Here is a 245,680-nt window from a genome sequence, read left to right as displayed (position 1 = left end):
AGAAGTAGGGTAATAGAAACATTACAAAGTTATTTTGGATCCACAAAATTTGGATGCTTCTAAGATATGAATTCAATTTTTAAGAACTTCTTGCACAACTTTTTAGGAGCTGAAAATGAAAACTAAGCCACATATTTTTATACTGAGTTAAATTGAATCACCAGTTTTGTTCCATCTAAAAATGGAGTAATTTTGTAGCTGAACCTTCCTTTATGTACCCAGACTATAAAACCGGGGAAATTCCAAAAGAAATATGTATTTACTGTGCCCAGACTTCCACTTTTATGATTTTATGAAACTATCTTTGCTTCTTTCCTATTTCATTTATTTACTTATTTAGAGGCAAATATTTTCAGTAGAGAGTGGGCACAAAATGAAAGGGCTTTAAACTTAGGTGTAATGGGTTAATGTTTTTAAAGTTTTAGCTTATTCTAGGGTATATCTTAGTGGTTTAATGAAATACTTCCCCTGGAATAGAGGGCAAAAATAAAAAAAATGTCAGAAAGACTTCAATGTCCTTGAAATGATCTTGTACACAAAAGCAACTTACTTTTGTTTAATAAATTTTTCATTTCTATAATTAAAAACATATATTAAAATTTTACTTCTTCCCACTCTGCTTCAACCTTCTCCTCATCAATATCTAAAATCAAGACACAGACAATGTGAAAATTGAACTTAAAACTAATTTTCTTATGGTGACCCAGGACCTAAGACTTTAGAAAACCTGCACTTGGAGTAGTGATAAAGCTAATATTTGGTGGGAAAGAAGTGAGGATGAGCAGAAGAATGATGGAACTGTTGGCTTTTAATGTTTGCATGATGTCATGAAGTCTTACAGAAAGAAACTCTGCTAACTTGATACTTACAGGAAGATAGCACTCAATATTCAGCTCCAGGCTTGAAGTATCCAATTTTCTATAAATTTACTTTAGCATAGCTTTCGTGGTAAGAAGTTAACCAATTATTCAATAGTTGTATCAACCTGTTCTTGACACCATATGCCATTGTTAAGGTGGGATAAAATATCCAGGCACTTACACCTCAAACGTTACACTGTAGAACTGCTTACTTTCACTTAGAAGGAAAAAGTCAACTTTACCCTGAAACATTGGAAATTGCTGGTGTTAACCCTCAGAAATTCCAATTAACACCAAAAGTTCAGAGGTATGACTTTTGATAATACTTGTCTTTTTATGGGACTACCTTTCTTGGCCCAACTTGTTATATGACATGAAATGTAAAGATAGAACACTCTTTAATTTTACCATAAATTTTGTGATTAAGGTGCCATTCTATTGCTATAAATATCTAGTTCTTATTGATTTTACTAAGCTATCTCTTAAAACATTACTTGTGACTATAATACATACTTATTCCTTGATGTGAAGCCCTCTCGTATATTTTCTTTACATTCCTCCATGTGTGTGTTTGTTTACATGTGTGTGTATGAAGAACTAGTAAAAGAACATTCTAAAAGTTGGAAATAGCCCAAGAATGAAACATAAAATGGTTGTTAGTATACAGGACAGCTCATTACAATATATAGGAAATCATTCAGGGAACACAAGGAATAATACAGTTGTAAAAATTTTTACTCTAACTCAAATTCTACATTTCTCTTGTTTTAAAGGTGCTACCTTTATGTCCTGGTTAATATGCCCATTTAAAACTTAACTAAACAATAGTGTGTTTCCAAACAGAAAATATGTGCTGAGATGATGTTATCCCCAAATGGAAATGGCACTGAGATTATCTCTAGAAAATAAACATTGACTGAAAATAAATCCCTAAGATTAATAAGTGAAGTCAACATATTCTTAAGCATATATTATATATATACATAGAGCCTATTTTTAAACTTTTCAAACAAGAATGTTTTCATTACAGTACTTCGGAAATTTCTGGTGACTGGACAATGTAAGATTCTAATGATAAAAGCCATTAGAATAGCCATATGTAGTAAATGATTTGAACCTGCCAGAAGGATTAGTTCAGTTCAGTTGGGTCCCCTGGATAATAACTGACTACAGTGCTAAATGCATAATTAGAGAAATAATGGATTGGATGGATTTTACATTTCTTTTCTGTCATAGTTTGAGACCATTACCTATCATTAGTTCAAAGACAAGGATGGTAGGCTTGCCATCCTTTTGCCATGGAAGCAAAGTTATAAACAATGGAGAATATTAATACTTTTGAAGGTCAACTATCCTTTTAATTACAATCTTGAACACTTGTGTTGAAGGGGATCCTAGTTGTGTCTTTGTATCCACCTTCCAATCATGGAATACATATGTTTCTAGTGTGATTTCAGTGTTCATCTCTATCTATTATGTTGTATGTGCATGTAGATGTTCAGGATGTGAGGGGCACAGCATTAGGTTCCAATGTGGCTGGCACTGCAATCTTCCTTGAACTCCAAGAGTAGGATTTGAGCTTAATTTAATCTATTCTTACTAAGTCAAGTTAATTGTGTAAGCAGTTTCTGAGGAATAAGAATTATCGTACTTCACTCTGCTACTTTCAGGTATAGTAGAATAATACTGACAACTACATACAAGGAATTAACATTTGTCCCAGAAAAATATCCTTCAGGAACTTTTAAACAACTAGATGATTGGTCATTAGCCTGCTGGTTGTTGAAAGAATTTCAAGAGATCTGTGATACATCTGGTGGCCAAAACTTTAAAAATATAAGTATTTCCTTTGTATACGTTATTAGCCATTTTCTCTTTCCCTTGATATGGTGCAAAGGCAATCTTTTGCATGCCCTATATGTAACACATTTTGCCCTAGTGGCAAGGAACGACGTCTTAAGTTTTTTGTTATTGTTATCTTTGAATGTTACAATTTAATATGCTTCTATTCTTTAAGAGAAAAAGGATCTGAAAGCATCTGTGGATTTGATGCTTTGAGTAGCTGCTGCCAGATAAAGTATTCAGAGCACAAACAAGACCGGCTGAATGCCATTTAAAATTCTTTGTGACAGAAATACACACCCTCGCAATCCTTACGTAGTTTATTATTATCTCCTTGTGAGCTGATATAACAGGAACGACTCTCCAGTTGTTCCTTTTTTTTTTTTTTAAACTAAAACTATGTCTTTGTCATTAAAGCAGAATCCTTTATCTCATCAGCATGTGAAATGTACAGTTAGGGCAGTCAGCTGACCCGAGGCAATGGAGTGTAGTAAAGCGCCAGGCCAGTGGTAACCAGCATGTTCCAAACCCGGCCTCGGAGAAAAAGTGAAAATACAGCTCCCTGTCCACTCCTCCAGTGCCTGCCTACTGAGCTGACTTGGTTAATTGGATGCACTAAAAAATAAAAATTTGCCTCTCGGAAGCTCATAAAAGTGTACTAGAAAAAAGTCTCTAATATTGGATCCACACGGACTGCAGCCATTGGCTTTTGGAACAGGTATGAGAACCCTTCACGGAATAGTGGATAAATAGAAAGAAATAGCCACTTCACATATTTCAGTGTCATATTGGAAAATGAAAAAGGCAACCGATTAGGAGTCTTTGTCGCTGTCCACCCCTCCATACATATCTGCCAGCTTTTTGAATCGAGGGCCCCAGTCACTAAGGTAATCATAGTCTTGATCTCCATCCGTGGTCACAGACTCCAGAGAGCTCAGGGAATCGGCCACCGAACCGGTGCCTTCGTAGGCATAGGTGGCCAAGGAGTCATACGGCGGGGCTGTGGGGTCCGTGTCATTTTCCTTTAACCTTTGGTTAATGAAATCTCTTACATCGGTGTTGTCTCGAGCTGTTGAGTCCGACGGGGTAGAAAAAGAGCTTCAGGCACAATGTCCCTTCGTAATTTGTTGTCCTCTATGGCTTCAGGGTTCCTCAGGGTGCCGATATCAAAGGCCTGGGTGTCTTCTTCTCCACCACCTTCATCGTTGTAACTGACAATGTTATCTCTGATGTCCTCTTTGGAAATGATCAAGGGCTCTTTCTTCCGCTGCCGCCTCAGAGCTGCAAATAGCACCACTGTCACTGGAAGCAGACAACAAAACAGAAAGGGAAGGGATAGTTAATTTGCTGCCCAATTAATGCCGGGAAGAACACCATACTCCAATGTGAAGTTTTGAAAGTGCTTGAAGAAATTCAGACTCAACTTTTACTTCTGTAAGGATGCATTTGCCTCCATCCATTTTCAAAGCAGGATCCAAAAAATGGAGTAAATATTTGAAAGAAGGTTATAATTTAAGTAGAGGATAAAACACCATCATATTTTGTCAGTAATTCTTTTTTTTTTTTTTTTTTTTTGCTTTGAAATGGCACACTAGTTTCACGGGAAGAAAAACTAAAACAATAAAAAAGCTCAGCCACAAAGAAAATACTGCAATAAAAGTGCAAAATTATGCCAAACACCTAAAATGCTCTGAAACTGGTTTTCAGGACAAGGCTGGCACCTTGGGGATGTGTTGAAGGGTTTGCATAACTCCACATCTAAAATAACTTTTGCACTATGCATTATTTTTTATTTTACTTGAAAAGGTGTAAAATTAGTTTAAAACCCAAAGTAGAGATGTGAATGTTTGCTTACTTTTTCTCCATACAAAGAAATATCATTACAGATAATACTTGGAGAAGCTGAGATCCAGAAAGGCTTTTTGGGCCTCAAGATCAGCCGATTAAAATGGGGGCACATCGTAGCACACATTCTATATTATTCTGCCTGGACTAAATAAAACAAACACTTCTAAATGAGAATTCTTTATTTTTCAAAGGTTCTTTTTCTCTCATTTGATACCCAGAATGTTTGCTTTTTTCATTTTTTTCCTTCTAACACAAATTAGAGGCAAAGCAAGAATTGTGTTTAAATAGCTCCTGATCTTTTTTCACAGCTGGCTGGGTAGAACAAAGTTGGCTACTTGTAGAGAGACACATCTATCTACAAATGGACCTATGGGTGGGAAATAAACATATAGCAACAGCTTCCAAAGAAAACAGCCATCCAGGGTGGAAAACATATTATTAAGCTAGGTTTGTCTAGAGGTGTTTATTATAGGAAGTACCAGTAACATCTCTGTAATATCTCTCTAATAACACACTCCAGTTCTATAAGTCATGAAAATTGAAATTTTGCAGCAAGATTTACAGAACTATGGCTTTTTAGTGGGTAAGTGCATCTATCTGTATAATAATGGATGCCTAGATACCTACCGATGTGTCTATATATTATAATTCTGACATTAATAGTATTAATAACTGCCTACATATTGAATGCTTTCTCTATACCAATGACTGTTCTAGGCAACTTCCAAGCTGAATCTCAATTAATTATCATAATAACCCCACAAAGAAAGTATCATCATTATAACTCCATTTTACATAAAAGAAAGTTAAGGCATAGAAATGTCACATGTACAAGCCATTCAGATCTAGGTCTGTCAGATTAAGAAGCCCTCTTTTTTTTTTTGACTTTTTTTATTACTTAAATTCTTTTATCGGTACATTTTAGGTATACAACACATTTACATTTCTCATTGGGAACTTGAACCTTTACATGATGCATCTTGGTTCTTATTTTTTCCCCTTTCCTAGCCCTCCCTTCACCCCCTCCACCCTTCCCTATTTACAAAGACTTTATTTCCATTTCTCATCATTTTTCCTTTCCCTTCTTTCCTTTCCCCTGCCCCTCCCACTACCCCTACCCCTTTGGACCTTTTCTTCCTATTTTACATTATCGATTATTCATTCTAATCATTGGTACATTTTAGGTATACAATATAATGACATTTATCATTGGAAATTTGCACCTTTACATAATCTCTCTTGGTTCTTATTTTTTTCACCCTAGAAGCCCCCATTCTTAATTTCCATGCTTGAAACATATTTGGATTACTGTCTATTGCCAAAAGAGATGTAATTTTGCCATTTTCCAGTGTGTGGTTGTGACTGTTCACACTCTCAGGTGCTGCCAGAGAACATCCTGATGACTCATTTGTCACAAAATCCAGGATATTCATCCATCCTTTCAATAAATATTTATGTAGTGCCTACTGTGTGCCTGGTGTGGTTCTAGATCCTATCATTGAGAAAACTGGATAAAGGGCCCTGCTCTCAGAGTTGGCAGGGGTGCAAGGAATGGTGGATGGAGACAGAAAATCAACAATGTGCAAAACCAAGAGAGAAATCATTAAAAAGTGGTCAGTGCAATGTAAACAAGGAAAAGTGAAGTGAGAGGAGGAGGAGGAGTGGCGTCTCTACGTGTTCCAGGGGCTGCTCATGTTTTTTGAAGGGAGGTTGCATCACTTAACAAAGATACGAGGGTTACCCAAGGAGTTATCTAGCAAAGAGGAAAGAGCTACAGGAAAGACCCTCACGGTGGGTATGACTCCCATTGTTGGAGCAGCATCCAGAAGACTTGGGGTCTGGACTAGGAGGAACCAAGGAGAGGACAGGAGTAGAGAAGGGCTGTGCCCCAAGAGGCCATGGAGGCCTCTGTGCCTCTTTCACCTTTGCCTCGGTGGGTGGGAGTGGGGTGGAGGTGGAGACTTGCAGGGTTCTGGGCTGAGGGATGGCTGCAATCTACCTCTTATGATGGTTTCCAGTGCGATCATGACATAGATTTGCAAAACAGGGTTGTAAGTAAGGACAGACTTTGGGATTAGGAAACAAAGCCAAGACAATTGTCCCTCAAGGAATTGCACTCTAATGTGCATGAGTTATTTCAGTCATTTAAGGCAAGACAGCAGTTATTCACCGTTTTTCAATTCTTCAGTTTAAGACACCCAGATGTCTTATTGTTAGTCCTATGGACATATGAAAGCACAACTATCTAGAAGAGAGAAGGCACATTCAAAAATTCAAAGGCATTTACTCCCAGCTTAATTCTCCTTCAGATAAAACTACCTATATCTTTTTTTATTTTTTGTAATCATATCTGAATGGAATTTTTAGTTGTCTAGAAGTGAGGCGTTTCTGAAAGTTAACTTTTATAAATTGATTTCTAATCAAATGCAAAGAATTCTAAAACAGTGACATACCTCGAGGTACCCTTATCAGGAACTGAGCCTCCCTTCTCCCCACCCACCTGGGGCCAGAGGATGGTAATAAAGCTTTTTTAGAAGAGGGGTCATTGGGCAAATTTGTGCTCAAATCTCATCATAAAAGTAGAATATCAGCAGATCTAGGTTAACTTCAATGGTGTGAGCTTTTGGTAATACTGGGGTTGAGCCCAGGGCTTTTCTCACTGAGCTACATCACAAGCTTCCACCTTGGGTTTTTTTTTTTTTTTTTTTTGGTACTGGGGATCAAACTCGGGACCTTGTGCTTTCTAGGCAGGCAGTGGAACCACTGAGCTAAATCCCCAGCCCTGGTGTGACCTAGACTGTTTTTAATCCGAGGAAGAGGAGGAATAATACAGTGCCCAGCGCTATCACCAGGAAGCAGTTAATAAATGTGAAAGTTTTATGAACTCTAAAGTGCCATAGAGATATGAGATGTAGTTGTTATTTGGATGTTTCTATTGTTTTATTTTTATAAAAAACAAGTTCATATGATCCATTTATATATTTAGTTGTGTTTTTGGTGCTGGTGCTGGGGATTGATCTAGGGCCTCATGCATGCTAGGCAAGTGCCCTACTGCTGAGCTACATCTCAGGCTCTTGTCTACTTTCTTAAATCCGGGTTTCTTTATACATGGATGTGGCTTTCCTTCTCTGACAAGCTTTTGGGTTTGCGTTCACTTTCTCCATCTGTCCCAATTAAGTCTGGCCCCTCTCTCACCCTGGAAACTGCTCTGCTGTCAGTAAAGTGACACAAAAAGCAGAGTGCAGCATTGAGGGGTGAAATCCCAGGCTTGGAACTTAGTTCTACCACCTGCTACACATGTGACTTCACATCCAGGGGTCTCAGCCTTCATACTTAAGATACAGATAAATATATGCCAGGTGCTTCTGAGGAGTAAGTGAGATAAACATTCGTAAAGCTCCTTGCACTGCATCTGGCTTATGGTGTGAGCCTCGTTCAGGTTAAATCCCATTTCTCCACATCTGTCAGGGATGGGATTCCCAAGAGATAAACAAGATGTGAGAGGCACTGAGGCCAATTGGGAATAATGAAGAGAGTGAATTTAGTGGAGGAAGGGAATGAAAGCAGAAGAGAGAGCAAGTTAGAAGCAAGAAAATGCAAAAGAGAATGTCAATGATGAGAAAATTAGGAGTCCCTTGTAGGAGGGAGATAGCTTTCTTTCTTAGACCATAAAAAGAGCCCAGCACTAATACTGGGGCACAGCCCTGCCAGCCTAGGACTTCTAAAAATACTCCTTTTTATCAAAAAGAATATTCATGCCCTTCCCTTCCAAACAATATCATAGGCTTACAGCCTTAGGAACACTGATCTGTCTTTTTGCTCACTTGTAGTTTTTATTTATCCTCATCTTAAAATACTTGCCCAAATTTTAGTGGATAAAGAGAATCACAGCTCTAAGTTGAATTTCAAGGCTTCTGTTATAATTAGCAACAGGGATTTGGAATGAGAAGCTCTGGAGCAGGGATTCTTCATCTTTTCTTGGAGACATGCAAGTCTTTTACTTTTCTTGAAGTGACTGTGTCTTTATTTTTTAAGTTTTTTTCCCTGTTGTAATCTAGGTTAACTCTAACTTCTAATTTCTGTTTTTTCATTATATATGCAAACTTTACAAGTCTTGCATTTGCTTTTGGAAGGGCTGCATTAGCTAATATTTGACTTTTTAGTTCATAAATGCTCAAGGGCCCCTTGAGCAATTTGAGCTCAACATTTTGGGTTAATTGGTTGATTAGAGTTAAATATTTCATTTGAATCATTGTTAGACCTCAGTTTTCACTTTTATTGCATTTCTTTTGGATTCCCAGTTTGTTTCTTTAGTCACAGAAGTTATTTATCTTTGAGACTTGGAAAATAATAGACATTAGGCATGTAGTAACCTACGAAGGCAGTCAGTGAAGTGGGTAGATCAAAATGTTTGTTGGGTTAAAGAAAATTTCATGCTTTCATTTTTCATGTATGAGAGAGAAAAAGTCATCACAGTCCTCTTTCCACTTTTCCATTGATCTTAAACTTTACCTTTGTAGAAAGGGCCTTCGTCATACACTCCATGTTGGACAACTTTCACTCTTTAAAATTTAACAGTATTTGCCAACTTAAGTATCAAACAACAAATCATATTTATATTGCCCTCAAATCCCCCTGAGATCCATTTCTGGTCTGATAGACAAGACACTTTTTTGGTGGAACAAAAGCAAAGACACGGGCAAATTTCACATCTGTTCATTCTCTAAAGCCATTTTCAAGCAAAAACGAGTTCATGTTTGAACAACACAGATTCTCAGCATACAACTCTACTCACCTAGATCAGGCTGTATGCCTTAATGGGGGAGGCGGAAAAATCTAGAGTGTCACAGTGACAGTGTGTGCCCCTCACCAAGGGGAGATAGGATGCAGGGAGAAGCAGTTTACCTAGTAGGATCACGATGCACAGGAGGATGGCCACCAGAGCCCCTGTGCTCAGTCCCGTGGGGTGGATGAGGGCCTCCGCATGGCAGGACTGCATGTTCCCGTGGTGGTCACATGCACAGACCCGGACAGTCACTGTCCCAGTGCTGCTTTGAACTGGGTAGTCATTGTCTGAAATGACCACAGGCAGGAGATAGGTGCTCATCTCATGTCTATTGTAGCCATTTTTCCGAGTTAAGATTCCCGCAGTGTTGTCTGGAACCAAAAGCAAAGTGGTGAGTGCATATGGTTATCACCTTATATATTGAACCAATTGTGATGAGAATTGATGGACATAGAGATAGACACAGATACGCGTATAGATCCCAACAGAGACAGAGATAGATTGATAGAGAAGGTAACTAGAGATTGCTTACCTCTGTTGTCATGAATGGTAAAGTTTGAGCTACTGGTTGCTTCAGGGGACAAAGAGAAGGAAAATTGGTGTCCACTGTAAGGGTCGTCCTTGTCAACAGCTCGTAGGGTCTGGATTAACTGAAATGAAAGCCATAACATTTTGATAACTCAAGTGTTTCTTACAGTTTTTCAGTAAAATGTTTGGCTTTATGATTTTTAATTTTAATTAAAAATAATAACCTCTCAAAACCTTACAAATGAATCCACTGTATTCAAAGAACCGATGGGTAGAAAGCCATAGAACAATGGATAATTCTTGACTGTGGGGATCTTTGGGGGATGGAGGTGTTTAGCAGCAGCACCGGTCTCTACCCACTGGCTGCGATTAGTGCCCTCCTGAGTTGTGCTCATTGAAAATGTCTCCAGACAGTGCCGAGTGTACCCAGGGTCCCAAATTGCCCTGGCTGAGAAACTACGCCAGAGTAATACAAAGCTCTAAAAGATCACAATGATTTTTGACAACACTGAAATTTAAGAAAATGGAAACATTCTTTGTCAACCTTTTAGAACTTCACATGTCCATAAGCTACCAATTTGCAGAAAACTAAAATAGAAAATTAACATATAAAACATAGTAACTTCCGCTTCCCACTTTCCCATGTACTTTAATAGTGGACTTCTATTTTGACAAACTGCAACATAATTTTTATATCACTGGTAGCAAAGTCCTATTTCAGGTGGCGACAAATTGGGTAAAACAGTAAAACATTCATGAATTTGTATTACTTGTACAGATGGGCAATGTAAATAAGCAAAACTGTGAAATATAGGCAATTGTAAAATATGTTCTAGTTATTATTTTTGAGTACATATGGTAATTAAACTATCTCTTCATCAATAAAGATTTTTCCAATAATGCTGAGACTAATGTATTTTAATAAAAATGTAAGACTAATTTAGAATCAGGATCAGTCTTGGAGACTCACGAACTTCCAGTTCTTAAAAACTGTTTGTTCTCTTATGCAAGTTAAACATTTGTCGTGGCTCTTATTTATGGTATTAATCTCCTTAGCATTCACTTCATAGATAATTCAAAACTAGCTCTCAGCTTTCTGTATCATCTGAATTATTATAAGATCTAAACTAATCTTTCAATTTGAATGTACTACCTTACAAAACTCACCTGATCTGCCTTTGCTTTTTCACAGACAAAGGTTTCATAGAACTCAGCAAATTCTGGGGCGTTGTCATTGACATCTAGAACTTTAATATATAGAGGTACTCGGCTACTTTGCTTTGGATTATCTGCCACATACCAAAAAGAAAGAAATAGCCATTTACATGTTGATCACCAATCCTGTTTAGACAACACGAACCCTTTCATCCCCATTCATGCACAGATTCTCCAAGGACACTGAATATCAATGTGGGCACCAAAAAGAAGAACTGGGTAATCTGGTATTTCTAGAGTTGGAAATACCTGCTGGAAATGCCTACATGTGTTGATGCAGTACACTTGCATACTAAACACTATGGTAACAACAAATAAAACAAATATGGTGTTTTAGAAGTAGATTTTTCTAGGAGGCCAATGACACAGGCAGATGGGGAAAAATATGGACAAAAGGAAGAAAAAGACAAATGAACGGACTACCAGGAAACCAAAGGATTAGTTTGCGCCTTAATTTTGTAGTTTGAGGTTGACATCATGCTAAGAACTTTGCTATACGAGTTTGTTTAATCTTTAGACTCATCTGTTGTAGATACAGTTGCTGCCCCATTTCATAGATGAGGAAACAGAGGCACAGAGAAACTAAGTAATTTATCTATTTTTACAGAGATACTAAGGAGGTGAGCATAGGTTCGAACTTGGATCTCTTTGACTCCAAAGCCCAGGCTTTTCATCTAGCATAATGAGAAACAATTAAAAATGAAAATGGTTCTTTTCAACAAAAAATCATTTTGTAATTTTAAAGCTTTAAGGGTGCATTGTTATTGGTATACTCACACCAATCCTTGGCATAAATTCTGAAGAGCAAATTCCTATCTAACAAATGTCTACTGAGGTGTCCTTATCCCTATAAAAGAGCAGAGCTTCATTTTGCCTGGATTGGTTATTTCCTATCCCACCCAATATGCTTCAGCTATTTCAAATCTCATGAGTTATGTTGACAAAATATGACTGTAATAAGCCATTTGATATGGACTATTTCACACTAGATATCCAACAGAGATAAAAATGTTTAGATCTTTTAGAATTAAGAACAAAACTTAAAAAGGCTATAATTCAAAGCCTATTTTTAACATTAAAGTATTATTTTAAAGGTAATTTTATGTGCTTCAGCCCATACATTGTGCCTATAATTCACATTAATTTTCATGGAGTATAATCATTTTATTTGAAGTGTTCTTTTGGCACATTTTTTTTTCTTTGCCTTAAATGTCATGAGGAGTACCACAAAATTTATTCAAAACATTTTACTGACTACTTGATGGTTTGTATTCCTCAATTTGAAACACTTTGGAGAACTGATAATTGTGTTTTTCATTCTATAAAGATTTGAAAATAGAAATTCTATAGAAAGCTAGAGAATGAATATCCAAAAGATTTCTAAACAATGCGTACATTTTAAAGATATTTGATTCCTCTTGTCCCCTGCTCCCCTACACAATGTCTAACCGAGGGCCCATTTTTCCCAACTATTCCTGCAATGTTCTAACTTATAAGCATTTTGGAATCAAATCCAATAAGTACAAATTTAGTTTCATTTGAGAGATGCATTCCTTTATTGTTTCCCAACTGCAAAACCTGCAAGATTGCCTGCTCATTTATGAATGAACAAGCACATATTTGGAAGAGACATTACTGTAGATCGTTCAGGACTCTTCCCCTCAATAGGTATTGAGCAGGGTCATCAATACGTGGTGAGGAGTTCCAGTTGTGTCCCCTCAGCCCTTCCCGGGACACACGCTCCATCATTTGGGACAGTAGTAATACTAGATTGGACTTACTAATCTCTGTCGCTATCACTGTAATGTTGTGCCACAGCAGTGTTTCCCGGTCAAGAAGTTTCGATGTAAAAATCGAACCATTTCCAGAATCAATGTTGAATATTCTGTCCATATCTGTGTGTCGGTCTACAGAGTACCTGAAAATGCAGAGCAGAATTTAAATAGGCTTTCCTTGCATTTGGTAGTCTCACATTATAAAATTATTCCCAGAATATGTTATATTCATTTTTCTACTTCTAGTGCATATTTAAATATCTGTACCTTCATATGAAGCAAAATATTCTGGGAAATTAGATTTTTACAATTGAGGCCTTTGCTATAAACTCAATAGACTAGTTGCATGATTTTGTGGATCACCCCTACAGTTTCTTTTTCTTAAATATGAAATTTGCATCAGGTTTATGTAGTAATTACTATATTTTTAACTCAAGAACCTCAAGATTTTAATAAATGTGTGTTTGTGTGAACATATAGGGTATTGATTATTTTTCTACTATCCATTTCATTTTTAAAATAATCTGGTTGGAGAAACAGAAGATGCCTGTATGGCTGAGGTGAGGAGGGAGTTGCGGAGGGAGAGACCCAGAGTCCAGACCACAGAAGGATGAGCTGGCCATAGGAGGAAAGTGGGATTTATTGTGTTTTAGATTTTGATCTGCAAATATTTTATTTATTTATCTTTAACTTTTTCTTAGTACACGTCTGCAGTAAATCCTGATTCATTCAGCAAGGGAAGTTTGCACACGTCCACCACACATCTTAAGTCTTTCCACTTCCTCCCACCTCTACTTCTTGGCTTGTCTCCTTCCTATTTACAAATGACCTATTTTCTTGTTTCATATTGTCTTTTTAAAATTTGGCTTTTAAATTATTTATGCTTTGGGTTTCTCATATAAGTGAAACCATGCAATATTTGAGCTTGTGTGTCTGATTTATTTCGCTTTGCATTATGATCTCAAAGTGCATCCGTTTCCCTAAAAATGACTGAAATGTACCCTTCCTTTTGGCACAGTGGTACTCCATTGTGGATAAAACATCACATTTTCTCTATCTGTTCATCTTGGCTGCTACCAGGATTTAGCTATTATGATTTGTGCCGCTATAAACATCGATATGCATATATCAATATGATATGATGTCTTTAACTCTTTTAGGAAGATACTCAGAAGGGGAATAGTTGGGTCAAATGGAATTTCTATGTTTTAGTTTTTTTGAAGACTCTGCATACTGATTTCCTTAGTGGTTTTACTAGGTTACATTCAAAGTGAGCTTTATTTTAAGCACAGTGCGAATCTGTTTTAAGCACAATGTGAACCTCTTCCCAGCAGGGAAGTGCCAGAATCTAAATCATTTAACAAAGATCAATGGTTAAATTGAGAGAATGGTTGGATGGTGCTGATATAAGTTAATAAACAAGGAGTGAGAAACAGGATTTAAAGATCTTAAGTTCCATTTTTGATATTTTGAGGCTGAAGCACACAGGTAAGTCTAGGAGGAGCTACCTATTCTGACGCTCAAGATAAAGATCTAGACTGACAACCTAGATTTCTTATTTAACTGTTCAGGAAGCAAACACCCAGGGAAGGATGAAAAGTGTTAAGGACAGAGTCACCTACAGGACAAATGAAAGAGCAGGTACCTATGAGGACTAGAACAGTGCCTGGAATAGAGAAAGAGCCGGACAGATATTCAAGGATGAGAGTTTGGAAGCATTAAAGAGACCAAGGGCAGCATTTTAGGAGCCAAAGAAGAAATGAGTCATCAATCCTGATATTTGTTACTTTATTTATAAATGTTACTAGTTTTAATAGTTTAATAAATATACTAGTTTAATAAATGTTTGTTACTAGTTTTAATCAATTAATTATTTTGGTGACTATTTTTTTGAATAGCCATGTAAGGGGGAATTATATATGTATGTTTATAAGAGAAGAGCATTAAAGAGAAAACTTTGAAGAAAGTTGATATGTTAAAGACATTAGAAAAATAACTGCTCATTTCAGCTGGAGTCTGAAAACTTACGATAAGAGGTTTAAAAATGTCAGCTTAGAAGTAATATAAAGTAAATGACCTAACTAGTTAGGCCCATGTGGAACTACTATTATTGCTGTAAGAAAAGTTGTTACTGATTTAGAATAGTATACAATGTCCAAGATTCTATTTCAAGGAATTATTTTTGTTTAAAACATAAGTGGTGAGTTATAAATGATATATTTTGTCTTAATAAAATTTATTTTTGTCATCTAGAAGGTGTCTAAATGAAATAGACATTCAACTATTAGAAGGTATTTAAACTTGATTTTAAAGAAAATTAATGAAGTTCGAAATGGATATCAGGTTAGGTTGGAATTTGTGTTCAAGGTATATAAACTAATTTTTTATTATCAAAAGGCTTAAAACAGGTGAAAAAGCTATTGTTTTTGCCATATCTGTTGTGGGTCACCATTTATTAAAAATTTAGGCAACAGCCTTGAACTAGCTTGATCATCTCTCTTCATTTTTAATTTGAGAATGATAAATATTTATATTTATATAGTTAATTACAAAAAGGAAGCCTCAATATTCATAAGCTTTGTGAGAAGTTTAATAATTTAATCTATGAATATATTTTTTCTCATGAAAAATGTCAAGCTCGAGAAGTGCTGCTTAGTGCCTTAATAAGCTGTTATAATTATATACAGCAGTAATCCTTATCATGCTTTGTCTCCTTGCTTCCTGCTTTTAAGTTACAAGTTTTACAAGTGATCACATTTTTACATCAAGCCTTGAATAAAGGGTAAGTGGTAAGGAAGTTTTAAATTGAAGGCAGCTTTAAGTTTTAAAGAGAGATTAACTATTTAGAAAATGCCAAAATGTACACTATTTTTCCCTATTTGGGAAATTAGAGAATTAATAGAAAATGTAAACTACCTGTATTGTTTAGGAAAGTTGCTTGCATACAAAACCTTATTTGCTTTTTGTTGTTTTACTTCACAGCAGTTTCAATTTCTATTAATGATATTTACTGTCCAATAACATTAATTGTAATCATCACCATTAAAAAATAAGGCAATCAATTCCATCATGGTTATAGCAGATCATTGTTTTGGGGAGCTCTTTATTTTTTAACCCTAGGACGTCATTGTATTCTATGATTAACAAGTTTGTCTTCTACTATATCTTTAAGTCAGGAAGATTTGGGGTTAGAAAAGGAAGTATGTTTGGATGAAAATTTTTCATAGCAGGTATTTATAGTGGCATAAGTTTCTTCCATGAATATCAAAAAGCATTTGTGATAAAGCTTTTAGAAGAAAATTATTTTTGCGATTAAAGAATTAAACATGGCTACAGAATAATAAATGATTTTGGGGGGAGAATTCTCTTATTTATCATCTAACATATTGTCTAGCATCTAGGTGTTCAATATTTACGTCCAGCATAACCCAAAACTATGTATAGATTTACTTTCCAAACATAAGAATGAATTTTATCCTATAAAAGGAATCATTTGAACATGCATTTATATACAATGGATATATGTGTATTTCTGGCCTTAAACCTATATTCATATATCAAATCCATATGTACCAAGAAAAGGCTGGCAGGAAAAAACTGTAAAATTAACTAACAGCTAACCAAATCTGACAAGCTAACTACTTTCTTTTATAAAACATAAAATAATGCAGTGAGTAAAAATGCTATTTGGTATAAAAAGTAACAGAGATATAGAAATAGAGCCTAAATTCCCAAAAGACATTATCTCTTCAAATCCAAAACATGTTGATCTATCAAAGAGATAACTGAAGCTCATATTTATAAACTTCTAGTACTAACACTTATAAATTGGGCTTGACATTGAGTTGCCAAGATTTTTTTCCTTAGGAAGTTAGAACAAACTCCAACGGAGAGAATAGTTGTGAAAGTAATTAAATTATTTGTGCTATTTAAGTGAAGGCCACCCTTCATTTCCCTTATTAATAGTATCAAGTATAGAGAGAGAAATACTTGATCCATGGACCTAACACGTTGCTGCTTTGGCCTGACCATAGTCCAGTTCAAGGTGTCATAGGTATTGCCATAGCATGGTAAGTCAGGAGTCTTATCTGCCCATTGATTTAACAATACTTCCTAAAAGTAAGGTAGGCACTTCTGAGTTTTAGATGTAGTAGTATCATAAGGTTTCATTGGAACAAAGGAGATTCAACAGCTAAAATGTTAGAAAACAGCTGCCCCTCCCCCCAGCATGCACTTGTGGACTCACTGGCAAGAATTCCTGTAACTTTTCAATCTTCCTGCTTTATTTATGGGGAATATTTTGCACAATGGCATTTTGGTTTGGAATTTTCTCATTTCATCAATGAGGCTACTGGCTGAAGCCTGGAGGGTGGTTGACTCCAGTATTTTCATAAAATTCTACAGTACTCAAAGTATCAGTGGTCCCAAAGAGCAATGAGGCTTTCTGACAGCATGATTTACAACTAAAGTGGCAGGAAAGTACAAGGAGAGCAGTGGGTGCCTATAGGACATAAATTTGGATTCTACTTCATTAGCTTCCCCTAGATTTCACAGATATAGCATGAAATACTTCTTATTTTTATTTGTACTACAAGCGGAAAAACTGCACATCCAAATAGAGACTAATTCTGTCTCTATTACATGATAGGTTTTTTCAATACTTAAGAAACAGGCTCTCAAGCCCAGTGTCTGGATTGTTTCTTTGTTCCACTCTCTGATAAATCTTAAAACATAGAAAAAGCTGAAATCTGAAAAAAAAAAAAAACCAAGGCTGTTCAACTGCATCAGCTTTACTACCTCTATGCAAACAGTAAACTCCTTGCAGGTCACCCTATGTTTTGTTTTCTTTAAAACTTTTTATATTGTAGGTTTATGCTGCTGCAAAAATAGTATTTATGCACTGAGCAAGGAGATTTAAAGGTGCTATTTGGGGTAGGTTTTCAGGAACTGTGTTATTGAAAAAAAAGGGATTTCTCTTTTTCTAATGTGCAGGTGGGCATTTGCGTATACGTAACTGAGGCTTAGGAAAGACATGTTGCAGAGGTGTGCTTACTTGATGGGATTCCTGGGGGCATCTGGATCTTGAGCTGTGACCGAGCCTATGGTTGTGTTTATCTGAGCATCTTCTCTTATCTGTAGGATGTAGGCTACTTTGCTGAAGACAGGCGGCTCATCGACATCCTCCACTACGATTCTCACCATGGCTGAATCTTTGAATGGACCCAGGTATTGAAATTGGGCTTCTACGCGGGGATTGGAGGCTTCTACTTTGAGGGTGTATACTTTCTTCTTTTCAAAGTCCAAGAGCTTGGGAAGGAAAGCGACATGCTTAAAGCAGCCAAGATGCAGAAAGCCAATTCATGAACCTTTTTGGTGCATGTGTGCAAATCTCTGATAAAGGAATGCGATTGTTACTTACAGAAATCAATATACATTAATTTGATATTAGGCCCGAGAAAGTAAATATAGGTATAATTAAGTTTTCCCCACAGTTTAGACCATTAGGAGGCAAACTATTACACAATCTATGGAGAGGTTCAGCTGCCACATAATCCTGATAAAGTGTGGACCGAAACCATGCCTGCTGTTCTTTAAGTGGGTGCTGAGATGCTAGCTATCACGCACAGCAGGCATCACAACCCCCCAGAAGCTGGAAGCAGGACTCTGCTACAGCCTAACCCCCTCCTTTAAGGTAATCCTTGTATTTGATCTGAGGCTGTCACCATGGGAATGTTGGTAATATGTAGTAGGCTATTCTGTCAGATTTTCTCACATTGGGCTCTAACTAGACCTACTGTGTTGAAAACTTGCCAGTACCTGGTCTCTACTCTGCTCCATTAAAACTAAAACACTGTACCTGGGTGGGGATGGTAACACCCGCCCCCGCCAAGTGACTAAGGTGCAGCTAGCTCTGCATCACGATTTCTTCTTCCTTATTCCAATAAAATAGGTTAAGATTTATTTTGTGTGAGTTAGTATAATATTCTGAATGGTATCCTGATAAGGGAATTGGAGTTTTTATTTACCAAAGAGAGGAATGAGTATGGTTGTCAAGGGTCTTTAGGAAGAGTCCTTTTGTTTTTGGAGACACAGTGAATCCAAGGGCTTATTACTGACTTTTAGTTTTAGATGATAACAAGGCTCACTAGAAACAAAATTAATCAAGATGATAGTGAATGTGATTTAGTTGGCTAGGCAAACTTTCAGTTCGAATCTAATAAAGCACCAAGAAAATTAAAAAGGTTAATGCACACTAATGGGTTTCCTAATTACATTATGGTAGAAAACATTGGCTCCAGTGTCACTGGAACATGTTTTATTATGTTTCCAGATATTAAGACATTTTCTTAAGAGGAAACATTTTTTTTTGTTATTTACATCCACCTATGCTTATATTTACCAGTAAACATAACAATGTGTTAAAGGAGGGAGAAAATATTGCACTACATAGGATAAAAGGGAAATCATTAAAACATTAACCAGAATTAACATTTTTAGCTGTAAGGTGCCAAATTTATTACTGGTTTTTAACTTTTGTCAGACTGGTATACTGCTCTGTGGTACTAAAAAATTTTGGTGGCAAAATCATGCAGAAGTACATTGGTGAAAAGAAAAGTTCAGCACGTAAGAGATTTATTATCACTGTGTTTCAGAAAGTGGCTAAAAGCCACAGGAAGTTTGTGTTACTTAAATTTATGGTCTTTATATATCTTTTCTTTCGAATTCGGGTCGTCTGGATCACTCCTTACATTATCCTTTTTGCTTTAAAGCGGGTATCACAATATGCAGTTACACATTTGTGCATTTATTTGCTTGCTTCTTTGTTTCCTTCCCTCTCTGGCCTGCAAGTTCTAGGAGAGCAGAGATCTCTGTTTTAAGTGCCATTGCACCTGTAGGACTTGAGGTGATAGGTAGCATTGTCTGTTTATTCACTGTTCAATTCTGTTATTTATTTCATGTGCTTTAATGTGTGTTGTTTACATTATTTACTTCAGTAAAAATATGCTTAAACTATAGAATTCATGAATATGTAATATTATTTTGGAGCCCTAAAGACCAACCCATGAGATATCAGTATAATTAGAATTGGGGTTTTAAAAACAAAAACTTGGTAGACTAAGAATCTAAAGGAAATGTTTATGTGAGATGTGAATTGCCCCAAGAACCTGAAAACGGATCAGAGAACAGTGTGTTTATTCCGATGATATTGAAGAAATAGCATTACCTTTTTGACAGTTATAATCCCTTCCTGGGTTTCCTGGTCAGTGATGACATCAAACATATCCAGCCCCTCACCATCTGTGATACTGTACACAATTTTGGCATTTTCTCCTACATCAGCATCGCTGGCTTTGATCCTGCCAATTGGTGTACCCGGTGGAGAAGATTCAGCAGTTTTAAATTGATATGTACCTATTAATTACCAGATAGATATGAGTCAAACCACAGACCAAGCATACTCTGTCAAAATAAGCTAATCCCCATTTCCCGTGAGGAATATGTTCCAAGCCCCACGTGGGTGCCTCAAACTGGCTAGTACTAAACCCTATACACTGTATACTATGGTGTTCCCTATACCATACATACCTATGGTAAAGTTTAATTTATAAATTAGGCACAGTAAGAAATTAATAATAACTAATAATAAAACCTAGGACAATTATAACAATATCTTACAATCAAAGTTATTTGAAATGTGAAATGTTAATGTCTGAAATATTCTTTTTAATATCTTTGGACTGTGGTTTACAATGGGCAAGTGAGGCTGCGGCAAGTGGCACCACAGCTAATGAGGGACTACTGTAAAATCAGAGCCCATTTTCTAATGGTCCTATAAAACATCACAGTGGATTGAAGCAGATTTGTCTTCTCTTTAAAAGCATATTTAAAAGTTCTTAAAATAATAAATGATGCTCTCTTCCCCTTACGTTGTGGCTACTATGATTTTAAGAATATTTCTCTGTTTTATGACTTATCTCCTTGCAAATATATATATATATTTGGTCCCATAAACGGGCTTCCGAGTTTATGGTGTGACTGAGACTGACTGAAGTGCTTGAGGAGGGAGCAGAAGGTTTTGAAGCCTTCTCTGAATGTAATCTAAGAGAGAGAAGAGAAAACTTAATTGGAACTTAGTCTTGAAGTCAATTACTAGGTATTCTTCAAAAGAGTTCTTTCTGCCATTGCTCAGACTAGTGGAAGGTAGAAGTAAATTATAGTAATTTGGGGACTATATACAAGTAGACATCCATTTACTCATATGGAGAGCTACAGCCAGTTGCAGAGTTAGGGACATCGATAAAAAGACTGTATGATAGAGCTCTTTTATTTTTCCTTTTGGATAACTCCTTCTTTTAAATTTTATTACAATATTTTTCTATGCATAGGTTTCTTTAATTACTAGTTCAAAACCTGTCCAGCATTTCAAAGATAAACACTTTTGTTATGTCCTCATGTTGCAAAATTAAGGCAACGACATGTAAGTTTTAGCTTAAACCTGACAAGGCAGCATGTAATTAGAACTAAATAAAATAAAGTTGTAAAAACAAGTTTTTCTATTTCTACTCATTACATTTGAGTAATTCAACCATTTATTTGAGTAGTTTAGAAAAAAACAGATTGTGACACCACTAAAGTATAGGTCTTCAATAATATCAATTCCCTAAATATTGGCTTTTTCTTTGTATACCCATAAAATAGGTTATATTTCTCCAATGCATTCAAGTCCCATTTTCAGGGCTTCTTGCCTCACTCTATAGTCTCTGTTCCCTTGCTCTAGCACATTGTCTAGCAACAAGTCACAGGCTATGTGAAGAAAGAGTAGAATGAATGACATTACCCTTATTTCCCAGGATCTTTCCATACTGAAAATGAGGTTTTTGGGCAAAATGTTGGTTATCCTGATATTTTCAGGCCTCTTTGGGGGAAATTTTATGTCCCATAAAACTTTTCTTCTACTTATTATATATAAAAATAGTTGATTACCTATTCTGTTTTTGCATTTAGCTAGCTCTGATTAAATCCTTGAAAAACACCAAAGAGGATTAAACTCTTTCCTACTGATTCATGTGAATCTCCATTATAACGAAAGTTCATATTAGCTGACCATCTTTTTAAAATTCCCTGATAAAATAAGTAGGTTTTCTATACACTGATTGAGATAACTTTCTTAGGAGATTCTGGTCAGAATGAGATTTTGTTCCTGCTGATAAACTGCATTAAAACCAGTTCCTATTGGGCAAGAGGAAAGAGTCTTATGTGCTGCTTGATACAAAGTCTATGGTCCCAGGTATGTTTTCTTTCTTTTTATTTAATCATAAAAGTTAATGATTTTAGAGATGATTTCAGTGTCTCAATTAGCCATAATGTAGGAAACTATTTATGATTACAAATGGATTAAGTACATAGTTGCTTCCAGAGTCATATTTTTAGAAATAGGAAAATGATAAATCCTTTCCTTACGAAGCATTGTGAGGATTTAAAGGAGATTACATGCCTGATTAAGTTCACAAAGCATAAAGTCAGGTTTTTCCTAACAAATAGCAGCATGCTGGTATACATATGTTCTGCACAAGCAAATTTATGTCTCTGGTAGTCTTTTTAATAAGGAAAAAGAAAATAATGATGTTGCTTTTCAAAACTACAGCCATATCGGAAATCGCTTAGCTAATTACCAATGGCAGAACATAAATGTTCATACTTCCTGAGCATAAGTGGTGTTGTCAACTCATTTTAATAATTTTAATAAAAGTGCCAGTTCTTACTAAGTCTGTGAATTTTGACAATAATGACAACAGTGGAAAATAAACATTCTTAAGGTTAGAATTTTATGAAATGCCTAGAAGAAAGTCATTCAATCAGATGTTCCTACTCTGAGGGAATCGGGGAGGGTTGTCATTGACGTCGGTCAGCGTGATATTCACTGTGGTGGTCCCCGATAGTCCCCCCATCTGGCCGCCCATGTCCTTGGCTTGAATCACCACTTGGTACTGCTCTCTGTTTTCTCGATCCATGTTGTGCAAAGCTGTCTTGATGATACCTATGGACGTGGAATTTAGGAGTGGAAAGGGAAGCATTAAGAATACTTTACGGAATCATTTATTTATGTAAACAAACAGACTGTCACCCACAATATGCAAAGCACTAGGTAGATGTCACAGTGATATAAAGATGATTATATACAGCCTTTATACTGAAAGATATTACAACCACACAAGGGAGAAAGATACATTTTTAAAAGCCTGTAATACAAGGAGAATAAAAAGTAAGTACAAGTCAAAACTCACAATAGTATAGACTAGAAGTAATATAAATATTAGGTGTTAGATAACAAAGCAATATAATGACATGTGCCGTAAGGGCATATACTACAGTAGCTGCTTGATTAATGACATTATGGTGTATTATGAGCACATTGTTAAGAAAGCTATATCCTTGAACTGACTTCTGTGTTTTAGATTGCTAAAGTGGCTAATTGCTCCTCAAATACACCTACTGTATAGAATGTTCTGAAAATTTTCTAAACCATAAATTTATGGTATTAAAAAAAAGCATAATTTCTCTCACAATTATCATCTTGTATAATATTTGAGAATTTAGATTTTCCTAAAGCTGACGTGAACATTTGTTTAACTGGTCCCCAAAGTAACCAGCATTTTAAAGTTAGGTTAAGTTTATCTTTATTGCTAGGTAGCTCTAAGATAATTAGTTAAAAGAAATTCTAAAAGTTTGCTTAATCGCTATAGAGGGTTTATGCTTAAATTAACTTTCTTTAAATAAAAATCACTGGAGAAGACTTTATAACCTTTTCCGGTCACACATTCCAGTACTTGACAACTAATGAAGCTGAAAATATCTTAAAAAAAATTTTTTTTAAGCAAGAATACCTCAGAAAACAGGTCAATTTTTTTCTGATATTATTGGGTTCTAAGTGCAGCTCCTTTATGTTCTTCAAGTAATAGTGCTTCTTTATTTAAATACAGCAAATCACCTTAGCCATTTGTTTTTTAAGTTGAATAATTCTAATTTCTAATTCTCATTGTTTTTCAACTCAACATTTTCTTTCTCCTTGGGATTCTTTCCGAGTTAACTGAACTTTTTAACACAGAGATTTCCAAGTGGATGTAGTAACCTAGAAAGGTTCTAGTTTCTACTAAAATAATGGATATTTGAAAAACACACAAATGGAACTTGGCTCCTATTATGAGAGCAAGAATATGTGTAGAATTTATTATATTAATGCCACTTACTAAAAAACAAATCATCATCTGATAATGTGCTACTTTGTGGGGAAAATAGAGAATAATGAGATGAGACATTGAAAAAGGGATTTTGTAAAAATTCCATTTTAAGGTTGTAGCAGTTAGGCTGGGCTAGATAATGATGTGACCACAAACAATGTAAAATCTCAGTGGCTTTATACAACTAGTTTAATTGTTGTTCATTGTCTGAACAGACAAGTAGGAAGTTCTGCTCTTGGTAATACTCGGTCATCCAGGCTGAAGAACCCATCTCAGCAGTAGTTTCCATGATGAGTGTATCAGGGAAAAGACTGTGGCCGACTGTACAGCAGCTTCATAAACCCTGATTGCAACATCACCAGCCACATTGTCTTTGCAAAAATCAGTCACATGGATCTGTCCAGTGTCAGAGAAGAATACAGAGATGCAGTCCTATCAAATAACTAGAGAAGGAAGAGTGAGTGTATCTGCAAACACCCCTACGAGGTATCAGAAAGGGTTTATCTTTTAGCTTCACCCCAGACTGGGAGAAAATAAAGGAGTGTGTAGTTTTTCTGAATCCACTTACATAAACATGGTGGATGAAAGATTCATTGTCAGATTTCTTGATTAAAACGATCCTGATGTCATGCTTGCAAATATATCATTAGTGTTTGGCAGAGGAATACAAGAAAATTCAATCACACTGATTGTTTTTATTAAAAAATATGCTAGCTCAGCGGAGCATAGCAATTAAAATTACAGATTGTAAAAAAAGAAAAAGACCAAAAGGAATTCTAACCTGTTTCTGATTCAACTGAAAAATAGGGTTGTCCCTGTAGGATACTATAGACAACTTTAGCACTGTTCCCGTACGTTGGATCATCAGCATCAGTTGCAGTGACTTGGACAACAAATGTGCCTGTAATGACAGAAACATAAACTGAAAACAAATGAGGGGTTCATTATGTTTCTTAATGCATACGCACAAAGAGGAAGCATCAGTTTAATTTTGTACAGAGCTATCATGGGAAGGAAGTGAACTTCAATGGGATGCTTGGCTAAAAAGCTCTGGATTCTTCACTCTGAAGGCATGTGATGAACATTAATAAATACAGTAAGGATTACATTAAAAAGAAGTATGGGGATGGTAATAACTTTGAGTAGAACTGATTCGCAGTCATCTCCAACAACAGGATTTGACTGTATTCTTGTTGTAGTGATTCTTTCAAGCTATTCAGGACTAAGTCTTACATTATTTTGTCCACAAGATTAGTTTAGGAGCTGTCCAACTAGGAGGCCACTTATGATTTTGCTAGAAATTCTGTCATTCATGCTCTTTCTCCTGCACTGACAAGAGGGCACAATGCAGATGCTATTTTATAATTTTAGAAATGGCAGCCTGAGGACAAAGCCTAATATACAGTATGATAAAAAATGTGGTGAACACTTATGTTAAAAATTTATTACAGTAAGAGACACATTGTCATGAATTCCTCTTGCTTCTAACACCCTTATCCCATGGTCCTTCCAATGTTCTAAAGCAGTTCTTTTTTTTTGAGAGAGAGGGTCTAGCTATGTAGCTCAGGCTGGCCTTGAACTCACTATGTAGTTCAAGCTGGCCTCAAGCTCTTAGCAGTCCTCCTGCCTCAGCCGCCTGAGTGCTGGGATTACAGGTGTGCACCACCATGCCTGGCTTCTGAAGCAGTTCTGGAAGTCTTCTTTCACGAGTGCCTTTAGTTGTGCTGCCTTGATGTCCTAAATCCACTGAAAATGTTTATGGAAATTTCTGTTAAGTAAAAACATTACTTGTGTCCTCATCCACTTTATTGAGTGGATCTGGTACCATGTGACTTCTCACTCATCCCTAAAGTCAAAATGACCATGAAAGGTAAACATTTTCAATTGATTCAGGACATTGAGGCAGCCAGGGCAGCACAGCTAAAGCCAGTCAATAAAAGAAGACTTCCGGAACTGCTTCAGAAAGTGGCACGAATAATAGAATAAGTATATTTGAATCAAGAAGGAGTTTTTTGAGAGGGATTATTGGCAATACCTCTTACTGTAGTAAATTTTTAACATTTGAACACACACTGATCAACCCTTGTATGATAGAAAACTAGAAAGAAACAGCTAGAACACATATCAAATTATGTACAGAGCTCTACCATACTTTTTGGCTTATAAATATTAATGAATACTTTTCTTAGGAATAAATACTAATAAATAGTAATATAATAAATACTTGTATTGTTTTTATTTGATTGAGTTTCCTGTTACTTGCCATCCTATATAACAAATTTATTTGATAATTTCAATAAGTGGAAAGATTTTGAACCTAAAAAGAGGTAGTTTTTGATTAGATAAAGAATTAAGCAGAACAGCAGAACAAAAACACTGAAAGCTATAATTTCAAAAAATGATTATGATCAAACATACAAAGAAAGCTATGGCATTTTAATTGGCATTGTTATTTCAGGGACAACAGTCAGCTCATAACCTTTAAAATATCCCTAACTACCCTGAAATTATGCCAGTATTCATGTGTATGCTTTCATGTCCATTTCACTGGAGAGACAGGCCATACATTTTACTTGATTCTCAAAGGGTTCTGTGATGTCCAAAAAGGGTCAGACCCTCTGGTTAAGATCATCTTATGGGTAACTTTTGATATTTTCACCAGATAAATGGTAGCATACTATCTATGAAAAGGGCAAGGATGTTACATCTAGGGAATATTAGAATTTTTAAATTGCTTTCATACTATCTGGCCAATTTCATTTATTGACCAAATAGATTGCACCATGTCAAGGTTGGATGCTCTGGATGGATTGTGCTGATTGATGGGACATAGAACCCACCTTTGTACTTTAAGGGAGGTGGAGAGAATGGGAGAGCCTTGTATGATTTTAGAGAGGGAGCTAATAGGAGTCACAAACACTCAGGTTCTTATTTAATATGAAACTTGATTGCTTTTGGTATATGTGCATGTGTATGTTTTGGGTACTGGCTAGTTATCAGGTATTTTATTAGAGGCTCTGCATCTATTTTCTTGTTTCATTCTCATAATAACCCTTAGGAGTTGCCATTTAGTATTTATTTTCTTACAGGGACAGAATCACAGGATCAAAGAAATCAGGATCAGAGAAATAAAGTAATTTGCCCATGGCTATACTGCTAGTTATTACAGCAGATAGTTTCAAATTTAGGTCTGTTTGATACCAGAGTCCATTTTTTACCTCCCTACTGTTGTCCTACTATCTGTATGTAATTTCTCTAAGATGCCTTTGTGTATCATAATAATGATATATACATCTATAATACTGATGAATATCAACATTCTTGTGCCTGGATCCAAAATTGTTAAAAAGCCTTCCCTTTGTCAAGGTATGTTACTGCCAGCTATCCTCAAATATTTGTAATACATATGTAATCTTGTAGTGGTTTCATAAGTGGATGTCACCCCTTGAGTTGTTCAGTGCATGACCTGCATATCACAGCTGTTCTGCCTGGTCCCAATGACCAGATTGTCCTTCTTCTGTCTTTTATCTTTTAAAGGAAAAATATTATGTTCCCTAAAAAAAACCTTTCTTTTTAAAGAATTCTAATTCATCTTTTTGCTTTGATGATGGTTTGTGATTTTTTCTAACAAAACTGAATGGCTTGTAGTAATGAGATGAACAATTTCTTCATGAGAAAAATGTAGATGTTTTACAATCATTTCTGTAGATTGGATATTTTCCAATTCTTGGATCTGTGAACTGCAGTGTCTCTGACATCCGCAGGACAGAATCATAGAAAAGTTATTATGTAATTTGAGCCCTTTTGAATTTGACATAGTGAAAATAAAAATACCCCTTTACTTAAGTAACTCAAATTTTGTCACTGTTTCCTGTACATAGAATACTTTGATGTTTCTAGGAGTGATGATACTTAAAGCAACCATCTCTATTCTTTAGACTGGCCTGTAAATTCAGACTTTTATTTTCCACTGAGAAATCCTTCCCTGGAGCTGAATTCCGATATGGCTAAGAGAAATGGAGAAGGCTGCTGTCTTTCAGCCCAACAAACCCAGTGGGAGTTCAGGGATAGAGAGAGAAAGTAGATGAGATGGTCTCCCTTTCGACTTCCCACCCTGCTGCTTATCAGGCCAGCATCATTAGAGGAAATGCTGTTTTCTTAAAGACGAGACTAGAGTAATACTAGGCAGCACTTATGTACTTAAAGGGATATGCGAGTTGTTTGAAAATATGCTACTTTTGGGATTCAGCAATTTAAACACTTTCAGCTCAGCAAATTTGGTTCAAAGGATGCATGGAGGAGAATCAGTTCTTGGTGAAAATCATATCTCACTCACCGACATCAGACATTTCAGGAACAGTAGCTGTATAAACCTCCTCAGTGAATATTGGTTCATTGTCGTTGATGTCATGGATCTTGATGACGAATTCAGACTCGGGCTCTATAGGTTTCCCTGTCCTTCTGTTAACAGCTTGAGCTCGAAGGATGTAAACAGGTTTTTTCTCCCTGTCCAACCTCTTAGTGGCTTGTATGTCGCCTGTGTTTTCATTGATAATGAAGAGATCTCCTGCTCCATCTCCTGAAAGGATATATTTAAGTGATCCATCTCCTCTATCCTGGTCTGAATGTAACTAGTGTAGAAAAAAAAATTAAAGAAAGTAAAAGTCAAGCATGTGATCCTGAACTGTTTTTGTGTTTATGATGCATTCTGTGCTTTCATTCAATTCTTACTAATGTATACAGGCTTTTTTCTTTTATTATTTACATAATCCATCAACAACAAACATTTAATTAATAAAGATATTTCCTTATAATCATGGAATTTTCCTGAACTGAAACAAAGTTTGGGAAAAATTTAGGAATCCTTCTTATTTTGGAGAAGGAAAAACTAAAAGCCAGAGCAAGGACATATTGCCTTTGCTGCAATGAAGTTATTTTCACTACAGCTTTCAGGTTCTACTTATACACGGTCTTCCTCACTTGTATGCATGCAAACCTAATAACAAATGATGGTATTGAAAAAGGACTTTGGTTTCTGAGTCAGAGAGAACTGGGTATATCCTGCCTCTTGGTGAATTCAGGGAACTAAGCCATCTCTTTGCATTTTTAGTGATGGAGACTATCATTCCTTTCCTGGGAAGATCTGACGTTTATTTATTTATAAAATTTAACTCAAAGCGTTTGAGAGACATCATAAGTGCTGCCATGAAGAATGCCTTGACAACCACCTTATGAGGTAATTTATGAGGTCAGGTAGAAGAATGGTGTTCAACATTTAGATTTTAGTATGAAATAAAAAGAAGCTTCTGACACAGAGCCAGACTACAGGTGAAATGGTCTGCATTATAAGGTAGTGAGCTCTGGGTTCCTGAAGATAATCAAGCAGATGATTCATGGTCAACAAAGTGGGTCTGGATAAGGGACTGAATTAAAAGAATAGTGGACATCATGGAAATGGGACGTGATAATCTTAACTTGGTAAAGTGGGCTGCATTTTCTCTCCCAAAGATCACTTCCACAGTATGGGGTGTGTTGTTTCCTTAATTCTGTGTTTTGTACCCAGCAAAAGTTTAGGTCTTCAGATAATCTAATTTTATTCATAAATTTTAAGAGTACTGATTTTTCATTGAGGAAGACTGCTTCAAAGCCTGAGGTATAGACAGGCATCAGGGACATCGAGACAAATTAGTTGTAGTAGGAAGGCTGCGAGTCTATCTTGACTCAGAGGAGCTATGTTACCAAATAAAGGCAACAGGTAGATCAACTCTGTCTTCTTGACAGGTACCATACAAGATGCTCAGAGGAGTGTCCACAAACACATCTGAAAAGGGACTCTGAGGGAAAAAAAAGGACTTACAAAATTATCTAACCAGGCTTTTGTTAGACACACTTTTAAGTGTGTTCTGTGGAATATCATTTACATAAAGTGTGGAGAGGAACGGTCCAGTGGTCCAATACATTTGCAACTTCCTCTTTTTTTTTTTTTTTTGAAGAAACTATGTCCAATGGTACTCAGCTACAGCTAGTTAGTTGCAGAGTTTGGGAATGAGAATATTATTCATACAATTAGTAGCTTTGAAAGCAATTTGGCAGGAATAATGGAAGATAAATGCAAATGGGGAGGAAATTGCTTAGAAGTGAGACAAATGCAGTAAGAAATGTAAAACAAGAGCATTCCCTGATTTGTGTTATGTGATATGCTAAGGAACCTTGAAACCATGATGACATTGAAAGAGCCACTGGGGAAAGTTTAACTCTCCATCATCAGATTCTAATGACTGAAGAGCACTTTTAAAAAGCCGTTTCATTAAATCAGGAGTAAAGCAACCAGCCTCACTGCCCTTTGGATCCTTGCTGCAGGCTGGGCAGCTGTGGTCAGCAGCTTGTGCAGTGCTGAGGTGCCATTCGCAAATCCTAAGTCTGGGTCATGCTTGTTCTCTTTGCCTTGCCAAGTGCAAGACTATAGCAGAGCTAATTAACCTCCCTGAGCCAGAACCCTTATCAGTAAAGCGAAGATAATCACTACACAACAAGGCTGTTGTGTAGATCTAATTAGACTCCATATACAAATACCACACTAATTGCCATGTAAACATGCAATAAAAATACAATATATGTTTTATCAATTATAAAATGCCTTCCAACTTAAAGACATTGCTATTATCATTAGTTCTTAGTTCATAATCAGCATGCTTTTGCTCTTATTCTGACTTTGAGAACTTTGTTTTGAAGACTTGAAAAACCTAATTTACAAACATCCCATATCTCTGAAGTAAAATCTGTTATCAAAAGCCAGTATTATTCTACCTGGTGGCAATTGCTATCTTTACATATGATTTATTATATTCTGCATTCCACTAGATTACAGACTCTCTGTGGCTGGTTCTTTCATCATCTTCAATATGTAATTGTTGCACACTTAGTAGGTGAATATCACAGCTGGTCACAAGATTTATTCAGGTAAAAGTAATCAGAAACTTATTTTGAGCTGTCAGGAGAGACCATTTCGATGACTTATAGAACAAACACCCGAGACAATATAGAGGTGCAGAGGAGATGCCAAGAAGGAGTGTGAACTGGGATTGTGCTGCAGATCAAAATTCTGATTTATCCATATTTGAAAACCAGTGGGAAGATGCATCTCTTCACTCAGTCATTGTCTGATAATAAAGGAATTTAACCTTCTCCCCCCACTGAGTGTGATCTGGGTCTGACCCAACGTTCACAGCAAAAACCTCCAAATGCCTTTTTTTCTCTCTCCCCACTCTCCTCTCTGCCGAACCCCCCTGGGGCCAGTTCTTCCCTCTATTCCTGGGAAAAAGAGGAAACAGAAGGCATCGGGTGCCCACAAAAGCCGTGGCAACAACCAGACATTAGGGGTTTATTGAGCAGTTAGATTTTAATTGGATTTTTTCTTTTGTGATGTCATTCATCAAGGCCACTGTAAAAGGCAGAAGTTAAACAACAACAAATAAAAGGTTGTAGGCTGCCCGAGGCATGTTTTTTTACTAATTTCAGTTTAATGTAGCTGTTCCATTAAGTTTAATCATCTGGTTTGCTTTTAATGATTCCCCATCCAGTAAAAATTATCCGCTTCCCTTGGAAAGTCACGTCACACCTGTGGTGGGCAGAGCTTCTTGCTGTTGTTTCTAGAGCATTGAATTCGTGGTTGTCGCACGGCCCGAGGAGGGCCTCACCAGGTGGTGGAGGAATTTTTGCTTGTGGTGCTGTGTATCCTTGGGGATATACCTTCCTTTACCTCCTACACGTGCTAGCTTCCAACCTAATTTTGCATCAAATTCATGGGCACAACATTAATTTTATAGATTTTTAGTGGTCTATGAAGCTAGCTAATGCTGCTCTATTACTGACTTCAGGTGTCCCTGAGTTGCTATCTGAGTTGCTGAACAAACTGAATGTTCTAAGTGTATGTGTTGTGGAGACAGAAAATGGGCTCTGCCAAATCTTACCTAGATAGCACACGTAAGTACCCATGACAGCCGGAGAGGAACTTAGGGAAGGAAATGTGTGATGTTTGATTGAAATGACCTATGCAGTCATGGCCAATATGTTACAGAGTGCGGTGCAAATGTGGTGTGGCCCTGGAAGATAATAATGCCTGCTAACCTGAGATGTCCTAGGATACTCAGAGTATGGCTGTGATGAGAAGATGCTGTCTGACTGGGAAAGGAGTGGAGAAACAGCAGTCAAAGCAAAAGAGAAAAACACCTTTATGCTAAACAGGTTGCATATTATTTTAAATTAGATAATAAATCTACAATCAAGTTATATCAAATGAAAGCTTAAGTAAATTCAATATAGATAGATATTTGTATTTATATATCTTTCTTTAGAATGCATGTATACATAATGCTAATAAATATACTTAATATTTGAAGGCTGAGGAGATCTTACTGGATAGAGTTTCTGTTAAGAATAAATTGAACAGTCCGGGGATTTAGCTCAGTGGCGCCACACCTGCCTCACAAGTGCAAGGTCCTGAGTTTGATCCCTCGTACAGAAAAAGAAAGGATAAATTGAACCATGCTTGAAGAACATGACAGGAGTTAGAAACTGATTTTCTTTTAGGGATTATAGGGTTAGGTAAATAAAAATATCTTTTAATACAAATTCATATTTTATATTTTACTATGCTGTGCTTAAATATTAATGATTTAGCATTAGTTATCTAATTTATATCCAATGATTATTTCACAAATGAAAAAGTTGAGGGGAGCATATTATTGTGACAGTGTGCTAGTTGTTTGCTGAATCCTTCTGTTAATTGTGTTACTGTAATAAAACATCTGAGATAATAAGCTTATAAAGAGGGGAGGTTTATATTGGCTTCTGGTTTCTGAGGTTTGAGTCCATGGTCACTTGGCCCCATTGCTTTGAGCCTGTGATGAGGCAGAACGTTATGGTGGGAGAGTGTGGCAGAGGAAGCTGCTTATCTCATGGCAGCCTGGAAAAAAAGAGGGGAAAGCAGCTGGGGTCCCAATATTCCCTTAAAGGATATGCTCAATAACTCTTCCAACTAAGCCCCAACTCTGAAAGGTTTCACCTCTTAGTAGCCCCACTTGGGGACATAGCTTTAATACTTGGGCCTTTGGGCGACAGTTCAGGTCCAAACTATAGCAGCCCTTCTCTGGTTCTTCCGTAATAGTTAACAGTTCAAGGAGGCTCATGACTCTTCAGCCTTTCCATTCAATTTTCACAATGTAAATATGTGAATGTGAAGAGGGAAACTTAGCAGGGATTGGCTTATTCTCTACTTTTTATTCCCATCGACTGCAGTATAAGTGAGGCAGAGCCTGGCTTCCTCCAGGCTGATGAGGATGATCCTGAGGGGATTGCAGACCACAAAGTAAGAGAAATCTGGGTTCCAGAATAGCCTATCTGACCAGCCTATAATATGAAATAGAAAAGTATCTTATTTTACTCACTATGTTTTTGAGGGTTTTTTGTTTGTTGTTGCAGTAGTTCCGCCTTTACCCTAACTGTCTGCTTCTCCAAATGTGGTTTTTGAGCCAGCAGCATCACCTGAGAGCTAGATAGAAATGCAAATTCTATGCCCTACCTACCTCTAGAATCAGAAACTCAGGGGGTGTTGCCCAGCACTGTGTGTTAAGAAGCCCTCCAGGTAATTCTGCTAAGTGCTCAAGTTTGAGAACTACTGTCTTAGCTAGTAAAATTATAATGGTTAGAAGCAAGGAATTTGGGCCAGCGAAAGAGATAAATGTAAATCCACACTAGTACTAGTGGTGTATCTTTGGGGAACTTTGTGAATGTATCCATGTCTCTGTTTCTTCATCCACATGATGAGAATATTAATGATACCTAGTTTACAAGTAGTTTTCTCTAAAAATTAATAAAATAATATATGGAAAATGCTCAAAAGAGGAACTAGCCCTGAGAAAGCCTTCCATAAATTACTCTTACATTCATGAACATGAAGTCTTCAAAAGGAAGATTTTTGAAAGTGGAAAGATTTGGGTCTGAATTCTGACTTTCCTATACTTCAGAAAATTAATGAAATCAGTTTACATTATATTCTTTATAAGATAGTTTTCATTATAATTAACCTTACCAGCTATTCCTCCTCTACCTCTGTCTCCAATGTTGGTGTACCTTAGGCCTCTGCCTTAGGTCTTTCCTTTCCACATTTTTCATACTCTCCCCAAATTAGATCATCTATTTATTTTCATGGGTTCTACTACTATCTATGGGCAAGCTCGGCCCAAATCTATATATAATCCCAGGACAGACTATTTTCCTGAGATCTGTGGTCACAGATATATTTACCTCCCAGGGGAGTCTGTTAGACCATTTACACTTAGCACATCCCAGTGGGTCTCAACCGGACCTTCTCTCTCTTCTTCTTCCCTCCTCTTATGTGTTCCATCTTTGTAAAGGCCACCAGCAAGTCCTCCTAGACCATCCACTCTGTTACTGTCTCCGCATTCAGTAAGCCCCCAGTTCCTGTCATGTATCTCACATATGTCTTCGCTCACTTAATTTTTTCCATTTTGTTTGCTACCAACCTGATCCAAACCACCACTTTTCCTTGTCCTCTTCCAAACATACAAACAAGTTTCTTCCTATTAAGTTTCCTTCCTGTTATTAGACCTTAGTTTAAATATAATTTAAAGCTTAAATATAACACCAGCTCTGAAGATGCTGTGGTCTTCCAATCAAATTCTTCAGGGTCTCCTCTTTGCTTCTAGGGTAAAGGTCTTTAATATGGGCTCCAAAGACCACTCTGGTCTCTGTTCCTTTAGCTTCAGCAGTCACCATTCTAACTTTAACTCTCAAGTCTTGGAGCCACTCTACTTCTTGCAGTTCCTTGAGAATGCATTAGTCGCTGTGTTATCTAGGTCTTCCACTTGTGTTCCTCTTGGCATAAGGCCCTTTTGGCATCTTTACCTGGTTAATCCAACTCATCTGTCAGGTTTGCTTAATCTTTATCTCCTCAGGGAAGCTTTTCCTAAGCTGCTGGACTAAGTTGGATTCTTGTATGTACTCTTAATTTATTCCCCACTGCGTCATCAGAAGGTTCTATATTTTTCTTTTTTATAACTTGTTTTACAGCTGTTTTTCTAGCTAGATCATAAATTCATAAAGAAAGTCACCAAATCTGTCTACTTCTGCATTTTCAGCACCAAACATACTGGCACATTATTGATCCTCAATAATTAATGATAGCAAAAAATGAATGAATAGATGTAAATATTAATTTGCATAAGATATCAATGACCAATGAAAGTTTTTTGCATATAGCACACAATCAATAAATCTCAGTGTCCTCCATCTCCTTTCTTGCTTGGTTTTAGGATAACTCTGTACAAGAATATACATATATTCCTGAAGCTCCCAGATAATTCAGACATTAGACACATGGTCTACTCTGAACAAGAGAGAGTAATTCAAGCTATTTTCTCAGATTTGAATAATTTTCTTTTATAATCAGTTGAACATCGATACAGTAATAAAACCAACGTGTATTGGACTTGTCAATAAGAATAGATCAGTTATAAGTACAGTAAGTTCATTGATCATTGTAAATACTTTGAGTAATGAGTCAGCAGTCATTTGTTGATGATGAAAATGTGGCCAGATTTTGCTGAATCATATTTTAAGTATCATCCTATTGCAGAAACTAATGGAAAGTGCTCCATTTCATAGAACATTGTATTATTGTGAAATAGCTATCAACTAAGACCATATATATATACACGTACATATACATATACATATATATATATTTAGACAATTGAATCCTATTATTATATGTTGGAATGACAAGACAAGTAAGCTGGAAAACAGCATAGAAGGAACTTCAAAACCAGACAAGATGGAATCAGGGGATGTGTAAGCTCTTTGATGGTTTAGGAAGACTCGTTGGAGAAGTTTAGATTACTGACAGGAGAAAAATGACTTTGGAACTGATGAGCACATGGCATAGTTTCAATTCTCAGTGTGAGAGAAAATCAGAGGAGGCTTTGAGTATGTGCCTAGGGTAATAAAAGCCATAAAGTCAGTAAAAATAAAAACGCTCCTTTCCTTGAATTGCAGGGTCACATATTTTCTCACACTGCACTTAGATGCAGCTTCTTTATTATTTTTTATAGCTTATCCCTCAAGACTTAGACCCATTGAATATTAAGAACTTGATATAAGTTGAATATTGAATCAAAAATTTAATGCAATGCAATGAAGTCTGCCTGATTCAATAATACAGTCTCTTCAGATAACTCTTAGATCAATCTCATTCTTTATGTTTTTTTTCTTCCTGCTTCTGATCTAGTCCAGGATGACACCTGATTTAAAAGAGGAAGATCCACACAGCTTAGGTCAATGGGAAATTTAGGGACTTTCTACCCAAGGGCAGTCCGATGACCTAATCTCTAGCCAATATATCTCATCCATTACTTTCCTCAGTAGCATCTATGGCTTTAACAGGTGGAGTAAGGATTTTGATAAGGTGAGTAGCTTTATCCTGCCTCCTCCGTTGACATCAGGCATTTTCCCAGGTCTGGCTATAACTTCTTTATGCCTGTGGCACATGTGGTCCTCGTGAAAGGATTGCTTTGTCCTTGGTAAGTGCTATCTATGTGATTGATCTACTCCTTTCCCTCGAGAAGCCTGAGAAAGCTACAAGGAATGAAACAGGGATTCTCCTTTATCACTTGATTGTCCCAAAGGGAAATAGGAACAAACCACTCTGCTTCCACCTTTACCTTACAATCTTGCCACTGCTCCCAACTAGGACTTCTGTTATACACCTCTTGGAGTAGTAGGCACGAGACTGCATTGTGTGTTTGGTAGCCAGGAATGTGGAGTCCCTTGGCTTCAGGAATACCCACCATGTGAGTTTTGGTGAAAGGAAAAGCCAGTTCCCAGTATACAACTGGGGTGGAAATATGACCTGTAGCCCAGAGCCTGGTACAGATAATGTCTGGTGACTACATTTACAGACGGCATCAGTGAATTTTCCTCAGGCTCATCTCTTGATATGTTAAAAAAGGCTCTAGAAGAATGTAGAAAAAAACTGTTTTTCTTCTGACAAAACTGGGATAAGGTTGCTTCCACATCCCATGTGCGTTTTCCATTATACCATATTGTTTCTTATAACCTGAAAAATATTTTCTGCCCATATAACTTAATTGATTTTTATAACAGTAGAAATAGTTTATCTCTATTATCTTATATCATTTATCTTTTGATAATTATTCTGGGTGAGATTTGGGAAAATAATAACAGTAGATGTCTTTTAATTCCATATTGTGGACCAAGAAATGTGTTGAACTTGTCACATAGATTATATAATTTGTTCCTTATCATGATCTTGTTCTCATTCCCTTTTAACAGATAAGGAAAGTGAGGGAACATGACAGTTAATTTTGCAGTATTACACAATAGGAACAAGATTTGGGTTCAGGTCATCAAATCTATTAACTACAACACATTTTTTTTCTGCAGATTTTTACATTCAGTTCTATGAACATTCATTAAAGACATGCTATGGCAAACATTGTTTTAAGTGTTGAGTTACAAAGTTCTATCTAATTTGTTGTTTTTCCATCCTGTGCATTATTGGCATTTTGGGCTAGATAACTGTTTTGGGAGCTGTCCCGTGCAATTTAGGATGTTCAATATCATCCCTTGGTCCCTCTCCATGAGATGCCAGTAGCACTTTCTCAAAATATAATAGTCAAAAATATCTCCAGATATTGTTCCCTAGCATCATAAAATTGAGAATGTCTATTTATCTCCTATCGTCTGTCTTTTTCTCCTTCCATCTTTCTTATTATGTACCTTGTAACTTTCAAAGTACACTTGAATAATACCAGAAAAGGTTCTGCATTTGTAGAGCTTCTGCATGACCCCACTCAATTCAATCTTTTATCTTTTGTTAGATTTAATAACCACTGAAACAGACTTTGTGTTATGTGGAGGAGAATTTCTGACAAAGTGCTAAAAGCAAAAGAATTTTAAATCTAAACGTAGAAGAAATTTATTAATTCCCTTGACATTCATCTTTTACACTCAATACTTTGAATTTAATGTCAAAAGTACCAGGCTATTAAATGAGGAAAACTAAAGTGCTATAAAACTTGTAGTAGGCAGAATAATCATTCCCTCAAAGATGCCCAGGCCCTAATTTCTAGAACCTGTGACTATGCTACCTTCTGTGGCCAAAAGACTTTGTACATGTGACGAGATGAGAATTTTGAGATGGATTATCCAGGTGAGTCTAGTGTAATCATAAGGGTCCTTTAAAGGAGAGAGATAGAGGAGAGCTGGAGTCAGAGAAGGACATGTAATAATAAAAGGAGGGAGAGGGAAAAGGAGAAGGGAAGGGGAAAGGGAGAGAGGAGAGAGGAGAGAAGATAGAACTGTTGTTGGTTTAAAGATGGAGGATGAGGCCATAAACCAAGGAATGCAGGTGGGAGCCAGCCATAAAAGGCAAGGACCCAGCTTCTCCCTGGAGTCCCTGTAAGAGCATCTTTCAGACACCTTGATTTTAGCCCAGTGAAACTCATTTCAGACTTTGATCTCTAGAACTGTAAGATAATATTATTTAGAGTCACTAAAATTGTGGTGATTTGTTAGAGCAGCAATAGAAAAGTTCCTCATCACTGGAATTCTTGGTGAATTTAATCTGTATATGATCCTTCAAGAATTCCAGTGGAAGAGGGATTGAAGACTTGCTATGTATCAGGCACGTCAGAATGTGTATGTTACGCCAATTAATTCTCCCAATGACTCTACTTTCTCTCTCTCTCTCTCTCTCTCTCTCTCTCTCTCTCTCGCTCTCTCATTAGGAAACAGAGGGCAGAGAGGTTAATTAATTTACTCAAAGTTAAAGAAAAAGCCAGGAAAGATACTAAAATCCACATAACTCCAAAGTCTATCTATGCATTGATTAGAGGTGCACTAGAGCACATTGCCAAAGCAACACTCTCCACAATGACTATAAACATTTCTGGATTCATTGTATTTATTATATTAGACCCCAGGCTAACTTATTTACAAATTTTATTGGCACAAATGATACAAACTATAATAAATGTTATTATTCATTTGGGATGTATCAATTAAACAAATGCCTTTTGGTTTATTAGCTGCATGATGTTATTTTGCAAAAAGGCATTGTATACTACCTTTTTCTTGGCTTTTGAAGTCCAAGGTCCTTTTTGTCTTGGCAGACTGTGACATTAGTCTCAGCTCCTGCTTAGTGTAACATTTTCATTTTCAAAATGCCAGTGGTAAATCAAGCTGAGAGCCAGATACCCAGTCAAAAATTGATTTAGTATGGCATTGTAACTTACCAGTTATAATCTTACCTTTTTTGCCTTACAGTGTAATCTCTTTAGCCATTGCCAAATCTAAGGAGGAACACGCACGCGCGCGCGCGCGCACACACACACACACATTTCCTGCTGCTTCTTTCTCCATCTTTCTGACACACATGCCATGTTGGAAAATATTAATATATAAATGCAGACATTTGAGACCTGATGATTCAAATGGCAGACATTTAAAAAAATGTATTCCTTAATAGCTAATAGACTTTCCTCAAAATATATTTTTCCTGAAAGGTAAATGTATGTTGCATATGATATTTGTATATGTTGACTCTTACTTAGGATCTAAAAACTCAAAGCTTTCTCTTTATAAAGCAAGTCGTTTGTTTGAAGGAGGACCTATTTCTTATTCAAATTCATAACTCTCAAGCAACCTGAATGTGCACAATAAATGATGATTAAATTGAATTCTGTAACCTGCTCATACAGTCAAGGAAATAATGGTGAGCAATTCCAGGAAAGACGATTATGAGCTCATTTATTAGGTTTTCTTGCTTTGGAAGCAACTCTAAGTTTTTAAACCACTTCAAAAGCTTCTCTCTTTTTTTTTCTTGAAGGGAACTGTGAACTGATCAGTGAAATGTTACTGCCCCATGGGGAGGCTGGGGAAAATGTCTTCACTGTGACATTAGTGCCATGACCGTGGATCTTTTCACCAACGTCCAACTTCTGAGCATGTATTCTGTAGTCTCATTTGCCATCATGTTTAAAACACTCTCTATTACTTTTAAATTTTCTTAATTATGTGGTATAAGGAAAGTATCAGATTTAGTCTGCTGGCAATGATCCCACAGTCCTCAAATCCACCTGTAGTTCCATTTTCTCACTTAGAAAAGGACTGAATCATGCTCCATTGGAAGACTGGCTATGAGGATTGCTTGAGAAACGCTTGTGTATGTGAGAGCCTCTTACAAACTGTAGAATTGATAAAATGGGAGAAAATATTATTCAGGCTGAGGCTGGCCTTGAACTCACTCTGTAGCCCAGGCTGATCTTGAACTTCAATCCTCTTCCCTCTGTCTCTCAAGTGCTGAGACTACAGGCTTGTGCCACCGTGCCCAGCATCATTATTATTTTAAAACTCAAGTGGTGTCTAGACGGATGCTGTATGAAGGACTGCCATTCAAGTTTGCTTGTGTCACTCAATTTTACTAATTTATTTTAAAACTCTTTTGCTTACTTTGATTTTAAAAATGCTTTTTAAAGAGGCAGATGAATAGGCAGTCACAAAGATCTTAGCTTCAATTCAAAGTAAATCTCACTGCTCCACTTTTTTTTAAAAAAAGGTATACATGGTTGGCAGGATAGACAGAACATTTAATACACAAACAGGACAAGACAGTAATGCTTTACATGATTTCTAAAGGGAAATTGGCTTCCTGTGGATATTTACCTTCATTGCTCTCTCCATCCACCAGTGGCCCCAACCCCGCCCAGGTTCCAGATCAAACAAGGAAATGAGACTGATCTTTATGTTTTACAACACATGAAAACAATAAATCAAGCATGCAAAAGTTTTGAATAACTGCATTATAAAGCAAAAATTTATTTGTATGTCCTCTTTCATGTTTTTTTTCTTTTGTTTTCATGTTTCTTTTCTAAACTGCACTCATATAAGTAGTAGAAAGGGTTAAAATGAGATTATTTTCCAGAAATGATTTTTTCCTGTGAGAACTCTAAATAGGTTGATTAGAAGGTATAGTTAAGTAAAGAAGAGAGGAAACTAGTCATTGTAAAGAATTTATGTTCCTGTATTGTCACATTTCTCTCTATAGCTGAATTTTTGTGAAACACTGCAGTCAACATCCTCAGGTCTAAATGATTTCTTTTACTCAGCACTTGAATTGTCTGCACACTGTAGCGTCTTAGAAATTTTAAGAAAAAACAATTTGCTTTCTATTGGTTAACTCTTCTTAGCATTTTTCTCCTTTTCTTAAAAACTTTCTTCTACTAACACCCTAAATATTGCCTGGTTTTCATTTGTTAAAGTCTTAAAGGAAATGACTTTTATGATATATTACTATTTGTTGTATGTTTTCTTTTTATTTTTCTTGTTTGCTTATGTACATATAACTCTTTGTTCTTTCTGGTTTACACTAAGAATGCTGGAGATTTCTCCTATTGTATCATAAAATATTTGTGCCATTTTGATGTGAAATTTCCAGAGGTAGTTTCTGTAGGAGGAATTTCATAATAAATTTGGTTTATGTGTTTACTTTCTAATACATCCCTGAACTTTAAAGAAATCTTGAATTTTACTTATCAACCCAAGGGCACAAAGCACTACCAATGGTGTACATATCAAACCATGCACCAATAAATTGGAAAGATCTAATTAATGTATAGCATAGTTATTATAGTTAATAATAGTTATTTTATACTCACAATTGGCTGAGTGGACCTTAAAAGTTCTCACTATACAAACATATAAAGATAACAATGAAGAGGTGATAGATATATCAATTAGATTGTTTACAGTAATCATTTCACCATGCATGTGTATATCAAAGCATCACATCATACACCTTAAATATATACAATCTCATTTTGTTAATTGTCCTCTAATAAGGTTGGAGAAAAGTTGGGAGACTATTTTTAGATGACAAAGTGGATTTTAGGGGCCCAATATTGCTTAATTTCAGTAATTTTGGGGTATCTGAAGTGTCTGAAATCTAAACATTCCTAGGTATATAAAAATTAGTAAGACATGTAGTCTAGACTTTTGTACAGTATACAGAGATGTAAGTATTCAAAAGTTTAAATACAGTATCTAAAGTAAAACTGAAAGATCAGTCCTAGAACCAAATACAAAACACTACTCAATATGTTTAAGGTCAAAATTCAGTCTTAAAGAATTAATTATTTGGCTCATAAGAAAGTAAAGCATTCAGGGTAATTAAAGAATTAAATCAACAGTAATTTTCCCACAATAAAACTTAGGTTCAATAATAAAGAGATCATGATATTAATTTTAACTTAACTGTCATAACAAATCCAACTGAAAACATTACTTTGCTCAAATCACTTTTTGGATTGTTGGATGCCTTAAATTTTATTTATTGAAAGAAATACGACCTAACCAGACTCTAACATTTTATGGCAACTGAAGTCATCTAGACTCCAAATTGCAGTATAAAGTGATGTTTTCAAATGAAATGATAAAAGTCTTAATGGAGCAGGGCAGTGTCTAGCAAAGTTGCCAGAATCATGAAATATTGTGAAATGAAGCGTGCACTTTCTTTTTGTTTTGGTTGAGGTAACAGCGGTAGTTCACACGCTCAGTATCCCTCGCACTCTGAACTGCTGCTGTGAGTCAGCCTTCGGCTGCCTTAGCTGCTCTGGTACCATCTTCTGGCCTGAGATATTTGATTTCACAAAACAATGCTGGGCCCCACTGGAGTGCTCTTCCGTTCACCTTTGGTATCCCTTTCTCTTGGTTTTCCCCATTCTGTGACGCATACTTCCTAGCAGCAGTGCCTTCCTTCTTGTACTGATCTTGCTTTAGGTTCTTACTTGTAAGTGGGATACAGCAGGCCCTGTTCTAAGCCCTCTTTGTGTATAAAATTATTGAATCCTCACCTCAATAATTTTACTCCTCCACTCATTTAATAGTTGAAGAAATGGGGGCCCAAGAAGAGGTTAAATAATTTGCTCAACATCACACAGGTGCTCAGCAACACAGCTGGGCCTCAAACACAGTCTGACTGTGCTATTAACTTACACTCTCTCATGAATAATTGTTGAATGAATGAAAAGCATTTTCCCTCTGATCTATTAAAAAAATTGCCATAGCCAAGATAACTTCTTCAATTGGCTTCTTAAATCCAATCTCTGTACCCTCTACTCAGCATTAAATCCCACATCCAAAGGGCTATTTCAAGCTTTTTGTTATGCTCTCAATACTGCCTTCAAGTCCTGTGAAACACACCAACTCACTTAAAATATTTATTCATATATCTCACCCATGTATACAGTTTAATCTTTTAAAATGCCTTTCTTCTTGTAATATATATTTTCTGTGAAGGAAAGACTAGGAGAAAATATAAATATGTTCCCTGTGAAAAATTTTGGCATGTGGCTCTTTTTTCTTATTCCAGGTCCATAATTTCAAATTGGATTCTTTACACTGGCTTTTGAGAATACTTGTTACTTTGATTTACTTATAAGTAATAGCAATTTTATTCTCTTATGAGGAATTCTGTATTTTCTTTTCAGCTCTTCTTCAATGCCAGATAGAAAGACACATTTGCAAAGGATACTGCTCCCTTTACCAAGCTCTGAGGGATTACTATTTCATTTTCATCTTGATGAGTGACAACATAAAATCTTACAGAAAGATGGAGTTTGCTACCAACAATCTACTCCTACACAAAAAATTGGTCACTTGAGGTTCTTATGGCACACTGCCATCTAAATACAGTCTATAGATCTTAGGAAGGCTACCAAAGGCTAACCAAAAACCTGTTTGCTTAAGATGAGTGAAGCTTAAGGAAGACATCTTTTAATTTGGCTTGAAAGGGTGGGGGCCTCTCAAAGTTCAGTGTATAATTTTGGTTACAATATATGCAGGGTATCTTTGGCTATTCAAATCAGTGGAAATGAAAAACAAAACAAAATTGTAACAGAGGTTTAAGAATCTACTGACAGTTCGTTACAATATGTTAGGAATTTGTTATTTGGTTTTTGAAGTAAAATTCGGCCAAATTTATAATTAGGAATTTTGATTTGAAAAGACTTATAAGCTAGGACAGTGGGATTCTGCATATTTATGTTCCCCTCTATGTGGAAGACACATAATATGCCAAAAACAAGGAGCTCTGGTGCAAGTCAAGTATTCACATGCTTTAGGAATAACACCAACAAGTTAAGGTAGTCAATAGGAAATGCTCAACAATGTCTACAGAACAGATTCCAGAGGATTTGTTACAATGAGCATGACAGCCTTTATGACCCTCAACAATCTCCAGCTGCATTTAACTCATGGAACATGGAGACAAAATGCTATATCAGAAGCAAAAGTGATCTCAACTCTTAACTCTGTTTTATCCATCCGATCTCTTCATTGTGTTCAGCAAACTAAGCAGGCTACCGCATTCTGCTCACATAATAAAATGGAAGTTGGAGGATTCTAGATTGGGTCTTTATTTGGCTTTCTGTATGCTACTCTGCTTGTTCTGTGGCCTAGGCCATGGAACACTTGCCTTTGGGTTTATGATGAAGGTCAGACATCCTACTCTTCTGCTGCCATGTATAGAAGGAAGTTCAAGAGTCAGAAAATTGCTGCAACACGGGACATTTTCTTAGCATCAGAGAGCAAATTGAAGCTTTCATCATTTAGAATGTGAAATCAGCTTGTCAGTGGAAGCAAAATAAAGATCACTGCCAATATTGGTATTAATTGGAAAGTTACTTCTCGAAATATTCTGAAAAGGTACATTCAATGAGTGTACGCACTCACTCTCTCTTACATACACTAACCAGTTGAGATATAAAAATGTTAAATGGCTGTGCATTAAATTTAAATGATGAAGAAGAAAGATGGGCCTAAGGCACTTGCCCTGACTCAGGGAGAAAATATTATTGCAGGCCATTGAACCAGAACAGGGGAAAGAAAAAGACTTTTAAAAAAATCACAATGACAAAAAAAATCACTAATTGTATATCTAATTTTAAAATACTTTCACATCATAACTATTTTGAATATCAACGATGTGCTATGGAAATTAAAATCATAAAAAGAAAATGAAATGTGCATAATAATAACACAATCATATTTGTATAGCTCTTTAAAAGCAGCCTTAAAAACAATTCTTTTTCTCTCCTTCCTTGAATCTCACACAGTAGATTTGCAATTAGGTATTTGTGCTGTTGGGTGGGATACAATCATTGAATGCCTAAGCACGTACAGGGCTTTGTTTTCTGTCATGTAGTGGACATACAGAAAGGGGAAATAATGGGTTGACTAGGGTGGTCAGATGGTGAAGTCTGACTGCCAGATTCCTGGAGATCTTGGGCTGAAATACTCAACTTCTCTGGGCCTTGGCTTACTCATGTGTAAAACAAGTATATAAATAATATTTATGTATGTGCTTCACTGTAAGGGTCTGTCTCAGTCCATTTTCTGTTGCTAGAACAGAACACCCGAGACTGGCTAATTTATAAAGAAGAGAGATTTATTTGGCTAATGTTTCTGAGGTGGGGAAGCCCAAGAGCATGGGACCAGAGAATTTGCACAGCTTCTGGTGAAGGCCAGGTACTGCTGCAGATTAACGGGAGAAAGCAGGACAAGCAGGTGGGTGCAGAAGAGAGAGGACACACAGGGAGCTGGACACTTCCTTGACCTGCTTTTGCTACCACTAACCCACTCTCATGGGAACCATCTACATGAATCCCTTTGTGAAGGTAGAACCTCCATGACCCAGACACCTGCAGCCTTTCAATGTCATTAAATTGAATTAAATTAAATTTCACAAGTTTTGGTTGGGCACAACCACATGCAAGCCATAGTGAGGTACGATGACACGATACACATGGAAAATTTAGCACAGTGTCTGGGACAAACAGATGCTTAGTAAATACAAAGATGAATATGTTAAAATATATTGACCAGTTATGACATCATTTGAATCTGGAGTGGCTGTCTGAAGTGACAGTGGCTTAGTAATGCTCCATATCATCCATCAAATTAGTGTCAGCAGATTCCTACTCTTCAGCTCGTGCTTTTTTCAGAAAAATGATAATAATACAGGAATAGAAGAATACAATATTTTAACCACAGGATTTTTAAGTGATCTTTCAGAATGGATCAAATATTGCTTCGTGTTTACTAGATTTGGATCATGTAACTATAGGCACAAGTAACTGCTCATTCCTAACTTTAAAGGATATATGGCTGGTCAATTTTATCTTTATGGGCCATTAAAACATTACTATCTAATTAGGATGAGTAGCTTCCTTGAGTTGGGTACACTTTATAAAGACTCAAGAGAAAGGCACGTTATGAAGATCTGTACATTACAGCCTCAAATAGAACCTAAATTTTCATGGTATCAAGAAAGAAAAAAAATACTGCCTTTCAGTTGTTTCGGAAACCTTGTCAAAGAAAATTGTCATTTATTTCCAAAATAGCTGACATCAGAAAATACCTGTAAAACTATACAGTTTATTAAATTGCATAAAAAGAGATCTCCTGATATGCTACTAAAAATAAAACATGTCAAATGGTTCTAATGGAGATTTGTCTTATGTGTACATTGTATAGAAGGAAGGGATAAAAAACATCATGGAAGATAAAGTGGAGAAGACTTTGCCGAGAGCTGTTTAATAGTAATGTGTGAAACTTTTGCCTAAAACTGGGCCTAATTCTGAGATTCTAATATATTCATCTTTGTATTAATGAATGCCCGCATATTCAAAAATCTAATCTGTATCTATGGCTATCTATGTTCTTCTTTTTGTATGAAACATAATCTTAGACTACTCATCATCATCATCATCATCATCATCATCATCATCAAAGAATTTCTATATTATGCAAAGCTGAATCACTTCTCGGCCTTTTGGCTAAGATCAAGTGTATTATGCCAAGCTGGCTGGAGAGGTACTGGAATTTCTGAAAATGTGGTATTACAATACTTCCTTCCAATGCTTCTATTAAGTTTACATAAGCCAGAGATAACCCAAGTGGACTCTACACAAAATCACATTTTCCTTTACCCTGTGACAAGAAAACACATATTTTGTTTTGTGTTTTCTATATCAGTAGTAACAGTTTCACTACTGTGGTTTGTTCAATATCTAAATCTCTAAGTATTTCTCTTCTTTGGCTTCTACAGTCTATCAACTGGGAGGTCCTGGGAGTTCTCCCTCTGGAGTGAGAACTAATACCTGCTCTGCCTTTAAGGTGGGGTTCAAACATCATCACCTCTTCTAAGAAGCTCTGTGGAACCCCAGAGCCCGGTTGCCCGCTCTTCTTCATATTTCCACTATACTTTGTGGCTGCCCATCTTTATCACTAAACCCGCTGCATTTTATTATCGTGATTGGCAATACTATCCTCCTAGGGCTGTGGGTCTTAGATTTTGCAACAGATTAGAATCATCAATACTTAATTAGAAACCAACTAAATCAAGATCTCTGGGGTGGTAAGACCTAAGTAAGTTATTTTTAAAAGCAGCGTTTCTCAAATTTTAATGTGCAAATAGTTCACCTGGGGATCTAGTTAAAATGCAGATTTTGATTCAGTAAGATTTGAGGGGAGGACTGAGGTTCCGCTTCCAGCAAGCTCTCATGGATGCTGCTGATGCCAAAACAACTCAAACTGTCCCCAAATGGTCATACATTTTAGGAAAAAATCACAGCTGTTTCTGTGCCACCTACATTTATATCTTAAGCTCATAAACTTAGCCAACACAGGACTACTTCTTCTAGCTTTTTACTCCTACCTGCCATCACTATTTTCGGTGTAAAATTGTTGAGATTGTCTTATAAATCAGAACCTGGTTAGTCAGTGCTTCTGGCCTTTACCACTTTTAGTATCAAAGAGCACATTCCAACTCTCTGCATTAATCTCACTGGCGGTAGAAAGAATTCAGTGGAAGGTGACAAGGATTAAGACCAGAAGAGGAGGAAGGTCTCACTGCCACTGCTTGTGGTGCAGTTTCAGAGTTCGACCTTGCCTACTCATTTTCTTACTGCTGCAGCCCCAAGACTCCCTCTTTGGGTCTTGTGACCTCCTGTGACCCTCCTTTTCCTTTTCCTTCTACACATGAAAGCCCTTAGCTCCCTACTCTCAATTTTATCCCATTTTCCATCATAGTCTCGGATGTCACTATGATCCCAAAATAATTTGAGAAAATCAACAAATATAAACGTGTATAATGAAAAATATTTTTCTTCAGCTTTAAGCACTATTTGCTCAACAGCATTACTTTTTCTCAGTCAACGCTTCTATCTTTTCACGTGCAGATCAGATCAGTTTTTTCAGTTTTAAGGCTACCATTGTTAGGTTCTGAGTAATTATTTGGTAGGGCTAGTAGCACGATTTAAGATTCTTGTAGCCTTTGTATACCTTTATATAGCAATCTAAATATAGTCTCATGGTTTCCAGAGTGTGCATGGAGGCAGTCCAGGGTACAGCGAGAAATTCACCAGGAAGTACTGTACTCTAAAATTTCGCGGAACCTACAGCAACATGTGACCTTCAGCCCCTATGTGAATTACTAGCTCAAGGGAATTCACAGTTCCTACAGTAGGTGGCGCTGCATTCCTTTTGATGATGTCATAGTTACAACACTTTCCCACGGTGGCGGCGATAAAAAACAACTACAATGCAAAAGTCAGTGTGGAAGACTAAACAAGGGGGCGCGGTATCTGATCTGATTGAGAAGCTGTACAATGTTCAGAAGATATACATATTCCACGCGTAAATAATTGTGGTTATTTAAGAGTGGAATAAATTTTTTTCCCTGTCAACTTTTGTGTATGATTTTTTTCAAATGATTACAGTACTAAGTTGCAAGCTATGAAAAAGAGCTTTGGGAACTGAGAAAGTTTCAGAACCTCCACTTTAGTTTAATCTTTTTTCCCCTCAAGTTGTCTCATCCGGCGCATCTGGCTAATCACACCAGGTGCCCGATGCATTCCAAGTCAGTTAAAGGTAGGTCAACTTAGTGCCACCAATAAGGGACAACCCCTCTCTTTTTTCCCTAAATTTATTTTTCTTTTAAATATTTTTAATTATAGTCAAAATTTGTCTTCAAAGACAGATTTGGGAAAATGCCGTCTGAACAGTTCAAGAACGCCTCTTATACCCATCTCATAGAGCAGTGCTGGCAGCTGTAACTTCAGTTATTGCCCTTGATGTTTTTTCTCCAGCTTTTTCTCTTATGTGTTATAACTTCATGGAGAAGGAAGGGCAACTCGAGAGGGCAGATGATGATGAGGCAGGGAAATTTATCTAGCTGACAATAATTGTCCCAAATCCAATGAGTCTGGGCAAAGCTGTGGCTGTGAAAGGGTTCTGCCGTGATCCTCTACATTTTCTAACCTCTGAGATGTGTTAATGACCCCATTTCACTCCCACAGTGATATAAGACAATATCAAGTCAGTATTCCATTTCCATGCATGGCACATAGATTTAATAGAATGCATACAGTGGGCTTTCACCAATAACAGTGACTTCTTTTTTTTTTTTTTTTTTTTCTGGTACCAGGATTGAACTCAGGACCTTTCTCTTGCGAGGCAGGTAGGCAGCACTGAGCTAAATCCCCGGCCAACAGTGACTTCTTTACGTGCTTACTATGCGTCAACCACCAGTGACTGTCTCATTGAAAATACCCCGCCACTCCAGAGGTAGGCATTGCTGTGTACCTTTTCTAGATGCAGAAACTAAAGGCTAGAAAGGTTAATAACTGTCCAGGGGCATGTACCTGGCAATTGGCAAGGCAGTGATACATCCTTAGATCTGCTCGGGCCCACAGCTTGCAACTCCTCCCCATGGCAATTTTATCTCTCATAATTATAATTGAAAAACTGATTTTTTTGTGCAGTTTTATTTACTGATGCTTCCTGTACTATGAAATTTCCTGGACATTCTCTAAGAATCTGTAGTATTTTAATGTAAAATGGCATCACAATTTGAGAAGAGAAGCAGAAAGGAAAAAAAAAACGGGGGTTGGGGATCAGTCACTTAGAGAAAGCACTTTTTAAAAACTTAAACTTCTATAGCAATAATGCTATTTGGGTTGTAAAAAGTGCTTTAGAGAGTTTAAGATTTTAAAAAGGAATCATCGTCCTATTAACGCAGTGTTATTCAAGTTTCACAAAGGAAATGAAGTACAAGTGAGGGAACTATCTCTCTTCGGTAGTCACACAGTGTGTTTCACAGCAAATACGTGGCTGGATCCTTGGGGGATCTGTGTTGATGTTCACCCCTTCACTGAAGATTTCCTCTCCTACTTTATTCCACATTAATAATTCACTGCCCTGGAACTTTGCCTGGTTACCTCAGCTGAAGCCATGGTTGGCTTTCCTTCATTTATAGGAGTAAATACTTAAAGAGAACATTTGCACGCAGTTATTCAGGGATATTTGATCAAGATTGAAGTGTGAACATGAGCCCCTGGAATCTGCAAAATTCATATTATTTGCGTGAGACCCTAATATAGGTGTTTTAAAAATCGGACCTGTGATGATGAAGGCAGACACTTTATTATCTGTATTTTATGTTCATTCCCTGTTTATGTAAAGGATGTGTGACAGTAATTTTTCTTTACCAGTGCCACCTTATGAAATGCAGAATCTGCTCTGGCTTTTCTTTTACACCTTTGCAGTATGCAGATATTTTGCAACAAGAAGTTTCTGATGATGCAATCTCGGGGGACACTCTTGGTTACAGTTGGACAGGGCTGCCTCTCTGACTCAGCTCCAGAAATCTGTAAGGGCTATAATAAGCCCTTCCTCCTCGCTTTACTTTCTAAAGTCAATAAAATGGTCAGATGCTACTCAGAAATAGCGCCTTTACGTAACCATTTTCTCTTTTTGTCAATCTTGCTGTAATTAAACCATAAGAATTTAAAACACCTGGTTCTTGGCAATTACCAGCGATCAGACTTAACAGCAGCAGCAACCACCAAATCTAACCCACAGAGCTGGGTTTTGCCAACAAAGGGCTTTGGTCAGAGAACGGTGTCGGAGGTAGCAGAGTAAAGAAACAGTTAATCTGAATTTAGCCAAAGAACTCAAGCTCAGAATGTTTGCTTTCAGAATGAGAACAAGCCATCTTCCTTCCTATACAGCATAATCTCTGTATTCCTGCTTTTAATGCACCCTACTTTATAGAAGAGCTGGACCCTGTTTTTCAAGCTAAAGTAAAAATTAAAGGATTTATGATAATCCCATGCAGATGGTTGTGGGTGTTCATTTTCCGAGCATTTTCTCTTTCTTTGTTGTACTGCTAACCTTTCTCAGCTTCTTGCTACAATTTTCTTCCCAAAACTATTCAAGGGGAAAAACAAAGTCGTACAGATAAGCAACAATTTTTACTGTATTGAGGAATAGTTCACATCCTCCCTGTCTACTTATTAGAAGTAACTTCTTCAGGCTTTTAAACCTAGAATGTCCAAGTGCCCAAGGAATCCTACCTTGCCCACATACTGATAATCCGATCCCGTGTATTCCTCCAGGAGAAAGAATTGGTTCCACATCCAACTCCTTTTTGAACGGTTCAGCTCATTTTTGCTGTTTCCTGAGAGCTCCAGGGCCCTTTTCTTTGCCGGGAAACCACTAGTCCTCTTAGATAATGGAGCTGAGAAAGTTGGGTAGGGCTGACCCACCCAAAAGAGCAGCAAGAAATACCGGTAAGTTCTCATGCTGACGGCTCCGGAGTCTCTAGTTCGCAGTTCCCCTCCCCTTCAAGTGGCTCTGCTCACTGCACTGTTTCCAGCTTCATTCCTTCCTCCTTCCTTAATGTTCTCTGCTTGGCTCTCAGAGGATATCTGGAAAGAATAATAACATATCAAGCATTTTTAGAGATGCTTAAAATTCAGTGTTAAAGCAAATAGGCTGGAAAAAAGAGGACAGAAATTTGAATAGCAAAACAACAAAAAGTTGGCTATCAATTTTGAAATGAGGAAAATGTTCTTTTAGATATGCTAAATGGAAGACATGTGCCTAGTAGGAAGACACCGTTTTCCTTTTCTCCTTTTCTATCACTTAAAAAATTCCTATTTTAAGTAATAGCATTGTTATAGGTCAACGTGCCAGAATGGATTATTTCACTACTCTTTTACCTTGAAATATGCGGGCTGAGATCTGGTTAGAAGAAACGAGTTTGTGTTTCTGATTCTATTTGCATACTTATCCTCACGCACAAGTCTAATGCGAAGGATATCTCAGACAATTTAAATTCCATCGAAAGTGGATAATGCTGAAATCTCGCTGGAATATGATGAGCACCGCGGATGTGCCAGGCATGAGGCAGGGCCGAGCTTACTCTGCAGAGCTTGGCTGCAGAGTTGTGCTGGGATGGAGCAGGCTGCTGGGTCATATAAGGCTGGAAAAGACCTTGCACCTTCTCTTTGGAATGCAGATTAGCATATTGGAGTTTCAGGAGTGATAGTTTGGAATGATAGTAATAAACCTTTATTCATTCCAGCATTCTCCAAAGTTGACCAGAAAACTTATCCTCATATGAAATCCCCTCACACTCTAGGGTGGGTCAATGAACACTCACAGAATTTATATTTAAGTCTATAGAATTAAATGAGCAATTCTATTCAAATTTCTTTAGACAATCCTTGGAATTTGATAGTTGAATTTCACTTGCATCATAAACAATCCAGCATCTATGCTAAAACTGTCACACAATCTCTGTGCAGTCTTCACAGATACATGGAACATTATCATCTCAGTATCACGGTGAGGGCCACTGACTGCAGATCTCCAGGAAAGTCAGCTATTATACATGGGGGTAATAATTTTCCATGGCAAATATTAATTTTCAAGAACACAACCTACCATTTAAAATATCCTGGAGCCAGACAGCTTGGCAAAGATGTCCCAACTTGGTTTGCTAGCTTATGCAATTAAAGTCTTATATGCCTACATTTCCACATTTCTTGAAAAAAACAAAACCAAACCTCAACAAATGACTCCTTTATTTTAGTATTTGATGTAGGGAAGTATTTCTTTGAATAAAATCAACAACAACAATTACAAAGAAGTGTTTTAAAATGTAGAACACAACAGTGATTAGTGCATTCACTCTAAGCCACACAGGTGAGCATGTTTTAGGTAATCAGATCAGTAATTTTTTTCTCTATGTCAGGAAATATTGGTTCACTTGATTCCTATTATTCTATTGCATACAGGTATATGTGACCAGGATTTCTGTTTTTTACCCCCAGCAATGAATAATTATAGTCCTCTAACATGTGGCTTAGTGAAAAATTTCTGTTGGAAGATAAGTGAAAGATTTTGCAGTATTCAGCATTTTAAAACCTTTATTCCATTATTATGTATCTTCTTGACAGCAGACTGGGGCGGCTGAAAATTCTACAGGTGAGTAAATTAGTACTGTGACAATTAGTCACACTGGAAAAATGCCAGGCAGCAGTATACTTGTCATCATGCGGCCTCGGTACAGGTGTGGAACGAGTGATGATCAATCAGGTGATGATGATGCCCCTCTCTGCTCATGGATGGCACATAGAGGGGACTGAAAGGGCATATGGGAAAAAGCCCTCAAAAGATATTGATTCAGTTTTAGAAGTAGAGATTACACTGAGGTTGATTCAGTGGAAATTTTTCGTCCTTTCCCATGTTCTCCATTATTTGCAAAGACAAATCCTGCAGTGAAGAATTATATGTCTGCTGCTGCACTCTGCGTGTGTTCCATGGTGCTGGCAAGAAAGAGGGATGCAGAGAATGGAGGTGTCAGCTGCCTAAAAGGCTGACTCCTAAAGGCTGTTTAAAAAAAAATCGATCCCTGTGGGTGTTGTATGCAAACTCTAGAAGCTGTTGCCACTTTGAATATTAAATATTAGTTCTTTTTAATATCACAGATAGCAAAATGTCAAGTATTTCATTTTTTTCTTAGTTGGTAATGAGCTTTTAAAGTGATGCAAATATAAGCAGTGTTTCCAAATATGTTATAACATCTAGTTTTGCTAAAATCCCATTCTTGTATCAGCTTGACGAGGTGAGGCCTTGGTAAAAACTCAGTATGTAAAGCTGAATGACTATGGTCCATTCATATTTGATGTTAGCCTTTTAGATGGATAGATTTCCAGTGCAATTGTACACTTTAAAAACACTGCTAGCTGGGTGCACGTCTGTAATCTCAGCTACTTGAAAGACTGAGGCAGAAGGATTGGAAGTCTGAGGCCTGCCTGGGCAATTTAGTGAGGTCCTGTCTAAAAATAAAAAATACATTAAATAAAAAGGCTGGTTATATATCTCAGTGCTCTGTGGAGTCAATCTCTAGTGCCATAAAACAAACAAAGGCAATTTCTGGAAACTGTTAGACATATATGTAACTTAGCAATTCTCATTAAATGACTCTTAGTAGTCAGTGCTGGAGTCAGATTGCCTGGGTTTAAATCCAGGATCTGCAACTAGGCTTTAGGAACTGGGGAACCACCCCCCAATCTCACTCTACTTCAGTTTCTTTTTTCTGTAAGTTCAGATAATTATAGTACCTACTTCCTTAGGGTGTTGCAAGAATTAAATGAGTTATTACATGCAAAGCATTTAGAATAGTTCCCAGAGTTTAGAAAGGTATTAGTACTAGCAATTATTTTATTACTATTAGTATTACTACTATTTGAATTGAATATATAAAACCCATCTATAACATATTGTAAAAGTCTGAAGAAGATAGCTGAGTTCTTTTATCTAGGCCTAAATACTTTTTTTGTTCTTATTTTTTTCCCCATTCCTAGCCCTCCCTTCACCCCCTCCACCCTTCCCTATTTACAAAGACTTTATTTCCAGTTTTTCCGTTTCTCATCATTTTTCCTTTCCCTTCTTTCCTTTCCCCTTCCCCTCCCACTACCTCTACCACTTTGGACCTTTTCTTCCTATTTTGGATTATTGATTATTCATTCTAATCATTGGTACATTTTAGGTATACAATACAATGACATTCATCATTGGAAATTTTCACCTTTACATAATCTCCCTTGGTTCTTATTTTTCATCATTTCCCAGGCCTCCCTTCAACCCCTCCATTCCTCCCTATTTACAAAGATTTTGTTCCTATTTTTCCATTTTCTCATATTAATCCCACTTCCTTCTATCCTTTCCCCTAGCCCTCCCACTTCCTTCCCCTTTGCCTCTTTTCTTCCTATTTCACATTACCTATTATACATTTAGTCCTTATTTACACTTTCAGTTTCTCACACCAGAGAAACTATTCGGTATTTACACATGTGTGTCCTATTTATTTCACTTAAGAGTATGGCCTCAATGTGCATCCACTTAGCTATAAATGTCTCTAATTTCTCATTTTTTATGGCTGAGTAGTAATCCATTTTATAAAAACAAAACAACACATTTTCTTTATCCAATCTCCAGTTGATGGGCATTTGGGCTGTTTCCAAGTTTTAGCTATCACAAACTGTGCTGCTATGAACATGGGCACACATATATCACTGTGATATGATTCTTTTAATTCTTTGGGGAAGATTCCCCAGCAGTAGAATAGCAGGGTCAAATGGGACTTCCAGTCCTAGTTCTTTGAGGTATCTCCATACTGATTTCCACAGTGCTTGCACCAGTCTACACTCCCACCAGCAGTGGAGCAGTGTTCCTCTTTCCCCACAGCCCCACCAGCATTTGTTATTGGTTGATTTTATGATAGCAGCCATTCTTTCTGGAGTGAGGTGGAATCTCAGCATTGTTTTCATTTGCATCTCTCGAATGACCAGTGATGTTGAACATTTTTTCATGCATTTATTTGCTATTTCTACTTCTTTGTGTGAGAAATGTCTGTTCATTTCAGATGCCCATTTTCAGATTGGGTCTTTAAATTTGGGAGGTCTGATCTTTTTAAGTTCTTTATAGATTTGAGATAGTAGATCTTTGTCTGAGGAAGAGCAGGTGAAGATTTTTTCCCACATTGTGGGTTGTCTCTTCACACTGCTGGTGGTTTCTCTTGTAGTGCAGAAGCCTTTTAATAAGAAGAGATCCCACTTGTGGATTGTTTGTGCTAGTTCATGGGCAACTGAGGTTTTGTTCATAAAATCTTTTCCTACACCGATGTCTTCAAGAATTCTACCTAACCTCTGTTCCAACTGATTCAGAGTTTCTATTTTAATATTTAGATCTTTAATCCATTTTGATTTTAGTTTAGTTCATGGTGAGAGATACAGGTCTAGTTTTAATCTTTGGCAAGTTGAAGCCCAATTTTTCCAGCACCATTTATTAAAGAGGCTATCTTTCCTCCAGTGAGGGTGTTTGGCTCCTTTATCGAAGATGAGATGGCTGAGTGTGTCTGGCATTGTTTCTGCATCTTCTAATCTGTTCCACTGTTCCTCAGGTCTGTTTCTTTGCCAGTACCATGCTGTTTTTATCACAGTAGCTTTGTAGTAGAGTTGCAGGTTGGGGCTTGTGATACCCCCTGCCATGTCTCTGTTACCTAGAATTGCTTTTGATATTCTGGGTCTCTTTTTGTTCCAAATGAATTTTTGGATTGTTTTCTCAAGGTCCATGAAGTATGCTGCTGGGATCTCAAGGCCTAAATACTTTTTTATTTTTCAGAAAGCTTCTCCAAGCTAGTCAAAATTCTTTTAAAATTACAGAATAGAAGCACTTTAAAACTAGAATGAGTTCATTTGCTAATTGTTTTCCTTTGTGTGGTCTTCAGTTCTGTATTTAATAGTAATAGTACAGAAACAGAGCAGCAGAAATGCTCTGTCACCTGCATGAAGGAGATGAACACAGGTAAAAAAGAAAGCTTACTAGAGGACTGGCACGTTCACAGAATCTAGGTAACTTTTTCCTTTCCATTTTATTATGTTGCAATTAAAAATCATCTTTACCCAGGCAAAAAAAAAAAAAAGAACTAGCTTCAAGTTTGTAATTTTGCCTTTGTATAAATGGTACTGGTAATTAACATGCTGATATGATTCTGTTACATGAGAGAATTATTTGATATAATTAAAATGAATGATATATCTATTTTAGATTTTACTTAATCTGAAAACTTGATGTGGAAAAAAATGAACATACACCAGGAATGATCTTTTTTTTTAAGATCACAAACAGAAACTACTAATCCGAATCCAACAAAGAAAACTCCAGAGCAGGCTCTGAAAAATCACCAGGAATGATCTTTAATGCAAAACAGGATTGAAGGTGCTGAATGATCATGATTCAAGTGAAGGGAATTACCTAGTAAAAGCACAACTTTGCTGAGAGCTGTTGACTTTTGAGCAGTTAAAATACAAGAGAAGCACATGGTAAGCAGTAACCAAATGTGGTGGCTGATTTTGTAGATGTCAGGAATTAAGCTGGAAGGACAAAGAAGTGAGAGTATACATAGATACTGAATTTAAAATCTCAGGCCCAGTGACTGAATCAGCAAAGAACAAGAAGATTACATAATGGGGATGGGAACAAAATAAAGTAGATATGGTGCCATTTTGTACCCGAACACCTCCCTTTCATCCCCTCTTGGCATTAAAGAGCAGATCAGTTAGAAACATAAACAACTCCATAAAAATTCAAACGGAATTGCCTAGTTACATTTTAATGATAGTTTAGCAAGATGTGTCTCTATTTTTGATTTTCTTTTTCTTTTTGGGGATCTGAGTTTTTTAAGGAGAATTTTCTGTTTCCTGAAGACAATCATTTGTATGCCCTGAAATTTGAAATACAAAAGTGGTTGATCCAGAAAAACAGTTTGAATTTTTACAAAAGACTCATCTTGGTGATATGTAGAAGGTAATTAAGATGTTTACAGATAGTGGCATAAGGGCCTTATAATATTGATAATTGTATACTTTGAAAATTTATTTACCCCACAAACAATCTGTATATGTATTTTAATCTTCACAAGAGTACTTAGTCAAGTTCCAGTTTTACTCAATGAATGCCATTAACAAGGAGCCTGGGCCTCATTAATACAGGTTTTACCAATTTAGAATGTGTTTTAATTAATGCAGAGGCTGGACTGATGTTTTCCTTTGATTAGCAAAACGTTTTCCCCTAGGTTATTGGAAATGAATTGCATAAAATATTTCACAGGATATATAGAATGAGAAGACAAACTACAATATCTTCAAGTTCTCTAGAGTATTTCAGAATCACCTTTCATTCACAAATAATTACTATGCTAATTAGAAAATTCTTCCATTGATTGAATTGCTTCTCCAGCGACTTATATGGTAACAGCTTGAATGTTTAACTGTATTATCTGGTTTTGAGATACTGATTCCATTGCACTATTTACAGACAAACAGTAAGTAAATATTAGACATATGTGAAAGCAATATAATTACATTAAAGCTTTTGGATTCAGACTTGGCATATCATTGTTCTAGCATTCTTGATTAATTCTAATCAGGACAATATTACTACAATGGTATTTAGACTTACAAAATTAAACTAGGCACATTCATTCTTTAGGGTGCAGAGACTTAACTTTGCCACTGAAAGCACACTAAGCATTCAATAATGTTATTAATATACTTTAACCATAGTATAAGAACGTAAAAGAATGTAACCATAGTTTAAGCATAGTAAAAGAATGCTTTAAAATCTATTATGAAATTCTGTCTTCAACGAATGGCATTGCATATATATATATATATATATATATATATATACACACACACTGAAGCATAATCCTTTGCACGCTACCCCACAGAAAATGTTTCTAAAACTATTTTCTACACTTGAGTCATCCTAACCCACTGAACAACTTACACTGAAGTCATTTTAATTCATAAGCATAAAACTTCTTAGCATATGTAATAGTTTATTTCTAGAAGTCCCTCCAAGGCTTTACAAATGCACCTATAGGTGAGGCTTTTGGAAGGCAATTATCAGTGTCAGGTATCAGTATCAGTTATCAATGTCAGGTATTTTGTCCCAGCACGGACAAAAGTGACTAAGATAGCATATGTATCATAAATCTCTTCTTAACTTTTGGCACATTTTCTCATGTTATTCAATTAATGAAGGAGAAAACAGTTGGTTATTTATTACCACTTCACATATCTCCTGACCTATTGCACTCCAATCCTGAGCCTGAAATTCTCTAGTCCCACTCCTGCTGCATTGAGATGGTATTTACATTAAAACTTAGCAAGTGAAGGAATCAGAATAGTATATCGGTGAATTAAGCCAAGTGAAGCCAAAGGGAAACATGCCTTCCTATAAGTAAAATCTTTAAAAATATGATGTTATTTATTCTGAGAGAGTTTTCCAGCCAATTAGGTTTGCTCAAGATCAATTTTTTGATCATCCAAGAACCTTTGTTTTGAGTAGGTTGCCACCTGCTGTGAATAAAAGTATGTCTATAAGACATGGTGGATCTTCCAAAAGTGTTGACATAAGGATAGAACTAATTTCAAATGTTTGGTAGGGGCTTCACATAAAGTCTTCATTTCTAAACCTCCATTTCATTTTTCTGTAAATGTCAAAGTCACTGTTGAGTAAAATTGGTTCCATTTCGTGTGTGTAATGAACTCCACTGAAATGTGTCAAACAGCTTTGGCACCTCTTACCACATAGCATTTCTCTTGTGCCAATGAATCATTAAATGATGCCTGATTTTTTTTGTAATGTTTATATTTGTGGATAATATGCCAATCTGTTTGCAAACTGATGCATTTCCAGATGAAGCCATTTCAACAGTATTACCCTCATTCTAAAATCATATTCCACACATTAGATTATTGAAAATAAAAATCAAATGTGTTACAACACATAATGGGGTTTTATGTGTAGTTGAGGCTCAAGGAATATTTGGTTAAAATGCTCACAGAGGACAAAACAAACAAATGTCAATCACAGAATAAAGACAAAGTTCTCATTCCTCATAGAGAGAAAAGTCCAATACAGTTTTGATAGGAAGTATCTGAATGTGACGAAGATCAGATCTTGGCATGCATATGTCTGGGCTAGAACCTTAGTCTTGATTAACACTAGGTGGACAAATAGGGGACCTCAATTTTCTTTATCTATTAGTAGTACCTATGTCATAGGAAATAAATGAATTCATGTGAGGTCTTAGCTATTACTTGAAGATGTCTACAACTACTTCAACTGCCAAAGGATCTCTCAGTAGATGATACATACAGGCCATCGTAGGATCGTATTTTACCTTTTGTGCACTTTTTGTTTTGCCTTTTACAATTAAGAAACTTAAACCAGTTGCTAATCTTCAACCACCAGTACATCTCCATTTCTGACTTAACTTGAAACCTCGGAAGTTCTAGTGACACTTCTCTTTTTGGAGCAGGGATCCTGCCTCTTGCAACAGGGCAGAAGCTCTTCTTTATTGTGTCCGACTCTTCCCTATTGTGTCCCTGAACTGGGGCCTTGTGCTCTGCTGCCATTGTCACCTCGCTTTCACTATGGTTTTCTTAGATCCACTTGCATCCTTTCTTTATGCATCTTGCCTGGCTCTTGAAGGTCTCTGATGTCATGAAACTTGTCTTTCCCCAAAAGTTTTACCCATCCAAACAAAGAAGAGAGAGCATTTCATACTTTCAATTATCTATTCATGGTATGAATTCCAAGCATTTCTGAAGCAGACTGTGTGTTTAGGTTACAGAAATGTATGAAAGGCTTGGGTTCACATTACTGTCTGCTTATATGTTAGGATCTCTGTCAGCTACATTAATCTTTTCGGATACATAGAAATTTAAGACAATGACGCTTAAACAAGACTGAGATGTCAAAAGCCACTAACCAATTAGCATGAATGATTTAAAGATTTCAATGAATTTGCTCTTTTTTTTTTGAAGCTTAATGAAAAAAGGCAGGCTGAAAATATTGGCTGGAAGCTGTGGGCCAATAGGAGACAAAGGATCCTAATGGGTATGGAGGGGATCAAAACAGATTTAACCTTATTAAATTGCAAAAGGGATCACATAATTGGGCCTGCCACTAAGTAGTTGCAAACTTGGCACATCATAGATGAGTTTTTAAAACTTTGCAGTTATATAAACTGTTATGGGTGGAGATGTTTAATTTTTGCTGCTATATGACCAAGTCTTTTGTCAATTACTTGTTTTATGAATGCTGTCTAACTCATGCATAATAATGCTGGTTAACGTTTGCTACATTCTGTCCCTGAATTTACTTTGTGTTAGGCACCACGCTAAGCATACCACAAAGGCATTTTCATTTAATTCTCATGACAGTCCTGTGAGGTGGATAATATTCTTTCAATTTCTGCATGAGAAATTGGAGCTTAGAGAGGTTGAATAACTTGTTCAAGGTCATGCAATGAGTATGCAATGATGCCAGACCCTAACTGAAGCATCAGACTAGGGTGTCCTCACTCTGACACCACATGAAGGAGTCTCAGGCCAGGCTGCTGCCCAAAAGACAAGCACTTGAAAGAGGCGAGGACTCAGAATCACCTCTTAATGACTCCCCTCAAACATATTTTCAATACAAGTGTCCAAGAAGTAAAAATAGTTGTCACAAAGCTTGTAAGATATTAAGAACACCAAAATTTTCATTCTGTGCCAGTAATAGAATAAATGCCCTTCAATTGTGTAAGTTGTATAGTAATCCTTTGAGATAGGGACCATCTTCTTATTCTTGTTTCAGAGATGAGAAACACGGGCTTAGAGGGACTGGATTCTTCATTCCAGGGTATACAGCCAGTGAGTGGAAGAAATTGGACAAAACCCCATTAATCTAGAGGCTCCTTCTTAACTATAACATCCATTATCTCATTTGTATTTTGCTCATGGAAACATCATCTAGGTTTTATTTACTCTCATTTCAGATAAAATTTGAACAAATTTATCATTAGGTTTCTAAATCCCCAATAAATTGAAAAGATGAGACAGGGAGTGCTGGAAGCTGGAGTATCCACATAAGTGTGAGGGAGTAACAGGCTGAGAGAGAGCAGCTACAATTTGAGGCAACAGAACTGGAGACACAACAGAGTAAGTCAGGGAGAGTACCAAAGCCCTACCATCCTTTGCCAAGATCAGTGACTGGCATTAAATAATTACACCAGATAAGCATTTGTGAAATAAAGGAAGGTGTGGGTGAAGGCATGCATGCCTCAATGTAAGAATCATTAAGTGAATTAATGATGATATAACTAATGATGGTAAGAATGAACATATGAGTATCCATGGCCCTGGAGGGTATCCCCATCTTGCAAATATAGCACATGGATACACATACTGGTGACCCTGAGTCATTAAGAAAAGGTCTAAGTTCTCTTAAATGTTTGGTTTGAGAGGCATGGATATGCCAAAAAATAATAACAAAAATAAAATAAGGAAAATTAGCACCAGAAGTTGTTAGAGTGGTATTTAGAAGAGCTAGGGATCTCTCTCTCCCTCCCTCCCTCCCTCCTTCCCTCTCTCTCTCTCTCCTCATGTGATTTAGGGAAGCTTGTCAATTTCTCTGAACTTTTGTTGCTCAAGTATGAAATTCATGCTCATGTGCTACCCAGAGATAGAATAGTGGGCAGAAGCAGGGCAGAGCAAGAGATGCAGGCAAGTGTGGCTTGACACAATGTACTTCCATTTCTTTGCCTTTAATCAAGAGCAGTAAAGTTTGATGTCTCAGTGGAACTGCTGAGTGAATAACACTCTTCTTTCTCTTCCAAACTCCAGAGAAATTAAGGAATGAAAAAGTATTAGATGTAGACCAAAAATATCATCTTTATTACTTAACAAAAGCCCCATTGGAAATGTGACTTAGTGTAAAAGCCAAGCCCACTTGCTAAATAAACCCCAGAATTAGGCAGACTCTCCCATGGAGTAGGGGTTACACTTTATTTTGCCCTTAAAAAAAAGCTGAAATGGTTTTTCTCTTTGGATTTCAGGCGCTAATTGTGCAGTTCAGAGCCAGAGGGAATGATTTTCTACTCCCAGCCCTGGTCAGATCAGGTATAGAACAGGAGAAAGGGTTTGGGAAGGATCTATTTTAATCCCTACTAATTAAGAAAGATGATTAGAGACATCAGTGATCCTGAGAGCCAGTAAATAACTTATTTACTAACAATTCTTTCATTCGAAACTTTGCTTCTGGAGTTGTTTACAACATCTGTAAAAGAAAAAAAAATATGAATAATTTAAAGATGGAGAGCTTAATGTTTCCCTAAAAATATCTTTCACTTTAGGTCAATCAATACCTTACAGGCAAAATAAATTCTTTTCTATTTCATCTCACTTTCTCCTATTATATGCACACATATGCGTGCAAAAAGGGATAACAATCTAGGAATTTTCCTGTGTCTCAGACATTTGGCTGTTAGCACTGATAATCTACAATGGCTCTTCTCACCCAAAAGGAGAGCAGTATTTATTGAGGTGTAGGGAAGAAATAATCAAAGCTCCACTTGTTGTTTGGATAGGTTGTTCACTCAGTGTGTTTTATGTAACACTTTATTTGCAGAGGATTCCTAACTTAAATTAGATGCTTCTCAGAGTATCTTGGTGAAATAACTTAGAAGGAATGTAATTTAATAAATAATGCATAGGCTCCCAGCCCAGAGGAGGCTTCTGGGCCAATGGACCACCGCTCCCTGCACAGAGGAGGCTTCTGGGCTGCTGGACCACTGCTCGCAGCCCAGAGGAGGTGAGCTGCACAGGCACCAGCAGCACACCCCACCACCCCCATTGAAATGAGAAGACACATAAACATGTCTTGAAACCAGGCTTCCAGATCACCTACAGCAACCTCAAAGGGAAACGAGATGGAACACTCTGATACTCAACCACCTGGACTCCCTGAACTGGCAACAAAAGAGTATGTGAAAAAAATGAAATCAGAAATAATTTCTCAGATAACAGCAGAGATTGTGCTCATAGTGCAAGACATGATTGATAAATCTAGAGAGGACCTGAGGAACATGATGGAATCCCAACATAGGAAACAAATGGAATCCATAAAACAGATGCAAATAGATTTCCAGGAGATAAAAAACTCCATTGAAAGTCTACACAGCAGAATGAGCCAATGTAAGGATAGAATTTCAGATGTAGAAGATGAGATTGCAATTAGTGACCAGGAAAAGAAAAATTGCCTCAAAATTGTAAGGGACCATGAGAAATCAATCCAGCAGCTGCTAGACAATGCAAAGAAAAATAACATAAGACTGATTGGAGTCAACAAAGAAACAGGACAGAGAGCAGATGACAAAAAAAAAACTGTTCACAGAAGTAATGGCAGAAAACTTCCCAAGGCCGGGGTGGGGGTGGGGGAGAACTTGACATACAGATAAGTGAGGCATATAGGACTCCAAGTAGCCTTAATAAAAAAAAAATCTGCACATAGGCATATAATTGTTAAGATTCCAGAAACACAACAGAAGAACAAAGTTCTACAAGCACTTAGACAAAAGAAACAAATCACATACAAAGGAAAACCCATCAGAATCACTGCAGACTTTGCAACACAAACCCTCAAGGGAAGAACAGCTTGGAGTGATGTATTCCAAGCCCTAAAGGAAAACAGCCTCCAACCCAGACTGATGTACCCTGCAAAACTATCTTTCAAAATTGATGGGGAAATAAGATACTTTCATGACAAAGAGCACCTTAGGAACTTCATGAATACCAAACCAGCATTCCAAAAAATTTTACACAATACCCTAGGAAAAGACAATGAGGATCACAACTCCAGGAACCACAGCAGAATGAATCCATTGGGTGTGATAAGAAATTAAATGTAAAGGAGGAGAATCCAACAAAAAGAAAAAGTCATGACAAGGATAAGTCAATTCATATCAGTTATAACCACGAATGTTAATGGTCTTAGTTCACCAATCAAAAGAAATGGACTGCTGAGTTGCGTGGAAGATGCTGAATCACCCCGCAGCAGACAGGCAGGTCTGCCCATGCCCTACCGAGGTCCCCAGTCAAGCGGAATATGCCAAATCATTCTACTGCACACAGGAAGGTCTGTGCATGCCCTACCGAGGTCCTGAGTCACGCGGAAGACACCAAATCACCCCGCTGCAGACAGGCAGCCACCTGGTTCCACACTAGAAAGACACAGAGGACACCAGACCACCAGACCAAGGTACTGAGTCCTGCTGTTCCTGGCCCAGAGGTAGGGGCTTCTGAGCCATTGTCCCACTGCTCCTGGTCCAGAGGAAGGGGCTTCCCGGTCGCCAGCCCTCCCGCTGCTCCCAGCCCAGAGGAAAGGGCTTTTGGGCCACCTTCTGTCCCGCTGCTCCTGGCCCAGAGGAAGGGGCTTCTGGGCCACCATCCCTCCCACCACTCCTGACCCAGAGGTAGGGGCTTCTGAGCCACCATTCCACTGCTCCTGGTCCAGAGGAAGGGGCTTCCTGGCCACCATCCCTCCCGCTGCTCCCAGCCCACAGGGCTTTTGGATCACCATCCCTACTGCTGCTCCCAGCCCCTGTCCCACCTCACCCAGCTCAGAGGAGGTAATCTGTGAAGCTGCTAACAGCCCCCTGCCCTAGTCGAAATGAGAAAACACGTAAATAAGTCTCAAAACCAGACTTCCAGATCACCTACAGCAACCCCAAAGGGAAATGAGATGGAACACTCTGATACTCAACCACCTGGACCCACTGAACTGGCAACAAAAGGGGATCTGGAAAAAATGAAATCAGAAATAATTTCTCAGATAACAGGAGAAATTGTGCCCCTAGTGCAAGACATGATTAATAAATCTAGAGAGGAGCTCAGGAACATGATGGAATCCCAACATAAGAAACAAATGGAATCCATAAAACAGATGCAAATAGATTTCCAGGACATGAAAAACTCCACTGAAAGTCTACACAGCAGAATGAACCAATGTGAGGACAGAATTTCAGATATAGAAGATAAGATTGCAATTAGTGACCAGGAAAAGAAAAATTGCTTCAAAACTATAAGGGAACATGAGAAATCAATCCAGCAGCTGCTAGATGATGCAAAGAAGAATAACATAAGACTGATTGGGCTCAATGAAGAAACAGGAGAGAGTTCAGATGACATAAAAAATCTCTTCACAGAAATAATGGCAGAAAACTTCCCAAGCAGGGGAAAAGAGCTTGACATACAGATAAGTGAGGCATATAGGACTCCAAATAGCCTTGATCAAAAAAAATCTACACATAGGCATATAACTGTTAAGATTCCAGAAACACAACAGAAGAACAAAGTTCCCCAAGCAGTCAGAGAAAAGAAACAAATCACATACAAAGGAAAGCCCATCAGAATCACAGCAGACTTCTCAACACAAACCCTCAAGGCAAGAAGGGCTTGGAGTGACATATTCCAAGCCCTAAAAGAAAACAGCCTCCAACCCAGATTGATGTACCCTGAAAAACTATCTTTCAAAATGGATGGAGAAATAAAGATACTTTCATGACAAAGAGCACCTTAGGAACTTAGTGAATACCAAACCAGCACTCCAAAGAATTTTACACAATATCCTAGGAACAGTCATTGAGGATCACAACCCCAGGAAGCAAAGCAGAATGAACCCATCTGGCATGACAAGAAATTAAATGTAAAGGGGGAGAACCCAACAAAAAGAAAAAGTCATGGCAATGACAAGTCAATACTTTTCAGTTATAACCATCAACATTAATGGTCTCAATTCACCAATCAAAAGAAATAGACTAGCAGAATAGGGCAAGAAGCAAAATCCAACAATATGCTGCATACAAGAGACACACTTAATTCAAAAGGAAAGTCATAGACTGAAAGTTAAAGGGTGGAAAACAATACTCCATGTGACAGGAACCTGAAAAAAAAGCAGGAGTAGCTATCCTCTTGGCAGATCAAGTAGATTTCAAACCAACACTGATTAAGAGAGACAAAGAAGGATGCTACATCCTTGTAAAGGGAAGAATCCAAGAGGAAGAGATGACAATCATAAATATCTATGCACCAAACACTAGTGCACCCAACTATATAAAACAAATACTAATGGACATGAAAAGTCATATATGCACCAATACAATTGTAGTGGGTGACCTCAACACCCCACTGTCACAAATAGATAGATCAACTAGACAAAAAAATAAATAATGAAATACTAGAACTCAATCAAACTCTTGAACAAATGAACTTAACAGATGTTTACAGAGTCTTCCACCCCACAAAATCAGAATACACATTCTTCTCAGCTGCACATGGGTCATTCTCCAAAATAGACCACATACTCACACATAGAACATGTTTAAGTAAGTGCAAAGGAATTGAAGTTATCCCCTGTATATTATCAGACCATAGTGTGATGAAATTGGAGATCCATAGCAAAAGAAACTCAAAAACTTTCATAAACACGTGGAAATTGAACAACACACTTCTGAATAACCAATGGGTCACAGAGGAAATTAAAGAAGAAATCAGACAGTTCCTTCAATTAAATGACAATGACAATACAACATATTGGAATCTGTGGGACACAATGAAAGCAGTCTTACGAGGGACATTCATAGCAGTGAATACGCATATTAGGAAAACAGAACAAGCCCAATTAAACAACCTGATGCTGAACCTCAAGCTTCTAGAAAAAGAAGAACAGGATAACCCCAGAGCTCATACAAGGGAGGAAATTATAAAGATCAGAGGAGAAATCAATGCAATGGAGACTAAGAGAACGATACAAAAAATCAATGAAGCCAAGAATTGGTTCTTCAAAAGAATCAACAAAATTGACAAACCCTTGGCCAACCTTGTCAGAAAAAGGAAAGAAAAGGCCCAAATCCATGCAATTAGGAATGAAAAGGGTGAAATTACAACAGACCCAGCAGAAATCCAGAGGATCATCAGTACCTACTTCCAGAACCTATATGCCAATAAGATGGACAACACAGAAGAAATGGACAGATTTCTAGATACATATGAATGACCAAAGTTGAACAAAGAAGACCTAAAAAATTCTAAACAACCCAATATCAACCAATGAAATTGAAAAAGTAATTAAAAGCTTATCAACTAAGAAAAGCCCAGGCCCTGATGGCTTCACTGCTGAATTCTACAAGACATTTAGAGAGGAACTGCTGCCACTACTGTTTAAACTCTTCAAAGAAATTGAAAGGGAAGCAATACTCCCAAATTCATTCCTGGAAGCAAGCATCACCTTGATCCCAAAGCAGAGAAAGACTCAACCAAAAAGGAGAACTATAGGCCAATCTCACTAATGAACATAGATGCAAAAATCCTTAATAAGATAATGGCAAATAGAATGCGGAAGTTCACCAAGAAGATCATACACCCTGATCAACTGGGATTCATCCCAGGGATGCAGGGATGGTTCAATATACGAAAATCAATTAATATAATACAACTATATCAATAGAGCCAAGGACAAAAACCATACGATTATCTCCATAGACACAGAAAAAGCATTTGACAAAATCCAACATGCATTTATGATAAAAACCCTACAAAAAATTGGAATAGATGGTCTCTACCTCAAACTGATAGAAGCCATCTATGAAAAACCAACAGCCAATATCATACTAAATGGTCAAAAACTGAAATCCTTCACACTCAAATCAGGAACAAGACAAGGATGGCCACTATCACCACTCTTGTTCAATATAGTTCTGGAAACATTAGCCACAGCAATTAGACAAGAGAAAGAAATAAAAGGAATAAAGATAGGAAATGAAGAAGTCAAATTGTCATTATTTGCAGATGACATGATACTCTATATAGAAGACCCCAAGAACTCCACCAAAAGTCTTCTAGACTTAATAACCCAATTCAGTCAAGTAGCTGCTTACAAGGTCAACACACAAAAATCAATAGCTTTCCTCTGTACCAACGACAGACTCACTGAGAGAGAAATAGGGCAAACAATTCCTTTCACAACAGCATCCAAAAAACAGAAACACCTAGGAATCAAACCTAAGGAAAGAAATCAAAGACCTCTTCTCTGCAAAGTGTAGCACTCTGAAAAGAGAGATTGAAGATGATATCAGAAAATGCAAAGATAGCTCTTGCTCCTGGGTAGGAGGAACCAATGTAGTGAAAATGGTCATATTTCAAAAACTGCTGTACAGATTCAATACAATTCTAATTGAGATCCCAGCAGCATACTTCACAGACCTTGAGAAAACAATCCAAAAATTCATTTGGAACAAGAAGAGACCCAGAATAGCAAAAGCAATTCTAGGTAACAGAGACATGGCAGTATCACAATCCCCAACTTAAAACTATACTACAAAGCTCCTGTGATAAAACAGCATGGTACTGGCAAAGAAACAGACCTGAGGACCACTGGAACAGATTAGAAGATGCAGAGGCATCTCCAGACACACTCAGCCTTCTCATCTTTGACAAAGGATCCAAACACCCTCATTGGAAGAAAGAATGCCTCTTTAATAAATGGTACTGGAAAAATTGGGTTTCAACTTATCAAAGATTAAAACTAGACCTATATCTCTCACCATGCACTATACTAAAATCGAAATGGATTAAAGATCTAAATATTAAAATAGAAATGCTGAATTGACTGGAAGAGAGGTTAGGTAGAACTCTTGACGACATTGGTGTAGGAAAAGATTTTATGAACAAAACCTCAGTTGCCCATGAACTAGCACAAACAATCAACAAGGGGGATCTCTTCTTATTAAAAAGCTTGTGCACTACAAGAGAAACCACCAGCAGTGTGAAGAGACAACCCACAATGTGGAAAAAAAATCTTCACCTGCTGTTCTTCAGACAAAGGTCTACTATCTAAAGTCTATAAAAACTTAAAAAAAACCAGACCTCCCAAATTTAAAGACCCAGTCCGAAAATGGGCACCTGAAATGAACAGACATTTCTCAGACAAAGAAGTAAAAGTAGCAAATAACCATATGAAAAATGTTCAACATCACTGGTCATTTGAGAAATGCAAATGAAAAAAATGCTGAGATTCCACCTCACTCCAGAAAGAATGGCTGCTATCATGAAATCAACCAATAACTATTGCTGGTGGGGATGTGGGGAAAGAGGAACCCTGCTCCACTGCTGGTGGGAGTGTAGACTGGTGCAAGCACTGTGGAAATCAGTATGGAGATACCTCAAAGAAGTAGGAGTGGAACTCCCATTTGATCTAGCTATTCCCCTGCTGGGGATCTTCCCAAAGAATTAAAAGAATCATACCACAGTGATGTACGTGCACCCATGTTCATAGCAGCAGAATTTGTAATAGCTAAAACTTGGAAGCAGCCCAATTGCCCATCAACTGGAGACTGGATAAAGAAAATGTGGTGTTTTTTTTTTTATAAAATGGAGTACTAGTCAGCCATAAAAAATGAGAAATTAGAGACATTATAGCTAAATGGATGCACATTGAGGTGATACTCTTAAGTGAAATAAATAGGACACACATGTATAAATACCGAATAGTTTCTCTAGTGTGAGAAACTGAAAGTGTAAATAAGGACTAAAAGGTTTAACAGATAATGTGAAATAGGAAGAAAAGGGGCAAAGGGGAGGGGGAAGTGAGAGGGGTAGGGGAAAGGAAAGAAGGGAATGGAATTAATATGAGAAAATGGAAAAATGGAAACAGAGACTTTGTAAATAGGGAGGGATCGAGGAGTTTAAGGGAGGGCAGGGGAAGAGGGAAAAATATGAGCCAAGAGAGTTTATGTAAAGGTGCAAATTTCCAATGATGAATGTCATTATATTGTATACCTAAAATGTACCAATAAAATAAAATCTAATAAAGATAAATGATGCATAGCCACTTAAAGGAGCATGGCAACATACTAACATTTCTTTCTTGATACTAACTAAAGTAGAGGGGCCTTGTAAAAGTTGGGACATCTTAACTAACTCAGGCTAATGTTAACTGACCATCAAATTGAACTTGCAGGAGACAGGAAGAAAATGTGTTTGAATGGGAGCCTGGGTTTGTATCAGTTTTGATTGCTTTCATTTAAAAACCTTAATTAGAACCTCTGTTTACTTCAGTCAAATTGCACATAAAATATCATGCAAAAGATTTTAAAAGAGAATTTTAATTATACCACTAAAGAAATGCCCTTGTTCAATGTTTACTAAACACTTGCCAGAACAAGTTAATTAATACATGTTTAAGCAAGAGAATGAAGGAGAAGGGAAACAACAAAAAAAATCACATTCATCTTTTGTCAAGTTTTGCTGCAGTTGTCAAAGAAGTTCAATTTCTAATTTAACGACTGTGCTGTCACAGTGCACAAGTGTAATTACAAACAATGGGGCAGGAGAACACAAAGGCCAGAGGAAAGCTCTTTCCTGCTGGAAGTTGTTCCAAATAATTGCTCATTGTTGCTTGCTATTTCACAGTCATCAAATCAAGCCCTTTTCAATGTCCTTCATATACTCATCTACTCCATGGCATAATGTGAGAAAGTTCAAGTACTGCCTTTTAATAGATCAGCAATGAGGTTTAAAAATTTTTTTTAAACGACAGAATTTTTTAAAAAAACAGAACAAGTGTATGTGTAGAAAAAAGAAAAAATTGATAATACCTAGTTTTTTGTTTTAATTTTTTTTCTTTTGATACAGGGTCTCACTATGTGACCCAGGCTGGCCTAGAAATCGCAGTAATACTTCTGTGTCAGCCTTCCAAATGCTGGGATTACAGGCATGTGCCACCACACTCGGCTTTTGTTTTTATTTTAAATTACTTTTTAAAAAAGTTTATCAAATCCAGAATCTATCAAAGAAAGATATATGCTATACATGTAAGCATAAAAAGTTTTACAGGATAAAGACTACGTTATACAATGTCCAAATATGAACTACAAACTCAGAAAACTATTTCAAAATCTTTTTAGGGACTTCTGGGAAGATTGCATAATGGTGAGCAGCAGAGGGAGGGACTCTCTGAGGTTTCATGTCCATGAAGTGGAAAAAAGCAATGTGAGGAAGAGAAGAAGGAGGGAAGTGGGTCCCAGGACCCAGGAAGGATCTGAAGTGAGAAATGAAGCCCACAGGTAGAGTGAAGAGACAGTCTCCAACAAAGAAGAAGGTGGTAACAAGTAGCGCCTGCTACCTGAGCCTGGACTCCTGTGTGGGAAGGGCAGCTGGAACCTGCAGACAAACTGTGACTACTGATGGCCCCAGGGATCTCCACGGAGAAGTACCAGTGGAGCAGAATGGTGGACACATCAGACTGCAGTGGTTGGAGAGTTGTTGGGGTTTGGATGTCCCCTGGAGAGACCTATTGGCCAGTAGCTTTCTTGGGGAGGGGCCAATTGAGCTCAGAATTTAGAACAGCTGTGGGCAGCTCCATCTAGTGGCTTCCAGTGTCAGTGTCAGAGTTCAAGTCAGCAGGAGGTCAGGGAGCCGTTTGAGCCAGTGGGTAGCACACGGACTGCGGCAGGCTCCATAGGTCCAGTTCCAGCCCTATTGCCAGAAACCAACCTGAACTTAAGTGGAACCAAAGGTGCAAGCTTGCTGTATTATCCACTACCCTGCCATAAAGCTACAGCTGGCTTTCTGGGCTTAATCAACTCATCTTACTTACTCTATTTATTCATCTACTTAATCTGTATGCTGCCCACGTTGTCCACCAGTGAGAGCAGAGACATGCCTTGAAGTGGGCACTTTTTTTCTCATTTTATTCTTCTTTTCTTTCTTTTTTATTACTCTCTTTTCTTGTTTTTTTTTTATTGTCTGTTCTTGTTTATACACAGTGTGAACAGTTTCTAGGTTTTTTTTTTTTTTTTGTTCTGTTCTTGTTTTTAATTCTTCCTTCTCTTTCCCTCCTGTTTTCTTCACTAGTTTCCCAAAGTTTGCATGACCTTCCTTTGTCCTCTAGCCTTGCTTCTAATCTCTTCCTCTTCTTCTGTTTCTCTATTTCCCCCCCCCAACTCCTTTTAAATTTTCTCCTCTGAGGGTAAAATCATTATATTGAGGTCTTATTTACTGCAAACATTTTTCTAGTTTGTTTTAGATTTTGTTATATAATCACAAATCTAGTTCATATAGTTAAAGGAGGCAGAGGTTTATCATTTTCTAGGCTGTGCTTGATGCTATTGTTATTGCTTATTGTACTACTTTAGCCAAGGTGACATAATTGCTCTAATCAGTTGTTCTTTCTGGTATACCAAGACTGAGATTGCCTAAGGGTCATAAAAAATATTATAGGTAAGTGCCAAAGAACCAAGGTCTAGGCCAAGTAGGCAGCAACTTCTCATCCCCAATAAATTGAAGAGGTAGGATCTTGCAATAGACTCAAAACCCAAAAGCCAGCTACACTTGGAAGTTACTTCTGAGAAGTAGTTATTTCCTAAGGTTTCTAAATACTAGCAATAAAGATACTTGCCATAAGAAATCTCTAAGCATCAACCCAGAAATTAAGCTAAAAACAAAACAAAACAAAAAAAGAAAATGAGAAGACACTAAAACAAGATGCAACCCCAGACTTCCAGCTCTCCAAAGGCAAACACAGGGAGCAATGAGATGGAAAAATCCAAAAGTCACCCACCTGGACTCTCTGACATGGTAACAGCAGAAGTAACAAAGCAGATGAAAGAGGCTCTAGAAAAAATCAAAACAAAAATAATTTTTCAGATAACTACAGAGATGGTGACCATAATGAAAGACATGACTAGTGACTCAACAGCAAATACAGATAAAAAAATAGGGGAGTTTAGGAAAATGAGAGAAACCATGAACATCCAGCATAGGAAAGAAATGGAATCCATGAAACACATTCAAGCAGATATCCAGGAGATTAAAAATTTTCACTGAAAGTATACACAGCAGAATGAGCCAATGTGAGGACAGAATATCAGATATAGAAGGCAGGATAGTGATCATGAAAAGAAATATTTCTTAAAAATAGCAAGGGGCCATGAGAAATCAATCCAACAGCTTCTAGATGATGCAAAGAAGGATAAGATAAGATTGATCAAAGTCAATGAAAAAGGAGAAGATTGCACAAATGAAATTAAAAAAATTCACAAAAGTAATGGCAGAAAACTTCCCAAAAAGGAAAAAGAATTTGTCATACAGATAAGTGAGGCACATAGAACTCCAATTAGCCACAATAAAAAAAATCTACACTTAGACATATATTAGTCAAGATTCCAGAAATCCAACACAAGAATAGAATATTAAAAGCTGTTAGAGAAAAGAAACAAATCACATATAAAGAAAAGCCCATTAGAATCACAGCAGACTTCTCAACACAAACCCTCAAATCAGGGAGAGCTTGGTGTGAAATATTTCAAGCCCTAAAACAAAACAAAACAAAAACAAACAAACAAACAAAAAACCAACCACTCTCCAACCCAGACTGATGTCCCCTGCAAAACTATCTTTCAAAATTGATGGAGAAAGAAGATACTTCCCAGACAAAGAACACCTGAAGAAATTTATGAACACCAACCAATACTCCAAAATGTTCTGAAGGATATTTTAGAAAGAGATAATGAAGATCACAACTCCATGAACCCCAACAGAATGGATCCCACCAGGCAAGGCAAGAAATTAAACACAGGGGAAAAAAAGGGAGGCAACAACAGGAAAATAACATTACAAGGATAAGCCAATACATATCAGTTATAACCATCAATGTTAATTCACCAATCAAAAGAAACAGATTGACAGAATGGATCAAGGAGCAAGATCCAACAATATGCTGCATACAAGAAACACAATTAATTAAAGAAATTCATAGACTGAAAGTCAAAGGATGGAAAACAATACTCCATGTGACAAGAACCAGGAAAAAAGCAGGGGCAGGTAGTTTATTTGCAGAAAAAGTGGATTTCAAGCCAAGACTAATTAAGAGAGACAAAGAAGGTCATTAGATCCTTTAAAAGAGAACAATCAAAGAAGAAGAGATAACAATCTTAAATATATATGCATCAAATACTAGTGCACCCAACTATATAAAATATTAACAGACATGAAAAATCAAACAAGTACTAATATAATTGTAATGGGGGACCTCAATACCCTACTGTCACAAATAGACCAATCAACTAGATGAAAAAATAAAAAATGAATTATTACAACTGAACCAAATTTTTGAACAAATGGATCTAGTAGATGTCTACAGGGTGTTCCACCCCACAATATCAGAATATATATTTTTCTCAGCTGCAAATGGGATAGTCTCCAAAATAGACCACATGCTAGCTCACAGAACATGCTTAATAAAATGTAAAGAAAATGCAAATGCAAATTATTCCATGAATATTATCTGACCATAGTGCAATGAAATTGGAAATCAATGGCAAAAGAAACCACAAGAAGTTCATAAACACATGGAAATTAAATAACACCCTCCTGAATAACCAATGGGTCACAGATGAAATTAAGAAATTAGATAGTTTCTACAATTAAATGATAATGCCAATAAAATATACTGTAATTTATGGGACTCAGTGAAAGGAGTTCTATGAGGGAAATGTGTAGGTATGAATGCCCATATTAGGAAAACAGAGTGAGCTCAAGTAAACAACCTAATGTTGAACTGCAAGCTTCTAGAAAAAGAAGAGCGAGTCAAACCCAAAGCTCATACATGGGAGGAAATCATACTTTATCCTTTTAGGCTCTTCACTGGCCCCCTTTATTAATGTAAACCAGATTACTTGTGTTAGTGAGGATTGATATTGGGAAGCAGTTAATGGTTTACTAAAATCCACATGAAACCAATCTTTCTGAGATATTATCATTATTCAAAAAATTATCCTCCTAAACAACATCACAAGTATTTACCTTTTCTTTTTTTTTAAGAAAGCAGACTATTTTTGAATATCTATTTGCTAAAGAGTCCCATATTTTTTTTCTGCAAATGATTTCAATATTAATAATTTCATTCAGATGTGCTTTTGAGTAAGCAAGTAAGCAAGCAAGCAAGCAAGCAAGCAAACAAAAGCCCTACATCAGTACTGCTGTAGTATGTTCCCACCATTGCTAAAACTGATCACCACGTTTCTCAAATTCACAGATCTGGGTGTGGGAAATGACTTTGATTTGAGATTCCACTCTGATTGAGATAGCTGCATTAGGTTTCTCCTAAGACTTCACTTTTCTGTTATAAATTAAGTATGATACAGAACTATAGATTTAATAGGTTCCTACAAGATTCCTGTCTGAACAGAATCCCTAATGAGTGTGATGGTATCTGGAAGTGAGTCCTCTGGGAGGTGGTGAGGTGATGAGAGTAAATCCTTCATGAATAGGGTAAGTGCTCTAGTGAAAGACATCCTGGAGAGATCCCTTGCTCCCTTCTGCCATCTGAGGACAAAATGCAGAATCTATAAACTAGGAAACCAGTCCTTACCAGACAGCAAATATGCTGGTGCTCTGATCTTGTACCTCTACCCTCCAGACCTCTGAGATAAATTTTTTTTTTTTGGTACCGGGGATTGAACTTGGGACCTTGCGCGTGCAAGGCAGGCGGCAGAACCACTGAGCTAAATCCCTGGCCCAGAGACACAGTTTTTTTTATGGTTTATAAGCCACCCACTGTACAGTTACAGCAACCCAAGCTGACTGAGATACACACTATGTAAAAGTATTTAGCACAATGCCACATAAACAGGAAATAAGTATTATTCAGTATTGCTTTTGATATTGCTTAAAAAAGTTGTGTGAAAATAACACATACATCAGCCTTACTATCTTTGAGCCAGTTAATATAAGTAAAGAGCATTAACTCCAAAAAACGTCAGTATATGAATCTGCTTTTCTGTTTTGGAAACACAACATCACAACTTAAAGGAAGAGATGTTTGATTTAGCTCATGGTTTCAGGGGATTCAGTACACAATCACCTGGCTCCAAGGCAGAACCATCATGGTAGAAGGGTGTGGTGGAGCAAAGCTGCTTAGTTCATGGTGGCTGGGAAGCAGAGCAAGAGTACAGCACCAGAGAGGAGGGGGCCAGTGACCAGACATAAATTTGAAAATAATGCTCCATGACCCACCCAGACACATCCACAAATGTGCTCCAACAATTCCTTGGGCTGCTCCTAAGTCAATCAAATTAACACAGTTAAGCTTAACCATCACAGGAAACCTTCTCAAAAATAAAAGAAAACTAAAAACTTTCTTCTGTGTATTATTTTTCTTTTTTTAAAAAGAGAAAACTTTATACCTAGAAAAAGGGATGATTTGGTACTTAAGCATGCCATTGACTTGCTCTTAATTCCAGCTGGTAAGGGAAATAGAATTTCCTAATGCAATTTTCCATACAAAATAAGGACCTTAAAGCCTAGCATATTTACATATCTACCAATTATGAAATGAGTTTCCCTGAACATGAAAACTAAACCCAAATACAATTGTAGGCCAATAAGCTACTGTCAAACTCAGGTATAGTTCCACTTAGATCATCCAGGATTATTATTTGATTAGCAATTGTTTAAAAGACTTTCATGCAGCCCCCTACAATATACCAAAAACCTGTTGTAAAATGAACATTTCTTTCTTATTAAGAAAACACACACATGCATATAATCACCAGCACCACACAAGATACACCTTAAAAGCAGCCTTGAAAGTCAAGTGCTTCTGACATTCTGAGTTTAGATGTCACGGCTCTGTTACTACTGTAGGATTTGCTTCAGATGACTGTAAATAAAAATCAGGTATCCATGGTTATAAATACCTCATTTCACATTTTCTTTAGCTACAGCAAAAAATTTCAATTAATTGAATCACAGCCAACTACATATAATGCCAGAAGTGCAATACTTTGTGCTCCAGGTCATGGGCAACCATTAATTAAGATGCAAAGGATCAGCAATAAAGGCCTCCAATACAGGGCTTTTGTCCTAGAATTTTTTTGGATGGATATGGACTAATATATCTAGAAAATGCAGCTTCAGCTATTTTGGAATGAGGAAATTAGGGACAATCTTTGTTTTGCTTGATCTGGAATTTTTGATAAAGTTTGAAAGTATCATTTTTGAAAATAAAAATGAAAAGCTTACTTCCTTTAGGATTTTTACTTTTATTTTTTCACAGTTGACACATAATTTATTTATAATAGAGCTGCTTCCTGGGTAGATATGCTTGTCAATATACAATATATTTCATGGAGTTATATTATTCTAAGTTTCTCTATCATTTACTCTCTGCTTCAATGTTCAAAGGGAAAATCACACAAAAAAAGCACACAAGAGTATTATCAGTAAGCTTGTGGAATCAATCCCAGAGAGATGAGTGGGGAAGGAAACTCCAATTCCCATTTCCAACTTGGACCAAAAATAACCCTTTGTCACAAACTCATAGGACATGGAAGAGCCACTACTTTTTTCTTTTTTAAACATCCTCCTGCCTTCAGGATTAACTTCTGAACATGGGAGGAGGGATCAAAAGAGAAAAGTAAAGATGTGTCCTCTTCCTTAGATCTGTTTTCCTGGCTTTGGCTTGGTTTCAGTTTGTGCCTGGTACATGCTGCTCAGGAGGTGACGATGGCAAGGAGGAGGTGATGTTTGCTGTGAAAATGCGTCCTTTCTTCAGGATTTAATGAAGATACCCATGGGCTTGAGCTCATGGTGCCACCTGAAGCAAGATGGAGCTTGGAAACAATCAGTTTTTAGGTCCTGAATGAGGGCAGGATTTCAGCATTGCTCATGGACTGAGTTAAGATTCTCCCTTTGGAGAGTTGGAGGGAAGAAGGAAACAAGAGCTGTTTGGGGCCCTGAACTGATTACTTTGCTTCAGCTAAGCAGCCTGAAGGGATTTCTGACTTGTGCCTCCTACCAAGAAGGTCAGCCTTTGTCCTGGCCTGGGTGTAGAGCTCTTCAGTTCTGAAACCACACTTGAATTCTGAATTCTGGAAGACCTGTTTAGCCATTTCTTGGCTAGTAGCAATACCAGCAAATTGATTCTTCTCAAAGTCTTGAGTTACAATACTAATTTGTAATCCATTGATGGGTGTCCCCTTGTTTGACTTTGGGGTAAATATTTTTGAGATCACACCTTGAGTCTTGCATCGTTGTTCTACCGAGGAGCATCCAGATCTCAGTCAAATCTGCCTGAAGTGTCGGAAGCCAACTTTGGTTTTGAAACTTAGTTATTCTAGCCTATGTATTGAATTGATACACTGCAGGGAATCCTTTTGACTCAAGTATAAAACAATCCTCTCATTGGGGTTCTCTTGGGTGAGAGCTGTTTGAAGTGCTGCTCAAGTCCATAGTAGGAAGAATCATCTGGATTCCACATGGACTGCTGGCCATGCAGGCAGCTCACGGAAGCATAGGGCTCTCAGGACCCCACAGTGCCCAACTGTCTCTTAAATACCCTCTCAGTTTAGCCCTTCATCAATTAAAACCTCGAAAGATTCAGAGCAAGCCAGAGGAAGTTCAAGTTAGAATACAAATGCCACAGCTTTGCACGTCTCATAATATTATTCCCAGTATGGCTTTGATTCCCAGCACCCTAGTTTTGACATATGGAAATATTTTGATCTCTGTTCATATACTTTTCTTTATGATCATAAAAGCCCACATTATTGAAAAGACAGATTGTCTCTCCATACATGTGACTCTGCACACTTTCCTCAGATTCTCCTTAAGCTCTCTGGTTTATCAGAAAATCAGTTGGATGATGTCAGTGGAGAGACATGAGAAGAAAAATTGTGTTGGTGAATTGTTCTCAGGATCAAACCATGGATGACACCAAATAATACTGCATCCTGGACAGGATAATCAATCTGGTGCAACTAAAAGCTTTATTAGCTGAAAAAAAGCAAAAAATGGGACAATGTTCTTCATATTTTGAAGGGAAGGAAAGTTAATGGTTAGGCTTACATGCCCCCCCCCACATTTATTTATTTAAATTGACAGATAACATTGTGTCCAACTTAATTCACTGAAGTATGTGATAGTGTATGAGCTATGTTAAAAATTATGATGACTATTTGAATGAAGAAAATCATTACAGAAAAAATATACATTGCCATTAATCCCCCCTCAAATACTGCCTCTTGCTTTGAACACACACCATTCCTCTGGCCATTTTTTGAAACAGTTTCCATTTCCCTTTATGCTTCAGACACACTTATCCCACTGTTCTTGTCACTTTTGGAAGGAGTTTACAGTTTACATTTGTGGCAATTTCTGTCAAATGAAAACATTATGGTGTGTCCTCATCTATCTCCACCCATCATACAACTTCTGGCTCTTCCCCAAAGTCAAATTGAGCATGAAAGGTAAAGGTTTTGAATTGATTCAGGACATTGAGGCAGCCATAACAGCACAACTAAAGGCACTCATGAAAGAGGACTTCTAGAACTGCTTCAGAAAGTGTCAAGAACAATGGGATAAGTGTGTTCAAAGATGGAGAGTATTATGAAGGGGATTAATGGTCATCTATCTTTTACTGTAATAATTTGTATTAAAAATGTAACCATTCACTATAATTTTTGATCACATCATATATGTTGTGGAATGGTTAAGTCATTTTTGTGCTGAAAAGGGTTTTTATTTTTAGAAAAAATGCTTTCCATTTTTTATATTAAGGGGACAGTGATTCAATGAATTCCCATTGGGGGGATGGAGAGAGAAACAAAGATCTTTTTGAAATGGTTAAAGCCACCAAGTGTAAAATTTGTAAACTTTGACATGTCTTATTTAGAAATCCTCCCCAATCACCTTCTGTGAGACCAAAAGAAATTACTTTTAAGAGAGACTCCACAATCTCTCATAATAGCTACATGTTTTAGCAATGTGATTTTGTGTGTATGTGCATTACGTTTTGAATGTGAGAGTTTTCTGGAATGTGGTTATGTCTTCATGTTGTTTTATGGTAGTTGAGTTCAAACAAGAAGAATTCTTAGAAAAAGATCATTACAACTTGTTAGCCTCCAATTTATCATCCACCTATACAAGATTTAATGGTAGTGTTAACCTGGAGCCTCAAGAATAATTATAGTCTAAAACAAGCCCTTAAAGTAGAGAGATGAAAAGGGCTATATAAAGGGAAGGCTGTCATGATATAGCAATTGCACCAGGAAGAGACTTTCATCGTGTTGAGTAAGTGCTTCACTATGGGATTCTTTTTTAAATTAAGGCACCTAGCAAGTTGGTTTAAAATAAAATATGTATGATTAGCAGGAAATATCTTGGCCCAGAATAGCTGGAAATGAGTGGAATAAAGATAGAGAGGTGTTTCCCCTTACCCCCAAGTCATTACCAGCTTTAGTTCATAGAAAAGTTATTTCAAATACTTGCTTTGAAATACTGCTTTGAGGTCTGCTTTTAATTTAAACAGTTAAATATCGTATTCATGCCAATAAATCCTTTTTCTTGTTTTAATATCATTAGGAAGAAAGCTTTCTTGGCCAGAGTGAATAGTGTAATTGCTTAAAAGAAGAAATATATAACACACATTTCTAATAAAAGGCTTTAAAACAATTTCCTTATGTTGGCTAGGCACCTCAGTTTATATGATAGGCTTTTAGTTTTTAAAACCAAATTACACTAAACCACATGGAAAAAATCTATAGAGTAAGATTTCAGCAAATAAATAACCTCACACAGCTCTTTGGTGTTGAACCTTTTCAGGTTGTATCTGTTTTGAGTTGCAGAGCAATTTATAGGGATCTTTTATTTTGCTAATATAATTAGACTAAGCCACACTCTACATAAACCTGAAAAATGGCCAAGAACAAGATTCGGGTCATCATAAAACTTTGGTCATAAAATTGATAACACAAGTGCTTTTGAAATTTGTGATGTGTCCCACCAACAGGAAAATACTTGTTTTCATTTAAAATAAAAAGTTTTTTTTCCCCCAACAGATTGCTGCAGGTATGATGGATAGCATTTCCTACTGCTTGTAACTAAAAAGAAATCACTTTGGCATTTTCTCTGTTTGATGAGTGGTTGTGGTTTCAATTGGCTTATGAGACACTAAGACACAGCATCCTTGGCTGTCTGTTGTACAAGGTCATTGAATCAGTGTGAGGGGAGCCTAGGATGCCAGATAGAAGCAAGTGATATTCCTGTTAAGAGAACTGAGTTGGGAGTTAGCCACATACAGGTTGAAAAATTTCCTTTACTTGTTTCTGTACATGTTTTTTAATGTTTTAAAGTTTTAGCTTTTTTACTTGTAAAATGAGGATGACCATATTCAGGTCCTACAGTGTTGATGTGGAGAGAAACTGCAAAGTGTATACAAAGAATAGATATACAATAGCTTTTATTAGGTAAGTTTTTTTGGTGATGGTTTGGGGAATTGATAATTTTTGATCATTGATAACTTTTTTTCTGGTACTGAGGATCAAACTCAGGACCTTGAGCTTGCCAGGCAGTCGCAGAGCCTCTGAGCAACATCCCTGGCCCGACCATTGATAACTTTTGATTTTACCGTGGTTGACTCATTCCCAAATTTCTCTACAAAGATGTCTTGAGTAAAGATACCTGGGAGGCATGAGGGCAGACCCCCAAATATGAAATTTAAAAAGCCTTCATGTTTATCTTAAACACCTAGACATACTTTTGCATTTTACTCAGCAAGGTAACTAAATTGCTTTCTTACCAGAAACATTTTATCTCATATTTTATAATCTGATTCTCTGGTATCACCTTCATACTGGACTTTGCCTGCTCTCTGGCACATTATGTGGTCTGAGAATGGGCCTGCTGGGGAGAAAGATCAGACAAGAGTTCCACACACTGCTTTTGAGTGCCACTGGACAGGTGATAATGGAGGTGCCTCTCTGACCAGCCCACCTCATCCCAAATTGAAACATATTCAAGGAAGGTTCTCATTTATGGATTATCCTCATCACTTTAACTCATTTTGACTGAGGAATGAGGTACAATGGTATGAGGGATGGATAGAGGTGGAAAAGAACAAATTTCTATTCTTTGCTGAAAAAAGTTAAATAGGATATCAAGTAGTAATGCACATGTTACTCTGTGTTGCTCTCTGTACATCCTTGTTGTGGAGTCCATTGAGAAAATACTACAATAGCTTTGGTATCAGGAGACTTGCTCTAGAAACTGTGGTGTATGCTCAGCAGAAGTTGAATCTCATCGTAGGAGTCCTGGGCAATTTGTGGGTAAATTTGAACATTAAGTAATAAGGTGGATAAAAACATGCTTTGCAGGCCATGGGGAAAACTAGGTTCTTTGCTTAGGTTGGGTAACATTTCTTATAAATAAAAATCCATGATAAAGAATAAGCATGGTTTTTAATCAGTTCTCAACTTTGTGCCATTCTGATAGGTTAAATCAATATTCAACTTTAATTAAAACCCCACAGATTCCCCTGCTTGCCAGCAGCCCTTTTAACTCTCATGAACTGATGCAGGGTGAGGAAATTGAAGAGGTGGGTGCTTGGCAACATTTCATCCTGGACAGGGCCTAGAAAAATGGATAGGAAAGAAGGGAAAGAGTGTGTGTGGGGGGGTGCTGAAGGCAAACACTGTGATGGTCTATTTATAGTTTGAGGAAAAAGGATTGAAATCAAAATGTAAAGTTACCTCCTACTGCTTGTTCAAATTTTATTCAGTGGAAGTAATATTTATTTGTTTTTGGGGTCCATGAGTTGGCCTTTCTTAGTTCACGTTCTACCATCTCAATTCAATAATTTGACTGTGTCATGGATATGCAGCAATCAAAACCTCACCCTTCTGCTTAGTGCGAATTTTCCTGCTCAGTTGGGGCTTGCTTCCTGCTAGGAAGTCTGCCCTGGAAAGAGATGTGGTCCTTCCTTCTCTCCCAGCTTCAGTTCCCAGGTCATTAGCTTCAATGTCTGTTCCAAGTCAGTGTCAAAGTTGTCATTGATGAGGGAAGATGAGGTCATGGAACAATTATTTATGTTTTCTGGATCTGGCAAATTGTTCAAGCTGATGTTTCTGGATGACTCAGATGTAGCTCAGAATGGACTCTTCCTCCTTTGGGCACTCTGATGAGGTTCTCAGAGGTCCATCCCTAACTCTGGCTCCTCTTCTCCTATGGTCAATTTCCTTGGCCCAGGAATATGGGGTTCTAGTCTGGCTGGCCTTTGAGGACTCTTTGCATAGAAGCCAGGTACTTCTGGGCTCTTTCTTCAGGGGCTGCATTACTTCTCCAGCCATCCCTGTTGTACAGAGCCCATGATGATCCCATCCCAACTCTTTCTCAAATGCCCCATGTTGAGTCCATGGGACACAATCATACAACTATTTGTTGATGTCAAAATCTCTAGCTGATGACACCGGCTGCCCGTTTGGCCTTGCGGTCAGACACAGGTGGCTGCGCCCTGCTCCAACTGCCTTGCCCCGCTCACTTGCATCCAGGAGACCACGAGAACACCCCTGCTCCCCCCTCCCCACAGGCCCACCAGCCACTGGCTTGGCCACGTGGGTGCCTGTAACAAGAGCCACCCCCCCCCCCCGCCCGCCTCTGGCCTCTTGGCTGTGCAGCAACCTGGTTCCGCACTACAGAGGCACGGGGGACATAAAGGCCATTGTCCTGAGTTGCAGAAGTGAACAACAGACAGAGGGCCTCTCTCAGGCTCCCTGATGAAAACTGAAGCCCACTGGGAAAGTGAAGAGAATCTCTGCAATATAGGCACACCAGACCACCGTACTTGGTAAGTTGGAGGGATCATCACCTCCCATTTGAACCTGGACTGTTTTTGGGTGAGAGACAGCTAGAACCTGTAGTGGAACCTTGCAGAATTCAGCCCTGCAGGAGGACAGGGAGCTCAGTTTGGGACTTGCAGCCAGAGGTCTGTCTGGTTCTTGCGGGTCTGTGGCTGGCTTACTGAGACTTATTGATTTATAACTGACAGTACCAAAAACAAAAATGAGAATACATTTAAGCAAGTCACAAACTCAGACTTCCACCCCACAAAAGGCAATTTCTGGGGAAAACAAGGTAGAAGAGTCTGATAATCAACCACCTGGACACCCTGAACTGATAGCACAGGAAGTAACAAAACAGATGAATGAGGCTCTAGAAAATTCAAAGCAGAAATAATCTCCCAGATAACTACAGAGATGGTGAGCAGAGTGCAAGACATAATTAGAGGCTCTAGAACAGAAACAGATAAAAAAAAGATGAGCTTAGAAACATGCTGGAAGCCATGAATGCCCAGCATAAGAAAGAAATAGAAACCATGATAGCCCAACATAAGAAAGAAATGGAATCCATGAAACAGATTCAAACAGATATTCAAGAGATTAAAAACTCCATTGAAAGCATGCATAGCAGATTAAGGGAATCTGAAGATAGAATATCAGATATAGAAGACAAGATTGTGGTTAAGGACCATGAAAACAGAGATTTCTTAAAAATAGTAAGGGACCACGAGAAATCAATCCAGCAGCTGCTGGATGATGCAAGGAAGAATAACATAAGACTGATAGGAGTCCACGAAAAAACAGGAGAAAATACAATTGACATAAAAAAAACTGTTTACAGAAGTAATAGTAGAAAACTTTCCAGACAGAGGTGGAGAATTGGACATACAGATAAGTGAGGCATATAGAACTCCAACTAGTCATGATCAAAAAAAAATCTACACCTAGACACATAATAATCAAGATTCCAGAAACTCAACAGAAGAACAAAATTCTACAGGCAGTTAGGGAAAAGAAACAAATCACCTATAAAGGAAAGCCCATCAGAATCACAGCAGATTTTTCAACACAAACCCTTAAGTCAAGGAGAGCCTGGAGTCAAGTATTTCAAGCCCTAAAAGAAAATAACTTCCAACCTAGATTGTTGTATCCTGCAAAATTATCTTTCAAAATCAATGGGGAAATCAGACACTTTCATGACAAAGAACACCTGAGAAATTTCATGAATATCAAACCAGCACTCCAAACAATCCTAAACAATATCCTAGAAAAAGACAATGATGATCACAACACCATGAGGTCCAACAGAGGGAAGCCACCAAGCAAGGTAAGACACTAAAGGGAAAGGGGGGGGGAGAAATAAAAGAGCCACCAATAGTAAAACATCATGACAAGGATGAGTCAATATCTATCAATTATAATTATCAATGTTAATGGTCTCAAATCACCAATCAAAAGAAATAGACTGACAGAATGGATTAAGAAGCAAAATCCAACAATATGCTGTATACAAGAAACACATCTAACTCAAAAAGAAATACATAGACTGAAAGTAAAAGGATGGTAAACAGTTTTCCATGTGACAGGAACCCAGAAAAAAGCAGGGGTAGCAATTTTATTTGCAGGCAAAGTAGATTTCAAACCAAAATTAATTCAGAGAGACAAAGATGGTCACTGCATCCTTGTGAAGGGAACAGTCCAAGAGGAAGAGATGACAATCATAAATACATATGCACCAAATACAAATGCCCTTAACTATACAAAACAAATATTAATGGACATGAAAAACCAAATAAGCACTAATACAATTGTAGTGGGGGACCTCAATACTCACTATCACAAATAGACAGATCATCTAGACAAAAATTAACAATAAAATTTTAGAACTGAACCAAGATATTGAACAAATGGACTTAATAGAAGTTTACAGAGTGTTCTACCCCACAAAATCAGAATACACATTCTTTTTGGCTGCACATAGGTCATTCTCCAAAATAGATCACAAGCTAGCTCATAGGACATGTCTAAGTAAATGTAAAAGAATTGAAGTTACCCCCTGTATATTATCAGACCATCGTGCAATAAAATTGGAGATCATTGACATAAGAAACTACAAAACTCCCACAAACACATGGAAATTAAATAACACCCTCCTGAACAACCAATGGGTCACAGAGGAAATTAAAGAAGAAATTAGACAGTTTCTACAAGTAAATGATAATGCAAGTACAACATACAGGAATCTATGGGACACAATGAAAGCAGTTCTATGTGGGAAATCCATAGCAGTCAATGCCCATATTAGGAAGAGAGAACTCACATAAATAACCTAATCCAGAACCTCAAGCTCCTAGAAAAAGAAGAACATAACAAACCCAAAGCTCATAGAAGAGAGGAAATTATAAAGATCAGAGCAGAAATCAATGCAATGGAGACTAAGAGAACGATACAAAAAATTAATGAATCAAAGAGTTGGTTTTTTGAAAGAATAAATAAAATCGATAAACCCTTAGCCAACTTTATCATAAAAAGGAAAGCAAAGGCTTAAATCCATGCAATCAAGAATGATTCTAGATTCTCTGTTTTATTCAAATGATCTATATGTCTTTCCTTACACCAACACTGCCTTGATTACTGTAGCTTTAGAAGAAGTCTTAAAATTAGGTACTAAATGTCTTCCAACACTGTTTTTGTTTTTGTTTTTTTTGCTTTTTTTAACTTTTCTAGGTCCTTTGTACATAACTTTTAAACAACATTTTTTTTGGGGGGTACTGGGAATCAAACTCGGGTCCTTCCGAGTTTGAAGCAGGCGGCAGAACCACTGAGCTAAATCCCCAGCCCTGTACATAACTTTTAAATTTCAATATCCAATTCTTCATTTATATCAAGTATACACAGACCTGAATTTTTATATACACCTTGTATTTTCTAATTCTGCTAAATTCAAATACAAGTTCTAGAGGCTCCTAGAGATTTCTCAGTATTTTCTCTGTAGATGATCATTTCATCTACATATAAAGATTTTACTTCTACCTTGCCAATCCTATCCTAATTGTGTCATTTTATTGCCAGATTATTTTGGTTGGGCCTAGGTTTCAAAGTTTAATGGACAGATAAAGAGTAAGCATATCTGTCCTTGTTCCCCACCTTAGGCAGAAAGCATTGTATCTTCTCCACTCATATAAGGTGTTCTCACTGGAAGTATGGAGTACATGTCTTTAATCTGTTGAGAAGTTTCTGTTCTACTTCTAGTCTCCTGATAGCTTTTACCATGAACAGCTGTAGAATTTAGTCCAATATTTTTTCTCCAGCTAGTGACAGGATCATATGGCTTTTTCCTTTCCTCTGTTAAAATGATGACTTTTGGGGGTGGATCTTCCAATGCTGAACCAACACTGCCATCCCTATAACAAAACCACTTTCTAATCCTGCCAGATCTGACTTCTAATAGTTTGTTTTGTTAAAGAAATTTCTATGTTCATACATTTTTCTTCTATTATCTTTATCCAATTTTAGTATTAGCACAATGTTGATTTCCTAAAATGAGGGGAGAAGTGTTCCTTCTTTTTTCTGCTTTAATTGTTTGATATAATTCATCAGTTAAAATATATATGAACCTGCTGTTGTCATATAGGTATGTTTTCAAGCTAGGAATATACTTTCTTTAATAGGTGCTATTCAAATTTTATATTTCCTCTAGAGTCAATTTCATTAATTTGTCTTCCAAGGTACTTCTTAGAAGTTGTCAAATTTATTTCAAAAATGATTTTTGAAATATGCTTTCTATATCCTTTTAAATTCTGTAAAATCTGTGGTAATGTCTCCTAGATCTTGATATTGTAATTTTAAAAATGTATAATTGATGTTGTGTAACAGGAAGAAAAGGTCTAAAGGAGCAGGGGAAGTGGAAGGGGTAGGGGAAAGGAAAAAAGGGAAAAGAAAAAATATGAGAAAAGGAAAAAAATGGAAACAAAGTCTTTGCAAATAGGGAAGGGTGGAGGGGGTGAAGGGAGGGCAAGGAAGGGGAAAAGAAATAAGAACCAAGATACTCATGTAATGGTACAAGATCCCAATGATGAATGTAACTGTATTTTATACCTAAAATGTACCAATAAACTTAATGGGGGGGGGGAGAATGAAAAAGGTGAAGTCACAACAGATCCAGAAGAAATCCAAAGCATCATGAATACGTACTTCAAGAACCTGTACTCTAATAAAATGGAAAATACAGAAGAAATGGACAGATTCCTAGATACATACGAATTACCAAAGTTAAATGAAGAGATAGAAATTCTAAACACCCCAATTATAATGAGTGAAATTGAAAATATGATAAAAATTTTACCAACAAAGAAAAGCCCAGGTCCTGATGGCTTCACTGCTGAAGTCTACAAGATATTTAAAGAAGAACTATCATCTTACTCTTTAAACTCATCAAGGAAATTGAAAGGGAAGTAAAGCTTCCAAATTCATTCCTGGAAGCAAGTATTACTTTGATTCCAAAACCAGGGAAAGATCCATTCCAAAAAGAGAGCTACAGGCCAATCTCCCTAGTGAATATTGATGCAAAAATCCTCAACAAGATACTGGCAAACAGAATACAGAGGGTCATCAAGAAGATCACACACCCTGACTAAGTCACATTTATCCCAGGGATGCAAGGATGGTTCAACATCATAAATCAATGAACATAATACACTGTATTAACAGAGTCAAGGACAAAAACCATATGATCATCTCAATAGATGCAGAAAAGGCATTTGACAAAATCCAACACCCATTCATGATAAAAACCTTACAGAAAATTGGAATAGAAGGTCTTTATCTCAACTTGATTAAGGCTATCTATGAAAAACCAACAGCCAACATCATATTAAATGGTCAAAAACTGAAAACTTTCATGCTAAAATCAGGAACAAGACAAGGATGCCCACTATCATCACTCTTGTTTAATATCATTCTTGAAACATTAGCTACATCAGTTAGAAAAGAGAAAGAAATACAAGGAATAAAAATAGGAAAGGAAGAGTGAAATTGTCATTATTTGCTGATGATATGATACTTTACAAAGAAGACCCAAAATACTCTGCCAAAAGACTTCTAGACTTAATTGACAGATTCAGTAGAGTAGCTGGATATAAGGTCAACACTCAAAAAACAATAGCCTTTTTATATACAAATAATAGACTCACTGACAGAGAAATTAGGGGAACAATTCCTTTTACAATAGCATCCAAAAAAATGAAATATCTAGGAATCAATCTAACAAAGGAAGCAAAAGACCTCTACACTGAAAATTATAGCAATTTGAAAAAGGAGATTGAGGAGGCTATAAGAAAATGGAAAGACATCCCTTGTTCCTGGATAGGAAGAACCAATATAGTGAAAATGGCCATACTTCCAAAACTACTGTATAGTTTAATGCAATGCTGATTGAAATTCCAACAATATATTTCACAGAACTAGAGAAAACAATCTAAAAATTCATTTGGACCCAGAAGAGACCTAGAATAGCAAAAGAAATTTTAGGCAACAGAGACATGGCTGGGGGTACTACAATCCCCACTTGAAAGTATACTACAAAACTACTGTGATAAAACAGCATGGTACTGGCAAAGAAACAGACCTGAGGATCAGTGGAATAGATTAGAAGTTGCAGAAATGACTACAGATATGCTCAGCCACTTCATCTTTGACAAAGGAGCCAACCATCCTCACTGGAGGAATGATAGCCTATTTAATAAATGGTGTTGGAAAAACTGGATTTCATCCTGCCAAACATTAAAACTAGACCCATATCTATCACCATGCACTAAATTAAGATTGAAGTGGATTAAAGATTTAAATATTAAGATAGAAACACTAAATTTGCTGGAAGATAAGTTAGGTAGAACTCTTGAAGTCATTGGTATAGGAAAAGATTTTATGAACAAAACCTCAGTGGCATGGGAACTTGCACAAAGAATCAACAACTGGGATCTTATATTATTAAAAAGCTTCTGCACTGTAAGAGAAACCATCAAGAGAGCTAAGAGACAACCTATAATGTGGGAGAAAATTTTCAGCAACTGTACCTCAGACAAAGGGCTACTATCTAAAATATATAAAGAACTGAAAAAAATCAGACCCCTCAAATTCAAAGACCCAATTCAAAAATGGGTATGTGAAATGAACAGACATTTCTCAGACAAAGAAGTAAAAGCAGCAAACAAATATATGAAAAAATGTTCAACATCCCTCGTTATTCAAGAGATGCAGATGAAAACAACACTGAGATTCCACCTCACCCCAGAAAGAATGGCTGCTATTAAGAAATCATTCAATAACAAATGCTGGCGGGGGTGTGGAGAGAAAGGAACCCTTCTCCATTGCTGGTGGGAGTGCAGACTGGTGCAACCACTGTGGAAATCAGTACGGAGATACCTCAAAGAATTAGGTTTAGAGGTCCCATTCAACCCAGCTATCCCCCTTTAATTCTTCCCAAAAGAATTAAAAGAATCATACCACAGCGATATATGTGCACCCATGTTTACAGCGGCACAGTTTGTAATAGTGAAAGCTTGGAAATAGCCCAAGTGCCCATGAACTGGAAACTGGATAAAGAAGATGTGGGTTTTTAAAAATAAAATGGAGTACTATTCAGCCATAAAGACTGAGAAACTAGAGACATTTATAGCTAAATGGATGCATATTGAGGCCATCCTCTTAAGTGAAATAAATAGGACACATACGTGTAAATACTGAATAGTTTCTCTAGTGTGAGAAACTGAAAGTGTAAATAAGGATACATATGGATGAAATATAATAACATATTTCTTGGACTGTGTTTCCATTGCGTGTCATATGACTGTATCCAAATTTAAATTAGGGAGAAGCTTGGCTTATGTAGAGTTTGCTGGCTAACTGGAGTTTTTTTCCAGACCACTTTATTTATTTATTCAATGTTGGTTTTGGGGATCTTTCTGAAACAAATCACATTATCTGGTGTCTTGTTGGTGCTTGAGATGCTTTTTTAAGTTATATGGAAAGATGTTTAAGAGGTTTTCAGTTTTGTTTTGGTTCAGTTCTACTGTATTTGAATATTATTGTAGTTTTTTTCCCTTGCATTGTTCTTCTTTGAATGGTTTCAAATTTTGTATGTGTGTGTGTTTGATAATAAAGTTATTTAAAAAAAATCTCTAGCTGATACTGGTACAGCAACATGGCCCTGGATCTGTCACCTAATCAGACCTTCTCCAGATCTCAGTCTATAGTTTTCTTTCCCTTCTCCAGCATTAGTCAGCATCCTGTTTCCCTCTGTACTTCCCATCTGCCAGGAACACATTTCATAGCTCCCTGGGTGGTCCCACAGAGTCTCCTTTATTATTAAAGTACCTTATAATTAGGTATAATAATTGGACTCTTACAAAGGAGGGTAGGGACTTGGCAATACTAGAGCCTTCCAAAGGAACTTCCTCACTAATCTCATCTCAGAATCACTCTAATACGTTCTTAATCTGGTTGGTTTGTTTTCATTCTCCTGGTACATTCTGCACATGATGAGAGTAGAATCTACACTCTATCCACATTATCTTTGTAACTCAGTTTTTACTGCATTAGGAAGAATGTTTATCTTTGTCTTATACAAAACTGGCTTAATTTGATTAGGAAAGATAAGCAAACTATCCATAGCAGATAAAACTTTAAAAAACATACAAATGGATCAAAGATCTAAATATTAAAATGGAAACACTAAATCTGCTGGAAGAGAGAATAGGTAGAAGGCTTGAGGACACAGGAGTAGGCAAAGACTTCATGAACAAAACCCAGACCACCTGGGAAAGACTACAAAGAATCAACAACTAGGACCTCATCTCAATTAAAAAGCTTTTGCACAGCAAGAGAAATCACCAACAGAGTGAAAAGACAATCCACAGTGCAGGAAAATTGTTTACCAGCTATTCATCCGATAAAGGACCATTATCTAGAATATATAAAGAACTCCAAAAAACAGACCCCCCAAATTTAAAGATCCAATCCAAAAATGGGCGTCTGAAATGAAAAGTCACTTTTCAGATAAAGAAGTAGAAACAGTAAATAAATACATGAAAATATGTTCAACATGGCCAGTCATTCATGAAATGCAAATTAAAACAATGTTGAGATTCCATCTCACTCCAGAAAGCATAGCTGGTATCAAGATATCAACCAATAACAAATGTTGGCAGGGATGTGGGGAAAAAGGAACTCTTCTCCGCAGTTCGTGATAGTATAGACTGGGGCAACCACTGTGGAAATCAGTGTGGAGATTTCTCAAACAATTAAAACTAGAGGTTCCATTTGACCCAGCTATTCCTCTTCTTGGTATCTTCATGAAATAATTAAAAGCATCATATCACAGTAATATATGCGAACCCATGTTTATAGTGGCACAGTTTGTAATAGCCAAATCTTGGAAATAGCCCAAATGCCCATCAACCAATGAGTGAATGAAGAAGATACAGGGCTTTTTATACAATGAAACAATACTCTGCCATAAAGAAGGGTGAGCTTCAGACATTTATAGTTAAATGGATGGACCTTGAGACCATACTCTTAAGTGAAATAAATTGGACACAAATGTTGATTGACATGTTGTTTCTCTGATATGAAAAACCAAAAGTGGAAATAAGGACTAAAATTAGGGAGACTGAGTCAGTAGTGTCCAAAAGTTGTGGGTTTTTTTCTATTCTGGGCAAGGAGGAGAGATCATCTCTACGTCCTGAATTGAATGAATGTTTGAGACTTTGCCTAATGGGGAAGACATCTTTGGAATGGTATTTCCTAAGATAGGAGCAAGAATCCACATAGATGATTAGATGGGGGCTGTGTTTAAGAATGGTGCCTTTGAAATATTGGTGGTCCCAGCCCCTGGTTGGCTACCCAAAGGCCCGCATTTTAGCTTTTTTTTTCCTTTGGTATGGGAATTGAACTTGGGTCCTTGAGCTTGTGAGGCAGGCAGCAGAACCACTGAGCTAAATCCTTGCCTCCCCAGCCCCCCTTTATAATATCTGCTTAATCCGGCAGTCTTCATGAACCCTTTTCCCCAACTGAACTCTGACTTTCATGCTCTGAGAAAATATCCCACAGGACTGGGCCCTCCTTAACTGTCTATCTTCTTTCTAATCTATGTAAATTTCTGTGGTGGCTGTCTTATGTAAAACACAGTAAAAATTTATTGTACGTAGTTTCTTTAAAAATTAAAGCACACAAGAGAGAATATAGAAAAATAGGATGTAGGGAGAAGTTCTAATAATTCCCCAAATTATATGTTCTGTGGTTTCAAAAATATTTCAATATATATGCTAATTTGTTTAATTTATACTGCTAGATCCTCTTGGTTCTTTGAAAAGAAAGTTTTGTGCTATTATCTATTTGTTTCCTTTTTGTAAGAGTCTTTTTGTCTATGACTTGTACTCTAACATTTTGGCCATTTTTTAAAGATTATGGTACATAATGTATTAACTGATGTTAATTCTTTAATTTGCTATGAAATTTTGCTTTATTTTTTCATAGAAGTAAGAAGACTTAAACTGTTTTCTTTATTAATATCTACTTGTATTACATTGAAATAAAAAACTTTAAAAACATACAAACGTGTCACCAAAAACAAGTCAGTAGCATACATTGAACTTTTCTGGGCAGGTAGTTCAGCACTTAAGAGTTTGATTTGACCATACAAACAAGCTTGCACAAAATCAGCCTGAAATTGTTATAGAAAGAAAAAAACTTTAAAATTTTGTCAAATTCACATCATGAACTTTTTCTTTCAAAGTAGTATTTATAGGCTTGGTGCCCAACCTTTCAGCTGGGAAGCAGGTATTTCCTGTGCTGTGACTATGTTGAACACAGTGGATAAAATGCAGACTTGCTTTAAAGATACATGTAGCAGGGCTCCCTGTCTGAGCATGAGCTGTGTTTACTTTTGGGACCCAACAGGTCTGATTGTACCTGACAGACTCTTGGGGTCAGCCTGCTCTGCATCTCTGAGCACAGGACACTGTGGTGGCTCCCAGGAGAGACTCATCCTCGGGGGGACATGTCAAGTGGGCAAGCTTGGATGAGGAATGAAGTCTCAGCCATCACCCGGGGAAGGACAGTTCTGAGCATAGTACGATGCTGCCATTTGAGTTGCCCCCCAGGGACTCAGGCATGAGTTCTAAGGAGAGGAGGGTTACAAGTGGAAACTGTAAGAGTTATTCTCATTAAACTCTTCGAGACACTGAAGATTCAAATGACCTGAATCCTTGAAAGCCTGATTGTCTACTTGCTGGCAGAGCAGGCCCTCCTCCTCTGTCTGTGGAGACTGGTACCTGGCACAGCCTGGCTTAAGGATAGACCAGTCACCCCAATCTGCACAGTTAGATTAAAAGGGGTGCTGATTTTCCTCATGTCCCACAGCCCCTATAAATCCTCATGCCTGTATAACCTGTATCTACCAGCAGACTAACAGGCTGGGTAGGGGCTGATTATAGGAGAAAAGTCTCTCATACCACCAGAATTGCTAGGTTCTGAGTAATATATGTGGGAATGTGTTACCCGAGCTAAAGAAGAGCACAATACACTTGGCACATATACACTTACCACATATGCTTGGTTCTGTTCTCTTGGATAACTCAAAACTGACCTCAGCAGTGACCTATGTTGAATTGAGTTGCAAAGCCAGAGATTCATTGGCATAACAGTAGAAGGAATAAAAATATTGAGCAGGATGCAAAGTTGAAGTAAACTTGCTAATTGTGACTGTTCATCTACCTTCACTAGTTAGCATTCTTTGCCCATCTACTCCAGATAATACTCCCTTTGTTAATATAGTAAGAAAACATACCAGTATCTTTACAAAATGCCAAAGAGTTGTTCCCTGCAGGCTGATGATGAATATGGAGATGCCACCAATGAAATGGGCTTCCTAGTTGATGTAATGACTATATGCATCAGGGTGGCAAAGGTAAGATACAGTATGTAACCTCAAGAGAAAGATGAGTATGGATCATACCAGGTACTACAGGCAGAGTGGTGATCGGAGATGGGTGACCCCGATAATCTTTGATGATGGATAATGGATCATGGAGATTCTATAACTGTAATATGTAGTTTATTAAAGTCCTCTTTGACCTGGAGAGCTGAAAAACTACAGATTTAACACACAGAGTCACCACATTTAGAAAGCAAGCCACTAACCAAATTCCAGTCTATGACCTCGTACTCTTGAACAAAGAAGCTGTTTAGTATTTTTGAGGTCAGACCCTCTATAGATCTTAGTTTTCCTTCAAAGGAATTGTGGCTATTTATCAGTCACTGTGTACAAGAAAAGGGCAAGATTCTGAATTCTTCACATTTTTGAGGTTTGAATATCTCTGAGACTCCACTGGTGGTATGGTAATTATTAGAGAGGAACCTCAATCGATTTCCACTTGGTACTTCTATAAAAGTGCTCACTTTTCAAGGGTCAGGTGGCAGATGTAGCGATTTCACTCCTGAGTTTATTTCAACTGTATACTGGTTAACTGAGTTTAGGTGGGCCCATGGGCACTGGCTCTGAGTTGAAGATAATCCTTGGGCCCAGATACCATTGTGGTACAATGGTCAGAATGGGAATTTCTAGGAGTCAAGGGAAAAGGAATTTTGCGTCAAGCCCAGGCCTTAATGAGCTCAATGAGTCCATTGGTATGGGACCATACACTGTGGTTCTCTCCTGGGGGTGTAAAGTCTGTAAACTGGTTAGGATTAGGTTTCACTTGCCTGAGCCTTCTTCAACATGTTCTAATTGAAGCACAGCATGACTAAATGTAGACTACACTTTCTCCCAAATCCAAAGAAATTCTTATTATTCAGTGAGGAGGACCAGGCAGCATCTTGATAACAGGTCACTTCTATCAGATCTCCTTCTTTCCTCCTGGAAGACACCAGCCCGGACACAGATTTGCCTTCTGAGGATGCCATGATTCTGCAGTATTAGCATTGACATCTGTGGACTTCTGTTGCACCATGACTGTTATAGTGAGTCCCTACCATTGCTTTTGAACAAGGAGTGGGGTGGGGGTAGTGAAGCAGTGGGTAGATACTCTTGGAATTCTCTGATTTCTACCATGTACCCTATTGCCCTGAAATGCAGGTAGCCTTAAGCAAGAATAGATTGACCAATTGAGAACTCATTTATAGCAACAGCTGAGGAACAACACCAGGGGTTAGATCACCGTCCTATAGGATGGCCTAGTGTCGTGAACAACGCAGGATACACTTTTGACGTATATCAAATTCATGAAGGTAGAGAGGTAGTTCTCATTATTATGTCCAAATCTCATTTGTAAGTATTCTGTTCCTTAACTCCACAGATTTTGGCTTTTCTAGTTTAAAGATCTCACTATGCAAAGGAAAACTACTTCCACTAGAAGACACAGCAATGGGCCAGCTTAATTAAATGTTAGGATTCCTATATGGTTATTGGAAATTTGTGCCACTGGGCCAACAGAGAAAAAAATGTCACTGTGTCATGGGATGATTCACCCTGATTATCAAGGGGGAAATAAGTTGGGTGCTTTGTAGAATTTTGTTCTTCTGTTGGATTTCTGGAATCCTAACTATTATAGGCCTATGTGTAGATTTTTTTTGATCAAGGCTAGCTGGAGTCCTATATGCCTCACTTATCTGTATGTCAAGTTCTTTTTCCCTCCTTGGGAAGTTTTCTGCCATCACTTCTGTGAACAGTTTTTTTTATGTCATCTGCACTCTCTCCTCTTTCTTCGTTGACTCCAATCAGTCTTATGTTATTCTTCTTTGTATCGTCTAGCAGCTGCTGGATTGATTTCTCATGTTCCTTTATAATTTTAAAGCCATTTTTCTTTTCCTGGTCACTAATTGCAATCTTTTCTTCTATATCTGAAATTCTGTCCTCACATTGGTTCATTCTGCTGCACAGACTTTCGATGGAGTTTTTAATCTCCTGGAAATCTGTTTGCATCTGTTTTATGGATTCCATTTGTTTCCTATGTTGGGATTCCATCACGTTCCTCAGATCCTCTATTTTTTTTAATCTGTGTCCTCTCTAGATTTATTAATCACATCTTGTACCATGAGCACAATCTTTGCTCTTATCTGAGTAATTGTTTCTGATTTCATTTTTCCCATATCCTCTTTTGTTGCCAGTTCGGAGAGTCCAGGTAGTTGAGTATCAGATTGTTCCATCTTGTTTCCCTTTGGGGTTGCTGTAGGTGATCCAGAAGTCTGTTTTTGAGGCTTGTTTATGTGTCTTCTCATTTTCATGGTGGGGGGGTGCTTCTGGCACCAGCGAGGCTCACCTTCTCTGCCCTAGGAGCTTGGGATGGTGGTGGAGGAGCTTCCTTCTGGGTGCTGGGACTGGCTCACCTTCTCTGCCCTAGGAGCTTGGGATGGTGGTGGGGGAGCTTCCTTCTGGGTGCTGGGACTGGCTCAGCTTCTCTGCCCTAGGAGCCTGGGTGCTTTGTAATAGGGCCAAGAGGAGCTTAGGGGTCCTCTAAAATAATGCCTAAGACTGCCATATAAGATGGTAAAAGATAATGGAAGAGTGGAGCAACTCTATGGCTGAGAATGAATGTAGTCACCAAAACATATTTCTTTTCTCCTCCTGGGCACATGGCTAGACTCTAATTCCCAATATGCTTTGCAGCTAGATGTGACTATCTGACTAAAAGTCTATTAATGGCTGTGAGGGAAGCATTAGGTGCTACTTCCAGGTCTGTCCTCTAAAAACCTCCCATGTAATCTGTAATTCTTTCTTCAGAGGTTGAATGCTAATAACTCCTTGAGGATGGCAGGCAAAACTATTAGATAGAAGGAGCTGTGGTTTTTGAAGGTCATCATCCTCTGACCAAGGGCACTTCCTTTGAGCTTTGCTTAAAAGAGAAATAAAATTATGCTGGTTAAACCATTTTAGTTTTCAGATTTATCTATTCTAGCAGCTGGCATTACCCCTACTAATTAAAAACCCCGTAAGAACATAATTTCCCCCTGGGTCAATGAGCCACTTCAGAAGAGGGATATTATGCCTGAATTCCATTCAAGAGGGATGCTTTGTGGATAAGGGGATCCAAATAGCTAAGTGCCATAAGGAGATGTAAACACAGGGATGGAAGAGGTTGAGCTCAACTGGATCCTTGACTGGAGGAAACTGTACAGGTAGGTGGCTCTATTGGATGCATGCACACTAACATGTCGTTCACATGTGACAGGCAGTGGTGATGGCCAGTGAAAGTGGCCTGGAGACACCATGATCAAGAAGACATCTATCACCCTTTCATCTGCACTCAGTAAGGAGGAGTTGGAACTAGAAGACTGTGGGAGAATTGGGGGAGGGAAATAGTCTCTTTCCAGTCCCCACATCCCTGGGGCTGCAGGCTGGCTGAGGCCAAGGAAGTGAAAAACTTTAGATCAACTATGACATTAGAACTTCCAGTTGAACAGGAGTAGACCAGGCTGTATAAGTAACAAAGCAATTAGAAAGTTAAGGAATTTGTCCAAGATGTCATTTATAGGGTGAGAAAGAGAGATCCAAGAAAGCATGAAAGAATGTAACAGCTGAGGAAAAATAAAAGGATCTCATACTGTTCAACTCTATCGTACACAACTTAGAATGACAATACTGTTACACATCCCTTTTTATCTACTTTTCACTGTGGTTTGCCAGATGAGAACTGAAAATAATTGGAGTGAATCCTGGTATTATGTTTTCTAATTGTGGGAAAAATAAGTTGATACTGATAAAAAATTGCTATTTCGTCCTGGGAGTTGGTGGGCTGTCTGAAGAGATCAAGGTTGTCATATAAGGGGGCATTCTCCATGGAACTGCTGACACTGAGACGACAGTGTCATTTATTCAGCATCTCATTTTCTACCTCAGGAAGGACCTACGTGATCCAACTGGGCCAAGCAACACTGCTCATGGTGCTTCAGGGTGCTAATGCAGGTGGAGATATTCTCTTACTACCTATGATGCTTTAGAGCTAAGATGCACCCCCAAAGCCTCACGTGTTCACTGGTGGGGTTTGGAAAGTGACTGGATCATAAGGGTTCTATACTCATTGCAGACGAAACCACTCATGAGTTCGTCACTGAACGTGCTGTTGAGATGTGGGAGCTGGTTAGAAGGGGTGGTTGCTGGGTGGCCTGGAAAGGAGGTGCATTCTTGTTCCAGCTCCTTCCTTCACTCTCTGCTTCCTGGCTGCCACAGGCTAAGCAGCGGCCCTCTGCCTTGTCCTTGTACCATTTCATTTCTTCCATGTAGCCAGCTCACCATAGACAGAATCCCCCCAAACCATGGTTCTGGTCACCATAAATCTCTTTTCTCTTAAGTTGCAGGTGTCAGGTATTTCACTCCCGGCATGGGAAAGTGAATAATACACTGCCCTACTCAAACCAATGCTTCTGGTGGAGTCTTCTTTCTCCCTCTTTTCTCAAGCTGAAGGAAGCAATACTTATAAAGTTAGCATTTTCAAAGTGTATTCCACAGGAGTCTAGCTCCATATGATATTTAGAGATGCTATGTAGGAAGAAAATTGCTATGGTCAAATAACTTGGGCAAATCTGTATTACATAAAGGGGAATAGTTTTTGTTTTTTGCCTCCGGTCTTCTCAGAGCCTTTGATATGCTGATGTGTGTGGTGGATCTCATGACAGTGATATAGAGAACAGAATTCACAGGCCTCTAAGTCCAGGGAACTTTCTTTTTTTACCCCAGATTGTCTTGGAGAATTGAGTCCTCATCAGCCCATACTTTGAGACCTGCTGGTCCAATTCATTTCCTCTTTTGCAGAAAAAGTCACAAGTAATGAATTGATATGAATAAAAAGACAGAGACAGTGAAATTCTATTCATTTATCTGAAGGAACATTTGAAGAATTGTCTGTGTTAAAATTATGTGCTTTTTTTTTTCTGAACTAGAGAGAGGAGCCAGACCATCCCTTGATAAAGTGAAGGCTGGTAAAACTGGAAAGCATGTTTCATCCGGTGCCAAAGAGCTCTGGATTCCTCTGTGAGTCTTCTAATATATAACCTTTGTCCAAGTGAGTTTTAAAATGAATACTATGCCTTTGCTCTGTCAGATTCTTTGCTTCTCATCACAAGCACTACCTTTAAACTGACCATGAGGATATGGGAAGCAGTGCCTGCAAGTGGTTTATCTTGTTATAATCAGAGCAAACCCTAAATTCACCTTGCTTTTAAAGTTGCTTTTATTAACTACTTATTTATAAATATGTTTCTATGTACTTTCGGGAATGATTCTTTATACCACTTTGGTTCTTTATATCAATGTTTTCTAATGAGCTAAATTTCATTTTTTAAAAGCTTTTGAACATAAATGGAGAAATAATCTCTCACTGAAATAATATGGGCTAGAAATATGGATTTAGTAATAATCTAATGTATCCAAGCAATAACTAAACCACTTTTCATTATTTATAAAATAAGTCTGAACTTGGAGCCAAGAAACCTCCTTTCTATTTCTTCTGTGTTCCTAATAAGTTCTGTGGCCCTTGGCACATTTCTTAACTTCTTTAGCCCTCAGTTTCTTCAACTGTAAAATAAGAGGGCTGGAGATGATCTCCTCTAGGGACTTTTCAAGCTATAAAATTCTATGATTCTCATACTATTTCTTTTTAGATTTCCACATTTAGCAGATTTCAATATGTATCTATCATTGTGATGCCCTGCAGAGGGACGGTTATGATTTCCAGAACCACACATCCATGGTAAGTTGAAACAGATGACCTAACTGGCAATCTCATACCTCATTATTTTATAAAGGATGGATGGGCATCGTATTTCTAGCTATTGGTCACAATTGTATTTGAGTGTTTGGCAATTTAAATGTATCACTTTTCTCCTACAGAGAGAAGTAAATGCATGATCCAAAATCCAGATTAGCTTTTAATTTCTGAATAGCCTAAAATGCAATTAAGAACAAGACTAGGGAAAAGCTGATGTGCACGTAATATAGAGAAGAGGCCAACATTTCTGGAGCTTTGCTGTCCAACACAATGGTCACTCCCTAGATGAGTCTATTGATTACTTGAGATGTACACAAAATATGAATCAGATTTGAAAGATTTGGTGCAGAAAAAGTAAAATATCTTATTAGTAATTTGAAATATATCGATTACTTTGGATATGTTAGGCTATGTATTAATAAAAACATAAATAAATAAAATCAGATCTTTACTTCAAAAATATATTATTAAGTTAATATCACTTGTTATTTGATACTTTAAAAAATATGGCTCCTGGAAAATTTGAAATTACATGTCTGACTCATTATATATTTTAAGTGGACAGAACTACTCTAAGAAGTTCTATGAAGCTAATGAAAGGGAAATGGCTTTAGGTTATCAACAGTGTATTCTAATTTATTCCCTTTGAAACATTAATCAATATAAGCATTGTAGTTCCTAACTTTTAATAAACTCTGCTCGATATTTTATATTTTTCTCTCAATTAGAATGTTTTTTTGCATCAATACAATGTGAAATAGTAACATCTTTTTGCATTGAAAAATTATGAAACTCTCTAGTTTCCCAGCTCAGCTTTAAAGTTACCTGACCTTTAAAGCAACTAAATGTTTGCATGTAAGTAGTGCAAATGTTAGAAAACAGTACTGTTGAGACAGTAGATGGAAACATCCAATGTGGTTCTTCAAAGAATGTTGGAGACATTTTCAAAGATTTAAAAAATCTTTTATTTAAGTAAATTTTTAGGTGAAAAGTTATGGTTTTCTTTCTCTCGAAGACATTCATAGCCTTCTTATTTACTGCCATGACTGTAGTAAGTCTTTTGAATGACAACAGTGAAAACAAAAGAAAAAATAATTTAGAAAGAAAGGCCTTTCTGTCTACTTTCAATGGTATAGCTGAGACAAAAGAGCTTGGCCTGGGGTTGAAAGGAAGTAGAACAGTTTTGGAGTGAGAAAGTATGAGAAGAGAGTATGAAGGCTTTCCCAGTTCATGGTCTTTTTTTCTTTAAAATGTACTTTGTAATGGGTGCATTTCAGTTCTCAACCAGAGAGCATAGGCATTATTCTCAAGTTATAGAACAAATCTCTCATTTGCTTGTTTTTTCAGAATACTTAAAATGTACAATAGAACTTGACTGAAGTATCATTAGCTAACATAGTCTGACAGTTATATCTTGTCTGAAAAACTTTGTAAATGGAAAGTTTAGGATAATGAAAAAAATCAATGTGTTACTTATTTAAGCAGTTAAATACAAGAACACTAGGACAGAGAAAGATTTAGGTGCCCCTAACTTTAGAGTAATTTGTTCCACGATTCTGGGAGCAAATGGCCAAGATCACATTTGTGCAGGAAAGATGGTCATGGTCATGTTCGTTACCCGATGCAGAGCTCACAAATAAAAACAAAATTTTGTCAAATGCTCGTCTTTGTTAACCAAATTGTTTGCAACCAAAAGTGTGCACCCCCACCCGCCATTTTCACTGTCGGAAAGAACCTAAAGAAGAGAAAGGAATTAACATGCATCAGTTATTCTATGCACCAGTTATTATAGAAGCGTATTAAAAGTCTTTGGGATACTTAGTTATTGCAATAATCCTACCTAGGGGTGGACACCGTGATCCCTGTTGACTGATGTGGAAACCAGAACTCTAGCAATCCCAAGCTGTAGAACAAATGGCCTGCATTTGTACCAAGAGTGGTACAAAGGGTCAGAAAGGGATTCAGATGCTTCTGACTGAGATGACCTGCCGCTTTGTCTTCCAGAAAAAAATTGAGAGGAAGATCATGGCATGGAAAAGAAGAATGAGGATGTGAAAGCTATTTCACACACAAAGAAATACTGGGGAGGAAAGAAAGGTCAATTCCATTCTCTTACCTCTGTTTCAAAACTGAAAAGTCAATTTTTAATTATATGGGTAAGCTTGCCCAGGGGCCAACCTATCAAAAATGCTGAGTTCAAGGTTGGCGATTAAATATGGAGAGAGGTCCAGATTTATTACTATTTGTGAAGAATGAACTCCTGACATAAGATAGAGCCTGGACTCTCTGCCTCCAGCCTGCCCTGACTCTGATGTGAGCCACATAAAGTATGAGCTCTCTGGACAATAAATAGCTTATGGGTAACGTGGTTCAAAGTGTCTGCCATGTAATCAGAGCATGATGGCATGTGGGAAATCATGTGTCGCTCGCCATCTGCTGACATTTCCATCCATTTAGGGGTACAGATCTGCTCAGGTCATAAAACATCCTTGAGACTCTACTGAGACCTCTTTTAGGCCTTGCGACAACATGGATTCTAAACCTGGTGCCTGATTCATTCTTTTCCAAACAACTTATGTCTGATTGCTAACCATTTATTAAACATTATTCCTTATGCTTACTTATCTTGCTCAGCTGCCTTAAATCCTCTTTGGAACACGGCAAGGTTTAAATAAACAAGCTGGGTTCATTCATTCTTAAACATGTTCTCTTGGCAAAAAGGTACTTTTTCTACATGTTCAAAAATATAGGATGGCTAAATGGCAATGTATTCTTAAATGTACAAATCCATGTGGATTTCCTTCTGAAATGAAATAAATTTTTCTCTTTACCGTCTTATCAGCATGATTCCACAGCACTCCCCAAGCACCAGAAATCACATCGAATAAGGCAGCAACAGCGATGAAAGACAGTTAGAGGAGAGACGGCACATCGGGACACCCATCTCCGTTCAGATGCTGGGCACAAATATTGATGCTAAATCTCTGCACGAGGGACCAGATTTTCAAATTCCGCTGATCAAAATGGGTTCATAGCCAGCACACTCAAGTTCAGATGGAGGACAAAATGACACTGGGAGATGGGGCCTGGGGAATCCCTTCCAAGCACAGGCTTTTTAAAAATCCCCTGTAGTGTTTGAGGAGATTAAACACAGCAGTGCCTGGCAAAGAAGCTGGAGGCATTTAGTGGTGTTTGTGGCAGGACAGAGCATGTGAGAAGAGAGGCTGCTGGAGTCTGCCACATGGCAGGGCTGTGTACCTGAGCACTGGGTGAATCACATAGAAAGCTGCCCACTTTTGTCCTGCTTCCCTCATCTGCAGTCACACTGTGTTCCCATCATTTCTTAGTTAAGGAAGCATACTGTAACACTTCCATGGGGCCATATAAACTTATAAGTGAAGTAAAGTTCAGTTATTTGTTTCAGTAAAGGTATCTCGATTGAGGTGGTTGTTAGTAAGTGATGAAGTACAATGAGATACCTGGTGCGAGGGCAACTGTTATTTAGCGATGCTTCAAATTTCCCTGTGATTAAACAAAATTACTTACATATAGGCTACTGAATATAGAATATAAAAATCATTTGTCAAAGTATAAAATAGCAATTTATAACTTAAATTATTAATAAAAATTTATACCTCAAATTAAACTGTTGCATATTTTTATGCAGCTTGTTCTTATTCACAAATCCAACAAATATCTTCCATAGTTTGAAAAATGAGTGGCCAAGAGTAAATTTCTAGCAAACAAAAGCAAATAAAAATGCAAATATCAATCATGTTCGTACAAACAATAGACATTAATTAATACAAATAAGGTAAACTAATGTCTTGAAATCCCTACAATTCCCTTCTGGTCAAAGGAATGCAAAATCTATATAACAGTTTTATGATAACTAATATTAATGCTAAATTTTCTTAATATTCTAGAAGATGACTAAAGTATTGCTTCTTGCATGTGTTACAGTACATTCAGTTTTTTATCTTTCATTTTGAGTTAAAAAACCAGAAATAAGTTTGGAAATGAGACTGTCTTTCATTTGTTCCCTGAAAACAAGAAATTATTCATTTGGTTTTCATTGCTATAAATAAATTACTCATTTGGGGCTTGTTTCACTAAAATGAAGGATTTATGCAGTCAGTCATGCATAAAAATTGATATTTTCCCCACTTAGCTTGGTAGCTTCTTGCAAGGAAGCTGTATGAATAGTTATTTTCACTGTCATTACAGAAAACTAGAGCCAGAACAGGGAGAAGAGTAGAAATCAAGAAGAACAAAACTCTAACTGTACCATGATGGCGGAGAGCAATATGCTGACTTTGAAATGGAATTCACAGGACAATAATATCTTACACCTATATGGGCACAGAGAAATTTCTCAAATCATAACACTACTCTTCTGGCTCTGATAAAACATATTGACCCCCAGAAGTGAGATTTTTCTCTTAACTTTGGGCTTGAAACAATGGCTAACTAAACAAAAAAGAAAAACATATGTCTATTTGCTATTTCTACTTGTTTGTCTGAGAAATGTAGACTGGATAAAGAAAATGTGTATTTTTAATAAAATGGAGTACTACTCAGCCATAAAAATGAGAAATTAGAGACACTTATAGTTAAATGGATGCACATTGAGGCGATACTCTTAAGTGAAATAAACAGGACACACGTGTATATCTAACCTTTTTTGTTGTTGTTGTTGTTTTGTTTTGCTTTTATTTATTTATTTATTTATTTTTGGTACCACGAATCGAACTTGGGACCCTGTGCTTGCGAGGCAGGCGTCAGAACCACTGAGCTAAATCCCCGGCACACGTGTAAATATCGAATAGTTTCTCTAGTGTGAGAAACTGAAAGTGTAAATAAGTAGTAAAAGGTATAATAGATAATGTGAAATAGGAAGAAAAGGGGCAAAGAGGAAGGGGAAGTGGAAAGAAGGGAATGGAATTAATACGAGAAAATGAAAAAATGGAAACAAAGTCTTTGTAAATCGGGAGGGATGGAGGGGTTGAAGGGAGGGCAGGGGAATGAGGAAAAAATAAGAACCAAGATGCATTATGTAAAGGTGCAAATTTCCAATGATGAATGTCATTATATTGTGTACCTAAAATGTACCAATAAAATTAGTTAAAATTCAGCAAGATTATATATGAAAGTGGAAAAAAAAGAAAAACAAGATGAATGGATACAGTATTATAAAATATCTTTAAATCTTAAAAAAATGACTACATAGCAGTAAGACCTTGGATCGAATGGATGATTAGCAAGTTTCCTTCCATTCCACCATCCACTTAATATGGTCCCTGTGACTGGCTTCTGATGGAAGCCTCCATCGGCACACCTGTGGATAATGGATGCTTCGGGTGCTTTGAATTACTAAGGCTAATAGAGCAAAAAGTTAACTTAAGTAGCTCTAGACTTAAAAGGTGCATGTGCATATAAATCTATATAGATATGTATGCATTCATACATATGCATTTCTGTATACATATATATGTAATTTGGGCTATTTTTCTTATAATAATAGGTGCCTTAGAAAGAAGGCTTAGATCCCTGAAAAGAAGTCAGGCCTATCTTTATAAACCCTGACTAAATATATGTGACAGAGAGAGTCACAGAAGAAGTGAAGCAAAGAAGTGGAAGGAAAGGAATGTGGATGTTCAGTGATTTCTGGTGAGACCAGTGCTGGAGTAAAGATGTGATTCCCCATCCACTTTCCCTTTTCTTCTTGATCTTCAGGATTCCCAGGGGCAGGCCTCAGGAAAATAGCATCTACTTATTAGTAGCTTTCTTTTAGTGTTGTTCCTCTAATGGATGGCTTCCCATTACCAATCTGTGATAAATTTCCTAAAGCTAAAGCTGTAACACAATTAGTAGCACACATATTCTCAATGTATGTGATGAGACTCTGAGGTCATAATACAGTTCCTTAATAAAGGCAAAAAACAGCCATGTGAACTATCCCTGTCCATGGAAATTTCCAAATTGGTATATTTTACACTATTATAACATAATTTTACATGTATCTAAAAATATACTGTATCATAAGTTCTTATTATAACTTTGGACAAGAATAACATTAGTAAAGAATAAAAATATATAACTGAATATAATTATTAGGCTAGAGATTAAAGATATGATATTCAAAATATAAATTAAATACACACTTTAAACACAGTAGCATCATGAAAAAGAGTTGTGAGATTTTTGACTATCATCACAGTTTTTCATTCATTTGAAAATCTTCAGAATGGAAAATTTAAATAATTCAGTCACTCATTGAGAATTATCTTTTGAGTTCCTAACATGCCCCAGATCCCGGTCTTAGAGTCTGTGGTGTTCCAGGACAATCACAAGATCCTCTTCCTGGGTGTACATTCTAGTAGAGGAGACAGACTATAAGCAAGTGAAGGACAGGTAGCTGATATAATTTTTGCATCATTCATAAGATCCATGCCGAGAAACTCGTTGAGGTAAAAGGATCCTGAATAGCAAAGAGTGAGGTGGTGACTATTTTATAGAAGATCAAGGAGGACTTCTCTGTGAGGACACAAGGGCCATGACAATGATCCTAGTATTAATGAGCTAGTCATGAGAAGAACTGGTAGACATTTATAGTAGAGGAAGCAGCAAGCGCCATGGCTGAAGAGGAAACAAACTTCGAGTGTTCTCAATAGACTGAGGCCAGAGTAACTGATGTTGAGTATGAGCTGAGGTGACTCAACTACAATGAGTAATGATAAGTAATAACAAGGACATGTGACAAGCAAAGTTCGGTGCTTAAAATATTTGTAATTTACATTTCTCTTTTTCAGCTTTTACACTTTAAAAGATGATTTCTAACAAATTATGCTCCTTCTAACAATACTCTCTGTATGTGTATATCTATTTGTGTATGCATACTTAATGTATGAGTGTGGAGGTATGTGCATACATATGTGTATGTGTGTGTATGTATATATATAGGCATAGTCATGCATGCATGCATGTGTGTATGTATGCATGCATGCATGTATATACAATTGTCGATTGCAAGGTAAGAAGCAGCATAGCATAGTGGGCTTTTGGTTGTCTTGGTTTGCATCCTGACTCTCCCATGTTCTAGCTTTGTGACCTGTGAGAAGTTACTTAACATTTCTTTGGTCAGCTTCTCATCTGTACAATAGGAAGTGTTGAAGTCTTCACTTTGGAGTGATATTGTGAAGATTAAATAAATCACACAGCATAAGTATTATGGAAGTGGATCTTTTACAAATTTCTTCAACAAATGGGATTTAATCCAAATGAATACAATATGCTGTGAACACTAATGCTAATTTACCTTCATATAAGCAAAATCAATAATCAAAAAGCCTGACTTGATATTTTTTCATTGGTCACTCATATTCATTCACTTGGCAAGCTTGTTTGAATTTTCATTTCATTTTGGAACATTTCTAGCCTAAAGAGATAAACCTCTTCTACTTCTAAATTAGGACAATTAAATGGTTCTGTCCAGATGAAGGGGGCAGGCAAAACAGGGTATATTAAACATCATTCCACTTGAGGGAGCTCTAAGATTTCTTCAAGACCCTGGTCTTAGAGTCTATCCAGCTGTCTATCTATCTAGGCCAGGCACCCAGACACTTGACTTCGTTTACATGAATTGCAAAAGAAAAATATAAAACAGCCAGAATAAAAGTTTGGGGAAAAGAGTGTGGGCAGTAAAACTGATAATTACTTAACTGTTTTCCAGTAAAATTAAATTATGTATTTAATTGACGGAAACAGAAACATTTTTTTGAGAACTTCAAACATCTCAGTTGGAAGCATGGGAATTAGCATAAAGTGAAATATTTATGGGAGCTTAATACTGTTTAAGACTCATTTTCTCCTTGCCTTAAGACAAGAAGTCAAATTAATCATTTCTAATTAAAGAGTTGGAAACAAAGTATGTAGTATAAGACCAGAAGTAGAAGTTAAGTGGTAATGGTTAAGTTGTAATGTGTGAAAAAGTCTTTTGACTTAGGGGTCAAGTATGGGGAGGCACAAAACAATCCCCATAGAATCAGAGAAACAAATCAGAGTGTTTTAAAAAGAAATGTAGGCTTACTACATTCCTTCTGAAATAAATATTTTTCTTCCAAGAGCAGAGTCCTAAAACTGGACACGGAAATGACCCTTTGTCTCCTTATGTTAGTGAGTGAGCTATAAGAGACGCAGCCACAAAATGTCCAGACTGAGCTGGAGTTGCTCTAAGTACACTCATGGGAATTCTGATCCCCAAGCAATCATCCAGCGAAGATACCAAGAAGGGAAGTCATTCCCAAGGGCCAATGAGGACACAATGCTGGAACTTCCCGGCCACACTTATTCTCCTTATTTCTAAGCAACTATGTAGATACACAGTGATTTGATTAGAATATCAATTTTATGCACATATTTTAATTTTAATTGCATCATGAGTGATCGGTTTAAAAGCATCTGAACATTTGGCCCCTAAATCATTATAGGCTGAGTCATCTAAAGATGAAAACAAAACCATTAAGACACCATGCAGAACAAAAAGAAAATATTGCATATGAATATACTTTCAACAAATGAGAGCTATAATTAAAATATAATTGAGTGATTAGAAGAAAATTTTAAAAAGCATATTGTGCTTCCTGCATATTCTTTGTATGTTTAGATCTTAAATTTCAGAGTTTGTTCATCATAACATAGCTTTAAACATTTTGCACAAAGATTCACACTAATCTTTTCTTTCATAGTTCATGAAATCTCCTCCAGTTGTTTGTTTATTAATTAACACATAATATTTTTACCTGGATGGAATACTGCATTGTTAAGCTTCCATTTTCTCTTCAGTATTATTTTGATTTTGACTAAACTAAATAGATTTGTTGTTCCACTTGAGAAGAGAAGCTGGCTTATCTTGCAGATTGTTCTTAATTTTGAGTTGGTGTTTTTAAATATTATTATCATTTTTTTCATGGAGGATATCTTTTTGCTTTGCCTTTAAGTTTGTCTTCTCTCTCTCTCTCTTTCTCTCTTTCTGTCTCTCTCTCTCTCTCCCCTTTCCCCTTTCTTTCATTAAGTGCATTACCTCATGGTCTAAAGACCTTCTTTTGCTTCTTTAATAGGAAGCTATGCCTCTACAGGAAGCTTAATGCTTCTGAATTCTCTATTAATAAAGAAATTAGGGATAATTGTAATGGTAGTTAACATACAGAGTTTAATACACACTCACAGAGGCTGTTTGTCTGGCAAATGAGTGGAAATGAGCCAGGCTTCTTTTTTCTTTGACAATATTCTCTGACTGTGATGGCTACACAGACAAGCCTGTGTACAGTCTGTTTATGCAATATCCATTATCCCTTAGTGAGTCCTCTATGTCTTTGGAGAACTCATCAACAGGACAGAGAGGACTTTTCTCTTGTATGGATTGAGTTGGTCTTTTAATTTTAGACTCTAAACAATACCCTGAGTGAGAACCTGGAGGAACAGAAAGACCCTCGGCTATTTAACTCTTATTTCTAGACTGGGGCTTCAGGGCTCTTTTTTGTGCCAAGGAGAAAGCATATTTTCTTCAACTGGGGTATCTGCAATGAGTAGGATCATTGTTACCCTGACATTGTTGTGGCCATAAGGCGAAGTGGCAGAGGAAATAGCATCAGCCAATTAAACCACAATATAGTGTTAAAAGGATATGGAAGATAGAATTTAATTATAAAACAGATGACAGTACTCAATCTTAATTGTCATGCCAGGATCCAACTCACTGGCCTGTTAATCACCAGGCAGGAGGAAGAATAACAGAGCACCTGACGTCATCCAGGGCAAAAAGCCTCAGGCTATAATTACACTATTTCTTAATAATCCTAATTAGGACCACCAACAACAGAAGCAAATAGAAACCTCTTCCTGTTTTCTGAAACATGAAGTACTGGGAAATATTTACTTAGTTACTATGATTATACACAGTTGAATTTTACTTGGTCATAATCAATTCTTTCACTAAGAAATCCTTAGGTAGGACTCTAGAGTTTATTCAATTCTCATAAGTGTTCTCAGCATTACAATTGCTTTTACATAAAAAATTTACCACACTTATTAGTAAGCCAATGATACCAGGGGACATAGAGACTATAAAAGCTTCCCAGTTGGCAACAGCTAAAGAGTTGTAATAGCCAAGCTGACTTAACTACTTATTCCAAATGCCTAACAACTCTAGAGAGAAAATATTTCCCCGGGTCTACAGTTCCTCCTCTTGTTTTGCTTTTTTGCAAACTCTTCAAAAATAGTGGGCAAAATACTCCATTTCCTATATACCAGAGATGGCAAACCTTTTAGAGTTTTCAGTGATACGAACAGGCCATGGCAGCACTTGTGCCATAGGTTCGTCATCCATCACTGCTACATACCAACTTATTTTGGCCAACTAGTTAATTTCTAACTAGTATGGTGACCAGAAGTAGATAACAAGAGACCTCGTATATGAACTAGAAATACATAGGATTTAGACTCAAAATACTTGGTTTGTAGTTTTTGCTTTGTCTCTTCTTCCTTTATCACTAAATCTCTTTACTTGGACCTGACAATTTTTGGATTATGGATGGAGCTCAATGACTGTTGTATAAATTAAGAGGTAGGGCAACTGGGAAACTCAGACAGGCCATACATTCACTAGTCATTATTACATGACACTGAAGCTATAACATCAGAATGGAAGGGAACTAACCTTTACTGAACACCTGCTGAAGGCCCATCATCATGCTAAGTAGTCTTGCCTTTGTTAATACCTTACATGAAAGGTGTAATTTTCTTCATGTAACAGAAGAGGAAGCAGTCATGAAAAAGAATAAGTAACATGTCTAAAAATCATGTAACTTTGTAATCAACAAAATTGGGATGGGAATCCAGCTATGTCTGGCCCTGGGATCATATTTTTTTTCTATTCCTCAAAGTTTGGAATTCAAGTGAATGCAGCCTCATTCTTTAGCAGATTTGCCTTCTTAGCCTTGGACTTGGGAATCTGCAGTAGATAAAGTAATGGTTTCTCAAATATAACCACATCCCAACCTCTAGAACCTGTGTTAATTTTGTTCAGCAAAAGGGACTTTGCAGATTTGATTAAGTTATTGATGTTGAGCCTGGGAGATTATCTTGGATCATCTAATTTCAATCACACAAATTCTTGTAAGAGAGGAGACAAGAATTCAGAAGAGATGAGGTACAAGTCTAAGACAAAGAAATCTAGAGATCCTGACCTGTTGGTTTTGTACATGGAGGAAGAGGCCATTACCTAAGGAATTCAGGTGACCTCTAGAAGCTGGACAGGGCAAAGGAATGAATTTTCCTGTAGAGCTTCTATAAAGAACATACGCCTACTTATGAGTTGACTTTAGCTCAGTGAGACTTACAGTTGTGAGATAATAAATTTGTATCATTTTAAGCCTCTATGGGTAGAAACCTGCCATTGTACTAGAGAATTAAGATGCAGCTACAGGATCCTTGTCTTTTCTGGGATTCTGAAGCTTCACCTTCTCATATGTAGGGTAGCTGAAGTAGTGTCCTTCACTCAGAGGGTGAGATGACTTGTGGGTATGCTGATAGGTGGAGAGCACTGTATCTGAGAAAGAGAACTGGAGGCCATAGAGATGTAAATTCTGCTAGAAACTTGGCCAAAGCCTGAGCCTGTGAGGTATAGTAGAAGCTGAAGAAACTGGCTGTTTGCCTCTGATGTAGTGCTGGGGGCTGGTTTAGGGGGTTAGGGGGAGTGGTTGCGGGTTGGGGAGGGGCTACAGTCTACAACCCCGGCAAAGACTTGGGAAATATTTGTGTTCCAGAACGCAGAGCAGTCATCTCAAAAACTATAAAGCATATAACCTCCAAATTTAATTATTTAATTTTATATTCATGTCCTTCCATACTAACATATAATATATGGTATTGAAGAAACAAAAACTACAAATTGAAAATGTATGTGATGATAATGATCATATAGTTTAGCCATTTCTTTTCTAAAATGCTTGGGACCAGAAGTGTTTTGGATTTGGGGTTTAAAAAAATTTGGGGGGCTATTTACGTGTACATAATGCGATATTTTAGAGATAAGACCCAGGTCTAAACACAGAATTCACTATATCTCATGTATACCTCATACACATAGCCTAAAGATAATTTTATTTTTAATCATTTTGTGCCTGAAACAGTTTCATGATCTAGAATTTTCCACTTGTATTACATCAATGCTCAAAGTTTCAGATTTTGAAGCATTGTATATTCTGGATTTTTGGATCAGGAGTACCCACCTGTGTATAGATGTTGAGCTATTTTGTTCCCAAGCCCCAGTAGATTGTCTTCCACATGCATGGCTGAAGTTTGGGAAAATGTGATTTCATGGGTGGAAGTGCTTCCCATCCTATTTTCCTTTCCTTATTTTGACCAATTAAACTTCAGAAAAAGAAGTGAAGGGAAATACAGCGAGAAGCTGACTAGGCAGGACAATATGTGCACTTTGAAGTTTGAGGACTTTTGTGTGTGTGTGTTTGTTACTGTTTTAGGTGCTGATGGTTGAACCTGGAACCTTGTGCATGCTAAGCACTTGCTCTAAACTGAGGGGCACCACTGCTCCCCAATTGGCCCTTTTAAGGTGACACATTGTGTTGGAAGGAGGGAGCAGGGTCCAGGAATTAGCAGTTTCCAGGCTTTGCCCTTAGATGGCTTGCACAGCCTCCCTGCTTTCTTATGAATATCACGAGATCACATTTATTCCTATTTGATTCTGAGAGACATAAAATACTCCAAAATCCTGAATAAGCTTCACAGAGTGATTTGACTGCATAATAATGAGGGTTGTGGGATTTCATCGTCTCATGTTTGTATGCAAAGGCCTAATTTTTTAAAGAACATATTTGTGGTCCTAAACAATTTCTGAAAATAACAAGGATAATGAAGTTGTGTACCTAATTTGTACCAGAATTTCATGCATGGGGAGGACGAACCAACTGCTCTCCTTCAGTCTGCAGGAAGGAGGTGGACATACTGTGGGAGGCGGCAGAAAGGGTCTAGAAGTAGGAGAATTGTGCTCTTGCCATATATGTCTCCAGATGTGCCAGGTGAGCACAGTCAAGTTTCACAGCCTCTCTCTATGCTGTTTCCTCTTTCAAGAAAACAAAGCAGCTGATTAGAAAAGATGATCATTCATCTCCCATCCTACATCAACACTCTGTTTTTGAGATACGGGGTCTATTTTTCTGTGGGATGAGACCATTTCTTCTCAAATTTTCCCATCAAATGGGCTACTGAATAAAATCTAAACTGATTAAAAAATAATATGAAAAGTGTTTGACTTTATATTAGTATAAACCCTATTTTAGTGAGGTAGAGGATTAGGGCAAAACTGGGACTCTACATTTCTCTTGCTATTTATATCTGGAATATATTGAACAGTGTCTGTACTTGGGATGAGAATCTGAGTTTATCTTCTTATTAGCTATGCACTTTTAGGAGTTATTTAACCTCTGTACTGCTTGGCCTTTATCCACAGTATGGGAAAATAGTACCTTTCTGCAGTTTCACTGTGAACACTTGAATATACAAGATGGACAGTGTATGTCTAGATGGACAGACATAGAATATGTAAGATGGACAGTGTATGTCTAGAACGGGCCTCATGTCTTGTCCATGGCAATAGTATTAATGTCATCAAGCCCAAAGGATACATGGTTCTGGCCCTCAGAGGCTCTGAGGGATGATGTAAGCTCTCTGCAGTCTCTATTATAAACATGAAGCCCAGTCATTTATGCCTCAAGCGGAGCAGTTGAACAGCCAGCCAGCCATATAAAGGCGTAATTATCAGAAAATCTTTTCTTTGGACAAGTCCTTAAAGAAGGTTCACAACCTTGGCACTATTGACTCTGGGCTAGATGCTTCTTTGCTGTGGGGTGTCCTGTGCATTGTTTAGCAATGTCCCTAGTTCCCCAGCTTCTACTGACCAGATGAAGCAAAATATTGCCAAATGTTCCCCCAGAGGGCAGTCTCCTCCTAGGTGAGAACTACTGTGATTTAACGACTGCAGAGAACCAGACTAAAATATAAATATTGTGAAATTACTTTTTGTATTCATGAAGACTGGAAATGTTAATGAGAATGCTTAAAATTTTGTCTTTGGAAGCTTGGACTATATCTCTAGTTACCCAGGTGATTTTGGATGATTTACTTAACTTCTCAAAGTTTAAATTCTCTCATTTGTGAAGTGGGAACAAAAATTTCACAAGTCATAGAGGGTCTTTGCAAAGATTAAATGAGATAATGTCATGCTATTGGGTCCACAGTAAGCACTAAGTAAATGTTGATAATTGTTCTTTCATTATTGTTTATCACCACTATCATTGCTGTCCTTGATAGATCTTATGCTGCAGGCCAGTATTCCTCAATAGTACAATATAGCTTCAAAATATATGATTATTTGGATAAATACACTTTATTCCTTTATAGGATTTAAAACTTTAGCCTTTCAGATAAAATTCATCAAAATGTCCATTCTTTTTTCTTTTGACTCATTCCTTCATAAGTAATGATTATACTGGACACAGTTAAATATGCATTCCATCCAATGATGCCCACGGGGAGCCCAATGCAACATACCCCACCAAAACCATGTAATGTTAATGGAAATGAAAAAAAGACAAATCATCCCATAGCACACTAATTAGCTTTTTAAGAATTAAATCACCAAGAGCTGCACATTCTACAAATAATTACAAAAAAGAATAAAATAAGAATCTCATTAAACTATTTAAACAAAGTATTGGATTTATGAAACTCCTAAGTTCCACATTAGAGAGCACAAGCATGTTTCCCAGAAGGAGGGATAATGTTACAGAGCTTCCGTTTTTCTGAAATCCTAATTTTATTAGCAGTAAAGTAATTAATTTTTGTGACAACAAATTCTTCAAGGAGAAATAAATACTAAGCCAGAGCAATGTGAGTAAAGCAGTTAAAGAAAGGGAGATGAAAATATATCAAGAAAGTCTTAAGAGTAATTTTTATCCTTTACTATGAAACCATGTCCTTAAATCTGGTTCATTTTTAAAAAGGCTTGTAAACAAACCTCCACTACTCAAAAGACAAAAGTAGTATCAAAAAGCTTGCAGACAAATCAACTAGAAATGAAAATGAAAGTCATTTTTTTCAAGTACTGAAAGAAAATATATAGGTTGAGAGAATGAAGAAATGGCTAAAAAAAAACCCCTAAAAAACCCTCCCCAAAAGCCCTGTGCACGTGTGTGTGTGTGTGTGTGTGTGTGAGTTTTGCAGGACAAAGAAATTCATCATCAAGAAAATGTGGATTTTGCAAAAACAAACAACCCCCCTCAATTATCATGGCATTAATCAGGATAATGCCCAAATAATAAAAACAGCAGCGATGTTGGCTTGGTTTAATTTTATTTTGCCATTTGCAATGTATAAATCAAGGTTACATGAAATTAGACAGGCTTTGATTTAATTATAAAATCATTAGTCACTAATTTTTCCACCTTAAGTTTCTTACCCTCTCTGAATCTCAATGTTTTCATCTGTATAATGAATCTATACATGTAAATATAGAACATTTGCATCTTATAAATACTGAGAAGTTTAAATGAGGAAGTGCGCTGAAGTCCTAGCGTTGATCTTGGCACCAGGAGGTGATTTTGATTGTACAGATATTGAAATCATCAAAAGAAAAACATTTTCATGTTAAGCTCAATTTAATGTATTCGTTTGGAAGTTTTTAATTAAAAAACTTTATGTAACATCATCCCAGGCAAAATAAAAATGCATTAACTTTGATGTGTATGACAAATAGAAAAATAAAGGACTTAACATACTTATATCTAATTCATTCGCTCTGATTTTTATGCAGGGCTAACTTTCATATCTGTATCAATTACTTTTACAAGATGGCAGGATTATATTCTTAGAGTAAGGAAAAGTTAGTATTGAAGAATGTTCACTCAATTGTAAGAGTTTGGTCACTGTATATCATGTGTTTAAAGCTATATATTTCCCATTATTAAAACATCCCTACAAATAGTCAATAGTTGTATCCAAAAAATGTTAAGTGACTTGGGTCATTTTAAGATTTATTTCTAAGGAATTTTATAGAAAATGTTGTTTTGAATGTCTTTCCTACTTTTAAAACTACAGTGGAAAGTTATTTTAGATTTAATGCTACCAGGTAAAACAAAGGCAAATCAAGAACTTACTACCAAGATAAAGTATCCTTGATGAATTTATATATGGTTTCTTACATAATCCATGTAACTAATCTAGCAGTTTTCATCCCTATTTTGGTAGTCAAAACCTGAAATTTAAAGGACTTGAGGAACAATGTGCTCAAGACTAGGCATGGAAGTTGGAATTTTAGTAATTTTGTGTGTAATTCCCTACCACCCAAGCTTACCCATCACTTCATGCCCCTTTTCTTTCTTTAACAACTTTTCCTCTGACACTTCAAATAACATTTCCACTGATTAACTAATTAACATGTTCAAATCTGTTAACATGCCTTTTTAGAGAGATGGTATTTATTTTATGATGATGCAGAAATGATGAATAAAATAAATCAAGATGGGACAGTGTCATCAAATCAAGTGCGTAGACACCAATTTCTGTCATGATTTTAAGTCAGGTTTTCTGATTCTTTCCCAGTTCCTTCCATGAGTCATTGATCTTTGGTGATAATTTTCTCTCAGGTATGTTTAATAAAATGTTGACTAAAACTCGGTGAAAAATACTCAAATATAGGTAAAATGAGATAAATTCTCATCTCTTTCTTAATGAGGTAAATTTTCTAACAGTCTAATGAATGATTCCCTACTTAATTCTAAGAGTCCATGACTTACAGCTGTTAACATTAACCCTATTAGGATTAGAATTGAAGTGGATTTCAAGTGACTTAAATATATGGGTGAGTGTAAGGCCAATAAAAGATTTCTGACTTGAGCTTACAAAATCAACACTTTCAGTATGTAAGAAAAAGAGCTATTGATCCCATGAATCCAGTTGGAAGTGTTTACCTTCTAAAGGCTTCTGACAGTGAGCTAGAAGGCCTGACTAGTGAACAAGGAATGACCGGGGACAAACCAAGTCACCACAGTTGACAAAGAACTTCGTGGATGTGCAGCCAGGCTGAGCTTACATAATGAACAACAGGGACATCTATTTAATTGAGTTGTGTTCAAGTGATTGAATTTGCATGACAAACTACACGGTTTCTGTTTAAATGTCTCCCTCTGTACACTCAGGGGCCAGGAGAGAGAAATGCAGGAAAGACAGCATAAGATCGTAGCCAAAGGCTAAAGGAAAGAAACATTCAGAAGCCATTAAGGAGATGCCCCATGGAGAAAGATCCCTTCAGGTATTAAGTGGACCAAACTCTTTCCTTCCTCAGTCTGTACCCCGGCTGTCTCTCCTTCTGGCACTCTCTACCTATCTTCATCTCTACACCTTAGCTTCCCCTTTGGCTTCCTCCTTTTCTTCCTTCACATTGTAGAATAAAATACCGTTGCTGCACAGATGTCTTTCCAGACTTCCCTGAGAATATGTTTTCCCTGTTATCCTCTATCGTTATACACAGGTCCAGCTTCCTAACAATTAATATCGCAGTTTGAAAATATTATACCTAGGGCCGGGGATTTAGCTCAGTGGTTTCGCCGCCTGTTGCACAAGAGCAAGGACTGGAGTTCGATCCCCGGTACCAAAAAAAGAAAATAATATATCTGTTTATTGGCTTATTTGATCATCCCTTTTTTTTCTTCTTCCACCAGACTACAAGCTTCTCAAGGGCAGGGACTAAATGTGTTTTATTTCCCAATGCACACTTAGCATGTAACTCAGTCCCTGTGCTTAACAGTGCTTCAGAATGAACTGAAAGCAGATCGGTGAAACATTGAATGGAGAGAGGATCTGATCTCCATTTTAATTGCCTACACTAACTCTAAGAATTGCTGAGATCCAAGGAGTATGATATAATGCACTTAAGAAGTTAAAATATTCCAAACACTCTTTACAAAGATTTAACATATCTGTTGGAGTTGGTCCTGCTTTCTGAGCTCTCACATTAAAAAAAAATGAAAAGTAAAAGAAAACAGTATTTAGCTTTGACTTCAGCAATATGGACAATACTGTCTCAATTCACAAAAGAAATTGGCTAGCAACTAAAACTTTTGAAATTAGGTCCACGCAGTGACAAGACCCTTTGGTGACAGGGAAGATTTGTCATAGAGAAATAAAAAGAACTGTTTTTAATTGTGACAGTTTATAAAGAAAGAATGAGTTTCTTGCTCTGATTTAATCTAATTTATTAGACTAAACTATATATAGAGAGATATAAGACAATTTTAATATATATCTGAGTTTTCTTATTTAAGACTCAGGTATTAAGGTTGGAAATTAAGAAGGGCACTATGACTTTCTCATTTGTCATTTAAAAGGATTTCCACTTCATCAGATGAACTATAGATACAGAATTGGCTCTCTGACTAATCAAATTCAAGTGCTTAATTGATGGTGCTAAGGAAATCATTTGAACTTTCATACACATTTCTAATTTTGTTTTCTTTCTTTTTCTTTCTCTCTCTCTCTCTCTCTCTCTCTCTCTCTCTCTCTCTCTCTCTCTCTCTCTTTCTTTCTTTCCTGATAATTACTTTCTAAATAATTACCATGTCCCTGGCATTGTAGGTGCTGGGGACTCAATAGGGAATAAGATACTCAACAAAGATATAACAGATCCTTTCCCCCTTGAAACTTGGAATCTGTCGGGGTAAACAGACAATATATGACACACAAATGACTAGAAGTCCTTTTAGGATGAGAAGTGATGTCCTGGAGGATCAGGAGGAGCTAACTTGAACCGGGCCAAGACAGGCGTGAAGTGGGGCAGACAGGTGTGAAGTGGGGCAGACACTCTGTGCTGATGCTGGGAAGGGAGTTTCAGAGATGGAACAGCAAGACCAAAGGTGTCACAGATAGAAGGTCTGGGATGGTTGGTGTACAGTATTACGGTCAGGGCTCACCAAAGAAACAGAACTAACAAGTGTGTGTGTGTGTGTGTGTGTGTGTTCTACTCATGCCTTCAACCAACTGGATGAAGCTCACCCATCCTCATGGAAGGTAATCTGTTTTACTCAACAATTTTAATATTAATATTAATAACATCTAAAAGTCACGATCACAAAGACATTCAGAACAACGTTTATCCAAATATATGGACATTTTGGCCCAACCCGGTTGATACATAAAATTAACCATCCAGACTGGGGAAGAAGCAGCAGTTAAGTGTGACAGATGTGCAGGATACAAGGAAAGGAACACTGGAAGACAATAAGGGCAGGGTAGTACAGTTGGAGTCAGAGATACTTTTGAGTATTGTGAGCTGACTTAAATTTAATAGCTGGCTTTCTGTGTGGAGAGACTGGGTTTTGCAGAAACAGGGAGATGTGTTGGGTTCTGCAGGAGTTTGGGCAGGAGGCAGTGGTGGTTTGGATTTTGGTTCTGAAAGTGGAGAGGAAGGGAGATGATTGTCATGATGTCTGGGAAACACAGGTCCTGGACTCTGATGGGCCCACTGTGGAGCTGGCAGAGAAGGAATCAAACTCTTTCCCTGTCCTGGACTGAGGTGGGTATGAATGGGAGGAACTCACTGAGGAATTTTCTATCAAATGGGCAGTGGTGCAATTTCTTTAAAAACAGAAGCAAAAACGCTTGCTTTCTCACAGCTGCAATTTATAGCAGTAAAATAAGTTCTTTGTTAAATGAATGAAATTGCAGTACATTTGGAATTACCTATCCATGTTTTACTTTAATTAACTATAAATCTTTAAGACATGTGAGATAAGCCTCTTTCAGGTACAGTTTTCTTTAGGCTATAATTTTAAATAAAACAATTGAGTATTATATCCTTTTCTGTTGTTTTGTGAATTACTTTGCTTATAAAAGGTCTAATTACTTCATTGGATATTATATTATAATTAAGTTTAAAATAGTAATGGTCACAGAAAGATATTGTAGGTATATTTTGAGTTGTTATTTCCATGATTATAAATACTCTTCATTTTCAAATGTATTGTAGTAATAATATCTTTATATCATAATTTCTTTGCAAAAATGAACTAAAACTTAAAAGACTTCAATGAAAACTGAAAAAACATGTTTTTTCTACTTAAGCAAGCAAATTTCTACACACCTATTCTTGTGTTCAATGATACTGTACTCAATTTCCATCTGTATTTAAGCTAAGTACAGCTTAACAGTCTTTCTCTTCAAATTTTGGGGAGTGAATAGGTCCAGAGAGCCAAACAAGGAGCCATATCCTAAATCCAAACCTAAGGACAATATTAGTTAAATACAGGCAAACAGCCTGGAATGTGGATATCTTCCTTCCTTCCTTTCTTTCTTTCTTTCTTTCTTTCTTTCTTTCTTTCTTTCTTTCTTTCTTTCTTTCTTTCTTTCTTTCTTTTCTTTCTTTTTCTTTTTTTTTTTTTTTGTACCAGGGACTAAACTCAGGTCCTTGTGTTTGCAAGGCAGGTGGCAGAACCACTGAGCTAAATCCCCAGCCCAAATGTGGATTTCTTTTTTTGCTGCTGGAGATTTAATACTGTAACCCATGTACACCTTTGGCTAAGCTGAGTGCTATCCTCCCTTATCATCGACTGTTTCTTACCCTCCTGCACCCTAAGCCTTCAGCCCGTAGGGGTGAGGGAGTGTGCCTTACAGATCATGGCATTTCTGTGTCTGACACAGTGTCTGGCCCAGGCCTTATTAAGTTGTTCAACTAATGGCTGTGAAATGACTGACCAGATCAATTTACTTGTGAGTATTGGGCTCTTTATTTTGAAATACTATAAATCCAGCTTTTCAAATTGTGGTTTATGACCTGTTAGTAGGCCACTAAATTATTAAGCCTGATGAGAATATAAAAGTCCTTAAATGGAATAGAATAGAACAAACAATTTTACATAGAGAAGGGGATTGTTTTTTTTTTTTTTTTTTTACAAAGAGAAGGTTTTTATAGAGAGAATGTTTGTTTTTGTTATGGATATCTATGGTGTGTGTTTAGGTTGTGATGTAAAGTTTGTTTCTTAGCACAATTTGCAATCAAAAAAGGTGAAAACCACTGGTCTAGGTTTTAAAATTAAAATGACCTTTAAAAAAAGGAATCTGAATTTATGGAAATGTTGTCTATAATGAAACAGACAAAGACTGGATGGGAAAATCAAGACCACACTGACCATTCAATACACTTAACATGGAAATAAAAAGATTCTATTTTTAACAAGTGTATGTTGTGCTCTTACAAGTGCCATTGGGTAAGCACTGAGAGGGATATTAAAGTGCATTACTCTGCTCAAAGAGCATGAGAACACCAGTGGAGAAGGGACCTAAGGACACACATGAGTCCAGCTAGTCTTCCAAGCACCAAAAGGTTATGGAAATCTTTTCCTCCTTTCTTATGCAATGTAGTAGCTACCCACAAATATCTGAGATACATCAACTCAAATAGAGGAAAAATTTGTTTGGCTCACAGTTTCAGAGATTTCAGTCCATGGTCAGTTAGCCTGGTGCTTTGGGGCCTATGGTCAGACAGTATATCATGGCAGGAGTGCATGGAGGAGCAAGCCACTCACTTCATGATGTCTAGGAAGTGAAAGAGGAAGAGGAAGAAACCAGTGTCTCAGTACACCCTTCATGGGCCCAACTCCAGGGACCTAACTTCTTTAGGCCATAACTCCAAAGAGTATCACCACCTCCTAGTAGTGTCATGGGTTGGTGACCAAACCTTTTACATGTGGGCCTTTGGGGGTCACTTGTAAGCCACAGAGCTTTATAACATCTGCTCTTAGTATGAGAATTAAAATATGATATAAGTAAGCCAGCATTTGTGGGTTATCCCAGGGGTCAAATGGCCAAATGTTAATGGTTCCCATGAGCACTTGACTTCCAAATGAATTTTTGGTATAAAACATAATCATAGGTTGGATTTTGCTTATGGAGTTGTTTTTTTTAATGGTAGCAGGGCTTGCTAAATTAAAGCAGGAGTCTGCAAGCTCTTTTTCCTAAGGTCCATATATTCTCTTTGGTGCAAAAGCTCTGCTATTATAGTGTGAGAGCAGCCATAGATAATATGTGAATAATTTGTTCCAGTAAAATTTTATTTATGGCACTAGAATTTGGATTTTATATATGTGAGATTATAACACATAATATATAATACATTCCTGAAGTAATAGTCTTCTTTTGATTTTTTTCCAACTATTGAAAACAGGAAAAATCCTTTCTTAGCTTATGGGCCATATGGACATGGGAGTGGGTAGATCTGCCTTGAGAGCCAGAGATTGTGGATCTCTGTATTACAGCAATAACCTTTGCCCCCAAGAAATGTATTATAATGTTTTTGTGCAATCACATCAATAAAATGAGCATAAGATTGCAAACAAACTTAAGCCCAGAATTTATCTCATTTAAAAAATTCAGGTTTGCAAAAAAAGTCAGATGTATGGGATGTTCTAAAACGGTATTGAATGTGTAAGTAATTGAATAATTTGAATAGTATAAGAGACTATCTGGAACTTGTAGACACAGAAGATCCCTTTATACTTCTGGTATAGAAGGGCACAGATTTTCAAAAAGTCAAGGTTTTCCTGAGGCTTTGTGACAACTGTGTTTGACAGCACAGTCATTGAGTCTGTGCCCTGCCACTTACATGGAACTTTTTGTCCACTCTCAGATGGGATTAGCTCAATCTGATTCTATGAAGGAAGCTGGCTGGTTTCCTTACAAGCGTGTGTATGTGGTGTGTGGCTTGTGTTGTGTGCTAGTGTGTATGGTGTAGTGTGCAGTATGTGTGCACGGGGTGGGAGGTATTTCTATGTTGTGTGTGCTGTGTGTGTAGTGTATTGTGTGGTGTGTGTTACATGTATGTGGTGTGTGGGTATAAGTGTGTGTGTGTGGCTGGGAAGACTTGGGAGTCACATTTTTCTTTGCATGGATTTTTGGGCTTAGGAATAATAATTAAAATGGCTAAGATTTATTGAGGATCGACTATGAAGGCTTTTCCATAAATCTTATTTAATCTGCACAATAATTTAAAGAAGTAGGACATTGAAAGAGAAGAAGCTGAGTGGTTTACTCCCACTAGCCATGCTAGTGAGTGTGCAAATGAGGACACTGACTCCTAAGCTTACTGCCTCTCCAAGTCTGCGCATATGGACAATGCCCTTTAGTTGAGACACAGAAACAGTAAACTTTCTATTTTGGAACAAGTAAGAAGTCTTCTGCACACCACACACAGAATTCTTAATTTACTTAACTTTATCAAGTTATATTCTATTAAGGTATATTATCAAAACATTGACTTGGTCTGATCAACAATTATCTTACATGGTAGAACTAAATGGGCCCCAAGCTTTTTGGTTTTACATTTTCTAAATTACCTAAATATTGATGGTACCTCAGAACCTATTACCTTCACTGCATTCTTAATGACATAGTCAAAACACAAAATTAAAGGTTTTAAATAATTTCAATGTAGGAAGCACACAGAAGTCTGGGTTGAATTGTATTGTTACCACCACAGTTTATTAAAGTACCTAATTCTATATGATACTGTATTTAAAGGATCTATAAATTCATCAGTATTTTCAATAAAAGGGTAAAATGCCATAGAAAGCACTCTAACTAGTTAATTAGTGCTTATGAAAGGACTTTTCTTATAGTTAGAGTTGAAAATATATTAATGTTAATTGTAGACATTATTCTGGAGAATATTTAGTGAGAATTGTAATAGAGAGAAGTTGCCAATTTATCTCAAATTGGTTAAGGTGTCTCTTCAGCAGCCAGACTTTAATTTCGACCAGATAAAAAAGTTAAATCTAATCATTCATATATGTGACTTGATCTGTTTCTGTTGGATTTTATGAAGGAACTAAAATGAACTGTAATGCTTTTTTTTAACTTAGATGTTTCAAACATTTTGAAGTTAAACATTTTGAAAGCAGCAAGAAGAAAGTCATACAATCCTTCAAAGTTTGCAGTTCATATGAGTTTCCAAAACTATCAGGACATATTCACATTTTTCATTAATTTTAGGTCAAGATTTATCTGCAATTGGTAAACAAAGGATTACGGGAATGTAGTTTCATTGCCGGCACTTTAACTTTGAATGTGGTTTTTCTACCAATGTGATTTCTTTGTAGACACAACATAATTTCTTTCTGATCCTGAGCATATGGGCATATGCTAATATAAAATGGTGTCTTAGAAAGCTCATTTTTGTTTTTTGCAGGGAGCAGTCATCCTTTGACCTATATTCAATGTGCGACACAGATCTGATTGTACAACAACCATTAGCCTCATCTGAATTCCCTCCTTGGGGGTTGGGGTCTAGGTCAGAGACCATTACTCTTGAGTGTCAAAGCTGAACTTAATTAATGCCTTTTAAAAGTACATATGGGTGATATTTTGTTCTCCGTAGGATGTATGAAAACGGCCTGTATTTATTCCTGAGAATTTAATCCGCAGAAACATTGAAAACAAGAAAATAAGAATGGCTGAGTTGTTTGAAATGTCCCCATGACCTCTTTCTGAAATCAGCAGTACTGTACGTTTGGCTTTTTCCCAGCCTGCTGGCCAGTTTTTTTGTTTTGTTCTGTTTTTGGCAAAAATTCCTTTCTGTGTGTATCTTCCTGGTTCTCAAGGCACCCTCTGGTAAGCTGTGGTTCATTAAAGATGTACATGCTCTTGTGCTGTTCCAGAACCCCATCGAGCCACAGGGGCCAAGAGTTACACAGGAGAAGGCCTGGACCAACAGTGATGAGAAACAATGGTGGTTTCTATAGTGTTGATGGGCAGAGGAGGGAACTGTTCTTGGGAGCTGGTGCTGGAATGTTCAGCAATCATATTTCAATGAGAATTGGCAGGTGCCTGCCAGGACGGGATTTCATGTCAGCACAGGTGTTAGAGTAGGAGAAAAGTTTCTGAAGGAAGTAATTGGCAAGTCAGATAGGGCTGGGGAGGGTGAGAGGACAAGGCCAAGGTGTTATTCAGAAGATAGCTTTAAAAGTAATCTTTAACCAGCATTATTTAGGAGCCTTTTAGAAAGCAAGTCCCTCTTTCCCAGAGGCATCTGCCAACAGACAGTCCAACAGGAAAAGAGGAAACTACTTCCGAAAAGCCTTTTTAAAAAAAGACTTTTAGAGGCTGTTAAAAAGACATACAATCCCATCCTGTGCAAACCTGTTTAAGCAGCAGTTTATTGCTCAGGCTGAGCTGCTTCTTTTACTTAGCCTTGCGTGTTTTTCCTTTAGCCACCAACCCACCACCCACCACCCTGTTTCCAGAGCCTTCGCCTCCAGCGCGAAATAAACAGTACCACTGTTTTCTAGCTGATCTACACATAGGACAGGGACACCAACAGCTAGTTCCCTTCTGCCTGTCTGGAGGTACAGTTTTAATTTTCAGCCTTTCATTCTTGAAGTAAAATGCATTCTGCCACACATTTGAATGTCTGCAACTTGGGTTGCGTGGAAGATGTTCTGATGGATACAGTGCAGCCTTCCTTCTGTACTTTCATTGTTTGTTTGGGTTCTAAGATCATTTCCCATCATCCATTTTCCAGCTGGTGATGTGGTTTGGATGTTGTGTTTTCAGAATTGGGGAAGATGGATTCAAATGCCTTCTACCAATCTATCAGAGTTTTCCTGGAATCATAAAGCTCTCAGTGAAAAGATAAAAAGGAAATGTGTTTATTATTTCATTATTGTGTCTGCCATAATTACCACCTAATGGGCTAACAGTAAGTACTTGTTGAAAATAAGAATGACTGAACAAATTATGAATGAATGAATGAATGAGTACTGGAAGAATCAGAAAATAGCAAAGGGACATGTTCAGGGTATATAGCTGGGCTAGAAAAATGGCTCCAATCTGCAGTAGCTTTAATTTGTACAATTGTAACTCATTTCCCTGGTGTTATTTGAAACGTGTTGCAGTGGAGCTATTTTGTGTGCGTGCAGATCATGTGAGTGCCATGTGCTTTTGACGTCACAGTTGTGATCTTTCGCTTTTCTTCAGTCACTGCCACCAGGACCAGGGCAGGCTGGAGAACAGGTTGGAGTGACACCTAAGACCAAGGCAATAAGCTTAACAGCATCTGCATGTCCCATTCTGACTTCGTTTTGGCTGTGGTTGGTTCACACCTTCCCAAGCCCAAACAAGAAGCCCAGCTTGGTTGCAGATTTTCTGGGGAACAGTGATGAAGAGGCTCTGAGGAAATTCTGAATTTAAGCCACATTTGGCACATTCACTGTGTCAGCCAAAACACATTTCAGTGAGTAGAATTATGGGCGTATTGCCTCCAGTGGCACATTACGTTTGTGACATAAAAAATGTTGTGGCTCATTCTAGTTAGTGAAAGTTTTTAAAAAAGCTTGAAAGATGTTCGTCTCAAGACTCCCAAATTTATTGAAAATTCAGAAGAAATAATAACAGCAGCAGTAGCAAAAGAAACAGCTACATTTGAGGGGTGCTTCTTATATGCTAAGAGCCATACTGAAGTTCTTTCCAACATTATCTTAATTATGCCTCACAGCACACTTAGGAAGCTAAAACTACCGCAATCCTCCTTTTATTGGAGGGAACTGTACTTAGAAAAATGTTTACCAGGACACCTGTCCAACAGGGCAGTTGTGTACTGACCTAGTCAGCCCGGGGTTCTCTTTGTCATGGAAAATTTAAACAGTGAGAAAGATGCCCCCCCTTCCTGCAAAATTCACAGATAGATCATCCCCTAATTAAATATGAAGCTTTGGTGATTGTCGCTCCTTAATTACACCCCTGAATTGCTAAGCAAGAGATGAAAAAAGAAGACATTTTGTCATAGTCACATTTGCAACGAGGTGAACTCATGCTGTGGCCAAGTCAGCTGTAAGGGAATACAAATAAGATCAACAGTCCAAAAGTTTAGATTTTATTCCATTTCAGGAAAATCCTTTTGTGTGGCATATGACACATCCACATAGATGCAACTGTAAAAAACCAACCTCAGAACTTTGCTTTTGCCCAGAATTAGCCAGTATAATAGGAAGAGAACTCCACAGACTTTTCATTTTATATTTTATAATTACTTCTTGTACTGTTTTGACTTGGATTCAGATAAACATCTACATTTCAGCTTTTATGCTTTTCAAACAAAACCTGTAAGAAAGAAAAAAACCTTCTTAAGAAGGATTTGGAATATTTATAGTAGGAAAAAAAAAAGAAAATTGTTTTGTGATGCTATTTTTATAGAACACCATTTTAAAATTTCTTAAAGCTCCAGTGGTTGGGACAGAGCTAAAGGCAAAGTATTGCTGAAGAAAACACTTCAGAATATGCTCGAAAAGCTGAAGCTCAAGCCAAGACCCTCGAGAGCAGAGAAAGGGCTCATATGGCATGGTGTCCTTTGAATCTCTTAAGGTTATTTTCTAAATGAGACCATGAGAACAAAATGAAATTATATTTTCCTTCCAGCTAGTTAAGCCTCAAAGCCCTAGATGAAAAAAATGTTTTCTTTTTGGACACTGATGTATTTCTAGTCAGTCTATTCCCCAAACAAACAGACCAAAAACCCATTTCACACGCAGATTAAATCAAAGATAGGAACACAGGTCATTTATATAGTTAAGCGTTGCTCTAAATTGCCATTTAGGGGTAACCCTCACTCAATGGAAAAGTGTAGGTAGGTTAGGTCTTATTATCTATTACTTCTAATACTGTAGTTTGTTAAACTGAATCCCTCACTTACAAAATGCTTATATTTTCACTTAGAGCAATACCGATTCTGAGTGACTAAATTGTATTGGACAGTGCTCGTTGATTACACAGCATTCCTTTCTCACTTTCTTCTTTTTTCCAAATAGAATTCTGGTTTTGTTAAGGTGTCTTCCCTCTGCATGGTACACACACACTACACACACACACACACACACACACACACACACATACACTTTCACAATTCAAAGGGAGTTGATGCTAAGGATGGATCTTTATTCTAAAAAGCCAAATAACAGCTAGAAGAGCCCAGGGATTAACATTGTATAGCAGTGGGCCTATGAGCTGAGTTGGCTCCATGGGTGGGAAAAGGAACTACCCTTAATCTTTGATTGTGAGAGCGGATTTTTCTGTTTTTCTCTTCAGGTAGACAGGAATAAGGGTTGTCACTTCATTTTGGACTCTGAAGGAAATCACTGGTTCAATGACTTTGATGCTGAGGAGAGCAGGATGGAGAGAGAAAAATCCTGAGATTTTGGTTACATCACTGATCTGAAGATTTCTTGGAGCTTGCTTTCCTATTGCTTTTATGTAAATCAATCATTTATTTTAAAATCCAGTTTAAGATGAGGTTTTTCTCTTACCCATGGTCCAAAGCATCCTAATATACAGACTAAAAACACTTAGTGAAGAAGAGTAGGAAGTAATCAGAACTTTAGGATGTTGAGCATAAATTAGCTCACTTTTTGGAATGTCTTTCTCCTGTTAATAGGGTTAGTTATTGGTTTCCTCTTCACTCCCACTGGCTTAATCACTTCTGAAAATCCTTTAATTCTCCATTCTTAGACTGGGGATATGCAGTGTGGGAGAGCACTGCCCTTAGCCAGTTTAGATTGCTTGTGTTAATGAGAGATGTTACTAATTGGAAGGTGTTAATCATGCGACCAGTGCAGGGGAAAAAAAACAACACTGGGAATCATTGTTCTAATTTTTCTGATCTACACTTTCTACTGCTTTACCTTGGAAGTTATAATTTCCCATAATGGTCAGGTCTAATGGAAAAATTTGTTAGAAGGGACCATAGTACTTACTCTGGGAAATCCACTTATATAAAACTAATTTATATTTTAGTGATTAATGTTTGAAATTCTTTTTATGCCTGTGATTGCAGGCTGATGGATATCATGTACACAACGGAAGTATAAGGAACATCATCCAAACGTCTTCCACTTCATCTCAACCTTACAAAGCATTTTGCATGCTGAGATAGAGCTGGGTTGAGTGGCATATTTCATTGCCAAGCAAAATTCATGAAGATCCTATTCCATGCATTGACTGCCACTTAAGGAATGAAATGGGATCACATTGTAAGTTGAATAGTTCAGTCTACTTTGCACAGCCATGTCAAGTTTACAAGGTATGTAGCATCTGATATTCAACCTCCTGCAGAACCTCAAGAAACATTGCCAAGGTACAGATTTAAGGAAAATGATTTTGTTCATAAAACACATACATAAGAGTGTCCCACAGACTGTTTTGTAGATTCAATTTGATGTACTACTATGGGTGTGTAATAACCCAAAAGATAACCAAGCTTTATCAAACTAACTTATGCCAACGAGAAAAATATGCAGCCACAGATTTCAACCAGAATATATAAATAAAAACCATAACAATTCTATGTCTTGGGGTAGAGTGACCAAAGAAATGTCAAATTTTAGATAAGACATTCAATCATTCTGTTAGAAGAACTATCAGTTGCAGGATCTGTAACCCTTTGTCAGACATTTGGCCAAAGGCATCGAGGTCATCCTGGGGATTTGGAATATCTCCCTTCAGTTGATTGCTCATCTTTGGAGAGTCTAGGGGGCTGGTACAGACATTCTCGCTTTGTAAGCATATTCCCAAAGTGTATCCAAAGGAAATCAGATTACAAGAAAAGAAAACTAACACCCTATATGAATAATGTAAAAGCATACAAATGCAGCCCAGCTCATTAGCAATCGCCATTTGTTCTTTCAACCAACATTTAATGTGTTCTTGCCATTTGTCAAAAATGGTACTAAAAGTAAAACTCAGTAGCCTTGTTTTCAAGATGCTTAGAGTGTGACAGGTGAGACTGAGATAGCCATGGAGAGGGGTTTGATAAAACAGGTTGATAGGTGCACTAAGATTAAGCACAGGCTATTCCATGGTCTCCCAGTGAGAAATGTAAATTGAGGGCAGGACAGACAGGTTGAGGTCAGGGAGAGCTTCTTGCAGAAAGATTCTTGACCTTTTCACCGAAGGTCCAGTAAGACGTGGCCATGTTAAGGTGATTGGGGACCTTGGGGGCCAGAAACCAGGACAACTGTACCAGTGCATTCCAGCTGAGCATGCACCGGGTTTAGCGTTAGCACAGCAAACAGTAGTGATGGGAGACTAAAACCTACTTCTTGTCTAAAAGACTCAGTCCTGATGAAATATCTACCCATTCACTGGACAAGTTTCTAAAACGACAGTTTCTAGCAGTCATAGTAAATACTGAATACATAGCCTACCCAATATGATGTTAAAGCACTGTGTTATCCATGGCACTCACCGTATCTTGAATAAAAATCTTCTTCAAATGGTTATTGAATTAAAGAAACTGTCACCTAAATCCTAAATTTCCGTTAGTCTTCTTGTGTAAAATGATTGCTTGTTGAAATGTATTTCTTTTTTTTATTACCGGGGATTGAACTCAGGACTTTGCACTTGCAAGGCAGGCCCACTGCCACTGAGCTAAATCCCTGGTCCTGTTGAAATGTATTTTTACTAATGGTATGGTATAGGTGCATTTTTGAAGTTTACGGCAAAATTATTGGAAAAATTATAAGGATTAGAGAGTGAAACATCATAAAAATATTCTGAGATATGCCATGAAAAATATGAAACTATATTAAGTTTTTGCTGTATACTATCCACTTTATTAAGTGGGTGTGGGTGGATTGGTGGTTCCTCTCAAGCTGGGCAGGAAGTCAAATGTCAAACCTGAAAATGAGTAGAAACCCTACTAATCTTCATGTAACCTGTAGCTAAAAGCTGATTTCTATATTCATGTAAGATGTAAATACAGACAGGAAAGAAAATATATTTAACTTTGAATGTCTTGTTCATTGGATACAAAGCTAGTACTGATGATCTTGTATTGGAGTATGAGAAAAGAATTTATTTCCCCAAACTGCTAGGGTATGTTTGTTCTCTTACCTACTGTCTCTCCAGCACTGAGTACAGGGGACTCTCAATAAATGTTATGTAATGAATAAATTAATGTATGGTGAATCTGAACCTTCCAAACACCCTTGCAAAGTTACCTTTGGGAAGCACAGTAAGTGATTACAAGACTGACTCAAATTAAAATGAAGAGCCAGGCTTCGAGCTAAAAGGCCTTTGTGAGACTGAAATCTGCTCCTTTGGGCTATAATTAATTGATCCCATTGTTTTAGGATATACTGATATACTCATGGAGGGATGGAAGGGAAGATTAGTTTTCCTTCCAAGAGTATGTCTGAGTCATGAGAAATGTGTACATATTACATTGAGTTGTGTAATCTCTATGCCTTTGATTTTTTTGTAGACACACATTTGAATTTATCTGTCTAATGGTCTATGAATCTAATCTATTATCTATCTAGGATATTTATATATGTATATACATACATATACACATATATATTTACATATATGTGGCACTAAAGGCGTAAGAGTGTAACAGTTAAACTTTATGAATTCTCAAGATGGTTGGAATTTAATTTTATCTCTAACAAGTACTAGGTTTGTGACATTGTTTAACTGGTCTGTTCCTCAATTTTATCTTTAAAATTGAAAAGATTGACAGTATTTACTTCAGAGCCTTCTTGTGGCATTAAATTTGTGTAAGACCTTTAGAATAGTGTCTTAAGTATTCTAAGTGTTCTAAGTGTTATCTTTTATTACTATGCCACTTTGTTTTCCCAATCTTTTTTATTTTTCTCCTTAAGTAACAAAATTCAATCTATTTTACTAAGAACACAGAGGATTATTTGAGTGAGAGGTGAAAAAAGTCATTCACTAGCAAATAAGTCATTGTTTTATTCATCAGAGAAAATATATGGACACTAAAACTGCAAAGGAAAATAAAATCTCAGAAAGGACAAAGTACGGTTTAGGTTTGAATTCTGAAAAAGAAAATATAGTGAAAATGGAAACTCAGAGGTGTGTTCTGTTCTGTTTCTAAAGACAAATTTAGAATTAAAAATCAGAATGACAGACTTCTTTCTGCTAATCTGCTTAGGAAGGCATAAATTGTTAATCAGGCTCCAGGCAACAATGTTAAATAGCAACTTTAATAAAAAGCCTGCCTGAAAGGAAGGAGCTGGTGGCCAGGGCTTGAAAGCTGGGCAGCTCTATGAACCTTAGTCCCTCTGGCTCTGAGGGCACCACTGATGGGGCTTCCTTTGAAATAGGCTCCTTTTAAAGAAGTTCGAGTTATTAAAAATTAAGTCGTCAGCATGGGCTAGCAAAATTATATTTTCACTGACATGAATGAACATAAAAAGGAAGTAAGCTGGAAAAATATTTACGTAGGAGAACCTTTTTGTAGCTTATATGAGCCCTTGCTTTGTGCGTAGTTACTAGCAATGCCCTCACCTTAAAATTCTGGTCTTGAGATGGATGGACAAGTGATATTTTAAAACCATTTTCTGATTCCCTCCAACCTGGATTTATCTATTCCATAAAGCAGCTTCAATTTATATCAAGTGGGCTTTTACTGTTCAGGGAATCAAATAATGAATTTTCCAAATGTCTTGGCTGAATATCATTCTTAGGAACACTTGTCAATCAGAAAAAACCTCAATTGGAAAGTATTTGATGAGCACAGCATCACTTTAGCACATGGAGCTTCATGGCTGCTTTTCTGGATTGAGTTTAACATAGTCCAAATTTGACCCCTGGCTTTAAAGTCTTGCTTCATAGCATCATAGCTGTTGGTGCTTGCTTTGTGATTTAAAAATAGGGCAGTTTGGCACTTGTCTTCTGTGACTAGCTTCTCTAATCAACCAAGATGAAAAGATTATCATACAGAGAAAAAAAGGGGAAAAATGAGCCATTTAAAAATCTATTTTAGTTTAGTGACAAATTGGGAAGCAAACACGGGCTCTGTTAGTGTTCAGAGCATCCAGGGGTAAGGCAAACTTTTTGTTCTATTGTGCCCAATTAATTCAGTTCTGGGTTTCAGTAATTTCTCCTTTCTCTGTTCGCTACATAAAATTCTTTCATTACATTAAACTCAGTCGCTTAAGCGTGTTTTTCTCTTATAAAGCTTGCAACTTCATATTTTAAATAACATCGCTGTCCTATTTTGCATCTCATTTGGGGAGAAGTGGTTGTTTGGATCATTACTTGACATCTTGCCTGCCCACCCTTTTATTGTGGTCATTAATTTAATTTCATTGTTTTCCAGGACACAAAGTATATGTCCATTTAAATTCAAGGGGTGGGGGAATTTATTAAGAAATACAAGCCATAGTCTTCTTTGGAAAGATATTAGGAATATGGCATCTGAGAATTAAAAGCAAACTTGAAGATGGAATGGAAACATTATGACAAAAATTTGAAGTATAGGACCTATATTTGACATGATGACACTTTCAGAGGTAGGTTACTTGGCGATAAGTATACTTTCTATGAATGCAAAAATTACCCCAGCACTGGTACTTTTATTATGTGGGGATGGTGGGGGGACCCCTCCTCTTGAGGATGCTAACTAGTGAGTGATCCCACTTCATTCTGCTGGCTTAGTTAGTACCTGTCCCAGACATCTCTCTCTCTCTGATAAAAGGGCAGGTGAGTCAGAGAGAAAGTCTGGCATTGATATTAATCATAAGGCCACCCTCATGTAATTAATTCTTTATGGACAATGGCAAAATCCCAACTAGATACTTTTAAAGAAGTAGTTTATTTTGAGAGTAATTGCTGGAAGATACAGTAGCTTGACTTGGTTCCCATTAGGATTCATCAGTAATACAATAGTCATGGTGGGTTTTATATGTTTGCATTGGTTATTTCTTTTTTGTTTTGTTTATTTTTGGTACCAGGGATCGAACTCAGGACCTTGGATGTGTGAGGCAGGCACTGTGCCACTGAGCTAAATCCCGGGTTCTGCATTGGTTATTTCTTAGTCTGACCACACACCATTCGAATTGGTGCTACATTAGAATCTGTTGCTAAGCAGAGGTTGAATATTTTAATTCAATGTGAAATCAAGCAGTTTCAAACATTGTATAAGATGGAGGATAGTCAATTGATGAAACTCTCCTCTCTCTTTTTTTTAATCATACAAAAGTAGGTGCAAGCTTTGCAGTTAAAAAAGCAATAAGCTTATTTTCATGACTGAAATCTATACTATACCCTGGTGGGCAACTGCTTTTGGAAGCAAAAATGCATATCTTAAAATACAAATCAACACCTTAAATTTTTTTTTGTAGTCCTACAATTACATGAAGTTTAGTTTTAGGAAAAAATGACACCACTTTTAAAATTTGTTAAAATGGTTAAGGCATTAAAATGGTTAAGCAAGTTGTTTGGCCCTACTTATAGTTAGGTATAAATTTTAAAACTTTTCATTTTTCATTGAATAATCCCTTAAATCAAGTGAGCCATTTCATTGTTTTGATGCATTCTGGCCATGAGCTTGGAAAGCACATTTCTATAGGGCCTGCTAATATGCCCAAAGATCATATTAATATCTTAAACATTAGTATTAATGAATGTAAGTTTTAATTAAGGTACTCAGTGCCACCTTTTGATTAAATGTTTCCTATTTAGTTGGTCTTTTTGGCTATTTTAAATATAATTATGACTCCTCTTTACTTGTTGCTTGTCCAAATGAGAAGGAAGAGAATTAGGCTGATCATTTTTCTGTGAAGCTATCCATGATCTAACCCATTGGTCATCAGGCTTTTGGATGTTACTTTTTAAAGGGGGTAGGTGGTGTGGACATTGGGTTGTTTGCCAGATTTTAATTTAGTCAAAGCAAAAACCAGCATAATATATCCATATATACATTTCCATGAAACAATCTATATTTTAAATCCAAGGGAGTAGGAAGGTCATAAATTGAGATTTAGAAATAGAATAAATTGAGATTTATGTAAAATATGATAGGTTGCTGTCACTTTTCATATCTGATCATTGACTAATAAACTTAATTTTGAACAATAAACACATGAGTTTGGATATCTTGAGGAAATCACTGATTTGGGTAAGGCTCACTCAATATTGCCATCAACCACTACAAATAAACCAAACCCCAAATTTTACCATATGTCCCCCAAGCAGAGACCCAAATTTGAAGGAAATTTTAAATTGTTTTTTGCAATAAGAGTTTTACAAAATGTAGAAACACATGAAAGTCTTGAAGAAACTTATATCCTCATTTTCATCATTAAATTTTTATGTCTGCTCCTTCACAGAATACTTATAAATAACAATACTGTAGATTTAAATTTCCTCTTTAATTTTTAATGCCAGAGTTAAGTGGAGACAACAAAAAGCAATGACACCCAGCAACCAGAAATCAAGCTACAAAAAAAAAAAAAGGTAGAGATAAAAGAACAAAATGAATTTAGGCATTCATGGGTAACTCACGTCACCTCTAGTTACCAATTATCTGTCTTGTAAGTGATGATGTTGGGTGAAGCCATTTCTAAGTCCCTTTCTGTGTCTCATATTCTATGATTATATTTCTAATTACATAAAACTCTCCTTGAAGGTAGATGAACTACATGACTTTTTGAATGGTGGCAATAGAAAGAATAGAGGATAATGAAAATGGCTTATCAATGTCAATTATATATAATATGACCATATCGTTAAGAAGGTTTCTCCCTTCCTCCCTCCCTCTCTCCCTTCTCCCTCACTCTTTCTCTTCCTCTCTTTGTTTTTGTAGTATTGTGTATGTGTGTATGCACGTGAAATTTTACTTGGTGAAGAAATTATTTGGGGCAAATATTGAATTGTGATAGTTATGATTTAACAAAATTATAGTCATAAAAGAAGAAAATAGTTACTTTTACTTATCAGATAAGGAAGGTAAGTCTTATTCCACTCTACCCAGAGTTCCAAATGTGATGGATATGGTGAGTGTCAATGAGCCTTGGATGAACCGATGCCTCTGGAGAGTACTGTGAGGCTGGGGTGCCCTTTCCCTGTCAGTGAAATGAGCAGCTGTCATGTAAGCTTCTTCCAGAAGCACCTCCCCCATCATGAAGCTCTCCATTTATTCTCTTATAGAAAGTATTATCGTTATGTTCAGACAAGTGGCCCACATGATGCTTCTTACTACATTTACCAACTCTAACATGTGCTTGCAAAAGGCTTTTAAAAATTGAATAACCTAAAAACGTTTTCCTTAGCCTTTAAATTTGCTTTGCTCTGGTCAAATTAATCAAATCATCCCAATGCTTTCTGCTGGGTTATATTTCTCAGAGAGAGTCACACTTTTACTCTCAGACAGCACAACTGTTTGTTAACAACCACACTCATTAAGTGCTTGGCTCAAACAGAGATTCCCTGGAAATTCAAACCAAAAAAAGGCTAAAGAAAGAGATCACAAGTTTAAGATTTTCCTTTTGATTTACTGTGTAACTAGTATTAGGGAAAGTGCATGTATAAGACTTAGAACATTGTGTGATGTAGAAAAGCTCACTAAAGCTGAGTTTATTATTTATTATTTTCAATATTATTCATGTATATAAAAAGTTTGAACCCACTGTTCAAGATTTTTATCTTGCCTGAATACTTAGTTAAAGAACAACATCATAGATTTAAACTTCCCCCACACCAAGTATGGAGGTGGGGGATGTGCTGTCTTGGCATGTCAGTCTTTGAGCACGCTGTATCACACATAAAATCCAAATGGGTAACAAACTGCGTATTTGGTCTGTGTCACTACTGAATACTTTAGGTTGTAGGCATTAGAAGAAACACATAGTTTATCTATTTGGCTTGCAGGACAATAAAGATAAGGGAAAGAAAAGAACTGATATTCTTCACGCACTAAGAAAACTGCTTTCTTGGTTCTTATGAAATTTCAGATCACATTTAAAAAATATTCCTTTGGTTTATTTATGATTATCCAGTATCGTCTCCTTTAGATAGTGATATTTTTAAGGATAATTTTCAAGTTTACATTCTATAGTACAATAGAATAATGTGTATAAACATGCCAGTGATGTAGTCATGCTGATAAAATTGTATTTAATAGTAGCACCATTTATAAAGAGGAAAATACACCCTGTGTATAGATAGTAATTTTGATTCTATTTCAACTCTTATGCTTCATTCTTATGCAAAAATTTACTTCTTTACCTCTTTTCATTTTATGTACTTGGACACCTCCTCAATTTAATTTTTTCTTGTAGTTTGCCATTCCCATAACTTATTAAGTCTCTAAACCATTTTTTTGGCCATACTTACCCATTTAGGAAATGACAGAGAAAAACACAGTGCTCTTTCAAGTGATGAGACACGAAGATAAATCACACTCATGGTACTCTAGCTTTATGTTCTGCATCTTCTTCATAAGTTGCTCTCTTCCACAAGATACACTGCACATTTTAGGAAAAGCCTGCAACCCACACTGCCAATTTTCATTGCAAACCAAATTTAATAGTAACATTCTGGCTTTGATTAAAGTCTTCTTATAACTCTCAGTGAGGTGATCTGATTGCTAAGCAAAGGGAACTTTCTAACAATGTTAGTGTAAAGATGCTCAGCAGATGAAGCAAGGTGAAATCTTCTCTAATGATCTGCAGGGATGGGAAATACTGCACTCTCTGCACATAGATCTACTCTACATTTATGAATGTGTGCTCCGAGCATTCATCTCCAGTAAGTATCTCTGTTGGAAGAGTTGAAAATTTCCTGTATAGTTCAATTTTCAACAGCTAGACTACTGGTTGAAGATGTTTTCCTTTGGCTCAACTATTTTGGCTTCAAAATTCTGAATTTATTTCACTTTTCTGGTAAATGAGGGTGCGCCATCTTTTTGAAGGGCTATTTATACTTTCCCTTTCTTATCTTTCTACTTTGTAGGTGATAATGTCACAAAGACTATATTCAGTTGGTTCAACAGTTAATGAGTAAGAACTTGAAGTTTCTCATGAGACTGTTTTGAAAAAGGGAGCATTCTTCAGGAATAAGAACTTTAAAAATGTAGGCCAGTTAATCTTTTAAGAAGCAAGCATGAACAAAAATATTACTGTTTAGATCCAGGAAAGTGCCTGTATCTCTCATCTGTCTTTAGAATAAGATAAAAGTCCAAATGGAGAAAAGAATGAAAAAAGGAAAAACAAATCAACCCAAGCCTTGTATTTCTATATTTCCTGTCTAATATTTGCAATATTTTCATAACTAAATGCTGTGTATGTTTAACATTTTTTTTGCAATTCTATTACCACAATGTTCTCCAGTCATTGTATTTAGAATTTTTATTCAGAAAAACTTAAACCAGAGAATATTTGTTTATCTATGTTTTTCACTTATTTTGCATTAGCCAGGCTGAAGTATTATTAAAAATGCAACTCAAACTGAGTCACTGCTCATTATTTTTATAAGAGATACCTTAATTCTGATGGACCCCCCAAAATGAGCTGCAGTGACTCAGCAAGCAGCACAAGGCAACTGGCTTATGCTGGATGTTATCTCATTTGGAACACATTTCAAACTTTAGAACAGATTTTTAAATTGGAAGTTGAAACCTGCAGACTGTCAGCAGAAGAGGCTGATTCACCCTACAGAACTTATCTTACTCCAAGTTCCAGGCAGAGTTTTTTAAGGAGTAGGTTACCTAAAAAAGAAATTAAAACTCCCTCTCTCTTCTCTCTGTCTCTCTCTGTCTCTCTCTCTCTCACACACACACACACACACACACACACACACACACGAACTACAAAAAGGGCAACACATGCATCTAAGCATCTTTTGCACTTTTTACACATGCTTATTTGAATGGAGACTTCTTTAAATTACATACTTCTATTTCAGTACAATCTGTGAATGTTCACTGGTCTCTAAGAGTAAATTTTTCTCTGCATGTATTTCTTTAGTGGTGGAAGTTTTTCATGGGGAACTTTTTGAGTTATAACTGTAAGATCACTTTTATTATTGGATAATTTGGAACTTTGGAAGTAGAGTCTTGGCAAGGCCAGAAATATGATGTATTCTATCATACTGATGGTAGTAAATTCTTTATTAATTGGTCATTTTGTTGCTTGGGAATCACAGAACAATTACCAGATGTCTAGGTACCTAGGCAATGGTGAAAATACTTCTGAGTCCCTTAACTGAGGGGAACTACAGAAATGATAGCAATAACAATAATTTTGACCTGGCACAAATATCAAGATAGTGTTTGGAGAATACTAACTTGTCTGCAGAGTAAAAGCTGTTATGCTCTTATTATCTTAGGAAAATCTATACTGAAAATGAACCACAAGGAAAAATGCATAGAATGACCGACCCACTAGAGGTCCCTTCCAACTAAGAAAGTTTCAATAATTCAAAAGATGCAGCTTCAGGAAGTTGGCATCGTGACTGCACAGCAAGTAGGGCCAGAAAGGGGTACTACACAATAATTTCTTAGTAAGATACTTGTCTCTTTCTTTTTAAATCTCTCTGTGGGACAATCACTCAGTTAGCCTTAATTAGACATTCAGAACCTGTTATTTCAACTTACTGACACAATAAGAAAGTGTCATTTGATGCCCTATGATGGTAGCTGTGCTTTCTAGAAATTTTAGCTGTATTTAAGCATTTCAAACAGTATTTTGCAAGGTAATTTCTTTCTTAAAAGGTAAGAATGCCTCACAGTAATTTTTTCTCTGCAAGGCTGATGGAAGTGGTGGGTGTAGGATGTAAGGTACACATTTTTATAGAAAGCAACTTGGTAGAAAATGATTTTGTTTCCATATATTAACTTTGCAGAGTTACCACTGGGAAAATAATTGCAAGAAATTGGTGTAAAAGCCAGCTAGTAAAGGGACTAAAAGTCCCTATGAGATATCAGCCTGTCACTTTCTTCTAATGGCAGCAAAAAGATAATTGTGGACAAATACAGTAGAACTAAACCATTTCCAGTTCCTTGCAAAAATACGCAGGTGCCTCTTTTATTTTTCTAAAGAAATTGGTTACTTTCATTGCTTCAAAAGTATGGCATGGAACATCAAACTTAGTGTGAAGATATCTACCCCTTCTTTCACTCCAACCCCTCCTTAAAAAAAAAAAAATTAGTTCACACCAAGAGCAAAGGGGAATGAGATATGATCCTATGTGATTGTGTTTTGCAATCAATTATTGGATCTCTTTCAGGTTTCTGAGCTCTGCATTGAAAATCTGGCCTCTGGCATACACTTTGCCCTCCTCTTTATGACATCACAAAGACATCTGCTCCATCATATCCTCTTTCTTCACACAACTGGCTTTCTTCTTCTCTAAAATAGCAAACACAGAGCCATGTAAGGGCTAGTACACAAAGGATGGTACTCAAGGTAACTGGCAGAGAATATTTTCTCTCTCTCTTTAGCTCTCCTAGGTGTTTTTCTTTTCAGGTAAAGCTGTAGCAAGAAAAGAAAGGAAATAAGAAACCTTTGGCCACTGTCTGGATAAGCATATTTGTTACTCATTCTTGGAATAGTTGTGTAGTAACTAGGAATATCCCGGGTTCCTTTCAGAAAACAAGGAGGAGTCTGCACCCCCTGGGTAATCAACCACTCAGAAAGCCCACAACTGCTTCTTGCAGTGCCCAGGAGCAGCCACATATCATATCCCCCAGCCAGGGCCACTCTGGCAACATTGTTGTTTCAGGGAAACCTTTCCCACACCATGCGTTTCATTCAGGAAGTGAAAGTGACTCTAGGCCTGAGATACGGGCTGGTACCCTACACCCCTACCATAAGGACAATGTCTTTCAAAAGAGTGCCGAGAAATGTGTGGCTATTCCAGATGATTAGACTTCGAGCATCTTGAATACGCTCAGTAGTAGTTAACTCAGGTGCCCAGCTCCTTGAATTAACACAGACCTGCAATTTAACTCCCCATAAAATATGGATTTTATTGCAGCAGCGACAACACTTTGTCAGCACCGCGCTGACCGGGCCAGCGTCTCCAGTCTGGAGACCTAGGGAAACTCTTGGCAGGAGAATATCTAACTGCAGAAGCGGTCCCAGGTCTGCGACGGCTGTACTGCATTCTGGATGAGCGCAGCGAAGGCTCCGCTCTTCCCACGTCTGACACCTAACGCCAGGCGACCCGCTGCGCTCTCAGCCAGCCCGGGGAAGGCTTTATCCCCGGACTTGTGCCCCGCCAGCCTTGGAAGAGCACGAGCGAGTCCGCATGACTTTTCCCTGGACAGTGTGCTCCATTTTCGGAGTCCAACGATGTTGGACTTTCCCTGCAACCTAAGCATTTCTGTCCTATAGGAGCCAGCAGGCGTTGCCCCGAACGTGCAAGCTAACAGTTTTCTTTATCTCCTTCTCTCAGCCAAATCATCTCTTAAGTTTTCCTTATTGGGAGCAATCCAGAGTTTTCAGACTCTCTGAATTTCTGCCTTCGTCCCAAAGCCAGGAAATGTAACTCAGCCCAAGCAATCACACAGAGACCCTTGTAAGGCGGGCAGGTGGAGATTCTCCAGCCCCCGGCGGCTCCGCACCGGTCCTGCACGCACCAGAGCCCTGGTAATCGAGCAGCCAACTTTGCAAACGCGGAGGCGCCCGGCAGCCTCCGCGGGCGGAGACGCAGGCTGCGGGCTCTTCCCCTGCGGCCCGGTCCCCCGCGCCCCCGCCTAGCCCCACGCGGGATCGGTCTTACCCGGAGCGGAGCGGAGCGGAGCAGCGGCGCCGTCCTGGGAGGGCAGCAGCGCCGCGCGCAGCCGGACCGGCTCAGCCGAGCACCCCCGACTCCGCGCGCGGCACCGCCGGGCGGAGGGGCTCGCTCTCGCTCTGATTGGCTTCCATCCACGCCACAGAATTACAAAGAAAAAAAATGCACGCAAAACCAGCGGTACCTCCGACCGAGCCCGAACCCACCTCCGCTCGCCTGCCAGCGCCTGGCGGCCCCCGCGACCCGCTAGGCTGCTCCTGTCGCCGCTGGCTCCGCTGTTCTCGCCACCGCGGCTGAAATTGCAGCTCTCGGGATGGGAAGGTTACGGCTCGGGAGAGCTGGCTCCTGTGGGCACACACTGATTTGCAAGTGAATGAAGTGGGAGGGAGCAAAGAGGAGGACTTTGTGAAGGAGGCCCGCGCCTGCCCCTGCCCGCCCCTCCCCGTGGCAGAATGACTCCCAGTGTTTGCGTCCCGAGCAGTCAGTCGCTCCGAGCCCTCCCGCAGCCCCAGGCTTCCCCTGCTTTTCTTTCCTTTTGGGGGGTGGGGGTTAAGACATACTGGGAACTTGTGTGACTCCCCGTGATCCCTTCTTTATACTATCAGAATGCACCTTGTACCGTTATCGGCAGTGGTCTGATGTTCTTTTTTAACCGACCAAGCAATTATGGTTCCCAGGGACTCGGTACCGCGTCGCGCCGTGCGATGCCAGCTTCGTGACACAGCGCGCCGAACATGCACACATGTGAGGCAGCTCGGTTTCCAGAGATAACGACACGACGCCGACGCCTGCTCTTCGCAACGTAAACAGACGCAAGCAGATACAGATTCTTGCCTCCCTCTCCGTCTCTCCTTCCAGGAAGACGGGTTTTTACATAGGCCCTGATCTCTCTGGAATGAGGAGCCCCAGGAAGTGGAAGCCCGAAGCCATACTTCCTTGGGTTTGCAGAAACGCTCAGAACCCAAACCCTTCAAGCTAGCCAGTGGCTTAATCCTGATGCCATCTTTCTCAAAGAACTGCAACAAGGATTCATGAGACTTGCGGAGCAGAGGGTATAATAATATTTAAGGCCTGTGCCGTGTTTAACGTCTCTCTAGAAAGTTATGGAAGTGGGATAACCTCCAGTTAAACTCTTTGATACACAAATACATACATTTGATACATAGCCTTGAATGGCTATGTGTACTGTCCCATGGAAGTGATGTCTAATATTAGGGAATGGCTGCAAAAGTCTTAAACATGTCAAAGTATTATTAAAGGAGAATAATGGCTTTCTGCATAGGAGACATAGACATGACGGAGTCAGGCACCGTTGAATTAGGAAAATTAAATCTAATTACCACAGTGATTGCACCCGAGGTCAGTAGCATCCCAAGCCAGCTGTTTGTTATGTTCTCAAGGAGACGCCTTGCACTGTGCTCTAAGAAATTCCAGGCCACTTGGCCTCCTAGTGATTAAACTGGTTGGAGGTTGATCTTGTTCCCAAGAGAGCTCTTACTAGAAAATCTTTTGTGCCTGCCATAGAAGTTCAGGCATTTAAATAAAGCTCAAATCAAAGTATTTCCCCTAGGCCGCCAGTGCTTCAGAGAAGTGTGTGTGTAGAATGGTTTCACCACAGATGTTCCACACATGGACGGTGGAAAGACTTTGAGTCTATTTCTTGAAAAGACTGCTCTGTAGTGAAGACTTGCCATCAATTCACCTAAAAGAGGCCAGGCATTTTCTCTTCATGTAGCTATTTAAACTCTTATGATGGAAGGACAGGAAAAAAGAAAGCTGCTACAGGTTCATAGTCCATTCCTCAGACTATGAATTTCTTATGCATTTAATTTGAAAGACTAGGTTCTTGTCTTAATATAGTCCTTTACCTCTTACAAAGTCCTCTCATAGTTTATTTTAAATCTTCTATCAAGTGATTTTTTTTTTTTTTTTGCCTATTAAGACAGAGAAAACAGATTGATGGAGACACAGCAGAGGTTAAGCAATAAAACTGAGCAGCACAAGAAACAAAATATTACTGGTATAACTGTGTGTAGATATACAGGCAGACACACAGAACCACAGATTATCTATGCAGATGCGATTTATTATCATATGTGCTAGTGAACACACAATATATATGTATGCTAATAAAAATAAGTCATATGTTTAGAATGCCTCTGGAGATAGGTGTGCAAATGAACTGATTTTATGGTATGACAGTGAAGCTGATTTTCTATCCATTGAACCAGTTAAAATCTCACAAAGGGAATCTCTAATTGTTTGCCATATACTATCCTTCAGACTCCATTAAGCTACAAATCAAAGATGGTTAAAATAACTACTTTTTATGAAAAGCAGACAGTTTGCATCTGAACAGTTCAGGTGGCAGCATAAAATTAGGCCAGGGATGAGTAACCCCAGGATGTTGTACCAAAGGCCTTATGAGGCTTGTAAGATTTCCTAGTAACAGGCACCACAGTAATTATTAGTGTCGCATTAGAGGATTGATGTAAATATACAGAATTGCTTTATCTTCATTTCAGAGGCAAAGAACTGAGTGTTACTAAAGGGCAATGATTACCTGTATCTCCTCTGTTTTATTATATTTTGTTCTCTGACACACCAAAACACGCTGGCAAGTTACAGAAGCCATTCGGGGGTCATTAAACGAGTGAGGCAATCTTGGTGTCATCCTGCAGGAGTTTCTCATGAAACTTAAGAATGGAAATTCTGCTGGGCCTCTGGAAAGGCCTAGGTGATGAGAAGCCACCAGCACTCTGCCCATTGTGCTTTGGCTTTTGCTTCGTCCCCCTTTACATCTGCCGCCCCTGCCCTTCAGTCCACCTGGTAGAACAGATCCACAGAGGTGTCCAGAGCTCACCTGTCAGAAAGAGAGAGTGAGTTTCTGTGTCTCCTCACTTTCTGCTTTCTCAGAGAGGCGCTCTGAGGGGTCAGGGGCCTGCGGCGGGGGGAGGGAGGAGGTGGCAGATTCCCATCGGTCCCACTGGCTCCCCAGGACCGAAATGAAAGTCCCGTTGCCCATGTGCTCCTTTCTTTAGTTGTATGGTAGGGCTGAAGCAGCCCATCAGTTTTCAGACTCCTTCATTATTTTATATGCTTCAGTCAAAATTACTTTACTTCTTTCCTTTTACAGCTTGCAAAGTTTCATTTTTAAGACTCTCCTTCATAGACCATTAGTAGGGATATTAATTTTGATGAAGAATTTTCTAACTTACATTAAATCTAAATTCAGACAATTAAGAGGCTATTTTATCCTTATAATGGGGGTGCATATCAATAAATAATTGCAACTTCCCTGACTTTCTTTTCAATAATATACATCTGTATACATGACAACCTGGTGAAAACATTTTCATATCATTAACAATTATTCCTGATTAGAAGAAAAATTCACTTTTGAAACCATGTGCCTAATTAAGAATCTTGGCATCACTGGTTTTTGACTCAACCCATCCAAGTCTTTGATCTAAAACTTAACCCAAATGTGTTGCTACTAGAAATATCACATACATTCCATTGCTTATGACTTTATCATCATCATGTGCACAAGTGAACAAATTTCACCGAAGAATGAATGCTTATCTCCCACCTCTGCCTCATGTGTGCATGCTCACATATGTGTCAGTGAAGGGGAAAAACGTGTTTGAAGGAGGGAAAAACAGCTTTAGTCACTCTAAGTATTATTGAAATGAAACAAAGGAGACAGAAAACCTCTGTGGAATTTCCCTTTTGAAAGAACCATAGACATTTCAATACAAGCTAAAATAAATTCACACAAATTACCTGTGCTTATCCAGGTTTCTAATCCTGGGAAAACTTCCAATACCATATTTAAAGTGAGTTGGACCCCAGGATGCATTAAGACATTTCCCTCCTGATCATTATGTTTGACTCATTGCTATAGGTACATTACAATAAGCCAGGAGATTTTTCAACTGAGATAAAATGCACAGTAAAATGTTATTGACCTACACAAAGTATTTTAGTACTTTGGGTATTTCAAGATACGTAGAATGGACAACAATATTGCTGAATTCTTATTTTTTATATTTTATTCATTGCCTTACAGTAGAATGCAAACTTACCTGATCAGATATGAAAACTCAAGTTTAGTCGATTGAGAATCTAGATTGTACTATAGCACGAAAGGACTATTCTCATTTAGAAGAAACACGTCATTAGGAGGAAATGTGATGTGCCAGGATGTTCTTTTAAATAAGTGGTATAGACCAGAGAAAACACAAAATCTTACCTTTTCCTTCAGAGGGAACAATAATTTTCCTTTCCCACCAACCTGCCTCCCAATTATAGAAGCACTTGATGGGAAGAGTGACAAGCTCAAGTGGGGAAGACAATGTAATAGCATACGTTCAAAAATATTTGGGGATTTTATAGATTGTAAGAACATCAAAATTTCACAGTATATCATGGCTGTCAAAAAAGAAGACAGAGATGAATATATGAAGCTGGAAAGAAGGTTACTGTATGTAGAGGCAGAAGCATTTCCTTTATAATAGACCAGGCCTTCCTTCAGCCTCTGTTCCTTTCTGGGTCCTGCACAGAAATACTCTTTTGTTTTTAGCCCCTCCTCTTGTATTTCCACCTACGTCACAAGATACATATAGAACCTTGAATAAACTTCATTGTTTTGGAGTTCTTTTTCATCTGATGTATTATATATTCATTGTATTACTGAAAGAGCAGAAGTTTTTTCAGTTTCAGTCATCATGTCAACTTTGGTGTTTGATAAAGTGTCTGGTGCTTGACTGTATGAATGAGTAGAGATTCAGATGAACCAGAATGGATGTGGCAGACAAAAAACTGGAGATGGTTCATAAACTTAAGATACTGCTTTTGAGCTAAAAATGAAAAGACTGGAAAAGAGAATTATAAATACTCGAAAAAATCTCCTATGAGAGAAAATTAGACTGACTTTTAATGTTCCAGAAGCTTCAATATGATCATCTAGTGGAACTACTGAAGATGTTGCCTTTTGTTTATTCTAAGAAACCCGTATTTTCATATTTTAACCTCACTGAAATTTCTATGCCACTTACAATAGATATGATAAGGAGATCATGTCATGGCATAATTGGCAGTATCTTTTATTACTCAATGACACATAAAATAATGCCACTGATTCCTATCATTGGTACCTTAGATCCAATGACAAGCAGACTGTAGATTTCAGCTCAACCTATGGAAGGATTTTTAAACTATTAGTGCTGTTCAAGATCAGAGGTGCTGGCAGGTTTAGGTAGAGATCAGTCCTATCCTTGAAGATGTTCAATCATATTCTGGATAAACACTGATTATAAGTGAATTCGAGGCTGAGATTTGGGATTAAGTGATCTTTAATATCTTTGTCCAACTTGATACTATTGAAGTTAGATTCAAACTTATTTTTTGCAGTGAGAAAACAAGAATCATGGTCCAGGGTCATATGTCTCATTAGAGGGAGGAGGGCTGTACTAACATGTCTCCCATTTCCCAACCTGAAGCTGCTTTCATTTGCTGTTTATTCTTGCTTTCTATTTGGCTTTAAGAATAAAAAATGGGTATTTCAGTATTTTGATAAGACCCAATCACTAACATTTACCAAATGCATATGATGTGACATATCCTCTATATAGATTATTTCCTTTAATCCTTCTGACAATACAGTAGATACTACCACTCTGATTTGCAGGTGAGGAAACTGAGGCATGGGAATTGCCTATGGTTATTTGCCTATGGTTAAGCAGTTAGGATGAGTCAGAACTGAAATTTAAACACATACTTTGAAGTAATTTCCTATAGATGCTTTCAGATTCATTGAGTTTGTTGTGGAATCTATGTGTAGTGATGTGAAAATTAAAACCTGCCATAGCCTGAAATTTCTGATTTTAAGATAAATGCATTTTAGGTGTTGCATGACTATGTTCTGTATTATTGGCCTCAAAATATCTGGCTAATGGTTTCTGTTCTCTAATGCATTTATGTTCAAACCAAACCTGTACTTTTGTTAAATTTTAGAGCTAGCAAATAAATCAAATAATATATCTTTCTTTCAAATCAAGGACATTTGGCTTTATCTTGTGCCATGTGTATACCTTACCTGGTTCCAATTTTTCCCTATTTAAGGTACATTAAAGGTAAGAAAAATCACAGTTGGCTTCTTTCTTGTTAGTCGTGGGTCTTGGCCATTTATAAAGATGTGCCACTCTCTACTCTCACTGGCCACTTGTGCACAGTGCTCTGGTGGTGCACTTTGCAACCCCGGGCCAGATTTTATTTCTTAAAAAAGAAACTTTGTACAGTATTCAGGCAGAATTCTTGGTCACAGCTGTGGTTTTGTCTTTGCCCCTGGGAAACTGCACTTAATATCTTTTGAAGAAAAAAGAAAACAAGAAATAAAATTTACCAGTGTCAACTGATAAGGAAAAATTGGAAAGACCCTCAATTAAGCATAATTTTGGGTACTTATGCAGCCGGCATAATATTCAGACTACCCCTGTCCTTTTTCATATGCTGGTGATTTGCTACACATGATGCAGTTTTGCTCAGGTCCTCATCTTCTGGCCTTAGTTTCTTCATTTGTAAAATCAAGGGATTCGAACAGTTTTTAACTCAGTAATTCTTTACCTGTTGTTATTTTGCGTTTGGCCACGAGGGGGACAAAGGAGAGATCTTTCTGTTGAAAGGGTTGCTGCCCACTACTGATTCGGAGCACTAGTCTACAAGAACAACCACAGGGAAAGCTGATTTTTCAGCTTTTCAGTGAATATTTTAAAATACCTTTTTATTAATTGGTATTAAACTGTAATATGAACTGGGACTTCTTTGTAAAATTTGAGAATCTGAGGAAGGAGATTATTGCTTTCTATGACCAGCAAAAGCTTTGTAAGTAATAATCACGTATCTTCATGAACATAACCATGTAGGAGATTTCACTAAGCCCATTAAGAGTCAGGGATAGAGCCTTGTTAGAAAAGTTTCACAAACCGTGATGCTTTAAGAATGTAGATAAAGACACTTAAAGGATGTTCTGAAAATTTTTAGTGGTTATCAGAGTTTGTAGTAATTAATCTTTTAAAAAACTAAAGCAACACAAATGAAAAATACCTTGTTGTCATGTGGAAAAGGAACTTGACATTTTATAACCAAAAAGGGACCAAAATACACAATAATCTTTGAAGTTAATATTAGCAGCTAACCATTGTTGAACACTTACTAGGTGCTAGGTAATGTGTTAAAAGTGTTTTGTTTACTTAATTTTGATTCTGTCAATGACTTTGTAAACAATTACTCTTATCATGCCCACGAGTCAGTGGAGAATTAGAGAATTACATTACCAAGCTGTCTCACCTTTCTGGTAGCAAGAGTGAAGCTTTGAGTCCTCTTGCATGTTAGAGCAGTACTTGCTTTTATCTTTCACCTCTATCACTGCCCGGTGGCAACAACCTACGCTATGTAGCATTTGTAGCATTTTCAAGATTATAAAATGCTTCGTGCTCACTACTGCTCTGCTTGTATAACAGTTCTGTTGAGGAGAGGGTGTAAATATCATTACCTTTCTTGTGTTTAGGCAGGGAAAGCAAACTCAAACACACTGAGAGTCCTGAGTAAGAATCTATAGTTTGAAGTTGGACAGAATGGGTTTAGAAATAAGAGTGTCTTATTTTAAGGTATTAGAACTAGAGCCTTGGGATGAGATGCAGGCTGATTAATCTTTTTTTTTTCATTTTTTATTAGTACATGTATTGTGATACATAATGAATATATTCATCATGGGAAGTTGTATACATAAGTACTGCATTTTAATCCTTTTTACATCCTCTTCCTCTTCCCTCCCTCCCTCCCTCCATCTAGATTCCCTTCCCATCTTTGGAAGATCTACCTCCTTGTTTCCTGTCATCTATCTTTTATTTTGTTCTGTAAGTCATTGTCAGCTTGACTGGAATTTGAGATTTCTGAAGAGGTGATTGAATTGTGAGGACAATGACCTCATTGATGACTTAATCCATTGATGAGTTGGGAGTTGAGTAGGCTCTTAGGAGGTGGGACCTGGGTGGAGGAAGTGGGTCATGGGGACATGACCTTAGGGACTACATCTAGTCCCTGGCCCATTCTTCATGGGCTTTTCCCTTGCTCTCTGCTTCCCAGATGCCCTGAGTTCAACAGCTTTCCTCCCCTACACCCTTCCACCATTATATTTCTGCCTTGGAGCCAGCTGACCATGAACTGAAACCAGGTACCTCTGAAACCATGAGCCAAACTAAATTCCTCCCTCTTTAAGCTTTGAATATCAAGTGTTTTGTTCCAGCAATGGGGAAAGCTGACCAATGCAAAATGGAAATTTCTACTTCCTGAGCTCTTGGTTTTTGAAAATCTCTGCTGATAGTCTAGCTGGCTCTAACTTAAAAACAAGACCCTACATTCTCATAAAACTTGGAATTCCATGTTTTTGAACACTAATAATTATTGAGTGTCTAGTATGGACCAGAAACTATAGTCAGTGTTTTATACATTGCCTTGCTTGACCCCCTTGACAACTTTCTAAGATCAATAGTCATCTCACTTTACTGATGTAGTACATGGATCTTGGAGAGATTAAATAACTTATTCAAGGTTATTTGCCAGAAAGAGGTCAGAGCTGGATCCAGGATCTTAAATATGAAATGAACTCAACATAGTTAATGAGGTTCAAGCTATATTTGTGTGAAATGGTTGTAGTGATACTTTCTATTCTTAGACATAATATGACCCAAATTTCAGCTGGTAAAACAGGAGGCTTATGGCTCATGTGGAGGTGAAGAATTAATGTACAATGGAAGAAGAAGGCAGGTTTCTGTTACTTTACTGTATTTTGCAAAATATAATATCTTTCTAGTGAAAGATAAGGGCAGAGCTAACCTACTGTATAAGAAATGGGGGCTGTTGTCCTGGAGTGATTGACTCTTAGTTGGAAATCATGGTGGTTGTAGTCCAAACACTGACTACAAGGATAATATCCACTTAGTCTATTACTGTTACTACTACCCTCAGTAATGCTGATGGAATCTCCCTGTCTCCTGTCTGATCCTCAGAGCTCAGCTTTTCATTCCTTAATTTTTATTTTGCATCTCACTCATTTAGATATAATGTTTGCTTGACATGAAAGAAGAGGGAAACACAAAGCCAGTCCCTTTTAGCCCCTTTGGGATGCCACCAGACAAAGACAAAGACCTGACAAGATAGCATGGTGGTTCCAGATTAGATTGATGATTCTTCTTCTAAGGGTTTAACTGTAAACAACTAATGGTACAAATAAAATTAGTCTAAGCAATGGTATGGTGTTATGCACTCCCGTATTGTTTGTGTTTGATGTTGATATATTTTATCCATGACAGTTTGTCCATGAGGATTTTAGATAAGAGCATACAAGTTATAGTGTACTTAAAGATAATAGTTTCATTTGCACATTTATTTGCAAATGTATATAGCCTCCATTTAAGTTTTATCAAAAGCATCATTTTGCACTGAAAACTAGTAGGTTCTCAAAGTGTGGCTTCTCTCGTGTGTGTGGTTAGGCCCATGTCACATGCCCTCCTCTGCTTCTGCTCTCAGAGTTTTCCAGAAAGTTCCAAATGAAGCAAATGATTGGTGTAATTTGAAATATCTGCCTAAGTATTACAAGAATATGTTTCACAGTGACATTTAAGTTTGACTCCTTCATTCCTTTCTACCCTTCTGCTCTTTTCCCACCCCTTGCTTGGTGCTCTTAGGCTACCAACAAAAAGATAAAAAAGAAAGAAAAAAATGATTATGTGATTATGATATACTTGTGCAAAGCAGTTATGGTGTGCCTTGCTAAATCATTTTTGGGCACATATCTTATTTTCCTAGCATTCATATGGCCCATGGTTACAAACACACAGAGTTCTTGAAGATTGATTAAACATTAAAAGTACAGCACTCTTTTGCATTTCTAAATGAAAATCATTAGAACAAGCTATTAAAAACGGTAAGAGAGTACATAGCTTTTTTGGATGGAATATTTAAATTCAAAAAATTCTGGTGCAAGTTTTTATGGTAGAAACTGTGTGAGAAATATTACTTAGTTCACACCTCCTTTGAATTCTTCTGCATTTTGCTGCTTCTGGGGTGTGTGTGTGCGTGTGTGTGTGTGTGTGTGTGTGTGTGACTTCAGTGAGATTTTTGTGATAAGCTGAACTCTTCACAGCGTGGTCCTGTTCTGACTTTGAAGTGAAAACTGCCGTTGTTGAGTGGAACACAGGTTGCTTGTTGCTCTGTCGGATCTGGCATGTGACCTAAACACTTCATGTTTATTCCTTGCAGCCTGGTGATTCCATTTGACTGCTGTCTGCTGTGTGGCTTTGAATGTAGGCGGGGGGGGGATAACTTTGGGGGGCTCAATACCTAAACACAAAGTATTGTGATACAGGTCACCCATTTTATGGTTTGTCCTCTTGGATTTGAGACTGATTCAAAGATGTTGATGAATTTTAGAGGCTGGTCTCTTGGGATGTGGCAACTTGCCATGATGCCATCAGCTTAGACTAATGATTGCACAGAATTCTCATGAAGCAGATGGCTACTAACCACAATATTAATATTATTTTGCTTTGTAAATTTAGAGAAAATAATTTCCACAGTTGCAAAGGAAAATCTCGTTGGATTTTATAAAGAATGATGGGCTACAGAAATAACATGCTGTCAGGACCTGTTTTATATGCTTTCATTATCAGTGACAAATTGTGATATTAATTCTATAGCAAATTTGTGCTTGGGGTTTTAGTATTTCTCTCAGCCATTTCCTTTCTCTGCATAGCTAGCTGTAGAATAAAATGCTATGAATTTTACCTTGGAGGGATCGACAGCTGGATTTAAATGCTACCTCAGTAATTTGCTTAGAGACACCATTGTTTATAAATTTGAAGAGAGGATGTTCTTTGACAGGTTTCAGAATGAAGTCAAAGCTTGAGGTAATTGCTTAACTAATCCAGGTAGTAGAAACACTTCTGGCTGGATTCTCCCAATGATATAGCCAAAACATGAGACATTTATTTCTGTTTGAATTAGCTGGGTAATTACATCTGTGCATTGCCTTGCTTTGCTGATGACATTCTGGTTTATGGGGGGTGGGGAAGATTATGGTGCCAAGCAAGTTCATGTTGATGGGGTCCTGTGATCTGTGTAATTCAGCATGTGGTGCCAATCTATTTTGTTTTGATCAGTGTTCAGGACTTTCTATGATGCTATTTTTAGGATAACTCACAAACAAAGGTAGTTTAGGAAGGCCTAGTATTAGGACATAAGGAAATTTAGCATGACTTTGCCTCAAGCACAAGAGTCCAAGAATTTAGAGAATAGGGTTGAAATGGAGTACCTGTTGGTGGTGTTCATCTATTTTCCATCAAGCAGTCTTGAACCCCAACCAAGGCCTGTATGATCCCTATCCGCAATTCTTTGGAATAAGCCAGATGTTTGGAAATAATTTTTCATTCACTTTTTTTTTTTTTGGACTTTCTTATTCTTGTAAAATCCTTGAAACAATGTAAAGAAAGAGAGCCAAAATGAACTATATTTTGGATCTAGTCAATTAGTAAGAGAGACAGAAAACTAAAATGATAAGAAATGGCTAATAAGAATAAAACCACATCTTTTCACAAGGAGGATTAGAAAGAGGATTTAGAAAAGTATTTAAATCCCACGTTACTTAAAGTTTCATTTTGAACTCTTGTTTAGTTTCAAATCTAAAACAAGAAAAACAAGGACTTAGTATCTGAGCAACTGTTTCTTAACAAACTGTCCTTAATTATATTCGACATCCAGTTTTTGACCACTTAGCAGTTTTGCAGCAATAAATTAGAAGAACAGGAGGGTGACATGGAGTTAGATGGAAGTCTACTGACAGCAGAAGTGACAGCTGACCTTGAGTGGGGAAAGAACAACAACCATTATAGAAAAGCAGGCACTGAGGGTATTATAGCATGATGAATCCTCACACTGACCGCCGAAGTTCAAGAAAAGTTATGCTCACTTTCCCTTAGAAACTAGCACAATCTGAGTATCCCTTATCTAAAATGCTTGGTACTGGAAGTATTTCTCATTTTGAATTTTTTAAAAAAATTTAAAATATTTGGATGTATATAAGATGTCTTAGATGGGACCCAAGGGTAAACACAAAATTCATTTATGTTTCACGTACACCTTATCTTCATAACCTGAAGGTAATTTTATGCAATACTTTTAGTGTACCCGCATTTTGATTGTGACCCATCACAGGAAGTCAGTTGTGGGATTTTCCATACATCATATTGGTGTTCAAAATGTTTCGATTTTGGAGCACTTTAGATGTTGGATTTTCAGATTAGGATGCTCAACCTGTAATGATTTATTTAGGAAGTTGGTGAATGAGTTGATGATGAAGTTTGGCATATGCATAGGTATGCTTCAGTAATTTGGAAAATTTGTTTACGTGGAATAGTTGATTAGCAGTGATGTAGATGATTCAATGTCTTTGCATTTGAGTTGGGTCATATCAAATGAAGGCACCCTATCCTTCCTTGAGTAATAATTGCTCCAGGAATGCTAATGTGGGTCAAATATCTGAAATTATTCATCTGGAAACCTGTTCCTTTGGATCTCAAAGTCATTTTCATTTTACAAATTTCATGTTAAAATTTAAAACCTTGTTGGTAAAATAACTATAGCCTGGTAATCCATGGGTATGAATTTATTAAATTATGCTGACAGGTAGACACTGAGAATTCTATGCAGAATGAGCACTCATTGATTTCTTGAGCTATTAACTCTCTCAGTGCTGCAGATACTGAGGAGAGGGTACTGAAGGCAGATTCCCCTAGCTTCTTTCAATTCTATAAAGCAGTGCCCCAACTTTTGTTTTCACTTTTCTAGGGAATGGAAATGCTCAAAGCTTGATGCTCTGTAAACTTTCATCCAAAGTGCTAGCAGCAGCTGATTAAATGTTTGGTTGCTCTTGTTGACTATATGTCAAACTTAGTTAGCAAATAAAATGTTCAATTAAGCACCGTTTAGTTTTCTGCATAAAGAACTCAAGAATGACTGGCAATGGTGTATGAGATAGTCTAGGAATAATAAATTATCTGACTTCAGTTAATATGTTCCTACCTCAACCACCATACTTGGGAGTGGTAAAGACAAGAGAAGAGATGAAGGCTGCAGCCAGGGTTAAGGGAGAGCTTTGTTTTCAGCAGGGGTAGAAATCAAATGAAATACTGGCCAGGTAGCCTACTTCCTTTGGAGAGAGCACCAACGTAAGTTCTATCAACTTCAGGTCCAAGTAGAAAGTACTTTTATAGGAGGGATGCATAGTTGCAGGGCAATCATTTCTTTTGGTTTGTCTGGGATAGTTCCAGAATATGCCTGTTGTACTGATTTTATTATTCATAATGGCTTATTTTACTGTCAAAAGTGTTCCAGCTTGAACAATAAATAATTATATCATCATTCTGCTTCATTTGATTGAAACAGAGGAGAAAATAAGGAGTCCATTTTGGATCTGGTCATTTCCGGATAACCTCTCTTACAGCCTCTTACTTCCTTACAAGTGAAATAATAAAAATATACCTGACAGTCCTAACTCTAGGTTCCTACCTAGTAATGAAACAACATCAAACCCTACAGCAACTTCAACTTTCTCCCCTACTGCCTTTGTATTTTATGGAGCCATCTACGTTCACTGTCAAATTGATAATAACGAGGCAAAGACTAGCATTTCGGGTGAGAAATGTAGAAATAAATAATGTTACACATCTGAGTTTATATCTAATAGTATATCAGCCAGGAACAGGAGGGCGAAGAGGGAAGTCTGAAGATGCTGTCCAGAGAAAGTTTACGATTCCCAAACTGTCAGCCTGCCTTGACCAGGCTGAGGACAGCTTCTCACCTGCAGTGCATGGCACATCACTGGCTGGGGAGGTGATTAGAATGATTTTATCATCCTTCGGCGGTCATTGGCACAGACTGCAGCAGACAGTAAATTTTTACACTCTTTATGAATGAGTCTGGAAAGCAGTTTCAGAGTTTTTCCAAGTGACTTTTGGGGGTGATAGTCATTATAGCAGGGACATACTCTTACAAACATGAAGAACATGAAGGCCCGTCCCTCAGCAGTGATAGAGAGTTGCCCTTAAGATGTTTCTGGTGTTAAAAATCCCTCATTTCTAACTTTATTTGCACTCTCTTATGTTACATCGGAATTCTCTTACCACTGGCATAGCAGTCTTACCCTTGGGAAGGCAGTGAAGAAGTCTCTGAGTATTGCTCTTACTAATTTCACCAAACCTTCTTGCAGTTTTAGCATCTGCCCAGTGCTTTATTTATCTAGACTCTCTTTTTTGTCCTTACCATAAAAATGATTCTGAGAAAGAGTGAAAAGACTGAGCATAGTAACAAGCAGCCATGGAGGTATGACAAGTGTAAGGTGGGCAGGTGTTAGGGTAAAGTGAGGGAGAACAACTTAGGGTAAGAGAGTGCAGTACAGGTGCTGTGCTTTGAATATGTTTTGTCTGCTCCAAACTTTAGTCCTTGTTGTGAGGTATGAAGAGGGAAGAAACAATTAGACTCTAGCGTTCAGACATGAGTCCGTTAGGCAGTGATTGGGATTCGACAAGGTCCTCAAGTGGACCGTCACTACTGAATACTGGTGGCTTTGAGAGGCGAGAGAGAAGCATGCATGTTTCCTGTCTCTTGCCATGTGATACTTCTGCATTGCCTTGAGACTCTGCCAGCAAGAAGATCGTCCCCAAGTGTGGGCTCTGGACTCCAGACCAATGGACCTCCAGAACAATGAGCCCAAATAAACTTCTTTTCTTTAAAACTCACCCAGTCTGTGGAATCATGTTACTAGCAACAGAAAACAGTTAAGACAGAAGTGATGCAGTCCTCAGCACCTCCAATATTAGGTAGCAGGCATGAAGAGAACGGTGGGTGAGCTACTGGACCACAGATTCCGGCAAGCAAGAGGGTAAACCTTCAGCAGGGTGGCAGGGACTTCTGAAGATGAACACAGTGTAGGATAGCTTCAACTCTGGACTCCCAGTCTCCATAGCCTGCATCTAATGCATGCCATCTGCCCTGTCAGCTGTGTCACTTTCAGTAAGGTTCTTAATGTCTCTCTGCCTCAGTGTTTTTATCTGAAATGGGAGGGGATTGCAGTATTTATCTAATGGGTTGGTGTGAGAGTTACATGAATAACCTAGGTAAGGCGCTTAGAAAATACAGAGGCACATTCTGAGCACTCAGTGGGTGCTAGCTCTGCAAGAGCATCCCTGGCCATAGGTTTTTGACATGTTCCTCTCCCTATGGCTTGCATAGTGTTAGCACAGTGCTGCTGAGCCATGAAAGACTTAGCTGACAGGACCAGTGGCAACACAATGATATAACACCAGCAGTATTCCTTTACAGCACAGTGGCAATTCTCAATTGACTGGCTTGAATTCCCAGTTCTCTGCACTAAAAAAAAATTGCTGAGTGAGTACCAAATAACTATGATCCAAATCCTAGGTGTCCATTGGGGAATATCCACTGGCTTTAAAACAGTATTCTCCCCTTGATGATAAATGCTAGAAAAACACACAAAAAAACAATCTCTTGCTCTTTTTTCCTTCACAGTAGCTGTCCTTAGATGTGCTTAGCCCTGGGCAAAGAATATGATCCCCTTTGGGGCTGAAGGCCCCAGTGAGCGGGGTGGCTAAAATCCCATCTGGTTATCTTTTTTTAGCAGCTTGAGCATTGATTATTCAAGTATATCAGAACCTTGAAGTTTCGAATATCAGTACTTAGTACACTAATCTTCATTGAGTGTATCTAAGATTGTGCTGGAGATAATGGAACTATATATAAGACATGGCTCCAGCCTTCAAAGAACTTATGATCTAGTTGAGAAATAACATGTTAGTGTGCTTTTGAGTACTACACGGCTAGATGTCATTGACCTTAGGATTTGTAAAGAAAAAAATTGTTCCCCAAACCATTCTTCACTCATGTTCAGATGGTGCCAATGTCTTATTCACCTTCTGAGTAACCCAACATCTAACGCAGCGCCTTTCCTTGCCTGTGGTAGATTGTTAATAAGCATTTCTCATGCTAATTACTCTGTAGCTTATTCTTGCCTGCAAAAAAAGAAAAGAACTTGTTTTCTACATGTTTTGTGATTTGTCCTGCTCTTACATATCATTTTTGGACCTGAAATTATTGCTGGAGTGCTATTTTCATCACCTGGATTTAGTTGTAATTTTTAAAACTTCTCTCTGCCCCTTTTAAAAAATCGAAGCCCTGTGTATAAAGTGCCTAATACGGTGTCAGGGCATAGGAGATGATCAGTGAAAGTTCCTTCAACCTATTAACATAGTTTTGCTCTCTAGCCATGCAATTCCAAATCATTCTTCTCAAGCATGTGTCATATTCAAGTCCATTCCCATTTTATGCATTTATTCTTACATTATGGAAGATGAAAACTAAAAAGAGAAAGCACTGATGAGGGTCATCTCTCTCTCTCTCTCCTGGGACAGGAGCACAGGTTCAATATATTCAGTAGAGAGAAAGCAAGAGTAAAAAGAATAAACATCCTGAATATTCTCTCCATTAAGTAGGCAAAGTTATTCTCCTGTTCTCACAGCTTTGTATTTGAGGCTTAGCATTTTATTTATAATACAAATTCTCTGCTCTTTTCAGGAGGTGCTGCTTCATTGTACTGAGCAATGGTTACTAAAAATGATTTTTCACTCCACATGTAATGTGTTCCTGATATGCAACTGCTAGCTTGCTTTCAGTTAACTTGCTCGTGTTTTTCATAGCTGCAACACAGAGCTGTATTTTAAAACCTTCAAAACCTCAGCTTTCTACATGGTGTTGTTTATTTATATGGTCTTTACAAACATTCTCCCTGGACAGGGTAACTTTCAGTCATTTGTTTGAACTTAATTTTATAAAAATACAGCATGGCTTGTTGGATTCCATGACTCTAATTTCCAATACAGGCTTTCTTGTCATAGACTGATTATTTTTTTCTCTTGAAAGATGAATGGCATTATATCAGCTCAGAGGAGTTCTTTGATAGGAACTAAGAAAATCATGAACATAATACATGGGTGGTTTGTTACAAGACTACATTCATAATGGAGAAACATTGCCTCTCTTGAGATTTCTAGTGACTCAGACCTGGCTGCACGCTGAATTTCATCACGATGCTCCTGGCTGGTGGAGCCCGAGGACCACCTTCCCTTCTCTGCCATGAACTCTAACTCTGATTTTGCTCATTAAAGAAAGACTTGAAAATCAAGATCTCTTGGTGTTCCCTCATGAGTTCTTTGTTGGTAACATTGACATCTGATACACAGACCCATTGGCTTCTCCTATTGTAACTTTCACAGTTACAATACTAATTTTGATTTCATTTAGTACTAGCACCAAGTAAAGCGATCCCTTTTAACTTCACTAGAAAATGGAAATAATTGTGATTTAAAAAATAAAATTAATCTGAGGAAGCAATGATGAAGATATATGATAAATTTTATTCTCAGCTTTGGAACTGGTTCTCCAAGATTAACACTAGCTACCAAAAAACAAAAAATCAGAAGATTTTCCTCCTTTCTTTTACCTAGACAATTGCTTTATCTTCATTTGTGTTAGTTGGCAATAAAATTCATTGCTCAGGAAAATGAAACACTGGTAGATATTCCTCAAAAATGGCTCAGAAAATTTATCCCATTCAGACCTTATCTCTTAGTTACAAGGCACAGCCAGTTTCCAAAGTCCTGGCCCTGCCAGCCCTATGGAGTGTCTGAGACTTTTCACACATCTATTATTTTATATAACCAGCATCTTTTACTGTCTATTCTGGATGGGCAATTAACCACTTCACAGAACTTTTATCTAGGTCTGATGAAGAGAAAAAAGATGAGTTGTGAAAAATTTTGTAACTTGGATCTTTGGATATTACAAACCTCTGTCTTTTGTAAGACGGTCATGATATGCTTTTTAACTCTGAATCATTTTTTTTCTGCTGTGTTCTATTTATGTGAAGTGAGCAGTGTAAGTTCTAAGAGAAACTGAGATAGAAGAGAAATAAGGACTATGTGGAATTAGAGCCTCATAACTGCACACAATGAATAATGACAGGCTCAGTTAGACAAGTTAGAATAAAGAGGCAGGAGACAAAAAATATCTGTATCTTTGTACCATGTAATTTTTTTCCATATCCAAGACATAGACTTGAACTTAGAAGAGAATTTATGAATTAGGCAATTGCTTTTAATGCAATTTCTGTATGGGTGACCAGTTGTCATGGCAATGATAGATGAACTCGCACAACCAGGTCTGGTGGTTCAAATGGAGTTCACTTTGGCATTGACTGAAAGTCTTTATGATCTGGTGGTTGTTCAGCGACCTGGATGAAATGAATTGGTCTCTTTCCCAGAGAATAGCTGTCCGTGTCACAAGACTATGATGTAACTGGTACTAATTGTCTCCCTGGTTGATAGTCTCAGCAACAGGGTTAAAGAGGTCACAAGGAAAGGTGACAAAATACTCTGTCTTTTCACATCATTGCTCATTTATTGAGCTCATTCCACCATGTGGCTTGACAGAGAGGGGGAGATCAGGCATTGTAGCAACCTGAGTGAAACCTTAACAGATGAGTCTTCAGCTCTCATGATCATCTTTGATCAAATCCTTATACATGACGAATGTAGTCCTGTACTTTCACCCATGATGGGAGTAGAGGGAAGCAATAGTTGAAAAGAAAAGCTCTGAAAATGATAGCTGTGTCTCTTCATTTGGCGAAAAGTCTGAATTCAATGATTCCTACAGTTAGAGTCATAGTTTCTTTATAATTATATCTTGTTGTTAGAGAATTGACTTAAAAATTACTCTCTCCAATACTTGCCCTTCATGACCCATACATTTTCTTTAGAAAAACATTCTTATTCTATGTAAAATGAAGTCCAGAAGAATGTTTCCTAGATGGAAAGAACTAATGTGACAATGTCTATCTTTACTAAATGGAGATAAAATATAGTTCAGTGCTAAAAAAGGTTGATATTAAAGTCCTTATGGGAAAATGTAATTAATAATGATAATGTGCTATGTACAGTGGTAATGAAAGAGACTCTTTTGCAATAAAACAGGGTAAAACTGGAAGATAAGCAAGCAGATCAAGGGGACCCACCCAGATAGTGGCCCCAAACACAGCCTGACATGAGGAAACCTAGTATTTGTTAAATATGATATTTTGAATCTGAGATGTTTATATAATTAGGTATTCAAGAATAGAACATAAAATTAGATTCTTCCCTTGTACTATATCCAAAGGCAAGCTCTAGATAAGCAAAAATCTAAACATAAAGACTACAGAATATTTGAAGAGAATGTTTATAAGCTTGGAGAACTGTTCTTAAGTAAGATGGAGAAACCAGGGCCTCTAAAAAAGTACCACAGAAGATTTGAGTATGTTAAAATTCTTAATTATGTTAAAGACAGAAAACATTAAGTTAAAATCAAACAACTAACACAAAAATACTTGTGGCATGTATAGAATATATCTAATATTTAAAAGATTCCTCCAATACAGTAAGAAAAAAATATTAACTGCTTAATAGGAAACAACGAAAATATGAGTAAGCCGTTCAGTGATGACACATTAGAATGACTGAGAAACAGAAAAATTTTGCTCAATGTAAGTACTAATTAAAGGAATAAAAATTAAAATAAGATACCTGTTTTTTGCTTTCAGACCGGGATAACAAAAAAATAAAATATTTTGTGCTGCACTATACTGGGCTCATCTCTGGCAAGAAAGTAACCTTCTTATCCCCTCCCTCCCGCACTAATAAAGTGAATTTGTAAGATCTTTAGAGGTTATTTTGGTAAGAACTATTAACATTTTTAAATGCATATTTCCTATAACCTAGATATATCATTTTGAGAAATCTTATAGCTGTTCATTCAAAACTGTCACAAACAGAAATGTCCATTAATAAGAAAATGGTAAAATAAATTGTACCATATCTTTACTATGGGTTCTATACACTATTGGGATGAATGAGGTAGAGTTATATGTAACAACATGAAAAATATTTGTGCTATAATACTGAGCGCCAAAAATGTGTGTTGAGCCAGGCGTGGTGGTGCATGCCTATAATTCCAGCACTTGGGAGGCTGAGACAGGAGGATTCATCCTGAGTTCAAGGCCAACCTGGGCTACATAGTGAGTTCAAGGCCAGCTTGAACTACATAATGAAACCTTGTCTCAAAAATACCAAGAAAACAACAAAAAAATGTATAATGTGATGATAGTTCTTTAACATCTCTGTATGTTTGTATTTATTGCTTTATAACCTTAGGAAAATTTTGAGAGGTTAATGACTTCAATTGTTAAAAGTTAGAAACTGAAAGTAGCCAAACGGGTAAGTAAATTGATTAAAAAGGAGTTTTATCTAAAAATAACTTTGTTTAAAAGGATGAAGATAGGGAGAATTCTCTGGACTTGAAATTTGGGGCTCTTCCTTGAGCTAGTTTGTGCCTGCACCGTCATGGGCCATGGATGCTCTTATCAATACCCAGCCTGCTCACTGAAGGAGCCATTCAGATCTCACCAACATGAGTGCCTAAAGCACCACGTGATTTTGAGGGAGTCCCATACTGGGCTGTTTGCAAAAGGGAAGTGTGACCATGTAAAGGGATAGTGTGACCGACCAGCCAGTGACTGTGGGTGAATATTTGTCATCCTGTTGCTGATGTTTAAGTTCAGAAAAATTTGTCCTTGATTCGTATTCTTGTTAACACTAAGTGCTGACCATAAAATAATTGTCAATAAATATCGACTTTGAGAATTGATTATCAGTTGGAAGAATAATTTTTAAAACGCTATATTTTTTTTAAAAATTCAATGTTTTAATGATTTTTGAAGGTTTTAAATATGATAGCATCAGTTCTTTTTCTTGTGTTTCTATAGATTCACATTTCTTGTGTAAATAATTTTAACAATTAAACCAGAATTTGAAGCAAGCAGAAAATTTCTGGGCCCCCTCAAACAAAGGATTGTGGCAAAATTTCCAATTACTAAAATGCAAAACTTGTCCTCTCTACTTGTGATTTTGTAACACAACATGAAAATTTGTCTTGGGATTTCTTAAATAAGGAATTAGTGTGTAAAATACAAAATTACTTTTAAAGTCCTTTTCTTGCTCTGATTCTTCTGTCTTTCACATAATATTTTCCTCAGTTTAGGTCTAATGGGTTTATTCTTTGTTTTTATGCTGCATACACCAAACTATACATTTATACTTTCATATTTAAATAATTTTTTTAACATGACTTGTATCTCAACTTATAGCTATGACATAAAAATAGCTCCCACATGGATAATATTTCATTTCTAGATCACATGTGAACTTCTCTCCTGTTTATATCACAGTTTTCTGTTGTCATTCCTTCAGAGAAACACTTTCTTGTATATAGGAAAATCATAAGTAAAAACTTAGTTTAAGGAATCTGTGATGGTGAGTGAATATTGCACTTGCCCAATACTAGCTAGTAATAAAACTTCGAGAAAAGAAATTATGAAAATCAATTCCCCCAAAATGCTCCTTTGAACTTGCCAACCTGTTATTCATTATTCATTTATATTTTAATTCTTTAGCACCTCCCAGCCTTCATGAAACAAAACAAAACATTGGCACTTGACCCTTGCTACAAATCTAGTGCCACTCCTTCAAATTAGAAAGGGTCAGAGAGTGCTGAAGGTCAATGCCCGCCTGGTGGCAGGACAGGTCTTGGCTGAGCTTTCCTAATGTTTAAGGAGAAATTAAAAAGAAAAATGATCCTCATATCAGCAATACTTTACATTTTCCAGAGAAAGGGAGAGTGAGGGAGGAAGAGAAAGAGAGAGAGAGAGAGAGAGAGAGAGAGAGAGAGAACAAAAGCAGACATAAAAATCTAACAAAAGCAAAATAGAAAAAAACAAGGCTTATTTCAAAATACATTGCCACACAAATAGATATTTGTATAAGAATTTTATGTATTGGAGTGCAAATTAACCACTTAAAAGGGAACACTTTGGGGAAGAGTTCAAAAAATTTAGTAATAGTAATTCAGATTCTAGACAGATTCTTGGTGTCAGCTGTGGAAGTAGGACTTTTTTTTTGCCTAGAAATTATGAGGCAGGAGGGTGAGGGAAATATAAAATTGTTGGACTAACAATAAAGTGATGCTAATGAGTGGCTTTGAGATGAAAATGATTTATGTATGATTTAGTGATGAAATGTTGCAGATATTATTTTAAGTGAAAAGCAATATGATATATTAAGTTTGTGGTAGCATCTAGATCCTGGCTACATGTACATGCAGAACAGCTTGGTGACAAAGGGAGGCTGAGATAAGTCAGTCATTGTGCAGGGTCTGGGGTGAGACTCACCATTGCAAAGGGGTGGCCTTGTGGCTGCTGAGTGGGCTAAGCAAGCTTAGTGCTTCACATGCGGTCCACATTCCTGGGCACGCTTGGTAATTAGGATCCTTTTGTCTTGTTTCTATGTTTATTGGGCAGAAAGTTATCTTTCAGTTTAATTTAGTACTTGTATTTTTTAATATAGCTGACATTGAATTAAAAATTAAAATAATCTTACCTTATTGAGAACTATCAGTAACGGATAATGAGGCCTTAGTTTGAAACTCCTTGTGCAAACACGAAATGGAGACTATCAATAGGTTATACATGAAATGTTAATTATGTAGAACTGTTAACTTGAATTCCAATCTTAGACATTGATGTAATTAATTTGCGGAAAAGTGGCAATTTGAGTGTGATAATTCAAGTATGCTTTATTAGTTTTTTCACAAATACAACTTCACAGAAAAAAATAGCTTTTTCTTTTGTAAACAGAATCTTTGAAATGTATATTTGACTTACAAACAGGTACAGATATAGAAATTGTTTTTCATTTTATGAAACACCAGTATGAATTTTCTGAAAAGAAAGGAAACAAATTTTTCAGGGAATCTGATAACATTTAGATAGAAATAATTAAGTTTATTCTCAAGTTCCACCAGATCTGTTCAAAATTAAAAGAAATTTTTGTGTTCTGTGAAAGTTAAAGTCGCTGCGTCAGCTTTCCAATGCTGTGACAAAATACCCGAGAAAGTCAATGTAAAGGTGAAACAGACCTTTTTCAATCTCACAGTTTCAGAGGTTTTGGACCACATTTCTTGACTCCAACATTTCTGGGCTTGCAGGGAGGCAGAGCTTCACAGTAGGGGCCATGAGGTGGAGCAAAGCTGCTAACCTCAGGGAAGCCGGGGAGCAGAGAGAACAGCCCAGCGAGGAAGGGGCCGGATAAGTATAGTCCAAGGTCACACTCCCATGTCCCACTCCCTTCGGCCAGGTTCCACCTCCTGTTACCATCACCTCCAGACAATGCCAGCAGATTCTGGATCTGTCACTGGACCCACGGATGAAGGTAGAGCCCTCAGGATCTAGTGACTCTCCAAAAGCCCCACAATCCTAACTTGGCTGTATTGTGGTCCAAACTTTCAGGATCATTCCAGATCCAAAACAGAACAGTCACTGTTAGCAGTTCTTGTTTGTTATTTTCCATGGCTTAAAATACAAGAGCCACAGCATATCCTTAGATGGATTTTCATTAGGTTGGCTTTTCTAGAAAATTTAAATCCTTAGAAAGAAAAAATATAAATTAAAAAAATTCTCTCTTCTACAGCTTTTAAGTCATAAGGTCCAAAACTTATCAGCAGCAAAGATGTTCTTCCACCAGTGAATGAGTAAATGGATTATATCCACACAGTTAATGTTACTCAGTGATAGAAACGAGCCATCAAGTCATGAAAAGACACAGAGTGAACTTAAATGCATGTTGCTAAGTGAAGGAAGTCAGTCTGAAAAGGCTACACACTGATTACTGCTATGTGACATTGTGAAGAAGGCATAACTACAGAGGCTGAAAAGGTCAGTGGTTTCCAAGGATTGTGAAAGAAAGGTGGGGAGGGAGCAGGATGAATAGAGGAAGCGCGGGTGACATTCAGGACAGTGAACTATCCTGTATGATCCTGTAATCGTAGGTACATGGCATTATGGATTTGGCACAATCTACGGAATATACAATACAAAGAATGAGTCCTAATGGAAACTGTGCAATTTAATCAGTAATAATGTATCAAAATTGCCTCATCATTTGTAACAAACGTACAACATATATCCAAGATGTTAGTAACAGGAAGAGGTGTATGTGTATGTGTGTGTGTGTGTGTGTGCATGTGTGTGTGTGTGTGTGATATTCATGACGACTTTCTGTTTTATATTCACTTCATTTATAAACCTAAAACTGTATAGGGGAAAAAAGATTTCTTATCCATTTCTCATGGTTGAGACCCCTATGCTAATAGACCTATTAATAAAGGCATAAAAATTTATTTTACTTATTTATTACGTGGAAAGGAAGAAAGCTTTCTGAAATCAAGACCAAAAGAAGCAAGGAGAACTGTTTATTTGTTTATTTAGGCTTCTTTGAGACAGGGTCTCCTTATGTAGTCCAAGCTGGCCTCTATCTACTGATCCTCCTGGCCCAGCCTCCCAAGTGCTGATTACCGGCCTTAGCCACCATGTCCTGCAGAACTATTCATTTCAGTGGACATTCACGCAGAAGTATGATTGAGAACAAAAAGGATGTCCTAATGGTAATGTCTTCTTTCTCAAATGGGAGGGGTATCAAGAGATGAAGGGAGGGAGAAAGGGGAGGAAAGGGGGATGAAAAATAAGGATTAGGATGTGTTATGTATGTGTAATGATTACAGGAATGCAATCAGTTTTTTTTTTTATGACTGAAGAATTGATGCTATTTTATTATTAAGCATACTTGTATATAAAGCAAACTAAATTCAACTGGGACAGGTTTGCATTTCTTTTTTTTTTGTATTAAATTGTTTTATTGGTACATTGTAGGTATACAACACAATTACATTTCTCATTGGGAATTGTACCTTTATATAATGCATCTTGGTTCTTATTTTTTCCCCATTCCTAGCCCTCCCTTCACGCCCTCCACCCTTCCCTATTTACAAAGACTTTATTTCCATTTTTTCCATTTCTCAGCATTTTTTCCTTTCCCTTCTTTCCTTTCCCCTGTGCCTCCCACTACCCCTACCCCTTTGGACCTTTTCTTCCTATTTTACATTATCGAGTATTCATTCTAATCATTGGTACATTTTAGGTATACAATATAATGACATTCATCATTGGAAATTTGCACTTTTACATAGTCTCTCTTGGTTCTTGTTTTTCACCCTTGCCCAGCCCTCCCTTCAACCCCTCCATTCCTCCCTGTTTACAAAGATTTTTTTCCTATTTTTCTATTTTCTCATATTAATCCCATTCCCTTCTATCCTTTCCCTTAGCCCTCCCACTTCCTTCCCCTTTGCCCCTTTTCTTCCTATTTCACATGACCTATTATACATTTAGTCCTTATTTACACTTTCAGTTTCTCACACCAGAGAAACTATTCGGTATTTACATATCTGTGTCCTATTTATTTTACTTAAGAGTATTGCCTCAATCAGTTTTTTACTGAGAACATGTACCAGTAAAAATAAAAGTTAAAAAATAGTAATAATTAAAATTTTTTCTTCCACTCCATAAATAGGCTTGAGAGAATATTCTTGCCTTCAGAGATGGTAACATTGTTCTGGGGATGAGGAGGGACTGACATTATTATAGAAAGATAAGTAAACTAAAGCAATATGTATGCACATAAACTTTATATATATGCCTCTCTCTCTTTCTCTCTCCCTCTCTGTCTCTCTCTTTCTGTATTTTTCTTGTAAAGATCTCTAAGCCAAAGGTTCATCATAGAGTTTCCTATCTCTTCATGAATGAGAGCAATGAACTGTGTTTGACTTTTTCTCTTTCAGTCCCAGAGTAGATGAATATCATAAACCTCTCACATCAAGAAGCATGGAAGCTCTTTTTTGTATATTTATAAATCAAAGTCTTTTTGACTGCAAAGTATATAAATATCCTTTAATAGGAAGTAGCTTTATTCCGCTTCCCTTTTGTTTTTTCCAGGGACAATGCTACACATTTATTTATATGATAAGGTGTGTTCCGCCAGGGGGATGGGAGTAGGTAAGAGGCCTTGCCTCCCACCATGGTGGAGAAAGACAGTGTTGGTAACTGAATACACGTTTCTGTGTGTAGCCTTTACAGTTAAACGAAGAAAGGCAGAGAAAGATTAGGTTGTGGAGATTTTCCCATTTGTTTTCCTTACATGTAATGTGTGTTAAATAATAGCTTTTGAAATAATTTTCAAAACAACATTGCTAAATCCCATGAATTTTCTAATACTGGTTCATGAAATGCACATTATTATGGCTGCTTAATAAGGCTTATATATGAATTTATGATTTTGCTATTTTTTAACCATTGGAAGGCTTTTTTTTTTTTTTTTTTGGTACCGTGGATTGAACTCGGGTCCTTCCATTTGTGAGGCAGGCAACGGAACCACTGAGCTAAATCCCCAGCACTGGAAGACATTTTTTGAATCTCAATTTAAAGGTTACTTCATCATAGAGTCCTTCCAAAATGAACATAAACTCTACCCTGTCCCATTTTTCTGTCTCATCGAATTCCATTCATTTACTTCATAAAATTTTACCTGACTTACAGTTACATAATTACTTAATTACTTTTCTAATTATCTCTACCTCCAGTATGTAAGTCCCATGAAGCCTTGTATGAGTATTTTGCTCTTCTCCATATTTTTAGCATTGTGAAAAGTGCTTGACAGATGATAGGTGTTTAGTAAAAGTTTCTTGAATGCATAAATGAATACTTGAACAAATAGGGAGGTTGTATAACATTGTAGGTAAGCGCATGGCTGCTGGAACCAAAGACCCAAATCTGGACTTTTGCAATAATTATATGATTCTGGGCAAGTTTCTTAAATCTTTTTTCCTCAGTTTCCTTAAATGTTAAATGGACATGATAAAAGTAATTCCTACCTCATAGGTTTGTTTTGGGAAATTGAGCAAATTAGTGTAGGTAAAACAGTTATTTCTTAATGACTACTCAATAGATATGTTTTATAATTATTTCTCCTTTTATGTGAAAAGAATTTGTATTATATGAAATACCTACAATGAAGAATACCATTAGACATAGAACTTAAGAGTTTGACAGTATGGAGATACCTCAAAGAACTAGGACTGGAAGTCCCATTCGACCCCACTATTCCACTGCTGGGTATCTTCCCCAAAGAATTAAAAGAATCATACCACAGTGATATATGTGCACCCATGTTCATAGCAGTGCAGTTTGTAATAGCTAAAACTTGGAAACAGCCCAAATGCCCATCAACTGGAGACTGGATAAAGAAAATGTGGGTTTTTAATAAAATGGAGTACTACTCAGCCATAAAAATTGAGAAATTAGAGAAATTTATAGCTAAGTGGATGCACATTGAGGCGATACTCTTAAGTGGAATAAATAGGACACACATATGTAAATACCAAACAGTTTCTCTGGTGTGAGAAACTGAAAGTGTAAATAAGGACTAAATGTATAATAGGTAATGGAAATAGGAAGAAAAGGGGCAAAGGGGAAGGAAGTGGGAGGGCTAGGGGAAAGGATAGAAGGGAATGGGATTAATATGAGAAAATGGAAAAATAGGAACAGAATCTTTGTAAATAGGAAGGAATGGAGGGGTTGAAGGGAGGGCTGGGCAAGGGTGAAAAAAAGAACCAAGAGAGACTATGTAAAGGTGCAAAATTCCAATGATGAATGTCATTATATTGTATACCTAAAATGTACCAATGATTAGAATGAATACTCGATAATGTAAAATAGGAAGAAAAGGTCCAAAGGGGTAGGGGTAGTGGGAGGGGCAGGGGAAAGGAAAGAAGGGAAAGGAAAAAATGCTGAGAAATGGAAAAAATGGAAATAAAGTCTTTGTAAATAGGGAAGGGTGGAGGGCATGAAGGGAGGGCTAGGAATGTGGAAAAAATAAGAACCAAGATGCATTATATAAAGGTACATTTCCCAATGAGAAATGTAATTGTGTTGTATACCTACAATGTACCAATAAAAGAATTTAATACAAAAAAAAAAAAGAACTTAAGAATTTGAAAATAGACATAACTTATTTAAATATTCTGGTAGATCAATATACAATAGTATTTCTCTTTATGTGATTACATACAGTTTTGTTTTATAAATAATAACTATTGTCTTTCATAATACTATATTTGGTACTGACACCATTGCTGTGGGCTATTTATGGAAGGCCTGACACTGTAAGGAGGAGGAGGCTGGCACAGAAATTCCCAGTGGGACTCCTAAGATCATATTGCATACTAATGTTTGACTTTAATTCACATCTACTGACTTTAAATCTGAGTTCTGAAGTATCACTTACGGATTCTTGAGTTGGACCTTCACAGGTCATCTGTTTAACCACTGTTTATTAAACATGTGTTCATCACCAACCACGTGCACAACATTATGTAACTCTCCTTTTATTTGATCTTGAGCTTATAATTTATATCAGTGTGTGGAGTATATACTCTAGAAATGTATTATAAACATAATAATAAATGCAAATAAATAGTTTGTCTCAAAATATATTTACTTTCTCTGTGTCCTATATTTGATTAAGGATAATGGATTATCTAGAACAGTGATTCAAAACAATATGTACGGTATAGAAATCATTTGGGAATTCTGTTAAATGCAGGTTCTTAATTGGAAAGTGTGCGGTGGGGACTGAGATTCTGCATTTTTGACCATTTTGCATGTGATACTAAAGTTCCAGGTCCATGTATTATACATTGAGTAGGAAGGATATGAATTACTCTGTTAGATATATGTTTTTGTATGTAAGTGTGAGTGCACATGTGTGTCCATGTGAAATAACCTGATGGATATTTTATAAATGATGGAGAAATGACAAAGGAGTTAAAAGGGACCAATCATCTATACTAACTCATTAAATAAATCACTTTTTTTTTGAGAAAGTGAGAAGAGCAGCAGACAAAAGAGAGAAAGAGAGAAGAAAAAAAGTGAAACTGGCTTTGTTCTTCATGCTCAAGGTTAACAAACTATTGCTCAAGTTTTACACATTACACAGATCCCAAACCTTAACACGTCCAAACTGAGCTATTTACATTTCTCTGGTAATTGGTAATTTCCCTCACAGTTTCAATCCCAAGCACCAAAATGAGAAAACCTGGGGTTTAATCTGTACTTCACTACCTCACCCTCTTCCATATTTAATTAATTACAACATATAATCTATTTATCGCATAACTATATCTTACAGAATGGAGCACCTACCAGTCTCCACTGTCTTCACCAGTTTAGGTCTTTATCTTCTCATTCTTGCACAGTAGAAAATTTCTTAATTGTTATTTCTGCCCGCTGAATTGTCCTACTCTAATGTATTTTTCAACACTGCTTCCATAGTGATTCTTAACAAGAATTGTGAATGAGCTAAAGTTACCTTACTTGCAAAGTAATCAGTTAGGATAATTCTGTGTCAAGAGTGCTAGTAGAAGGCTGCTGTGTTAGAAATAAAGATCATTTAATTACTCAGTTTTATAGTTTAGATCTAAAATGCCCCTTTAAAAGTCTCAGGTATTCAGAGATGGGGCTTCTGGTAGATGAGTAGATCATGGGGCGCTATACTCATCAGTGGATTAATATACTGGTGAGTTTCTGGCTGAATGTGGGCATGGTTAGAGGAGGTGGGTCACTGGAGGCAAGACGAGAGTGGCCTTTTCTTGTCCCTGGCTCCTCCCTTCTCTCTTTCTGGTTCCTGGCTGCCATAGGTTATGCAGCTGACCTCTGTCATGCCCTTCAACCATGCTGTTCCTGTCTTTGAGCCAGCCAACCACTTGAAAGTGTGAGTCAAATATACCTCTTCTCCTTTAAATTGTGGGTGGTAGGTATTTTGTTCCAGCAACATGAAAGTGACTAGTACACTCGGTATCTAGAATGCTATCATTTTTCCATATTTGTTCTCCAAACCCGAATTTCCACTAGGCAGTATGATGGGTGACAATTGGTACTCACATATACAATGAGTTTGCAGCTTTACAAGAGAAGAACCCTGTGCTTAGGAAATTCTATCCTTGTATAAAAAGCTTCAAGTCAGACTACATTTTACCCTAGAGGGAAATATTATTTTACTATGCTGTGTTTGGTCCATTTGGGATGATAGAACAAAATAAAATAGACTAGACAGTAAACAACAGAAATTTATTTATTTTGCATAGTCCTGGAGGCTAGGAAGTCCAAGGTGCGTGCGCTTGCACACACACACACACACAGACACACACACACACACGAATTTCCTATTTGGTTCTGTTTCTCTGGAGAATCTTGAGAAATACATTTGACAATGCGTTGGCCATTCTTATCTATACGACTTGTAGGTAGGGATCAAGACCAATAGGACTCTGCTTAGATTGCTGTAAATCAATCCACAGTATTGAAGTTCACTATGCCTTCCAGATTCCCACTACTTGAACAGACCCTATAAGCCATAGGTCTATCTTAGAAAGCCTGGTGGTTTCCTCTTCACATTTCCTCATTAACTTTACATCAGGGCTAAAGCATTAATCGAGGTACAGAAGGATAAATTAGTGATTGTCTTCACTCTTCTTCGGCCCATAAGGAGGATGTCAGTTAATTCTGTCATTTGTAACAACTACCCAGTGAGTTGAGGCTGACTTGAATGCAGGCTTGAGCCAAAGTAGTTTCATTTATCACTTAAGTCAGGGATAAATTTGTACAAACTTTTCTAATTGGATGGTTCCTACCTAAGGATAATTGCCTATCTAAGAATAAGGTGCAGGTAAGTGACATATCAACTGTTCCTTCTGGAGGTTCCCCTGAGTAAGCAAGTCTTCCCTCACATTGAAAAGATGTTCACAGTCATTGTCGGGCTCTACGATCCTCTGTTGGTGCATTCCCCATATTTGAAGGTTTTATGTTCACTATTATGGTGCAAGTGAAGATGTTTTGGGGAGGGAGACAAGTAAATGTCTGAATTCTTCACAAGAAGTATAGTCCTCAGGTGCACACTACGCTTTTGGAAAGAAAGTGCTGTTTGCATTCATTGAGGCATTCCTAAGCAAGTCCCTTGTCTGTCAGGGACAGATTCACAGTGCCTCCAGTGTGGCTTTCTGGGTCACTGGGGCTCCTACTTCAATTTGAATAATTGAGCTGAGTTCTTGATTTTGAAAGGAATGATTGAACACAGTCATCTTGGTCTTTCCTTTCTGTCTATACCGTAAGCCAGGTGGCACAGATTTGTCCCACGGAATGACAGAGATTCATTGGAGACATCAGGAGATATTAAATTGTATTTTGTGTGGAGCTGGGCTCATCCCCATGTTTCATAGATTTCTTGGTAGGGGAATGGTGAAGAAACTGCAGGCAGAGTCATCTAGGAGGATAACAGACCCTGCCAGTCCATAAAGCTGGGGAGAGCTGGCCTGCAGAATTTTCTGCACAAGGAAGTCTCCAGGTGCAAAGCTGCTCCTTTGTCTGAGCCTCAGGGTCTCAGATGTTTCTTTTCTGGGTGCCTGGGTGGTTGTTCTCTCTCCATTTACACAAAGTTAGTCTCTTTCTTCAAGAACTTCTAACTTCTTTTTTCCAGGTCACTTCCTTACTCTTCGAACTTTCTTTCAGAAATGTGAGCTATAAAAGGAAAAGAACATTGCTATAAAGAATATATATGTAAAAATCTAAATGTCTAAATTCTAGTCCACTGAGTTGCAGGGATCATTGTTCCTATGGTAAGTTCACTACCCCATAGAGGTTATTGGCCTTATGATCTAAGATCATGACAGTCCAGCGGAATAATCAAATAGTTAAACCAAAGTCAAGTTGGAATTCCCTGAGGAGATTAATGAATGTGTCTTGCTCCCTGTCCCTCAGCTTTCCTTTTGGATGGACTGTTATCAAGCAAGCATATGAACCAAGATTGACCTACAGTTACTATTTGGAGAAAAGATGATGCGTTGTGCCAAGAATGGTCAGATTGGAGTTTGAATTTTCAAGGTAGGTCTATATAAATTCTACTACACTTGTCCTGATCATTATACAGATGTAATTATTCTTTGCTTTATATTATTCCATTGTTACTTCTAGTTTTTTTTGGTCACATTGTATAGTTGCTATCTTTCTCCATTTTTTTTTCAACAGAACAATATGTTTTAAGGTAAGGAATTGTGGCTTTTGCCTTTGTGGGCTTAAGAGGGAACCTCTAAGTACTCAGGCCTTTAATGTCTAAAGGGTCCCATGTACTGTTGAAGTCTCTCAAAAATATTTCTTTACTAGAACTCAGTGATGAAAGATTGACTAGGAGAATACTATTAAAAGAAACTGTGAATTGTGTAAAAAACACAGAATCTGGTTAAAAGCAACTGGTTATCGATTAGTTATGTGTAGAGGAAACAATAGGTTTTGGAATAAATATTGTGTATTTCTTCAACAATTCAATAATTGTGTATCACTTCAGAGAAATTCAATAAGAGTCTAGGAGATTAATGTGTGTTTCTTGTGTTTTTCCCCATTGCATTAAACTATTTAGCAATATTTTGACATATAATGGCTATCCATAGAATTATTTGATTGGATTGTATTAAAATTTTTTGGTTTTAATGATGCTTATCAAATTAGTTCATTAAAGTGAAAAAAAGGAGAGACTAGATTGCAAAGTGCCTGCCTCAGATGAATGATGACTTTGCAAAACTAAAGAAAAAAAAATCAGATACTGTACTTAAAAAACTAGAACAGGTTTCCTTAAGTGTAGTTCAAATATATTGGGGTGAATTTAGGTAGCAGTGGGAAAAGCATTCTCATACTCTGATTTAAGAGGTGATGTGCTTTATATTTGGAGAAGTTCTGCCAAGTAGTTTTACAAAGGCAGCAAGAGGATAAGGAGCTGTGAATAGTCTGAATGGCACTGGTAATAAGGAGCTTGTCTCTGAATCCTTGGTGACTCAATGGCATGCTTTATTTGTTAGCTTGCTTTCAAGTCTGAGTTACTGTTTTACTGCTGGTCTACAAGGCTCACCTTTCCTGGTTTCTTCTTCTTTCTTTTGACTACAAGCCCAAGGAAGTGAAAGTTACAACTTCCCTTGACAGACATTCCAGAGCCTTGGACTTTCTGGACCTAGGGAATGTATTCAGAAGCTTCCTGCTTGGTGATCACACATTTTGTTCTTTTGTGCTCATCCTAAGTGAACTTTGCTCTAGACAAATTAGCCCAAGGCAAATCATTAAAATGGTGAGATTCCAAGGAGGACACGGAACACCGGAAAAGGGAAGACTGGCTCGCTTCCATTTAGATTTCTATTTTTAGCCAAACATTTATCATCTTCATGTTTAATTCTTTCTAAGAATGCTAGTAATTCATGGTTTAATTTTGCTGTGAGAATAAAACTGTTTCTTTTGCCTACAGTTTTAAAGTATTGGTCAACTTCAAGGGCAAGAAATCCTTCATATTTAATAGTAAACAACTTGATCATCTTGTCTGCTTGAGATTTTTAGAATCTGAAATTTGAAGCAACATACAGATGTTATACATCTATCAAATTATGCTTGATTAGAATATCCCTATGAAAATCTGACTTTCATTAAGCCAAAAAATTACTCTTCCTGTTTCTTATCCAATAGTCTTTTTTTTTCCTGGGAAGTGTTCTCTGCCTCCAGGAACATTGTTAAAATAACTTATCACACTTATTTTGGTTGATTGTGTGTATATTGCGTATGTGTCTTGGCTTTGAGGGCCCTGAGAGGGAAAGAAGGAAGTCGTATTTGTATTTTGGCTTATCTGTTATCTAGTTCAGTACTTGGACTAGGAGGAACACACTATCTATCATTTGTTGACTTGAATAAAAGTCAGGCTTAGTCTCACCTGAGCACTTAGTAGTGTTGTTTAATTTTAATAACATTGTGGGTGATAAATTGATATAATTTCCTTTTTGAGCAATAATTTCTTTCCTTATATAAAGATTTGATTCGGGCTTTCTGTTATCCTATTTTAATACTATTATAACAGTGTTCTAAGGTACCCTTTCTGGTACCTTAATTTTTAGTTGACTCCACAATCAGGTTTGTCTTCCACAAACATTTCTTCAGTTATGTCTTTTCTTAGCTCATAATCCTTTAACACCTCTCTTTTAGGAAGGGGCAAACTGGACCATTCTATACCACTCAGTGCCTTGTACAGAGGTTCTTTTTTTTTGTACTGAGGTTCTTAATGGCGGCTGATTGACTGGAAGATGTCAGACTGAAGGTGATTCTAACATTGGGCTGTTGAGCTCTGCTTTTAGCCACAGCTTGTTAAATTCATGTATCAATGATATGTATGAATATATAGAATGTGTATTTATCAGATTTGCAAATGACCTGAGGCTAAAATGGATAGCAAATACATTAGATGACAGGATCAGAATCTGAAAACATTTTGACGCGCTTCCCTTAACAGGATGAAATTTATCAGGCATAAATGTAAAGTCCTACCTTGAAAATAAAAACCAAACTTTTCTGCTTGGCAACAGAATGTAGAAGGTTCTCAGGAAAAGTCATCTGTGCTAGTGCAGCCATACATGTCAATGAAATGTTAGACCTATCTGAAGAACAGGAGAGAAGGGGTGAGCTGTCATCTCAGCATTGATCAAAGCCCAGCTGAAGTGTTGGACAATTCTGAGTTTTACATTTTGAGAGGAATGTAGATGAATTGGAATATTGTTACAGAATGTCAAAAGTTCTTAAATGTACACGCTCAATCATCATTTTTCTCTGCTAAGAGAAAACTATATATATATATTAATTAGTGTCAGTACCATCACGGGAAAAAGAAATTTGTCCGGAACTATTTGTTCTCAAAGGTTTGACTAGTACTCAGTACTTAGAAGTTTTAGGGAAAACAAATTTGGCTAACTCTAAAAGGAACACATTTAATAGTTCCTAATAAGCCTTGGGCTCCCAGGAAAAAAACATTGAGTTATTCCAGTTTCTTTCTAAAAGAGGAAAAACTGCAATAAGAAAAAGACTGACTTCAGTATCACAGAAGCATTACTGAGTATCAACTAAAGGAATTTGGAGCACCTTGAACAGGAACCACAAGTCTTCACTGGAGTTTTAGGCAAGGAGTGTAAGGCACTGAGACACTAACACCCTCTCCATAGAGCATGAAGGCCTAAGGAGTCCTCATGGCTGCAGGACTGTGGTCCAGCTCACTGAAAGGCTTACCTTCTGGCTGGTCTCAAGCTTACCTTCTCTGGGCAGCTTCACAGTACACTGGGGAAGTACTTCTTGGGAATGCCACATGTACATCGACCCCTGAACACACACTCACATATGTACCTTTGTATATATCCACATATATATGCATATACACATATACCCTCACATATATATGTAATAAATATACATACACACAAATAATAGAATGATTTGATGTACTGATAAGCTATTAAAACAGAAAATTGGTAGGATAGAAAATAATAGTTGCAAATTGGAGGGAGGAAATTTATTTTACTTAGGGTGGTCAAAAGAGGTCTCTGTGGAGGGAATCTTTGAGCCAATGCTTGAATGATGCAAGGAAAACAGCACTAAGAAGAGCTGAAGAAATAACATTGCAAGCAAAGTACACATTTTTAGGGTTTAATTGTTAATACTGCCTTAGTTTTCTTTGCTAGTATATGTGTAGGTACATGCATGTTATCAGGGAAGTAAGACTAGGATAAAGGAAATCCTTAGAAAACAAAGGAAGACAGGTACAGATGGTCTTTGGCTTGTGATGAGGTCACATCTGCATAAACCAATTGTAAACTGAAAATATTGTAAGTTGAAAATGCATTTAATACATGTGAGCATTCTAGCTTAGCAACACAGTACTACACTGTGGAGTAGCAGTTGTTCTCTGTCAGGATCGCAGGGCTGAGTGGAAGCTGTGGCTCTCTGCTGTTACACAGTGTGTTCAGAAGGATCATACCAAGTAGTACTAGTGTGAGAATAGATCCAAATTTAAAAGTTTAAATACATTTTCTACTGAATGCATATCACGTTTACGGCATCCTAAAATTTAAAAATCTTCAGTTGAGCCATCATAAGAGGGGCGTTGTTTGTATAGAAACCAAAACTATTTCAAAACTTGGAATTCAAGAATTTTGCAATAGGTTCTTAGAAAGATATGGGGCTCTTGTATTTTATTTTATTCTATTTTTTTGATATGGCATCTCATTATGTAGCTCAGGTTGGCCTTGAACTCCCAGTGATTCTCCTGCTTCAGCCTTCCAAGTACTGGGATTATGACATGCACCATCATGCCAGGCTAGGACTTTTGTATTTACCAAGAATAAAATTAGATTGTTTTTCTTGTAATAGGTCTGAAAAATAATTTCCTATGTAACCTGGAAAAGTTTGGGTACTTCATCAAGTTAAAAAGATAAATACGAATTGTGGTTATATTTTGGGATAAAATTTCTTACATTTTAGAACCTAAAAAAATTAACACAAACCATGTTCCTCTGAGTGGGACCTTTATTTGTGGACATGACAATTTTTTGTTGTTAAAAGAGGTGACAGAGAAAGGACACAGTGAGGGTCACTGTGACTGCGACCAAGCTGTGTGCATGTTGGGGCACATGTTGTCTTGGTGCTGAGGGAGGTGGGAGAGATAAAACATGTTCAGTCTTGCAGGCTTTGCAAATATACACAGAGCTAAAATAGCTAAGAGCAAAGGAAAGTGAGAGAATAGGGAATGGATGAGAGAAAAGGGGGCAAAAGAGTGCATAGCAGTAGGAGGGGACAGGAAAGAAAAGAGGAGAGATGGAAGAGAGAGATTGAGTCCATTATGATGGTGGTTTGGGAATGAATATTTAAACCACAAACTTAGACGAGTTGAGAATAAATGATTGTGTCCTGGGTTCATGGTATCCCAACTAAGAAATTGAGCAGGACACACAGAGTGCAAGTGAAAGCATAGATTTATTAGTGCGGACACACTCCTCAGGGTAGGAGTGGGCTGTGCAAAGGGCCCACAGTCCTGCAGACGCCAGGCCTCAGAGCTTATGTGTGGCTTTTTCTGGAAAGAAGTAGCTCGTTGACCTGGGGTGGCAATTTACTCCAATCAGGGACGAGTCTCCTTCTTTCTGTTGGAGGGAGGAGTTTTTGTCTCTATAAAGACATTCGAGGAACTGTCGTGGCACCCAAAGACCTCCCCCCCCCGCCGTGCATGAGTGTGTGCGTGTGTGTGCGTGTGTGTGAAAATCACAATGTAAGTGAGATTATATGGAACTATAATTGAGTTGGGGTCACTTTCGGTTAAGATATTCTATAGTGCATGTATCTCCCAGAATGGCTTTGTCATTAGAGGTGGGTGCTCTTTGTGGTTTCTTGAGAGCTCATCTTGGATTCCTCCAGAAACCTCTAGGGCGTGTGCCCACTTACCTTCACTGGTTGTGGTCTAACTGTCTGGAACTGGGCACTGTCTACAAGTTTTGCAGGGCCAGTTTCCTCTTTTAACCTCTGCTCTTCAGGCCCCCTCCTCAAGGAATTTCTCCTCTCTACCTCCTGTCTTATTATGAATATATTAAGAAATCTGTGGATGAAACTTACTGGGAGACTCCCATGAATGGCAGGATCTAATGCCAAGAAGCACAAAGCTGCAGATGTCTTATGTAATGCTACCTTTAGGAAATCAAGTGTCATGATGTCTCCTCTTTCAAGTATGTGCTTTTTCCCCCTTGGAAAGTGGCAGAAATTCATCACTCAACAGATGTGTAATATGTTATACATAGTTTGAAAGGTCTGTCCTGAGTCCTTCTCCCTTCCCAATGGCAGCCTCAAAGTGCTTGGCCCTGTAGCTCAAATCTCTGCCGAGAAGGTTGCTGGAGATTTATAGTTGAGAAACATTTAAAAAGTGCCATACATGATACACTCTGTGGCTTTCCTCTTGCTTTCTGAGTTCCCCCACTGCAAGTTCTGTGAAAGCATGTCTCTCAGTGTCTTACACCCTCAAATTTGAATTCTGGGAAACCTACTCAATGCAATGAAATTAAGTAATAATTGAAGTGGATACTAGCTCCTTCGGCACAAAGGTTTTATTTTGGTGTATTTTTAGGGCCTGATACAACACACAGATAAAAAGTACTAAATCATCAGAAAAAAACCCAGCACTGTTGTAAAGAATGTGAGAAGGGAGAAAAGAACAAAGGACTTTTCTCCAATCAAATGCAAATGCAAATGACCTGCAAGATTGTGAAAACAGTCTTTCTCCTGACAATGAACATTTTCATGCAGTGAAATCCATTTTTGAGACTCATTAGCAAGCGCTGTGATCTTGCTTATTTTCTATAGCAGCGTCTGGTTATTTCAAATTGATTAGGAATCCTCTGATGTGGGAGAGAGAATCACTGACTACCCCAGGTATTTCTGTAATTGGTTATCATGCTTAATTACAAATGTTTCAGCACAACCAATTTATTCTGGAGAAGATTTCCCTTGCCTTTCCTCTGCTGCTCTTGCCAGCAATGTTTTCTGTTTCAGGGAGAGAAAGAAACAAGAGAGAAGACAAATTAACCTTCTCCATACATGTTTTGGTGCTAAAAAAAAACAAAACCAGATTAATGGATTGATGAATTCATCCAAAATATTCTATCAATAGTGGTAGTTGGAATAAATGGAAGCATGTATATATTAGTTTGTAGTGGGTGGTCATTCATTGTAAACTGTTCCCAGTCTCCTCTGGTTCTATTCTCCTTGTTAACCAGTGCTGGGAGCTGGAAGTTCAGCTCTCTCATGTGTCTCACCCTGCCATCGTGCTGGCTGACCTTCATGTTTTCAATCCACTTGCCCCTGAGCTCATCAGAAATAAAGGGACTAGAATAGAATGGACTCCATATAGTGCTATTCATTGTCCAGCCATCCCAGAGACCTGAGTGCACTGCTATTTGTGCTCGTGTCCTAGGATGGAGACAGGGCACATACTGCCTTCTCCAGTTTCTCATCTGCAGCCTGGGGCATTCCAGACTCTAATAATGAGAAGTGAGAACCTGGCAGGGCACTGGCATCAAGCCTCCTACCTCTTCAGAATCAGGGAGGATCTGTGTGAATTCTGCAGCCCCAAAGGAGGTGGCAAGAACCTGTCTTTAGCATCCTATGGGCAGAATGAGATTTAAGGAAACATTGGCACTTTTTAGGGCATTTCCACTAGACGCTGTGGGTCACTGGGGAAAGGAGCTGCTGCCTAGAAGGAAACAACATCTCCTTACTGATTCTACAATAGATACTAAGGGTACAAAAGCAAAAGACATATCAGCTGGTGCAAACTTTGATTTCTGAGGAGGATTCTCAAATGCAAGACTTATTATTATTATCTTAAAATTGGAGTAATTTTCAAATAAAGTGAATTTAAAAAATCCCTACTGAAGAATAAGAGGGGTAAAAGTTAGTCTAGTTGAATTCTCCATTGGTGAAATTTACTGGTTGTTTTTAGGAAACTATAAAATAAGCAAAGCCAACCAAAGACACTAGTGCTAGGAGGACTCTGTGAAATAATTTCAGCTAATTTATTCTTTTTCCCGATGAGAGAGAATGAAAGAAGTCAAGTAGGGGGTAAGTTAGGGGTAGAGCTGAAGCTAGAATCGAGCTTTACCTCAGGTGTAGAACATGCCTTGTAGAAAAAGTTATCTGTTTTCTCTGTATTCCCAACAACCAACATCTTCCTTCTGTCAGGAATATTATGTCCTTGTAGAGTGATTTGATTTTCCTTGTTTTTTTGTGCCAATAAGAATTAGTAATAACACAGAGCATAGTAAATTATATGGAGTGACTTTTTCATTTTTCAGAGTTTATGTCAACATCTAATGAAATTGTGTTTCGTTTTTGAACATTTGAGTACATAGAGGAAGTACCTTTCTTCTGTGACAAAAATATCTGTTTCACTGTTTTTAGTATTTATTATCTGCACTTCAGTGAACTTCTGTAAATCATTATCAAGGGTGAGAATTAATTTTGAGGAAAGTAGCCATTGGCAACGTTCACATACATGTGTGAGAATAACATTCCAAATGGAGATTTTATAACCACTGAAGGAAAAGCTCTTCTGTTATATTAGAGCTGCCAAAAGAACTCAGAACTCAAAAGATCCAAATGACAGCAAAGCAGATTGAAGCTGCTCTTCTCTCCACATTCTCCCTTCTTTATGCATTCAGGGCTCTGCATCAAGAAAACTTATATGCAAGGGGTGCAGAACAGATCCAATTATATAGAGCTCCAGCTAATGTCTGACGCTTTTAAGTACTTTTCAGAATTTCTGTAGATCGCTATAGAGCCACCTCTCAATTTCTCAAAGTAATGAGAAGAGACTTGGAATACATTACTCTAAAGCCCATAGAAGGGAGTAATTAGCATTCATTACCAATTTTATTTCAATGCCTAATTGCACTTCACACTCATATATTGATACAAAAAATTGGACAGTTGAGTAGCATCTACAATCATTTATTATGCACACACAGAAAGAACTGTGGAGGGGAAGTTTTGCTGCTCTACAGACTCTGCAAAAATTTGCACACATTTTGATAGAGTGCGGTGAACCGTTCAAAACTAGACCTGAGTGCTGGTGAGTGGAGTGGGCATGGGAGGTTTCTATGGATAGGATAGATACCTATTACATTTGATAGTTAAATGGATCAGGGAAGGAGTGGCAGTGGATGACAGTGGAGGTGGCATCCTTATGTACGTGTGATGCCCAGGGTGGGTCTAAATGGACATGAGTAAAGGTTCCAAAGAATTTGGCATGAGTGTCTACTGAGCATACTGAATGGTACAGATTTCCATGTGAGGGACATACTTCTACATTTTCTCCTCTGAGTCTCAGAGGGCAGAGTACTCTGGTTCCTTTTACTGGAATGTACCAGAGGGTGGCAGGTATACATAAAATTAGCTCATCTCATTCTTGACTCTCTTGTATTGCCACATCATGGAGTAAGAAGAAAGAAATACATGTGGTATCTTTACTCACAGGAATTTCTTGGAACCCTCTTGCAAGCTAGACACTATTCTGAAAGATTTACTTGCATATTGGGACCCAGCCAGAAATAGAAAGCACATGAAAATGGGAAATTTGGAAGATTATAAAAATAAGATAATTAAAAAATATGCAGTGAGTATAGGAAAACCTAGGGATTGTATGTTACCTCAGAGCTTATATGAATAAAGTTTCTTCATGACTTCTAGTCCTGCAGGGCAAATGGAACAAGGAGGGAAGAAGGGAGGGAGGGAGGGGGAGAGGAAGAGAAGGGGGGGGAGAGGGAGGGAGGGAGCTGACTGTTTGAAATTCTGACCTCATAGTATCTCATGCAGGCTGAAGGCAATGGGAAGGCAGAAGACCTTGGTATGGTTCATTACAGGTCAGCATCTGAGTGGACAGATCAGGATGGTGGGGTGAAAAAGAAAGGAAATGTACAAAGCATACATGGTTTACCCCATTTCATTGTCCAAAGAGCTCCAGGTGGATAGTATAGGCAGGATTTGTACCTGCAAACAACAGATCCAATGTTGGCTGACCTAAGTGGGGAGGGATGTTGAGATCCTTGCAGGGCATCTGGGAGAGCTGGGGCCAGGCTCAGGGAAGACATCATGGCTGCTTACCCCTGGCTCACAACACATGCTACTACATGATGGTACAATGGCTCCAGCAACTGCCTTCATGTTTCCTTTCTCATGGAGCCTTTTCCTTGTTTTATCAGTTACTGGTTCAGAACCAGTGTGTGTGCCTGACTGGCAGAACCCAGGACTCTCAACTGAGCAATGCTGCAATGGAGGGGGGTGAAAGTGAATATGAACTTTCTGGAGAGGGGGCAGTGCCTCTCACAAGAGTGCTAGGTGAGGAATTAGTCAAGGTAGGAATGACGCTCAAGGTGGCTGGCTGAAGAGCATACCAGATGCCCACTACTCACAGGCTTTACTGGCTCCATTTTCAGATAATGATCTGAGACTCAAGGGGGTAAAACCTTGATAAATTTACAAGCATTCATTGGGAATTAGACCTCAAGTGCATGTTTTGACTCTTTCTCCTCTTTTAAAATCTCTCTGTTCTTTCAAACAATTCAATCTTATTTTCACTCAAGGACTTTTTTCCTTTAAGACAGCACTGGATATTTTTTGAAAATGTAAATGATTCTCAAATTGGCTTTGATGAAGAGAAGTATGAGAAAAATCTAAAAAAAGAAAGGAAGAAGAAAAAAAAAGAATAGTGAGAGGAATGCTTTCCCAGTATTAAAGCACAATAGAATGCTGTAGTAATTGAAATAGTGTGGTAAGGTACAAGGATATAGATGTAGGGTGTAGATTAACATAATGAGTTAGAAATTCCAGAAACTGACCTGCATAAGTGTAATACCAGATGCAATAAAGGTGGGATTTTAATAGTAGGCAAATGAGAAATTTGTTGGGACAAGCAGCTTGGTTTTAAAAAAATTACATCACATACTAATTGAATTCCAAATACATTACATGTTGTAATATGAAAAATCAGAAGAAAAATAGAAAATATAGGATAATATTTTAATAATCTTGACCTGTATGTGGCATTCCTAACTACAGCATCAAAGGCAGGAAAATGTAGGCTAGATTGGTGCACTTAAAAATTTAAAATTTCTTAGTGACAGTAGCCACACAGACAAATAGTCATCTGGAAAAATACTTGCAAAATATATGAAATAAAAGGATTTGTGCTGGGAATTTAGCTCAGTGGTGCCATGCCTGCCTGGCAAGTGCAAGGTCCTGAGTTCAATCCCTGATACTGGAAAAAAAAGAATTTACAGAAGATATGAAAATGGGTTACTAACATATGAAAGGCTATTTGATCTAATTTGTAGTAGTGATCAAATGAATTCACAGTACAACAAAATTAGCAGAAATTAAAATAATTAATAATTTCTAAGTTGAGCATGGAGAGTAAGGAGGTGGATTTTTCTTTTATAATACTATAGTGAAGTCAACCTTAGATTAATTTTTCTGGAGAATTATGTGGCATTGTACATCAAAATTGCAGTTTTAGGAATTTTTCATCAGAAAATAGTTCAACGAACCCATAAATCACACAGGGATAAACACTGCAGTGTTATTTTTAATAGAAAAAGTTGGTAAGACAACAACTAAATATTCATAACTTGAGGGTAGCTAAGTAATTTATGTACATTTATAAAATGGAATACTACTTAGTTTGGAGAAGGCAGGTATGTATTTATTAATATCAAAAGAGATCCACGATGTTTTTAGTAGAAAAAAGCAGGTTGTGCTATGAGTACTATATCTATTATTGGTTTATAAAAAACAATATATTACCAAAAAACAGGTATGATTGTTCTCTAAAATGTAAACTGTTGATTGTTATCTAAGTAGTATTATTTTGAATAACCTTTAATTTTTCTTTATTTCTATAATTTGTAATTATTTGTAATACACATTAATAAGCAAAAAATATAAAACATTCTATTTTGAAAAAATAATATGTCATTACTGTGCAACATGTTAAGACTGGTTTTTATGTTCTTATGTTAAATGACTCTATGTGTGTGTGTGTGTGTGTGTGTGTGTGTGTGTGTGAAGAAGGGCAGTAAAAATCTAGGAGGAGTAGGGGGAGACAGTGCTTTGGCCCTAATTTGCAATCCTTAGAGGATATGAAGAGAGATGAATGGCACCATCCCCTACGTTTTTATGGGAGCTAGTCCCAGTCCTGTGCACAGCTTTGCAGTCTTCTGGTCTAGAAGATGATGGTTTCTTTGTAGACTTTTCCTGGCCCCTTCTCCTATAGCAGTGCTGATATACAGTGGAGATAGTCAAACACCCACGAAGCAGGCAGAGGAGGACAAATCAGCCAGAGACTACTCAGCCTCCTCCTGGATCACAGGACATTGAAAGGCTGTGGTCAAGAGACTTGTTCATTTTTAAGCAGATCAGCAGAACAGTCCTTGATGCAAATGGAAGAAAGAAAAGTCACTGGGGAAGGACAGTGGGAGGGTTGTAGGAATGGACTTAGGGATGACTTAGGAATGGACAAGGGATGACTCCACTTTGAAGGCTTCTCATCCTCAGACTTCAGGTAACATCGTGGAATTTCATACTCAAATAAAGTGGCTCCAGTTCTTAGGTCATGCATTGACAGGGACCTTGGAGCTTCCCAGTATGCTCAGCAGTGGCCAGAGTGACTATGCCAGGACAGTGAGTGCTCACACCTTTTCCTCCTTGGCATGTGCTGCAGTTTGCTCTCCAGTAGCTGTCATTCTTGGCTCCCCAAGCTGCACTTTTTGCTTTGCTCTATAGTGGACACTAGCTCTCTTTTACTGCCTGAAGTACCAGGAATACAACTTTATCATGGTATGAAGACAATTTTACAGCAGAAGACATAGACAGTGACACAAGTAAATTATTATGACACATTTAACATAAGGTCTAAATATTTTTAAAAATTGATTGGTATTTAAAAATCCTTCTTTTCCACAGGCTGCCTTACATAACCTCTCTTTTTTAACTTCTGAGACTCTTGCCCCTTCTATTTCAGGAGCAGAAACTTAGAATCCCATTTTGAATGTAATTTAGTTCTTTCTTTTGCAGTGAGGGAGGAGGCTCACCAAGAAGATGTTCAAGATACTTTTCTAAATGAAAGAAATCACTCCTGGAAATTAATTATACTGTTCTAATGTTTATGATAGGAATCAGTTCATTGTTCCTTTTTAAAATTTTTTCGGTTGTATAATATTACATTGGGCCAAATCTGGAGGATTTATTATTCTTGGGATCCTTATTCTAGGCCCACATCTTTCTTAATTCTTTCTTAGTGCACACTCTGTAGATGACATTAATTTTGATACCAAATGGACCTGTATGTTGGGGAATAATGGGTGTATTGGTCAGCTTTCCTATTACTGGGACACAATATCTGACACCCATAATTTAAAAGAGGAGAAGTGTAATTTGCTTCCAGTTTAAGAGGATTCAGTCCAGGGCTAGCTGGCTCCAAGTCAGAAACATCATGGCAGAAGGACATGGTGGAACAAAGCTACTTGCTTCATGGCAGTCAAGAACCAGAGAAGAAGAGACAGAAGACCAGATAGGGAACCCAAAGTTGTATTTGCATGACAACCAGACTCACTCCAGAGGGTGCTTTACTAATCCACTGGGAGGCTCTCAAGCCAATCAAGTTGATATCTAGCTTAACTATCACAGTGAGGAACAAAGCAGGCCTCCAGGCTCAGCACTAAGAAATTTCTCTACTCAAGGCTGTCTGAAACTGAACTGAAAAGGTAGGTTGTTTTATAATAAATGGGCTGTGCAAATATAGAAGAAAGATAGCTGTTCAGCAGGAAAAATAATAGAGTAGCAAAAGGAAAGAACATCCTTGGAGAGGAACAACAAACAAGAGAAAACAAGGGTATGTGGGGAAAATAAGAGACAGAGTCAGGAAAAAAAAAAAAAAAAAAAAAAAGGAGGTGTTTAAAATTCCTCCTCAAGCACTAGACTTCAGGTGGATTGTAGTGACCTACTCCACCTTGGAAACTGAGAGCCCAAGAATCCAGATGACCCTGCCAAAGCCATTTGATTAACCTACATAGATCTGAGCCTAGAACGGAGATCTTTTAGCCATGAACCCAATAACGTTTCCATCCGTGCACATTTGAGCTCTTCCTGGAGGTATTAGACTAGCTAGATCATAATTAACTCATTAAAAGAGTGAGAAGTGGATATGGAGATTAGCACCACAAGATGACCAACCATCTGAAGAGTTCAAGATTGCCTCTTTTTGAGTACCTACCACTTTTCTTGGTTGCTCATAAAATTTAGTATCTCTCTTTTTCTTTAAAATTGAATATTATATTTAGAGAAATGTCTTTCAACATGAGAGTGTTCTACTAACAATAGAGCTTTTTATAAAAAGTTGACTAATAAGATGGGAGGGGCACAAATAACAGAGATGTGGTGATAACCTATTCTTGAGCAAGTTTTACATTGGAATATAATATATATTATATATATGATATATATATGTATTGGAATTGATCCAAAAGACCAATTCTCAAGAGACAACTTCAAAAGGCAAGCTAGTGTTTTTTGACCAAGTTTTATTTCTTTGCATACAGGCAACTAACTATCCAGCAAGAATAGCAACAAAGTAAAAGGCACCAAGTGAAGGAAAAAATCATTTGAAGCAGGGGAGAAATAATTTCCTTGCAAGAAGGACCATGCAATGATGGTTCAGCTAGTGATCCATTATGGTTGTTAAGAGGCCAAAAAGAACTGTAGATCTCCGAGGTCCATGGGAACAGGGGCAAGGGAATACAGTGAAGAGAACACGAGGATAAATGGAGTGCCTCGACAGCTGGAAAAGGCTGATGGATGCGCTCTGTACCTCAGACGACAGAGCTCCCAGCAGAAGAATAAAGAGCTCAACAGCGCAGAGCCCGTTAGAACCACACAGTTTGAGAACTGATCCTCTAACAGCCTCCCATTTCAGGAGTTTATAATGTGCTGTAAAAACCCCTTGTCTCTGGGCTAAAACCTGGCACTACCACACTCAACTGCATTTTATTGCTATTGTACAAATCCCCGATTTGCTGTTACTTTCTCTTAAATAGAACTGGTTCTATTTTCAGCAGTGCAGGTGCCAAGATGTTTTGTAAAAATTCTCCATAGAGAATGGATTTGATTTTTAAAATGCAGAAACTCGATTTCAATTCTTAAATTGTAATGGTGGAATAGGCAGCAAGGACACTGTGATTAAATCATGCTACGTTCAGGCTATTAATTCCACCTTGGATGGTGTCTGAAGATAGAGAAAGTCATATGAAAAGCACAGATCGCAGTCTCTGGTGGGTGAAGGTCATCCTATAGGTAGTTTTCCTCATTGGCCTTCATAAAACAATTTTGGGAAGTTTTTCTTTTTTCATACAAATTAAGTATCCCCTATCCAAAATGCTTCAGACCAGAAGTGTTTCAGATTTTGCTTTTACATTTTTCAAATATTTGCATGTACATAATGAAATATCTCAGGGATGTGACACAAGTATAAACCAAAAAATCATTTGTGTTTCATATAAACATTATACACATAGCCTGGAGGTAATTTTAGATAGTACTGCATTTTTAACAGCTTTTTCTTTTTTTGGTACCGGGGATCGAACTTGGGTCCTTGAGCTTGCACAGCAGGCAGTGAAACCACTGAGCTAAATCCCCGACCCAATACCACATTTTTAAGTGTACCTGTGTTTTGGCTGTAACGTGTCACATGTGATCATGTGTGCAGTTTTCTGCCTGTGGCATCATGTTGGTACTCAAAAAGTTTTGGACTCTGGAGCATTTTGAATTTCAGATTTGCGGATTAAGGATGTCCTACCTAAATATCTTGGCAATTACAGTTGATATCAGTCAGGAGGAAATAAAACAATTTATTTCATAGATGAGTCTATTGATACTTTAATAGGTCCAGTGTTAACACATGTATCTTGATGTCGTGAACATCAGTAATAAAGCCTTATGATGCCTTTACTTGGCAGAATTTTATTTTGGTACTTGGTTATAGTTCCAGATCTCTCCATACTTCAAAACTAGGCTAACTAGAATTCTTAAATGGAATGACTGCACACAGTTAAATTCAGAATTAAAAATAAAAGTCTGGTCATTTTATCTCTACTTCCCTTTCCCACCTCACTCTCTGTAATCTGAATCAATTATAATCAATGAATTATCAATATCTATTCACAATTTCCAAATAATAACTTTTACCTCGCATACAGGGTACTTTACAAAGGACAGAAAAACAGTCTACCACCATGGAAGAATACAAATTGAAGTAAAATAAAAAACTTAACCATTTAGAAAAGCAAAAGCCTAATCAAGCAATTTGCAATATTTTATATTTTCTAAGGTTCGTTCCTGAAGAAAGGCTCACTTTGATGATCCAGATGGCCCAGCTAATTATTTTCAAAGTAAAATAGTGTTTGTTTTTGATACTATTGATTTATTTATTTTCAAGTTAAAGGCCCAGTTTCAAACTGGTATTTTTAATTCAAAGATCTAAACACTTCCTCTTCCCTTCTAGTTCTTCTACTTTTAAAGGAATTAGTGGGCTAAGAATATTCTTTCATGAAAGAAATATTTTGTACAATGGACAGGGAAATGTTATGTTTTCCCCCACCTTTAAGCTATGTGTTTGCATTTTGCTTCCTATGGTCACCAGGGCTAGTATATGAAGGGTAAAAATGCCCATTTTCCTTAATCATGCTTTATTATTTTAGTAACTCCACCGGGAGAGTTCAGGAAATAGGTTTGGAATAAGAGTCTCAACTGTACAGGATCCTTTGCAAGCACTTTGATTCTGTTTTTGAGTCTGACCCCTTCCACTTTGATTATCTGAATTATGGTATGCCACTTTAATTGTTTTTATTCCAACTATTCTTGGATTCCTTTCTTGCATATTGAACTATGGTAGTCAGTTGGTGTAATAAGAGTGTAATGGGTCTGCAGTTGTGTTTGTTCAGCTTTCTGAAGTTCACTACATGACAACATTTTAACCGGGGCCTGTATGTATAGAGTGCACTTGGAACAGATAAAAAGGATGTATTGTCTAGCTCAGCAGTAGTTTCTTGGGTGAATGACTTGTGTTGAGTGTTGCAAAATCAGTATGAGCTGCCAGATGCATGGTTTTCTGCATATGAATTCCAGCACAATTGGATAGGTTAAAGTTTCCAGAAAGAAAACATGGTCTACTCATATGGAGTGTGTGGTATCGGTGCTTCATGGGTGTAGGGAAAGGGCATTGTGCACAGAAGAGAGACAGGAGATGCAGGCTTGCAGGTAGGCAAGGCCCAGATGGATAATGGGCTTGCAGGGGATGAGAAGGAGGTGAAGCTGAGATGGTGATTGGGGATGGCAAGGGAGGGGCCAGTGACAGATTTTAAACAGATAATCAATTCTGCATGGTTAAACCAATGACCTAACTGTTGCTGTGGAGCCCATTGAGATCTTTAGAATTCATTATTATACTACCTAGCAGGCTGCTCTCCAGTCTTTCAAGCAAATGAGCAATTTGCTGAATTTGCTAATGGCAGGGCTCACCCTTTGTGGGTGCCATAAATTCCTCTAGTCTTCTCTTTACTGTTTTTTTCCTTTACTGCCTTTTAAAAATGCCCAGTTATTTTCCAGAAAACCTGACAAAGTAGTGCAATAATGAGTGATTGAGATTAAAATTATCCCTTCCCTGCCACATATTTGCATTTGAAGCTGAACCCTCAGAGATGGCTTTCCTGGAGGAGCTTCAGGCCCCATGCCAGGCAAGAGGACATGTGAGCTTTCAGCTCATCTCAAAGTAGGCCATGCAAGTGACTGTCTATGCTGACTTCAAAGACATTTGGTTTTGGTGTTTAATCTGGTTTGCTGTGAGAGGCTTGCCATTAGGCCTCCTAAAATGAAGCTGAGTGTGTGGATGTGTATTTAGATTCAGCATAATGGAGTGTATGATTTTTTTTTTTTTTTTAGTTTGTGCTTTCAAGAACCAGCTAAGGAAGTTCCGTTATTTGATCCTGCTGATGTTCTCTTTCAGACAGCTGCCACCAGCACTGCTTGCCCACGTCCTTTTTATTTCCTATTCCCTTTTAACTGTCGATTGTACTTTGATATGATTTCATCTCTCTATGTAATGGCAATGAGAGAGAATGTTTTTTCCCAAGGCCATGGCACGACATGCCTTCTAATTCACTTCAGGTTTATTACCTAGCAAATTTAAGAATGAATTAGGGCTCTGTTTGCCTGGCCCAAGCATGCTTTAGACATGTTGAAAGGTAATAAGGGTGCATTAGACCACGTGTATGTTTGACAGCCCCTTTCACACATGGGACAGAATTGATCATTAAGGGTTTGATTCCTGGGTTTGTCACTTTTCTGCCTTGTGACATTGGCTAACCCACATAATCTGTCTGCTCACTGATGCCTTCTTTGTACTACAGTAAAAAGAATATAATTTTACCTTCCTGAACTCCCAGGGATGCTGTGAGTCTTCAGATCCACTGGAAAAGTTGCTTTGTGTTTCATGAATTTCATTCAAGCATATCTTTCAAATGTCTTACTACAAAGATGCTACATAGAGAACATGTTTTGTTTGGGAAAACAATGTGTGTTTTTTAGAAATAATATTCCTATTGCACAATTTCAGTTAAATTTTCTTTTCTGTGACTTCTGGATCTTATTTTTAACACACAATTTAACAATATGCTGTATTTTGACAGTGATATATATCTTTGCCCAGAAATCTGTAAGACTGTGTTGTTAATTTGAAGGTAGGGAGCGAGTCTAGTTTCCAGTGCATATTGCCACCCCCGGGACCTGAAGTACTATTAACAGTCCACAGAATAGAGATCCCAGGTGGTGCTGCTATGCAGTGGAGAAACTTTTTCCAGTAGATTACAGCACCTATTTTGCAATGCATTTTTCTTTCTCCATCATTCCCTCTTGAATTGCACTTGGCTTCTGGCTGACCTATTAGTAACTCCAAGTTAGGATACATTCCTTTATAACTCTTGGAAGAGAAAACACATCGCAGTGAACAGAGTCCGTGCATTTATAGTTAAGTACTGTGCATCATGAAGTACCCTTACATTCAGATTCATAATTCCTTGTTGCAAGACATCTCCAATTCTTTCCATGTTGGATGTTGGCGATTTGCCACCATGTCTTTCAGCGTAGAGGGAACATATGTTCAGCTCACTAGATTGAAAATTCAGGCCATATATACTCACTAATGAAATGATTTTGAAATTATGGAAATTGCATCTTTTTCTCCAGTGACTAATGCTGTGATCCCCAAGTCCAGCTTCATCACCCTGCAGGGTAGTTCCAATCATCCCAGAAAGTGACACGAAAATTTTAAGACTAAATTAATGTTCATTGCATTGAAATTAAAAACAAAAGCATGCTAAATTGGGCTGTTAAAGAGTTATCTTGACAGCCAATAAATGCCCCTTTTAATCTGAAAGTATTCTATTCAATGTATGCTGTGTGCTGGCTTGAAACTATTTGGGACTAATACTGGCTCTCCTGAAAACAGCTGACCTGGAAGAAAGAATCTGTATTCTATAGAGAATCCTTTTTTTTCCCAGATTTTGAAATTAAGGCTTGAAATAATTTCAAGGTAATGTGAGAGATGTAAATTATAGTAAAAGGTTTATTCTTACTTTCTGATAAATCTGAGCACTATATGAACTATATAGGCAAACGCTGATGAAAACCATTTTGTTTTATTTCCTTCTATCCTATGTTATCTGTCCATCAGTATTTGAGTAGCTCTAGAATTCTAAGTTGATGCCATCTATTTTCTGCCTTTTATGGAAGTACTCATTAAAAAACTCTTATTTCATTGCATCATTACTGTGCTTTTAAAAGAATTATTATGGTGTCAATTAAATGCTTTCCAAGAGCAAGAACATTAGTAATCATGGCAGTGTAGTCATCAACATCTTTGCGGTATTTCTTCTCTTTCAAGCGTATTGCTGAAGTTCAGTGTAACTTCTTTTAGTCCAAAGGAATATTAGCTCTTTTCCACTGTTCCTCTAAAGATTACTACCTCATTTTAATTAGGACCCCCGCCTTTTACTTCAAATATCTTCATAATCATTTTCAGGCACTTTTTATATTTATAGTGTATGAAAATCTTGTTATATTTTATTGTCTAATTAATAGGAAATCAAATTATAAGCACTTACTGTTCGTGTCTCATAACTGTTTTCTGTAGCACTGAGGGAAAAAAAAAGCTACTCTCAGATCTTACAACTGCTTAAAATCATATTCAGAGCAAATGATGGTAGTTTGATCAATGGAGCCTAGGTGTGTTGATATGACTCTTGCTCTGAAAAAAAAGTACATAAACAAGGCACTGAGGTATTGGACTTTGGTCAGCAAGATGCTGAGGTCTAGGTGGATTAAGGGCTCTTCCATCAATACTCAAAATTTCTGTGCTTTCTGTTTGGAAAATGGGGAAGTATGTTTTGTCACAAGCTTAAAACTTTTTTTCTTTTAAATTCTTTTATTGGTACATTTTAGGTATACATTTACATTTATCATTGGGTGCTTGTACCTCTACATGATGTATCTTAAAACTTTTAAGAGGAGTGAAGAATGGGTTAAGAAAGGAAGAATATCTTCGTAAGCTTTGAAGAGGAATGAAGAATGGGATAAGAAAAGGAGAATACTCTTTGTATATGCTGGAACTTTTAATCTTTTTCTCATGCCATTTTTCTGTTATTGTGATTAGTAGTGGCAACACTATTTTATATAAAGATCCAGATGCAGTTGAAGTCTATTTTGGCATTACAAAACAGGCATAACAGATATTTCTGTCCTAATACAATAGCAAAAGATTCATTGCATATGGAATTTGTGTATGGACTTGATTCCCTCTGTGGTCAGTTTTAGGCTTTTACAGGCAAAGGATATTGAGTAGAAATGCAAATGACACGTGTGGCAGAGATACCAAGATGGAAGTTGGTGAGTTTTATGCGGTGCAAAGGTATTTCTGGACAGTGACTGGCCAGCCAGAGACTGCATTTCCTAGTCTCCAATATCCTCCAAGGTGGGGCTGTGGAACTACTTTTCATCGATGAAGAGAAATGACTTCTAGACTAGTGATTAAGACACAGGCAGACCTTGGACATAGTCTCTTTCACAGTCTGCCAGCTGAATAAAGAGTGCCCAGAAGGGGACTGAACCCTGAGATGGAAGTAGCATAGGGCCCAGGTGATCGTGTAGAAGGTCCAGCAACAAAAAACATACTCCCTGAATCTGATGTGAGAAGCAAAATTTTATTGTGTTAAGCCACAGAAGTTTGGGTTAATCTGCTACACAGCTAGCATTTATCTTGACGAAGAGAGTATGAAAAATGTCATTTTCTCGTTATAGACACTCAGCCCAAATCATGTGTGGAATACTCAACAGAAGGAAGAGTCAACTGAATATACCCTTTACTGTGTGCTTCTTTTAAATTTCAACACTTAGGAAAGTCCTCTGAAATAGTGTAAATCTTTTATTTCTAATTTCATTGAGGGCCCGGCGATTTAGCTCAGTGGTTCCACCACCTGCCTCTAATTTCATTGATCCTCTTTCTAACTAATAGTATTACCTGGAAGATATGTATGAGCTCACTGAAGGTCTAAGAGTTTCATGTTACTTTAAAAGATTGTTGTACAATGGATTATTTAAGTATGGATGCAATTTATGCAACACATTGAGCACATATTTCAAATACATGGCATGAAAAGGTCTGCATTAATGTTTTGGGTATTATATAGTGCAATGTATACTTACCATGAGAAAATTAAAGTTGTTCACAGATCATAAGAACTAGGAATGACAAAGCACTGGATATCTATGTTTGATACGTGCCCCAGCCTTATAAAGTTCACCATCTTTTCTTCTTTCCTTCCCTATTCTTTAGTTTTCTTATACATTCCATGGAGACCTGAAAAACTCCAGGTTCTCAAATTTTCCAACTGAAATGTGACATGATAGTGAAAATTAAAAATCATAATTCTCATTTTACTTACCTGCATTTAAATGTGCAATGCTTCTGAAGGCTTGGTGGGGGGTTGGAATATATTTTTACATGAAATAGTACATCAGAAAAATTTTAATGTTGCTCACAAGATGGGAATATCATATTTATAACTTGACTGTCATTCAGTCATTACTTTGGGGACAGAAAGACCTCTAGGGAGAGTCACACATTTACATGATGCATCCCAATGCTCAGATCTATATTTGTAAGTCTATTTCAACCAAGAGATGTGTAAAATCACAAGTGACTGGTCAATTCCCTACTGGATGCAACTGAGAAACCTTATAAATTCTGTTTTTCCACTCATTAAAATTTAACATTCTAATATTAATAGAGACTGTGAACTAGGTTCTTGCTAAGATTTTCAGTTGAGAATCTGAAAATGAGCCAGCTATAGTTACACTGAGAATATTTGGAAAGAGGTGATTTTCTCTCTTTTTATCTCTATATTGCACCTCTTTTGCTTGCAAACTTGACTGTTCTTTTTCAGTACGTTCCCCTTACATTCTCTCTTGGTGACCAGTGTTGACATCATTGTGGGCCTCTGTTTTCTTCTGTCTTGAAGAAAAACAATTTTATGCTCAAGTCTCTGGCTTCCTACTCCACTGTCATCTCTGTCATCACTTCTAGGGCAATAAGACTATCATCACTTCTGGACTAGGGCAATCACACTTTTACCCGTTCTTCCTAAATCAAGTCTTCCTTCTTTCTAATTTGTTCTCAAGACTGCACTTCAGAAATGCAGGTCTGTTCTCATTTCTCTCTACTTATAACCTTTCAGTGTCTTCTCATTGGTTTCAGAATAAAGTCCAAAGTCCTTAACAAGATCAGTAGGGTTGGGATTTGGGTTCTGCCCTGGAATTTATGGCTGTGCGACTTGACCGAGTTACATCTCAGTTTCATTACACTGTTGATTTTCATTATTTGTGGTAGTTATGCTCTATAAAGTACCTGTGAACACTGAATTAGCCAATATGGAGCCACTTCTCCTTGAGGAAATACAGGATTAGGTTCCTGGGAGCCTTTAGTTATAACATTTTTGTTAACACATGAATATATAACCTTGTTTTATGTGTTTCTGTTTAAAAACTTAATACATATTGTTGATATTTTAACATTGAACTCATGATCTGCAGTACAGGTCAGACCTAAATGAAGCTTATGAAACACACATACTTTGTCTGTAAGGTGCATCACAGCTCTCTTGCACTTAGAAATACCAGATAATATTTCAGCAAATTACAAGGGAGGCCATTTTATACAAGTGAGGAAACCACCAACAAGAGGCACAAAAATTGAACAAATGTGGTGTTAGACTGTAAAAAGACCACTTCTTTCCAGTGTGAGAGCTGGTAAGGAGGCACAGGGTCTCCTCTTTTGCCCTTAGTTGGGAGCAAACATGCGTATTAGGAGGCTGTCTCATTGGCTGACATGCATAGGTGAATTACTGAAGAAGTGCTTTATTGATTTGAAGTTATAAGTAAATTTTAGCAATGAAGTGAATTTGCAGAATCTGTGAATAACAGAATTGAGTGTATACCAAAAAGAATGTCTAAAGCATGCGTTCCTGGTTTCCTATCCTCCAAACCCACATTATGCTTTTTTTGGTGAATTTCTAATTTTGAAGGAATTGGGTGTGCTATTTTCTGTGTGGTCATGAGTTCAAAAGACTGGGGAATTGTGCTATTTCATAATCATCTAAAACACTCACAAGATCTTCTGTTTCCTTTGAAAGTAAAGGGTTTATGGATGGACATGTGATTCAGACTAGCTAATAAGATGCAGGGGAGAGATTCTTATTAATGAAAGGACACACGAGAAGAGACACTCCTCCATGTTAGTTCAAAAGTTTTGTGCCTACCTGCAACAACAGAAAATAGGGATGGTCTCTGAAACTATGGTGACAAAGTGGACATGCTATGTGTGACTCAAAGAAAATTTGAATAGAATCGAGGTTTTTTTGAGGGCATTGATAAAACAACTGAATTAGCTAACCAAGCCTTCTTGATATGTGAGCTAAGAATTTTTGATGCCAATTTAAGTAGATTTTGTTTGTTAGTTAATTATTTACTACCTAAAACATCTGAATTGTGCTTTACTTTTTATAAAGTTGGTGTCAGGAAATAAATGAGAGCAATATATATGTATATATACCCATACACACAGATACATATATGCACCATCTGCCTGTATCATTGTAAATTGAAAAATGTTACTTTTCCTTATTGTATTATTAGGTATAGAAAGATTGTATAAGTTAAAGATTACACACTAAATATTTGTTATCATTGTTTCTAATTAATAAGAAAATAGGCATGAGCGGACTCAAAACCTTATAGGTATATTATTTCAATATTTTTGCTTAGAATCATTGTCTTCTTAATTCTATTTTCCCAATCAGCCATTTGTCCTCAACCATACATTTTTAAAAATTAATATACAGGGCTTTTGTTATATGCTTTAAATTGCATTATCAGGATTATGATAACATTAGGACAATATTTCTATAATAAATCCATCATGCTGAGGTGGGGACTGGGAACTTTATTATGGGGGGTTTTGTGAGTATCCCAAATGAAGAATGGCACATTTCCACAAATTGAGATTTTATTTAGAAGCCATAAGTTTGGGAGATTAATTCTCAACCATTGTTTTATTTGTTGAAGCAAGTATTTACAAAATGCTTGCTATAGTCACCACACAGAAAGTTACCAAGCGTTCCTATATATAGACATCATATCCCTTGGGTTCAGAATGCTTGGGGTGGCTCGAGCTGTAAAGTTTTGGAGATCACAGGAGGTTTCCCCCGTACCTTTGTTTTGTCCATGCTGCCAAATCCAAAAACTTTACACAGTGAGTCTTTACTGGATATCTGTCAAATAATAATCTATTTTGTTGTGTAGAACACACACATATATATTTTTAGAAGCTAATGTTTGCCAGAAGAGTATGTATTTTTCCTCTATTGAATTTTTTAATATATTAGATGACCCTGGGTCCCAGTATTTCCTCAAGTTCACACATTTTTCTGTTAATTACACTGCCTGAAGCCATCTCAACTGTCAGTCGTCAGTGTTGTAGGATGATCGGGCACTGTGAGACACTGTCATAGCTACTGGCTCATAGGCGAAAGCACTTGATGACTTTCTATGTGATTTTACTTTCCTCAGAGGTCCATGAAGTCACACCATTCAGCAAGGATTTGTAACCTTGCCATCTCTTACGACTGTATTCTGAGACCTTGATCTAACAAGTAGTCTAACATGGAGCTGTTGTTTTGTTTTCCCCTTTCCAGATGATGTATCTGAGCATCTAGAATAAAAACCATTTTGACTCTTCAAAAGAATTAGTATTTAATTTTTTGGTAAACACTTACACCTAATATTTTCATATGCTCTACTCTTATTTTTCAAAGTTCATTTCAGTCCATGTTACATGGAAATTGTTGTCTTATTTCCTTTACAACATGGCCATTTATCCATATTTCCCCCAATCATAATGAAATTAATACAAAACATAGCTCTAAAGGTTTTAGTATGTTGTGGTGAATGTAGATATTGTTGTTATTATTATTAAATACCGTTTAAGCCCCTGACTATTGAAAATATCCCCTAGTTTTAAAAACCTATTTTTTTTTTCAAAAAGAGGTCAGTGGATCATTATTAGATTTTTAAAGAACCTTTATAGGGTTTTAGGAGTATTTGATTTATGCTATTTGAATAAATCTTGTCTAATATTTCATAACTTTTTCTGTCTTCTGTGAGGGCTGTCATTTTTTGTGACAGATGAGTTAAGGTAGGCTAATTAGGTTTTAGTAATGGAAGCAAACAAAAAGTACAACTTCAGCTCTTGCTCACATTGGGTATTCATTGTGGATGGGCAGCAGGAAGCATTGCTCATTGTGATACTCGGGTAGAAGCTGATGGAGGATTCTGTGCAGATATGCACTGCCCAGGGAAGAGAGAATGTGGCCCTTAAAGCTTCTGAGAGATGATGCATTTCACTGTGCTTCCATTTCAGTGGCTGTAGCAAATCCATGACATGGCAGGAAGTATGTGTGGCCTCTGGCAACCCTGAGGAAAAGGAGAATCTGTTCATTGTGCCAAAGTTTGTCCTTGTGAGTGATAACTGTAAAGAAGTGGGAAGATGAGTTAGGGGCTACTCCTACACCATGTTTGCAAAACACACAAACTATTTTTACTTTTATGTTTCTGTGGATGGTTTTGAGCTGGGGTAGTGGATGGGGGATATTAAGGAGGAAGCCCCAGCTGTGACAAGCTATTCCTGCACCCCACCTGCACATGTACTAAGAAGCATATATAAGGAACTCTGTGGACAGAGCTGTGAGTGAATAATTGCATGAAGGATCATGGGATTTCTGTGCACATCAGGTGAAAAATTTTCTTACATGTATTAAGTTTAAGAGGATTAAATGCTGTTTTTCAAGGTATGAGCATTACTTTTGTTACCTGTGATGTGGTATTATAGTGACATCTGTAACTTGCTTATAATCAATGAGGTACAGCTTCTTCCCCTCATGCATTGAGTACATATTTATAAAATCCAATACTGAGGGCCTCCGTGGTGCCCTCTGGTCCTTCTCCTCTGATCCGAGCCTCTGGCAGGGGACACGGAAGGGTGGCGGAGCCAGCTCTGCCTTCCCAAATGGTGAATCCGAGGCAGGGGAAATGAATTGGCCTGCCCAGGGTCCCAAGCTTGAAGCTAGGTCTCCTTCCTCAGACGGTCTGGAAGATATCAACTTTGCTTTCGGCGCAATATACCTGCTCAGAACCCTATGCCTGAGATTCCCAGAGAAATGAAAGCAACTTGTTTGCTGTGAAGTTTAATTGAAAAAATCTGTTTGAATTAGTACAGGAAGTATCCCAAAATAGGTTTCACACTAATATGTATCAGATTTAGTACTTAGGACTACCGAGGTCCCGAGTTGCGTGGAACACGCCAAATCAGCCTGCTGCAGACAGGCAGGTCTGTGGACACCCTACTGAGGTCCCGAGTCACGCAGAACATGCCAAATCAGCCCGCTGCAGACAGGCAGGTCTGCAGACACCCTACTGAGGTCCCGAGTCATGCAGAAGACGCTGAATCAGCCTGCTGCAGACAGGCAGTTCTGCAGACACACTACCGTGGTCCTGAGTCATGCAGAACACGCCGAATCAGCCCGCTGCAGACAGGCAGGTCTGCGGACATGCTACCGAGGTCCCGAGTCATGCGGAACACGCTGAATTAGCCCACTGCAGACAGGCAGGTCTGTGGACACCCAACCGAGGTCCCAAGTCTCATGGAACACGCCGAATCAGCCCGCACCCCGGCAACAATCCACTGCCCCCCTCCCCCCCCAGTCGTCTGTGCAGCCACCTGGTTCCACACTACAAAGATGCAGAGGACACCAGACCACCAGACCAAGGTACTGAATCCTGCTGCTCCCGGCCCAGAGGTAGGGGCTTCTGAGCTGCCATCCCACTGCTCCTGGTCCAGAGGAAGGGGCTTCCCGGTCACCATCCCTCCCGCTGCTCCCAGCCCAGAGGAAAGGGCTTTTGGGCTACCTTCTGTCCTGCTGCTCCTGGCCCAGAGGAAGGTGCTTCCAGGCCACCATTCCTCCCACTGCTCCTGGCCCAGAGGTATGGCCTTCTGACCTGCCATCCCACTGCTCCTGGACCAGAGGAAGGGGCTTCCTGGCCGCCAACCCTCCTGCTGCTCCCAGCCCACAGGAAAGAGCTTTTGGGCCACCATCCCTACTGCTGCTCCTAGCCCCTGTCCCAACTCTCCCAGCTCAGAGAAGGTAATCTGTGCAGGCACCAACAGCGCCACTGCCCCAGTTGAAATGAGAAAACATGTAAATAAGTCTCAAAACCAGACTTCCAGATCACCTACAGCAACCCCAAAGGGAAATGAGATGGAACACTCTGATACTCAACCATCTGGACCCACTGAACTGGCAGCAAAAGGGAATCTGGAAAAAATGAAATCAGAAATAATTTCTCAGATAACAGGAGAAATTGTGCCCCTACTGCAAGACATGATTAATAAATCTAGAGAGGAGCTCAGGAACATGATGGAATCCCAACATAGGAAACAAATGGAATCCATAAAACAGATGCAAATAGATTTCCAGGACATGAAAAACTCCATTGAAAGTCTACACAGCAGAATGAGCCAATGTGAGGACAGAATTTCAGATATAGAAGATAAGATTGCAATTAGTGACCAGGAAAAGAAAAATTGCTTCAAAATTATAAGAGAACACGAGAAACCAATCCAGCAGCTGCTAGGTGATGCAAAGAAGAATAACATAAGACTGATTGGGCTCAATGAAGAAACAGGAGAGAGTGCAGATGACATAAAAAATCTCTTCACAGAAATAATGGCAGAAAACTTCCCAAGCAGGGGAAAAGAGCTTGACATACAGATAAGTGAGGCATATAGGACTCCAAATAGCCTTGATCAAAAAAAAAATCTACACATAGGCATATAATTGTTAAGATTCCAGAGACACAACAGAAGAACAAAGTTCCCCAAGCAGTCAGAGAAAAGAAACAAATCACATACAAAGGAAAGCCCATCAGAATCACAGCAGACTTCTCAACACAAACCCTCAAGGCAAGAAGGGCTTGGAGTGACATATTCCAAGCCCTAAAAGAAAACAGCCTCCAACCCAGATTGATGTACCCTGCAAAACTATCTTTCAAAATGGATGGAGAAATAAGATACTTTCATGACAAAGAGCACCTTAGGAACTTCATGAATACCAAACCAGCACTCCAAAGAATTTTACACAATATCCTAGGAACAGACATTGAGGATCACAACCCCAGGAAGCAAAGCAGAATGAACCCATCTGGCATGACAAGAAATTAAATATAAAGGGGGAGAACCCAACAAAAAGAAAAAGTCATGGCAATGACAAGTCAATACGTTTCAGTTATAACCATCAATGTTAATGGTCTCAACTCACCAATTAAAAGAAATAGACTGGCAGAATGGGTCAAGAAGCAAAATCCAACAATATGCTGCATACAAGAAACACACTTAATTCAAAAGGAAATCCATAGACTGAAAGTTAAAGGGTGGAAAACAATACTCCATGAGACAGGAACCCGAAAAAAAGCAGGAGTAGCTATCCTCTTGGCAGATCAAGTAGATTTCAAACCAACACTGATTAAGAGAGATGAAGAAGGACACTACATCCTTGTAAAGGGAAGAATCCAAGAGGAAGAGATGACAATCATAAATATCTATGCACCAAACACTAGTGCACCCAACTATATAAAACAAATACTAATGGACATGAAAAGTCATATATGCACTAATGCAGTTGTAGTGGGTGACCTCAACACCCCACTGTCAGAAATAGATAGATCACCTAGACAAAAAATAAGTAATGAAATACTAGAACTCAATCAAACTCTTGAACAAATGAATTTAACAGATGTTTACAGAGTCTTCCACCCCACAAAATCAGAATACACATTCTTCTGAGCTGCACATGGCTCATTCTCCAAAATAGACCACATACTCACACATAGAACATGTTTAAGTAAGTGCAAAGGAATTGAAGTTATCCCCTGTATATTATCACACCATAGTGCGATGAAATTGGAGATCCATAGCAAAAGAAACTCAAAAAATTTCATAAACATGTGGGAATTGAACAACACACTTCTGAATAACCAATGGGTCACAGAGGAAATTAAAGAAGAAATCAGACAGTTCCTTCAATTAAATGACAATGACAATACAACATATCGGAATCTATGGGGCACAATGAAAGCAGTCTTACGAGGGAAATTCATAGCAGTGAATACGCATATTAGGAAAACAGAATGAGCTCAATTAATCTGATGCTGAACCTCAAGCTTCTAGAAAAAGAAGAACAGGATAACCCCAGAGCTCATACAAGGGAGGAAATTATAAAGATCAGAGGAGAAATCAATGCAATGGAGACTAAGAGAACGATACAAAAAATCAATGAAGCCAAGAATTGGTTCTTCAAAAGAATCAACAAAATTGACAAACCCTTGGCCAACCTTGTCAGAAAAAGGAAAGAAAAGGCCCAAATCCATGCAATTAGGAATGAAAAGGGTGAAATTACAACAGACCCAGCAGAAATCCAGAGGATCATCAGTACCTACTTCCAGAACCTATACGCCAATAAGATGGACAACACAGAAGAAATGGACAGATTTCTAGATACATATGAATGACCAAAGTTGAACAAAGAAGACCTAAAAAATTCTAAACAACCCAATATCAACCAATGAAATTGAAAAAGTAATTAAAAGCTTATCAACTAAGAAAAGCCCAGGCCCTGATGGCTTCACTGCTGAATTCTACAAGACATTTAGAGAGGAACTGCTGCCACTACTGTTTAAACTCTTCAAAGAAATTGAAAGGGAAGCAATACTCCCAAATTCATTCCTGGAAGCAAGCATCACCTTGATCCCAAAGCAGAGAAAGACTCAACCAAAAAGGAGAACTATAGGCCAATCTCACTAATGAACATAGATGCAAAAATCCTTAATAAGATAATGGCAAATAGAATGCGGAAGTTCACCAAGAAGATCATACACCCTGATCAACTGGGATTCATCCCAGGGATGCAGGGATGGTTCAATATACGAAAATCAATTAATATAATACAACTATATCAATAGAGCCAAGGACAAAAACCATACGATTATCTCCATAGACACAGAAAAAGCATTTGACAAAATCCAACATGCATTTATGATAAAAACCCTACAAAAAATTGGAATAGATGGTCTCTACCTCAAACTGATAGAAGCCATCTATGAAAAACCAACAGCCAATATCATACTAAATGGTCAAAAACTGAAATCCTTCACACTCCAATCAGGAACAAGACAAGGATGGCCACTATCACCACTCTTGTTCAATATAGTTCTGGAAACATTAGCCACGGCAATTAGACAAGAGAAAGAAATAAAAGGAATAAAGATAGGAAATGAAGAAGTCAAATTGTCATTATTTGCAGATGACATGATACTCTATATAGAAGACCCCAAGAACTCCACCAAAAGTCTTCTAGACTTAATAACCCAATTCAGTCAAGTAGCTGCTTACAAGGTCAACACACAAAAATCAATAGCTTTCCTCTGTACCAATGACAGACTCACTGAGAGAGAAATAGGGCAAATAATTCCTTTCACAATAGCATCCAAAAAACTGAAATACCTAGGAATCATCCTAATGAAAGAAATCAAAAACCTCTTCTCTGAAAACTATGGCACTCTGAAAAGAGAGATTGAAGATGATGTCAGAAAATGGACAGACATCCCCTGCTCCTGGGTAGGAAGGATTAATATAGTGAAAATGGCCATACTTCCAAAACTGCTCTATAGATTTAGTGCAATTCCAATTGAGATCCCAACAGCATACTTCATGGACCTTGAGAAAACAATCCAAAAATTCATTTGGAACAAAAAGAGACCCAGAATAGCAAAAGCAATTCTAGGTAACAGAGACATGGCAGGGGGTATCACAATCCCCAGCCTACTATACTACAAAGCTACTGTGATAAAAACAGCATGATACTGGCAAAGAAACAGACCTGAGGACCAATGGAACAGATTAGAAGATGCAGAAACAATGCCAAAAACACTCAGCCATCTCATCTTCAATAAAGGAGCCAAACACCCTCACTGGAGGAAAGATAGCCTCTTTATTAAATGGTGCTGGAAAAATTGGGCTTCAACTTGCCAAAGATTAAAACTAGACCTATGTCTCACACCATGCACTAAACTAAAATCAAAATGGATTAAAGATCTAAATATTAAAATAGAAGCTCTGAATCAGTTGGAACAGAGGTCAGGTAGAACCCTTGAAGACATCGGTGTAGGAAAAGATTTTATGAACAAAACCTCAGTTGCCCATGAACTAGCACAAACAATCAACAAATGGAATCTCTTCTTATTAAAAGGCTTCTGCACAGCAAGAGAAACCACCAGCAGTGTGAAGAGACAACCCACAATGTGGGAAAAAATCTTCACCTGCTCTTCCTCAGACAAAGGTCTACTATCTCAAATCTACAAAGAACTTAAAAAGATCAGACCTCCTAAATTTAAAGACCCAATCGAAAAATGGGCATCTGAAATGAACAGACATTTCTCAGACAAAGAAGTAGAAATAGCAAATAAATACATAAAAAACTGTTCAATATCCCTTGTTATTTGAGAGATGCAAATGAAAACAATGCTGAGATTCCACTTCACTCCAGAAAGAATAACTGCTATCATGAAGTCAACCAATAACAAATGCTGACGGGGCTGTGGGTAAAGAGGAACCCTGCTCCACTGCTGGTGGGATTGTAGACTGGTGCAAGCACTGTGGAAATCAGTATGGAGATACCTCAAAGAACTAGAACTGGAAGTCCCATTTGACCCTGCTATTCCACTGCTGGAAATCTGCCCCAAAGAATTAAAAGAATCATACCACAGTGATATATGCGCACCCATGTTCATAGCAGCACAGTTTGTAATAGCTAAAACTTGGAAACAGCCCAAATGCCCATCAACTGGAGACTGGATAAAGAAAGTGTGTCTTTTTTTTATAAAATGGAGTACTACTCAGCCATAAAAATTGAGAAATTAGAGACATTTATAGCTAAGTGGATGCACATTGAGGTGATATTCTTAAGTGAAATAAATGGGACACACATGAATAAATTCTGAATAGTTTCTCTGGTGTGAGAAACTGAAAGTGTAAATAAGGACTAAAATGTGTAATAGGTAATGTGAAATAGGAAGACGAGGGGCAAGGGGAAGGAAGTGGTAGAACTAGGGGAAAGAATAGAAAGGAATGGGATTAATATGAGAAAATGGAAAAATAGGAACAAAATCTTTGTAAATAGGGAGGAGTGGAGGGGTTGAAGGGAGGGCTGGGCAAGGGTGAAAAATAAGAACCAAGAGAGACTATGTAAAGGTGCAAATTTCCCATGATGAATGTCATTATATTGTATACCTAAAATGTACCAGTGATTAGAATGAATAATCGATGATGTAAAATAGGAAGAAAAGGTCCAAAGGGGTAGGGGTAGTGGGAAGGGCAGGGGAAAGGAAAGAAGGGAAAGGAAAAATGCTGAGAAATGGAAAAAATGGAAATAAAGTCTTTGTAAATAGGGAAGGGTGGACGGCGTGAAGGGAGGGCTAGGAATGGGGAAAAAATAAGAACCAAGATGCATTATGTAAAGGTACAATTCCCAATGAGAAATGTAATTGTGTGGTATACCTACAATGTACCAATAAAAGAATTTAATAAAGTGCAAAAAAAAATCCAGTAGTGAAATAAAATCATGTCATTTAATTGTGTTTAGCAATCACTTGATGTAGCTGTATTTTTTACTTGATATCAGCCAATCCACAATCCATAGACAGAGAAAGAGAGAGAGAGGGAGAGAGAGAGAGGGAGGGAGAGAATGAGAGAGAGAGAGAGAGAGAGAGAGGGAGGGAGAGAATGAGAATCATGTCACTGCTGCAATTAACAGAATTATTTTTTTTGGAATCAGCATGACCGTAGGTGGTAAGTAGGTTTTATTGGCCTTAGTATACATCACAAAGGCTATTTTGAAAATTGGCTTAAGGAAATGTAAGCCAAAATAGAATAATTTTCATTTAATGTGAGTTAAAAAAATAAAATGTGGGTGTATGCTTTTTTTTGAGCAGAAATTTAGCACTGAAGTGACCAACCAAATACACCAAGTGGAAAGTAATGCCTTTAATGGAAACATAATGAGTAGTGAGGTCAAGCAATGGATGTACTCTAAATTATTTCCTTAATAAAGAAAAGACCTTCATTCCCTATTTTCTTTTAATTTCAACACTAAAGATTTTTAAACACTAGACAAAAGGTATGAGGCTGTGTCTCTATTGTATAAAATATCATTAAAAACCTTTAAAAGGGGTTTGAAATTGGACTGTCTCCTGACTGTGTTTACCTTTCAGGCACTTTGAAGGGAGGTTTCTTAGGTTGGAAGTTGCTCTCTTGTACTCGGCCTTCTGCTGTGTTTGTTTTTTGTTTTGGTACCGGGGATTGAACTCGGGTCCTTGTGCTTGTGAGGCAGGCTGTGGAACCACTGAGCTAAATCCCTGTCCCAGTTGTGTTTATTTATTACCACTCTATTAAGGCCAGTCTTGGAGCCAAGACTGCTCGGAGCTGGACCTGAGCATGCTCGGTCCAAGGAGACAATCGCTGCACCACAGGGCCTTCCACACGCAGGGATGTGCTTCTATTCACAGCAAGAAAGGCAATAGGAAATAACTCAGGATGAGTCTGACTAAAGTGGAAAAATGAATTAGACATGCTCCTAAATAGACTTGGAAAGCATAATTGTGTAAAAAAAGAACGGAAGGTGTGAGAAAGGTTGCTTACCTTTCTCACCTGGGAACTGAAAAATACTTATGGAGGTAGAGAGTCACTCCAGGGCTGTAGCTTTCTTAGTCCTAGCAACAGGAACGGGGAACTGGGAATCTCCACTGGATACATGTTTTCATTATTTCCATTGTTTCTATCTTTATTGTTTTTATTTTAAAAATATTTTTAGTTGTAAGAGAAATACAGTAAATAGGAAAACCAAAACTAGTTAGCTTGCTTGGAGCACTTATTTTCCACTTAAAAATCTGGCAAATAAAACTATAATGATATCTCTGATCTCAGAGGTGCTGTCCTTTACAATGTGTCCTGCCAACTGGGGACAGCTCAGTCTGACTGCAAATTGTTACAACTAAGTTGCAGGCTTAAGGTTCTTATGTCATATTACTTTATCAAGACATTGAAAGAGAAGCCAGAAAAGCAAATTTCATTTTTCAGGAAAAACAAAGCAACCGCAACCCTCTCCTCAAGAAAAACAAACTCAGAGTAAGAGCTTTGCTGATCTTCATGTTGTGCTAGTACAAGGGTTCACTCTATAAAGCATGATCAAAAGATAGAATGAATGTTTAAAAAATTTGTTAGAGCAAAAATGACTGCCATTAATTCCCAGCAAAATACTTCCCTTCATGTTGAACACACTTATCCCATTGTCCCTGCCACTTTCTGAAGCAGTTCTGGAGTCCTCTTTTGTGTCTTCAGATACTCTGTTGTGGCTGCCTCAATGTTCTGGGTTGATTCCAAGTTTTTACCTTTCATGATCATCTTGACTTTGAGGAAGACCCAGAGATCACACAGTGCCAGAGCCAGTGAATAAGGTGAATGAAGACACTCTATACTGCTTTTATGAGTTTGCCTTTCCACTGGACAACAATCAGCAATAGCATTTACTATCTTTTAAAAAATTACACTCTATAAAGCCAGTCACACTGAGGACTTCTAGAACTGCTTCAGAAAGTGAAAAGAACAGTGGACTAAGCGTGTTCAAAACAAGTTTTTTTTTTTTTAAATAAGGAGTAATGTAAATGTGCCTTTTACTGTAATAGATTAAAAATTAAACTTTCCCCATACATATTGATCATGCTTCATATACACATTAAAAAGTGAGTTAGAGTTTGAGAATCTAAATCTCAGTACCAACTACACATCCTCTGATTTCATAAACACTTAGTTTTTGCTTATTTTATACTGTATTTGGAAAGGATGTTTACATTTCTTTGAATATTTACTCTATTCTGAATTCCAGATACTCAAAAAACAGGATGAAATGCTTATTCCCAGGAAGGTGCAGCATCTATAATAAAATCAAAATATAGACAAAACAACAACACAACTAAGGAAAACAAAATGTGAACTAATGGAAACAAAAAGAAAAGAAAGCCCAGCATCTCAGAAGAAAGCAGTCGTCAGTGTTTACATCAGTTGATTAGTGTATGAAAATGGGAGAGTTTCTTGCACCATTTACTTTATCTTGTCTTCCTTTTCCCTCTTCTTCTCTATAATGATAATTGCTAGAAAATTCATGTAGAAAAGAAAGTTGGTAAATATAACAGAAACAAATATTAATCATCTTAATAGAAATAGTATTTTGAGTACTGTAGAGATAGAGTCATCAAATAACATTCTCATGGCATGTTCTAAGACATGATTTTCTGGGGAACGTAATATTATATTATACTGTAGCTTTCTATTAAGCTTACAGTTCATTCTCCGAACTTGCAGTATTTTAGAAGCCAAGCTGACACCATACCCTTGATGCTTAGATGAGTTTTAATAAAATTTAGAAATTAAAAAAAATCAATTTCTAAGCAAAATTAACTTTCATTAATGCACATTATTATTTTTTCATATCATGTTTCTACCACAGTCGAATTTCCAGAGGAACGAATAAAGCATGAGGAGTTGAAATGTATAAGTTTTCAGCTTTTTAAAAGTGGTTATTTGTCATCAAAAGGTTTCAAAAGATTTTTGTTCCCTGAAACTCAGGTTGAGAAATATTATCTAGTATTTACACATGTCTGTGTTTACTCTCTAATTTAATTGTGAGTCAGATTTAACACATGAAAAATCAGACATTGCATGGTCATGATTCTCGGGTGGCCTTTGCTGATAGCGAGTGATGCAGGACTCCAAATATAATAGTTGACCACACAACAAGTTTCAGCACCATTGCTCTTGAAAACCTTTTTGGTCTAGTGCAGAGGTTCTTAAAGATTAAGACAGATTTGTGGTATCAAAAGGTGTTTTGATAGTCAGCCAAAACTCCACAAGAATAGGATTACACACCATAAACTTTATCCTCCTTTCCAAGGATTTTAAAATATGATTTTTAGAGTTAGATTAAATGTAAATTCCCTTTGTATTTATAATACATATTCCAAATTACTACAATAGATTTATGATACAGTATGCATAAACTCCAGGGAACTGAAGGCTGGCTTGGTCAAATGACTTCCAAGACTGTTCTGTTTATTAACATGCCTAATGTTATAAGCCAGATAAATAAGAAAGCTAGCAGAAAAGCCCTGTTTTCTTTGGAGATAGTGCACTATATCTTGCTTTAATTTGCTCTTTAGAGTCTTTGCACACTACTGGTGAGACAAGGTTACAAAGAGGTCTTTTTCCTACTGCTACAATATAGAGTCCCTGCTTTATACCAAATTCTATAAATTTGGGCTTCCTTAAGTGCCTAAAGAGCCTTAAAATCACAAAAATATTACATTTTAGCTTATGAAAAAGTTTAACGTTTCCTATAACAAACTCTAAATGCTTAAAATTTCAGACTCCCCCCCATGTTTAGAAAGGTAATGTGCACATGCTGTATATGGTATAATAGAGTCAGCAAGTTCTGAGAAAAACCTTGTGATCAAACAATTAGAAGTTTTCTAGAAAACGTATGATCATCAAAAATAGAAAAATAGAGACTATGAGCATCCTCTCCTCCATTCAGATCAGAATTAGTCAACAAAATTTATGAAATGCCTTGAGGGTTTTCAGAACTTTCTGGAATTTGGAAATTCAGATAAGGTATTGTGAATCTGTACCAACTTTGGTTTTCTGCTATAACTTGGTAGCCTTTGTGAACATTTTAAATATTTATCAATAAAGAGAATCATAGTAAGATTATTTTAAAGCATGAAATATTTACAATCTTTTTAAGATATTTGGAAACATTCTGTCATAACGTTGTAGACAAAATGATAGTAAAATATTACTGATTACTAGTTTATGTAGACACGGCATCTATATTTGCTTCACAGTTAAAAGAATGAGTTCAAATTACATGTTTAACTTTTGAAAACTTTTCACGAGAAACTGAATAGTGGCATACTTGAGATAGACATCCCTCCTCTGGCTCTCATAGTGCCACCCCCTCTTTCCTATCCCGGGAACTTTCTTTCTGTAGTTACTCTATTTTATCAGTTTGTCTGTCTTCCCCTATTGATCATTCCTGTCAACCTAGGATCTTGATCCATATTCTTTTGTGCTTAAAAAATCTGAAATAAGATTTAAATTATGCTTTCTGTTGGGTGTGGTGGTACCCGTCTGTAATCCCAGCACTTGGGAGGCTGGGGCTGATGAATTGTTGAGACTTCAGTGCCAGCCTGGGCTACATAGTGAGTTTAAGACCAGCCTGAACTACATAGTGAGAGCCTGTCTCAATTTTTTAAAAATTTGTGATTTCAGCTGAGTAACATAATACAATGTATGCTGTATTCCAGAATAGGTGCCAAGTCATGTGCAGAATTTTCAAAGGAGCTTTGGAAAAGTCATTATATGAGTCTCAAATTCTACATGTACTTTGTGAGTAACAAAAGGCCAGGTTTTAAAAAAGTTAAAACAATGTTTGGAGCATGTGAGACCGGCTTCCTCCCTTCTGCCCTGCCTCTCATCTCAAGAGAGGACCTTCAAGGACACCACTTGAGAGACGATGATGTCTTGATGAATTCAGATGTGCAACTTCTTATGGAAGCACTTAGGCAAAGATGAAATGTTTCAGAAAAGTAAAGTGAAGAACTATTGATTCTGTCTAAGGTCTAACTCTATTCCCAGGATTTCTTTGGACAAAGAATGCATGAGTGTTTCTTGTGGATTTGTTAAGGACTACGAGTGAGAAAAGGCTGCTCTGTTGTTCATTTTTTGGGTTAATAAGAACATCTTCAGAGAACTGAAAAGGCTTCAGCAGAGAATAATCTAGAGACGGCCTGAGGAGACATTAAGAAACTGCTAGAATGAAATACATTCATCTGGGCAGGGGAAAAGCAAGTGAGAAACCACAAGGGGTACGGGGTCTCCAAGAAACCTGTGCAAAAATTTCACAAACAAGGTGTTTACATGCCAGAGGCCAAAGAGCACAAAGCCAATGTATAAAGTGTCTGTCCTACAAGAACTTCCCTGTACTCCTCATCCTCCTAGTTTCCACCCCCATACTCCTCCTCCTACCAATCCTAGACAGGATGAAAAAGAGCAGCTGGACATAGGAGTAGAGGGAGTAGAAGGAGAGAATACATTCACTTTATTTTCTTATGTTTGTTGGGTTGTCAGGGAATTTACAGGGTGTTATTTCTACAAGCATTACCAGATTGAGATTAGATCTCTATATACATATTTTTAATGAAGATATAACTTATACTTAGGACTTTTCCTTTGAATGAAATTGGAGACTTTGATTCTTAAATGGCACTGGGCATTGTAATTTTCAGACCAAAGTCCGATTTCCTTGTTGAACAGATATTTACTTCCATAGAATTGCTTTTCCTTTCTCACTTCCCATACATAATCTAATCCCCTAAACCTGTGATCATCCTTGTTGCTGCATGGTCTTAAATATCATCAATGATCTTCCCATTGCCAAGTCAAAATACACTTCTCCATTTTCTTCTTATGGAACCACACTGCAGTATCTGATCCAGATGATTGTTTCTTTGGAAATATTTTTTTTCTCTTGGTTTCTTTGACATAAAATAATCTGATTTTCATTCTCTTATTACAACATCTTCTCACATTCCTTGTTGACTCCTCCACTTCCTGACTTCTTCAACATCTAAGAAGCCCAGAGCTATGCTATGGATTCTGTCTCTTCTGTAGACATTGCTTTGTGTCATCTATAGGTTGATGACATCCGAAGTTTATATCCTCATTCTAAAACTTTCCCCAGAGTTATAGATTTGTACATGAACCATCTATCTGATGACATTGCTCGAATGTCTAATAGATGCTTCAAAGTTAATATGTGCATCAGATAGTTTCCTCTCAGATCTGTTCTCCCTGTCTTGCCTCTTTCAGTAAATGACATCACCTTTCACTTACTGCCTTGATTCAAAAGCCTAGGGGTTGTTATTGTAACTTTTCCTTTATACCCCATGTCCAAGCCCACATCATGTCTTAGCTTTATCTTTACTATTCATTGTGAATGGAGAAACCTATTTCTATTGTAATAATCCAAATGAACATTATATTCTTAGATGATTGTGATAGATGTACAGAAAAGAGTTGTCTGGGGACAAGAATTGAAATTTACCATTGCTCTCCTCCAAGGACTTTATCCATACCTGTGTCTCAAATACCTTTACAAACCACACTAATTTTAGTTGACCATGTTCCAGGTAGACTTGTCTCCTCTTGTTCTTGACACATGCCCAACTCTTTCCTGACTCAAGGTCTTTGCACTTGCTGGTCCTGCTGTCTAGACATTTTCTGGTTGATACTTTGATCCACTTTGTATTGTCTCTTTCATGATGTCTTCAAACAGGATGGAAGGTGTGTTCTCTTTCCTGGTTAGCATTCCATTCACAGGAGCTATGGAAGACCAGCACACTGTACTTACCTGTAAAGATTTGTCGACTAAGTGAAAGAAAGGATGTAAATATTTGAAGCTCACAATTTATTAGAAAAAAAGGTGTGATAGAAAGAGATCGAGGATCCCCCTGGTGAGTGTGTTTACTCCTGAGCTGTCCCTTAGTCACTTTAGCAAATTCAGTTGAAAAAAAAAACTTCTCTGCTTATTTTTTCCTTAGTCTCAAACATGCAGCTTTCTGTGTTCATTAAATAAAAACAAGTGACATCACATAGAAATAAAAATGTATGGCATATTTTCCACAAAGAGTTCAAAACAGCAAAAAACACATAATTTCAAGCAAATGGTCTGTCCCCAGTAACAGTGCTCTTTTGATAAAATTTCACTCTACAGGAAATCCATTACAATAAATATCTGTTCCAGTATCTGTCCATTTAGCAATAATTCTCTTTATGCTTGATGGGTCTCCCTTGATGAACTGTCCTAGTGACCCTCCTCTCCTTCCCTCTGAGATTTCCAGAGTTTCAGCTATCCTTTTGAGTACTTGCTGTTGTCGTGGTAGCTTTGCTAATTTTGCTTATATTTTTCCTCATATTTTTCCACAACCTTTGAAAAGACCAAACCATGTGCCAAAGGCTATTTCTGACTTAATGTTGCAGGCATGAGAATATTTCTTTTCTTAGTCTCTTGAAAAATGTTAAATGGTTGTCTCAGCATCATTGATTGAGACTATTTGTTTATTCCCATGGCTGAAAGTTAAGGCCATTCTGTTTTGATAGAACTATTTATTTAAAACAAGCTAGAAATCAAAGACATCTCATACAGTATGCAGGGAATGCTGTTGAACCCAAGTAATCCCAAAGTAAATAATTTTTTGGATTACTTGGTAGATTGAGAAATGAAGGTAGGATTTGGGTGTATTTGTTTTGTCTTTTCCTTTTCCTTTTTAATTACTCACTAAATAAGTGCATTGCTAGGTGAGCTTAGCAGAAAATGGTCTTATTGAAAAGGAGACATTATTCTGGTTGTGACCTTTAGCGGTTCCAAGAACGAAGTGCGATTGAAAATTATGGTGATTGTTTAAATTATAAAAAAGTTCTAACAGTAAAAGACATATTGCCATAGATCCTGCTCACTTTGGACACACTAATCCCTTTGTTGTGGGACACTTTCTCAAGCAGTTCTGGAAGTCTTTTTTTGTATCTTTAGTTGTACTGTTGTGGCTGCCTCTATGTCCCGAATCAGTTCAAAACATTTACCTTTTATGGTCATTTTGACTTTGGGGAAGAGGCAGAAGTCACATGGTGCCAGATCCAGTGACTAAGGTGGCTGAGCCTGCTTTTTTTCTGTTGGATGGCACTTGGTAGCACCCTTCACCCAAGTTTTGATGACACCTCCTAAATACACTCATGAAGGAGAACTTCTAGAACTGCTTCAGAAAGTGGTAAGAATGATGGGATGTGTGTTCCGAGTGAGGGGGACTAATAACAATGTGTCCTTTACTGCAATAATTTTTTAAATTTAAACATTCACTGTGTATTTCAATCACACCCTGTAGATCCTGTCTATAAAGGACTGGTAGCTCTGCTATGTGGGTACCTAGTAACAGGCATATTTGCATCTAAGACCTATTTTTTGCCCAAAACCAACAAAACAAAAACAAAATACACACACACAACAGTTGTGGCTGCAGTTATATCATTTCTAACCTCTGAACTCCAGTTTCTTTTTTCTATAAAACAAGGACAAATGTCTCTGAGTCGTTTTCTTCTGGACTGAACAGAAATTATTATGGCAATGGGACAAGATAATGTCAATTTAGCAGGGACTTAGAGAATATCATGGGGGCATTTCTGCAACTTAAGACATGGATGCCTTCTCTCTCCCTTTTTATATTGAACACTGGATTCCTTTCAAGCTGAAAAACATGTTTTGTTTCATTGGGCTTTCATTTATGGGAAAAGTGCCATAAGGATATTGTATCTAAGTTATTTTATTCTTGTGGATAAAATAACACAATTTAAATTTTTGTTCCTTAGTTTTGCTTTTTCAATGGGTTTTTAAATTTCTGATTTTTTGTTGTTGTTATTTTTTGCAGTACCAGGGACCTTGAGCTTGTGAGACAGGAGTGGTGCCACTGAGCTAAATCCCTGGCTCCTTGAATTCCTAGTTTCTGTTGTCAGTTAAAAATACATCTCCACAGCTCAGTTGCTTGTGGACCTGTGTTGGTTGCATACCCTGCTTCCTTGGCAGTCAGGCTTCTGCTGGAAAGCCCCAGGAAACAGTGCTTATTTATTTCCTTATTTAGTGAGAAGAATCCAGATCATTTGTTCTTTATGGTAAAAAGAAGGAAATAGGCTGTTAAGGACTAAATATCTCTATCTGCTCTAACTTCATTTGTTGAAGCTCTAACTGAGCCCTGATTTTATGGTATGTAGAGATGGGGCCTTATTAGTAATTAGGTTCTGAGGCAGTCCTGAGATTGGGTTTCCCCATTATGGGGTTATTAGCATAATGACAAATAGAAGAGAGACCACAGTGCTCCCCTCTTCTTTCTCTGACACAGTGAGAAGGCAGCCAGACATCTGCAAACCAGGAATCAGGCCCTCACCAGGAAGAGATAGGCTAGCACCATAATCTTGGACTTTCCAGTGTCTAGAACTGTGAGAACTAAATGCCTGTTGCTCAAGATGTTGTAGTTTATGACAACAACCTAAACAAACTGGCATTAACCAATAGAAAATATTTGAGTGGACTGTAAGATTGAACAATTGACACTGAAGTAATGATAAAAATCTGCAGAAAGTGCTAGGAGTTGTAGATGGACCTGCCCGGGAGACATTAAACATTTAATGACCCTAATACAGGCCTCGAGTAGAAGAAGTACATATAATCAGTTACTGGGCTATCAACTCCCAGCATACTTTCCATCAGGAAACACTTGAAAATGTGAAACAGAGAGTATATGTAAAATCAGAGTTAATTGATTGATTAAACTCATTATATAAATAGTAGTACATGATTTAAATATCAGGTAGATTTAAATCAATTTATGGAGAAAGGTATATTTCACATTAATAAAGGAAATCACAGACATTTGAAATAGAGCCTTGATGTACAAACACTCTTGCTTATGGGCTCAAACATTTTGAGGTTGACAGCATGCACAGAATGTACCTTGTTGCCACTCTCAGAGAAAGTGTATCAGACTAACTGGCTCATTAATTTGACCTATTATGGCATCTCTTATGTTCTTATGTTCCCGTGACCTCCTTGAAGGCTCATTTGGCCTTGAAACCCTACAATGTAAAAAAAAAAAATCTCAAAATTAATCAAGAAGTTGCTAGTGTGCTTTTACACAGGCTTAGCAAATTGTCAGTGTATCCTTGAAAGAGCAGCAGCTATCAGGGTCTTTTTCCTTATGACGGTGGCAAAAGGACAGAGAAGGGGAATTGTGAAATTGCTGCTGGAGACTGAGTTTCCTCCCTTATTTGTGTCCAGCTTTCACCCAGACATAGAAAAATTCTGAGCTCAAATATTTAGACAATGTCAGATGAAAGAGTACAGATCACCTCATTCCTGAGTTTCATGGTAGGGCCTGATTAAAAGAGCATGACAGGCAAGCAAAGTGTCTTACATTACTAGTAAGGAAATCAAAATAGATTCAGCCTAAGGTAAACAAATCAACATGAAGCAATTTAGATAGCGCAACCTGCATTTCTATTTCAAAGTGTAATAATCTTGAAGGTGTGCACTCTTGAATGCTTATGATTTAATGAGAAAGTAATTATTTACCCAAGTACATTAATTTGAAGATATGTGACATTTTTCAGCCAGAAGAGCTAGTACAGGTCAGCAGTCATATATGAATAGATGTTTCATTGAAAAACACCAGTACACAAACTGTTGTTTAGAAGGTAGACACTTATTACTGAGCTAGTTGATTCTTATACCTATTTGTTATGTCTGAAAAATTAAAGCTTGTTCTGCAACTATAAACCAGCCTGTAGGTGAAAGCTGCTCTGCCAACATTGTCTGAGTTGTTAGGAGGGTCAACCAGTTGTTCTTCTGTCCTTTCTGTATGACTGAATTTCCTTAATGACCAATTCATTGTGTGTCTTCAAGCATGACACCTGAAAAGCTGTGATCTCTTTAATGAAGTATCCATTAGTCTTTCAACAATGTGAACATGTGAAGTTGAAAACTGTTCAATAAGGTATCTCCTTGAAAGAGCTCTAGTCATATTGTGAAGTACATTTTTACAAAATATAACTTCTTCATGCACGTTTAACTGAGCAGAATGGTTTGGGAATCATATTACTGACCCTGAGAAGAACACAGGCTCAGTTTACTAAATACTTTCTATTTTCATAAATTTGCTTAAGTGCCACTTTTTTTTCTGTCCACATTTATATATAGCAGAACATTTTTTCTTAGAACAGAAGCCATTGTACAATCCTCTTTCTGTGTTCTTTGAACTTTGGCAGCACACTATCTCCAATTGCCATCATAGACAGTCACCCTGCTGCTATGTGCAGTGTACTACTTTATGCAAAGCTTTCTCATGCCATTGGAAGTGACTCTCAGGAGACAAAGCTCAAGAGTGACCCTGAATATTACCTCTTGGTCTATTCTTCCTGCATTTCATCTTTGCAGTTCTAAACCTATTCAATGGTCTTTCTGTTTAAGCTTCTAAAATGTAGCATATCCTCTGCTGAATCTAGAGAGAAAGAGTAATTATAATACATGAACTGCCCTTGCTTTGCACATTAACATGGTTATAGGAAATAGAAGTTTTTCAATACAAAAACTAGGGTTTTTTCACATTTTTAAATTTCACATATTTAAAAATAATGCAATATATCAGGAATTAATTTTAAGGTAGTCAAGTGTGATTCATCACCATAAAGTCACTTTTACCAAGGCAAATAACTCGATGTAATTTCTATACCATAGAAGAAGAAATAAAGTATATTTCATTTTAACCCAGAAATACAATTTTGTGTCACAGTGTAATTGGATTAGTGGTATAGGAAAGCAACTCATAATAAGATTTTATTGTATTTTTCCCTAAAGTTGCATAGTAAGTATCAGCTTCCATAAAGGCACTTGAAGAATCATCCGAATACTTGTTTTTCTGGGTATATTCTATAGTGTCCATTGAATGTGTTCTCTTGGGACATTTTTACAAGTAGTAATTTTTATTGAATTAAATATTTGAATATTGATTATTTGACAAAAATCAGAATTTATAAAGTAACTCCAGTTAATACAGTTATTAAGCAAATAGTTGATCTACTAAACAATTTTTCCATATCAGACAGGATTGAAGCTAAAGGTTTTGGTTACATTAGATGTGCAAACACTATGAATACTGTTATAGCTAAGGTCTTGATTAAATGGAATACCTTGGAAACAGACATGTCTGGTCATGTCTAAAGGCCTACAGGGCACTGCCCATTCTTTGCCTGAAGGATGAAGGGTGAAGGAGGATATTTCCTGAGAGAGAATGCCTTCTGAGGAAAGATGGAGAGATGTAGTCAAACTTGACTCAACAACGAAGACAATCTTCAGAGAGAATTAGGGATTTTGTGATCACCATGGAGTCATGTTGTTTGCAGCTGGTTTGTCTTCCAGTCTAGGCATTCCCTCCCCCTCTGTGGACACCATTTATTATAGACAGCTAAGTTAAACAGAAATTAATATACAGTCAGAGAGGGGCTAGGTCTTCAAGGAAGTCAGCTCAAAAAAATACAGACATCAGAATTGTGGCTGGAGGCAAATCTGTAGAAAGCCAGGCCTCAGGATGGAGAAGCAATAGCTAGGCCTGAAAGCCTCTCTGGAGATATACAGCAACTTGAGATTATGCTGCAATTAATACCACCTGATCCAGTGGGGCCTGGTAGGCATCAGATGCATAGATGGGTGACCAGAACATTCAGACCCATACTCCCTTTCCTTCTCAAAAATGCCCTTGTTCTTTCCATATATCCTTGCTACTTGACCACTTCCCTATTGGATCAATCTTAGCTATGCAGCTGTACTTGTTGATTTAAAAAAATTGTTTATTAATTTTATTGGTGCATTTTAGGTATACAATATAATGACATTCGACATTGGAAATTTGTACCTTTACATAATATATGTTGGTTCTTACTTTTTTCCCATTCCCCTACCCTCCCTTTAACCCTTCCACCCTTCCCCACTTACAAAGACTTTGTTTCCATTTTTTCCTTTTCTCATATTAATTCCATTCCCTTCTTTCCTTTCCCCTACCCCTCCCACTTCCCCTTCCCCTTTGAATCTTTTCTTCCTATTTCACATTATCTATTATGCCTTTTGATCCTTATTTACAAGAAATTTTCAGTTTCTCACACCAGAGAAACTATTTGGTATTTATACATGTCCGTCCTATGTATTTCACTTAAGAGTGTGGCCTCAATGTGCATCCATTAAATATCTCTAATTTCTCATTCTTTATGGCTGAGTAGCACTCCATTTTGTTAAAAAAAACCCCACATAATTCTATAAGTTGATTGTAGTTTGACCGACATTGTGATTTTGCTCTATACATTACCCCCTAACAAAGGGCTTCAGCAGCCACCCACTCAGAACTCCTGGAAATCCAGGAGGTATTCTCTCCTTATTTCCAATAAAACTTCCTGACTTTCTCCTTTGGTTCATGACTTCATTTCTTGATTCGATGAGACCACAAATTCACCCCATTTGACATCTAACAGGTAGGGAGTTACATTTTCCTTATATCACTTTCTGCGAATTCTGAGTTTTGTGAGGTGTGTAAGGAATCTGAGCATGAGATGAAAGATGACTTTAAATAGAAACTGCATTGACTTGGGATTCCTCATGCACTGTTTCAGTACTAGCAGTAATAGATGCAACACAAAAAATGGTAAGAGTTTGTTTCCACTTTTTTCTTTTCTCATAATTTTTCCTTTCCCTTCTTTCCTTTCCCCTTCCCCTCCCACTTCCCCTACCCCTTTGGGCCTTTTCTTCCTATTTCAAATTATCAATTATTCATTTTAATCGTTATTTACACTTCCAGTTTCTCACACTAGAGAAACTATTCGGTATTTACACGCGTGTCCTATTTATTTCACTTAAGAGTATGAGAAAAGAAAAAAAATGGAAAAAAGGTCTATGTAAATAGGGAAGGGTGGAGGGGGTGAAGGGCACACAGGTAATGGGGAAAAAATAAGAACCAAGATACATCATACACAGGTACAAGCACCCAATGATAAATGTAAACGTATTGTATACCTAAAATGTACCAATAAAAGAATTTAAGCAAAAAAAAAATAGTAAGAGGATCATCTGCATACTCTGCAAGGAATAAAACCCTAAAACAAAACAAAGGTCCTACAGAATAAAAACAATATAAAACAAAATAAAACACTGTTGGTTTGACTGACTGCTGAAGGGGCATCTGTAGTGTGAGAAATTGTGGGGCAAAGTGGGAAGTGACGTATTTCAGCAGAAATATATCCCTGTTTCAGAATTTAGGGGAAGAGACCACTGGAGTAGAGCAAGTTTGGGAAGAAGTTAAAATGGGTAAGGGGGCAACCTGTATTATGATTAGTTTTCATTGTGAGGAATAGAATGCCTAATCAATCTTCCCCATTTAAAAAGTATTAAAATAGGTGTCAGTGCCACCTGCTCAGTTTAATACTTGATGGTAAAACCCTTAAAAAACTTTTGTTTTTAGTTTTAGTTTTAGTTTTTTTAAGAGACTGACCTATTTATGATGAACCTTTCCTGTTGTTCTTGAAATGGTAGGAAGACACTTTTCTCCGCCCCTTGTATAGGATGTATTGGAATTGGAAAGTGAATGGAATGTAGGGTAGATGACTAGATTTCTCAGTTTCCCAAGGGCCCCCAAAAAGTTGGCGTAAAATCATCCTCTAACGTAGAGTATTCTAACACATTAAAGTAGAAAATACTTTAGTTTGGGACACTGTTCTGTACTCTGGATTATGCTTAGTAGCATCCCTAATCTCTACTCCCTCGTAACCTGTGGCATATCTTTCCCCTTCCTTCCCCCTTTTGTTACAGTAAAAAGTATCTCTGGATATTGCTGGTATTCCCCAGGAGGGAGCCAGGGAGTGGCATTGCTGCAGACTGACAATCACTGCTCTGATGTAGTCCATGTGAAACAAAGTTTGTGGAGAAAAAACTGATGTTAGTAGAATTGATTATAAAGTTATTAAAATTAATACTAACATTCATTGTAAAAAGATACTTCTTGAAATACTTTTTCTTGAAGTGCGTGTGAATGCTGTGGGTGCTTAAAAATAAAAACAATAATATTTGCCACTTGCACCATTTATGGAGGACTTCTTGAGTGTTGTGTTAAGCACTTTGCCAACATACTGATGTTCTCTTAGCACAGGAGTTCCTTGCAGTTGATATTATCCTCTTTAAAAAAAGGTTTATCAAGGTGAAACAACCAGTTCAAAATTGTACAGCTCATCATTACTACATGCAGCATAGAAACCCACATCTACCTGGGCACAGGTTTTGGAGTTTAATTTATGACTCAGCCAGGGTCCTTGGAGGAAAAGGCTACTCCAGTAAGGTAAACCATGAGTCTTTAACAAAAGCAAATATTTACATATAGGGAGGAATGGTTACCACAACCAAGAAAGAGCAGCTGTAGCCAGGGAGGATTGGCAGACAGGACATGGGATACAGCCAGCTCAACATCTGCCAGGCTGAAGGCACCTGAGGGAGGAAACACCTCAAAGCACACTCACCTCCCACCCTTTAATCTCATCTTGGTGAAATCATATCCAACAGGAAGACACAGGGCAAAAGAGCCTGTTGCTGTAGCATCCATAGGGCTCAAGACTGGGAAGAGCAGAGAATGTATTTGGAAGGGCAGGGGGAAAATTCCTTAAGAAACCCATATATATTTAAAATATTTTAGTATGTTTTCGAGCACCTCAGCAGACTGTGATAGTGACTACTGGTAATAATGTGCCACAGATGTTTGCAAATGTTCTCTGTGAAGGGCTGCATAATAAATATTTTAGCTTCTTTGGGGCATGTGGTGGTACCTGCCATGACTACTCAAGTCTGCTATTGCAGAGGACTGAAACTCTCTCTCTCTCTCTCTCTCTCTCTCTCTCTCTCTATATATATATATTCTTTAAAGGGTTGCCTTTTGTCAACCTCCCTGCTATAGGAAAACACAAAGCCAGATACTATGTATACTTAGTTTTGTTAACATCTCCGCCAATACAAAACTCTAAAAAACCCCTGTATATTATTAAAACAATTGTATGTCTTTTATATGTAAATGAAAATAATTCAGGAATCGCATTTCTACATTTGATTTTTTTGTCATTTCAACTCTATCATTGCAACAATAGGCTAAATGAAGAAAGCAGCTTGGTATTTAATGTACCTTTAAAGCCTAATACAGTGATCATTGGAAAGTGAAAAAAACCCAAATTGGAGGAATAAAATTATTCCTTATAATGAATCTCTGGAAAAATAGATAGGTATTAATGGTATATAAAAATAATTTACAGATTATACTTATATCTGTCTAAATAATCCTTATTAAAGTGGGGCCATTTTAAAAAGGCCAGATGACAACCTCAGGGCTGAAACTATACTCACTAGTCAGATGACTATGCCGGGAGGTTCATATTTTATGAAGGGACTAACTTCAGCTGAAAGTCTTAGGGACAGATACCCAAAGTTCAGAGAATCTCTCCCCTCCCCTCCCTTCCTTTTTGCTTCCCTTCTTCCCTCCCTTCCTCCCTTGCTCCTTCTTCCTCTTTTTCCCCAGCTGTGTGCCCAGCCTTTCCCTCAGAGTCCCTCAGCACCCCTGGCCTGGCCTAGTCTGAGCAGAGCATCTCTATGGGTGCTCTGTCCCCTGTCCCTCTTTGTATTCCAGCAGCAGTGCGGTAGCAGCACACAGGTATCCTAGGTATCCTAGTTAGTAGATACCTCAGACGTTCTCGCAGAAAGTGTCTGTATATAGCATGGTTCTTTTCTTACATGTTCTGAATGTTTATATTTCAATAAACCTCTACCTCTTCAAAAAAAAATTCCTTCCTTCCGGTTCAAGAAACATTAACCTGATGAATTCCTACCCACATGTCATTGAACTCCACCATCCTTTTCAAGTCTTTTTAGTTATGTGTATGTGGCTTTAAAATAATAATAATTTTTAAAAATTTAAACATCCCCTGTATATTTTGATTACACCACACATTTCTGGTTTCAACTGTGTCCTTCAGGCCTACAAATCATTTCACCATTTGTCTTAGCATCCTAAATATGATATGGCTATTTTCCTTAATTCCTTCCCCCAACATCAAAATGTCCTCTTTATTGACACCTTCAAGAGGCTGTAACAAAGAGCTTATATCTGATTATTAGACAAATTCATACATTTTCTAAAATCATTGACTAATTCTCTTGTACAGTGCCTAGCCTTCAAGACATTCACCTCTCATCCAGTCTCTAGTCTTTCTCCTGGTCCCTGGAAACACTTCTTCCCCCAAGAAATATTTTCTTTTTAACTGAGGGCAGCATGCTGGGTGGGTCTGTGTAACCTAGCTCTGCATGTTCAAAAACTCCCTCATCCCTGTGCTTGACCATATCTGCTCTGGCTCTTACTAAATTCCACTTCTCCGTCATCCGTAGGGGAAAGAAGGAATCGGGTGAATTATCTCTTCTAATATGAATTAATTTTCTCAGAGGACAGACACAGAGTCTTGTTTAGTGTTTCTTTAAAGGCTTAATCTTGGCATCCTTATACATTTCAACTTTGGAACACACAAAAAATTTACATTTTTATCCATGAGGTTTTATTTGTTTACTCACCACTCCCAACACTGCAAAGATGAGATGGAAACGGATGGATATGGGACAGTCACATGCCCTTTTCCCAATTTTTTGGTTTGTTTTGGTTTTACTTTCAGCAAGTAGAGAGACAGTTAAATAATTTGAGTTTATCTTTGAAACTGCCAGGATTTCACAAACATTATATTTTCTTTATGGAATTGTCACTTTTCTTCTCATTTTTCTCAACCCCCCCCCCCGTTGATAACTCAGGTCTCAAATCTCTGGTATTTTAAATTAAATTATATGTAAAAGATCAACCTTGTCTTACTTTATCTTCCCCTTTGAAGACTGAATCATAAGGGACAGGTAGGATGAAGGTTTGCTAAGGAAGTTTATAGGACACGGAGCCACAACTGGTTTTAATTCATGAGATGCTCAGATCAGCAGAGCAATGACGGGGAGAACTGTGGTTTGGCTTTTGATACAGCCAGGAGCCTTTCTCTGACACTTTTCTCGTTTCCATAGTCTTGGCTGTTTGGACATTAGACCTAGGAACAAGCCAAGAGCAAAGAATCAGGCTGAACTTGATGAGAAATAATGTGGTTATATCAATGGTATAGACCTGAAAGCATAAAATTTGATCAGGTGAATAGTGAAGAAAAAAGATGCAGGATATTTTGGCCTTTATGAAAGCTTATTTCAAGGAAAGTGTATATGTCACGGCCTAAGGAACCTAAACTATTTGGAGTAAAAAGCTACATTACTATCATGTTGATGTTATAGAAGCCCATAGAGGAGAAGTTTTAATTAAAATTAATTCCTGTTACTCTGATGATAAAAGGCAGTGAGCCAAAATACGGACAAAGTGAAGTATATGCCTTGAGGAAAAGTGCTTTTGGACTTCAAATATGTGAATATAGATGGCAAGGGAACTGGGGTGATTTATTTAAGCAAGGTAATGAAACCTAAAGGTAATCTTTGTAATGATTTCTAAAATAACCCAAGGTACAAAATCTTCTAATAGCTGTAAAAATTTAACTCTGAGTGAATTTCAATTTATAAGAAGAAGATATATCACCAAATATTGACTAACAAAAGAAATTTATGAAGAAATTTCCAGAGCATAAATGTACAGAAAGAAATGGATGGCAGATATTTATTCATAGATTCTTTTGAAATTAGATTATTATTTTAATGCTTCAAATTATTTGGTTAGCATGGAGTTGAAATCACCATAAAGCTCTAAGAATAAAGACAAAGATTTCTCCTCTGTAATATTCAGTTCAATTCAATTACACAAATATTTTTGAAGGCCAGATAGATTATTTCTAGGGTGCCTTTGATAATACCATCCTGAATTGCAGAAGTCATGGTTTGATTTTACTGCATACTTGGTTAAGAAACATTTTTGAATGGAGTATTTGATACCTTTTTAATTTTACGTTTCTTACAGAACTTTCTAGAAACTTTTCTTAGGTGCTTATTTATTTTTTCTGTGTTTATTTTTCTCTCTCTTAGCTCTCCCAATTTTTTTGTGGTATTTTTATCCTTTGTCCTATTGTGGTGGATGAGTTCTTTATGAAATTGAGTTTCTTTCATGAAAGATTCTTAACACTATTATAGTTTGTGAGCTGCAACATGTATAATGTCCCCTTGACAAGGATTCCAAGAACAATGGTGATTGCTGAAATTTTCAGTGTAGTGACAATGCCTGTATTTTAACTGTTTACATCTTGAAAATGCACATAGGCAAGAGAGGCATAACCTCCTCTATGTATGTTTGTTTTCTGCTTTATTATTGAACATCCACACAAAGACCTGGTGTGCACATTGCTTTTTATGAAGCATCATTTTACCTTCACCCTCAGAGTAGCTGCATCATCCATTATCACTAAGCAATAAAGGCATCAGCGCTGCCACCCTGGCCTAAGGAAACATCATCTCCCTCCTGGCTCCCAAAGTAGCTTGCTAATTGGTCTCCCTGCTTCCACTCTTATTTTCCTGCAATTCACTATCCACCTAGTAATAATCATATTTTAAAAGTACGAGTTAAATTTGCTTGAAGTGTTCCAATGGCTTTCTATAATATTTAAAATAAAGTTCAAACATGACTTGATCTTTACCGCCTCCTTGGTGTCATCTCACACGGATACTCCTCTTGCCTTCTTCTGGCTCCTCCAGTGTGCCTGTTCCCTGCTGGTCACTACTGTTTTCTCCAATCTTTCCACAGATACCCACTGCTGTCACACAGCTGTTGGCCATGTGGTGATATTTGCAGAGAGGCTCTCCCTAACCACTGGCTGGAAGTAGCCACACAATATCACGATATCACTTTGCTATAATTTAAATGGCCACCCTAAATTTCATGTGTTGAAGCTGAATCCCCATATTCATATGTTGATGGCATTTGGAGGTGGGGTCTTTGGGAAGTAGCTAGGGTTAGATCAGGTCATTTTAAGATGCAACAGGGAGACCCTCATCTGATGCTGAGCAGGTGCTGACACTGTGCTCTTGGACTTCCAGCCTCAGAGAAGTGACCTGTGTAAGCTTCTATTCCTTGTAAATTATCCAGTCTGTGCTATTCAGTTGTTGCTAACAGAAAGTAGATCAAGAGCCATGTCTCTTAACTCTCTGGATATACTTCCCATGGTTTGATGCTCATCTCCTTATTTATTGTTCTTGTGTTTTGACTGCCTTCACTCAATTAAATACAAACCTGTATGACTGAGGATTGTGCCTGCCTCGTTCACCTGCTTCCTCACAGCAAAAGATAGTGTTTCGTATGTCCTGGGTTCTCAATAAATATTAATTGAATAACAAAAACCTTCTTTATATTTATGTAGCTAGGATTTAAGACTATAAACACATTAAAAAATCTAGGTCTATCACTAATTCAGTTGGTTAGCTGTGTCCCCATTATCAAGATGAAATGTATCTGTAATGTACTTCTGTTTTTTAAACAAGGAGTTTCTGCTGCTCTCGAAGTGAAAGCAATCTGATATGTTTTCAATACAAATTTATGCATTTAAGTGAAGCATTGCATTTAATCTCCTGCATGAAAACAGATTGTTTTATCTCTCTCTTAGCCCTCTCTAATTTTGCTTTCAAAGAGAGATAGCCAGGGTTTTAGGATCATAAGGCCAAGTGCTTTAAAGCTCTCCATACTTCTGAGAAGTGTATTGAAGAAGTCTGCTCTTGACTTCGTGGAGCCTGACAAGTAAGCCAGTGGATTGTCTATGTCCAGGGGCAATGTTTTTTTCTTTTCGGTTGTTTCAATTTTTAAATTTACCCTAAGTGGCAACCTTAGTACTGCATTTTGTCTACTGAACCTTTAGTTTTAATATTAGGTTGGAGATATCACCCTGGATGTTGTGAGGCTGTGAAACAAATTTGACTCACTCAAGCTGAAGGTACAGGGTCCATATTGACTTCGAGCTGATTCAAATCCATATCTATGATTCTTACTTATAAAATGCTTATGAAGACAACTCTTTTTTAAAGCCTCTGTTGGAAAATCTGTTCTAATTTATTTAAGGGCTGTGTGATCCTTAAATCCATGACTCATTTCACTAGTTCCATTCCAAGTAAAGATCTAGATTCCAGTGTAATATTTTTCAAACTGTAGAAAGATAGCCCAACCCATTAGTTTGTTATCGATTCAGTAGGCTATGATCAGCAGGGTTTTTTTTTTTTTAAAGGAAATATACTAGAATTGAATTAATAGAGTATCAGAGGGCATTATACACTGTAAAACTTACAATAGTTTTAATCAAATTTCCTATCAGTTATATGACCGTAGCATGTGTGGCATTATGGTATAAATATTTTTCTCACTGTGAAAAGGTCATAGGAGAATATTGGATTAGGTTAGACTGGATTCATCTGATATAAAATAAAAAATAACTTACAAAGAATCTTCCCAAGGATATGAAGACCAGTACTCAAGTAGGGGCAAATCTAATTGTCCCTGAACTCTGTTAAGTAGAAAACTGTTGGGAAAGGAGTAGATGAAGAAAGGAGAGATACTGATCAAAGGATACAAAGTTTCAGTTACACCAGAGGAATATGTTGTTGTGCTCTCTGCATTGCACAGAATAATGAATCTAATAAATAATAATTCACTGCATATTTCAAGACCAGGTTTTTTTTTATTTCACAAAAAAGGATAATTATGCAAAGGGATAGATATATATATACTTGACTTAACCATTCCACATTGGAAATTTATATTAAAATCTAACCTTGTGGCCCATAAATACATACTATTATTTATCAATTTAAAATAAAATTAGAAAAAGTAAAACAAAAACTTAGTAGATAGAAAGTGGTAGATTCCATAATTCATACTCTCCTTAAACAGAGCCCTACATTCTCTGTCCATTGAAGATTCCTGACTTGTTTAATGGTGTTTGATCTCCCAATCCAAGTTTATGTTTCTTGAAGTAGAGTGGTGCTAATATAGTGCTCAAATAAAACATTTTCTGTTAATTTAGCCAATTGAAAGATAAAAGATTAAATGTGTTTGTGTCACTTTATCTTGCTGCCATTATATTCTGAATTTTTGCCCATCATCCCAGCCCCTCAGCAGCATACACATTAGCTTTCTATCTGCATGTGTCTTCAAGCCAAATCTGTTTGCTTTTATTAAAATACAGGGCCTGAGATAATTGTCAACTACCAAAAATACCTTTCTAATATTCCAAATGGCTTGTACAATCAATGCCATTTCTATAACCCTCAAATCTGTGATTCTGTTGGGGAAAGAGAACACACTCTCCTAGATTGATTTGTTTTTTTCTCATTATATTAAGGTCAGAACCTAGATGAGGTAGAAATGGTTTTAGGTTTCTGTTTGGATTCCTTTCATCTAACTCAGGTTTAGGATCAGCACTTCTTTCATAATCCAAAACCATTCAGTTAAATTAAACAAGAGATTCCTGAGAGGATGAAACCAAGCATGACTAAAGTCTTGTCTCCAACACATGTCAAGCTTGGTTAAAAATTAGACCCCCTAGACTCCCTCTCCCTATTGCCAGGAAAGAGGGAAGGATCTTTTGGTGTGACCCAGCCTGAGTGAGCAAGTCTCATGTTAGTCTGAGGTAATTTACTTTTGTGCTTTTCTTTTGCAGTTCACAGCAGGTCCTTTTAGGAAGAATAAAAGGGCTTGCTCTGCAATCTACCTTTATTGTTTCACTGAAAAGTGGAAGGAAAACATATTTCAATCAGAATTATATCTAAGTGCTATGAATGTTTCCAAAGCCAACAGAGAAAGCCCTGGTACGAGGTCAGGGCTGATGTTTTAAGAGAAAAATCTTGATGGTCAACCCATGGGGAAATAAAAGCCTGTGCTATCCTAAGTGAACTATCTCATTGGGTAGTAATGAGGAGATAAGGCTAGAAATTCCAGAGATTAGCTATACTAGAGAAGATTCTCAGACTTCTGAATTAAAAAGAAAAGACATTGCTAGGATAGGAGGGACTCCAGTGGAACTTGAGTGCCACTGTTTAATAGTGAGCCACCTTTCTATTGATTAGTGTTAATCAGATGAGAGGGTCTCACATTGATGAATTATCAAAATCTACCTAATCTTATGTGTTTGTGTTTTTTACTAATCTTTCTTGTTGCTATGCTTAGAGATATGTGCAAACTAAAGCCTTGTTTCTTCTTTCACTTGACCTTATTCTGATTCGTCAAATTGATTCTCTTACACTCTGAACTATGCCAATTATTGTGTCTGTCAAGCCATACATTCATTAGAGTACCGGGGCTAATGGACATGCTCTAAGAGCACATTCATCTTCAGAAATACGGTAAAAGCTAATTCTTTTGGCTCAGCAAAGCTCAGGTTGACATCTTGCCACTCTTCAGCTGCCAAGAATATCTGGTGACTTAATGAAGCAAAGATCTTAAACACACAACTCAGTGGATTATTCAGTATCAAGGTTTGCACTAGAGTCTGTGAAAAAGGATTAACACTTTTAGTTCTACAAAAACAGAGGAGGTATATTAAAACACAGAAGGACTATCAGAATGGGGAGTTCATCAGCAGGATTACAGAGAAACTTGTACTTCATGAGCCCATTGATCTTCCTTTTCATATGGTATTTAAAAAATAATCTGTTATATGTCAGTGGTAATGCAACTGGATTAGTGCAGCCAACAGGCTGTGACTATTTAAATATTAATTGGGACAGCAATGTCTAAATCAGTGGTTTTCAACCCTGGCTGCATGTTAGAATTATCCAGGGAGTTTTAAAAAATTTGCCAATGTTTAGTTTCTACCTCCAGAGACCATTTAAAATTTTTAAAGTTCTCTAGGTAATTTGCATGTATAGTCAGCATTGAGAACCGCTAGTGATTAAATGATACAATGGATTTTTGTTACCAGGGCACTGAGCTCAAACATCTATTGTTTTAAAGATTCTCTGAGTCTGTATCTTTCTTGTTTGCTTATTTGTTTAAAGAATAGAGTAAGCATCCAGTTTCATTCAATCCCAATTATGTTGGCCTTTGCCATGTAATAACATATGGGAACTGTTGAGTATAATTAAAACATGTTGACCATTTTTAGGAAGGCTTTCTGAATTTTCAGAATATATTTGATAGGAAATTTATGTTCTAGAAAAATCTCTTAGTGTTTTTTTTTGCTGTATCATAGAATTCATCAGACCAAAAATACAAAACTTGAAGATTCTTTGTCAATCCAATATGCAGGGAAACAACAAAAACCTCTTAAATCTGTCTTTTTTAGTTAGTTAAGCTGACTTTAAAAAGGCATCAGTTTGTGCTGGAACAGAACTAATGTTAGTTTTACAGGTAGTGGTAAAGATACTTACTTAGTTTTAGGTAGTGATATAGATGTACAAACAGAAGTGCTACTAATCACCCCATTTGTTGCATTTTGATCAAGATCCTCAGCTTTTCTGGCCCTCAAAGTCACTTGGTTAGTGGTGGAAATGGGATGAATGTCTGTGACTTATCTCGTATGTTTTTGTTTAGGAAAAGATCAATGGGAATACAGTGGGTATCCAGAGAGAAATTGCATTGGTCCCTTCCTTTGAGGATGAGTACAATTTTGCCTTGGCTGCTCCTTCTACTATGCAAGTCACATGTGCTTGTGTGCACTGGTGTAAGCACTTGTGGGAAGGTGGACATAACTGGCATTCTGCTCAAATATCCACCTCATCACTGTCCCTAGCTAATTTTCTCTGGACATGAGAAGCGGCTGATCACCAGGGCCAGGCTCTTCCCAGGAATAATGCTAAAGGCAGAGCTGGTGACTTGGATCCTGAACCAGGACACGGTTCCTCTTCAGTCTTCTCCTGTGGATCAGCTACTTCATCACACGTGGCTGCTGCTGATTTATATGCCCTCCTTATGGGGTGAAGCTACCTTGAACAAGTGCTTCTGTGTCTCCAAAAACTATTATTGCCATTTAGGTGCTTTTCTTGGTAAAATTTCACCAAAAAGGAGAGAAGGCCAGCTAAGGCTAGCAGGAGAGATGTGGACATGTTACAGGCTTTAAGGAAAGATGGAACCGGACTTGTTTAAACTCCTGGATTCCTGTTCCATTTTTATAACTCTTTTCTTATTCTTTCCCTTGTTCTTTTTCTGTTGTGTAAAATGCAAAACTTCTACACTGCTCCTTGCTTCTTGATTTCTTTCTATATATTTATTTTCCTAAAAGTTTTTGGTGGTCTATGTACTTCAAGTACAATAATTTCACACCTTCTTTTTCTGATAATTCTGTTACATCTCCCCACTCTAACCTGAATTTCCTCTCTGATCAATCTGCATTTGCAACATCTAACTCTTATATGTCTTCTTAATTTAATTATTCTATTAAAAGGATTCAATTTATGGGATACTTTTACTTGCTTTCTTATGTTATAATGCATTTTACCATGCCTTATTAAAAGAATAATATAACCTCTTATTGTGATAATACAATACTTTTAGTCTATTTTTTCTAAAAGTGACATCCTCTTTACCAGTCCTAATTACTAAATCCAGAAGCTATATCTTTGACCACATAAATAACTCTGTCCTGTTTTTTGTCCCATTTTTAAAATATGCTGCTATCTTCCATTGCAATCCACCCTCTCCTCAACCCCCAATGCATGCACTGTTTGTTGATAATTTTTTAATTGCAAATTTCAGACACCAGAACAATGTGGAAAATAACAGTGAATACCTATTCACCAACAAGCTCAATCCAATCTTGAAAATTTTCCATATTTGTTCCACTTAATTTGAGGGAATGAAACACTGCAGAAATGATTATAGTCATCTGTGTACCTTCTTTTCTCTCTTCTCATTCACCTCCTGACCTCCCCAAAATAAACATTACCTTAAACTTGTTCTTTATCATCACTGTGCATGCATTTTATCATTATCAAATACATATACCCAGAAATAAAACACTCAAATATAAATACTCATAAATAAAATAATACTATTTTACTCAAGTGGCATTTTATGAGGGACAGTTCTGTAACTGCTTTTTTCCCTCAATATTATGATTTTAAAGCACATGGGTCAAGTTTATTTATTTCAACTCTTGTATCATGTTCCTTTGAATAGTCATGCAAGTCATGTCAGTTGGTGGAAATTTAGTCTGTTTCCAATTGTGAGCTATTACAGACAACATTTTTATGAACATGTCTGTATCTGTCTCCTTGAACAAATGGGCCTGGTTTCTCCTGTGTCCCCTGTGCATTGTTAGTTGTTGTAACAGCTCCTCCAAAATTAAACTTTCTTGCCACTTATCGTCAGGAGCCTGAAAAGCAAATTTCTTTGTTTCTGTTTCATTTCGGGTGCTCTAGAGTGTCAATAGTAAGGTTCTGACCAGGACAATTACAAGAGGTCCAGTTCCCTGGTTAGAATAAAAACAGCTTGCGGTGTGACCTCTTTGTGATTCATTGGCTCCTTTAGCTATAGATTTGTCCTGCTTTTGCAGTGGGTAATTTCTGATATTATCCCCAGTGTTCCTTCCAATTTCCCTTCTGCACAGAATGCAGAGGAAGTGGTTCCCTACATCCCTCTAGGATGAAAGATTTTCAAAGGACTCTTTCAGGCACAGACATTGCAAGCCTCCTACAACAGAGATTTGATATTTAAGATTCCCTTTCCCACTTTTGTTCAGAGGGGCTGCTGTTCCTCCTAATGAAATTGGAGTCTCAACCACATATTTCTGACAACTGTACTCAGAACTGGGCTTCATCTATCTCACCCCTGACTTTGGCTCATTTTTCCATATAATAACAAAAGAATTGTTTCTGCAAAACATCATCATTGTAGCAAGTGAGTAGACACAAAATTCTAGGTAATGGTCATTTTGCACTTTGCAAGTGAGGTAAGTGAGAATTTGGGGCAATCATTGCAGCTCTTACTTTTTAGGACTGTTTCCGTCTTCCCAAATTGGCCTCTCATGCCTAGGCAGATGCAGATCCAATTTTGTTTTTTCTACAGCCTGAACTGCTTCAGTTGGAAAAGGGTCTCTTTAATGCTGCTCTTCTTGAACTCTGATGAGATCAAGAGCCATCAACTAAGCCAAGGTGTGTGGACTACCACTCACCTCACCTCATTTTTTGTCTGGTTCAAGATAGCTACATGTTTGACCCTCTGATATCCTACAGAGCTGTCGACTTCTGTCCTACATACAGACTCGTGTTTTTGTAGCTGAGTAGCCAGTTTCTATACTTCTATCATATAATTCACCAGTAATTTCAATCTGAGCCAAAGGAGTTCCATTAGATAAAACAGGGCAAGGGCCAACATTAACAAACAGAAAGGATCAATTTCTTGGATCAATACTCTGATTGAGACAGACTCATGGCCCCTCAAATTTCAATAAACTACATAATATTTGGAAGCAGCAAACTGAAATGTGATATTGCCTATTCCAAGTAAATAAGATTCTTCATTTGAATCTTCAACAGTTAAGGCCAGTTCTGATTATTCCATGCATAGGTAATATTATCTAGATACCAAAATCTAAATTTATGACAGGATGAAAGATTAACGTGGTTCCTACTGTCAGATTTTCCTTGCTGAAAGAGTTATTCTATGAATTCTCAATTTTATGTTTCCTGCAAATGCTTTAATTATTAGGAGAAAGCAAAACAGTTCTCCATAGAAATAAGGAAATCTTTCAAGATCTGTAATTCTCATAGATGAAAATATGGAGAAGATCCAACCCACTCAAAAAGACAAATCAAAGAACATAAAAGCACAAGATAAAGTCATGACAGTCTTAGTCTTAAAAGATTTTGAGTTGGCTTGTATTACTATCTAAACCACATATAAAGATCCAACATGCTATATAGAAACAAAGAGGTTCCCTACATTGATCGAGAGAAAGGGATACCACAGGTATATGACCATATTTTTTTGCCTTAATCTCTGCAGCTTGCTGTGCTGGCATGATCACGCTTGAGCATGTGCTCCATTCACTCTGCATGAAGCCAGCTCATTTAAATCCAGGACAATCTGGTGCTGGTACTTCCTAAACTCAGCTGTCACTTCAGCCTCCTATAGGGGGACATGGTGACATCTGAACTCTTAATGTTGGATCTTTTACTCCTCTATCTTATTTCTGATCTAAATGGGAAGGAATTATAGAGCTTTGCTTGCCTACCCAAATAAGAAAGCAGCTTCTAAAATTAATGATTGGTTGTCTGTGAGATTCTAGTTTTCTGCCATTCTTCAAATTTCACTACTCCATGGGTATGATTATGGGCCTTACCGATCGATGGTAACTGATCAGGATATATAGACGTTAATCCTTCAGCTGGTGTTTCTTAGAAGTGTCAAATGGATTCACCTTTAGGTCATGTAATAGGAGGAACACTTACATAGTTTTCACCATCTAAGTGACTATTTGGACTATTTGGAAAGTATGTTCATTTAACTGGGCAGTGCTTACTACTTGGGATGTCAACAATCATTCCCGATAAACATGTGGAAGCTCCTCTGATTATTGTCATAGATTGTAGCACTCAAACTCTTTCCCCACAAATAAATGGGAGTACCATAAATGGTTTACAAATATGGGGCTTTGTTGGCTAGCTGGGTGGTTGGGATCTGGTCAGATAGAAACCCTCTCATTACTCCCTGGTTTACCCAGTCTCCTTCAGCATTTCCAATTACCCCAGTGTGCCTCCCAAATTTTTGGGTTTTTTTGGTTTTTTGCTACCGGGGATCGAACTCAGGTCCTTGTGCTTGCGCAGCAGACGGCGAAACCACTGAGCTAAATCCCCAGTCCCCAAATATTAACATTATCATTTGTGAAGTGATGTGGAAATGTTAAGAAAGTCCTGTATAGATAGATATCAAGTTTTCTGTACTTTAGGACCACCTGGAGAGCTTTTAGAAAAAGGTTATCTGGGTAAAGCCTGGGCATTGTCATTTAAAAAATGGTCTCTGGGTGACTTGAATATGGAGCTGGGGCTGGACACCACTGCTCTGCTCCTAAGTTCACCTTAATAAAAGGGTACTGGAGGTAGAAATGAGTGAATTAAATACCAGGGAAGAAGGTGGGGTAGCAGTAAGAGCAATTTGATTCCAGTAGAAGATGAGGAGCCAGGTAGGTACTGATCAATGCCCAAAGAATACTTCTTCTTAAGAGTTAAGTTTCTTTAATATTTATCCCCAGCATCTAGAAATAAGTCACTTTTATTATCTAGTTTAACATTTCTATGGACTACATTGCAAATCCTTGTAACTCTTGAAGGACAGGGTTTGTAGACAGAAGTGTCATCTGCCCTATACTGCTCTGTTGTCCTCAAAGAAGAAAAGTCTCTCACAGGAATGCCTAGGTCCAGAAATTTCCACTGGTGATCAACCCAAAGATAAGCCATGATCTGGGATGAAGTTGGAAATAATAAGAAAATAGGCCTGTTATGGGAGCCACTTCCAACTGGACAACTACTGGGCAAAATGAGACAGAAACTTTGTTTTCCTGATATGTACTAGAGAAAGATGATACTTGAAACTTGAGACATGCAGCAAATATTTGAATTGCACAAGCAATAAAATAAGATTACTCATTGTGTATTTATGTGTACAGCTTGCTCATCTCCACAAATATCCATCATCTGAAGAAGTTGGCCAGTTTACCCAAAATCCATTCAATAAATGGCTAATTAGCTGAGTGGCTGATTCTCGAATATCCAGTATAGCAATCTTCCCAATGTTTTCTACTTTTATCAAAACTTTGGATATTAAAAAGAGCAAAATATTCACATCATATTGAAATTTAAATCTATATTGCTAGAAACACAAGTTAAGGCTTATTTGTTGATTGAAGGGGCATGGGGATCTTAAGCATACCTAAAATTCACAAAAAATAGAAAGTAGATAACTTTTGGGCACAAAAAAAGAAATCAGAAGTGATCAAAATAATCAAGGTACACAGGAAAGTTGGGTTTCTATCAAATGGGGTATGTGAAAGGGAGGTAAAATTTGAACTAGGCAAAAACAAGAACAATCATGTTACATATTAAAATTTGGCTACTAATTAGTAGAATCATATTAATGTTGATATAGTACTAGAAAAATTGGTTAATGAGTTGTAAAATTTTTGAAAAGTAGAAGTGACATAGAAGACAATTGGAAAGACATCAGCATAAACTGAAGAATTTTCATGCGAAATTCTGCAATAAAAATCAGTCAACTAAAACTTTGCAGAATCCTTAAAACGTCAGAAAGCTTCTCATTCTATATAAATTGCTATAAGCTATGTAAATAGTTCCTTTTTTAAATAAACAAATTTTGATGAATAGGTTCATTAGTAAATAGAGCATTTGGTCATCCAGCATATTGATTTTGTGTGTGTATGTGTGCACATGCATTGATGGAAATCTAATATATAGAGAGGCAGTAGAATTGGCCTCCTTTCCCAGAGAAATAAACACAGTGTCATTATAATAAAACAGAGTTCATATCTGTTTTGTGTAAGAGTATAGTTGCCTGTTCCTTAGAAACTTCAAGTCTATAGAGTAGAAGATTCAAGCTCATGTCTGACATATGAGAATATAACAAAAATAGATCACAAACATCTTAATTAAAATACATTAGATAACATATAGAAAGTATAATATAGCTAATTGCCAGAAAATTTCCTACCAAGCTTTATAGAAACACACATAATGCCATTTGAGCTTTTATGGAGAAGAAAAAAATACATCACTACAGAGCTCCAAGTGCCAGTATATATGAGAAAATTGTCACTTTCAGATCTAGGATGGTATTTGGCACATGGGATGACATATGTCATCCTCACTGCAAGCATTTTCTTATGCATATGGTCCCTCCAGCTAGAGGAGCCCATCCACAGTCTACTTTATCAATAGTGAAGACACCCAGACTGAAAATAATCTTGCATTAAATAAAATCAACTATTTAATCAAGAAAACAATATATATTTTATTGTTGAGTGTCTCCTTAAGCCTTGTTGTAGAAAATGCCATACACTGATGGTATAGAATAGCTCCATACCTACATAGCAGGAATTAATTACACTGTAGTAAGACTTCAAGAGTGTTCATTAAATATAAAGGGTTTTCTATAGATTCTCTAAGTTCCATATCTACCCTTCAACAAAACCTTCCCTGTTTGCAATTTGAAACTGGTTTCTAATTTTACTATCATTTTTCTGATGGGTAGCATGGGAAGTTTTATTAGTCATGATTTAAAGATGCAACTTTCAGTTGAGGGCTGGTGTGTTCAGGGTGGCATCACCATGGATTAAAGATGTAAATTTCAAAAGGGAGTCTCAGCACAAATCATTGATTATGTTTGACCATTCCAATGAAGTGACATTATGTTAAGTAACTAATATGTAAATGGAATATGTTAAGTAAAGCCAAGTTCATTCACTTTTAATAGGCTTTTAAATGAAAAGAATGTGGCACATCACTTTTGAGTTCTATGTTGAGTGTTTGTTTGTTTTTTTTTAAATGCAGGAGAGTAATTATAGAAACTAAAATAGACCATGATTTAAATGCTCTCTTTAATAGTGGAAAAATGACTTTTAAGAAAGTATGTTTTGCTCAGTGTGGCAAATAAATTTCTATAGACATTAAGAAAACTCACAGCTAAACTTCATCTACTATTTTTATATGTTGGAAAGAACCAAAGGATTACTTTGAATATCAAATACATGGAACTTGGAAATATTCAAGAGTTCAGAAAAAGAGAAGTAACATTTTAGTTAAAGGAATGCTTCCTCATATTGCTAAAGAAATCTTTGTCACAAGACTTGCAAGACTGACTTAGCAGTTTTACCAATACTCAGTGAAAGTAGAACAGGAGAATCTGAGCTTTGGTAAATGACAGTGGAACTGTAGTGCTGTGCTTTCTGTGGGCTCCCTATCTGGTGAATAGTTTTCACAAGCACAGGCATTTTAACTGCCTCACTCTTTCAGATGGTTTCTGAGTTTCTGATAGTGTTGCAAAGACTGTCGTTAAGTCTGTCTCAGATATTCTGGCTCTCCTCCTTGTGGGCATATGGCAGAATCTCTTCACCCACTCAGAAATGGGATATGAGCATGGGATTTGCTTTGAACAATGAAGTGATTAGAAGTGATGCATTTCTCTGAGTGGAAGTGTTAGAGATACCGTGGCTTTTGGTGTGCTCTCTTTTCCTCTGTCACAGTTATGGACACCTTTCCATGGCAGACTCTCTATTAGCTTGGTTGCTGACAGTATGTGGAAGCTCCAGCTGACTTAGTGCATATGAGAAATAAGCCATTGTTGTGCCAAGTCATGAAGATTTGGGAGATTATTTATTATTGCTGCATAATGTTGTCTATTACTTCATTTTACAATAATAAAAGTAATAGGGTATTAGCTACTGTTCCAGAAAATAAAACTTACTGCAGGAAATGTATCAGAAATTATTTGCTAATAAGAGATCCCTCTTTCTGTAATATGTGAAGAAATACACATAGTGGGAAAATTAATCAGTTAAACTGTGCTTTATAAAATTTTATTTGAATTAGAGTTTATTACTGGCCTTACATCATTTTAATTTTTTAGATATGGTTCAGGGAACTTTTTCTGTATCTGAACAGATAGCAAATACTTTAGGTTTTGCGGGCCATATAATCTCTGTCACAACTGTTTAAATTTTCCACTGTATCTACAGACAATATGTAAATAGATAGGCATGGGTGTATTCCAATAAAACTTTATTTATAAAAGCAGTTGGCAGGCTTGATTTGGACTGGTGAATTCAGATTACCAATTTCCATTTTATATATATATATAATATATATAATATATATATGTATGAAAGCTAATACTATTAAACTTAGTAATGTTGACATCTCTTATATTTTCTTACGTGATCCAAGCATGAATATTTTCTTACATGTTAATTGCTTTTTTCATACCATGCTCCAACTGATTTTGTTGTATAGGTGTACAGGTGGCATAATTATTATCAATGGAGAAATTACATTTACTATATAGTAAGAGGATGCATGCATACTTACTCATTTACTAACTCACCTGATTTTTAACTAATAAAAAAAGCACTTCATTTTATCTCAACATGTAAAGTACATTGAGACATGATGGCTGTTTGAAGTCACGGAGGTGATTTGCAAAAGAACCAGGCCCCCAGCCTTCGTCTCCCAGCACTCGCCTATTATCATTTTATTTCTATTATCACACACTAACTCCCAAATGAATAGAACAAGTTCAGAAGGATTAGACCAAGAATTAAATAGGTTTAAAATTTAAAGACTTTATCCTGGGCTTTATTTAAAGACTGTGGAAACTGATTTTAGTTAATATTGAACAGAGTATGTGTTAAATGATTATGTGTGAATATGCACGAAGTGTATTTAGTTTCAGTTTAAGGTTTTTTCAAAGTAGGAGGGAAAGAAAGATGTAGAGTCCTGCTATTAACCTAATTTATGATGTTTACTTATTCCTACCTATCTGACTAATGCTCCCTTTGTTCTCTTTATAATTCTTAGTTTCTATCTCCTACCTCTGTCCCCCGAAGAGCTGCAAACATGAGCTGATTAATACTCAGTCTTCTTAGCTGCTATGATCAGTGGAAGTAATCTCACATTGCATGGTGATATCTAAATCAACATAATATATCTAAATCACCTTTACTAATCTGCTGGAATTTTCTTAGTGTTTCTTAGTATATCTCCACTGTGACAGTGTATTTGGAAAAAGAAGTACCCAGGACATAAAGATATGAGAATTTAATTCTGTAAAAAAGGCTAGGTTTCATTTTTGCAGCTTGAGATGTTTCATCAAAGTCTTTTAAAAAAGTTTTCTTTGCTTTCTTTGTTTTAAAAAATTGGTTTTTATATGAAGAGAGTTTTTCCTCATACAAAACAGTTGGATGGACATTCACTTTCATTTTTATATGTTATTTCCTTGTACCCGGATAACATAGGAAGAGAATAAAAAATAGTTGGGGTTAAAAGAAAATATATTTTCAAAATTTCTGCACTTGAGCTGCTTATTATATTGCAACTTAAAGTGTCTCCCAAGTCACATGTTGAAATCCTAACCTTCAATATGACACTACTAGGGACTGGGTTTTCCTGCAGTGGTCAGGTCACTAGGATGGAGTGCTCATTAGGAGTAGTGCTCTTATCAAAAGGACACTGGTAGCCTCTTTCTGCTATGGGAGGATGCAATGAGAAGCTGGCAGTCTTTAACCCAGACGAGGACCTTCACCAGAACTCAACTATGTTGACACTTTGATCTCAGACTTCCACCCCTGAAACTGAGAAATACATTCCTGTTGTTTATAAGCCATCCACTGTGTAGTACTTTATTATAGCAAACTGAACCAATTGCAAGTGTTAACTGTAGCCAAATCTCAATTATTCCTATATTATATTAATTCTCTACATGTGTAGTTATCATAGGTTTGGCTACCATGGTAGCTTGAATAGTTACCTACCAAAGATGCCCACATTCTAATTTCTAGATCTCATTAACATGCTATTTTATTTGCCAAAAGGGACTTTGCAGATGTGGTTAAAGATCTTGAGATGAGATTACCTTACACTATTACTGTGGTACAACATAATCCCCAAGTTTCTTATAAAATGGAGGCAATGGAGTCAGAGAGAAGCAGATGTGACCATGGAACCAGATGTTAGAGTGATGTGCTTTAAATATATAGAAAGAAAAGATGAACAAAGAATGCAGCCAGCGTTCTATAAGCTGAAAAACATAAGGAAACCAATTCCTCCCTGAAGCCTTCAGAAGGAAGGGGCACAGGGACAGGCCTGCAAATGCCTTGATTTTAGTTTTGTGGCCTCCAGAATTTTAAGATAATAAATTTGTATTTTAAGTTTCAAAGGTTGTGGTAATTTTTTATAGCAAAAATAGGAAATTATTGTAGTTACCTCCTGGGATGATCAAGGAACACAAGGACACAAGTGAATTTGAATTCACAGTGAAAACCTACAAGAGAAATAATCAGCTTTTGATTCTCAAAACCAGACACATGTTTTAGTAAAATATAATTTTGTTGTGTATTAGTTTTCAACCTCCCACCCCACCCCGTTTAGGATAATTTTGACTTCTTAGAAATGTTATTGATTTTAGACTAGTCTCCCACTTGTTACATTTGCTCTGTGTTTTATTCTGGTGCTCTTGTATTTTCTTCTTGCTTTCTATGAAATTTAAAGAGCCTTGTAGGGAGGTGAGAAGCTGGCCTACAGTAACAAGTGCTGACAGAGCTTGGAGAGAAGAAAGGAGTGGGCAGAGGGCTCACTTTCAATGAGGCACAAAAAGTGTCCCCATTTTTTCCAAGGCCATCGCCTGCATGTCCTGAGGTGGAGCCAGGGGCCAAAACACAGCAAGGGAAACAAAAATCTTTCGTTACAAGTTAATTGGAAGAGAGGCTAGAAAAAAAAGAAGAAATATCCTTATTCCTTTTCTTTACCCAACTGTTCGGTATACTCGCTTTGTTACAGGGAAAATAAAACTCCACGTTATAATCAAGCATTTTCAGACTTGGCCAGGGCCAAGATGCAAAGAACCCTCAAAGACACAATAGACCTGGAATTGTCTAAGGCTTTGAATAATAAAGTTCAAAATACATGTAGTCAGTGGGGAGAGGGTTTCACAAGCTCCACACACAGTTGCCAAGCATAGTCAGCGTTCTTTGAAGAATCAGCTTGCAGTGCGTGTGTGTGTGTGTGTGTGTGTGTGTGAGAGTGTGTGTTTTTGGTATTCATTGTTTATAGCTGGTCTCCCTTTTTATTAAGCCCAGAAGGAATACCTTTCCTAAAACATTTCCAGTTGCAAAGTTTAAAATGTAGATTCTAATAATGTACTGTATCTGTACAAAGTCTTCCTTCCTACTGCCCATCAGGGATTGATTTCTTTCCTTCTCTTACCTGATTTTAGAAAATATTCACTTGGAACAATGCCTATTTGACTTATTGCCCAAGAGAAAAATTTATCTTTACATTGACAGTGAATTAGAAAACTTTATAAATGGCTATATATGAATTGATATATTTCAGTATGTTGCTGCTGTAGCAAGCACTGAATCAATGTATTTTGAGGAAAGAGGTTCAGAAGTCAAGCACTTGGTACTCACAGGGCTGTTGGTCTTATACAAAGTAAAACAGGATTCTATTGTTTCCCTCAAGCAACTTTAGCCTAACTGTGAGACAAAATGCCATTGCTTAGCAAGGAAGTTCAAAATGCACAAATGCTGGGTGGTCTCCTAGTTAGTGAATGATGAAAAGTCGAGTGAGAGAAGAGAATGGCTGGATGGAGAAGTTGAACCAAATCTTTCCAGGTAAGATGGGGCTGAGTTAGTTCAGAAGTGGGGCTAAAATTTAGGAAAGTGAAGCGGAGAAAGAAGAGGTTAGAGTCCAAGACTAGGAGACCTCAGGAGCAGCAGTTAAGAGCACATCATATTTCAAAGACTGAGAAGAGTCCTGATTTATAGTACTAAAAATGTGCATTTCTAATCAAATTGGAGGTTAGACCACTGAAGTATTTTTCTTTTCTCTGGGATTCTAAAGAGAAACACTCTCTTTGCTCCCAGGTGGGGCTCAGCGTCTCCTCTACTGTGCCAGCCTCAGCTGGTGAAGTGGGTTTTAGTGGTAATCGCAGACTCTTCTCCAGCAGGCACAGACTTATCTTGAAGGTGTAGCATCCTGTCACTTCTCACTTAGCATTTGCTCCAAATAGAGGGGAAAATGTTATAGCAATTGGAAGCTTTGCAGTATCAACAAACCTGTGCTATAGCTAGTCCTTAACTGTATAGTTTTCCTGTCAAAACCCAGTGTATCGGGTTCCCCATCCCTCATCACACCCTGCCAATAAGGTATAATTTTGAAATGATCAAGGGTTGGTCTTGTCTTTAATTTATTTATAAATAGTTTTGAGCTAGGTGACATGAGAAATAAATTGTTCCAGCAGTTCTCTACCCTGAAATTTTAAAAATTACTTTTTGGTCTGCCTCATAGCTTGAGAGTATGACAGGCTCTGAAATACCACCCCTGGAAAGGGAAAACAAAGTGGGTTACGTCAGATTCTGAGTTGAGGCACGGCTTCCTAATTATCTCGTAGGATTCAAAAATCTTTTAGAAGACAAACCTAATTTTGGAAATAAACTTCTTTCCAAGAATGAAAACGTGCCACCCGGCTGACTGCTGTTATTACAAGAGAAAAGGAGAATTTACAGGCTGCTCGGGTGGCCAGCAGCCACGCGCCGTCTGCCCTTGTGTTTGATATGCATGCTCACGATTACCCTTAACTGCCTTCTTCCAGTTTTGCTACTGATGTGGCCTCCCACCTCCATGACCATGTGCGGCACTCAGTGGGTTCTTTTCATCAAAATCTAGGCTCTTTAAGCCAGCAAAGCCCTTCACAATTACATTGTTTTCAACTAGATTTTCTGGCACTTCCTTGTGTATCATTTTAGAACCAAATGCATTGTTCCTTGTTGCCTATGTGTAACACCTAAG

At 37.4% G+C, this 245,680-nt stretch overlaps 1 protein-coding gene across 1 annotated transcript; it reads right to left on the bottom strand.

The window, feature by feature from the left end:
* Positions 1 to 3,339: 3,339 nt before the first annotated feature.
* Positions 3,340 to 143,401, bottom strand: Cdh6 (cadherin 6). Its single transcript, XM_004848668.3, is given in 13 exon segments — positions 3,340 to 3,777; positions 3,780 to 4,004; positions 9,456 to 9,707; positions 9,869 to 9,986; positions 11,032 to 11,153; positions 12,861 to 12,997; positions 17,908 to 18,161; positions 20,080 to 20,267; positions 22,726 to 22,893; positions 24,876 to 24,995; positions 28,431 to 28,725; positions 51,610 to 51,963; positions 143,233 to 143,401. Coding segments are annotated over 12 exon segments (2,370 nt in total). The 5' UTR covers positions 51,838 to 51,963; positions 143,233 to 143,401; the 3' UTR covers positions 3,340 to 3,514.
* Between the last annotated feature and the right edge of the window lie 102,279 nt (positions 143,402 to 245,680).

The sequence above is a fragment of the Heterocephalus glaber genome, unplaced genomic scaffold (genome assembly GCF_053883595.1).
Source record: "Heterocephalus glaber isolate CG9 unplaced genomic scaffold, H.glaber_assembly_v1.0 deba00001538, whole genome shotgun sequence".
In the NCBI taxonomy this organism is placed as follows: domain Eukaryota; kingdom Metazoa; phylum Chordata; class Mammalia; order Rodentia; family Bathyergidae; genus Heterocephalus; species Heterocephalus glaber.
The sequence above is the reverse complement of the archived record's forward strand: the minus strand, read 5'-3'. Positions and strand labels throughout refer to the sequence as shown.